The sequence below is a fragment of the Biomphalaria glabrata genome, chromosome 8 (assembly GCF_947242115.1).
Source record: "Biomphalaria glabrata chromosome 8, xgBioGlab47.1, whole genome shotgun sequence".
Classification (NCBI taxonomy): Eukaryota; Metazoa; Mollusca; class Gastropoda; family Planorbidae; genus Biomphalaria; species Biomphalaria glabrata.
In genome coordinates, this window is record NC_074718.1 from 33410415 (window position 1) to 33619116 (window position 208702).

At 35.7% G+C, this 208702-nt stretch overlaps 4 protein-coding genes across 22 annotated transcripts; 1 reads left to right on the forward strand and 3 right to left on the reverse strand.

Annotated features, from left to right (window-relative positions):
• Nucleotides 1-10202: 10202 nt before the first annotated feature.
• LOC106069353 (uncharacterized) lies at nt 10203-60110 on the reverse strand. The gene is made up of 4 exons (XM_013228996.2): nt 59727-60110; nt 36699-38516; nt 15881-15984; nt 10203-14686 (listed from the first exon to the last, which is right to left on the reverse strand). Exons 2-4 carry the CDS (start codon nt 37141-37143, stop codon nt 13679-13681), a joined length of 1557 nt encoding a protein of 518 aa, XP_013084450.2. The 5' UTR covers nt 37144-38516; nt 59727-60110; the 3' UTR covers nt 10203-13678.
• A 58-nt stretch (nt 60111-60168) lies between these two features.
• On the forward strand, nt 60169-131807 carry LOC106069354 (calcium uptake protein 3, mitochondrial-like). 9 transcript variants are annotated; one of them, XM_056038549.1, is made up of 15 exons: nt 60169-60443; nt 65181-65319; nt 79728-79838; nt 89219-89266; nt 90061-90102; nt 114709-114791; nt 120276-120311; nt 124304-124405; nt 125411-125431; nt 127370-127461; nt 128353-128457; nt 128744-128816; nt 128925-129033; nt 130061-130218; nt 130897-131807. In XM_056038549.1, the coding sequence occupies exons 1-15, from the start codon at nt 60207-60209 to the stop codon at nt 130969-130971; spliced, it is 1431 nt and encodes a 476-aa protein (XP_055894524.1). In that variant the 5' UTR covers nt 60169-60206; the 3' UTR covers nt 130972-131807. The 9 variants fall into 9 exon arrangements, with proteins under 9 accessions (XP_055894524.1, XP_055894522.1, XP_055894526.1 ...); XM_056038547.1 differs by lacking the exon at nt 120276-120311 and adding an exon at nt 120635-120706; XM_056038551.1 differs by lacking the exon at nt 125411-125431 and having other exon boundaries at nt 60170-60443.
• Nucleotides 131808-134230: 2423 nt separating this feature from the next.
• Nucleotides 134231-185268, reverse strand: LOC106069355 (rho GTPase-activating protein Graf-like). Of its 11 annotated transcripts, XM_013229002.2 has the most exons (30): nt 184972-185267; nt 183006-183101; nt 167733-167794; nt 166587-166658; nt 166355-166459; nt 164230-164340; nt 163206-163310; nt 162324-162401; nt 161860-161877; nt 160882-160951; nt 159992-160092; nt 159831-159868; nt 159213-159269; nt 158657-158758; nt 156943-157021; nt 156567-156600; nt 155669-155731; nt 155482-155556; nt 154733-154820; nt 153338-153396; nt 153038-153143; nt 152308-152467; nt 151286-151547; nt 148717-148893; nt 146561-146620; nt 143734-143779; nt 142322-142372; nt 141407-141475; nt 140788-140867; nt 134231-139399 (listed from the first exon to the last, which is right to left on the reverse strand). In XM_013229002.2, the coding sequence occupies exons 1-30, from the start codon at nt 185123-185125 to the stop codon at nt 139290-139292; spliced, it is 2688 nt and encodes an 895-aa protein (XP_013084456.2). In that variant the 5' UTR covers nt 185126-185267; the 3' UTR covers nt 134231-139289. The 11 variants fall into 11 exon arrangements, with proteins under 11 accessions (XP_013084456.2, XP_055894518.1, XP_013084457.2 ...); XM_056038543.1 differs by lacking the exon at nt 141407-141475 and having other exon boundaries at nt 184972-185268; XM_013229003.2 differs by lacking the exon at nt 161860-161877.
• Nucleotides 185269-191575: 6307 nt separating this feature from the next.
• On the reverse strand, nt 191576-203115 carry LOC106069252 (zinc finger protein 330 homolog). Its single transcript, XM_056039125.1, has 10 exons — nt 202860-203115; nt 199942-199961; nt 199571-199641; nt 199034-199113; nt 197768-197894; nt 196517-196621; nt 196267-196313; nt 195287-195404; nt 193416-193565; nt 191576-193085 (listed from the first exon to the last, which is right to left on the reverse strand). Exons 1-10 carry the CDS (start codon nt 202977-202979, stop codon nt 192883-192885), a joined length of 1041 nt encoding a protein of 346 aa, XP_055895100.1. The 5' UTR covers nt 202980-203115; the 3' UTR covers nt 191576-192882.
• Nucleotides 203116-208702: the final 5587 nt, after the last annotated feature.

Consider the following 208702-nt stretch of genomic DNA (forward strand, 5'->3'; position numbering starts at 1 on the left):
CTTTTACAACAGAACTGGAACAGCCTAGTCTCTATCGCTAATTAAGATGTTGACTCAGCGAAGGCTTTACGCTGTTTTGAACAGTTTTCTGTAACGAATTCCTCTACATTCTTTTTAGAAAGGGACGTCACTATTAGTGTCAATTTCAAAGTTTGTCTCCTATGCTACGTCGATATTTCTAGTATGTTACACTATAACCAAGCGGAAAGTGCTGCGTCGGCGACATCGTTCTGATGCCCAGACGTCCACCTGGTTAGTTTTACAAGATGAACTATACTCGTTCTGCGACAGAAGAAGGCCAACAGCAACAGTGCTACTAAAATGTATTCATCTCAGTGATGAAGGGTTTTGGCTGACTTCCCAAATGTGGACAGATCCTCTTTGGGCACCCGGCCAGTCTTGCCATTAAAAGAAGTGTAAAGTCTAGACGATAGACAGAGGAGTGTTTTTTTTAAAGAAAAATACTGTGCAGTGTGTGCTCCTAAACAGAGCTTCTGGGTCGCTTTAAATATCTTGTTACATCCAGAGCTACGACGTGACAACGAGCTTTTGATCTAAACAGCCCACAGGTTGTGACATTGCTGGTCAGTGTTAAGGCCTTCTGTAACGAATGGCCTCGCCTCTACAGCCACTACTAGAGCCAAAGTAGTAACAATTCGAATACAAATGAAGTGTGGACAAAATGAAACATGGATGTAATGATTTCTGTGGTAGTAAGTGTGTGTTCATTGTTCGAGTGACTAGTAGTGTATTGTGTATGGACAAAGTACTTGACCTTTACTGATGGTAACTGGTTAGGTGAACGAACAGGTAATAAAGTGAAGTGTGCAGTGGCGTAGCCAGGGTTGGGGGGGGGGAGAATTTTAAAATCCCCCGAGCCCCTACGAGAGGGGGCCCCCAATTGAGTGTTTTTTACATTTAAAATTAAATTTTACGAGAAATGCAGGGCCCTCAGAAAGGCCAAGTCCCCGGGACCCCAAACGATGGAAAATTCCTAGCTACGCCCCTGAAAGTGTGTAAAGTATGACTGTGTAGAAAAAGGTCAGCGAATAAAGGAGAGCTAATGGAGACAAAATTTACTAAATAAAACAATAATAATAATAAGGCTTGTCTTCGAGTCAGCAGATTAATGAGGAATGCAGTGTTTACCTTATTAGAATGTCCAGATAATATAGTTAATTGTTAAGTCTTTCCTAGTGTGTATAAGATATCTAATACAATTTCCTTGTCCCTTGTAAACTCTGGTTTTATACGAAAACATCAATGAATCATTTTTTTTTTGTCCTAGACAATACCTTATTGTCAGACAAATTAATTTGAGTACGTAAACAAGTTGTTGCTAGCTCTCGGCACAACGGGATCAATTCATTCATAACTTTTCTACGTCTATCAAAGGGAACACCGGCTTCTTTTTTCATCGTGTGTGTGTGTGTGTGTGTTTGTACCTCACACAGCGAACATACGCCACCTACAAGAAGTCGAACCACCTTAGACCACTCCTTAAAACCCCTCCAGACACACACACACACACAAACACACACATAGCTTTTTTTTCCCCAAGACATTTGAAACTATCCTTCAATGAAATAAAAAGAATTATGGAAATCAAAAGCTATTACGTCCTAGGTTTCGTACTGCGGTGAACACATCAAAGGTAGAGAGCAATGCACTCAATTAACCTGAAGCACACTTACACAAAAGAAAAGAATACCAAGTCTAGTCAGACGGCACGCGGCTTACTTTTAGAAAAAAAAAGTAAAAGAAAATAAAAATAAAGATACCAGGCAGAAGAACACTTTCTGCTTCTGTTTACAGGTCACGTGACCGGAATCGTCGTAAGGGCCACGTGCCTGAAAGTGTAGTGCCGTTGACTGCGGCGAAAAAAAAATGTCTCGTAGGATAAATAGCGCGAGGCTATGGCAGACGATTAAATCAAAACATGGCCGATTCTGTTGCTAGTATGCTCATCTTTTTTTTTTCTTGTCGGCCCATGTAGATATATACGTGGTCACTGAAAACATTTTGGTAATAAGAGTCAGTGTCATTTCAACCTTCATTTCATCCACCAAAAGTAATCGTTAAGATGTAAAACTAGATCTGGATCTACTTGCTCACTGTTTACAGACACTGATTAGAGGGGGGGGGGGCATTCTTGTGGGATAGAACTTTACTGCTGAGAGCATTTCACTTGACAACCAGGCCTTGCCTGCTTCTGGTACCTTGGTTACATTTGACGCATTGGCTACTTCTGAAACATTAACCGCACCTGATACGTCTAACTCTTTTAGCTACATTCAACTCTTTGACTACGTTTGACACCTCTTAAATAAGTCAGGCACACTGCCTGCGTCTGATACCATAACTGCGTCTGAAACCTTGACTACGTCAGGTACCTTCATGTACCTGACACCCTGATTACAACTATGTTAGGCACATTACCTGCGTCTGACACCGTGTCTGCGTCTGACACCCTGACTACGTCTGACGCCTTGGCCACGTCTGGCGTGCAGCCACATCTTCCATGGATGCTTGTCTTTTTCTGAGAAGACACTCTGAACACTCTAGTCTAGGTCAGTCTAGGTCACACGTAAAGCTACAGACTGCATGAAGCTAATTTCCACTAATAAAGTTGTTTTTTTTTATCAATTAAGCAATAATTAGAATGATTGGGTATTTTATAGTAGATTTTCTTTCATACATAAAAGCAAAATATCTAAATAAATAGCAATCTTTTAATATTGGTAAGCGAATTATGTAATCATGTTGTGCACTTTTCAGCAATGCATCTGTAGAATCAAAGTTCTATGGTCTTTCGCTTGTAACACAAAGTAATCTTTTACTTACAGAAGGTCGACTTCCACAAGACATTCTGTTTGGTCGTCCACTTTCACGGTATAAGGATGTATGCAAACGCGACATGGAGCTCTTCAAAATCGACACTTAAAGCTGGGAAATAATTGGCACTCTCCACATGGAGAGCGAGCATAATGGAAGGGTCGGGATAGCAGATGCAGCAAACGACAGTAGTAGAAAGAAGGGTGAAAATGCAACGGCGCCTAGCGCTTATAGATGCCCAACCTGTGACCGCAGCTGTGTACCAAGGATTGGCCTTTTAGTCACACAAGAGGTTGCTAATGGAACAGATGATCTCTAGAGATGTAAAATGACACAGAGCACAAAGTAATCTTTTAATAAAGAGTTGGCAACAGTGATCTTTCAACTGGGCGACCTTGACATTGTTTATTGTATCGACTTCAAAATATCTCCAAATCTTCCGCTTTTGATTTGATTTATTTATTTAGGTTTTTAGGCCGAGGCGGCCCTAGCAGTGTACGGGGCCCTGGTAGAATGTCTTATGCGGGGCCCTCTCTACCAGGGTATACTGTAGACAATATATATATCGTACCACGTCACGCTAACGGGATCGTCCGCCTCTAACGCTGTAGGCCTTATTTTTGTTGCATAGCATACTACCATACTTAAGTACTGGCCTTTTAACTCCACCTTAACTTCTGGATCTGATACATCCCCAAAACGCTACGTAAAAGACATCTGCTCTTAAATACTATATAAGATAAGGAATAGTTTGAAAGATTAAATTAATGTGGAACAAAACCTTACAAATCAAAGATACATTGTAGACGCCTATTTTTTTGTTAGACAGGTAACTGTAACTGTAACGGTTCCTATGGCGCTCAGAGCAATCCCCCAGCTGTACTTGTTGGTTCTTAAGACGATGTTTAAGAATCAACATATTTTAATCTATTATCAATATTTATATCACCTTTTATACTGTGCTTACATATATATAGGGAAAGAGAGAAAGAAATGAGAGGGGGGGGGTCCTTCGTGATCGAAAATGGCTTATCTATAATCTAAGTAAAATTAATCAGATTATAGTGACTTTTTACTTTAAAAACAAATTAAGCTTACTGACCTACTTAATAAAATGATGAAATGTAGTTCCTGGAGAGAACCGGAACATGTCAGGGGAGATAAGGTGTCTCTTGCAACATGCTTCCAACACAATCACAATAGAATCCAGCAAAGGGAAGTCACTTAGCTGTTCAGGTTATTCATTGTGTCCCTTTATATTTGTAAACTTCAACATGAGCTCAATAGAATCTTTAGTTTCAGTGTTCAATTAATTGATCTCTGTATTTTCTTTGTCTCCGTAGAACGTTCAGTCTGGAAAAGTTCCAGCAATTTGTAAGATCCAAGCCTGTATGCAAACAAATCCCTGTTACAAAAAGACATGTATTGTTGACAGTGAACATTCAAAACAATTGCCGAATATTCGGTCCAAAAGATTCTTTCCATGAATAGCTAGATCTACAGGTTGGGGATCAATTAGCCTTTTTTTTTTTTTTCAAAACCTTTGATTCAGAGTTTGTTCATGACTCCTATAGAGCCTCGGTGAATACGTGTCGATTGTGAACGCCAACTAATGGAGCATAACTGTACGGAACACCAAACTGGCAACATTTTCTAAAATGTGCGGGTGGACATGCAGAAAGACACGTAGGTGACTTGACAATGACAAGATAGCAATGGCTGAAGAATTTCTTTCGTTTCACTGAAAACACACAAGAGTTGACTAGGTCACAAAGACAGTTCGTGTGGAAACACAAACTCAAAGTCGGCCCCCGAAGTGGTCTACCTATTAGAGTCTTCACCAGGATTCGAACACGGGACTTCTGGTTGCAAGTGCTTTACCACTAAATAACAGCATCTACATATATTCATTTAGCGTACACTATTTTTAAAATAATTATTATTAACCTTATCCATACAATCAAAATGAATAACATGTTACATGATGTAATAAAGAGGAACTAAAAAAGATTTATTCTTCTTAAAAAATTAGATAAATTGGCAACACGAAAAAAATAAATTCTTGACCTATTTTAGGTAGGTAGTGAGATAGCTAGAAATGACTTGAAAGACTTGGAGTAGGTCTACTTGGGCCAGACATTAATATCTCCATTGTCATTTGTCATACAAACTAGACATAGATCTAGCCAGTTCTAGACCTAGTTTTAGATCTAAATCTAGGTCTAGAACTAGATCTAAGTCTAGTCTAGAATTAGACCTAAGTCTAGATCTAGATCTAATTCTAGTCTAGAATTAGACCTAAGTCTAGATCTAGATCTAGAACTAGATATAGAATCTTGATATAGAATCTACCATATGTAGAGTAGAACTCGTATAAATTTACACGTTTAATCTTAAAATTACTAGGCCTAGGCCAATGTTATGATCATGAATAGTTGGCCTTTTGTTACCGGGTAATGTCATTATCAATCGTGTACTATGCTGTTCGTATCCGATTCAAGTCAGTTACAGCGAGAACTGCAGACCAGTGACGTAGCAACAAGCTGTTGGTCTTTACTGACCACTCGTTTCCACGTCACAGGTCTGCAGTCAGGCCAATTATAACGATAGGTCTCAGTAACAGTAGCTTCAGCTACTCTACGAGTGAGTAATCAGTGTTGAGACTATTTTACACATACACGACCCACTCGAGACAGATTTTATGTCTTGTTTTATAGTGTAGGAGCTGAATGACTTGTTGATTGAATAGTCCGTCTAATGTCTCAAAACAAAAGTGTTATTTTTTGCTTAAGTCTTTGAGATAAAAAAAAGACACAAACAAGCGTAGACGTTATTTGTAAGAGGTTTATGACGAAGATGGCGGTGATGAAACAGATAACGTACTGAGACTCTACAGTAGCTGGTTTCTCCAAGGACTTGCTGGGCTTCAGCTTAATGAGTGACAAGTGGTGCCGATTCTGGAATCGATTCTTCCAGCATGATAGTTGTGTTTGTCTTTTTTCTTTTTGTTGTTCGAATCCTAGTGTTACATTGTCCGAGAGGAGCATTTCGAAGTCGTCAAGTCTGCGCGTGGTAAGAAATAGTTAGGACATGTTGTGATCAGATTTTACCACGTCGGGGTTTCACTGTAACACATAGATAAAGCAAGAGAGAGAGAGAGAAAGGGAGAGAGAGAGAAAAAAGAGTGAAAAAGAGAGAGAGAAAGAGTGAGAGAAAAGAGAGAGAAAGAAAGAGGAAGAGAGAAAGAGCGAGAGAAAGAAAAAGAGAATGAGCGAGAGAAAGAGAGAGAAAGAAAGAGAGAGAGAGAGAAAGAGAAAGAAAAAAAGTTTGAAAGAAAGAAAGAGAGAGATAAAGAGGAAGAGAGAAAGAGCGAGAGAAAGAAAGAGAGAATGACAGAAAGAAAGAGAGAAAGAAAAAAAAAGAGAGAGAAAAAGAGAGAGAAAAAGAGAGAGAAAAAGAAAGAGAGAGAAAGACAAAGAAAGAAAGGGAAAAGAGTAACAGAGAACTATATTTTACGATCGCTTTGTAAGTCAAAAAGATAAAGAAAGACTGCAAAGAAAAGTATCACCACTGAAGTGTGTGTATTACAAATACCACAGAAAACTATTAGTGGATTCTTTTTTCCGAACTTATTAGATAAACTAAACAATGTCAAGGACACTACATTGAACGTCACCGTTGCCAACTAAATCAAAAATAATTCATCTCTAATTTTGACAATATCTCAATGTGTGGCAGTTGATGTTCGTATGAAATCTTCTTTCTCCCCGCGAGTGAAATGCCCCCATATGTTGATGTTGGTAAATACATTGAAGTCACGTGGTGAAAGTTTAATGCTTTCTTTGTGTTACGGTCATTTTGGGCTACAAACAGAAGAGAGATTAAAACATTTGATTTTGCAGTTTTAAAAAGAGTAACAAAAATTATCATATACTTTGACCAAAAAAAAACAACCCCAGCTTATAGTTCTTTGACTCCTTCAGTGGTAGGACAACTATGGTTCATCTCGTAGAACGACTATGGTTCCTCTCATAGAATGACTATGGTTCATCTCGTAGAACGACTATGGTTCCTCTCATAGAATGACTATGGTTCCTCTCATAGAATGACTATGGTTCCTCTCATAGAATGACTATGGTTCATCTCGTAGAACGACTATGGTTCCTCTCATAGAATGACTATGGTTCCTCTCATAGGATGACTATGGTTCCTCTCATAGAATGACTATGGTTTATATCATCTTGAAATTCGGATTTTTCTTATTTAAAAAGAAATTTTTAAAATTTTAAAAACTCTAAGCCGAAGGCGCTTGGCTGAGAGGTAAAGCGCTTGGTTTCCGAACCGGTGGGTCCCGGGCTCGAATCCTAGTGAAAACTGGTATTTTTAACTTCGGGATCTTTAGGGCGCCACTGAGTCCACCCAGCTATAATGGGTACCTGACATTAGTTAGGGAAAAGTAAAGGCGGTTGGTCGTTGTGCAGGCCACATGACACCCTTGTTAACCGTGAGCCACAGAAACAGATTGCCTTTACATCATCTGCCCTGTAAACCGCATTGTCTTAAAGAGGAACTTTAAACTTAAAACCACGTACACCGTTACATAACCCAACATAAACTCCAACTAGATAAAAACATATACACATAGTGAAACTATGACTTGACTTTAATAATTAGCATGCGTTTGTTATTCAAAACTATAATTTAAAGGATCAAAATCAGAATCGAACCAACCGAATAGCTTTGTGTGGAAAGGAGTAAAGAATCGATTCTGAAATATCCGTACTCGTGCAGCCTCACATGCAATATTTTGTTCATCCTCCCTTCGGCGTTTAAGCTAAAACAAAGAGCGCAGACGAGTTCCTCCCTCAGCTCTCACCAAGGTATGATATATACTTGGAATCAAAACAGATACCCCCTTAATGACGTGCTGTTTGTATCAAGAAGACGTCAGCAAGTTGGCGAGAGAAAGGTACCAGCTAGTTGATGGACATCCGCTTTTGATGTTAAGTTCAGAGGAAAACTGGGCGGTACGGTAAAGAGAACAGAGAAAGAGAGAGAGAGAGAGAGAGAGAGAGAAGGAGCTAGAAGAAGAGGTTGATGAGGACAGGTTTGACCACATGGACAAAAGTGTGAATTGAAGAATGTACGTGTAATGGTGTACTTGGGAGTGTGTGTCAGAGTCACTAGGTAACCGACTTTTAAACAATGACCTGCTTAACATCAATTAAAAACATTTTGCCAAGAGTTTATAGATTCATTATTGTACGCTTTACAGTTGATCAACTCATATGACCCAAGTCTTTTGAAACAGTTTTAACAAGCTATTGGCGTCTTCAACGTGTCCAGCGTAAGAAATCACTGGACCCCAGCAATAAGATATGGTTTAATGTTTGTACTCTCTTTTTTATTCCCTTTCACTCTTTCTTTCAATCTCTTTCTTTCTATCCCAAGATCTCGATTCTCACCTTCACTTTTTTTTTTCTCTCTCTCTCTCTCTCTTTGCCTTTTTCTCTTTCATTCTCTCCCTTTTCTCTTTCATTCTCTTTATTTTTCTCGCGTTCTCTTCCTATCTTCTCTTTTCTTTCTTGTCCTCTCCCTTACTTTCTTTCTCTTTCTCTCTCTTTCTCTCACGTAAGTCACCACAATACACCTCCTTCCTAAGCATTACATTTTTGTGTCATCTGTCTGTCTGTCTGTGTGTCCATTTAGCTTGATTTATTTGCTTAAGTCAAGGTGTTTATTTCAATCCAGTACACGTATTCATTTGTTTCTGATTTTTTTAAATATGCCGACTGACTCAACCAATCCCTCAAATACTCCTTCCATTATTTTAGGAAAACTAGTTTTTTCAATTATGTTAGGTGTAATCATATTCGTTTTTGTTATACATATAAATAATTATTTTATTTAGTGTCAAACTTTTTTTGTCTGAAAATATGAAGATTAAGTTACGTCCAGCACAAAGCTCTTGTCTTCGCTAACTGCCCTAAACTTGTGAGTTGTGAGAGACTTCACAGGATGTCAGGGCTTTTTAGACCTCAGGATTTAATGCGTATGCTCAGAGCTGTTCCTCTGTCAGAATAATACATTTCTGCAGCTCGGAATTCAGGGATTCGCTTGGTGACTGGTGACTCCGCTGTGCCAAAAGGCAGGACAACCACTACGTGAGGCCTCCGTTGGCAGTATGAACAGGGCACGCCGGGAAATGAAAAGGGATTTAAAACGCGCTGCCTGGTGTTTCAACGAAAACTGATTTTATTTATCAAAGATATTTATCCTTTTAAAAAAAAATATATGACATAGAATTTAGAAATTTTATGCTTTTTATAAAGTAAAATATAGAAATGGTCGTAATAATACTGTAGTGATAGCTTTGGATGAATCTAGGTCTAATTGGATCATTTTTCATCTTGAGTCTAGGTCTAATTGGATCAGTTTTGATATTCAGGTGTCAAGCATAGTTGTGAAGGTTATTCATATTTCGTCGTGTTTTACAAATGCTGGTTTTTATGATAGTTGACAATGCAAACAAATATCGATAATTTTTTAATCAATTAAATATGTCGATCTTTGAAAGCTATTTTGATACGCAGATATCTCGCATTAATTTAAACTTGAATCTTGTGTTTGCAACGCCCCAAATGCGGACAGATGACGAAGTAAAATGAATGTAGATTTCGATGTTTTAAAAACTGCGTTAAAAACTTTATTTTTACAAAAATAACATTCTTTGAAAACTTTCTTCTTAGATTTTTTTATTTATGGCTGGAAAAAACTAAAAATAACAGGCCCTATAGTGTACGATGTAATGAAAGAAGTGATGATACGTTTTGTTTTGAAAAAGGTCTATGATAAACTTTGTGTGGTTTTAGCTCAGCAGAAACAAGTTTTCAAGGCTCTTCCGTTTTTAGTTCATTTTGTCATTTAGCTGACAGCATTGAGTTAGCGTCCATGGCATTGTTAAGTTTCTCGAGAAAATCTTCATTGAAACGCGCTTTATTACTTTGATTATAGCAGCTGGATGTGCATTTCAATATAATAATTTGTTATCTGTAACTCTCGTCCATGTTTCAAAAAATTGTTACCAGTAGCGTCACAAGGTGTGTGCGGGTGGTGAGGGCCGCGCTGGACATCAGCTGGGGAGAGGCATCATAATCTTCCCCGATACTGGCTCACTGAGAAGCGTCCCATGTAAAAGTCCGAGAAACATCGAAATTGATTTTTTTTTAAAATGTTTTTTTAAGGGCATCGAAAAGAAACTACCGCACCAGGCATTATATCCTCTAGCTACGCCACTGGTTGCTGCAATAATATTTTATCATTATCACACAAAACACAGAGTACGAAAAGGAAGAGACAAGAAAGACTGAAGGTAAACACATTTTTCTTCTTTTTATTATTATTTTCAATCAAACTTAATTTTGAATAAAACAAGGTTATAAACAACGGAGAACACTGCTTCTTATATATTTGCTTTTATATATATAATATATATATATATATATATATATATATATATATATATATATGTATATCATACTTGATCGTAAACCTTGGGGGGTTATCGAAACATAAAATAACTATCACTAGACATGTGTGTATTCTCTGACTCAATTTTATTTTGTTCTAGAAAGATATTCCTTCTTGAATGCTTCTATTCAGAGTATAGTATCGCACAAAAAAAAACGTATAATGGAGATTCCAGTATTAGATAATGACGTCACGAAACTCTACTTTAAAAACTATAGCAAATCTATACAAAACAAAGTACATACATTTTTTGGTGTTTGTTATTTAAACATCAACATGATAAATATTAGTTCATTAGGCGGTCAGATATAGACTAGAAATTGAGATTGATTTAATCTCGTATTTTTTAAAATATAGAAATGTGTCTTCATTACAATAAAAAAAAAAAATTAAAATAAAAAAAAACTCATTAAAATAAAAAAAAACCTCATTAAAATAAAAAAAAACAAATGTTACTTTCCAATAATTTTGTGAAAGACTTTTTATTTCTTTGTATTTTGTTACTATTGAAGTCTAAAAAAAAAATAATTTGCGAAATAATAAATAAACAACAAGAACCGAAACAAAACATTAATAAATTATTTTGTGACCTCAAGAGTGACTTCCGTTGGTCCTAATACATGTTCCGTGTCCTAATACATGTTCCATGTCCTATCTTTGACGTCACCACTACGTTCATCTAAATACATTTTGTTTTTTATTTACAAGGAATGCGTCAAAACGCATTATAACCACAAAGAAGCGTTGACAAACAAACAAATATATTTACAGAAAGATGTCATCAGTGACGCTAACAGACATAGTAAACTAGTGGGTCTATTATATGTAATATTCATAGTACACAGCTATAAGCAAAGAGATGCGTAGATTGAAAAAAAATTGTGTTCTGTCGTCCCCAGAGGATAACAAGTAGGAGCCTGTTCAATATGTATGTATCATTCTTCACCACCTGCCTTCACATTTACATCTAAGCTTAGGCCTATATCGACTTTTGCATTTATTTGAGTTCTTATAAATAGGTGCAAGTAAATAGAATCTATTTAGACCTATATTAAGGCAACATTTATAAGGGGTATTTTACGTAGAACTTCTAATATGCATAAACCTTTGCTTTATTAGGAAATAGTCGACTTCATGGGGAAAAAAAAGCATCATTAATAATTGAATGTGACTAATTTGGCAGCACTGTGAACTATTTGTCTCAACTCCTGAATTCACCTTAAGTTTAAAGAAAGCGTTTGATCAACCGAAAAAAAAACATGTTCCTGTAATGTCAACTCAAAGTAGTTCTAATCTACAGACGAATGAAATACTAGTACTAACAAACAACCAAATACCTGTATATCGCACAAATACCTTATATAGCAATGAGGTAACACTATTCACATGGATTATAATAGCATGAATCTCTGGGAAGGGGGGATGGGATGAGGTTGGTGCGTAGTAGTTCTCATATTCTGTACATTTTGATCATGAAGGAGTATTTACATCGATTCTGTCAAGACTTCTATAAATAAATAAACAAAACACAGGACCGGGTAAAAGAGCAAGGGGGCAGCAAATCGGAGTATCCCGGTTCAGTTCGGAAAGGACAAACATACACGTATGACAGGCTTGAGAATGACATTTAGTGGATGACATTTATTAATGGATAGATGCTAATGACACCAGAAGACTTCTCAATTGCAATTTTAAGAAAGCCATTATGTTGTTGTCTAGTAGTCAGCCTAGAGTCACCAAAAAATAGCTTCATTAAAAAATATATTGAACTGTAAAAAAGCCTATACTACTATAAGATTTTAGACTTATTTGTGCTATAAATGACATCTACCCTTGTTAGTGATTTCAACGGCATTCTTATCTGGTGTAAAAGCTCTATCCATACTTACACCTGACCTATATAATATATATACATATGTTGAACTTCGATTCACGCTATTTTAAATCTTTGGTACGAATTGGTTCAAAGGATGTTACTCAAACACAGTTGTTTTTTTCTTTTACTAGGTTCTTATCAATAAGATGCAAGAAGGCGGAGGTGCACATCACAGCATCAACAATGGCGGAGGTGCACATCACAGCGTCAACAATGGCGGATCAAGGAGGCCAAATGAGGATGGGCTCTACTAGTAGGCCCTTCTTCTTGAACTATGGGAGGCAAATAGCGATGGAATCACTCGTGACTCAAGGCAACGCCACTTGAAATTTGAATTTTTTTTTCTTCTGAAAGAATGTCAAACCTCAGATGCTGACATGCACATCTAACGCACTAGTTGATTAAATTGGCTGGCCGTCAATACTAGCTAAAGTTTATTTCGGCATGTGCTAGCAAAATTACAATTGCGTGCTAATGACCCGTACATGCCGGTTTCAAGCTGTGGGTTACAATACAAAATGGGTGGGGCCTCGCAATCCAACTAAGGATTTGAATGAAGGTTTAAACCTAAGATTAAAATTAAAATGTGTATACGCAATAAATATTGATTGACAAATAAATAAGCAGCAGTGTGGACTCAGCCATTCGGAAAGATGGGATGGCTTGCTTTCTAGATACATAATTACTGTCTTGTTTCGGGGCCACCAAGGCCCTTAACACACACACGCTTACCATAACTCTGTTTGTTGCAATAGACATTGTCATACAATTGAATGGAGAGAATCAAAACAAGTATAACATAGTAAGGGAGATTATATTAACAAGCATCCAAAGAAAAGAGTCAAAGTAGTCTTTCTTGCACGAATATACACTAGTGTCATAGTTGTGCCGTTTCGTGATGTTCCCAGTGCAGACTCTGTTGAACTGTACAAAGAAAACAAATATATTGCAAATATGAGTTCAGAACTGGTTTTAATGAACTGGGTTTGTGCCTGGAGTTGTTCTGACGTTAATTAGTCATTAACACTGCAACTGGCTGTTACTGTTGTTTTGTTATTTTTTTCTTTTAAACGAGCTAGAAGAGCTCCTCCGATGTGGGGCTCCGATGAAGGGCCCCCTTTTTTTTTTTAGCTGGCTGGGCAGTCTTCGGAACGGAATTTCTGGCATACTGATGTGGAGACTCGTTAATCCGATGAAGATTTCCGCGAGGATCTCAATTTGTGGAGCAGGTGCATCTGAATTTCAAATGGGATAATCCTCACACGAAAGTGCCATGTACAATGAAGCGCAATTCTGACGAGAGAACCAAAAGTGTTTACAAAATTTATTGTGTTTTTTTTCGTTACTAGACTCGTGTATATTTTTAAAAAACATTTGATTCTCGAATTGCGAATTGGAAAATAGACAAAAAAAAGTATGAGTCACATTGAGAAGTATCTAGCCTGGAGATGTATGAAAATGTTCTGTGTTTAGAGAGTCTTTGGATACAGAAGCTTTGTCCTGCGCTACGAGCTTCTTAGGAAGATGAGCCCTCTTTCGATTTTTTCGCCTCGGAGATTTTGACCGAGGATGTTTAGTCTTTCGGTTGTGTTTGCGCCGCTTGTGTTGCATTGGCCGATGATTGCCAGTGTGGTTTATCAACTCTTCAATCGCTTTGCGAAACTTAGAAGACAGCACACTTTGTAAGTTTTTGTCATTGGAAGAAGGCGGAGACCCACCCGAAGAACTGTCTGGTTTGGGTCCGCCGCTTATGTTAACGAGCTCGTTCTGAAATTTGTCCAGGAGAGGGTTGATTTTCACTGGCTTCACTCGCGCTGATTTACGGCGAGGATTACAGCGTCGTCCGTTTTTTAACTTTTTATTGCAGGCAATGTTTTGTGCTCTTCTGGCGATGTTCGGGTACAGCGGGAGAAGTAGCTTGGACAGCTCTGTGACCACTTTCTTATTCATAGGCATTTCTGAAGTCTGCCTCTCGGGGTTGTTGATCCACGTGATGACTCGCCTTGCCAGACATTTTCTCTTCCATCTCTTCACGTGGTCCAGCATGTTTTCAAGTCTTTTGCAAACGCAGTCGGAGCTATCTCCGTTTTTGCAGTGCTTTTTCTTACAAGTATCCAAATACTTCTTCCGGTCTTTAGACATCCGGTTTAGGTTCTGGTTCCAGCACCATCTTGTGGTGAGTTTCTGCAGCAGTTTCTTTCTTTGAGACGAACATTTTTTCGGGGGCTCTTTCGTCATTTTGACAGATTTGACTTCTTTAATCACGTTCTCGGATACAGGAATGTTCTGGAACTTGAAAGCCACCTGGTTCTTGTCGCTTTCTGCCCCAATAAGCGGATCACAGTCGAGACCTAAGTATTTATTGTATTTGTCGAATCTGTAGTTGACAGAAATACGATTTTCAGATAACAGCTCAGTCAGCAAGCAATCGTCATTGAGGTCCTCCTGAAAATAAAAAAGATAATTTGTTAACAAGTCGTTCTTAAGAAAAGCAACTAGAAATAAATAACTAAATCTAGACGACATGTGTTAATGACTAGAAAGAAATCAAAACCCTTTAAAGACTAAAGAAGAAAGAAATAACAGTCAGTTTTTGTCTAACCAATCAGCTTCCAGAACTATAAAAGTAATTCTATTCTAGTTTCGTAGCCTTCATTACTTTAGCATATACATTACTGATTACTTACACGTTACAGATTATGTTACATATACATTACAGATTAGTTATACATTACATATACATTGCACATTAATTTATACATTAGGGCCTCTACGGATTACATGTACATAACACATTACATATACATTACAGATTACATATACATTACAGGTTACATAAAACAGTACAGATTACATAAAACAGTACAGGTTACATATACAGTACAGATTACATATTATTACATAACATTTATCTATGAAGAACTTCTATTATATGTGTTTGAAGGAAACGAAGTCGCATTGACAGCATTATACAGCACCAGTTGGGGAAAATCTCACTATTTGTGTATAAAACAAATTCTGTTTTTATTGCGTTATTGCACGTTTACAATTATTTATTTAATGTTTTTTTTATTATGAAAAAAAAGTTTTATGACTGGATTCAATCGAGACCAATCGTCTTAGAAGCTCTGAACACTGGCTTGCAACGTCGCAACCGCTGGGTAGTGTAAACCAATAGATCGTTTCCACGTCACATGTCTGTACGAGCTATTGGTCTAGACTCCCCACAGGTTGTGACGTCGTAGATCAGTGTTGAGGCCTTCTATGACTATCGGTCTCGGTTCAATGTATTTCGTTTTGTTTGATTTTCGTTAACAAGTATCGGACGTTCCATGAAAGAGGAAAACTCTGATGTCTAAGCCCAAGCCTTCTGCAAGAAGGCAGAGGATGGGTAGAGGGCAGGATTAGAACTCCAGACCATCGTTAGGACAGTCTGAAGTGAATACCACTAGACCATGCAGCACTCCAGTACTTGAAGACGTTGACCCAGTTATAAAATACCAGATGAGACAAAAATAAAATTAAAATCAGAGTATTTAAAAATACTGAAACAAAAACTGCTTGCTTATTTTCATTATTTGGAAATGTGCGTATTGCTGACATGTCTAGAGTAGTTGATGGCTTCTATGTTGAACTTACTCGTAAATAAAGTTTGGAGCTGTTGTTGAGACACAGAAATCTCTCTTGATGCGAGTAGTGCTTGATCACTAGACTGTGATTTTCAGATAGGAACTTGAAGATACCTAAGGATTAAGAAGATAAATAGGTAAATAGGGACTCTAAAGATTTTATATATATACACATATATATATACACACACCCATATATACCTTTTACGATTGGCACACACATTTTTTAACGCTTCCGTCGAAAATATTTTAACTTGTAACTTTAAGTGTGTGTGTGGGTTTGTGTTTGCTTGTGTGTTTTTAGTGTATTTGTGTGCTCACCAATGGTTATTGTCGCAACAAAATGATTCCTGGGACTTCCTGCGATCCTCATTCGTCAACAAAGAAGGATCTCTGATACGTTACTCTGATACGTTACTCTGATACGTTACTCTGATACGTTACTCTGATACGTTACTCTGGCTTTATCATTGACCATTTCTCAAAAATCTTTTTTTTCTTAGAGTAGGGGGATACATTAAGTTTCTAATGTTACCATTATAACAAGACCCACGCACTAGGCATACTGAAGTTCTTTTCCCAATGTTATGAAGGCGTGAAAATTGGGATCTCCAGGGATCTGAAAAAAGTTTTGCATACTTATACCAAAATGTCTTTCACTTCCAAATATTTGTATGCAAAAAAAAATATTTATTGTACCTTAAAATCCTCTAGACTAGCATGCGCTCCCTAGTCATGGCTACATTCTTATATGCTTGCGAATTTTCGAAACTGACTGCAGAACTAGAGAGGAGGATCCTAGCAATGGAATTGAGATGCTACAGAAAGATTCTAGGTATCACATTCAAAGACCGCATCACAAACAAGAGATTAGAGACAGGATTATTACAGTGACCCCACGATGACTTGGTAACTACTGTAAAAAAAAAACGCAATCTAAACCTCTAACCCTAACCCTAACCTCTACGGCCATATTACAAGGTCCTCATGGCTCGCAAAGATCTTCCTTCAAGGAACAATACCAGGAAAAAGAAGAAGAAGTAGACAGAGAAAGCGATGAGAAGACACACAAAAAAAATTGGACGATCCTGTCATTAAAGAGTTTCTATCCAAATCAAAAGACAAAGAGGAATGGAGAACGACAGTCAACAGATCTTGTGTGGTGCCCCAACGGACTAGGGAAAGGTTTAGGTGAAGGAAACTAAATATAACTTTCTATATCAAGTGACCGTCATTTGCCTTTAAACGAAAAACAATGTCCAAAAAAAAAAAAAGTACAAGAATAACTATGAGTAAGATAACTTTACGACGCTCTGTGGTGGTGTCAGCACTAGGCATTAGATAGAAAGAGAATATTTTATTAGGTTAATGTGATATATGCTTAAAGCTAGCACACATACACTCACAACATATCACATGCGTGTGTGTGTGCGTGTGGTTTTATCATATTATTTCTTTGCTTGATGCATGCTCACCATTAACTGAGACATTTTTCAAAGATGCCAAAACGATGCTAGAGATATCCTCCTAAAATAATCATTATCTTGTCATATATATGTTTACATCTGTTTGTGTGTTAATTCAACAAAAACGTTATTTTATCAGCGATGACCTTGACGATGTAGCTTATATGACCTCCAGCGAGCCCCCCTCCCACTCCCGGCCCAGTGTCACCCCATTCATAAAGCGCTGGAGCATGTTTTAAGGCGAGTGAGGCCACGTTCAGATCCCGATACCATTCAGGCAGTGAGCATTCACTGGGCTGACCCCCATGGTGTGAGACAGAGGTCTATCTCTCCCTTGCTCACGAGGTGACCCAGTCCAGTTTGGCTTCGTAAGGGAGTCTGGCCTTGGTGGTTTTTTTTTCTATGTTTTTTTTTTTTTTTGGGGGGGGGGGGATTCAGGAGTACAGGTGATTTTTTTTTAAACTTTGTATTGCATTCCTTTTTTTGTTAGTATTTTGTTTATACTGTTTTTTTTGTTCTAATGAAGTGTGTATGTCTGTGTCGTGGTGCTGGGGTAACAGTAGGATAGGAATGTCTCTGTGTTTATTTTCTTATTATAAGCTTTTGATAATTTTTTTTTTGTTTATCATGAGATAACGACTGAAATCTCTGTTGAGATATTGTAGAGCAGGACTTGACATTGGTGTGAAACTCCAATGGTAAATAAGGGGGAATGAGCTAACAGGTTTTTAAATGGACTATTCAGTTTCAATGTGGCTAATTTAGTTGTAATCTAATCAGGTTTAAGTTTTTACTTTCATATCATCGTCAAAATGTAGGGGGAAAAAAAGGCTTTAAAAAAAAAACACACAAAAGAAAACAAAAACGCATATATGCTGGGTGACAAATGAGTTTAGGTACTTTTCAAAACGCCACACTAACTTAACGCATATATGCTGGGTGACAAATGAGTTTAGGTACTTTTCAAAACGCCACACTCACTTAACGCATATAGGCTGGGTGACAAATGAGTTTAGGTACTTTTCAAAACGCCACACTCACTTCCCAACACTCAGCAGCACTTTCAACATTCTATTGGTAGTGTGAATTCATGCTTGGGTATAATTTGTGTTGCTTTGACTGACATGAACTATTTAGGGTATCTTTTATCAATGGTTTAAAGATATCCTCTTAAAGAATGTAAAAAAAAAAAAGATTTTAAAAGGTGTCTACTTATCTACATTTATTTTTAGATCTTTCCTTTTTTTCTCCCCCACAACTTTTTGACTACTTCCCATGGCTGCGGATGCCTGAGTTAGTGTAATTGTGTTAGCCCTAGAAAAGAAAAATCATTGCGACAAGTAAAAATTATTCGTTTAGTCTGACCAAGTCTTAAATTTAATATTTGGCGTCATTTTCTCGCAGACTTCATGGACTGGCCATAATGTATGGGGACACCCTCAGAAGAAAAATAAATTCAAATCAAAGGTTCCTCTCAAACAGAGAACTTCAAACCCTAACCCTAACCCTAACCGATTAGAGGACACGAAAAGTCATTTGAAAGCCAAAGATCAAAGCCTCGATCTGGTCTCGACTAATCCGTCCTGCTTTGTATTAAAAAAAAAAGAAAACAAATTTAGAGACGGGGTGGGAAGGTATAAAAGAGAATCCTTGAAATTCCAAATAAATCACTTCTGGCGATAGAGTGGGTATTGATACAGATCAATGTGAGGAGGAAAGGGACACAACGGTAGGCGTTCGGGGTTGTCAGGGCGCCGGCTTTAGTTATAGGCTTCTGTTAAAGTGACGGTAGCCTGCGCGGAACGTGCCCGCGGGGGTCTGTGATAATAGAACGACCGTCTGGGCCGCCCCCTTCTTTTCACGAACCCGATAAACAATCCAGTGGAGATACGATGGGGGCGCTGTTATTTACCTGCTAGCTTGTTCTCACCGCAAAGCGGGGCGCAAGTGGGTGGCAACTATTCGGCTCTTTTTCCAAAGAAACGTAAGTACCTAGTAATTCTAGAAATCTCGAATTACTAGAGTGCCTTCCCTTCCTGACCGGTGGTCATTAAAGCAGTTTACGAAAAGTTCAAAGGACACTTTGAAATCTGAAGTTTTGATTTGGTTTGTATTTATTTAAGTTTCTTAGTCTTACGCGAACACTTTACACTATTTACAGTATTATGGGAGCAAGCATATTTCGACACTGCGGTTAGGCTCGAGAGAAAAGAGGCAGACGAGGCTGAGAAATGGAGAGAGAAATACAGATTTAAAGACATACAAACACACACACACACACAGAGGAAGGAAGAGAGAGTGAAAGGGAGAAGTCTTTCAAAGCAATAAGTTGTCTACATATCTTCTTTTTTATCTTTCCCACTTTCCCAATAATTAAAAAAAAAAAACAAGTATTGCTGGACTGGAAATGTAAGCTTTTAACTCTTACTTTATACATTTATTGCTGGACTGGAAATGTAAGCTTTTAACTCTTAATTTATGCATTTATTGCTGGACTGGAAATGTAAGCTTATAACTCTTAATTTATGCATTTATTGCTGGACAGGATATGTAAGCTTTTAACTCTTAATTTATGTATTTATTGCTGGACTGGATATGTAAGCTTTTAACTCTTAATTTATGCATTTATTGCTGGACTGGGTATGTAAGCTTTTAACTCTTAATTTATGTATTTATTGCTGGACTGGAAATGTAAGCTTTTAACTCTTAATTTATGCATTTATTGCTGGACTGGATATGTAAGCTTTTAACTCTTAATTTATGTATTTATTGCTGGACTGGAAATGTAAGCTTTTAACTCTTAATTTATGCATTTATTGCTGGACTGGATATGTAAGCTTTTAACTCTTAATTTATGCATTTATTGCTGGACTGGAAATGTAAGCTTTTAACTCTTAATTTATGTATTTATTGCTGGACTGGATATGTAAGCTTTTAACTCTTAATTTATGTATTTATTGCTGGACTGGAAATGTAAGCTTTTAACTCTTAATTTATGCATTTATTGCTGGACTGGATATGTAAGCTTTTAACTCTTAATTTATACATTTATTGCTGGACTGGAAATGTAAGCTTTTAACTCTTAATTTATGCATTTATTGCTGGACAGGATATGTAAGCTTGTAACTTATAATTTATGCATTTATTGCTGGAAAAGATACGAAGTTTATTAAAATCGTATTTTATGAAGTTATTGCTAGTCTGGACACGAATTTTATTTAAAACTTGTACTTTAGGAAGTTATTGCTGGACATCGGACTGGATACGCGAAATTCATTAAACTCTTACTCAAAGTTTTAAAATCTCTTACTTTATGAAGTTATTGCTGGACTGGATACGTAAGTTATTATAATTTTTCTTTCTAAAAATTATTGCTGGACTGGATACGTAAGTTATTACAATCTTACTTTCTACAACTATTGCTGGACTGGATACGAAAGTAAAATGTGGGAAAGACAACAATTTGTTTTGTGTAAGCCAACGTCTGCTGAGAAGCAAAGCCGGCCGTAAACTGTTGATGCTTGCCAGGGCTTACCGAGAGAATCTCGTCATTATTTACGCTGACCGACGGATGACTTTCTGTCCATTCCAGAGCACCCAACCCCGCCCTCTCTTCATCTCGTTTGCTTCTTAAATAGCCCCTAAACTCATTTAAACAGGTTGAAAGGTACTGGAAAAGCAAAGGCGAAGTCTTAAAAAGATAGGATTAAGCCTTGAAACAACAGCACTACCTGGCAGGTTAAAATATCTCTCATGGGATCACGATTGGGAGACCTGGTACCCCCCCCCCCTCCCTCTTACTTTACTTCATAAAGCAGACAAAACGAACAGGTAACTGCATTGTTTTCCGTTGTAAAACAATTTTTATAACAATAGCCATTTCGATTAGGTCAGACGATAAGGATAGTTGGAAATCTTTGAGATTGAAAAGAAAACCTGTTTAGGTACAAAAAGTCAAACAATGGAAAACTATGAACATGTCTGAAAAGTAGATTTTCAAATTTAAAAAAATATATTTAATAATAATCCCCTACTCATAAATAATTAATTAGTAGTTTTATATAAAGAGCTTTTTAGTGGCCCTCATTTAGCCAACAAAAAATTCATAGTGGACAACCTTTGTTAGATGTCCTTATTTAGCGACCCCTTGTGAAGGACGAATTTATTGGAGACTCTCTAGACCTTTTTTTTAAACACAAAAATTTATTTTTTAAACTTTATCTTGAGCGACAATAACAGGTGCACACAGTATACTACCCTCCCTACAATGAACATACAAAACTGATCTTGTTTTGACCACTCGCTAATGCTCCTATATCTGCGAATATGACTTTATAAATGATGAACTACAGCGGGTATATTATAATAAAAAATGATATTTGATCATGTACTATATACAACTTCTCAGTAACCCTGACTGCTCAACAGTATTATATGCTCATATATCTGAGACTATGAATTTAAAATCAATAAACTGCAGCGGCTATATTACATTGAACAGTGTAAAAAAAAAGAAGACTCAAAAAGTCATTAGTACAATAATTAAGTCTTGAATTCTTAAATAGTTCCACTCCACCAAAAGATGCACCATGCTAACCCGTCACCATCATAGACAGGCACTGCACTTAATTGGAAGAATGGTATTTAAAAATAGGCTGGAAAATGATTGAACAAGTTTACTTTAAAAAAAAAAAAAAAGAGTCCTTCAACTTAGAATACGCGTAGTGCATATTATATACTCCAGATTTTATTAAGTGAGAAATTATATAGCACATTGTAAACTAGCACCGGTAATAGCAGAGTTAAGTGGTCTACGTTAGTGCAACAGTATCATTGCTATTAGATGATATCAGCACCGTTTTCTTTTTCTTATATATCTAGTATGTTCGTTACGGATACAAAACAAAATGTTTGCTATCTTAGGAATTAGAACAAAAAGTGTGCAAGAAATTTAGAATAATCTTAAATGTCGGAGATAGCGTCAGAATTTTTGTTTTAATCCTTAGCAGATACATTCTTGGAAACAGCTTTCTCAAAAAAAAATTGCGAAAAAATTATTTTTTTTACCGATGTTATAATTTAAGAAAATGTATTTCAAATGTATTCCATAAAACTTTTTTTTTACATAATTATGATAATAATATCAGCCGAAGGTGTGGTGACTAATGACCTCACAGACGAACATTCCTAGGAAGATTTTACTCACTAGTCAGAGGGCGGTACTTCACAAGAATGCAATCAATTCGATGGTTACTTTTGGCGTGTCCGTGTAATTATGTAGAGCTCTCATCTTTCAAGGAGTCTTAGTTTGACAGGTCACAATGACCTGCGCCACCATAAAGCGCCTCGAGCCCTATTGACATTGTGCATTACACAAAGCTGAGTTTTAAAAAAAAATTCTTTCACACCCTTTGCTTATAAAATATTGATGTATCTGTAAAATATTGATGTAACTGTAAAATATTGATGTAACTGTCAAACATTGATGTATCTGTAAAATATTGATGTATTTGTAAATATTGATGTATCTGTATTTGTTCATAAACTCTATAGTTGTTTTTTTTGTTTGGTGTAATGCACAAAACTGTAAGACTAATTTCCATACGGACAATAAAGATTATTATTATTATTATTATTATTAGGTTATAGATCTGGATCTATAAAATGTAAAGTAACCCTTTCAGACCTTGCAATCTAGGGGGGCGAATAATGTCAAGGTCATCTGTTTCTGTGGCCCATAATTAACGAGGGTGTCATGTGGCTAGGACAACGACCGACCACCTTTACTTTTCCCCAACTAATGTCAGGTGCTCAGTAGTAACGTTGAGTGGACTCAAAAGGCCGACCTAAAAATCACGGAATTCGAATTCCCAGGATTTAAACCCGAGACCCCTAGCTTGGTTCGGAATCCAAACGCTTTACTACTTCACCTCCCCCAGATCTAGATCTATAGATGTTATGAGAAGTGAGAGAACTCTAATGGGTTTTTTTTATAGTGAATTAAACAAAATAGAATATTACTAGCAATTAAACCCTCACACGTAGACGCATACCACAAGCACAGACACCGGTTTAGGATGGACTGAGCTATAAACAGAAATGTATCTCGCGTTTTGTATACAAAATATTTTTTATTGCTAAGAGCGCTGGTTCTTGCAGGGAGGTAAGACAACAGTACATCAGATGTAAATATCATGGCTATCGTCCCTTGTCAAGCGAAGTTACAAAAATTAAAAAATAGGTGATAAAACTGAGGATATATTTGTCGCGTGCGAGTCAGCTCCCTTTCCTCCAATTTTTTTTTTAAATCAAGTTTTTAAACTAATTTAGTTGATTTCATTCTGCATCCACGCTTGTAACACACACACACATACACATTTGTTACTCAGTTTATTTAGCAATATCTCCAAACCCAATCTGGACACCCTATGAAGTCCAGTGGATTTTAGGCAACAGCTTCTTCATCTCACGGAGGTCACATCTTGGGTCATTACTAGAAAAGCTTGACAAGGAAGGGTATGGGGCAAAGCAGGGGGGATGCACCAAGCAAGAAGGAAAAAAAGGGTGGGTGGGTGTCAGCAGGTAATGGTAGAAATAGACTTCATAAAGCCAGAACAAGAATTAAAAACCAAGTACACAATCTAAATGTATTTGTAATATATCTTTAAAATAATCCTAATTTTAATTCTTCTCCAATTTATGTCCCTTTGTAGTGTTTAGCAGTGTAACTTTTATTTATAGTGCTACAGCGGGAAACACATAAAGTAAATGTAGATATATTCAATCCAATTACAATCACAAACTTGATTAGCACACTTTGAATAATTTTGAAGAGATAGAAACTATTTCAAGTGGTTTCTGCAAACGTTATGATAAGATTTAATGCGAAACAAATTTTAAAATCTATTTTTATATGAAACTGCCAGAACGTAATCGTCCAAAAATTTGTTAAATATGTGGATAAGACAAGGAAAGGGAGAGAAGTGTGGGAAACATTCTATCCACTTCGCTTTTTTAAATATTTTTTTTATTTTTATAGATCTATTTATAACTTTATAAACTACTTTCTATCGGTGAAAACATTACGATCGAAACAAGCCAGCTGGATGTTACTGGTATCTTACCCACACGTAGTGTTGCTGCGCGAGGCACACGATTAGCGTTATTAATAGAAGATATCCACTCAATTTATGCAAGAATACCACCACCACAAATTTACATTTTACAATAATTTAATATAGGGGTGGTAATAACTTTTGTAAAACAGTAACATGAATGTCACTATGTCCAAATACAGTATACAGTGCGATACACACAGGCACCTTCTCAGCTTTTTATTAAAGTCATTTTTTCCTTACTCAGTGTTTACTTTTAGAAAAAAAATTGATACAAGGAAGTATCTGATTGAAAACTAGCTAGAATTTGTATTGGTCTTAAAATTTTTTTTTTAATTAAAAAAATACTCTTGTTGTCTAGTAGTGATGTATGTACACTCACTTGATATTTATCTCTTGCAAATCTTATCATTTAAAAAGCTCCGTTTTCTAGAAGTTACCGAGAACCGTTTCTCAGCTAATCTTTTCGAGTAGTCTAAAATTAGATTCCTCTTTATCCACGAGAATTTCGCTATTAATGTCTGGGCATGTTTGTTAAATTGTTTGTTTGTTTTTGTTTGTAGATTACGCAGGGAGCAGACTGCACTGTGCAGTATCAAGCTGTATCAAGAGACTGGGGTGGGATGGTGGTAAGGGGTGGGGATGTAGGGGGTGGTGGCATCGTCTGGATGACATGACAGCGTGGGAGTTCAAGTCCATGTCAAAATGACTTCACTGTGGTGCAGTGTGGAAGTAGGAAGTCTCAGACATGCGTCAAGGAGAGTGTCGTAAAAACAAAAAAGAGAGTAGGATAAATGTCGTCAATGTGCTCTTCAGTACTGGGAAATTTTGTTTCAAGCGTTTAAAAGTCTGAATGTGCATGCCCATAGTAATCGGTAAATGAATGAAATACTCAATGAACTAGTTCGTGATTCAGAGACTATCTAAGGTCATCATCATTCACTATGTTCACTTTTAAAAACTATGCGCAATCTTTCAATATGTAAGTCTTCAGATAATACTCCCTCAATCTTCCTACACACATTACTATTACAATACAATATCTCAACAAACGATCGCTTAATACACAATCTTTCAATGCATTAGCTCTCAATTCATAAGTTTGAAAACAAAATCTTTCGATACACAATCTTACAATAAACAATCTCTGAAAAATTTTATAAATCATTCTCAATATTTACATCTTATAATCTCTCAAAACATACTGTCTCAAAATTACTATCTTTCAATACACACTCTTTAAAAGACACAAGCTTTCAATTCAATCTTTATAATCAGAATGTCTAAATGCTCAATCTGTCAATACACAATCTTTTAAAATCACAATGTCTAAATGCTCAATCTGTCAATACATAATCTTTTAACATCACAATGTCTAAATGCTCAATCTGTCAATGCATAATCTTTTAACATGACAATGTCTAAATGCTCAATCTGTCAATACATAATCTTTTAAAATCACAATGTCTAAATTTACAATCTCTAAATACATATTCTCTCAAAACTCAATGAAAAAGAATAATTTACTAGCGCTTCTAAGGAATTCTAAATTTCAAATCTTCCTTCCATTCCCTACGTGTCAGCCTCGCTAGATACTATTTCATTCTCACTTCAACGGACATATATAATTACAGGGTCTTTTATAATGCATTTCAAGATTATTATTACATTAATTTCATTTCGTGAATCTCAACAGAACTTTTCAACTTTCTCCGGGTGGCTACACTTTTATTTTTTATTTTTATAGTCGGTTCTCACGCAGTTACGTTTCCCTGGAGAGAGTTACCGTCCTTCTCCATTCAGGCGTCTTACGGCCCCCTGCTCTAGTGTTAATTTGATCACTTTCATTTGAAGACTTATTCACGGCCAGTCTATCGTAACGCATTCCATCTCGTAGGAATTAGCAGAGATGTAAAAAGGGGAGGCCAGCGCAATACATTCTTTTGTAAAACTAATGTTTTGTAGAAGATTCTTTTTAATACCATTATTATCTCCACATTAAAAAAAATGTAGTTCAGAGGTTCTCGATCTAGAGAAGGCTCTCTTATAAAATGAGCCCCCCCCCCCCCCAAAAAAAAAGCCACGAACCTAATTTATTCAATGTAATTACTATTATAGAATGATTTTGAAAGAAACCAACAAACCAAAAGCAATGGAAGCAAAATTAATAAAAAATACCATATACGATAATAACAGGCATAGTATAGAATATTATGTTATATAAGAGAAAGAACTACACGTTTACAGCCATATGTCTTAATACTGTAAGATTTATTTCCAAGAATGGGAAGCAGGAGAAAAAACGTGTAAAAATGTTTTCCAGAGAGACTGACGGAGTGAGCTGATATAAGCTTTTTAATTTTAAAAAATATGAGAACAGCTACGATACACTGTGGAGTGCGGTGGCTAAGTGGCAAAGCGCTTCGTTTCCGAGCCGATGGGTTTTGGGTTCGAATCCTGGTGAATACTTGGATTTTGAATTTCGGGATTTTTATGCCGCCCCTTAATCCAGCCAACTCTAATGGCTACCTGACAGGGTAAAGTAAAGGTGGTCGGTCGTTGTGCTGGCCACATGACACCAGCGTCAACTGTAGGCCACAGAAACAGATAAGCCTTACATCATCTGCCCTACAGACCGCGAGGTCTGAAAGGGGAACTTTACTCTTTACTTGACGATGCATTAGGCTCGTATTCGTATTTATTTCCACGGCAAAAAAATTTGTCATTAATAATAATCGATATTCACTTGTACATAAAAAGTTCTGTGATCTTTACTTTTTTTTATTGGCATCCAGAGTTGAGCAATGACTATTCGGCCGCCTCTAAAAATCATCTCACAAGTGAACGATTCTTTAGCCAGGCTGATCGACAATTTGAATCCAATGGTTTCGAGTCTTCGACACCTCTGCTCAGTTTAGAACACGAATCATCGCATCGACAGAACCATCTGTCACCAGCTGAGAACCACAGCCGTAGTTGTTAGCACACACAAAACTATGACTCGAGGGGCGCCTACTTCACAAGGAGCAAATACACATAAGCACAAACTGGGGAGGGGGGGGGGTGGGGTGGCGCCCTGGTGACAAACGTTTAAACCAATTTTTGAGCTACTCAAGGTTTGGAGCAGACGACAGCGGCTTAATTGACAGGTAAATGTGTTTTCCTATCCTAGCGACTTTCCTCCATTGCTTGTGTTAAAGTTCATGAACAACTTGATTTAAAAAGGGGGGGGGAGAGTTGTTTGGACGTATCGGTGCAAACACATTGGAAGAGCAAGGAAGATGAACACCACGTTCCTCCGGAATCTTTTGAATCAACTAGGATTTTTTTTTCTTTTCTGTAAAAAGATAGTATTGGGGGAAAAGCTTTGTGTATGTGTGAGTTTGTGCGTTTTAACGTGTTTGTGCGAGTGTGTGTGTGTGTGTGTGTGTGACGTTGATATTTGACGATAAACAAATTTGTAATGAAGTAGCAAACTGTGGACAAAACAAGAATTCGCACAGCGCTTATATATGACGGCTTTGACAGTGTGACAGGACTTGTGAACTTGACTAACCATAGATAATAGATCTACTTCTGTAAAAAAAAAGGGGGGGGGGGGATAACAGAGCGCTAACAGGGTGCGCCCATCATGTAACTGAAACAAAGAAAATGCACAAAGATCTTAGCTGTCAAATTTGCTGGTTACACATTGGTATGGATACTTAAACCAAGTACATTGGTTATCTCTATAAAAGAAGTCAACACATTTTAATGCTGCCCTGATTTGACTTTAACCCATAAATGCCTAACACCAAGCACTATTTTTCTATGAGTGTACAACTTGTAAAATAGAGCAGGCGGGAATGGGTTAAAGCTAATCACATGTCATGATATTTGCTTCTTTTTGCTTTCGCTTTCTCTAACCACTTCCCATTCTTTCCCTCTTCTTTTTTTTTTCCTTTCGTTCTTTTAACATCGTAACGTTCAACGAAATGTCGATTTGGTACAAGCAAGGCAAAGATAATACATTTCTATTGAACTCTTGGCGAAATTCGCAAAAAGTGAAAAAGAAAAAATCTCCAGACGCAAGGTATAGTAATTACAGTAATTTATCAAGATACGTCTTTGGCACTCTACGTCCTAAAAGACGCCTGGAGCATGTACCTGTTTTCATGCACGAGTAACCTAGTGCCCGGGCTGTTGGTCTGTGTTTGTAGGTGTCTTCCTGTGCACATGTCGACAACGCTATAGGTCTGCATGCATGATTTAGTTGTGTGTATAAAGATTGATAGCATTATGACTAGGACAAAGAACAAATGTCAAATTTAGATTAAGTTTTAGATATATTGAAAACAACGCCTTTAACAATAACCACAATTCACACTTGTCGTAGTTCGTAGCAGTTATCATCAAGCTTTCAAATTGGATATGAGATTTTCATCTATGTCGGAATAAACTAAAATCGGTGTATCCGGTGTACAGATAAACAATGTTTTTTTTTTTTTTAAAAGTTATATGATTTGTTTTGCACTTTTGTTTTTGCACGGCAAAATCACATTTTCGAAGCTCTTCAATTTGTAGCTACATAGTTTTAAAGTTGGCAACATTGAAGTTCCATTTAGCGACCTTGACCTTGTTGAATGTATGGTGTACATCTCCACTTATTGATCTTGTAATGGTATTAGCGATATGAAAATTGATAAATTGATCTTTTTTTTTTAAAAATAATTTCCGTGAGAGGACACTTTTCACGCACATTTCTCACAGTCTGTTGGGGATGCCTCAAGAGTCCTGCTGACAGTCTGTTGGGGATGCCTCAAGAGTCCTGCTGACCTGTTTTCTAAATTGAATCTGTTTTCTGTCTTCCACAAATTAAGACCTGTGTTTTATTGACGCTGTTCCGTCTTTTCATCTTTAGTTTCGTTCATCGAATGTTACCGTTTTTAAAACCATAAAAACAGTTTCGTAATTTTAACTTACATTTGAAAGCGTAATAAAGTAATCCCAATGTGTAAATAATTACATAACATTTTTTCTATATAACAACATTCTCAACGTTCCCAAAATTACAAAAAAAAATTAAAAAATTACACACTCACAAAACCAAAACAATAAAAAAAATTACACACTCGCAAAACCAAAACAATAAAAAAAATTACACACTCGCAAAACCAAAACAATAAAAAAAATTACACACTCGCAAAACCAAAACAATAAAAAAAAAATTAGAAATCCTTAAAAATACTTGAAAGGGTTTACGTGGGTTTTGTTATATATATATATACATACATACATATACATATATATATATTAATCTCAACTCTAAACATATCTCTAATTTATTGTTTTTTACATTAGCTCTAGTCTATCAGACCGTGTTTCAAAAGTATACACTCTAGACATTTTTCTTTTGTTTTCCTGGATTTGGAATTAAGTCTGGTGCCAGGTAAGTCTAACACCGCAACGATAATGTCTCGCAATGGCAAGCAACTACAGGGGACAGGACCAGACGGTATTCAAACCGCAAGAACAAGTTTGTCATTTAGATATCCGACAAGTATCAATGTCGTACTGGGCCAACCCGGTTTGGTTTATCATTCGGCTTTTAGTTGTTGTTCTTTTAGATGGTGTCAAAGAGATGATAGCTATTTCGTATACCAAGGATTCCTTACATTCTAAAAGTTATGTACAAATTTAAGTAGGGCTCACAAGATTACTTAAAATAGGGTGAAATCAGATTTTAAAGGGCTTTTCTAGTTTTTTTTTTTATCTAAACCTGACAGAAGGACAGACAGACTACACAAAATTAATACCGGTAAAGGCTTTTCTCCTTACGGTGCTTACTGTTAAGGGACAGCTATTGAGGTTGATACTAAATTTAAAATCTTTATTTGTCGTAAAAGGCCTAAACAATCTAATAATATTTGGACGTCCCTCATTCTTGTTTTGTTTTTATTAATAAGAGATTGGCTTATTTTCAGTCACTGGCCTTTGTGTTTACAGCTTAAAGGGATTGTTGTTTTTTTCCTAAGCTCACTAACGCAATTTTAGTTTGTTCTGATATTTATCTGCAGGGTCAAGGGCTAGTGTAGATGTAATGTTGTTCACTGGTCATCTTAACCAATGAGTCTGATTTGGTTTATAGCTAGGCCTATTTGTAATCCCCCCCCCAACCCCCCTCCATTCCAAACATAATGCATAATTCAAAACCAGCCCATTGTCCTGCCTATTTCGACCAACACACTTTCAAATAATAGAGGCCCCCATTAAATTATATAACTTTACTTAAAACTACTCCAACCCCTTTCTTTCAACATACTATATGTAACAAAATACAAGACTCTTCCTATTAATATGCTCTATATAAATAATATTCACCCCTTTTTATAAAATTAAAATGATCTATGAGTCTATGTACAAATATATAACTAAAGTTATGTAGCCTTTCAATCGGACTTACTCATTGAAACATTATAAAAGTTTCTTTCTTCTAATAGACTTTATATAAAATGGTAGCCTCCTTTTCTGACCAGATACTCATATGTTACACTATATATAAATAAATTTCTTATAGACGTTCGAAATGTAACTATAGACTTCCATTCTTAGTATACTTTTGAAATATAAAAATCTTTTATTTTTGGTCCTATATAGAATGAATGTATATATATATTTTAAAGTGATTAACTCCTTTGACTAGCACTGACTAACTTACAGGTCCTACAGAGAGAATTATTTTTTTTCTATAAACTCAGCACAACGTAGGTATACATAAATCACAATGATATGGCCAACATAAGTATTAGTCGGAGATACGGGGAGATAACTCCTATAGATTCTTGACGCTAGTGGCCGGGGGTAATAATGAATTAAAAAAAAAACAACATAGTATTATTTTAGTTTCAGTCCTTGTCGATAGCAAGCAAACACAAACACACACATTAGAACTATAGAGTGGAACTATCCGAAGTAAGTGTGTTTACAGTCTGGTCTCTGTGTGTACCGCGAGTATGTTGCCTATTTCTCAAGTACGGAGGTTACTCGACCAAACCGATATTAGTAGTTCTGGAAGAGAGAGAGATGTACTTGGCTATCTGATACTGATTAGCACCTCACACCAAGTCCTAAATAATAGTAGACACTCTGTGGTTGTTTTTTTGTTTTGTGTGTATGTTATGTGTTTGAACTCCTGAGAGTGTGTAAGCTTATTTATAGTACCTGGGGTAAAAAGGTAGGAAATAACGTTGAGTATTTGTGTACAAATAGTTGTGAAAGGGGAGATAAATGAGGCAATAGAACGGAAACCAAGAGATATACTTTGATTGCAAGAAGGAAATATTTGACCAATGAAAAAGTAAATGATAAAAAAAAATAATTATATAATGATATTGCGATGTTTGTGTGTAGATTTGTATGACAAAAATTACTGTCACTATAATACTAGTATTTTTTTTTTTGTTTTTTAATATGGTAAATTAGAAAAGGATTATTATACAATCAGTTAAATAAACTTTTATAATAATACATGACATAGCATCCATTCTACCTAGTAAATCTTATAGAGTTGCATGACAGTGAAGCAAGGTGGAACGAGTTAATAAATGCTCTGTAAAAGTCTTTGCAAATTGACTAGCAACAGAATGGTTGGGGGCAAGAGGGGCTGGAACAAGGCTATTTTTTTTTCTTTTCTCTTAATAGATAAAAGTTGAGTTCATTGAAGAGTAACTATTTGTCTTTTAGTGAAATACACAGGTCATAAGGTCAAGCTAGCGCTTCATTGTTTAAACACTTGTTCTATCTATATACATACAACCAACTAATAGTCCGAACCCTTGACCCCTCAGTATATGAATAAACAAACGCTATTTATATTTTCACGCTGTGAAGGGACGTATAGGCTACAAAGCAACTGTAGTTAAAATCTTCCTTAAAAATTAGCTAAGTTTCAAACCGAAAGTAGACCAAAAGCTTTGTTTAAATAAATAAAATAAGATTTAAATTGCAATAAAGAAAAAAATCTGAAGTTTGTGAAAATATCTTTTCTTGACCACACCTCTGTCTCCCCCTTCTTACCCACACCCACACAAAATAATTGGATCTGAGACCCAATGTTCTAAGTCTTTTCTTTTTTTTTTCTTTTTATTAACATATACCAAACCCGTAGAATACGTTCTTTCAAGGCAATCTCTTTTTTTTCCCCTGTAAAATAATATTTTATCAAAGTATTAGGATACGATTGTGGAAAAACAGCAAAACTCGTTTTAAACACATAGTTAAAAGGAAAATCAATAACCGAAGGAGACAGATCGTCTTCGGAGGGTTAACTGTGTATATAATCTAGAAACAAGCTGTAATTAACTCCAGAGAGCCCGTACCTTTATTTATTATGCGTATCGGGGTCAACGCCATTGACAATAGGCACCGCCAGTAGAGTGTCCACAATGGAAGGCCTTGTTGGTACATACGTCTGTTAGTATAGCACGACTGGCCTTTGTGTCTTGGGTTCCAGAATGGGCCGGTACCAGACGATTATAATGCCGAGGTACATAAAGTTTATAATGAAACAGGAATTAACCCTTCTCTCCCTTCCTCTGAAGGCGTGCTTTTTTTTTTCTCTAAATAAATATTGGAAACAATTCAATCTAAAAACACTATAAAATGTAATCTAAACACACTTCCTAAAATTGTCGAAGATATTATAATTCCATTGGTACTTGGAATTTTGAAAGAAAAAAAAAGTTTAGTTTAGAAAAAAAACAACAACTAGTAACTGAATCAAAGTAAATTTGGGTCTTTAGTACCTCTATTTTTTTTACGAAAGACTAACTCATTTTATGTCTTCTTTTTTTCTACACTTTTTGTTTTATTTAAAAAAAAAGAATGTTATAATGAAAGAAGTCAGCCAATTTAAGTTACAAACTGTTAATGCTCAGATCTAAGTAACTTCTGAGCTTCTGTCTGTCTGTCTGTCTGTCTCTGTATCTATCTATCTATCTATCTATCTATCTATCTATCTATCTATCTATCTATCTATCTATCTATCTATCTATCTATCTATCTATCTATCTATCTATCTATCTATCTATCTATCTATCTATCTGTTCGTCTGTCTGTCAATTTGTCTGTCTCATTCTCTCTCCCTCTCTCTCTCTCTGCGTGTAGATGCCAGTCCCTTCTATTCCATATACATTTTATTGTTGTACTTAGAGTATTGAGAGTATTGTATCTGATCATGTTGTTTACATGTACACAAGAACTATATAAAATGTGATAGTCCATAAATCAAGAGTCGAACACTAGCAAGTAGCTAGACTTAGAATAACAAAACATTGAGACACCATAAATAGCAAGATAAAAAAAAAAAGATTAACAGATAAGAAGAAAAAAAGAAACAAACTGAGTGAAAAATAAAGAAAAACAATTGACTAAGAACAAATTTAAAGAAATGTTTCTACAATTTAACCAAAAAGGCATGTGGGTATTAGTGTGTGCGTGTGTAAACTCACATTGAAAATAATTTTGTTTTAATCATTGAGTCCCTAATTGGCTTCAGTCATTGCCAGGGATACAAACTCTTGTGTGTTCATCGTGGCTCGTTGTGGAAAACGTCTGTTGGTGGAAGCGGAGAGACTAGCTACACGAGCAGACAACTGGCACAAAAAACAGATTACGGCACCTTAATGTTCTGTGATTCAATTGCGCTTAATAAAGTAGTCTCCGAAACTCGGGATAGGGGCTAACTGGGGCTTCAACCGAGGCTAATCTTTATAGACAGCCTGAACGTTGACCTGCGACGTTATAACCTGTGGCACTCAGAAAGTATGCTAATCAACGGCAACCTAATTTACTTAAGAAATAAAGATTCTAAAATGTGCATATTCGCAGTATTAAATTGCAGCAATATGATAGTAACACCCAGACCTACACTCATATTTATGTGAAAACACACACACACAAACATCCAGCTACCCCCCCCCCCCACCCCACCTTATAGATACGCACACCAGCTCCCAAGTTGTCCCCCCCCCCATTTGTTAGTATTACGCCAAAACTGTACACTTTTGGTTTCAATTAGATTGAGCTGGTGAATGGACAATCTTCAACACGTAGGTAGTTACACAATACAGAGAATGAGATATGCTGACATCAGCTTATCTTTTCAATGAGATCACAGTTATTTAAAATACCCAGCTCCCCTTTTCAACAAAAAATAAAATGAAGTCTAGACAACCAATACTTGAGTAGCTTTTTTAGGACTTTACTTTTAAGCTATGTAAGTATTGATATGTGTGTGAAACTGGATTGGGTTGTGTGCAGAGGCGTAGTGAGCAAAACGTTTACCCGGGGCAAGGTACTTTATTGGCGCCCCTCTCCATTTTTTCATGAACATCATATAGAAATATAGGCTGGGTGTGCCCCCCCCCTCCCCTTTGAGGGTGGCGCGGGGCATCGTGCCCTTTTGCCCCCTCCTTCACTACGCCGCTGGTTGTATATATATATATATATATATATATATACACACACCCGTAATCTCTCTCTCTCTCTCTCTTTCTCTCTCTCTCTCCTAGACTATTCCACATTCCAGCATTCTCAGGTCCTACACCAAGTACAAAATAGACCTACAACTAAGGGGAATCAAAACACACCCGCTAACTCAACTTCACTAAATAATGCTTTCATATAAATAAGTTGTCTAGCATGGTCTTTGGATGATATGAAACTGAATTGGTAGACAATAGAAACGTTTAACACAATCTCCAAGCATAAAGTTATAAAAAAAAAATAACTAAAAAAATGTTAAATGGCGTTACGCATCTACTCCCCTCAGTTTAAATACCCATTTGGATCAATTCAATGCAGAGGGCTTGGTAGAGAAATGAAGGCCGAGGGGGGAAAGCATGAATGATTTATCTATCAATGTATGAATGAATGTGTAATGCAGGAATTGGGGGGGGGGGGGGGTGAAAGCACTTTTTTTTTTTTTGACAAAATCAAGGCATGGAATTCCCGTACAGTGTGTCAATAGATTTCAGACTACAATCGAAACAAAAATCGATATACCATGGCCCCCAAAGGTTCAAACAGTTTCTCTTCAAGATAGACATAATAGACGACCGGGTCAGCAGAAATTTAAATACAGTGGAGCAGCAGTTACAAAAAAAAAAAACGTCCGCTTTGAACTTATACAAGTCAGACTTCAGCATTTCTCAAACTGCGGGGAGCCCACTACCCCAGGGTGCGCGACGTACTTACAACATGTTCAATTAATTTTTTTTAAAGGACTAAAACACTATGTACATCGGTATTGTAGCTCTCAATCCATATTTGTATCGGTATTGTAGCTCTCAATCCATATTTGTATCGGTATTGTAGCTCTCAATCCATATTTGTATCGGTATTGTAGCTCTCAATCCATATTTGAATATTAAGCTATGATGACATTTTTTGAATATGTTTCCAAATGTAAGTAAGAGACTGCGTTTTATCTTTCATGTAGTAACTGTTCTCGTGCACCATTCCATTGTTATTATTTTTAAACACCTTTTTTGTTTTTTGGGTCTCTGTTGAAATCATGTTTCAAACCGAGACCACACGTTATAGAAGGCCTGAACACTGACCTGCTACGTCACAACTTGTGGGCAATTTAGACGTGGCAACGAGCTATTGGTCTAATCTGCCCACAGGTTGTGATGCTGGAGGTCAGTGCTGAGGCCTTCTATAGCGTATGGTTTTGGTCAAACGCGATACATTACTGGAACAAAATTCTTTTGAAAGCTTTATAAAAATAATTATAATAAAAGGTTATGACATTCAAAGTTAAAAAAATAACTTTAAGAGATTTGAAATCTGAAGAGAATTCCGAGTCAATGTCCAAGTCTTATCCAGAAGTCCAACAAAGAACGCTCTGTTTAAAATGTGTTTAAAAACTCATCCACAACGACTGAAGGAACTAAATGATAATTAACTCGTTCTCTCCGTAATTATTTTTCCACGTTTCGAGGGAACTCTTCATTTTGCTTATTACTATTTCACTCCCCTGTTAGGATGAAGCTTCAATAACTTTTTCGTTTGTTATCAGAAAATGTTTTATTTGGTCTAGACTTAAAGGGGAATGCATGCGCTTTTTATGTTACACAAAGTCAAGTTTATACAATCAAACATTAATTTAATTTAATGAGGTCAAATCAGCGATGGTATCAATTAGGAGAGAAAGAGTTAATGTATTAAAGATAGAAAACATAATTAGAAGGAAAAATAAACTCACCTTGCTGAGGCTTCTGGTCAAAAGTTCCGTAAATATTGTCTTTGAAGACGGTCAGATACTGCTGGTTTTGTTGTCCGACCAACAAATAGTACAGACGGTCGTGCGGCTGTCTGTTCCAGTGAGTTTTGTCCTGTCCCTCGCCTAAACTACGAGGAGGCTGGTCACTGTAAGGAATGTCGGTGCCGTTCGTGTCTGGATGCTTCTCCGTGTCGTTGCCAGGGATAGGCTTGGGGCTAACCGAGCTGAAGAGCAGCCCGCAGAGGATGGTCAAGGCGAGGAGTTGCTTCGTGAAAGGCGAACAAGCGATGGAGGACGCTGATCGGCGCGACGATGCTGAGTACGATGTTGCTGATGAAAAATGCTTGAAGAACGATGACAACGACGTCGTAGTGAGAGACGGAACGGCGGGTAAGTTCACTGAATTACGGTGGAGGTTTGATTGCATCTCTTCAGCCAAAACCTGAAGAGAGATATCGATTGTCTGGAATCTCTCTGCTCTTGAAGTGATTGGGTAGAACGAGAAGAAAAAGGTCCCTCTCTGAAGTGAATGCAGTCTACGTGTTGGAAGAAATACAAAAATCCGATTGTCTTTCTCTGGTTAAACAGATGTTGCACAGGGGCGCAAAGCGACGCAGAGACAGGCTCTAAATGAAATTGAATACCGCGGGAGAGCCCTCTAATGTCACCATGTTGGTGCACGTCAAGTCGCAGACTAGATGATGCAGGATGGTTACACGAGCAAGGCGTGTCACTAGCTGAGACTGCAGCGTACCTTCGGGGCGAGAAACTTTGATCGAGTCCTTCTAGACATTTACTAACTTTGGAACTGTCAGTAAATCTGTTGGGAGAGAGGTCCCTCATTGAGACGGCTCGTCTGATCAGCTTGTCCAAAAATGATAGACGCTATACCGTGGCTTTTCAGCATAAACTAATGCATCAAGTGCAGCAGAGCGCAGAGAGTAGTGATACGTCTACACGGCGTATAACTCGAGGTAGGTGGGCTTGAAACAAAGTAATATTGACTCAAATAAATAACAAGATACAAGCTGACTTCAAATCTTCAAAAGTCAAGCATTGATTGACGCATCTGTGCATTTGTGGAATGTTTAAAAATAAAACTTAAGGGAGGGAAAGGGAGGTTACTGTTAACAACGTAAGGGAAAGAAAAAAAAAACAATTACGAAGACGTTTTGATCTCGCTAATTAACGTGCGCGAGACTTGTGGCTGAATATTTCATTAGAGAAGCACTCTTTGAATAAGCCGTGTCTCACTTGGTGCGGGTTCTCGCTTGGTGCTTTTGTATGGGTCAGGCTATTTATATAGAGTTTCAATGGAAAATTAGCCCGTTAAGATGTTTAATTACTATGATAGGAGCTCAACAATTTCATTATCTACATTAAAATCAGGCGCGTTGTTATTTATTCTAAAGACGAATCTGAGACAGAGTTCCTTGGGTTCAAATACTATTAGAAAATGGCGTTGTTGTTTTAAAGATTCCTACTTTTGTTACTCATAAATGTGAATGATGCGGACACGTAAAATCTGGACTGTCCGGTGCAATGGTCTGTTGGACTTTGATCACAGATGAAGAACTCAACGACGAACGATTTAGATGCTTGCCCGGCACACGGCTGAGCTCTGAGTTCAGCACGTGCCTGTGAAGGTCAAAGGATGAGCTCCCTTGACGACCAGTGGTTGTCAGTCTGTCCCACGGATGGCTGCTAAATCTGTGTGTTCGATGGAGTGAGCAGTGATGGTCACAAGAATCCATACCCCTGCGACGTCAGTACTGGTCATGGTTTGGTCAATGATGGAAACTAAAAGAAAATAAATAAAATGAAGGAGGATATTAAAAAAGTTTACAGTTCACTTCTCTCTTTCCCTCTCTCTCTCCTTCTCCCCTCTCTCTCTCTCAATCACCTCCCATTCTCTCTCATTTGCTCGAAGTTCTACATTTCCTTTTAAGTTGCAAAGAAAAGCTGTTAAAAAGACATATTCTTGTTTGAAAACAAGCGAGCCAAATGGCAGGCATTTCCTCTACAAATTTAAGGACATGGATCTTAGGGTCTTTTCTCTTTTAATAGAAATAAAAAGCAGCCACCTAGTGTTAATGGCTCCATAGACTATATATATTTATAGATAATAGACTTGTGGGCTTAAACTCTTAGGTTTCAGAATTGTTCTACCTGAATGGAAGGATTCAATGAAACTCACTTGAATATTTACGATAAGACAGTAAGTACAATTCTTTTTTTTTTTTTAAATATAGGTATTCCAAATCTGATGTGTTCAATGTATCTTACGACATCAGCACCGTGTAATAACACTTTAATGGAGAGACAAGTTTTGTGACTGATTTCGTTGATAATGATGTTTTTTTTTTTTTTTTTTTTTTTGGGGGGGGGGGGGGGTTAGAACATACTCCAGAAAACAAAATAACACACATACACACGAACAGACATACACACAAGAGCCCAGTATTAGACAACTAGGCCACATGGCACATTAATTAATATAAAAGTATTCAGTTCATAAACAGGTACATTGACATCACACTAGCCCCCCCCCTCTTATTACCAATGTTTGTTAGTACCTTACACATACCACTTTCCGACCTCACACTGTGACCCAGAAAAGCTTTTTTTTTTTACCCACCATCATTGACCCTGTCATTTGAAGCGACGCTTTGATTAATTAATAAAAGGGGCAAAGGTTAATATCGGAGGCCAGGAACCGGCGCCTAGATTTTCTCCCTCTTTACCGTCTGATACCCACCAGCTGTTAACAGGTGACATATGACGTCATTATCGGGGCTTTTCCAGACTTTTTTTTTTTTTTAAATGTTGCGGGTTTATCATTCAGTTTGATTTTCACATGGTCTAGAAATCATGCATCTGTAGTCACTTTTATTTGGCATAATGGATAGAAACATGGGAGGTAATCTAAGCTGGGAATTAGTTAGACTAGATACTTTAACGCAAATATACAGCTTCTTTAAATTATTTGTATACTTACTATTATTTGTATAAAAAAATAGAAATAAAAATAAAAACAAGCATGTATATCAATGGAAAGTACAAATGTTTCTCCACTTATATAGTACAACAAAAACGAAAAATGCAATTTCCAAATTATGCAAACAATGATGACCAGTAATACATTGCAGACCTAATATATTTATAAATATAATATACCAAATTAACGTGCACTACATCTCACTCAGCCAAAACTCTCATACACATTCACAGTGAACCGAACTCTGCTTCAATTTTTATAATTACGAGAAAAGAAATTATTTTTTCAAAAAGTTTTCCAACATGGAAACAAAGCGTCTGTCTACCAACCGATCCTCGTGTGGAGATGACGTCATCCGCCTTAACCCTCATTTGTAGAACCGTTTCATTTTGTTGCTCGTTGTAATAACCAGAGGAGAGACAACGCACGAGCAAGAAACAATAAAACATTTTTTTTTGTTCGGCTTTCATGTCGATCTGGCACCGTCTCAGAAACATACCGAATGATCTTCCACATTTACATACGACACTTGTAAACTTAAAATATCCCACTCACGCGCATCCCGAACACCTCCCCCCCTCCACCTCCAGTATGGGGGTCCCAGCCTCACCATGTGAATGCACACACCTCACACCGCTCTCATCTCGAACTTCGTAGCACCGCCGTGACGTGGGTATTCTCCCTTAATCTTTCTGTCTGTCTTTTTTTTCTTCTTCTTCTTTCCCTTTTCTTTCCTATGAGAGGTGAGTTTTTAATAGGTATGTCTACAGGTGTAAAACTGTGCGTCACATTTCACTCCAAGACATTGGTGCTCATTTGATAGATTTATACACCTCCCCCCCCCCCCATTCTCATCGTGTATAAACAATACATGCAGGAAATATTATCCCAGGAGTACACTGTACCATAATCGGTACCCATACATGCATTTCATATTGTTTGTTTTTTGACGATAAATTGAACTTCAATGTTGCTAGCTAAATAAAGAAAAAAATGATTTACAAACTGAAGAACTTAGACAATAGGAACTCTTCAGTACAACAAAAAAGTGCACAAAATTATACAACGTTAAAAAAAATGCAGCTTATCAAGCCATCCCTTATTTTGTACGTTGGATATACATGGGTACTTTTCCATCTGTATTGTTATTGTTACAGTAGTTACGCTCAGGTGGTCAATTTTAGTCCAACTGAATTGTCATTCGAAAGGACCAATAAAAATTATCTTATCTCTTGTCTTAAAAACAAACCAATAAATAGAATCAAAACTAACCAAAATGAACAACAACAAAAATATGCACCTCACAACCGAATACAACATACATACGTTCATACCTCCAAAGAAGTCAATCAAAGAGCTAGAACCACAGACAGGTTCATGTATACATCTATACATACATACACGCAGACATTACATTGCAGAGATAGACAAGACATCCATTCCGACACCTTACATACTGACACACATACAATTGATCAACATAAACATCGTCCAATGTTGTTGCTGTTACGTCGGTGGTCCACTTGTTCTTAGTGATGAAAGGCCTGCTGGCCAGTTCATCAATCTCATGCACCCAGGAGTCTAGACATGACCATCTTCAAATAAAGCCAACTTAATGAACTGGGGCTTCTTCTGAGACCAATAGAAAATAAAAAAGAAGGGGCTTAAAACTGTCATGTCTGTCTGGCGTTGCTCAGATGTCATCATTCAAATGAACTGAATGACGAGGAGGAATGTGAAAGGGTGCATTCAACCGAAAAAAAAAAAAAACTTTAAGAACCAAAAGTTTACATCCGAAATGAATTAGAACATTTCTCCATCAGTGTGGAGTAATATCTACTGCTCTTATGTCATCAACGCCAATCACCTCATATCCATCTGCATGTGGGGTCAAAGCTAGCTGTGAAAGGAAAAAGAATTATAGAGGAAAGAGTGTGGGCTGGGGGGCTGGAGATGACGCTTCTGTTACAGTGCTCGTTAAAAAAAAAAAAAGAGAAAGCAGAGGAGGAAGGGTGTTATTTGACACAAAGGATTTGGTTGGGCTCGCTACTTAATCAAGCTAACACTTACATTGAATTTCTTTTTTTTTTTTGAGAGGGGGGGGGGGGAGGGAGTAGTTTATGGCGTGGATGGGAAGTGCTGGGGCGTGTGGTGCACCTCGTCATGGGTGTCTTCTCACGACTTTGATAGGGGATTAAAGGGATACACTTAAACCACTGCATGTGCATCTATTTAATCTTCAGTGTTGTTGTAAGAGGTATACAACGGGCGGGGTGGGGGGGATATGAGGCCCCCAGAATGTCTTCTCCAACATTAAGAAGAGATCTCGTGCCCACCCTTTCCTAGTTGAAGCCCTATAAGCAAGCATAAGGAATCATTTAGCTTCAAAGACCGTCGCTGATACCTGTTGACACCCTTGCCCTCTATTCACCATAACAGATGAGCCCACACAAACAAACAAACAACCACATGTGTAATGATTTACAAACAACAACTGCGATTTCAAAACCATCACGTCTCGCAATCCAATCACGTTTTGTTTTGTCAAAGTGATTCCATTCCAATTCTTTAGTAAACACTTAAGGAGCGCATTACCAGCACGGAGGAAAAATAGTAATCTACTATTAAAAGGAAGCGAGGAGCTCCCGAGGATTGCAATCTGCAGAAGTGTTTATAATCGTGTTGTTTTGTAGTTCAGTGCGATCATTGCTTTCCCCCCCCCCCCCTCTCCAAAAGTTGTTTTCGTTGTTTGCGTTGCAGGGATCGTTTGATATTCGATGTATCAGTGCAAGTAGAAGAGAGACGTGTGTTTACCCAGGGGATTGAACTAAGATGTCGTCTGCAGAGATGTCGTCTGCAGAGATGTCGTCTGCAGAGATGTTGTCTCCCTGATACCAGGAGGATTAAATAGATGAGCTTCTGAAAACACTTGGTGAGCAGATAAATCATTTTTTGTGTACGTAAAAACCACAGGGAAGGCAGTTGGACCTACACAAAAGAAAACAAAATGATAGATCACGGACGTGTTCACTAGATTACGGACGTCTTTACTAGATTACGGACGTCTTTACTAGATCACGGACGACTTCAGTAGGTCACAACGTCTTTACTTGTCACAGTTTTTAGTGTGTGGCCAGTCAGTAATTTTTCCCAACGCTAAAGATTAGTTGTGGAATTTCTATAAAATCGTTAGAGTCAATATTGCAACACGAGGGAGGGGGGGGGGTGAAATGTAAGAAAGTAAAACAAAAAGTATACGATGAGGCTGTCAGATATTAAGTTTGTCTGTTTTGTAATAACAAATGAAAGGGGAGGTTAGCCCGATTCTCAGCAGCCTCAACTTTCCCCATAAACATGCCGAGTTATCTTACGTGATGGGTAGATTCTGGAATCTATAAAAATCCTAAAATAAAATTCTTGACCCTTTCCGGGATGGAACTCGAAACTCGGTAACAGTTGTCTCGATACTCAAGCGCTTTACTATTCAGCCACCTTACTGACGTCTAGTATGCTGTGTGTCTTTTGTGTAAATACATTGGGGATCAACCGCATCCTTGAACCAAAATAAAGTTGATTACATTGCTGTGAAGTAAGCAGCAGCATCGCTTGAGATTACACGAGGCTATGTGCAGATAGAAAGAGACATGTATCATTCCACCGACATAAATACAGCTTCAACTACAACCTCTCCCTCAACGCCTACACACACACATCTTCTCACAAATTAATGCGCACCAAAAGCACGCAACAGAAGGAATATATATTTTTTTGTCAATGAACCAATAAACGGGCCATCACCAGCAAAGCCAAACAGAAATGCTGTGCTTATTAGCGTAATCTTCCTTAGAACGTAGCCCTAACTGGATCAAGCTGAATTCAAGACATGCAGATATACCCCAGGAGTTTGTAAGTTTATTGTGTTAATTTAACGCAGATCCTTCTGACACCCACGCAATTGTCTGTATATGCTTAATACCAAAGATGACATGATAATGCCACTCGCAGGTCAGGGTTACCTAACAGGTGAAAACATCCCCCCCCAACCCCCAAAGTGAACTTCTATTTAAATGCCTACCATTTCCGTACACTTTCTGTTGTTCTCAAATCGGCCAGGTTTTTAAGACATTGACAGATAAAAAGTCGGTGTTAAAAGACAAGCTTATTGAAGGGAAGAACTCAACGTCTGCTAATATTCGTAGATTGTGTGTGTGTATTTGAACATTGTATTGCCTATGTGTTTTCTTGATGTGTATCTGTTATATCTTAGTTACGTCAAAGAATGAGACTCTCTTAGTTACGTCACAGAATGAGACTCTCTTAGTTACGTCACAGAATGAGACTCTCTTAGTTACGTCACAGAATGAGACTCTCTTAGTGACGTCACAGAATGAGACTCTCTTAGTAACGTCACAGAATGAGACTCTTACGTCACAGAATGAGACTCTCTTAGTAACGTCACAGAATGAGACTCTTACGTCACAGAATGAGACTCTCTTAGTTAAAGTCGTTGTTAGAATAAGAAACGAATCGGAGCGGAGTAAAAAGATAAAGCCAGAGTAACAAACATTAGAGAGAGAGAGATATAGGGAGAGAGAAAAAAGAGAGAGTAAAAGAGAAAGAGAGAGTAAAAGAGAGAGAAAGAGAGTAAAAGAGAGAGAAAGCGAGAGAGAAAAAGAGAAAGCGAGAGAAAAAACAGAGAGAAAGAGAGAGAGAAAGAGAGAGGGAAAGAGAGAGGGAAAGAGAGAGAGAGAGAAAAGAGAGAGAGAGAAAAAAGAGAGAGAAACAGAGAAAGAGAGAGAGAGAGAAAACGAGAGAACGCGAATGAGAGAGAAAGAGAAAATAAGAAGACATAAGCTAGGAAGATGAACAGAATATAGCTAAATATACTAAAGAGAAAATTGGAATAAAATCTAAAAAAAAAAATTTGAAGAAATTTGAAAAATAGAAATCAAAAGAGACAGAAAGAGAGACAAAGAGATAGAGAAGGAGATTATTCAAGCAGTGAGACCAATATCATTGATTTTTAGTTGTCGCAAATAAGATCTATAAATATATATACATATATAGGCCTATATATATAATCTGCGTTTAACCACACGGTGCAGTGCCATAGATCCAGATTTCTCCAGTATTACAAGACCACATGAACTAGTTTCCAGATTAAGATTTCTGATGTCTAGATGCGAAAAAATAATCTAGTCAAAAACCTCTTGATTCTATTTCACTAAATTTTTTTTTAACTATTCCAAAATGCGGGAAGTCAACAACGAAGTACTAGACCAGGAACACTACAGTAAGTGCATGATGGGTAAAAACCAAGAGAAAGTAAATGTGCTGGTCTCTTAGCTTTAAGGGAACACAAAAAGAACATTAACTTAGAATTATTTATTTTTCTAATCGCGCAATTTTAACGGTACTTAATATCTATGTAGGCCTATATATATATAGTAGTATTGATATATATAGTAAAAGTAAAGTTTTCCCTTTCAGACCTTACGATCTATGAGGCAGATGATGTTAAGATCATCTGTTTCTATGGCCAACGGTTAACGAGCAGGGTGTCATGTGGCCAGCACAACTACCAACCGCCTTACTTTCCATAACTAAAGTCAGGTACCCGTTAGAGTTGGGTGGACTCAGGGACGCGATTAAAATCTCGAAATTCAAAATCCCAGCCTTCGAGATTCGAACCCAAGACCTCAGGTTCAATTAATTATTATTAGAAGTAAAAGTAGTCCATCCAAACAAACCAACAGTATGCAAACGAACAAGATACAAAAAAATGATTTTCTTCTCTTGTCTATCATCATCAGTGCTTATAACTTCGGAAATTTCCGTATGACGTAATTCTACAGCTTTTCTAAAGGAGTCGGAAGTAACTCTTTTACCTCAAGCGGATAGAATTAAGGTGTGCTTTATGGAAGAAAAAAAAAACACAGTTTGGCACCGCCAGAGTGCGCTGTTATAAAAAGCTATTTATGTCTCAAGGTTGGCAAGCGTTGATGAAAAAATAAAACAGGGGGGGTGGGGGAGAACAGGGATCGCCCAGGTTATCTATTGACTTGTGTAGATGCTAATGATGAGATGATGATGACAGATATGTTAACAAAAGAGCGATCTGGAAGCTAAAGAAGGGTCTCCAAACTATGTACTCAAGTGGAACCGTTCAATTACCAAAAAGAATACAAATTTGATGACTCCAAGGATGAACTGATCAATATAAGCAAGTATACACAGAATAATACCAACTTGAAGGTACGAGTAATATGCTAGAGTATTTCGGCTTTGTCTTAAGAGACATGTAAAAGCCACTAAAATCTCATCAAAGTAGACATTTTAATATTCGATAAATGAACAGTATTAAACACAATTGTGACAAGGCTTATTTCAACTCTGTCTTGGTGGATTCTTTTACTAGTTTTTCTCCCACTTTTATGTTCATAGTAAAAGACAATACACGAATCAATCCAAAAAATTAACCATTTATTTTTAATCAATTAGCGGTAAATGGTTGATTTTTTTTTAATAGAAAAGGAGGATAAACCTTGCAGTATTGAAATATGACAAAATTTGTGCGGTGCTTTCTCCTTACATAAACTTTGGTGGTTGTTTTTTCTAAAAAGTATGTTTAATAATTTGCTTGTATACGACTGACCAACACAGTTGTTTTACTAAACAGAAGGCTGTTTACAGATTTTCATTTATAGTGGGAAAACTATAATTGCTAGCATTTTGGCGTATCCGGTGTACAGACTACATGAAACGTTGATATGTTATGTTTTGAAAAGTTCTTTGAACATTTTAATGCACTTTTTAGCTTTACAGAATCAAATTTTCTTTGCACCTCATTTTGAAGCTTTTTTTAAAGTTGGCAACATTAAATTTCGATTGAGCGACCTGGATATTGTGTAGTTTATCGCGAAGATTCCCCAATCTCCAGTCTGAGTTCCCTTTAGTACGTGTTCCTAATGGTGCGACGCGTATTCTTTACTCCAATTACCAGGCCCTAATTTACATCGATACGCTGGACTTTTACTAGCTAGTAACGACAACAGAAAGGTGTCCAAAATAGAATGCCAACAGTTGAATGTCACCAGATGACGCTGGCGCTGTTACCTGCATGGTGTGGCAACAGAACAATTGAAAGAAACATCAACATAGACTAGAGACATTCGAAAGAAACAAAGAGAGAATCGGATTTAAAATTTTGAAGAACATTGGTACGACTGTAGGACATGCAACAACAGACTTATGGTGCGTGAATGTTTTTAGGGGTTATTGCCCCTGTGCTAAATTCGGTTTAAGTGGGGACAAGAACAACCGGTGATAATTTGTTATATGACAATTTGGACTAATTAATTGATGAGACAGATTTACGCTAGAGGTCACTACTGGCGTCTAATGGTTTCATTCAGTAAAGACGTTTATTATTGAAAAAAAACAACAAAAAAAATTCCCTTACACACCTCTTTCCCGAGTAGTGTCGACTTGCTAGTTAACCGGTGGCCAAAGAAACAGATGACCTTAGCATCAATCTGCCCTATACACCGCAAGGTCTGAGAGAGGGACTGTTTTTTTTTTTGTGTTTTTTTAAACAGTACTTTTGTACGGCCCATCTTCTCCGAAGTTAGACCAGGCCGATGTCTCTGAGAGGGTCAGAGTATTTTCATTGTCCCTCATATATAATCATATATAGGGGCAGGGCCGGATTTAAGGGAGGGCAGGATGGGCTATTGCCTCAGGAACTCCTGATCCTAATTTCGTAAAAGTACTTTTTATTTTCATTTTATTATGACAAAAGAAAAAAAAAGGCATTAGCTCCCTTTAATTTACAAAATGCGTAAACAAAAGATTAAAAACAAGTAATTTTTTTTAGGAAACAAACAATTTAAATGACACCTTAAACAATTTTTTCGATCCAATATGCACTAAACATAATTTAATTTTATGAAAGATTTACCAACACGTTCAAACATTTAAAGGCAATGTGTGGGAAACCAAGAAATTACTGGCTGAATATCTTACGCAAATGTCTATATCCAAGGTCAACTTAATTAGGGCAAATGTCTTTATCCAAGGTCAACTTAATTAGGGCAAATGTCTATCCTGGACATTGTCGTTTTCAACGTATTTCTGTTTCAGAAATGCACTCCGTAAACCCTTGGACATTTAAAAACTAAGAATTTTCTCCAGCACCCGACGCCACCCTAGTTAGAGTGAGCACTTACCCCGTAGTGCGACAGATATAGCGCGCCCCGGACTGAAAAAGAACAAGGTCACTCCTGAGGTTCCAGACTGAAGAGGCTACGTCACGCTCGCTATCCTTTCAAAAGGTTCTCCGCTGCCTGTTCAACCTGCAAGGTGTCGGCTTTAAGAGTCACAAGTGCTCAACTTGTGTTGTCGGGTTTGGTGGGGTGGGGGGGGGGGCTGGAGAAGGCGGTGGCGGGGCGAAGGGAAGGCGGAGAGTGATGCGGCGGCACCACAGACAAGTGTCTCGGCTGAAAGATGAGAGTTGGATGAAAAAACAAAAAAAAAAGAGGAAGGAGTCGATGGAGTATAATGGTGCAAGATGGTAAAAATAAAACGAGTCAGGGTGTGTGTGTGTGTGTGGGGGGGGGGGGTTGACGGGGTCGCATGACTAATACCTAGATAAGTAAATGTGAAATTTAGCTGATAGCACAACAAATCTCTTTCATCTTACATTTATTACGTACCTTGTTAAATAAAGCTAGAGACAGAAATTTAAAAAACTAGCAAAATATAAAAAATACGTTTAAAAAAAACCAAGCTTATATAAGGGGAATAATTGCACATTTACAGCTTATAGATCTCAATACTGTAAGATTTATTTCTCTTTTCTATTTAAAAAAAAAATACCACTATTAAATTAATCAATTTGTGAATTATTTTTATGGATTCATATTTTGTTAAGAACAATAGATAATTGTGCAAAGTTTCAACAGGTTCCGAAAATGGGAATGGAAGAAATAACATGTACAAAATGTGTACAGACGGAGTCAGTTTATATTAGTTTTGTAAAAATTGATGATTATTATTATTATTTACTTTAATAAAACAGATGGTTATTTGTTATTTCCTTTAGTCCTTCTTCATGTAACGACAATATTGTCAACAGTCTCAATAGCGGACTTATGAGGGCAGCGAAGCATCTGGGAGAGTGTCTGTGAAGTCATTAAGCGCTTAGCATGTACAAATCAGTTCAAGTTTCATCTGGAATTTACGATCCGTAGCTTCCATCAGAATTCCAACCACCCCAGCTTACCCTCATTTTTTAAATTGCGCTGAAAAACAAAAAGCCCTTACTGCCACCAAATCAATTCGTGTAATACGGCATCAATGCAAATAAAAAAGATATCTTTTTCTTTTTTTTTTTTTCTGTTTTTATTGAAGGTTTGTTAAAGAACAACCTTTAATTTCAAAGCCTTTATCTATTTAATGATAACAGTAAAGAGTACCTGATTGTTTTAAATTGGATTCATTGAATGAAAGAGAATGTGGCTAGACTGTGTTTTCAAAAGGCTCTTGAGATAGGAGGGAAAAAATATTCAAAGTGAAAAATAAAATGTATTGAGTGCAAGTTAAAAAAAAAAAAAGTTGTTACATTTCTTTTTCTATTAAAGTCAAGCGCGGACCTAATGAGGTGTAGCTAATCCTCAGGCCCGTGTTTGAGTGGAGGCTTTAGGTAGGGTGTTGCGTGAAGGTGCCTACACTTATTTTAAGGACGTTAATGAACATATCAAACCTGCTATGGTATGAAGGACATTGGGGCACTTGCACAATTAATCTAGCTTTCCTGAATGACATGGGAGCAAATGAAGAAAGCTGCTCAGAACCGAGTTCGGTGGAGAGGTGTGGTTGCGGCCCTATGCTCCCCTGGAAGTACACAGGATTAAGTCAAGTAAGTCAGTAAGTTCCTGCATTTTTAGTGGTCCCAGAATTGCTTATTCTTATCATATAGTTTGCATATTATAAAAGTTTAGTTGTTTTTTTACGTTGTTAGGGGCACTGCTGTTAATCTAGCCCTTCTGATGCTCTTCAACACTAATCATTTTTCAGCATAAATCAGAATTTTAAAGTTAAACACTTCTTGGACCGTTTTTCCGGCCTCTCTGCCCTGTTTCCATTTGAAGCTAAACACTTCTTGGACCGTTTCTACGGCCTTCCTGATCTGTTTCCATTTGAAGCTAAACACTTCTTGGACCGTTTCTCCGGCCTTCCTGCCCTGTTTCCATTTTAAGCTAAACACTTCTTGGACCGTTTCTCCGGCCTTCCTGCCCTGTTTCCATTTTAAGCTAAACACTTCTTGGACCGTTTTTCCGGCCTCTCTGCCCTGTTTCCATTTGAAGCTAAACACTTCTTGGACCGTTTCTCCGGCCTTCCTGCCCTGTTTCCATTTTAAGCTAAACACTTCTTGGACCGTTTCTCCGGCCTTCCTGCCCTGCTTCCAATTTGAACTAAATACTTCTTGGACCTATACTGCCTGTTTCCCTATAAAGTTAAACATAAACTGGTGCAGCGTGAACGCCCGCGGGTAAGAAATAAAACATTTGCGTTAATTATGAATAGACTGCAGTTAGGTTAGGAGGGCTTCAGTCATTACCTTGAATAGATTTTTACATTAACACAAGCTTTTTTTTTTTTTTTGTTTCCATGGGAAGGGAGAGTACCCAGTCGGTGTGTCGCTAGATCCCACACTAGAAAGTAATTAATAAATGCTAGTTTGGTTACTGTTTGTCGTTGTCACTAACAGCTGAAATAAAAGAAAGCACTTCCTTTCCAGTAGAGACATATATTTAATTTTAAAATCTAAGTTTCCAAAGCAACAACTATGTAAACATTCCAGTCTGTTTTTCTGGATACCTTGCGACATATTTATTTTACAAGTTCATGTATTATTACGATTAAACTTAAATATAGTTAAACACTTGTGCATATTTATGCACATTTATTTACTAAATTATAAAAGAAAAAGTGTAGATGATACAAGTATTTTGAGCACGACTGCACGAGGATGACATACATATATACATATATTCATATTGTTTGTAGAGTATGAAACTGATAGACAGAAAGCCTAAAGACAATAACATTCTCTCCTTATCTCTCTCGCGTTCTTTGAAGCCGCTAAAAACGACATCATAGGTTGAGTTGGTATCGAACTTCAAATTAAAAAAAAAAACGATTATAAAATAAAATTTCTACGAATCCAAAATTGCTACAATCAAAATGCCAGTTTAAAAAACACATCCCTTGAGACAAGACACAAACCAGAGGATAGGGGTTCAGAACAATGGTTAGAAAATCTCACTTTAAAAACAACAAACAAATAGGATTTGTACCAACCCAGTTATCCTCAAGCACTGTCTGTGTTTTCAAGAGAACCCCCAAGGTGGTCTGCAAAGTCTGCCTTAAAGAATATAACTAGTCTAAATAAAACCGTTCATTTTTTTTTTCCCTGCTGCAGACATAACTGTTAGTTCAGATATACACGTTTGACAAAGCACAAGTATTCAGTTCCGGATTTACCTGGTGACTTGGCACCAGGAACACGTCGATAGACCGGTTCAGAGTTAATGAGCACCGAAGGATGACAAATACAGTCAAAAACCGATTCCTATCACCTTCGTCAAGATGTCCAAATAGATGGTTGTTAAGTCGGTAACTGAGGAGCACTTTGTAAAATAATTAAATTTTACTTTAATACTAAGTACTTTCAATAAAAAAAACAACAACAAAAAACGTACTCCCTTTTTAGTTGCAAGATGTTGTTTATGTTTCTCTCTCTCTCTCTCTCTCTCTTTCTTTCTCTCTCTCTCTCTCTCTCAGTCTATATATATATATTTAGGCTAATTGCGTAATATCGCAATTGAAGATTTTAACAATAAACTAAACAATGTCAAAGACGCACACTTTGAAATTCAACGTTGCCAACTAAATCAAAGTAAAAACGGGAGAGCTTAGAAAATTTGTATACTGCAAGGCTAAAAAATTGCACACAATAAAAAAAACAACAACATAGAACTTAAAAAAAAACAACATAACTTATGTATACTTCCTTTATTCTGTACACAGGATATATCAAATAGTTCGTCCAAGATGAGAACAATTTTATTTTCTATGAACTCGAAGAAGACTTTAAGAGTCCTTTGATTTTTAGAGTCACTCAATTCAAGAAGCTACTTTCAAAACAATGTTTGAGATTTCTATGTGGATTTTTGTGCAAGAATTATTGTTGTTAGTGACTTACTTTTGTTTTTCTGTCTGAAGACGAGCGAAGAAGTTTCTGAATCCAGGGGCGTATCTAGGAATTTCCCATCATTTGGGGGCCCGAGGGGCTTGACTTCTTTGGGGGCCCATGCATTTTGCGTAATATTTAATATTCAATGTAAAAAACACTCATTTGGGCCCCCCTTTCAACCTCAAATGGGAACCCGGGGGGATTTTCAAATTTTCCCCTCACCTCCTCCACCCTAGCTACGCCACTGTCTGAATCCTAAAGTTTTGTTTGTTTTGATTTGCGTATTTGGCTGTTCTTTCAGAATGGAAGATAATTACATCCTAGTCCATACATCTCGCAGGACGGCGGGGGATACAGGCGGACCTGGTTCGAACCCGGTAACATCACGACGAGATTCCAGATCGCATGTCACACAACCAGTTTTAGATGCCACGAACAGTTTCAAGATTTGAAAATAACTTTTGGTTTGGACAATAAGGATTAAACCGTGTATACAGCCTTGTTGTTTTTTTTTTAAGTTATTGAACTCCAAACAAGACACAGTAGAAATGAGTCTAAGCAAGTTTTTGAAGGTGATGGCCGCCTTAAGGCAATAAAAATTACAATATTGGGTCAAGGGTCAACTATCGACATTTTTTATGGCCCACGTTAACATACGTTAGAAGAACTATACAGTCTACAAGCTTTAATATCAGGGCTACAGTGCCGGATCTACTATGCTATGATACCGGGGGAAAAAAGGCGATTGTGTGGGGGAGGGGAAGGGGTGCGAGTTTTTGATAACATCATTATTTTTTTTTATATTTTTTTTTTGGAAAAAAGGGGGGGGGGGGGTTGTTTGCTGTACATGTTTCGGATGTTCCTTCAGAGTTGAAGATAGTTTACTTCCTAGTCCCAACCTACTGCAGGACGACGAGGGATGGGTAGCCGGCAGGGGACCATCAAGAAGTCCGAACGACACGTTCAGCGTGCATACTGCCCAACCATGCAGCCATCCTGGGTAGACCCTTTAGTAGAAGTGCATCGCTTGCCTCACCCTGGACATAGGTTACAATAATGTCTGATTTATTGGGTGAGCTTAGAGTTAAGTCCACTTTTTGTGTTATGCCTTTTCACGAGAACCTCTCTGATAATTTACTATGTCAATACGTCTGATTTTGATTTTTCACAACGTACTTCTGTGCGATCCTTTCTTATCTTATAAATTTTTGACGTATCTCCAAAAGAGAAGAGAATTATGTCTTAAGTGTTAATGTAGTCTGCAACGTCATTTAGAGACACAAACTCTGCTATTTCATTGGTTTTCATGGCTGATTCAGGCAACCCATTTCATTCTCTAATGGCACTAGGGAAGATACAATTCTAAAGACGCATAGGTGTGTAAGGGTATAACAACCAAGTACACACCGCGCTACCAGTATACCATACTTTCAAAGTTCGCTTTATGTTAACCAGCAATTTTTGTGGCCACAATCAAGCTTGAATGGTCTGTATCTAACACCCAACAAATGGAATGATGGCCCGTGTGTAGAACGTTGAAATGAGTATCCGATATATATCTTAAGATAATCTTGGTTTATGTGTTCTAATTTAAACTTTGACCCACTAGACATAAATAACTGTACTCAATAAACGTTCGTTAATATAACAGTGTCGAACAAGATCATGCTGTGTCGGGAATGTCATAGTGATTTAGGGCCTAGTACATGCACTTCTGTATATATATATATATATATATATATATATATTTATATGAGAGAGAGAGAGAGAGATAGAGAGAGAGAGAGAGAGAGAGAGAGAGAGAGAGACTCAGTATCAAGGGCATTATAAAAATGAACTATAGTTCAATATGTTCACTTAACGTGTATATTGTGGGTCCCAACAAATCGTGTTGACATGCAGTCTTGGCTAAAAGAAAATTGATAGACATTTGTATATTTCTAAATGCCATTATTTTCTCTTTCTTAAAATGTATTTATATGTATGCCTTAAAATGATGGCTGTCTGGATGTGTGGTATTTGCTGTGGACTGTCTTTCGATGGTCATGATGGTCCCTAGGTTCGAGCCCTGCTGCCGCTATACCCCGTTATCTTGCTATGATCGAATTATCTTCTAATTTGTGAGAATTTCTAAATGCCATTATTTTCTCTTTCTTAAAATGTATTTATATGTATGCCTTAAAATGATGGCTGTCTGGATGTGTGGTATTTGCTGTGGACTGTCTTTCGATGGTCATGATGGTCCCTAGGTTCGAGCCCTGCTGCCGCTATACCCCGTTATCTTGCTATGATCGAATTATCTTCTAATTTGTGAGAACATCCGAAACGTTTAAAACAAAGTCTATTCACGTATAAACTCGAATGCTAGGGTAACAGGTCTCAACAGAGTTCATTTTGTTGGACACCATTTTCATTTCTGAACTTTTAAATGCCTAAACGTGTAGCAATGTCGAATTCAGGCAGAAAGACCTTTGCTGACTTTTTCCTCTCATTGCCTCGAAGCATGCATTTTGAACCGAATAATGAAATCTAATAGCATAGGTAAATAGGTGCATGCGTGTTTCTAACTAGGCTAAGTTGATTCGCGTTTACTCTTTAGGAAAACGCAGACAGTAGATATTTCTAATATTAAACTAGATCGAAATAAAGGCTATGAACATAATTCTTTATTATTTGGAACAAGCAACTCTAAGTTTAATGATTTGGACACGTTATTTAGACAATAGTAATCATATGACTTAACTGCAGTATTCTATTAAGTCAATAGTAAATATGTGATTTGTCTAATAAAAGGTTTTCTTATGTGTATTCCATACCTCAGAATAAAGCTTAATGGTAAATTAACTTTTCACAACAGAAAACTCTGTAATTCTGAACTGATTGTGTAATAATGTTCCATTTAAATCTACTCAGATAGCTTACAATAGACAACATAGTTGTTACAGTATATAGAAATAATACTGTTTGTTAAATTAACGTAGGCCTAATTTTATAGAGACAAAATGACAAAACCTAACCTTTGATTCTCATACCTTTATGATTTGGCGCTAGGATACATGTGTAATATTCTAAACTAAGAAATTGTGCTGGGTCGTACGGTGTAATATTCATATTATTGTACAGCGCATGGGTTTACTAGTGTGCAATATTGCTAATGCAATCAGAGCTATCCATACCAAGATAAAAGTATTCATTCTACGATGATAGCTACACATATAGGCCTACATTTAACATACACAGATCTGCGCACACACACAAACACACACGATCAGGAGTACACGCAAGACGAAATACATGATCGTCAAATAGTTCAATGAACGGAAACGTGGTTGGTTTCATCTGAAGACAGTTACATATCTACACACGAACAGATGATCAACATAACATGTTATTAACTCGAGAGAGAGATGGTTAAAAGGACGATACAACAATTCCTATAGACAAGACATTCACATTTCTTTGGTTTGTTCCCCTACATAGAAATGTTTAATTTGTAATGAATGAGAAACTAAATAATTAACGCATGCAATCATTATTAATACGATGGTCTTAATCACCAGTAAAATGTGTAAATACACAGACCTATATAAAACATAACTTTAATATTTAAATAAGAACTAAAAATATCTATATCAGTAAAATATGGCCTCTTAACTTTCACTATCATTGATGAGATAGGCGCCACCTAGTGGAGCTAATTAATTGCCAAGGCAAGGAGGATCAAACACATATCTGTGCATGTAGTATGGGCAGATCGGGTGATTGATTCGACTGACGCATGGAGGGATGCTCCTACACTTTGAAAACAAATTAGCTCTACAGATTTGAAGGACTTTTTTTTTAAAAAAAAAAGGCAAATGAGGTGATGTGTGTAGAAAGAAAGGTCAAAGGTGAGTCGAGGTGGAGCATGTTAAATTTAATCCCAGCTTGAGTGACAGATTAAAAAAAAAAAAAGAGGCAGATGGAGAATTTCAAGAGAAGACAGAAAATGATGGGAGAAATAAAAAGGGATAACATGATAATGTTAATAGGAGAATGCAAAGAGAATTACAAAATGAGAGAAAGTGAGTTGGGAATCGTTCGCTGAGTTACATCGTGCCAGCAAACTGTTTGGTACAAATTCAGTTCGGAATGGGTCAACATCACATAGAAGTGAATCAATGAACACCCTTGCGGCACATTTGCAATTCTAATAAATAATGACAAATATATCAGTTAGTAGATAGATAGATAGATAAATAGATAGATAGATAGATAGAAAGATAGATAGATAGATAGGTCAATGGATGGATTGGTTACAAAAAATGCTACGAAACAAACATTAGATTGTGTGCTTTTTAAAAAGCTTTTGACTAATATTTTACTTTTATATTACAAGGTCTCATTTAAAAAAAAAAAAGCTTTATATACTTTCAAATAAATGGAGGCGTTATTGGCCCATAAGACATAACGCTATTCTAATTACCTAGCTACCGATTCTGATAAAATTCCCCCCTTCCCAACATGTTCTTTAAGTGTTCAAACCAAAGGGACATAACTCAAAACCTTGCCCTTGACAGCATTTATTCAGTTATCGGAACTAAAAAAAAAAAGATGTTCTTTCATTGTCACGCGTTTGTTTTTCCTTCGAACAAAATAAAAACAAAAAACAATATTTTTTTTTGATGGCAATGAAATGAAGAAAATAAATGACAACCGTAAAGAAGGAATTAAACTATGTGGAAGTACGGTATGAACAATGCTTAGGATTGAATGACATGTAGTAACATAAGGAAAATGGTAGGACAAGGGTTGATGATGCTACACTCGGGATAACTTCATAGATTACATATATATATATACTTGTAAGTAAGTTGTGCGTGACCTTTGTAGATTAGGCCCAGTTCTGTGAACCTATCGCGGTCAATTAAAGTGTCCAGATAAAGAAGGCTTGAATTGGATGGCGAGAGGATTGTTATCACTCTTGTCTACATAGAGTCGGTGCATCGGAAACCTATGTGATAGCTACTGTCAGAGACGTTATCGCCACACAAGGAGCTCTGTCGATACCTATAGTATAGCTTAAGCAAACACGCCTAATTATATCTACATGATCTACATCTCTGTCTCTCTCTCTCTCTTTAACATTGATACCTACTACAAAAGAACAGTGTGTGAGTGTGTGTGTATGTGTGAGTGTGTGACTATCTGGGCTCAGAATAAAATATCCTTACACGGAGACTTCTATTTCATTCAGAAGTATAATCGAAAAAGCAAAAGCCCCCGAGACAGCCTAGAGCAGGATGAATCAAGATATATTTGTTTAAAGTTGTACACAATAACGCCAGGCTAACGAAGAACGGTGTCCCCTTGACAAGACAACAATGTTTCTTACAATACTGTTTATGGAAGCGCCAGTGTAGGAGGCCCATTGACTGTAAAATGACACGGCTTACCTGGTTTGAACTTGGGTCTATCGCAAGTAATGTTATAAGCGCATACACCGCGGCCAGTCAGCTATTCTCGCCCTCTGATCAACACTATCATTACGACTTTTCTCTTCATGTAGGCTTATACGGCACACATTTACAGACACGTTACATTGGGCATATGTTAAGCTATTGTACATTGTACTCATTTACAGCTACGAAACTTTATAGTCTACTTATTTACAGCTACGTCTTTTCTAGCCTACTTATTTACACATACGGTACTTTGCAGCCTACTTATTTACACATACGGTACTTTGCAGCCTACTTATTTACACATACGGTACATTAAAGCCTACTTATTTACAGCTACGGTACTTTTTAGACTTTTTTTATTTACAGCCACAGTACTTTGTAGCTTACTAATTTACTGCTACGGTAAAGTGTAAATATTTACATCAATGGCTTTAGCTTGACGATTACAGCCTAACCATGATTTGCTCAAAAAAAAAATAGCTTTAATAAAAATTCATTCGTCACAACAAAGGTATTGGACGATCTATCCGGTGGTTTAATATAGGCTATAATACAAATTGAATTAGCATTTGGAAAAAAAATGAATATGATGCGCAATGAAAGAAAGATAAAGGAATTGGCCGTGTTTTTTTTAATTTTCCATAGATTGCATAAAGGTGGGCATATGTAGGCCATTATACGTACATATATCTTTGCAGGTTTATTATATGTTTTGTTAACCTTGTTAGAAACGCCACATTATATTAGACAAATATATCTTTCCTGGCAGAAACCAATTTACAAAAAAAAAAAAAAAAAAAATAGTTTTAAAAGAGGTTTGTGTGGGAAAAAAAAAGAGACGGATTGGAGAGGGGTGGGGTGTTTTGTGGGATGGAGGGGAAGACACGCTTAACATACATGCTCACCCGGGATAGAAGAATCGTGCCAAACCAATAAATGGTGGTGGGCTGCCAGGGTCGGTGCCTTGTTCTTCCTAGGCAACCACCGACAACCACCACAGAAAAAAAAAAAGTGGTAATCGGTTAAAACTTTTTTCCAGTTTTGACTACCCTCTTCGTGTGAGGGATCTCTATCCATCTATCCACACATGTATTTCCACACCATTCTTTCGTTATTCATTCGTTTTAATGTAGGCCCTACTATAATTTAGATTCTACAAGACTCTATATAGGCTTATTTGCTACACATAGAACGACAAATTTGTACTAACAAGCGCGTACAACTCACATTTTGTGTAGTCTCTGAGTTGTTACCTTGGGCTCCACGGTGTATGTTGATATAGGACACACACACTCACACACACAAGACCTATAATTCAATACGTGAAACTTTTGGTTGAATAAACTCTAGACAGTTAATTCAGACAGTGGTGTAGCTAGGGTGGGGGAAAGAGGGGGGGGGATAATTTGATAATCCCCCCCGGGCCCCCATATGAGTATTTTTTACATTAAATATTACGCAAAATGCAGGGGTCCCCAAATGATGGCAAATTCCTTGCTACGTCCCTGAATTCAGATTTATACTAATTTTAAACATAAATGAAGATTTCTATCTACGTCCTAATTCTAATTTCCCGAAGGAGAGATGATGGTGGTCAAAAGACTACTGTGACGACAGTCCGAACACATTTCACATGACCGCAATACGAGCTAAATCACAAAGCTCTTATACAGGCTATTAAAAAAAAAATCTTTTTATATCCGGCGACCGGCGTACACAGTCGGGCCAAAAGATAGGTGTACACATAAAAAGATAATAGAAACAAACAAACAAACAAAAAACTTTTAGATTCTGGGCTCATAAAATCTATTTTTATATTAAAGCCGGTTGCATGGATTATAACCTATCAAATGATTTACAGTTCCTTAAAAGAATCCTGCTATCTATAACCACACATACATGAGAGCGAAATTGAGGTATCTGCCCACCACTTATGAGAAAAAAGCTAACAAAGAATAAATAAAAATAACAATCTTAGATAAGTAACGAAATTAGCAGATTTCTTACATATTTCAAAGTCTAAATTAGTCGGGAAAATATGAAAAGAAAAAACAAAACTCTTTCGTAGCAGGATAACATCTAGATCTATGACTTATTAACTAATAAATAAAAATGAAATTGATAGCAAGATAAATTTATCATGATCTAGATCTATATGACTACTTCAAAAATCGTGACTTAATTAGATCTAGATCTAGTTAATATAATTAATATTTCAAAAGTGATCATTCAGCGTAGAAATTAATTACAAACATATTATGCTATTAAATTTAGTAGCCTAGTTTAGCAAACCCTACTGATATACTCACATATGTAATGCGTTAATATCTGGCATGAAAATCACAGACAAAATACTTTAAAAAACACACTTATATTAGATCTACAGATCTATGTTGTATAGATTATATTGTGCAAATCTAGATCTATATGAACAATCCAATGCCTATAGATCTAAATAAGCTTTTTTTTTTTATTGTAGCGGTGCTCTATATTTTATTTTTATGTTTCACTGTGATTAAAAATAAAGAACAAATGTATATTCCACAGAAGAACAATAAAATCCAAAAAGAAATAATTTGTTTCAAATGAATAGCACAATTGTTGATATGCCCTTATTATAAATCCAGTATTGGCACATTGATAGAGCAAAGATATTGCTCTGGCCAGAGTAGAAATTTTCTATGCACTGAACCAAGTTTTCCTGATACTATTTCGATAAAATTACAGCGCATGCGCAGCGGGAAAAAAAAGCGAAGGAGAGGGGTGAGGATACAATAATAGAAACAAATATGGCGAACCCAATACAACGAAGTGTGAATTTTGTCAAGACAATCTTTCGGAAGCAGACAGTGATATTATTTTCGGAAAGTTATCTACAAAAATTTAAACCTTCAAAAAATGTCGTGAAATTATTTTTGTTTGGTTCTGCTAGCTGTGTGTCATGCTTGGTCGCACTTCGGTTGTCGAAATCATTGACTATCCCGACTGTTTATGCAGCGAAATCATCAAGTTCAAGCAATAATGAGGTAGATTCTAATATAAATATTTACTAGATCTAATAATAAATAAGTAGATCTAGACTCCTAGACGTCTTGTCTTAGTCACTCTAGAGTCTAGATTCTAGATCTAGATTCTACTTCTAGATCTAGATCTATATAATAAATTTCACATTGAAACTGTGTCTTACTAAGCCTTACTTAGCCCAACAAATGAATAAACTAGATCTAATCTATAAAATAAAACTAAAACCTATTCTAGAAGTCTTAGTCTAGACTAGAGAAACCCTCTACTTGCGACTGTAAGTCACTGTAGAATAGAATAATATACACTCTAACTCTAGTCCTAGATTAGGCTAGATCTAGAGACTAGCTAGAGAAGAGTGTCTAGATTCTAGAACTAGACTTTACTAGACTACTCTAGTCTAGACCTAGACTACTCTAGTCTAGACCTAGACTACTCTAGTCTAGACTCTGTCTGACTCTAGATTTATATTCTCTAGAATATTACATATTTACAAGTTTATCCAAGACAAGTTGCAAGTAGATCTAACAATTGATATAATTTGTCAATATTACTGATTTCTTCATCAAGAAAAGTAGAAATCTTGATCTAGTCTAGATCTATATTATTCTAGATCTATATATCTAGACACAAGTCACTTCAATTAAAAGCAATGCATGGCCAATAACAATAACTTGAATGTCTTGAATAGCAGTTTTAAAAGTAATAAAATCAAGGTTCTAGACTCTAGTTAGAGCAGACTGATCTATGACTCTATTATATATATAGAGTCTAGATAATTCTAGATCTAGAATTTAATAAACATAATCTAGATTCTAGATCTTTAATAATATTAATAATAGATCTATATAATATATATATTAGAATTTATTAGAATATTTGATTTATTAAAATTTAAAATAGATAGAATCTAGATGTAGATCTAGACATTCTAGACTCTATTATATCATATATGTCTAGTCATTTTTAAATCTAGCTTGATAATATATCTAGATCTAATATGTAGTAATCTAGATCTAAGAATCTAGGCATTGTTATTGTAGGTCTATAGGCTATATAATATTTTATCTAGATATTTATGTAGACTATATATAGATGTAGTAGATGTTATGGGAAACATTAAAATAGGGGAAGGCCAAAAACTAAATGAAAAAAGCTGATAGCCTAAAAAATAATTAGAGTATTTAGACCTTGTTACCTAGTATAGAAAAAAAAACAATAGATCTAGACTATATTGATTAGATCAACTTTGAAAAAAATGCTGTTGTCCTAATAAACTTGTAAAGCCTAAATTGTTTAAAAGTAACAATTATTTCCAGAGAAGTTTTGTGCTTTTGGTTTTATTTTGTCATCTCATTAATGCATTAAAAGTGTTTATGTGTAGAAGTGAATTGATGGGAAATATTGTAAATGTTTTCTAACCACCATTACATTGCAAATAAGACACCTGTGGTGTTATTTTTCCTTAATATTTATGTAAAGTACTTCCATATCCCTTCATCTTTAAATGGAATTTTAAAGACTACAACTTTCTTAACTGAGTACTGCCTCAAGCAATGCTAGTTAAATCTATTTAACAAAAACACACGCAATAGTGAAATATCTCATTAAAATATAATATAGTTTCATTTCTAACATTTTATTATATCTCACATGACACTCTTGTTCCTTACCATCTACAAAAATAAATTTAAAAAAAAATGTTTCTTAGGCTAGTCAATCTTTAGGTTCTACTGTTTCTCTCATTATTTTCCTTTATATCATAGTGATAATCACAGTTCTCTGTCTCATGAGCTTTACTAGTACTGATCACACTCATTCAGACTGAGTTGAATTTTAAAATATCATTCAAACTTATGGAAATATTGTTATTCTGGTAGGAAATGAAGTTTTAAACTTTCCTAGCAGACAGTAAGTTTGTAGTTTGTTGGTTTTGTTCCCTTTTAACAAAGGGTATATTAAAAGCCTACTTAATTTTCAACTAAAAAGTAAAATTATGTGTACTATGATTACATGTAAACATATGTAACTTTCTGTTATTCCTTCTGAAATGAAGATTATTATATCCCTAAACCTCCTGCAGGACTGCATATATATATAATATATATTTTAAATGCAGGACCATTGTTGCAACATTCCCAAACACATATGTATACTACAAGACCACCCAACACCATAAACACTTTGGAAAGCTTATAAAGTTACTTTTTTTTTTGTAAGGCTATTTATAAGGGAGTGTGTGTTTCCAAGGTGATGATGAAGAAAAGGAGTAAAATTGTTAGTTTTGTGTAATGACACAGTCTAGGTGGCTCTGTTAGAATCTGTGTTAAGAAGGAGAGACAACCTAGAGATTTGAAACAGTAAAGATGTTTTTATATAGTTGGTTAGATTTTTAAAAAATATCAGTTTATATTATTACTGTTAGATCTAAATCTCATCTCAAGTTGAATTTGTCTATATTGTTAATAAAAGTTTTATTGTTTTGTGTTTAAAGGGAAGTTTAAATTCAGGTTGTACAATAAAAAATATAATACATCTACATCGTTTAATTGTACTAGCAATTTAGTGCTACAAGTCAAATAGTGATCAACAACAAAGCAATATTGAAACCAAAAATAATTTCATGTAGACTATTTTGTTCCACCAATGTGTAAAAACTGGTAAATGAAAGGCTTCACAATTCATTCTATACATGCAAAGTACACTACACGTTGGATAGTTAATACTATTTTTAGCAACATCTTCCAGAGCCTATAAAACACTACCACTACTTATGGTGAAAAAAAAAATAGTCTAAACGCCTTTGTCTATGTAACATTCACAGCAATATAAAGGCTATAAAGTTTTATGCCTCCAAATATCTTTGTTCTTTTCCACATGCTTTTTTTTTTTAAATTGGTTTAAAGAAAACCTGTTAAGTATTGATTGCAACAGTTGGACATATTTTCTTTAGTGTTTTTATAATTATTTTTAAACTTTGCTACAACATATTATAAATAGGCAAACTCCTAAATATTGCCAGACTGAGGGCCAAAACTAAAATCAGAGCCACCCTCCTAAGAGATATGCTATTCGCGGATGACGCAGCGGTAGTGGCACACACGCAAGAGAAACTTCAGTCATTAATGTCCCGCTTCTCTCAGGCCTGTAAAGAATATGGCTTGACTATTAGCACGAAGAAAACAAATGTTATGGGGCCACCTGCTACAGCACCACCCTCCATCCTCATTGACGATAACAAGCTGGACGCCGTAAACGAATTCTGCTATCTGGGATCCACAATTACAGATGACCTGTCTCTAGAAGAGGAGATAAAAAAACGCATAGGGAAGGCTGCCTCGACCTTCGCTAGACTCAGGCCAAGAGTTTGGGAAAACCATAAGCTAACTACGGTGACCAAAATGGAAGTCTACAAGGCAAGCGTTATGAGTACACTGCTGTATGGCAGTGAATCATGGACCACCTACTCAAAGCAAGAGAGAAAACTGAACTCATTCCATTTGAGATGTCTCCGTAGGATCTTGAATGTCACATGGAAAGAAAAAGTGTACAAATACTGAGATCCTTGCGCGATCAGGTATTCCCAGCATCTTTACAGCCCTCAGACAACGCTGTTTGCGCTGGCTTGGACATGTTCGCCGGATGGAGGACAAGCGCATCCCGAAAGTCATCCTCTATGGTCAACTCGCGACTAGCACAAGAAAAACTGGTCGCCCCCACCTCCGTTACATAGATGTAATAAAACGTGACCTCAAATCAGTGAACATCAATATTCAATACTGACAATTGGGAAGACATAGCTCTAGATCGCAACAGATGGAGAGAGACAGTGACCAAAAAAGCTATGGACAGTGAAAGTACATGAGTCTCAGCTCAGGAAGAAAAACGTACAAAGAAAAAAGGCCAGCTCCTCTACCACCGAAGCAAAAGCCACCTTAACCTGCGCTATCTGTGGACGGGAGTGTCTCTCCAAAATAGGGCTCCACAGCCACATGAGGAAGTGTGCTCTGAGATGAACCATAGTCGTTCTACGACTGAAGGAGGCCAATATATATATAAATATATAGATAGATATATTATAAATAGGTCAAATATATTGATTCATTGGCTTTGTCTCTGTTTATTTATTCATGGTGGAGGAGTAGTGAATTTATGAATTATATATTTTGTAAGTTTTTAATTTAGAATGTAGATCCTTGTGACCTAGGTCAACTCTTTGGATTACTTTTACCTTCTATACATGTGTTTTCAACCCCCACAGGTGCATATCCTTACCATCAACACTATAATTCTAGCTTTTCTTTTAGAGCATTTTCATTCCCCATTGTATATTTTTAGCTCCTGTTTTAGACTGAGACAGCTTGTAGAATTATCCTTTAGGGGGAAATCCATTACAAAAAAAAGAAGTCTCAACTTTGCAGAAGACCTAAAGTAAAAAAAAAAAAAGGGCCAACATATTTAGTCTTGACATTTACGACTCTAATAACATTAAGTAGAAGAAATTCAGTGTTTATAATGCACCATATTTGATACATTTGAAAATGAAAGCTTTTTGTCCGAGTGCAGCCTAGGTGTTTGAAGTTTGTTTGTACATTCAATTAGATGTTGTTTTTGTTGTTTTTTTTTAAGTTTTTTGTATTTAATTAGATGTTGTTAGTTTGAATTTTTTTTATTGTATTCACTTGAATAATAATGTTATTCAATTGAAGTATTCAATTAGATGTTATTTGTGTCTTCTATAGGAAGAAGCCAGCTCCAAAATTGAAGTCTCCTCTTACAGAGAGATGCGCTTTCGCCAATTCGCATCCATTGAGTATGATGGAAATATCTATATGACACCGCAGGACTTTCTGGAATCCCTGACAGAGGAGTCTCCTAGAGGTAAGCTTGACTTGGATGTAGCTGTACTTTACTTACTTGCTGGAATGTACAAGTCATCTTTTAGGAGTTGACTAGTACTCGCTACTTTATAGACATATATTGAATAGTGACTTAATTCTTCTTCCCAATGTTTTGGTGGTTCATTTTGCATACAGACATCGCTGCAACATCAACCTTTAGTGTTTCAGATGTTCATTGCAGCTGTGGCTTGTTGGAGTTTTTGTTTCCTCCAATCAGTATCTCCATCATGTTCTACCACTTAGTGGCCACATTCCTTCTTAGCATCCCTTTAGTCTTACTAATGTGTATTTTTTTTCCTTAGTCAAATATTTTGTTGTACAGCTTGAATGTCATTGCATTTGTTAGTGTTTCTGATCTACTCGCTAATTCAGCCCTCACCCACATTACCTTCCTACAAACTGCTTGACTTGTACGTGGTGGGACTAACTGTTCAGATCTTGAACTAGAGACTGAACTCTCTCTCTCTTGGGCGGTGATAGTGGGGAATCAGGAGTTGGGCTGTTTTAAAGAGACCAAGTTAGATTCCAAATATAATTTCCGCCGACTCCCTGGTTCCTGTAGTGTCCCTTAGGGACGGTCAGGTTGACGGCTAGCGGGAGACATTAAGTTTCGTTTGGCAATGCCGTTCTCTTTGGGTTCCTATCATTTGTGCCATCTAAAGAAAAATATACATAAAAGGCAGCACTGGTTGCCTCCCCCAGACATCTTTTCAGTGCACACAGTGGTATGTGTAGGCATACTAGTTTATTATTAATAGTTATAGACTATTATAGATTCACAAAATGTTCGTAAATAGCGATTAGGAAATTGCAAATTGAGCAAGTGTCTAGTGTGCAAACGACTTTGATCACTACTTTGACTTGTTGTCAAGGGATTTCTGATCTTCTGTTTTAAATACATTTTCAAAAGTTGATAATAAACTGTATATTTTCATTTGTCACACATTTCCTATGGAGACTAACGAGCGTGGGAAACAAATTAATACAAGAGCGTAAGTCATAGTATTCATGGACACTAAAGACGGTAAACACATTCACCATTACATAGCGGTACTTTTAGGCAAATCAAGACGCGATTCTGCTACCGTTATCCCGCGTACACTCTATTGGTTAACCGCGATGGCAAGACTCGATTAGTTTGTCATCAGTGAATCTCTAATGATAAAATGCCCAAGAGTTCCATGTCCTCAGAGTACCCTGCTTTCCATGGACTTACTCTTTTTTTTAGTTGAGCCGCCTCACTCTTTTTTTTTTAGTTGAGCCGCCTTTTCCTCTCTGAACTTTTGGTTTGCGGGTCTTTTCAGTATAAGGGCAATTTCAGTTCAGACAAGCTACGTGCTTCCCTACATTCACGAAAACATTAGGACTTATTCTGTTATGTAGTCATATAGCCTTTAGCCTAAAATATGTTTGTTAAAAGCACTACATAAATTGTATTATTGTTACACATAATCTCTAACTACCGCTCAGTCCCCACTATCTTCACACACATTCATACACATAACAAATAGTCGTGGTCTTTTCAACTATAGGAATGCTATATAGAGACATTTGCCTCTCTAGCTGATGAAGAGACCCAAGAGAAATCAGACACCTCACTGGTATGATTGTCATTTAATATCAATAGGCCTTTTGCCTTGTGATTCGAATGGTTCAATAATTATGTAAAAAAAAAATAATTCTCCACTCATTTGCCGAAGGAGATTCAATTTAAATAGCGTGTAGATATTTCAATCCTCAAATTCAAACACCACCACCAACATACACAGCTCTGTAAGGCCTAGACGGGCAGTACATGTTGGGGTGTTGTGGATGGGATTTAGGTACTGGTACTAGTGGTTTGTTTGTGACTAGTGTGTGAGATTCTCCAAAAAGTTGCGCCCCTTAAAGCACATTACTTTAGGTTTGATGATGGGGAATGCGTTAATGACCATATGACGTAACAAATAAGTTACGTCAGAGTGCTAGCAGACGGCACAAATACCGGTCCTTTCTGGGTGCGGATTTAAATTGACTTCTGCTTTCCATTGTTGTTCGCCAGAAGTCCATGCGTTTCGTTGTGGGAGGTAAACCCTAGGGATAAAATATGTTTTGTCACGTGATAATACATGTCAGTGTTACAACTGTATAAACAAGTAGCCGGAAGCGACCAATCAACATAATTTATATAAACGACATCCAGTATGATTTGAATAGGAAAACGCGTAGTAATAAAGTTTGAACCAATTACAACGCTATACTTATTTTTACATGAAAGAGTCATGGGTGTTGTAACATAAATACAACTTTTGAAAAATTGATTTTTTAAATGAATATTAATAAAGAAATATAGTGTTTTCTAACTTTTGAGGGGGATACGTTTCGAGACCGCCCGCGGAATTAAAATGTCCACGGTATTTCATTTCATATACGTAGACTACTTTAGGATACGAACAGTATCCCAAGACATCCTCGATCACTTTAATCTGCTAAATAACTATTTCTCATTCTCTTAATAACCTTTACAGGTCAAATGTTTCTGACGCCACGACCTGTGACAGAGCAACGAGCTATTAGTTTACCCACAGGTTGCTACGTCGCAGGTCAGTGTTGAGGCCTACTCTAACGATTGGTCTCGAGTGAACCAGTTCATGTGCTATACGATTATTTCGCCTGAAAGTTTGGAGATGACGTATTTGTTCCCCCCAATAGGCTACTGTAAAATTATAAAATAAAAAAAAAATTATAGCTTTTATATAGCGCTACTTTCATGCTTATAGCATGCTCAGAGCGCTTTGGTCCAATCTCATTTGTGGACCAGTGGGGGGAGGGGGTATTTGGGAGAAGGTTTTTCGTGCTGCCTTTAGGCGCTCAGTCGGGTGTCGAACCTCTGAACTCCTTGCATAGGCAGCCAAGCTAAGTTCAAGCGTACTTAGCCTCTCGACCACGCTTCCCATATAAACCGTATTATAACCAGTGTTAAAAAAAAAAAAAACATAAACAAAACCAGCGGGATTATTTTTTTCATTATTTTGAAAACCCGTGGTATAGTCCTTCCGCGAAAGTCGGATCTTAAAGAACATCAATTTGGCTTCGCATTCGGACCGCGCATCGGGAGAGAAGATACATATTTTTATTAGTGCAAAGCGACAAGCCAGGAAAGTTCCGTGACTGAATTCGTCTGTGACCGTCTAAGCAACTATTTTGGTTCTTGCAAGTGTTCTGGTTCTCCTCCGTAATTAATACTTTCCGACTCCAGCTTAATAGAAATCATTATTTCTAGTTTGTTGCTATTTCATGCCAAATGTTTCTGAATCAGTAGTCACGTTTATTAAACTTAAAAGGCGAAATCTTTCAGGCAGAACAATTACAATATAGTATGTAGCTGTGTAGGGCTAATAATACAGTACCTACGTAAGGTACTGTGTTTAGCAGCAAAAATAAGGCCTACAGCGTTAGAGGCGGACGAGCCCGTTAGCGTGCTGTGGTACGGTATATATAGGCTCATCGCTCGCATATGACACTCGCCCAGGGCCCCGCACTTTTAAGGCCGCCTCTGCCTTCCGACTATTGTACATAGGGTCATTGGATTGAACTACTCCATTGTATTGACCAAGCTTTTCCACTGTAGGAGTGTTAGAGTGTGTGAAATAGAGGTGTTTGTACGAGTGCAAAACCCGAAATGAACCAAAGTTGTTTTTTTTTTCAAAATTATTTGATTCTATTTGCAGTTGAATAATGGTATTGTCTTTTTTACATATATTTTAAAATGTTTTCGTGTTCTTCCTTAACTCAGCTCTTGAAATGTTTGTATGGATTGGAAATATATGTTTCGGGCAGAAAAGAAATGCTAAACTGGACGTTTTAATGTGGAACACACACACACATAATAGCCTTGTGATTCACATGAAGTGAAGCTTTGTCTCTTTCTTCATTTCTTCTAAGGTGGTTTCTGTCTTTTCTCTCTTATTTCCCCATAACATCACTGAGGTTGTTTTTTTTCCCCTTGTGGAATGGAAATGCTTTAAAACACTTGGGGGGTCGGGGAAGGGGTGGATGGTTTGGGGAATCTGGAGAGCAAAACTCTAATTCCTCAGCAGAGTCATGCAAAATATTGTAGGCCTTATTTTAAGTACGATGTTGTTGTTGTTGTTGTTTTTTGTGTTTCTTATAGAAGCAGCAAATGGCCGTCCTAATCTAGAAATAATTTTTTTTTTGGGGGGGGGGGTCAAATGTTAGCTGCACATTTCACTTTCGACCACCTGGAAAAAAGTGGAGCAAATCCTGTTCAATTATAGTGTAAACAGAAAATGAAATACCAAAAAATGACTTAAAAGTCTGTAGTTCTCTCTCTGTGTGTATGTCTGCCCAGACTTGTACCCGTCCTCTCCTACGTCATACATGGGTGTAACAGGGCAAGGCTATAGAGTCATCCCTGCTTAGCAGTGACATTTTTGTGTGTGGTTGTGGGGGCGTACCCTGTTTAACAGCAAACGGGGGAGGCTGGGGGAACCCTTGTATTAAGAGCATGGGGGTGGGAGGCTGGTAGACGGACGTTGTTGAACAATGACCGTCTTGGGAATTTATTGTCTGTTCTCTGGGTTACGATTCTGATGCATACTTGTCTCTAGTTTTAGGAATTCCACATGGGATGTGTGTTTGTGGATGTGTTTTTGTCTGAGAAAAAAGAGGGAGTATGGGCCACCTAGCATGATTTTTTTTTTAAGCCAATTGAATTTAGCAACCAAAAAAACAACAACAATAGAATAGCTTAATGAACATTAAGCTTTGTTTTTTTCACATAGGAACTAGGGTTAGGAAGTTTATTGGTGATTAGCAAACATTAACGCAAATCCATAAATTGCAATCCTTTTGGTGTATCCGGTGTACAGTATACGGAAATAATAGTGAAGTAGTACATCATTTTGGTGTGCTCTTTATATTTGTGTAAAGTCGAATTTTGCAAAGTTTCAGGTTTGCGGCACAACATATTGTTTGAATTATTATTTAGCTGGTAACACTGATCGTTCAATGTGACCTCCTTGACATTGTTTTTTTTTTCTTTGAATATCTCCCGATTTTCCCTTTTTTATTTTTATTTTCATAAGTTTTTCTTTAGGTTCCATGATTTCGCCATTACATTTCCTCATATCGTTTTGTCTTCTTTTTCTGTCTATTTTATTACTTAAAGAACGTTCTCGGGATCTTTTTTTTTTTTTTAAAGTCCAAACGTGCACCAACAGGAGATGAATGTGATTAACTTTGAGTGGGAAAATGTCCCAATGCAATAATTTACTATAGATTGAAGACGTTAATTGATGAATTAAAACACCCACGTTACAAAACGAAAATAAAATAGGCACGTTTCAACTGCACCAATGAAGCAGTTTCTCATTGCGGTTATGATTTCAAGCAAAAACAACTAGTGCTTAGTTTTCATAGTCAAACAGTTTAAGGCGATCATTTTCTCTTCTTTGAGAACTTACATTGTGTTTATAACAAGAACACACAAACAAATCTATATTGTGTACACATTTTCGGACAGTGCGAGTCAGTGTTCGAATAAATGAAATGTATGAGTTTATTTTTGTTGTATTGTTCAATATGATGCTTCACGTCGTGAAGGAAGAATTTCCCCTTTAAATGAACCCCGAAATCAAAAGTTGAAGAAAATAAAAATCAAGGGTTATTGTATAATAATTAATCAAGGTCAAAAGCAAATCCTCGCTTGTCAGATTTAAGTCGAAATAGCGATTCAGAAAATCATGCTTCGATAAACCCAACGTCCAGAAAATCTCTTTGACCATTGGCAGTCGGATGAAAAAAAACAACACAATATTTATAGGAGAATGGGGGAGGTTGGTGGAAGATAGACACTGACCACTGGCTACTGAAAAAAAAAAGGAGATGGACGTTGACACGGCCTGGTAGCGTGAACTCTTCGCTATGAACAAGGGGTTGACACACACACAGATGACTTAACACCGTACCTGAATTATGTCCCCTGGGGGGACTTAGAAAGTATGACGTTGTGAATGGGCATCACCAAGTTATCTCACCTGTCCTTCAGGGGGGTAGAGGCCTTGCCCGCTCCCGCCCAGCTGCCCATGACTGTAACAATGAACTCGGGGAGACAGCAAATCATTCCCCATCCCCACTCTTTCCTCACTGGGCGCCAGAAATGTGTTCGAGTTTTGTCGTTTGGTTGGCAGGGAAAGGGGAGAAAGATGGTTACCCTAAAATACTTCAAATAAAAGGAAGATTCCTTCCCTGAAACTGGACGTTGGCTAGTAGTCTGTCGAGGAAGGTTCAAAGGTGGATAAGGCCCAGGACTCTTTGCTTACCTGACACTGTTGTATATCCCCTGCCATCCCCAAACATTTCACCCCCAGTTGATTACATATGAAAGACTACCCCTCGCTCTGACCGCCGACAACAATGAAGGCGCCCCGTTAAAATCTTCAACTTAGGTGTTACCATCAATTTGTTGTCCCTGGGACTAAAAGTGGCTTTATTTAACACTTCCCCCCTTCCCCTCACACAGTGTTTTATTTGGATTCGGACTTTGAGACCCCCATGGATCGTGGGGCGCACACAAGTGGAGGGATATCTAGGATGTAGAAAGTGCTGGCAGTTGAACTGTGTGCTGAGTTTGTGTCCTTTCCCTTTTCTCAACATGAAAAAACTAGTCACGCATTTAGAAACACGAACATGAATTACATACTTAATCATTTCTCTAACACTTGTGTTCTTTGAGTTCATGACAATGTTTGACTTAAAGATAAGCGAAACTCTTTGTGACATGTCTTCCAAACGCTATTAATATATATTTATTTTTTTACAACTCACCTTTGCAAGCTATTACTCTAACATTTGAGAATACCAAGATTTCTTATGTGAAATGTTCTATATTTATCCGAATCTTCTGTTGACTCTCTCCTTTTTCTAGATCATCTGGATGGTTGTTTTTTTTTTCTAGATCATCTGGATGTTTTTTTTTCTAGATCATCTGGATGGGTTTTATTTTCTAGATCATCTGGATGTTGTTTTTTTTCTAGATCATCTGGATGTTTTTTTTTCTAGATCATCTGGAAGGGGATTGGTGGCTGAGTGGTAACACTCTTGGCTTCCGTACCGATGGGTCTTGGTTCAAAGCTCGTTGAGATTAGGGTTTTGAATTTCGGGATTTTTAGGACTCCCATGAGTCAACCCAACTCTTAATGGGTACCTGACATTAGTTGGGGAAAGTAAAGGTGATTGGTCATTGTGCTGGCCACATGAAATCCTCGTTAACTGTCGGTCTAAGAAACAGATGATTCTTAATATCAACTGCTTTGTAGATCGCAAGGTCTAAAATGAGTTCTTTACAGAATAGGAAGATGTATTATTTCTAAAGTTATCATCCAGAGGAAAACAGGGATAAATAAGTTTGAAATCAAGATTTGATCATTATAAATATTGCTTGAAGTAGCTGTACATGTAGTTTGATGTTAGACAAAGGGATGACCACACCTGATCTCGGGGAGACATCTACCTCAGGTGATTGCCATAGCAATCAGAAAGCGACGTTGCTGCTGACCGCCCACGTCATAATGAAAACTCCCCACGGGAGGACAGCCAATATTTTCTTTCCTTTCAACAAATCTTTGTCTTGACAAGAGTCAAAGAATAAATATTAGTTCTTCGTTAATACTATTTTGATCTTCCTTCCAGTCTCCTAACTCAATGTTGAAGAAAACTTAATACATATTGACGTCTTACATATTCCTAACACATAAACGCCAAGATACGAGACAAGCTGGTGATCATAAAAACAAATAAACAAAAAGACAAAACTAAACATTTTCGTCATTGGATAGCGTTAATGATTGTTCATCTTCTGAATATTCACCTGTCACACCGTTCCTCTTCTGTTTGTTTGTCAGATTGCGACATTATTATTACAAAATCAGGTTGATAATATCTGGGCCCCAAGAGATTACTTGGTCCCAACCTCTAGTCGAGTCCAGTCCGTGGGCGGCGGTGTTTGTGCATGACTTCATTAATCACGGGGGAAACAAACACGATATGTTGTGTCTCAACATACAGTCTGCACGCGCAGACACCTACACGCGCTCCTGTCCACACACACTCGCGCCCAGACAGATGTTTTAAATGTGTCGAGTGACAGTGTGACAACAGGACATGCACTTTGTTCCTAATGAGCTCAGTTGACACTGCTGATTTAAGGCGCGACATTATTGGCTTTACTTTGGATTCACTTCGGACAATGGAAAGGTCAGTGACCTGCACTGGCTGTCTTCTAATACGCGTCGCTCATCTATCATATATATAAATATGCGAACCTTAGGCAGTTTTCAAAACACACAGTGCTACACCCTGGCAGAACATGCGACGCCGCTGACCCCAAACTGTATTGGTACTTGCCTTTCCTTCTAATAGATCAGCTTTGTTGAGAAAGGGGGGGGGGACTCCACGCACTTAAACTTTGAAACTCTAATTTCTTTTTTTCTTCTTCTTTTCTCTCTCTCTCTCTCTCTCTCTCTCTCTCTTACCTCTTCTGTCTTTAAAAAAACAGCATCATTTTTTGACACTGTGGAAGTTCTATCTTACATTCTCACTGTCTACACATACATATGCACTTCGCTTTGAAGATTTCCTTATTACGGACAGGTAAGTGCAGTTGACTGGCCTCTTGCTTCTTGCCTTGTATTTATATGTCCAGCAGCGAGTGAGAGAAGAGTGTGAGCCAGGACTACTATGGTATTAAGGCCAGCTACACTCTCAGCTCGCGGCTGAAGGGATCCAAGTCTTAATTGCAGGTGGCTGTGGATGCTAACTCATCGATACGGCACTCCCCCGATGAGTTTTTTTTATTTTTATTTTGCCTAACTTGAGAGAAAATCTGCTTTTTAACATTCAGAGGGGTGTGGCCTTAAGGCCTGAGTTGGAAATGGACGACATTTAGTCTAACAGAGTGATTCTGGCCTGCTCAAGTCAATGATCACTTTCAATAAGTAATTTTTAAAACAATTATCCCTCCTAAACGTAAAACTATATTCATATAAACATTCCTATTTTGTCATTGAAAAAAAAAATGGCTAGTATAGAGCCCGAACCCACGACATTCGCTCTATCAACTAAACTATGCAGCCGTACGGTTTAGTTTGCAGAATTGAAAAATACTTAGCGCAGCCACTGCTTTTAGTGTAATCAGGAGTTGATCTAAGTCTTAAAATCGACTTCCCTTTTAAGTGCGTGAGACTGACTATATCTGGACTTGTAGACGTTTCTTTGCGATCTTACAGAAAGTAAAACATTGAAAAAAAAATAAATAGGACAAAACCACTTTTTTTTTTCTCAGCCAGTTTATTTTTATCAAAGATAAAATGAAGACAGCAAGGATTCTTGATTGTTACACAACTGTTGATTGAAAGATTCAATACACTTTTACCAATATATAATTATTTTCTGTAGCTGCATTCTCAGCCTATGAAGATTGTTACGGAGCGTCTGTGCGTGTTGCTGATGTTGACCACGAGCAACATTATGGCAGAAAATGTGTTTGCTATGGGCTGAAGTTATTCTGATGTATCCTTGAGTAAGTCCTTGGCAGTGAAACTTATAGAGATTTGGAAGTGACTAGGACAAGCAGGAAACTAGTGACAGAAGGAGGTGTAGTTTAAAGTGGCTTGTAGTTTATGTCCAAGATAATATTTCACTTGGGATTTCATAATGAAGTAAATATCTTGATTGCCAATATACTGTTAATAAAGTTTACAACAGAGCTATAAAAAGTAAAGTAAAGTAAAGTGCCCCTTTCAGGCCATGCGATCTATAGGCAGATGATGAAAAGGTCATCTGTTTCTGTGGTCCATGGTTAACGAGGGTGTCATGTGGCCAGCGCAATGAACAACCAACTATTGTTAGGTACCCATTACAGCTGGGTAGATTCAGAAGAGCCCAATTTAAAATCCCAGTCTTTATTAGAATTCGAACCCCATGACCCCTCGGTTCGGTAGCCAAGCGCCTAACCGCTCAACCACCGCGCCTCCAATACAGTTATAAAGAGGCGAAAAAAGTTTTAACTTTCATGATCTTTGTATTTTTTTTTTCTCAGCTGTATTGCTGCGAGAATTTTGTTGTTTTTAAAACTCCTTTGTCAAAGCGAATTAAAACTAGTCTAAAATGAAACGAGCCCCTGTTGGTATGTAATCCCAAAATAAATGTAAGGAGCTGCACTTATCTGGCTACTTTATCTGCCTAGCTAAGGGAGGTTAAAGTTGAACTGCTTTTTCCTTCATTTCACTCGCATAACATGGCGCGTGCAGGCTTCGTGGGGCTCCGCGGTATCACCCGAAATCTACCGAGAGGTCGCAAGAAGGTTAATAAGCCAACAGTCTTGTCAGAGGATTTTGTTTTCTTGGAATGAATATACATATTTTTTTTCGGGGTGGGCAGTATGGAGTCAGAACCACATTTTATAGTTGTTTAGTGGAACTGGGAAATGGGGGGGGGGGGTCTTTAGAGCCACGCTGTATGTATAGTATACATGATTAGCAAAGTTTGTCAGAGAGTGATGCGTTTTTAACACTGTGCACTTGTTACTCATTTAATGAAATCTAGCACGCGATGCGCTTTACCTGGATGTAGTCGTAACGGCTATTGAATTTGTTATATACTTGTAATTGTCTTATAAATTATTTTTGCAAAAAACATATAAACATTTTTTTAATTGAAAGGCTGTATATCTGATTTTATTGGCATTATTACATTGCACAAGCAAATGTCTGCCATTAGTGTAATGTATTACTGCAGGCACACTAATATGTTTCTTGCGTGGGTGTGTGCACCCTGTTTACAGAGTCGGCGACTAACTGTGGTTGGTTGAATTTTGTTTCAACTCTCTCTTATCTCTGTCCTGTTCTTCACTCCTGCACTTTACGATCCAGATTTCTCACAGTCTGCACTTTTAGAAAACAATTATTTTACCAAATTTCGGAAAGTTACTGCTTGTATAAATGCACAACTTTATTATCAAGATAAGATTCGGGAAAGGTGGTGAAGCGTCGCGTCGATCTTTCACCATCAATGCAAAACAAACAAATTATGCTCCAAACATTAACCAGTCTTGAACTTTCCTTTAAACCGACGAAAAACACAAGTAAAAACAAAGGGAATAAATACATGAAGGATAAATAAATAGTTTTTTTTGTATGAAAGAAGTCTAATGCTTGACTTTGAGTGCGAAGATTAAGGAGGAATGCAGTATGTCATAACATTATGATACACAAAGAAATATTTCCTAACAGTTGAAATACATAGCACGCCCTGCTGCACAGGCTCTAACTTAAGATTTTGTCTCATTTTACTCTGTCTAATTAATGTTTACATGCATTTTACCTATATTTTACCTACATACTGTTCTGTGACTAGGGAACAACTTTTTTTTTGTATTTTATATCTCCAGTTTTTCAAAACGCCTTAAAGTCTAAGCGGTTAACAAGGACTTGTATATTTTGTTTTCCTCTTGTGTTTTTGGGATCGCGTTTTTTGAATTCCATGTCATGAACTGGCGGCCAATACTGCTTGTTGGTGCACTGGTCAAGAGGGTCGTCCAAAAATCATAATTCTTTTACTATTTTAACCTAATAGTACCATGCCATTGTGGTGAGATATAGGCTGCGCAAATTACTGTTATATTCTTTGAAGAAAATAAATTGTTTTCAGGCGGCCTGATGCAAAATATGTTTCGACTTCATATACCCAACTGGTGTTTACAATTTACTAAGTTAAATTGTATTCTGTTCGCGTGACTGATCCTCTCTTGGCAAATGTCTATTGACAATGTTTTAAACTTTTTCTCTTGGTGTAATTCACACAGTCTGTCCTCAGAGTATGTCCCCACAGTCTGTCCTCAGAGTATGTCCCCACAGTCTGTCCTCAGAGTATGTCCCCACAGTCTGTCCTCATAGTCTATCCTTAGTGTTTCAAGCTTTCAAATTTTATTTTATTTTTTTTCGAAATTTGTCATCAAAGTAAAAAAAAAACAACACACACACACAAAAAAAAACAACCACAATGATCAATCAAAGACCTGCGTTGTTTAAACTAGTAAAATTACAAATCTCTTTTTTTTTCTGCACTATTAACCTTCCCCTGTTTTCTTGTATGTAGATTATATTGGCCTAATCCTTTTCTATTAAACACTTAGATAAGGATAAACGATTTTTGTCAACATTGTATGCCAACGCAATATTGACTTTATTATTGATTAGTAGTTATTCAAACATTATTGTTATCTATATAGAATAATTTATAATAATTTATATGTCATGCTTTACATTTTTTGTCTAGTAACTACAATAAATGCGTATTTTGTGAGTGCTGGAATTGGAGATCTACGTTTATTCGTGGTATTAGGATCAGTCTTAACCACCTTATCAATATATCTTGGTAGGTGGACAACTTGTAGCAACACCAATTGGTGCAGCTTTCAATTTTTCTATTCAAATATTTAGCACAAAAGGAATTCATGTCACTTTTATTGCTGAATGAAGACGCCCAACTTTTTATTTTATTTGTTTTCGTATATATGAGGTCATGCCAATTTGGCATCTATTTGACTTTAGATTTGACCTCTCTGGCATACTTTATTTGGTCTCCTGTTTCTAAGGTAAATGTAACATCTGGCCAACTTTATTTGGCCACTGGGTGTATAGATGAGGTCATGCCAATTTGGCATCTATTTGACTTTAGATTTGACCTCTCTGGCATACTTTATTTGGTCTCATGTTTCTAAGGTAAATGTAACATCTGGCCAACTTTATTTGGCCACTGGGTGTATATATGAGGTCATGCCAATTTGGCATCTATTTGACTTTAGATTTGACCTCTCTGGCATACTTTATTTGGTCTCCTGTTTCTAAGGTAAATGTAACATCTGGCCAACTTTATTTGGCCACTGGGTACTAAATGTGACCTCTTGCATATTTTATGTTTGCGTCCTGAAACTAGATTCGACCTCTCTACCATACTATCTTGATACTTTAATTTATAGATTTGACATCTGACATACTTTCTTTATACTATCACTTATAGATTTGACCCCCTGACATACTTTCTTTATACTTTTACTTATAGATTTGATCTATGACATAGGTTTAATACATTGATTTCTTCTCTTCTTTGGCATTGACTTAATAATTTATTTGATTCTAAAAGTGTTTATGATTTAACCTCTGGCAGCTTGACCTTTTGAATGCTTGATTTGACCCTTGATTTTATTATTTTAGCCTCCTCATTAGTTTATTTGACCTCTGGCTTACTTTGATTTAATCCATCCAATCCTGGATTTGACCCCTGGATCACAAGTTGTGACTCTTGGATTACTTGATTTGACCTACGGTTTGCATAATTCGACCTTTGCCTTAGAAGATCTGATCCAAGACTTGAATATTTATGTGCGTGGATTAAACTCTTACTGCTCTGCCTTTGTATCATGTGTATGAAGAAATGTATACAACCTTTTGTACTTACATACCGTTTGATCGCCCCTTTATTGACCCAGCCTGACGATCCCTTAGTGTTTTGCTGTATAATCTCTAGCCACTGTCTCTGTAGGTTTTTATCAAGGCACAATATCGCATTGTGTGAGTTTACGTGACCTTATCAGAGCGCCTCCACCACCGCTGGGACTTAATCTTAGAATTTTGGTTTCAGTGTGTGCCTGCGTGTCGCTGGCGTTCATTGGTGTGCAAGTGTGATCGAGTCTCTAGTCTCACTCTCTAAGTCATATTTGATAACCCCCCGCTCCCCTCTCTCATTCCCACAGCAACAATTTGATCTAGAAGGAGATGATAGCAGATTTCAAGTTGTTTGTTTATAGATAGGTATTTTTTTTTGTTAGTTCCGAAGTAGCGACAGGACATTTCGAGATGTTGCCTGGAAATGGAGACACACAAACTAGTGTTTTAATTTGGTATTAAATTCCAAAACTAAGATTAGGGAAGGGAAAATATGCCTGATGTAAATAAAATAAAGAATGCCTTTTCTCTTTCCTTCTCTCTTTCCCTTTACTCACCCCCTCCCCACTTTCTCGTTCTCAATATAGAAATTATTTTGTGTTACAAGTGAAGGAGTTTAGCAAATGTAATTCTGCAGTGCTAACAAATGCACCAGGAATATCAAAGGGGCACCTTTTCAAACACTTATATTAGCAACACTTTCTTTATCTTATACAACAAAAAGCTCGCTATTTATAGGTTTTTTTTTTCTGCCATGTCTGAAAATCTCCAATTGTGATTCAACGAAATACTATTAATTTATTACTTTTTTTTGTTATAACAAGCTGAAAATAATGAAATTATTTCGATAGATGATTTCATTTTCTTCTTTGATGTCTTCCAGCCCGCATTGGACGCACTATACTGACCAAATCGGATGTGGACAGTTTATTGAAGAACACTCCGGCCTTGTCTAAGGGGAGCGGCAAACTGTTTCGTAAGCTGCATGATAAAGGTGAGTTTTACTCATTTGTTTTAAATTTGATACAATGGTGCTTATAAAGGGCATACAAAATATAGTATTCAACGACTTAAATAATGTATAGTTTGTGAATACCTCGGTGTATGCAAAGAAAGGCGAGCTGTTTATAGATGACAATCTCCAATATTAGAAGATTTTATTAAATTGTTTAAAACTTTCATGGTGTACATTTATATCTACGCGTTTTTTAATAACCCATCTCCTCCAAACTACTAAAACCAACAACAAACAAACAAACAACTAGATAGGTAAATACTTTCCTCGTCAAACTACATGAAATCAAAGTGTTCATATTATTGTTCACGGCTGTGCAGCTATATAAGTAAAAGTATTTGTTCAGTCTCGGGTAGATCCATCAGTTTATTTCCGTCCGGTTTAAGTTTCCAATAACTTTTTTTTCTGCTGGTGCTAAGTGCTCTTTCTTCAGTTTGTTCTGAAATCGTTGTCAATCCATTCAATCAAATGTTTTATTTTACAAGTCTCACATTTTAAAATATATATATTTAAGCTCTAGTAGTTTTTGTTTTTCTTAATTCGACATTGGTTTTCTCAACTATGCAGAATATTGTAGTGATTTTGTTTTCAAGACCGATAGATTCTTGGGGAAGAAGACGTAGAGTTCTCAAATTTACACATTTCCCAGACTGGCTTGGTCAGCACATTCGACGTCCACCCTATCCCCCTTTTTTATGTTACTTCATTTCTCGGACACGGAGACTATCTAAAATTCTGGGGTCAAACATTAAACTCCAAGCCTCCCGATGGATTCAGGCTCATAGCCCTGTCACGCGTCTTACTACTCTGCCTCTAAGCCCCGTTTCTAATCTGGCTGAGCTATTCTAATGCCATGTAACATTTTATTTTCAACTCAGTTTTTAATCTATCTGTGTGTGTATTTATGAGAATACAAAACAAAATCGATTTTTAATTCACCACCCCTTCTTAGCTGCTTTTTTTTTCTCTCCCCCGGGGTCCTGCCATTACAACACTAAAAATGTCAGCGTGTTGGTACTATGACACTATTTATCTACTTATTGGCTTCTTCCTCCACAGACAACGCTAAATGCTTCTTTATAGGAGGGTGGGGAGGGGTACCTTTAAGTTATTTAAGGAGATCGATTTATATGTTCTCTACACCAACCCCGTTTTTTTTTTTCCCACCCTATAATCCTACCCCACTCCCTTTTTGATATATTCTACTATTTCAAATTCTGTCATTGTAATTGAAGTCATGCGAAGCCGTTAACTGCTTGAACATTTTGATCACTTTATCTGTCTGTGGAAGAACACTTGGAGCTGTGGAAGTGTTGTTGGGAGGTTTTCTTACGCGCGTGTGTGTGTTTTGACAATTTACAATGTGAGGTTCCATGTTGATACTCTGTTGGACCTCGCTTCCCAGTCTCAGTGTTGGCGCCCTCATGCCATCAGTCAAAGCTAAATATCCCATTGTTATAATGGAAAAACTGAACTGAAACTTTCTCATGAATAATCGAAGGTCGAAACGGGTTCATTTTGAAAAAGAAGCGTGTCAAATATTTCTACTAAGATAGCATTATTTCCAGTTTTATTTTGTTACTTAATCTTTGCTTAGTGCACTTGACAGATTGAATCTATAAAGTAGAGAAGAAATACAAATCTAAGGTTTGGAGAAAAAAAAACAGGCAACTACAGGCCAGAACTTTGTCATTGTTCCAGACTAGATGATGCAGAGAAAGCGCGTTGCCTGAAGGCTGAAATTCAGTTTTGAAAGAACCAGTTAAAATAGTGTTTCTCAAACTTTTACCGGTGGCGATGTTCAAAAAAGAAAAATTTCGTTCGCGCCCCCATTAGCTGCTGGGATCTGGAGGATCGCTGTAGGCTCCCTCAGTGGGACCTGGAGGGTTTTTGAGAATATAATAAAAAAGAACAGAAACTTATATACATATAATTATAACAATTTTTCATTAATGTTAACACTATTTTTAGAATCCAAATTTATGTAATGAAATTTCACTAAAGCTATTCAGTAAAATGTAAAATGCTTTTCATGTTTGGGGGGTTCCTTCAAAATTGAAGATCATCTACTATTCTACTTGCTAGTCCAAACCTTCCGCAGGACGACGAGGGATGGCAGCGGGGCCATCGAGACGATCGAATGACAGTCCAGCGCACATACCGTACGACCAGGCAACCACACTTTTCTTTTTTCTTTTCTGAAATAGGGTTTCGTACGTAATTTTTAAATGCTTTTTGAATGCTAGAAAAAGTATTTTCTGCGGATAGAATTGGAAATATATCAGGTTTTCCCTCCATCCAGCAAAGGGATCTGGTTGGAGCGCTGTAAGCTTCTCCTGCGGGATCTGGGCGGAGCCCCGGCGCCAAGCATATTCCAGCGTTCTGAGACTCAGAAATTCTTTTTTTGGCGTCTATAACGTCTTTTCTCATAGTAATTAAAGAGAATGTAACAAAAAAAAAAGACTACTATTGAAGTGTTTTCTTGCAATAAGAGCGCACTATTCATCCTAGGAAAAGAAAAGTCGAAGGTCAAAGTAAGTGTAACAAATAACGAAGAAGCACTGACCACTAATAGTATGTGAATGGCTTTCGAGCTAGGCCTACATAGCTCAGGTACGTCTGTAATAGGCGTGATCGTCCTAAGACCATCTTCATCTTCAGTAATACGTCTCACGGACTCTTTTTTTCACACAAAATTTGAAAAGTCGTCAACAAAAATGAGGTATAATAGTTAAGCCATTCTGACACAAGAAAGTCAAGAAAAATCACAATAGCGTAGACGTTTTGTAACGCCTTCTTCAAATACCTTTTAGTTGATATAGTTGCAGACCAGAAAATGGTAGACATTTTATTAAAAGATTAATGGCGTATCTTACACTATTTTCAAGTTTGAAACGGGTAATAATGTCAGTTTTCTAATGTTTAAACGTGGATTGATAACTACAATGACAATACATTTTTTTTTTGCCGCCCCCACCCTTGACAAGACGTTGGAGGCGCTCCCCACAGTTTAAAAAAAAAGAGTTAAATGGTGATAATAAAAGAAAAAGATGATTTCTTTGGACTGGATGTGGTGTTAAGGGCCTATAAGCTATTTAAGTAGATCGATTTATATGTTCTGTCAACACCTCCCCCCCCCCTCCCAAATGAACCTGTTCCCTACTAGTCTACTATGAAATGTTGTTATTGTACTGTCCAAGTATTTGTGGTTAATGTGTCAGTGTATGTGTGAGTCTGTGTATGCGTGTGTGTATCGAATATAAAGAGTAGAAAGGCGTGAAAGCCCCTGTATCTTAAGCTCGTAGGACCGCGGTCATTCCACCTTTCCTGGGCGCGTGGGCTCGCGTGTGTCAAGTTCTGATGCACGCTTCTTTGTCCACTACATTTTCCTCGGACTGGACAGTCGGACATTAAAGTTTTGGGTCACTGGACTCGTGGGGGACAAAAGCAGGAGATGAAAGAAAGCGAAGAAAGGTTCTTAGCTCTCCACACCACCCGCCATGGGTAAACACACACACACATGCAAGGCCCCCCTCCCCCACCCACATGGCCCCCTCCTCATTTTATTGGCACACAATAATAACCCAGGCAGAGATGCCCTGTTCTTTATGCACCGAAGAGCCCAATAAATATCATATGTCAGGACACTTTACGTACAGAAGTGGCCAGGTAGTGACCCCGAGAAAGACGCATACCTTAGCTATTTTTAGATCTTACAACTATCTGGTCAATTGTTTTTTTTTTTTTTTTTTTTACTTTTCTGTTTCTACTTCACTTTGGACACTGCAATTGAAACAAAAAAATATTCACTTTCAAAGTCGTTTATTGGCCAGCTTTCTATTAATACAACTTTTAACGTAATCATGTATGCTGATGTAGTATGTGTGTATAATCATCTATGTTGATGTAGTATGTGTGTATAATCATGTATGTTGATGTAGTATGTGTGTATAATCATGTATGCTGATGTAGTATGTGTGTATGTGACTGTGTCATAATTTTTTTTCTTCCTTTTATGTGTGTGCATCCTTGTATTCGTGTAAAGGTCTATTTTATTACTATTATTTTTAATTTCGGGATCTGTGGCGCCTCTGAGTCCACCCAGCTGTAATGGGTACTCGACATAAATTGGGAAAAGTAAAGGCGGTTAGTCGTTGTGCTGGCCACATAACACCCTTGTTAACCGTGGGTCACATAAACAGAATGACTTTTACATTATCTGCTCTATATATCGCAAGTTCTGAAAGGGTACTTATGGTACTGGCTATTTAAATGATCTATTTCAATGGTCTCTGATCGTTATTCGACAGGTCTAATAAATGAAATCGGTTTAATGCTGACGGCAAATCAAACGAGATCAGTTCGGATGTTTGGAATTCATCTTTATTTCAAACATTGGTAAACAATGTCTTCTAATAAATATAAGAACAAGTTTTCTTAAACCTTTGTGCCCATTTCAAAGACAAATAGTAACTTATTTGGGAGGAGTTTACTTTATCTTCCTAGACTAGAGAGCTAAGCCTGAGCATTTTGAACCAAGATGTGGTATATCATTGCTAGACATTTAGAGAGAAAAAAATACTCGTATCACACAGTGATTTCATTTCTTGATTCTAGATGTAATAACTCGAAGCGAGACTACATTTACGACATTGTCAGGATTTATCTGAATAGGACAAAAAATGACGGCTGGTGGTCGTTTGGCAGGGATTTCTTTAAAAAAACAAAGATCCACGACTAAATTCCAAGTTGAGACTCTGGTGTGCCTTTAGGGAAAAGAAACTCGTTCAAGTTTAAACTTTTTCTTTCATTTTGACGAACCACATTTTTTTTGACAAACTTCTATTCAGATTTCACTGTCTTTTTTCCTCCCCTTCAAAAGTACTCGAGGGTTATAATTAGCTACAAGTATTCCCAGCGTATTTAGAATGTATTCTACAGTCCGCCACAGAGAAATGTCGGGTAGAAATGAAAACGGTTGTGCTCCGCGAAGCACGACTGCAGTTTTTTTTCCCCAAGTCTACGTACGGTCGTGTACATGTAACATCTTTTGTTGGAGTCAAGTTTTTGTTTGCGAACGATGGCACGCACGGACTCGAACAGACCAAGAAGATTAGCAGCGAAATCTCTTGTTTTGACGCGATTTTTTTTACATATCCTACTACTGTCTCTGTGATCTGTTTTTGCATTGCGTTTTCTGCTGTGAAAGTGATGTGATAACTTGGTTATGTCCCAGCGACTTGTTGCAACTGGCCCAGCGGCTTGTCTTGAGCTCATTGAGATCTCTTCAGTACGGATGTGATGCTGATCTATTCCGTGGTGGTCAACAAGGGAATGACCTAGCTGCGTATGTTAACGAATGCTTCAGCTCAAGATGACCATTTATGTTTTTTTTTTCCTCTCTCTCTTCAATTATCTCCCTTCGCTTATCCACCTTCTTCTTGGCGTTTGCTAAAATTATAGAAACTAAATTATTGTTTGGAATAAAATTGCGAATCATTTGAATTTTGATGAGACATTTTCAGTGTAGTCCCCATTCTTACTTCGTCTTGTTCTGTCGCCTAAAGTGTCTTACTTCGATATCTCAGCACTTAACCCATTGGAACCAATTCCTAGCCGTACATACCTTCATATTAACACTTAGAAGCAAGCACTATTTCTTACTGAAGAGTACGCCCGATGACTCTAACAGGACACACCTTTCAGTAGCTCTTTGATCAGTGCAGTGGATCAAGTGTGGCATTTAATGGTTGCCCAATAGAGCAAGAACACGAATCAATATTTTAGGTACACTGCGGCACAGTTTTGTTTCTTTTTTAATTAGATCCGCTAGATTTTTCATTTCGACCATGCACTTTACTGTTAAGAAGATTTGGTATACCATAGTTTTGTAAACCCTAGCAGCAGCTTCGTAGACGCTCCAAAAAACGGACAACATTGCCACTCGCAGGCGTTTTATTCCTGACATAAACTTGGAGCCCAGGCTAAAGTCGAGAGCCAAAAAAATGGCCACAATTATAAACACAGGCATTGAACGTGGGCCGGCTGGTGTTTAGGAGAAAAGATGGTAGTGTTTAAAAGTTCTTTTTTTTTTATAACTTAATAATCCTTCCTTTGGTGTCATTAGACATCGCCCTCCTCCTCCCCCCCCCCCCCCTCTCTCTCTCTCTCTGTGTTATCTGATTGATAATCTGTTGATATTTCACGTTGGGGTAGCTCCCGTGCAGCCATCACTTCCGATAATGTCCTCAGTGACCTTGTGTTCTTCGAGTGGGGACGTTGGAATGTTCACAATTAAAACATCATAAATAACGGAGGCGGTGGGGAAGGGAAGATCACGTGGTCTTCTGCTTGGGGGGGGGGGGGGGTTGCCTGAGACAACACATTCCAGTAGTTTTACCAGGAGAACTTGGAACTAGCCGTAGGTCATGTAAGAGAATGTAATTGGTTTATCCCGTTCTTCATCTCTTGATACTCAACCTGATAGCCTTGTATCTTGGCGCCTCCACCACCTTTTTTTCTGTTACCTTAGTCGGTGTTGGTTAGGTTTTCTGTCAGGCAGATATAATCTTAATCTTTATCGGAACACTTTCATTGTATTCGTTTTTCTTGTTGTTCTACTGTACAGTGTTCCCCGAACAGCGAACCTTTAAAATCTCTCGGCTGGAGCTCATTTTTATGTTGTTGTTTCTTTATTTTTGTTTCGGCTATGTGTAACTTTGAACTCTTCAAACAGTCATTGTTATTCAGATTTGAGTACTGTACATTGCGGATATCATATCGAAAAGCTTGGCGCAAATGTTACCGTGACATATTTGCGAGAAGAATCCAACCATGAAGTCATATCCAGGTAATGTTACCCCAAAACTAGCTACACATATCTCAGTGCGCAATACGAAGCTTGCTCCGACCTGTTTTCCTGTAGCTGGAAGCTCTAAGGATGCCATGACGGGCTTTGCGATTTTTATTTTTATTTCATTGGCGGAGACCATTCAAATCTAAATGGTTGAACAAATATATCCCTGTCCAGCAAAATATTGAAAATAGTTACAAATATTGCATGCGATGGTCTCAAAGCTCAACTTGACAAAGAACTAGCTTCAGCTGCTCATGAATGATTGGTTCTTAGCGTCTGGGAACAAAAGTGCACTTGCCTGGGGGTTGGGAGTGTGTGATATAGAATCCAACATGGTCTTCTCAAAGTAGAACTAGGAGAAAAGTAAAGAATGAAACCAAATAATAACCAATAATTAAAACTTGTAAGTTTTCGTGACAAGATAACTCAAATATGTACGCAGAGAAATACATACACTCCCTTTATTTGCAATCATAATATGATGACATGAATACAGTTTCTGATAGTAGATGAGTTTTTATCCTATTTCAAAATAGCAAATACCTATGCACATAAAATGTGTATCGTTAAAAAACAAACCAACAAACAAATCTGTGCATCAATTTTAAACAAAATGAAAACTATATTTAAATTGAATTTTACTTTCATTTTTGAGAACTGACAATGCAAAACACGTACTGTGTGCTTTATTCCCTGAAGGAATAGAGTTCAAATCTGAACGGGTGGAAAGACAAAAACAATAGTAGCTTCTCCTTATGGGTTTAGAAAACAAAAAGTTTGGGGGGGGGGGGGGGAGGCTAAAAAAAGCTTTTTTGTTTAAAAGTGTCTACAGTTCCTGACACCAGAGATGCACTAAATATAGTCTGTTAGTGTTAGGCGCTCTGTTCTAACTAGTCTGGTCCAGTATCTGTGCAGTGATGTTTCAATATTTCTTTACGTGAAATGGTTGGGAAAAGGAGGGCGGGGGGGGGGGGGAGGGAAGAACATCTTACGTTGTGTCAAGGACAGTTCATGCTTGAGTGATGCCGTTACGGTGGCCTTGTTGGGACTTGTCGTCGGCCCACTAGTTAGCGAGGCTTTCGACATCATCCCATTCTTACAGCGTGTGTGACCCGGTTTTGTAGATTTACAACTCCAGTCTAGTGGTAGGTAATTCGGGAAATCCCCATTGGCTCTTCCCCCCCCCCTCCCCTTACATCCTTTTTCTGCATAATGTTACTGTAGTCGCCACGGGGCGTTGCCGTTGTCACAGAAAGTTGCTTTACATTCCATGTGTTATTGTTTAGAACTGTAGATTGTTGTGTTCGCACTTGCGGTAGCTTGTTCAAGTATTAGATCTTAATTCACTCCATAATAAACGATATGTTCATTTTTTTTTTACATTTACGTAAATTCGACCCATCGCTGCATTGATTGGTATACGCAGTGCTTTTTTTTGTAAAAAGGTGCCGGTACTCAGTGATGGATTGCCTAACTTTTAACTAATAATAAATTAATAAAATACAAGAAAAGTAATATTTTTCCCCACATTGAAAAAGGCGCCGGTACGCCGTATCGGTGCGTACCGTCACAAAAAAAAGCACTTTGTATAGGAGTAAAATACCTCTTTCAGGCCTTGCGATTTATATTACAGATGATATAGAGGTCATCTTTTTCTATGGCTTAAGGTTAACGAGGGTGCCATGTGGCCAGCACAACGACCAACAACTTTTACTTTTCAAATAAATGTCTGTCACCCATTAGAGTTGGGGGGACACAGTGCCGACCTAAAAAAATATAACATTCAAAATGCCAGTCTCCATTGGGATTCGAACCCGAGACCCATTGGCTTGGAAGCAAATCACTTTACCGCTTAGCCACCACGACCTTTTTTTATATGTATAGGTGACTCGGGTGACATAGTAACTTGGAAATGAAAGCTTGGATTCTTTATTTCTGTTTTGCCTGTTTCTTATTCCTGTTTATACGTTTAAATATGTTCTGTTTAATGGCTGCGTTTTTAGTTTGGGCGGCTCTATTCTGATCATGCCAACGTCAATTCGTTCTGGACTTCGGCTATCGTCCCCATCCTCCTGCCAGAGATTCTGACCAATGTTGTTGGTGATACTTCAGTTCAGCCCGCCCTTGAGGTGGCAGACATAAAACGTACTTATCGCAGCGTTACAAAATATTTTCCCCTCTCCTATACAACGTTTGGCCTAAACTAAGTAATGAGCCTATTCGATCATAGACGTGATCCGGCTTTTGTTGGCCTCTTTCTGTCGTAGAACGAGTAGGGTTCATCTTGTAGAGCACTTTTTCACTTGTAGAACCCTACTAAGGAGAGACATTCCCGCCCAGGTGTAACGCCAGTTGGCGTGGCATTGGCTCGGGTGGTACCAAATTCACTGTCCTGCTGTAGGATCAGAATATTGATATAGCTATAAATTCTGTAGCAAATAATCATTCCCTAATAACTTGCTTGGTGTTTTCATGTAAGAACAGTGTTTCTCTCTTGTTTCAGGTATCATCTCGTACACAGAGTATTTGTTCCTGTTGTGCGTCCTAACAAGTAAGTCCATGCATTATGTCACTTTATACCTGGCCCCATGTCTTAATGTTATTCCAACTCTTTCTTCCAGCTGTATGTCCATCACTTGTGCCCGTACAAAAACTTTCTCTACAAATCTCTAAAGTATAGCTACAAATAAGTGGTTCTTTTGACAATTTTTTTAATGTCCTTTAACCTTGGAAAACTTTTTTTTTCATTTCTTTTGTACCAAATCTCTTTTATTACCACATAGAAAAGAGATCATATATTAAAAAAAAAAGATTTTAAAACAGAAATATTTGAAACTGTCTACGTACTTACATTATAAACAAAATTCAAATTTGTATCGCACAACAGAAAATAATTGTATGTCTCAGGAGGCAGTGGTTCTTTTAGTGTACGCCGCTGTACCCTACACTGCTAACTCAAACAAAACGACTACCCTAAGTTCTAGACATTTTATCAAATTTCAACACTGTCCTAGAGACTGGCGAAAACTTAGCATGGTCGCCGCGAATAGTGAAAAATTATTACATAGATACCTTTAGAGAACCATTGACAGCTAAACCTAAGCATCCTATATATTGTATGCGTATTGCTATAATAATATATATGTATGTGGTGTATGTATTGTATCATCTCCTCACCTCTCTGCCTGGGAACTATGTCTGGTGCTGTATGTGTTTTATGTACCTTCAAGCATTGTGTTTTCTGTTACTCTCTTTCAGTGATTTAGTTTCTGTTACTTTTAGCCCTGTTGAATTATTTGATCATTATTTAGTTATGATTTTTTTTCTTTTGTTACCTCCTCTTAGTGAGTTCTCAAACTGGTCCAGTAGATAAACACCCAAAGAATGGTGGGTATAGGTTTGAACGTTGTCATAAAAAAAAATTTTTTTTGTTTGTTTTTTTTGCCTTACGCTTTTTTCTTTTAATTGTTTGAACTTCATTGCTACATTTTGAGCTAATTGTACTCCCCCCCCCCAACCCCTTCGTGCACGTTCTCCTCTGTGTAATCCAGTGACACTATTGATAACGGAAATGCATGGCCACATTGACTTTATGCCACATTGACTTTATGCCACATTGAAATTCTGTCGGCTTTATGATCTCTTTCAACAAAACAACAAATTGGTTTCAATTAACTCTCTAACTGTGTCTCTATCGCTTGCATGGACGTCTCTTCTCTCTAGTCAAGTTTTAGTTTACTAAACAACTTTTTGTACAAGCGCTAATATTAATGAAATGAGTTGTACAAATAAATACGAAGGTTTCAGTAGGCCAACATTTAGGTTTGAACCTATTCTATGACAAAAAAAGGTTTTCCCCACCAGTAAAACAAGGTTTCCCAAAGTGATACCACGGAATGAGGACCTCAATTACTTTCTACATGCACAACCAACTTTGTGTAATCGCATGCACGTGGGCATGGCATGATAGAATTACGTTGATTTTATTTGTGTTGTTGAATGAAATTCCAATGTCTAAGTGAGATGTATTTGAATAAGGACGACCCTTGTAGCAGAACTCGTGTAGGACGTAACAGAGACGGCTTTTGCAGGACGCAGAAGCCTGGGCGAGTATCACATTCTGGGCCTTACTCTTACATAAAGTATTACGCCAAGAGCCTGCGTGGCAATGGATTAAGATGCCTGACAGTAACAAGACCTTGTTTCGGGTAATTGTTTTCGAAAACACTACACCGTATTTTATTATTATTATTTATTTATTAATTAAAACGAACGGAAGAGGCCCCACACATCTGTATGATGGGCTGATGATGACAACACAATCTTCTAATCATGGGGCGCGGGGCTTTGGACGGCCGGCTCTGGACATAACGTGTTTTAAGCTCATTATTAAACACTCTGTCGTTGGTTTGTAGCTAGTACAGCTAAATCGTTGTGGACTTGTTAAATTCTGAATGACTTACTCAAATAAGACTTAAAACATCTTTTTTTTTTTTAAATCAACTGAATGTAACTTTTATTAACAAATATACACATCTTTCAACTTCACAACTGAAATAATGATCATTTAAACAAGATCTCTCTCTCTCTCTCTCTCTGTCTCTCTCTCTCTCTCCAAAATGCACTTCTGTCACTCGTTTTCTCCTGTTCAACTTTCTCCTCCACATGTATAACCCTGAAATACGACAGACCTCGTTGTTACATCAGAATTCAAGCCACACAACCCAACTATCCGCTCTCCTTTACTCATGGTTACATCAGAAGCATGCACACACATAACACTCATACATTAAAACATTAATCTATTCAGAATGTTAGTTTATAACGATACGTGGAATGTATGCTGTCTATTCTCGACCAACTGTTCTTTTCGCGTATTGTGCTGGACGAAGGCGTAGACGAGGATGAGGGCTCAGAAGTTGATACAAGATTTACACGTTTTCTTTGAATGATTCATTTAATGGGGATTCGAACATTATCAGTAGCTCAATCTTGAACGTGTCCTAATTGCCATTTATAAAGACTATAAACCAACATTCAATGTGTCTAGATCTATGTTTTGTCAACACAGATAGTGTGAATGAATACTCGATGTGACAGCAACATATTAAGTCGAGTCAAGGTTTAGGAATATGCAACTACTGCATGCTATCTGCTTGGCTACAAATTACTTACTTTCCACAATAAGACTCGGATAGTGAATCGAATCTTAGATTTGACCAACAAATGAATGTTTATCTGCGTTTACTGTTAAAAATGTCAACAGTTTAAAGGGTTCAATAAATCTTTTTTTTTGATTCAGTCAGTGAATTGCATACACTTGTTTCCACAGGCAACACAATAGTTCAGGCAAGTTTGATTGAGTGACTTCCATGTTTGTGGGATAACTTCACTGGTGCTCGAGTGGCGCAATGGCAACATTTATCTTTCATTCACTTGCCTTTGTTAAGGCAGTCCGCAATAATTAACTCCATTTCGGAACATGACGATTGATTTTACTGGGGCTTTTGTGTTGGCGTATTATGCTCTACGTAATTCCTTTTTTTTTGTTTGTTCCTCCCCCCGGTGAACAGTAAAAGTGAAGGTTCCCTCCCAATGGCAACTTGAGGTTGTGTGTGGGGAACACGCGAGTGTGTATTGTTACACGGGTATCAAAATAACTATTGAAATTAGGTATTGGCTCTAGGTACTTATGGAGAAGTTGATAGCCGAAGAACAGCAGTGATTTGTTTCAAAACTTGGAGGCTGTGTTCACCGTAACCGGGTGATGGCATTTTGTGTGTGTGTTGAGTTGATGAAAGAGGAGCGTGGGTCTAGTCTGAGTGGCTGGTGGTGTAGTGTTTGCCTAGACACGCAATCTCCGTCTATTATCCATACAGTAGCGGCCTTGGTTCGAGACTTGAAAGCACTTAGGACTCGAAACGACGAATCTTTTTTTTCTTCATTTAATAACTAACGTGTTCTAAAAAAACACCTTAAAACTTGTTTTTTTAAACACTTAACCGCGTGAACAATGCTGATATGGTCGAAAGTGTTAGTTATGAATTCGTTTTAAAAAAAAAAAGCCAAAAAAAAAAAAAAAAAAAAAAAACCCCCTCCCCCGCCCCGCCAAATAAAACCCAGTTTTCATGTTGCGCTTACTGTTTAGCACTCAAATCTATCTGCTCTTTTTAGTCAAAAGAAAGCTATTTCTGGACAGTGTCGATGTTTCTTAATCCATGCTTTTAGATCTATGTTACGCTGTGGCCACAAGTGCAAGACGCTAGTATCAAAGTATTTGTATTGATTTCTGCAAGTTTGTAGCGCATTCAATCTCTAGTTGATGTGGTGCCAAATGTTACAGACTAAATCGTCTGTGTGTGTCTGTGTGTACGTGCTTGTATGTGTGTGGGCTAGAAGTGGAACGTGAAAGATATTACGTCGAGATAATGTAATGTAAATTAGTTGTGAAATTATTACTTTGTTGTTGTTGTTTTTTTAATTCTTTATTCCGTGCCCTATGCCTTGTGTCCTGGGTCACTTAGTTGGCTAGTTTGAACATATTGTGCAGCCCCCTACGGTGTTAAGTCCAGGTTACTTAACGGGGTAGCTCTAGTATCATGATTGTTTCATGGCAGACAGCTGTGTGACACAATGACCAATCATGGATTTGACCCTTTAACAAATCAAATGGCGACTCAGTAGCCTCACCTGACACCCGTCTCAGCAGACTTGCTGGCTTTAAGTTGCCCAATGTTTTGATTTTTTGTTCTCTTTTCCACATGTATAAACTGAATGGAAATCATGTAGGGTTACGACCAATGATCATTGCTGTAGAGTTAGAGGCTTCACAAAGAAAGAAGAAAATATATCATTACAACAGACAACGTAAACAAAAAAAGCTCGTAGGACATCAAATGGTGTATCACGTAGGACATCAAATAATGTATCTCGTAGGACTTCAAATAATGTTTCACGTAGGACATCAAATGGTGTATCACGTAGGACATCAAATAATGTATCATGTAGGACATCAAATAATGTATCACGTAGGACATCAAATAATGTATCACGTAGGACATCTAATGGTGTATCACATAGGACATCAAATGGTGTATCACGTAGGACATCAAATGGTGTATCACGTAGGATATCAAATAATGTATCACGTAGGACATCAAATAATGTTTCACGTAGGACATCAAATAGTGTATCACGTAGGACATCAAATAATGTATCATGTAGGACATCAAATAATGTATCACGTAGGACATCAAATAATGTATCACGTAGGACATCAAATTTTGTATCACGTAGGACATCAAATGGTGTATCACGAATGACATCGAATGATGTTTCACTTAGGACATCGAATGATGTATCATGAAGGACATCGTATTAAAAGACAAGTTTGGACGACATATCATTTCCGGTTTTCCTATAGAAACATCGAAGCTCAAGAAAACATTAAGAAACTGGGACACAAAATAGAGCTGTGAGATTCATAATTAACGAAAATTTACATTTGATTAGAGTAACACCGTTAGTAAAATCACCAAATTTAGAAAGCCTTCAGGAAAGAAGACTCAAAAGTAAACTAGCAATTATACATAAAACACTGAACCATAATCTTCTAATACAAAAAAAAATTAATAAAATATTCAGAAAGACACAAAGGTAAAGGCACGCTCCTCGTTCCATATGCTAGGACAAATTTGTACAAATACTCCTTCTTCCCTTGTGCTATTAGAGCATGGAATGGGTTGCCTGAGCCAGCCAGGAAAACCAGTGACATGGCAGAATTTAAGTCATTGATTAATATTCATGACTAAATACATGACGCGTAGGACGTAATCATCTTCTTTTTTTTTTTTTTTTTGAAGTAACGTCTGTATTATATAAGATAAGATAAAGTGTTTTTAAAAAAATCCCTTTTGATTGGGACATGTTATTTAATAGATCACTTTGCTAAATAGTAATGGCCACACGTCTCTCTGTGCCTGAATGTATTTACTGCATGCCTACTGGATAGAGATGGTTTTCGTTGACACCATTATTGAACTCGCTGACCCTCAGCGTTCTACCCACGGGGACTGGGGCGCTCCTCCCTCTCCCCCCCCCACCCCTCCAGGTGTTTGCCTTCGTGCTGGGCTACCTCCACAAATATTGTTGCTCACTCCTGGGACGGCGCTCCCTCGGCTCGCGCGGTGCGAACCACCGCAGCCACTGACATTTCGCGACAAATGTACTCACCTCTTGAACAAACGTTTATAGCCTGTCCCAGAGGGGGAGCTAACTCGCCTTAGGAACTTTTTTTTTTTATTATTTGTCGGAGTGGAGGGCGTTCTGTTCTCCTGTCCATTGTGTCTCGGCTTGGTTTTGTTCCCCAGATCTGGGTTCTCTTGTATTGGATATGACGTGTAGAAGAACCTTTCCTCTTGGCCAGGAAATAATTACATGAAGAGCAGTGTTCTTTTTATTTATTTTTTTTTGCTAGAGACTTGACATGTTAGTTTGAATCTGTCTGTAGTCACATCTACAATTATTCATTGGCGTAGACAATACATGAAACAGTAAAAAAAATATTACCAAATAGTCAATTAATTACTGGTTATTCCTTATTTTATGTGTTACCCACAAGGGAAACCAATCCTTCAGTATTCACATATTTCGTTACACATCGAAAGAAGAAAATATTTTTACATTCTTAAGAGATACAGTCGGAAGTGCAGAGTTCCTCCCCTTAGATAAGTTTTTTTTTAATTATTTTTTTTTAAAGTATTTTTTTTTTTTTTGTATATGTTTGTATTACCTATAGACGTATAATAGATTCCCAAGAATAGTATTATGTGTATTGCATCCGGATCACTAAAACTAGCAAATGCCTGTAAAGAGTGCTGTAGTTGAAATCACCCATGTCTTTATACTAAGTTGAGCTAACAGTCTAGTGTAGTTTATGACTTGTTAGTCTCTCCCCACCCAATCATGTCTCCTGTTAGTTACAGTCCACCACTTGTTGTAATAACGTCTCGAGTGAAATAAGAAATTCAACCATTCCCGTCACTCAATAGTTCGTGCATGTGTTTTGGGGTAACCTTTTCCTGTGCCGCTCGCCGCGGTCCTCCCCAGAAAGCAGATAGTATTCCTAATTGAACACAAATAAGAAGTTCCCGCACTGAATTCGCGCCGGTCGCTAACGTCAACCCGCAGCAGGGCTGCCTTGTTTCTTGCTTCACCCTGCCCAGGTAAACAAGGGTTAATTTCGGGGCTGTCTGACGGAAATGTGGACTGCTGCTGGCGCGTGTAGGCTCCCGTTTGAACTCACCCTCCTGTCGTACTACGTGGTTTGGAATAAGAGTCAGCTAAAGGTGGTCTGGAAGTAGTTCCTATCAATTGTACTTTGATTACACAGCAACCATGTCCTATCTGCCTTACAAGGGTGTGCAATTTAAGTGACTTATGTTCAATGAATCAGTGGAAGAAGATTTACCCCGAGACTTTATTTTGAAAGGAGAGTTTCTTCTTCGTTCTGATGAGAGTTTGTAAAGGACAGTTTGTAGTAAGCAAAGATTAGAGGAATACATTTCAGTTCTACACTGCTCCATATTTCCACTAGTAAAGTGTTGTTGTTTTTTTAACTTTAATTGTTGTCTGACAAATTGTATTCTATCGCCTGATTGCAGTTATGCTTGTTACTAGCATCCAAACCTCGTGACCTTGTTGAGTGATCACAGATCGGCAGTTTGATTTACCGGCTCGAACGACAAATGGACTGCTAGATCTAAATTCAAGTTGTTATGTGTTGCCCTTATGTAACAAAGCAACAAGGCCAAAATAAAAGTATTGTGCGTCAAGAATACCAACCGAAATGATCAATTCATACAAATCTGAACCAGTACCGTTAATTTTTTTTTTTACCGAGCAAAGATCTGAGCGAAGAATGAAACATATTCTAAATGTCTAAATCGAGGATGTGAATTTCCCCCTTCCCAAATTTTGATGCCCCCCTCTGTGCTATCCCTCAACTGTCAAAATATGATGAGATAATTTGAAATCTACTGTCAACTAATCTCACCAAGATGTACTGGTGTTGACTAAGAGAGGGTGCGGGGGCAAAGGGGGGGGGGGCTGAAAGACTGTTTGAACCAAACAAAACTAGATAAAGTTCATTTCAGATGAACTCATGTCAAAGAGTTTCTCCGCATCCTTGCAGGAGACCCGGGTGTGTTTAGCCCGAGGGCAAGTTGATTGTGTAGGCCAGGAATGTCTGCCTCTGAATAGGTTTGTTTTATTTTACGACTGCGATTGCTGGTGGGCTCAAGTTACCCGAAGAACTGAATCGCCCCCTATTCATAACGCCCTGATCTCTTGACCGCCCTCGAATACCCGTGATTTCTTAGAGGTGCATTGCAATGTTGGTTATCGCATTGACTCCAGAGAAACTCCCCTCCGATGCGAGAGATTCCCCCCCCCCCTCTCTTGTCTTTGCACGCGGTGTGACAATTGACAGCGACAAATGGCATTGTTAAGGTAATAAGGCTAGAACTACGTCGACTTCAATAATTAGCCAAGCAATTTATTCGCTCTGTAATGCTTCTTAACATTGTGATTAGTTAGCACTAATATTTGGTGAGGTCTCTCTTCCAAAACATGTTAGAAAAGGCCTTCTGAATGGTTTACTTGTTTCAAGTTTTACGGACACAACTTGCATGTTACGTGTGGGCGAGCTTTCTTTGATATCAAATATTACTTTGCTGAAAACCTAGACTGTTATTATTATTATTATTATTACAATTCCTCTATTCAGCTTTCAAATTCATGAGAACTGGGGAAAAAACCTGAACAAGATCTCGAAAACGGCTCTAACGATTTTCCTAGAAATTTGACAGTCGATGTATATCTTTGGAAAAAAAGAATTAATTGCTAATTGACCACACTGGGAAAACCCTAGTTTGACCTTTATATTTTTTTGTGGAATATTATTTTCTAAAATTAAATTTCCTTTTGAAAATCTGTATCTATATCTACAACAGACGCCTCATCTGGCATTCCCACAAATAGTCGCTATTCCTTAATGAGTTACATTCCAGACCTACATACCGGTACCTTTGATCAAGACTGGATCTCTTAACACTACCCAACACTGTCCTGCAACAGGCTTTTGGGTTTTATAAGGTAGCTTCAAAAGAAGATTTTTTTTTTTAAATATTCAAACCTAACCAATAAAACATATAATATGCATGAAATGGATCTAAGTTATGTTAAAACTACAATGCGTTCAATTTTTTAGATCCGGAAACTAGATCTAGACATAGATCTATTTTAATTGCCCTCTGAAATTCTTAGATGATTAAAATCAACGGGCTTGAAATATTTTGATTGAGGATTGTTGAAATGCGACATATTTTGTAATCTCCGTGGAAACTAATAATAGATTTTATATTGTTTGATGAATAGCCTCTTCTATTTAAAATCCACGAAATGGGATTGTATTATTTCTAAACTAAAGATAATTACTTTTCTGAGACACAAGAGCGATTTCCAAGACTAATTAGGCTAATTCCCTTAAAAATTGAAAATGAGCTGCGTGCAAATAAGATTCTGATAGGAAATTCGGTTCTGTTTCCAGTATGATTTAGTATATATAGGTTTGTGAGTTCAATAAAGAAATAGACGCTCCGGAACGTTTTGCGATCTGTCTTGTAAGTCTGGATCTATAGGCCTAGCATTAGAAGTGTATACATTCTGAGTACACTTATCCATGATTTTTGTGTCGTGGGGAGGGGGGAAATTGGGGCGACGTTAAATGTTAAAATAAAAAAAAAATGTATTCATTAGTTATTTAGAGTAAAATAATCGCTGTTACGGGAAGTCATCTAATTCTTAAAGCAGAAGCTGTCTTTTGAATATTTTTTTTTTGTCTGTTTGGAATGCTCCTTCAGAGTTGAAAGTTGAATATAATTTCATCCTAGTCCAAACCTCCCGCAAGACGACACGGGATGGAAGCAGATAGGGTCGAATACGCAACCACCCGAGACCACTGATCGACAGTCCAGATCGCTTTTCACACGGCCAGGCAGCCCGAATACCTTAAGTCCAGTTCATGCAACTTTCTTACCTGTCAGAATTATTTTTTGTCATCTCTTTTAATGTTTGGTGCATCTTGAGTCCGTGCATCATGCGGCTCCATCATCGCCCACTCAAACATTTTAAGTTCACTTTGAGAAGCACTGGTAAGCGGCGCAAAGTTCACTTTGAGAAGAACTGATATGTAGTGCAAAGTTCAATTTGAGAAGCACTGGTATACGGCGCACGGCTTTGTGGGAGTTTCGACGTCAGAAACGAGGGCACTACATAGACCTAGAATGGATGGGAGGTGGAGGTCCAAGGGAGGGAGAACTAACCTATCAATTGAAACTCCCCGTCAAGGTGGCCGCTATCATCCAACTAGCTTGATGTGCTGGTGCTGGAGGACAAGGCGTACATTGGCACCTTTGTTGTAGCTCGACTAGTCTGTGTGGGCCACCGTGTGGAAACAATTAGCCCTAACATTGTGTAAGCATTACAAGGAAAAAGTCAAGTTCAATCCCAGGACATGATATTTAGAATTCCACAAGGTTTCTACCTTTAGTCCCGAGGCATACCTTTTAGATACAGACAGATTTAATTGAGAAATAGTGATAGCAATATTCATACATTTTGTTCTCTGTCTCTCTCTAGATCTACACTGCAGCCAAATAGATATTTTCTTCTAGGTATCGACGTGAATTTAGTTTTATGTTAGTTCAGCTCATACAGTTGATTTCTCTGTATGTTGTCCATTTTCTGTTCTGTTCTCTGTGCAACATTTACATTGTTTGGTATTTTGTGCAACACCCAGTAATATATAAGTGTTATCAACCTTGGTGTTACTTTTACAAATGCGCAATGAACACAGCAGTGGAAAGATATTGTAGAAATAATGTTGAAAATGTTCAACTCAGATTAAAATGTGAAACATCTTCAGCCATTGAACAGTTGTTAAAATTGTTTAAAACGTACATTTCATATCTTTGAAAGAAAAAAAAAATCATTGCAAACTTGAAGAGATGGAATGTGTGAAGAATGACATCTCTTGCTTTGATGTTGCCTCCTATGCTGTAAAGGTTTGTTATTTCTACAGCATATTTTGGCTGCTACTTGCGTCTGTTTCGACCTTTGCTTGTTATGTTATTGTTCTTGGCGTGAAATTTGCGAGCTCCCCTGGGCGCTTCTTTCTAGCACCGTTGACTGTGGTCTGTGCTGTGTGGTCCTAGTCTGAAGACAAGTCCAGGCCCCAAAGGTTCTATTATACGGTGCCGGCGATCACTGGAAGACGTCTTTGATTCCTGTCTGCTTGGCGTTGGGTTGTAACAGCTCAGCGCGTCTTGGTGGAATTAAAAAAAAAATCGGGGGCTTGGTGATGAAAGTGGATTGCAACGATTGATAGGCACCCCGACACCCCCTTTGAGACTCATTGGGTCTTGCGTTCAGGAATGTCGGGCGCTTTTAATCCTGGACGCTTAATGACGTCGTTAGCATGACGTAGCCACACAAAGTAGCAGTGCAGCACTCCGACGCCAGAGGGGAAAAAAAAGCCCACCTTGCTGGCTGCTTCGGTGTATGAAGCCCTGCCATTTAGAAGTTCCCCCAGACCAGAGCGCTCAATGAATCCAACATGTTTTAAGTCACTTATGACGACATGCGCTAATCTCTTTCAGTTTCTCGCAGAGATCTACTTTCACTTCTTTTGTTTCTGTGCACACTCATTTGTTGCTTGTAGCGTCACGGCTCTGTATTACCCCCCTCTTCTTTTTTTTTAACGTACGGTTAAAGGTTCTCTATCTATCTATCTATCTATCTATCTATCTATCTATCTATCTATCTATCTATCTATCTATCTATCTATCTGTCTGTCTGTCTGTCTGTATGTCTGTCCGTCTGTCTGTCTGTCTGTCTGTCTTTTTATCCTCTATCGATCTATCTATGAAAATGATGTCTTGTCATACCAACAGATCATATCTTGCTCTTTTTGAAAAAAAAAAAGTACTTTCTTTTATGATGTTTTTAGCCCATTCTCCCTTTTGTTTAAATTTATTGAAGCAACTATTTGGTACTTCTAAACAACAAAATGTAGTAATAAGCTTCTTGTTTATCGTAGAAATAGTCTTGCTATCCGTTCAAAATGCACACCAATCTATTTGGCCTGATGGTTCACTTGGTGTCGTTGTTTTTTTCCACGTGAAACTCCGTGCTCAAAGTCGTGCGGATGCACGCGCCTAGACGCACGACTTTTGGAGGTTAGTGTCCCGTTTCCCGCTCATGTTATCTTTCATATTGAATCAACACGTGTTGGCTCCACTCACCCTCCCGCCTCCCCCTTCCTCTTCTTGTTAACAGTCCCCACTACCACTTGTCTAACTAGACAGTACAGGCATCTCTCCCCCTTTCCCTCATCCGAAATCAAAGTTTTATCGAGGTCAACACTAATGTGTATAGTCCACGAAACAACTCGAGTTGGGGGGGGGGGGGGGTAATGACTGTCCTCTCGTGTTTAGAAGGCGCTCACTCTCCGGCATTCGTTTAGCTATTGAGCCCTGGCGGTGTCTGGGCATGTCATATGTGTCATCCTCTGATTGGACAGAGTCCTAGCCATGGGTATCCCGGGCCATTCTTCGGCCACCTGTCCATCCTCTGGCTAGAGGAAGAAGAAAAAAGTATCCTATTGTTAGTACAGGAAAAATTCATCAATTATTCTATGTTCAACATCAGAGGTTGAACTGCGTGGACTTTCCTGGTGTCTTTGTCTTCTTAAGTTTACCGCCCTTTCCTTTTAGATCTTTTATGTTTATTTTTTTTTTTTTTACTTTCGGACACACAAAACAGTAAAAGTGAGAAGGCGTATCAATTCTGTTTCCCTTTCATCCAGCATAGTTGTGGCCTGGCATCCCCCCCCCCCCCGACGTCCACTCACACACCGCACGCGCGTAAATAGGATCTCGACACATGACAATGATCTTCAGTTTCAAGGGTGAAAAAAATAGTTTATACAAAAAATATTTTGAACAAGAGAACAAAAAAACGCATGAAGACCTCACTAAAGACTTCAAATGTTAAGTGCACTCTGAGGCAGAAAACGGTTTTGAGTTGGATAGTAGGGTATTCTGGATTCGGATACTAGACTAGCATTCTGAAGGTACATCTTGGGTCTGACTTGTCTTTGCTTATTACAATTAAAAGTTAGGGTAAAGAGATGAACACTGTGGATTGGATACGTTGTTGCCATGTTTTTAGGAGATGTCCATGTCACTGAAGTCTCGTCTTGGTTTCAGACTAGGGTGCAAAGATTGTCTTTTGGAACAAGAGCCTATAGGATGAAACTAAACGCGCCCACTTTTAGAAATAGCAATAAAAGAGTCGGAGAGAGCTAGTAGGCTACACAAGGGAGTTGCCCTCCTTGAATCAAATGGCGGCTCTGTTCCCATGACTTGGAAACTAGCTGTTTTCAAAACATAGATTTTTATATGCAATGTCTCTTGCCGCCCTCTTGGGGTCCTGGGTTCCAATCTCGTTGTAGACATGGATTTTGAATTTCGGGATTTTTAGTGCGTCCCTGAGTCCGCCCAGCTCTAATGGGTACCTGACTTTATTTAAAGGGAAAGTAAAGACGGTTGGTCGTTGTGCTGGCCACATGACACCCTGCTCGTTAACCGTTGGCCATAGAAACAGATGACCTTAACATTGTCTGCCCTATAGATCGTAACGTCTGAAATGGAAACATTTTGTTTTTTCTCTTTTATTGGCATGTTTGGTCAGTTTGTTTGTCTTATCTTTCAAGTTACAAGCTTCACGTGAGCCTCCATTCCCGACACGCTTTGCTGACGTGGCTTGACCTTTTTTTTTTCCTTTTTTGACGCGCAATATTCACTACCATCCCAACTGCAACCAACGTCAAGTTTTCTTGGCAGTGAGTTGTATTGAAGATAATTGAATCGATCTACTGCAGCACCGATACAGTTCTAGCTTTTATAGGATTAGATGTGAACTCTTGGCGTTAAGCTTGGCAATGTTTGTCTTTTAAGCTTGTAAATCTTTCCAGCCACCAGTGCGAATGAATGTTGTAATGTTTCAATGGTCAGCGACTCTCCCCCCCCCCTCCGTTTTTTTTTTCAGCGACCTCTTCTGGTAGTCCAGCTGCCAGCATCGTTAATATCATTCCAGGACAGTATTCAAGTTTCAATGGGCACGCTCCGTTCTTGTGAGGACAGTAACGGGGGGGGGGGGGGGGACCAGAAATAATAGGGTATAGAGGGTCAGGTGGGGATGGGGAGAGCTGTATGGAAGACTGTAGAAAATACTTTTTTTTTAAATGATCGAAGAGGACAGATGGTTAGAACTGGACACTTTAGAACTGGAGGCTCTCGGCCTGAGCCCTAAAGATTAATAAAATTGCGAGTGACCTCCTCTTGTCAGGTGGTAATTATCTCCCATTGTCAGCTCTTCACCTAGGGTTATTCTATTGTTAGGGCAAGCCACGAGTGTTTGGGAGGCCTGCACGTGCCCAGCGCTGGCCCCGTGACCACTATTTGCCTATGCACGCGCGAGACCCTTGCAGATGGGTGTAGAGAAGGAGTACAAGCGAGAGACGGTAAAAAGAAAAGCCCCACAAAAACAAGCGAAATCGTGGACCGGTGGAAGGAAGCATCGAGTTCCTCCACATTGTCCTATGGAATGCCGGGTAGCCTTTTGTTTTCTCGATAGGCGGACGGAGTCGGAGAACAGTCGGGTCACGTGACAGAAATAGCGTCACATTGTTTGTAGCGGACTTTGATGGCCGACCAGCCGGCTTCTTGTTCTTTCGCATTATTCATTATCTCTTCTTCCCGCCAACGATACGTGTCGCTGTTGGCCAACACGTCAGATTTAATATCAGCTTTTTTTTTTTTTCAAGTGAGACCAAAAATACAGTCGAAACAATGATTTATTTCTTAGATCTATTAACCATCGATTAAAGAAATACGCATTTTTGCAGTAGTGATCGATTGTTCTTCTTTATATTTCAATTGCTACTATATTCTTGTATAGTGAAAACTCTTGATTTGTCCGTTATAATTGTTCATAAATATTAAGTCTTCATCTTTAAATTTAGTCGATAAAATGTTCCAGATGATGTCAAATGTTCTTTCAGTACTCAGGCCTTACAAGAGATCGCTAGAAGGAGAAACGAGAGAGCACCACCAGTTGTATACATTAGGAATGGATTTAAAACAACAACAAAAACTGTTTAAAATTTATCTATTTGCACCTTTTTTGTCTCTCAGGCCGTGTGGCAATGGATAATGCAGTGGTCGCATACTGCGACTCGCGATCCGGTTCTTGGCTGCGGCTCTCCGCAATAGCAGAGTGCAGGCATGGCATGTTATTTATTAACTTGCATTGTAACGGCTTTGTCTGCACGAAATGCGGGGAAATATGCAGATCGCAACTGGGTTTGCGTATTCACGTGAACCACTGCACTCCTCCTTAATCTTCGGAATCGAAGACAATGACACTAAGAGACGAGGAAACATTTTTTTTGAAACGCAAGGTGTCTCCACTAAAGACCCAAATTTGGAAGAGTTGGTATGATTGCCACTGTAAGAACAAACGCGTGGATGTAGTGGCTCTATAAATTGAATTAGTGCGAAGATTGTGAACACAACGTCATTGTTAGCTGCCAATTGTGTTATTTTGATTTCTAGATCTGATACTCTTTACATTGATGGATCTTCGTCCTCTTTAATGTTGGCGCAATATGGATGTTGATTCTGTTGTTTTTTTTTTCATCGTTACTCCTACTGATATGTGTATGACTATGTTGATGTTTCTGAATGCTGCCCACCTGGATGTGTACACTGAGCTAGCCATGAAACTTAGAAGACAAGACACGAAGGATAGCACCTGCTGCACAACCTATGTGCATAAATGTGTGTGTGCGTGCGTGCGTGTTTGTCACAACTTGGTCTTACGTTGTCCTCTGTTCATTGACTTGGTCGTAGCGGTGCTGTCACAGTTCGCGTAACCTAATTCCCCAGTCTTGCTGGTCAGCAGCTGTTCTTAGAATATCTGTAGATAGTCCGTCCATTACCTTAGAGGACCCTTTCTGCGTTCTTTCTCCCCCTCCCCCTTATAGTAAACTGACTCGACGTTTAGTCCCTAATGTATCTGCCCACGTCTTCAATCGGACTAGTGCGTACATTGTCTTCTGTTATGCTGTGTGGACGCGACGTACAAACAGACAGACATATTATGAAGAACGCGCTGTTTGGATGTGTGTGTTTATGTTATTGTTTCGTCTGTCTGTCATTGTCTCTATCTCCTACAGAGTCTGTGCGAAATAAATAAATGATTTATTCTCTATTCTTCGCCTTGTCTCAAACAGAAATGTCCCATAATAAAAAGCCCATAAACAATGGCCACCATAGGTGAGACACATTGCCGAGGCAGATTGATAGCTTGGGGTCGCCAGTCTGGGGATATATACATATTTAAAGACTTTGTGCACGTTTAACTGTGTTGTGATGCATCAAAAAAAAAATCATTTATTTCCCTTATTTTTTCAGGATTTGAAATTTTGAACACATCTCTCTCTCTCTCTCTCGCTCTCTCTCTCTCTCCCTTTCTCTCTATTTGTCGCTTTATGAATCCCCAAGAATCTCAGACCACAGGTCACCGCGCTTTTTTTTTTTAAACTGGTGTTATTTGTCGGAAGTGTGGTCACTTATGTTGTGACAATGGAGATATTAATTTTTATTTGCGAGGGGATGTCTTGTTAAGTCATTTGTACACAATTGTAGCTTAAAGAATTTTTTTTCTGTTGCCAATTTATCTAATTTTGGTAGAAGAATACATTTTTTAAAATTTTCGCTTTAATACATGTAACATGTTATTATTTTTGAATGTATGGATAAGGTTAATAATTATTATTTTAAAAAATATAAGTGTACGCTAAATTAATATATGGTGATGCTGTGGCTGAGGGGTAAAGCACTTGGAACCGGAAGTCCCGTGTTCGAATCCTGGTGAAGACTCTAGGTGGACCACTTCGGGGGCCGATTTTGAGTTTATGTTTTCACACAAACTGTCTTTGTAACCTTGTTTAAAAAATTATTTTTTTTATTTTTTTATTTTAATGTTATTCTGTTTGTTTTCACCATGTTTGTAGTGATTCGTTTCTATCTCACTGACTGAATTGGTTTGTTCTAAATGATTGGGCTATAGAAGGCGCCATCATTTCTTTGGACTACTTAGCGGTGTGAATGTTTTCCTGCTTTGTTTCCAGTCAGCCTAATGAAGTGGGGAAAAGGGGAGGGACAGACGATTGTAACAGACGTAAACATGCCCACAGTCGACCTCGCACGCGGCCTCGACACAATGTGATAGATGGCGTAGACTTGAGAGAGAGAGAGAGAGCTGTTTTGTCATTTGGAAAGGTCGCCTACTTGTCCCACCACCTTCTTGTTAAAATATTTGGGGGGGGGGGGGAGGGGGGCATGATCCTGAAGCATGACGACACAAGTCAGATCATGAATGAACCTGTTCCCCAGGGGAGGGGGTGAGGACGTCCGACTACAACTGATAATGAAGATAGTAAATACAGTGCGGGCAGATCCTCTTGGTATATCCTCTCATTGACACACTCGAACACCACCACCACCCCTCTCTTTTTTCTTGACCCCCGCCCCCTTTTTAAATGCTCTACTTATCCCATTTCTTTTCTTTATGTTCTCCTGTCTGCAATCACTACAAAATCTGATCCCCGGTCTCTTTGTTTCAAACCGAAATGTACTGTTAAGTATTGTGGGACGGTATTAACAGATCCAGCCTTGATGTTTCTCACTGCCGTACTTTGAGATAATGCCACGACAAACACGGAGTCATTTCTGCACTGGATTCTCTCGCCGACCTTGTCGCGCGCTCCTTACTCAGTTTGTATATTCATCTAAATCTGTCGAGATCTAAGTCTGGGAACTAATGGTAAACAGTGACTAAGTCTCTGGTGGCACTGGTTTCTCGAAGGACATACGCTGCGACGTTACTAGATGGGGGCACTTGGCGCTCTAGTTATTACACGAGTCTAAGTGTTGGGGCTGTTGGCTAAGTGTGTTCACAGGGTTGGAAAGAAAGTGAAGAAAAAAAAAAACAAGGTTACAAAGAGAGTTTGTGTTTAAATACCAACTCAAAATCGGCCCCAGAAGTGGTCCACCTAGGCAGGTAAAAAGACAGGTTTCAATACTTTTTAGAAAGAACATCAGAATAAAATTCTATGAAAGGCAGATGACAGAGAAGAATGGAGAAAGAAGGTTGACAGATCTTGTGTGGTGCCTCTACGGTTCAGCGGACCAAGGGATAGGTGAAAGGGAAGTTCGATGTGAACCTGGCCTAACTGATATAATGATTATCTCATTGATCTAATTGATTTGTAAAAGGTCAATCTCTTATTACAAAAAAAAAAAAAAAAAAATTGTCCGTAAAAAAAATCAAATCCTCTAGTTCAGTGTTTTGTGTCGCTGTAGCTACGCTTCAGTTCACGCGATAATATGAAAAACTACTTATACATTGTTGTTTTAAATTACGTTCCACTTGTATGTATACTAAATAGATTTTTTCTCTTCAAAAAAGAAAAGTAAACATTTTTTTTTGTAAATGTAGTAGTTGGTATGACAGAACTTACTTAACTTAGTAATGCAATTGTAAAAAAAAAAAATAATGTGGACAAAAAATCTAAAACCGTTGCATACATTTCATCAAGGGTATGCAAGCAACACGGGACAGCGCACATTCATGTTTGCTATTCGTTGCCCTTAGTGTGTGTCTTATGTCACTTGGTCAAATGATGAAGGGATTTTCATTCGTTGTCACTTGCATCGGCCTGTTGCTGACAACTTGAGGCCAAATACTTCTCGATCTCAGGAACCACTTACCACAAGGTTTGCGGGCGAAGTTTAAAATGTCATTGTTGTGGTGGGTGGTGGTGGGCGGGGAGTCCTTTGGCTTTAAAGCAATTCACACTTATGGGATCTCAATTCAGATGTCGCACGAGTAAATCAATAATCAATCTATCAGCATGACCGATATCTACCTTTGTATTAGAAGCAGTGTTTTTCTTTAAGCTTATATCCACTCACTCTGTCTGTTTATTGAAAACTTTGAGCACATTATTTTTCTCTCTCCCATTTTTGGATCAAGTATGTTTCTATTTCGCTGGTTTGTATCCTCGGCTTCAGTGGTTGGTCTCCTATTCATTAGTTGAGAAGAAACCGAAAAACCCAAAAGTAGAACTTCACTTGCCGCCCACTCCGCGAATGTGTCATAGAATGTTGTAAAAAATTGGGTGGACCAGAATGAGCAAACGAAAATGTTGACTACTGAAGTACCATGCAGTCACTATGATATGATATACCATTGTTTGAACTCGAGAACTTCACTTTGAGATTTGTGTTTAGCCATTGCCAGAGCCTCACACCAAAGTCAGTCTTCACACTCACAAACATTGACATTTCGTGAAACGCCCTCGCAATGGTTTAGTCATAGAGAAATGATTGGGCGAGCAGAAGGAAGAGTTAACCCAAAAGTTTGTCTCTCAGGTTCGTTGTCGCGTGACAGTCTGCAGTTTCTCGAGAAAACAAAGGCACTATCTGTGTGGTACCATCACACAAGAAGATAAGTTCCCCCCCCCCCCCCCCCCCCCAACGTCCGCCTGAGGTGATGTTTAATACGGTGTAACTGCTGACTTCTTTGCCAGCATTTACGGCTTACTTTCATTAATCAGACATGCCTCGGGTAGATTCATATATGTTCAACAAATTCCTAATACTAATTCCAGCCAGGATTCGAACCACGCGCAGTCGTTTCGGCAGTTCAGAAATTCGACACAATGAAGACCTTTCTACCCCAAGTCCTTGCACGAGTACTGCCACCCAGTCTTGTAGAGATCTAGTCGTATACCTGCCTTGTAGTGATCTAGTCGTATACCTGTCTTGTAGTGATCTAGTCGTATACCTGTCTTGTAGTGATCTAGTCGTATACCAGCCTTGTAGTGATCTAGTCGTATACCTGTCTTGTAGTGATCTAGTCGTATACCTGTCTTGTAGTGATCTAGTCGTATACCTGCCTTGTAGTGATCTAGTCGTATACCTGTCTTGTAGTGATCTAGTCGTATACCTGTCTTGTAGTGATCTAGTCGTATACCTGTCTTGTAGTGATCTAGTCGTATACCTGTCTTGTAGCGATCTAGTCGTATACCTGTCTTGTAGCGATCTAGTCGTATACCTGCCTTGTAGTGATCTAGTCGTATACCTGCCTTGTAGTGATCTAGTCGTATACCAGTCTTGTAGTGATCTAGTCGTATACCTGTCTTGTAGTGATCTAGTCGTATACCAGCCTTGTAGTGATCTAGTCGTATACCTGTCTTGTAGTGATCTAGTCGTATACCTGCCTTGTAGTGATCTAGTCGTATACCTGTCTTGTAGTGATCTAGTCGTATACCTGCCTTGTAGTGATCTAGTCGTATACCAGTCTTGTAGTGATCTAGTCGTATACCTGCCTTGTAGTGATCTAGTCGTATACCTGCCTTGTAGTGATCTAGTCGTATACCTGTCTTGTAGTGATCTAGTCGTATACCTGTCTTGTAGTGATCTAGTCGTATACCTGTCTTGTAGTGATCTAGTCGTATACCTGTCTTGTAGCGATCTAGTCGTATACCTGTCTTGTAGCGATCTAGTCGTATACCTGCCTTGTAGTGATCTAGTCGTATACCTGCCTTGTAGTGATCTAGTCGTATACCAGTCTTGTAGTGATCTAGTCGTATACCTGTCTTGTAGTGATCTAGTCGTATACCAGCCTTGTAGTGATCTAGTCGTATACCTGTCTTGTAGTGATCTAGTCGTATACCTGCCTTGTAGTGATCTAGTCGTATACCTGTCTTGTAGTGATCTAGTCGTATACCTGTCTTGTAGTGATCTAGTCGTATACCTGTCTTGTAGTGATCTAGTCGTATACCTGTCTTGTAGCGATCTAGTCGTATACCTGCCTTGTAGTGATCTAGTCGTATACCTGTCTTGTAGTGATCTAGTCGTATACCTGTCTTGTAGCGATCTAGTCGTATACCTGTCTTGTAGCGATCTAGTCGTATACCTGTCTTGTAGCGATCTAGTCGTATACCTGTCTTGTAGCGATCTAGTCGTATACCTGTCTTGTAGCGATCTAGTCGTATACCTGTCTTGTAGTGATCTAGTCGTATACCTGTCTTGTAGCGATCTAGTCGTATACCTGTCTTGTAGCGATCTAGTCGTATACCTGCCTTGTAGTGATCTAGTCGTATACCTGTCTTGTAGTGATCTAGTCGTATACCAGTCTTGTAGCGATCTAGTCGTATACCTGCCTTGTAGTGATCTAGTCGTATACCTGCCTTGTAGTGATCTAGTCGTATACCAGTCTTGTAGTGATCTAGTCGTATACCTGCCTTGTAGTGATCTAGTCGTATACCAGTCTTGTAGTGATCTAGTCGTATACCTGCCTTGTAGTGATCTAGTCGTATACCAGTCTTGTAGTGATCTAGTCGTATACCTGCCTTGTAGTGATCTAGTCGTATACCTGCCTTGTAGTGATCTAGTCGTATACCTGCCTTGTAGTGATCTAGTCGTATACCAGTCTTGTAGCGACTTCCCGTTGACCTAAAGGCCATGGCCTTCAAAGTATGTAGACTGATAAACTTCAGTGGGTCAATCTACCTGTGTTGCACCATCGCCCCCCTTCCACACACACACACACTTGGACACCGTGTCTCATGTCAAGTTTCCTTAAAAAAGCTAAGTCGCTGGTCTATTGAATTGAATTTGTGTTGACTCCCTCCCCCCCCTCCTTGCTTTCTGGTCCTGGTGACTTGCCATTTATTAACTGTACGTTGGAATGGTTTAAAAATACTCCTGATGTAAGAATTCCAGTTAGTCCAAGAACTTTCACTAGTCCTCCTTGTTGCTAATCGCATTGCAGATACTCGATCTACAATGTGTATAACTAGACATATGTTTGTCAGTGAAAATAGAAAGGCGTACAAAACAGGATCAGCGAATTGACTTTAGGTTTGGGTCTTTCACAAGTTTCAATGTGCTGCAGTAATCCCGTAGACGAGAATTTATTGAATGGTTTCATCATTTCCAGACTTTCTCTTTTATTTTCCTGACTATATAATATAGTTGTACACACTACTTTTTTTCCTACTTTCTTCACCTTTACTTATCCCTTAGTATTTTGAACCACCGGGGCACCACACGTGATCTGTCGACGGCCGTGTTTCATTCCTGTCTCTTACCTTTCTACTTCTGCGTTCTCAATTATTATATAGTAGGTATATATATACATGACTTGTCCCTTAAGATGTGCTTTAAGTATTCATTTTGTACGCCTAGAAGTCATACCGAAAATGGCTAACAATTGAATATGTTTGTAGAATCATTTTAATATCATATCAATTACTACCCCTTTCAGACCTAGCGGTAGATGATGCAGAGGGCATGTAAAGGTCATCTGATTCTGTGGCCCACGGTTAACAAGGGTGTCCTATGGCCAGCACAACGATCAAACTGCCTTTACTTTTCCATAACTAATATCAGGTACCCATTAGGCGCCCTACAAATAATTTAATTCAAAATCTCACTCTTCACTCTGATTCGAACCCGAAACCTCTTGGTTGTGAAGCCAAGCTCTTTACCAATCAGCCACCACGCCCATCATATGAATGAGCTGACGAAGTTGCAGACCATCCTTCAGAAGGGAAGAGTATTATGTCATAGAACAGACCCCCCCCCCCTTGCAGGAAGGAAGTGTATGGCAGCAGCTGGGTTCGAACTCTGGAAGCATTGTGACGACCTTCCGAGGTGCATACCAGACAGCCATCTGTTTGTAAATCTATATACAAAAATATGTCGAGCGTAGAGCCTACTTTCTGGCCACTTCTGAGAGGACTTTGTGAGTGTTAGTACTATTAGTGTTAGTCTGAAGAGTTAGACAAGGGACGGAAATCAGCTCATTAACATATGTGCACAACACACACACACAACACACACACACACACATACAACACACACACTCATGCGCACAAATGTTACACATCTTCAATACCAATACTAAAGCTTGATTAGTTGACTATCAAGTAACACACTTTAAAAAAAAAAAAAACTTTTGGGGTCTTCCACAGCGAGGCGATCATTATGTTAGATTCAGAACGAGGCTTATGCCTTCCCCTCCACCCCACTCACCTGTACCCCCCTAGCCCACAGTGTTTCGATCAATCAATAACCGAATGCGATCAACCCATGTGTTGAACACGTCGAGACGCCATCCCCCCCCCCCACACAGACCCGCCCCTATCTGACCTTTACCTCCTAGCTAAAGCCACGTTACAGGCCTACGACTATATAGTCAGCGGTTTTTATCTGTTCACTTCATTTTCACCTGTCGTCAAACTGTTGTATATACTATGTATATAAGTATACAGTGAATACCTTTAGAAGGGGAGCTGATAAGGAACGTCTGGTTGATAGCCACGGAGCCTAGGAAAATGTATTCTCTGCGGGTTTTTTTTTAAAATAAGGAAGTGCATGTCATAGCCATTGATTCTCACATTCACTTTTCTGGGTTTTTACTTTTGTCTTTGCTTTGATTTAAATGTTAGGTTATATTTTTGGTACATATACAGAACACAAAACAATTTCTTTGATACTGAATAGATACATCTTCTAAACCCTTTATTCCTTTGAGCTCAAAAAATCAAACAGATCAATAATTAGTTAACTGTCCTGTCATTCCTATTGCCCCCCCCCCCGTTCTTACTTGACATTAATAAAGAATCAATGCCAGTTCCCATTTAATAACAATTTAAACACACACACAAACACATTGGTTTTCCATTATTTTAATTTCGCAAAAACCAATTTTCGTTTGAATGACGTGTGGACTAAAGTGCGGGTGATTGTTCAATGAACGTGAGCACTAAACGAGCTAAAGTCGACAAAACTATCACTGCCACTTAGATACTTGGAAGAAAAGCGAAAGATCCTGAACAAACCATGGGGAGGGGTGGGGTTGAAGGAGTGCAGAGAAAAATGTCGGTCGTAGCCGGTAGGTAACTAGTAGTGATATACTTAGACCATACAGTTTTCTGCCTTTTTAAAAACCAATGTGACCCATGTGGATTATTGAGCCAAGAAATCAGAGCAGCCAAACTCAATACAAACTCGTGGATCCCAAGCAAGCAAGACTTCACTAGAGTCCCAACCAACTGGTGCCTTGAATGGTGGCACTTCACATCCCTGTGCGAGTTGATAGGAAATAGACTGTGCTTATCTTCCATCACGACAGAGTTGATTATCTATCAATGGAGCGTCGCGTCTGCCCCAAAAGTAATGCTGTTATGTACAGAGATAGGAAGAGGTCACATGTTTGCCCTTTCAGATCTAGCCCGGGATGAGGTCTGTTGGACTGGTGCTACCTGGTATTGCTACCTTGAACAAATTTGAGATATACTTCGAGTCTGATGCATGCTACAGCATGTACGAAGTGTGTGTGTGTGTGTCTAATGTGCACATCCTCATGTTAATGAACAGCGTATCTGTGTGTGTGTGTGTGTTTGTTAGAAGTATACATGTTGAAACTCCTTACAACCGAAACATATCAGCCTGTTGTAACTTTATCTCTTGAATGGTAATTCTGTTTCCCCCCCCCTTTTTTTTTTCCTCCAATGCCCCAAAGCTAAAATTGAGACGTTCACGGCTGATTGATCTCAGTAGGTGGCAATGACATCTTAAAGGATTAGCTCGGGTGTCACTCAAAACTCCGCAACATCCTGGGCATGTGTTTGTGTGGTATGTTTTGTGTGTGTGTGTTTGTTTCCACATGTATATCTGTGTGTGTGTGTGTGTTTTCGCATGTGTATTTACGTGAGCCCGTAGGTTGGTGTAATGTTCCATGTCTCTGCGAAGACTTTGATTGTTCTTTCAATGACAAGGTTGTCATAAACTAGCTCGCTGTGTATTTGACCACCCAGAGAGACAAGACAGACGTTTGCAATCTCTGTATTGGACTAAGTAGAGTTTAATATGCACACACACTTAGATTACAATAAAAAAAACATCTGAAGACAGCTCGGCTTGCAATAAATTCAAACCTTCATAAAACGAAATCTGTATGGAATTGAAATTTATGCTCAAACGCTTGGGTGGTGGTGGTGGTGGATTTCTTCATATTCTTCAGCACCCCCCTTTTCCTATATCTCCCTGGCTATTGCAAAGCTAGGTGTATTCCAGTCAAGCTGTTTCAAATAGCTGTCAATAGTTTACTTATTGACGGCACCTGTGCAAAGGGAAGTAACCATTAAATCAAAATATAGCAATATAATTGTACGAGTTGTCGTGCATTTGTTTTCATAGGTAAGGGTAAAGGAGAGATAAGAATATAATTTGTTGTCGGTGTAATTCTGAACTGAATATATATATATATATATATAAATGTTAGTACAAAGCTGAATTCTATCTTTATTTATTTTATATAAATGGAAAAAAATTACACACAATTCATTATAAAGACTTCCATAAAACTATTAATTAATTCTACTATAATGGGCCTATGAGAAATTATTTAAATATGTATTCACGTGGTAAAAGTCAATTCAATCTTTTTTTACATTTAATATAGACCATTATTATATTTCACTACCTTTGTCTTGTTACACATCTTCCACAATCAGAAATATATATATAATTATTTACCAGAGCTTATGGTTGTTGGGATCTTCATTATGATGTTTATGATATGTTTATTATTATAAAATTTGACTTCATATATATATATATATATATGTTATATCTTGGGTAAAGTATTTAGCCATAACCGCGAATGACAGGACTAGATTTTCTGTTGATGTCTGTGTGATGCACTACATGTTCTTTGTGTTCTCAGAGCCTCACTCTGGTTTTCGTATTGCCTTCAACATGTTTGATACTGATGGGAATCAAATAGTGGACAAGAAAGAGTTCCTTGTGGTAAGTATTGTCTTGCCTTTGACTATCTCTCTCTCTGTGCTGGACATACAGATAAGGCTGTGACATACAAACAAATTACACGTGTTCACAGGAGAAAAACACAAATATTCGTGAACATTATGTTAAAGTTTTGAAACTTTTTTACCCATATATTCCAGTAGACAATTTCAAATGGACTAGGAAAATCAGGAATATAACCATATACAATAGACTAGTCTTTGTTGGGTAGTGCAAATATAGAGACCTAGTCCACCAGAACATCACATGCTAGGAACATTAGTCAAAATTTTTTTTTTTCTTGGGTACATTTAACGTGTGGTGACCAATAGGATGAAATACTTCCCAAGCCTAGCACTGCTTGCAAGAATGGTCTTGTTACTAAGCTTTTAGAAGTATATATAATCAACAATGGAATGGGTGTATATATCTATTATATTTTATCACTTTGTTTTACCATGTATAATGAAGGAGTCTTTTTTTTTTTGGTATTTTCAATCTTTTATTCTTTCTTGTATAAATATTAGAACAAATATCTTTTGAGTCTGCAGTGGTAATTTAATCTATGCTCTAAATATTGGGGCAAGATTCCTAGCCATTTGTATAGTCGGAGAATTCTGTTCTTTCTCTTCTTTAATTTCTTTTTTTACTCCCCACATTATCTGAAGCCAGTCAGGGGATGAGACGAATTCCTTAGTGCATGTGAATAGAATTCAACAGTGTCTCTGTCCAAGAAATAACCTGTCCTTGGACATTTTCTCTCTTTCTCTTTCTCTCTCTCTTTCTCTCAAAATCTTGACCCTTTTTGTGGAAAAGTGTCTACTACATTGTGCTTGCCAGAATGTGTTCTACTGTTTCTTCATAATCTATGTGGTGGCAGCATCATAAATTGTAGTTCTAATTTGCCTTAAGTATGCACCTATTGAGCAGTTGCTGATTCTGATCTGAGCTAGGAGGACCTGTTCATCTCACTGGGCTTATCAGCACCCAAAGTTCTCTGTCTCCATACCTCTTCGACTCATACTTCTCTGACTCCTTACCTCTCTGACTCCATACCTCTCTGACTCCATACTTCTCTGTCTCCATACCTCTCTGACTCCATACTTCTCTGACTCCATACTTCTCTGACTCCATACTTCTCTGACTCCATACTTCTCTGACTCCATACATCTCTGACTCCATACATCTCTGACTCCATACTTCTGTGACTCCATACCTCTCTGACTCCATATCTCTCTGACTCCATACTTCTCTTACTCCATACTTCTTTGACTCCATACTTCTTTGACTCCATACTTCTCTGACTCCATACATCTCTGACTCCATACTTCTCTGACTCCATACTTCTTTGACTCCATACTTCTCTGACTCCATACCTCTCTGACTCCATACCTCTCTGACTCCATATCTCTCTGACTCCATACTTCTCTTACTCCATACTTCTTTGACTCCATACCTCTCTGACTCCATACTTCTCTGTCTCCATACCTCTCTGACTCCATACCTCTCTGACTCCATATCTCTCTGACTCCATACATCTCTGACTCCATACTTCTCTGACTCCATACTTCTCTGTCTCCATACCTCTCTGACTCCATACTTCTCTGACTCCATACTTCTCTGACCCCCTACTTCTCTGACTCCATACTTCTCTGACTCCATACTTCTCTGTCTCCATATCTCTCTGACTCCATACTTCTCTGACTCCATACCTCTCTGACTCCATACTTCACTGACTCCATACCTCTCTGACCCCATACTTCACTGACTCCATACCTCTGACTCCATACCTCTTAGACTCCATACTTCTCTGATTCCATACCTCTCTGACTCCATACCTCTCTGACTCCATACTTCACTGACTCCATACCTCTCTGACTCCATACTTCACTGACTCCATACTTCACTGACTCCATACCTCTCTGACTCCATACCTCTCTGACTCCATACTTCACTGACTCCATACCTCTCTGACTCCATACCTCTTAGACTCCATACTTCTCTGACTCCATACCTCTCTGACTCCATACCTCTCTGACTCCATACTTCACTGACTCCATACCACTCTGACTCCATACCTCTCTGATTCCATACTTCTCTGTCTCCATACCTCTCTGTCTCCATACCTCTCTGACTCCATACTTCACTGACTCCATACCTCTCTGACTCCATACCTCTCAGACTCCATACTTCTCTGACTCCATACCTCTCTGACTCCATACTTCACTGACTCCATACCTCTCTGACTCCATACCTCTCTGACTCCATTCTTCTCTGTCTCCATACCTCTCTGACTCCATACCTCTCTGACTCCATACTTCTCTGACTCCATACTTTACTGACTCCATACCTCTCTGACTCCATACCTCTCTGACTCCATACTTCACCGACTCCATACCTCTCTAACTCCATACCTCTCTGACTCCATACTTCACTGACTCCATACCTCTCTGACTCCATACCTCTCAGACTCCATACTTCTCTAACTCCATACCTCTCTGCCCTTAACATACATCATTCTCATTTCATTTCCTTTGTATAAATGCACACCGATTGGAAAAGGATTGTTCTTTCTGGAAGTACAAGTACAAAGTGCAGTGGCTGTGTGTGTTTTAGGAGAAAATTAATGGAGGACTCCCATTGTTTAAGAAGGGAAACATTTTAGAGGCATGTAAAACAAGAATAACAATAATAATAATCTTTATTATCCATCAGGAAATTTGTATTACAATTTGCATAAATAACTACGGTATAGAATATTTGGAACCTACAAGAAGTTGACTCAATTGGTCTATGATTGAGAAATAGATCAAATGTCAATCAGTAAGATGGGAAACAAATAACTCAAACATGCTCTAGGCATAAACACAATGAAAAACAACAAAATCTTCACAAGTGACTTAAATGTGAGACTAGCAAATTTATTTCAACTGCTTTCAAATCTATACTTTCTTGTCAGATTGTTCATGGTAAACTTACCTTTAAACTATTTTGGACCTACCTTATAAAGATTTGATCTATTTTGGACCTACCTTTTAAAGGTTTGATCTCTTTTGGACCTACCTTTTAAAGGTTTGATCTAATTTGGATCTACCTTATAGAGGTATGACCTATGGTAGACCTGTTTTATAAAGGAATGATCTCCAGTGGACCTACTTTATAATGGTTTGATCTGTGTTGAACACACTAAGACAGGCTTGATCTATGAGGAACTTAACACAATAAAGGTTTGATCTATGATGGACCTACTTTATAAATGTTTCCTCTATGTTCGACCTACATTATAAAGGCTTGATCTATGAAATATTTATTATATAAAGGTTTGATCTATGAAGAAATTATCCTATAAAGGGTTGATCTTTAAGAACTTATCCTATAAAGGGTTGATCTAAGAAAAACTTATCATATAAAGGTTTGACATATTGTATCTTGATCTATGTCTTTTGTTTTGGTTCAATTTGGTTTTATTGATGGGGAAACTATTTCATGTCTCTGTAATTCAAAGTCACTAATAAAATGAATATTACATCTTTGTTATGAAAACAAACACCACACTCTAAGTCTGGAAGCTCAAGTTAAGTTTCTCCCTGCTTAGGCAAGTGTTTTGTTTGTTCTGGTCTAGCTCTTTCCCCCACCTCCCAGTGACTGTATGCTGCCTACTAGTTGTACTAACTTTGTCCTTCTATCTCAGTTGTTGTGTTCACAGCTTTGTGTTCCTGCTAGTACCAGCAGCATGTCCTGAGTCCATGGAGTCAACTAAATGTTCCTGCTAGTACCAGCAGCATGTCCTGATTCCTTGTCCATGGAGTCAACTAAATGTTCCTGCTAGTACCAGCAGCATGTCCTGATTCCTTGTCCATGGAGTCAACTAAATGTTCCTGCTAGTACCAGCAGCATGTCCTGATTCCTTGTCCATGGAGTCAACTAAATGTTCCTGCTAGTACCAGCAGCATGTCCTGATTCCTTGACCATGGAGTCAATTAAATGTTCCTGCTAGTACCTGATTCCTTGTCCATGGATTCAATGATCTTATTATTTTGACTGGGGTGTAGACTCTGTGTTTGTGACTTAGAAAGTCTTAAGTCATCTTTTCGTGTTCCCAATCAGATAAGTCTTCCTCAATGAGAACACTAATAGGATGTAATTTCAAAAGGATTAAATTGTTTTCTGTTGATCATTGTTCATCCTTATAACTTCCCTCATGGTTTCAACCCGATGCCAAAATTTATACAAATGACATGATATGAAAGTAAATGATTTGTATTCAGAGCAAGTTTTACTAATGACACTGAGTTGTTCGCCTGTAGTTATCCCAGGACATTGCCAATGTTTTCTTTATCAATGTGAATGTAGTTGCTGTCTCAATGTGAATTTAGCTGCTGTCTCAAAATAAGCACCAGTTTTGTGTTGAGTGTTGAAGTCGTTTTTTTCCCATTAATGTTTCATGTTATGTGTCCACTCACACAAGTTGAATCATCACTGCCCTACATTTTTATTTATTTGATCTTAATGTGTTGTTTCTATTTATTGAACCAAATGTTTGGGTTTGAACAGTTTAATCATTAGGGAGAATATTTATTGAAAATGTATCTTCCACTTTGTTTTTATATCTAATGGGACGTAACAGTTTCTTTGTTTTTTAAAGTGTAGCTTTTTAGAAAAGTGAAACAAAAAATTACCTTAACATTCGATGAAGCAATAAGTCTCAGAGAGTTCCAACAAATATGCTAGGACAAATTTGGACAAGTGCTACTTCTTCCCTAGCGCCAATAGAGAATGGAATGGGTTGCCTGAATCAGCCTGAAAAACCAATGACTTAGCAGAGTTTAAGTTACTAATTAACATGCATGACTAAATTGACACGAGGTGCGTTGGACGTAATTATCTTCTTGTCTGAAGTAACGTCTGTAATATATAAGAAGAAAAGACAAAAAAAAAACAGAGGCCTGTTTTCCCTTTTGGGGGATTAATGTGTTAGTGAAGTTTCACGTGAAGAGTTTTGATTCTTTGTCTACTTTACTGCCATGGCTTAAAAAAAATTAATTTCAGTCTTGGCAGAGAAATACTGTAGTAGAGGTTTTGAGAAGAGGAGCAAGACCTAAATAGTTCTTAGACGCACTATTAGAAGTGAAAAGTATTTCAGATTCAAAGTTTTGTTTGACGCTAATGCACACAAAGGTCACCGAACTTGTGTTGCTTTGACCTTACTAGGGCATTGTGAAGTAAAGTGACAAAGAAACTTGTTTATGTCTCATTAGTTTTCATTGTCAGAACTGTTTTATTTGAAATAACTGCAGTAGTTTTAGACTTATTTTATACTGTCAAAAAATATTTTTTTGTTTAAATCAATGTTCTTTTTAACTGCAGTAGTTTCCTAGTTATTTAACAACTTTAGAATGTATGTCACACATTGGCTTCATTTTTTTTTGTTTATTCCTGATTTACATGTGCATTTAGTTCAATGTTTATTTCATTATTTACAAACAGTTGTTTTTAAGGCACAACTACAAGGAAGGCCTCATGGTATTGTGAAGTTTTGAAAACTGTCTCTCTGATACTCTACCATAACATTAGACTAATGATGCTCCTGTTTGAAAACAGATACAAATATGATACAAATCTAACCAAGAGCTGAAGTATATGCTTGCCTATCAACTGATAACCAGTTGACTCAATCAGTTTAATGCTTCAATGGCAGGAATAGTTGTGCTGATCAGGATAATAATTCTTGTCTAGACCTGAAAAAGCTTTGAGCTATTAAATAGATAACTCAGTGAGATAAAAACACTTCATTAAGTTTCACATTTCTCTCCCCTTTCCTTTGTAATTATTTCTTTACTTTTCAGCTGGAGAATTTCTTCATTCTTCCACCCAATGAGAGGAAATTTGTTCCACGGGACCGCAAGAAAATGTTATCTGTATGAGATAATGAGACCAAATTAAAAAATAACTCCTCTCCTAGTTACCTATCAGCACGCTACTTTGCATGACCCAATGACAATACCATTCTCTGCTCAGTCTTTGTTTGACTTGCTTGTTTGACTAACCTTTGAAACTAACCTGCTTCAAATAACATGCTGAATGTAGTGGACTGACATGTGTTGTGAAATGTAAGAGTGGCTCAAGTCATTAACTTGGTTAGGGCTTAGAATTGAGTACCAACAGCTACACAATTAAACTAATTGTTTTCTAAGTTTGTTAGTTTTTTCTTACATTTTTCTCATATTAAAAGAAAAAATGTGAGATAGACGAGGCAATTTTATTTTTTTTAAATTTTAGAATTTCAAAAGAAGAAAAAAAAAGTAACCATAATGTTGAGTTTTCATTTGTTAAGTGTCTCAAGTTAGACTGAGATTTGCTGGATATTTGGACAACTCTGGATTTTTTTTTTGTTTAGTTTATTTTACTTTCTATCAACGAGAAATAATTTTGGTTTAAATTTTATTTTAATATGACAGTCACAATAATGACCAAAAAATGTGTGTGTGTTTAGTTTCATTAGATATTAGTCATTAGTGTGTGAGTTAAGGTTTTGTTTTAGTTATTGAGTTACTTTTAGGCTTTAGTTCAGTGTTAGCGCTAGGATTTAGAAATGAAATTAAATAATTTTAGCTATAAATTTAAATGAAATTAAATAGTTTTAGTTAGAGATAGAAATGAAATGTTGTGACCTATATAAATGAAATTAAATAGTTTTAGCTAGAGATAGAAATGAAATGTTGTGACCTATATAAATGAAATTAAATAGTTTTAGCTAGAGATAGAAATGAAATGTTGTGACCTATATAAATGAAATTAAATAGTCTTAGTTAGAGATAGAAATGAAATGTTGTGACCTATATAAATGAAATTAAATAGTCTTAGTTAGAGATAGAAATGAAATGTTGTGACATAAATAAATGAAATAAAGGCTCTACTAAAACCTAGAAAACAATAGTCACATATTTCTGGCTGTAAATGTTCTTAAAAGGTTTCTACTAAACGGATTGCATTGTTGAGTATTAAATTAAAATGGATTCACCTTTTTATTTTTGTTTGCTAGAGATGCCAGGACTCTCACTTAACCCTCCTGATCAGCCTGAAAGGTGCATGGCATTAACTTCACCATTGTATTCTCATGTCTTCTCTGAATTTTTCCACTTAGATGCGTCTACGTTTCTCAACTTTCTTAGACATAAGCCTTTTTTTTTTTAAATTTATACAAATATATATTTTGTTTCAATCCTCTGCTTGTGTAGCTGCTACATCTGTTCCCTGTTTAGTCAGCTGTATTAATTATGTGGCCATCTCTTCATGAAACAGAATGTTTATTTACATTATACCAACAAGATAACATTGAATTTTTAATGATTTTTTTTTTATTTTTTAAAAACAGTTCATTAAATTGTCAAAAGAATAGTTCTTTTTTTAATTTCAATTAACATTTCAGAATTATGAACTTACTTCTGTACCAAACGCCCCTCCCTTTTCTGATGAATATTTAATTAGCATAGAGCAAGAAAGTTGTAATGCATAATTTTAAAAATATTAAAATTTAAGTTCAAGAAAGTTTTTTAATTTAATTTTTTTGTTGGGGGGGGGGGGGGGGCTTATGTTTGTATTGTTATTATATGTTTTTCAAGCCATAATGGAACTATTGATTACAAATATTTTATACATTTATTTTTGTTACTTTTCTCTGACTGATTTTATAATTGTATGCAATCACTCACTATCAAGTAAAACCAAATATCTGCTTGTGATCTGTCATTTTCTAAACCATTGTTTCTCAATCTATGTACTGCATAGAGGTAAATTTTGTAAACTGACTTCATAGCATAACAATATTCAAATAATAATTTGTACTTTTTGTCTACTAGCACCACCAGTATTTATAACTGTCTGAGGAGCACTGTTCATCAGTATAGAGCTGATTCTTTCTCAGTAATGTTATTATCTACTTCTGCAGCTATAAAACATTTTGTGAAAATAAGAAAATGAACAGGTTACATTGGTTTTGTGAAACTCACTGAGGCACAATATTTGAAACTTTTTTCTTATACATTTTGCTGTTTGACAATTTGAGTAACAATTTTAATGCTGTTGGCTTTCACCTTTCCCTGTTCATTCTGCCACTATTAGAGAAAGCCTTTAAATATCTGAACATGTTGAACAGAGTTATTACAAACGCTCACATTGATTGTGATAAATAAATGGAATATATGTCTTACTGACTATTCAGTATCTTTTTATTTCTACTGTCAGTTTTTTCACAATTGAGATATAAATGACAGTAGATGTGTTTACTTTAGATTTGCTGAAGGGTTTAGGAATTTTAGCTCTAGTTTTCTTCTCTGTCCCTTTACCTGAAGAATTAAGACATAAATTTTAGCTCCAGCTTTCTTCTGTGTCTGTCAGCTTAGATTTAAGACTTAAATTTTAGCTCCAGCTTAAAGAAGTAAGACTGAGAACAAGATTGAGAAACACTGATTTTAAAATGTTAATTCTTTTGTTCTTCATTGCGATGCCTTAGAGAGGATAAAGTGTGTTATTACAACCTCTACTTGTAAATAATTTATGAAATCTTATTTTATGAAATGTTTGTTTAATTTGCTAGTTCTCTGAGAATGATATTTATTTACTGAATGGTCTATCTCTTTGCTTAGATTAGCTTGAATTATCTCAGCTTCTAAAAAGATAAATTGTAGGATCCATTGATTATGTTGGACATTGCTAGCATAAGTCTAGAGCTAGATGCATGGTCCTTTTGTTTTTGTATTGTAATTTCTAAATAAAAAAAAAAAGTATTGGCATTATGTTTACCTTAAGATAATTACTTATAAGTAACTAGAAGTTTTATTAATTAAATTAAGTTTTACATCTACATTCTATTCTATTAAAAATGTTGAGAAAATATTTTCAATTTAATTCTGGATTAGTATTCATTTTAAAGATTGCAAGTTTGTAATTTAATTTAATTTTTTTTTTAATTTACAAATGGCTTCTAAACATTGACAACTATATTACTGACTATTTTGAAAGTTACTTTCATATTATCTAGATTTTATGTAATCAAATTATCATTAAATTCAATTTTAGATGTAAAACTATAAATTGTATACAAAATTTTTGTTTGTTTCTTTCTTAGATCTTGCCTATTAATTTTCTCTGTTGTATGATTTCAGTTGAAATGTTTAAATGTACAAACTGTTTCTTCATAATAAACAACCTGTCATCCAGAAATATTCCAATGACCAGGCTGTTTAATGTTTTGCTTTTCTCTCCCCTCAAGAAATGTCAATCTTTTAACAGTCCAGGACCCATAACTCTTGTTTGATTGATGAACCCTCTTAACATCACTATTAAACTGTTTTCCCATAAGAAGCTAATACGATAGAGGGGAAATAACCCAATGCAGATGGTGTAGGTTTTTGTTTAACAACATGGCTCTGGGGCTTCATGCTTTCTTTCTGCTTGCTGGGATGGTGTCCCCTTAGTACCCACACACAAATGTTTTCCTCTGTTTGTTCTTGCAGTTAGAGAAAGTTTTCAGTAATGGTGGATCCAAGCAACAGAAGGCTGCTGAAGAAGAGAACCAGGCAGATGGACAGTCCAAAAAGAAAGCAGCTGGCATACAGGTAACTCTTTGACGTCCATTGTTTAAACTATGTGCAAAAATATTGAATAATAGTGTTGATTCCAAACAGCTAGTACATCTAAACCAGTGTAGGCTTGGTATATTCTTAATGTAATAAACTTGAATTCTTTTTAAACAAAACTGAATATAACTTTCGTTAATTAATTATTATTATTATTTTAGCTCTAGCTTTTTCTATGTCTGTCAGCTTGAAGAATGAAGACAGAAATTTGAGCTGTAGCTTTCACAGCTTTCAACTAGACTATGGCTGTATGTGGAAACACAAGTGAAATAATAATTTAAAGAAGATCTGACTCCAATTAAAAATGTCTTTCCATCCAATGTCTCCATTCTTTCCTCTGCAACTTTACACCCATATTTATTCACTTGAACTAGCACAGACCACCCTGTGGTCTCATCAGAATATGTTAAGCCTACACAACCAAACCATCTGCCCTCCTTTAGTGATGGTTACATCAGAAACACTGTCATACACTCCTTAACAAATATAGAACTTTGTAAAAGTTAATCACCTGTGATATATCTAACAGATTTTATATCAAACCATCTGCTTTTTAAAAAAAATATCACTATATTGACACTAAGGTAACCTAAACTTGTACACAAAGGCTTTTCACTACATAAATTATAAATGGATTTAATATTAGCATTATTATAATAATTATTATTACATTCGTGAAAGCATTAGGCCAGATGTTCTATAGAAGATTGATGTAAAAGACTAGCCAATCTGGTCTTTTAATTGATATATTTGAGTAGTAAAGACTGTCTCTAAAAAGTTTCACATAAATTTTTTTACGCTTAGAAACATCCTCAAGTTTTTGTTTTTTTTTCATTTAAAATTCTGGATGTGATGCATATCTGTTGTTCACAAATATTCATTCCGATCAGACTAATTTTATGCTGACTCTTTCCTTAGATTAAAGTGTTTTCAATTTTTTAGTGCAAAATAAAAATGTCCTGATTTACTTTTTTTAAAAATCAGCAATGGATATTGATGATGCAGGTATTGTATACATATTTATTCAGGAGTAGCCACAGAACGTTGGCTATATAACCAAGAATTTATTTTGAATTGAAGATTTATAAGTTTCAACTAATTTATAAGTATATGGTTCATAAATGATATAGAATATCACTTATGAATATGGTAAAATAAGTATGAATTTCTATTTAGATAAACATTTGATTGATTGAAAACAGATGTAACTTTGTCTTTGAATTGATTAATTGTAAGGTTAATGTATTCTGTTTTTGTTATTTGTGTTGATTGATTATATCTCAGTAAATTGTTATTAGCATTTTTGACAATAATTCAATATAATTCATGAAAAAAAAAGATCTTTATATGTAAAGATCTAATGAGCCACCTTTTCTAAAAAAAAATTTTTAATTCTAATAATTTCTTAATTTTTTAAAAATCTCAACTTCAAATAATTATTTGCCAAATTAAAATCTCTGTGACCTTCCATTGTTGTCTATTGCTATGGCTAATGTCTATTATCTTAATATTATTTGTTTACTGAATACCAGGGGTGTTGATATTCTATGTATTTCAATAATTGTAAAATAATTTCAATGCACTTTTGAGCACTGCAGAATCAGATATATAAGCTTTTATGCTTGTAGCAAAAAAGTTATCTTAATTATTTAGTTGACAGTAATATTTCTATATAGTGTCTATATAGTGTCTAGTGTCTATTTTGTCTAAATCTTCTTTAATTTCATTTTCTTATGCTTTTCTTAAAGGTTCCATTATATTTTGACTCCCATCCCTTCCCATTGCTCTATATCGCTCTCTCTTCTTTTTCTGACTAGTGTTTTCATTCTATAAGGATATGTTTTTGTGCTTTTGAACAGAACTAAGAGGAGATAACTATGATAAACCTAATTATTATGAAAATCCCCAATATTAATAAAGCAGTTTTAATAACGCACAAATAATCAATTTCAAGCCTTTGTTGAACAAGCAAATCCTCATGTGAAAGCAAGATTGAAGCTGTCATCACTCCCTAGAGTCTCACAGGCTTTTGAGTTCTATTAATGTGTGTTCTTTGAGCAGCTCTTGTGGTGTAAGAACATGTGAACAACCAAAATGATCCTCACTTCTCTGATCTATCTGCATTCTTGAACTCACCTCATGGAGCTTAACTCAGCTGATTCCAAGCAGTTTTATAGAATTAGATACAATTTTATTTTTTTAAAAGGATTTTTTTTAAAAGAATTCTGTTCTAAGAGAAGTTGAGTTTTTGATATTAGGTTGTATAAAAAGTTGAATCGTTTGTACAAAATAATTTAAAATAACATATCTGTCATGAAACACTTGGTAACACATTTCTTTGAATTGATATATTACTAGGTTTTTATTCATTTTTGATTTTGCCCTTTCTCTACTGATGGAGTTTTAGTATTTACTTATTAGCTTAAATGTTCAGTTTGAAGAAAAACCTAGTCATTAACATCCTTCTTGTTTATTTCATTTCATTTGTAGTTCTGTTGTTTACATTAAGGAGTTACATTGTTCAGAAAGATTAAAAGAAAACAAATTGATTTTTATCTCTCTCACTTTTTAATTAAATAAAAAAATATTGTGTTAGAACTAACTATTCAAATTTTAAGTTATATCGCAGAAAAATTTAGTATATATACATATTTAACATGAACAAGCTGTGACTTAATAGTGGCTAACAACAAAGTCATTTTTCTTCTGTCTAGTTAAAAATTTTTTTATTAATCTTAGTGGCACAACATTGTGCTTTAGTATCTCATAACAACACACTCACAGAGCTTACTCAGACATCACCTGACCTAGTCAAGGGGAAATAATGCTATTTAAATTCAGATTATTTTTGATTAGGCGTTTATTCTCTCTTCTGAAATGCTGTTTGCCTTTACTTTAAGAATATTTTTTTTACTTTAAGAATATTTTTTTTAAATTCCACAGAGTCATGAGGTGGACATTCCTGACACTACTCTGCTGGTACACTTCTTTGGTAAAAATGGAAAGAATGTACTACAGTATAAAGACTTCCACAGGTAGATAAAGATTTTTTTTTTGAAGACTTTACTCTGGTATTGTTTTCATATGGTTTAAAATTTTTAAATCAGAAATTACATAAATACATTTATTAATAATAATTATAGCTTTTATATAGCACTACTTTCATGCTAATAGCATGCTCAGAGGCTGAGAGTGCTATGGTTCAATCTCTTTTGTGGACCAATGTGGGGAGGGGGTATCTGGGAGAACATTTTCCCGTGCTGCCTTTAGGTGCTCAGTAAACACAACTCTGCTCGAGTCGGGTGTCGAATCTCGAGCCCCCTTCATAGGTAGCCAAGACAAGCCAAGTTCAAGCGTACGTAGCCTCTCGACCATTTAAAAAACTTTCAGTGGTAGTTTACTTTCATTCATAGTTAGGGGCCTTGAAGTTGAATGGTAAAGCGCTTGGCTGCTGAACCGAAGGGTCCTAAGTTGGAATCTCAATGAAGGCTGGGATTTTCAGGATGCTTCTGAATATGCCCAACTCTTTTGGTTTACAATATTGGATGTCTGACATTAGTTGTGGAAATTAAAGCGATTGGTTGTTGTGCTGGCCACACAACACCCTTGTAAACCATACGCCATAGAAATAGATAACCTTTACATCATCTGCCCTAGAGATGGCCAAGTCTGAAAGGGGAAATAGATAACTTTTACATCATCTGCCCTATAGATGGCTAAGTCTGAAAGGGGAAATAGATAACCTTTACATCATCTGCCCTAGAGATGGCTAAGTCTGAAAGGGGAAGTTTGTATTTTTTGTCACTCACTCAGTCTAGATATGAAATGCCAATTCTATTGTTAAACAAAGAAAGTAATATTGCTTCACATGATCTGTGATGACAGATTAGGGACATTATATATGTTGTTGTTGTTTTTTTCAATAGATTTATGGAAAATCTTCAAAGTGAAGTCATTGAGCTGGAGTTTTTGGAATTCTCTAAAGGCTTTAGCACAATTTCAGAAGTGGCTTTTGCTAAAATATTACTCAGGTGACTTTTGTGTTATTTTTTTATTTTTGTGTGTGTGTGTGTGGATGTATTTAAGGAATAATCCAATGCTATATTTCTGTTGTTTGCCATTTCCCTGTGGTATTCTATTGGAGATTTCTAACTGATTAAAGCAATACATTTATTTTATAGAACACAATGTTCACAATGAAAAAACATTTTATTGTTAATATGGTCTATATAAAAAAAAAATGTAAATACTATTTTAGAACCACACATTTCTTGATGTAAAAAAAATGTTCTTATTACCTCAAATGTTCATGACCAGGTACACTAATCTAGAGAGAGGGGAAGTTGAGGATTGTCTTAAGAGAGTCAAGGAGAGAATGCCTAATGAAAAGGTCTGTCAGAGGTCAACAGTATTTGTATTGCAATTTTTTAGAAACCATATCCATTAGAAACATAGCAGTTTGACTTATTATCTTCATTTGACTTTCTTTTCCCACCAGGGTATCAGTTTTGATGAATTCAAAAAGTTTTGTCAGTTCTTGAACAACTTGGATGATTTTGCTATAGCCATGAAGATGTACACATTTGCCCAGCAGCCTGTATCACAAGGTGAATTGTGGGAGATGTGTTGTACTGCTTTGGTTCAACTCCATGATCTGAAGCTAGAAAAAAACAACAAATGCTTCAAGTATAAAAAAAAGAAAAACTTGTGACATAAAACTTTTTTGTTCAAAAGACAATTTCTCCCTTATAAAACTAATGTCCAATACATCCAAGTCATTATTTGACTTTTTAAAACTAATGAATAATAGATTTTAACAAAAATGGAACTTTGTACGCTGCCCCAATTCCCCCTCTCCATGAAAAAAATCCTCATTTAAAATTGTAATGATAGGCCTATAGATCTAGATGTCTGCTCAAGATAAAGATTGTTTAGACCTGTACCTAAATTTAAATTAATTTTTTATTATACTTTGAAAACTTATAACTGTCAAAATAGAGCTTTCCCAGTGTGGCTAATCAGTTGGTGATTTTTTTTTAAATGGTCAAATTTTTAGTAAAAATGTTAGAGCTGTTTTTGAGAACCATGTCCACCCTTTTGAATTATGATTTTTTTTAAAGCTTAATTCACACATTACAAAACAATATCGTATAAGCCTAGTTACATGAGAAAATAATTTAAACAGAGTCCAATAAATAAAAATCTATGCAGCTCACTCCATTAATAACATGATTTTTGTTGAAAAACAAAATTTTTAAAGTGTTTCTTTGTTAGAAAAAAAATTTAAATGATAATCCCATTCTTGTCTGGATAGGTTTGAATTGGCTTTCTTTTCACAAAGAAAGATAAGTAGATATTGAAGTGCCTGTACTTTCATTTTGTTTCTTTCTACAATAATGGGTGGTTTATTACTTGATATGTCAACTTGGTGGGAGTTCTTCCCATCAGAGAAAATATACTTTTAAAGATAACCATATGTCCATTTACCTCTTGTGTTCAATGTTGAAGTGTCATAGAATGAGGAAAGCTATGATCTTGAATAACCTGAGACACAGGTCAACTTAGAAGTAGTCTTTGCAAAGCAATAAATGAAGATTAATGTCACTTCTATGTGATCTGTTTCTTTGCCCTCAGAGGAGTTCATGCGAGCCGTGAAAGTCTGTACTGGTTTCTCCCTGGATCCTCACATTGTTGCCACGCTGTTCAATATTTTTGACACTGACGGTGATGGAAACTTGTCCCACAAAGAGTTCATCTCACTTATGAAGGACAGATTGCACCGTGGTGCAAGAGTGAGTACATGTCTGTTTGTGTGTGATAGTGCTCAGTACAAAAGATTACATTGTATTATTTAGTTGTCCAAATGAGAACAGATTTGCTGACATCCTTTAAAGAGATGAACTTCCAGGTCCCTCCTAAGAAATGAAAAGACCATACACTGGTAGTCTCTCTTTGTTTTCAATGCTCTTCATCATCAATACTGTTACATTAAATCACTTTAAGCTGCTGAGGAAATGGTTCCAGTATTTTATCCTCTTGGGAATCAGATCCAAACTGTTGTCCACAAAATAATAAATTTAAAAAATGCATCCTACAGGCAATTATATTTGAACTATTTTGAAACTTACATGTCTTATAGACCATTATGTTTGTCCTAACTGTATAGAAACTTGAGCTGAGTTTCTTGTAAAGTCAATGATCTATGACAGCAGAGAAATATTTCTCTTAGTGAAACTAGTCCTTGTGGTCATCCTATGGAATGTATACAAATATAGTTCAAAGATATTATGGAGATAAAATATTTAGTAAATGATTGATTTACACTTTGAGCTAAATCACAATCTGAGCATGTCTGACTCAACTCTTTCAAAGATATTATGGAGATAAAATATTTAGTAAAAGATTGATTTACACTTTGAGCTAAATCACAATCTGAGCAAGTCTAACTCTCAACTCTTTTTGTTTTTCAGACTCACTTGATGCACAGCCAGAACAAATTTGAAGCTTTTAAAACATGTGTCAAAAATGAAATGAGAACTTTCTAATCGAAGTCTTGAATTCTTCTCTGAAGGCACCAGCTTGTTCTATGTGCTAACTCTGTGATCCACATATTTTAGTGCCTATAATTTGTTCTGTTAATAGCTAGAGATCATTCAATATGTTCATATTTCTTTTAATTAATGAAGTATATCTTGGTGGAACTCCAGACCTTTGGTTGTATGATGTTTGTTTTCAGTACTATATTGATAGATCCTTTAGTTTTGCTACTTTAAGTTAAAAATGTGTGAAACATTATGAATCTGTCCAAGAGTGATGTAAAATGTCTTATTGTATTGGCATCCTTCAGTGGGTTAATCTCATAGAAATAAGGTGAAAGCATGGGCATTAGCTATGGTCAGATCAATGACCCCCCGCACTTTCTTGCTTACCTTGGTATGAGTAAAACAAGAAATGAATTGGGTATTTTTTGTATTCCGACGCCATATAATATATAAACAGTATCATAGTTCTGTATATATTGGTTTCACAATCTTTGTATTTTCATTTTTTAATGTACAGTTTAATTCACAATATCAGTCAGGAGTTGATTGTGTTGTTGTTTCTACCCAGAAACCTTGATTCAATGAAAACTGTGATTGTCTATGTGTGTACTGTTTAACTTATTAACTGCTGCTGTTTCTGTCTGTGATTAGTAAATGAGAGACTTTTTGAAATGTGTGTTTCTTACAGTGTACCATTTATGTACAAGTACAGAGTGTTTACTTAGATCTCAATTGAATGCAACTTTTGAAATCTCCTAATACATTTTACAATAACTATCTTGAAACTTTCTTTAATGTGAAACTATAAATACAATAAAAAATTTAATATAAAAACTTTATGAATACTGAATTTCTTCAATTTATATTTAATTGATATAACATTTAGTGGTTAGTTTTGGCTGTTGTTCTATTTAGGTTTATTATGTACAAGTGAAGGTGAAGGATGTATAAGTTAAATCTCCCTAAATCTCAACATCACTGTCTTCAAAATAGGCTATAATGTTATGAAGATGCATTCACATACTTGCTTGTTCTATATCAGGGGTGGGCAACCTTTTATATATCGAGGGCCACATTAAAAAAAAATTTTGGGAATGGGGGGCAGCATATATATATAGAGTTAGAGTTAGCCATTTCTGAAACCAATTTTATGATATAAAAAAAAATTGCTATTGTCTTTTTATATCACATTTCACCACAAATGTACACCTGTACTTAATGTGAAGTATTTAACTGTTTACACTCGTGCGTATTGTACTGCGGTACTAGCTTTCTAGTTGTTATACTTGTGACTGCTGTCAAATTACAGACATTCACCATCAACCTGTGATTACACTTGTTTATTTTCCAAAAAACAATGCTTGTTCACATATGTATGTGGACCAAAATAATGTTAAAGCTTAGCAGCAAAGTTTTTTTTAATGTGGAAATAAAACTTCTGGCACCCATTAAGCTACTGCAGAAGTACTGAATTGAATTTCTCTTACAGGTCATAATTTGCATGGAGTTATGTTCTCTAAATGGTGAGCTGATGGTACTGAAAACTGGTTCTTGACGTCAATTCCATAATTAAGGAATCCAAATAAGTCTGGTACTTTTAGCCATTTCACTTGAAATATTTTCACCTTTCAACAAAGGAAAATGACAAAACCTATTTTCCCCTGCTGGCCTGGAGAAATTGGAAAGCCTTGTTTGAAAATATTTCACATGCACTTACATTTCATATGCAAGCAACTCATTGCAATAGTCATTATGAAAAAAATGAAATCTTGACTTCCACTCTTCATTAGAAATATTAGCAACAAGGTCACAGTCAATGTCCTTCAAAGAACATAGAAATTTCTTGAGATTTAATAATTTTCTCATTACCTTGCCCTTGCTAAGCCAGTGGATACATCAGAATATCTAGTTTCTAAATCTTAATTTTTTATTCTAAACTGCCTGCGGTTAAGACCCCTTAGCTCTGATGACTTTGGTCACTGTGGTATATAGTGGAACGTTATGTTAGATCATGCAGCTTTGTGCAAATTTTTCTGTTAAGAGTTTATGGTGGGGATATTCTTTAAAACTGATTTTCTCAGTCAAAGATCGAGCTCCATCAGTTGCTACACTTGCTATCTTGTTCCAAGTATAACCAACACTCAACACAGTTCTTTATAGCATTGAAAAAATACTGGCCTGAGATTGTGTATTGAAGTACAGCCAATAAAACTTATCTTCGTTTACATGAAACTTTTTATAATGAGAGAGTTTCATAATTTATACAGATATTTAGAATTATTTTTAATATATTAGCATTTTTATATGTATATACTGTGGGTACACAGCAAGCCACATTAAACACTTCGGCGGCCGCAGGTTGTAATTTGCCCAACCCTGTTCTATATAGTTAGGACAAACATAAAGAAAAAAAAACGATGAAGAAAATTGAATGAAGTGGACCTTCAATGTATGCAAGTTAATCTGAAGCAAACCATGGAAAATACTTTTAAAAACAAAGCTTATATTTTAAAGTGTGATTGTATCAATTAGTCTGGATTAGTCATGTGATTAAATTTGTAACAGATCTATACTGACAATAATTATTAATAAATTTATACAATTAGAAATATTTTTACCCAATTGTTTTTTTTCAGCACAAATTCATGTTAACAGCTTTCTAGAAATAATAGTGCAACGTTTCAACTTGTTCCAAGAGTGGGTGGGGGAGAAAGAATGTGTACAAACTTTTTAACAGATAAAAGCATTGAAAACAAAACAAAAAAAAAGAACACATTTTTTCAATTCTGTGAGTGTAAAGGCTTGTGTTTCTTTAATCTGTTATATATTAAACATGAACACAAAAAAATATCAGCATCCAGTTGTCAATATTATTACAAGTGCAGAATATTTTACATCTTATGAATAAACTAAATTTATATATTTGAAAAAAAATCAAATATAAACTACAGAAGTTGAAAAAAAAAACACATGAGAATATTTACAACTAACAGAAAGTGCACAGCTGGCTAGTCAGAACCAATTCTGTATCTACATAGGACACCACTGTAAATTTGACTCCCATCTTCTATGTTATCTTACATTGTTAGTAAAGTATCATAAAAAAAAGACAAACTTTTATATCTACACCAAACATGTGTGATTGCTGAATCATATCTATTGGTTCATACCACAATGAAATACATTTTGTGAAAATTGCATAGAATGGAGCAAATGCTGACAGATAAACACACAGACACCTAGTGGACATCAAGTCTTACAAAAGAAATGAACAAAAGGCAGGGCAAAGAGCCAACTGATGTGTTTAGAAAGAGATTTCTGAACCACCTAGACAATGTCAAACATCTGTGATATAGACACTAACTTAATCATTAAGATTTTTGAGAATTCAGGTCACAACTTTGGGTTCCTGTGTTTTGTGTAATTAACTTGAAACATAAGAATGATAACATTTAAAAAGAAAAAGGCAAACAAAAACTACCAAGGCAACAGATACAAAGATCATTTCACTGGAATGTTGGGAGACAAAAACACAAGTTTCTACTAGCACAAAATAACTAGATAGAAGCAAACCTTGGTTTACATCCTACTTTGTGTTTTCATTACTACCTCAGGACAAACATGTTTAGAGATGATTACAAACTTACACAGAACTTTAAATAGTAAACATCACTAGTCATTGAAACTTTCAAAATACATCAAAGAATTTGCTCAATTCCTCTATAATTTGTAACATTTTCAAGGGATAGATTGTTTGGAACCAGTGGTCTTCCATGTTGTTTTTTTAAAAGAATAATCAGCAACTATTCAAATATAAAATCATTTGAAGATATAGTGTCTAAGATGGAATGCATGTGTGACGTATCATTAGGTTACTAGCCACTGGACAACATGCATGAGTATTCTGAGTAGGACAAGTTTCAAAGAAGACCATTATGCTCATTATTTTCAAACTAGAACATGGAGAGATTTTTAAAAAAAAGTTATTCAGTTTAGAATGAGATCCTCTGTGTATTAAATATTAACAAAACAAAAAGAATAATGAAGCACAAGGTAACACAATAGTTGAATCAAGAAAGAAAAGAAATATAAGTGAATCTTAGATCATGAGTGGTTTATCTCACTTTTATGCAGCAAATATTATTTGAACCAATTACCGGCACCAAATGTCCAAGTCAATGATGTCAAGCAACTAAATGAACCGAACATTTATATAAACAGTATTTGATTTGAACAAGGTAGAGGAAAAAAAACTTCAACCTAAAGACTGTTATGTCTTTGAACTATAGATGATGCAACATGAATCTATACTTCCATTCTCCTGTTACCCATTTGATAATCCAACTAGCAAGTATGTCCCCTAAAAAATGTTATCTTTTACTTATCACATGTAATACAAACTTGCTAGGGTAATATAACAAAAATAATTGTGTTTTGTGAATTGAGTAGGAGACATAACAGAAACAAGTCTAATTCATTGAAGGCTGCAGGCTGGGAAAGTTCAAAGTGAAGTGTTTTGTTTTACAGTCACTATGTACTCATCTAGTTCCCAACATTACATAAGAAAATATTCCAGTGAAAATATAATGTTGCCCAGCACTGGTGGCACTGACCTATGTAAAATGTCATCTTTCACAAAAGCAAAAAAAAAAAAAAACCTAAAGAATTATTCTCATTTTTAATCTTCCCTGCTTTCATTCACTCCACAATGCATGCACTTTTTATGTTTTCTGATCTAAAGGTCAGGCTGAAAGGTTCCCAAGTTATGCTGACATTGGCCTAGGCCAAGGATTTAATTGTAGAGTTGGAAAGTCCAAGAAACTTGACTTAGATACTTTAGGAATGAACAGAGACTGACAGTGTACTCCAAGATAAATGGAACACCTCTATGTCCTGAAGACTAGCTCATACCAAGAAATGTAATGGCCATGTTTTCATATCCAAAAAAACATTCATAGATTTTCTTCAAAATATTTAAATCTTCATGAGGCAGAAAAAAAAAGAGATAATAGAAAGAACTGACCAGCAGATCAATAGTGGTGACCCAATGGACTACAGGAAAAGTGAAGGTACAAGTTATAAATAATGTTGACCTATTTGAACTCACTAAAATAAATCAATATATTACAATGAACAACAAGATCCAGTGTGTACAATTACATACAAGGTTCTTGAATAAAATTAATCAATTAACTTCTCTGACGATAAGAATGTTATGTTACTTTAGCAACGACTATGCCTGCAACACAGATCCTCTGACTGTGGTTTCCAGTTTAACCATTTTGGTATCAAACAGTTAGTCACCAAAAGATATAACATATAACAGAGAAAGACATCATATCAAGACACAAATGTGCCAACCTCTAAAACTATTTAAAATAACCAGAACAGGTAAAAGCACAAATCTTGACAAAGAATGGGCTATAAAGAACAGTTCAGATGATGAACAAATGATAGAAGCAAGTACAAAGTACACAAAAGTTCTTCCATTATGTACATTCAAAGGAAATGTTTAAAAAAAGTTTTTGTTTTAAAGGTAGACAAGAAAATGCACAAAGCAAGATAAAACAAAAGTCAAATATAAATGGTCAAAGAATTATGCTGGCGACAATTATCTTGTAGGTCTATATCTTTAAAATTGTCAACACAAGATTCAAACAAACTAAATAAACTCATGACCTATATCACAACCTTGATATTTTCTTAAAATTTGAAAAAAAAAAAAGAGCCCTTTACACAACGGAGGTAATCTAAAATGTTAAAAACAGAAGCACAAAATTAAAATGACATATTTAAACAACTGACATCTCAAAACCAATTGAATGTTCAGTTAAAGATAGCCCAAATAATTTCTGAATGAATAAAATGACTTAAATTTTGGGAAAACACCAAACTTATTCTTTTAAAAAACCTCATTTTGGTTAAACTATAAGTCAACTAACTGAACAGATACAGGTGTAACAGTTGCTCTGTCTGGTTTAGTACTGACACCAAGTGAACAAATCAAGAGGCACTTTTACAAACAAAGTAGTAAACACAAATATTATGAATGCAACAGTTCCATACACTGGGACCAAACACAACCCCGCACAGCTGAGTAATGTGTTATTTGAAGAACATCCAGGAACATCATCCCAGGAAAACAAGATTGTAGTCAACCACACCTACACAGATCTAGTTTTTAAATCACCCTTTTTTTTTTTAAATTCAACTTTCACAAAGACTAGGTCTTGGTTTGAAACAAAGTAATTGGCCTACTTCTATGGGGAAAAGTTCTTTGAGGAAGTAAAGTTCACTCTTTCTTCACTCCTCATTGAGAGCAAAGACTAGACCAACCCACTTCATCTGTGTCATGTGATCAAATAAAAATAAACACAGTCCCTGGTAAAATGAATAGGATCCAAATTTATTTGCTCATTTTAGGGTTCGAAATATGCATAATATATGACCAATTTGATAAGTACCCAAACCATTTCAAATTATCGTCTAGAGTTGTGCATCACACTTGGAACCCTAAGGCTTGCAAAAGCGAACAAGACCTCTCACCAGCCTAATTGAACGATGTACACCTTGCATACCCCAACTTAGAACCAAGAATACACTGATTTTAATTCAGTGTTTAAATCCAGTTGCAAAAGAAAATCTTCAAGTTTGCTTAGTTTGAGAAAAAACAAAAAAGCAACAGCTTCAACTATTGAAGCCAAAGAATGAAACCAAGTACTAAGAACTAATGAAACCATAGAAGTATAATATATAATTTATTGACCCTAGTCAATATTCCAGTGTTTATATATTAAATGTATAAGATGTGGTTAAGAGAAACAATGTTCTATACAGTTCTACAAACCAATATAAATAAAACTTCAATAACCTCCCTTGTCTTCCTTTAAATAAAGGCAACTTTCCCTTCACATTCTAGCAGCAAAATCATTTCCATGTCAGAATCAAATTAATTCTCAAAATGGAAATTTAAACACTTGAGTAAAAGAACACAGTACAAATCTCATTGTTAGCACTTACATGTATGTCTAAAGATCTACACTAGAAACATTTGGCTCATATAGCATTTTATCTACAAAGTTAAACCAATATAGGCCCCACACATTGCAATACAAACTGTGACTTGATTAGGTTTGTATTTCAAACAAATGACACTAAAATGAGCAAATCAATTTCTTCAAATCGCACAAGCAAAAAATATTTACAAATTTTACTTCCAAATCACACAACAGTTGCAGATTCTCATTTTGCCACTGAGCCAGTGCAACAGGACAAACAAATGAACAAGGCCTCCACAATGAAGGTTCATATTACAGGGAAAAAAAAAGCTTTTCACAAATCACAGTACTTTAAATCAACTTGATATTCTGTAGGTTGATATCAAGTTTGTAATTTTTGTTTTGCATCACATCAACATTAGGAGTGTCACTCTCTGCACCACCTTCATTACACTAGCCAAGAGAATTAGTCAAAGCATTAAAAGAATGAGTCCCTCCCCAAGAGAATTAGTCAAAACATTAAAAAAATGAGTCCCTACCCAAGAGAATTAGTCAAAGCATTAAAAGAATTAGTCCCTCCCCAAAAGAATTAGTCAAAGCATTAAAAGAATGAGTCCCTCCCCAAAAGAATTAGTCAAATCATTATAAGATTGAGCCTCTCCTCAAATCTGACAATGAGTTGTGCTAAAACTTGAAAGTCAAGCAAAATTAAACAAACTTAAAAAGCTTCAATTCTTCATCAATTTCTGCCACTCTTTGTTATTTATCTTTCGAGACTTGAGTTTTTGAGTTCAAACATTAGCTAACAGAAACCTTATTGATAAACAGGTAGCAATGATAGCTCTACAGCCTATGAAATGCACTAAGCTTGTAGAGTGTTTTCCTATATTAAAAGTTTTAAAAGAAAGGTTTATGCCAATGAGCATATGAGGGGGGAGGGATCATGGACCTGGATACAGAACTTGTGTAAGACCACTTACAAAAACTGATGTTTACACAAAATATTATAAACAATTAAGACAATGCTAATAATCTAAAAGTAATAAGGACCACAGACTTAAATTGGCCCGTGAACCTCTATTCATATAAAAATTTGTAAAATATGGAAAAAAACAACAACTTTTTTATTTAATAACTTGAACCATTGTCTAAGTCTGATCCTATGTCCTAGTTTAACATTTGGTTTCAATCGCATAAAAACATTGCTAATAATTCTATCCAGTTACAATTTAGCAAAAAAAAAATTAGGTTGACATTCCTCTTGGCAGAAGGTAAAAAAACAGTGGCCAGGTGTGACCTTGACCTATTAGTCTACAGGCCAGGCTAATGGTTAGTATCAAGATTGTCTATATATTCCACATAGTTTTCTGGTATTATGCCAGTCTTGCCGTCCAAGGTTCCTTCCAGCCAACCAGGTTCCCTTGACGGTCGAACTGTAAACAATAAACACATTTGAGTCATAAAATATTATCCCATAAATAAAAGTTGAAAATATTATTAAAATATGTGAGTAAATATTTCTTTTTGTCACAAGACAAGTGTTTAGAAGGTAACCCATTTGAAAGGTGTTATGGCACAATTATGAATTAGTTATTTGTTTCATAGAAAGGGAAAGTTTTGACTTACGAGAGAATGACGCGAGTAGTAAAAACAATTATAGAATTCTATGGGATAATAGGGAAATGTAAACAGAATATTTCTGAAGGCTTTATAGAGGCATTTTTATGGACTACTTAGCTTGACAACAATCCAAGTTCCCTTTATTATTATTCAGCTTCTTATTCCACATTCAATATCAGTGTCAACTAACTCTGTTGGCCTTCTTGACAACAATCCAAGTTCCCTTTATTATTATTCAGCTTCTTATTCCACATTCAATATCAGTGTCAACTAACTCTGTTGGCCTTTTGCCTTTATTATTATTCAGCTTCTTATTCCACATTCAATATCAGTGTCAACTAACTCTGTTGGCCTTTTGCCTTTATTATTATTCAGCTTCTTATTCCACATTCAATATCAGTGTCAACTAACTCTGTTGGCCTTTTGCCTTTATTATTATTCAGCTTCTTATTCCACATTCAATATCAGTGTCAACTAACTCTGTTGGCCTTTTGCCTGTGTTATTTCTTTTCATTATTTGAGTGTACATCCGTTTGACTTAGCTGCATAAGACACTGTGTGAAAGCCCCTATGTAACAGAATGAATTGGAGCTGGCTGGACTCAGTGATATTTTTCTTATAAATTACAAATGCTCCTTTAAAAGAGAAGATTATTCTGTGTATCTATGGGTTAAACTAGTTACACATATTAATTACAGACTTCTCTATTAAGTCTGATGTTTTCCAGGTTGATTCAGACAACTCATTCATGCTATAATGGCACTTAGGAAGAAGGAACAATTTTTACAAATTTGTCCTAGCATATAAGAAATGTGCCTTTAAATATAGTAGATAAAAATCTCAGATTCCATAAAGATTCAAACTTTAGACATCTTGGTTAAGCAAAGAAGTGTTTTTCAATTCGATGACAAAGCCTAATTATTAATTAATTCCTTTTATTTTGTGCTCCAAGATGTCAGTATGAACTATGCATGTGGTTTTCTTATGTTTTCATTACACCTAGGTTTAGAAATTTAAATTTGGTCCTTTGATCTCAAGACTCTGAAAAACTGTACCATTAAACCACACAGATCCACAAAAAGAGAGATTTTTGTCTAAAATGTGTTGAAATAAGTCTTTCATTCACTTACTACATGATACAGTGCAAACAAAGTTTTGATGAGTGTTTTGTTATGAACAGTCCTAATGGTTAGTTACTCACCATTATGAATTAACTGGTTGGCCTCGAAAGATAGCTCAGTCTCATTATCTCCAACACATCTGTATTTTGTTCGCACAGTTCTGAAACAAACAGAGAATGGAGCTCTTTCAATCCCAACAGAATACATTACAACACAGAGATATAGATGGGGGCTCTTACAGTAACTGTACATTACTTGATCATATGCTGAAGTCTGCATCTAATTTATTTTAAACAATATATAATTGATTACATTTAAATTTTTTTTAGTATGTAAAACAAGTCTGCTTCCAAGTTCATGGTCAAATAATAATTGCAGTTACTTCATAACAGACAATGAAATGAGTCATGAGTAATTTTAAAAGGTTTCCATAAGTTTTGATGCTATTAAACTTGTCCACATGCATGGCTATCTTCAATCAAAGCTCAAGTTAAAACATGACTTAGTAAGCCAAGCCAGAAGCTTCAGTCAAAGAAAACAAATAAAACTATTTCACTTTCATGCTTTTTGGTTGAAGTTTCATACCACCCACACACACACACACCAATTAATTATCTTAAGGAGAAGCCACTGGGTGGTCAACCCTATCTTCCCTTCACCCTCCCCCCCCCCTGCCCAGACTCCAGCGTTTGACTGTACCTTCGAGGTGGTTTACTAGAAGATAGGCTAGATACACTCCCAGTCAGACTTCCTTGCATTGATGTTGACCTGAAGAAGTGAAGAAAGGACACATATGTCACTGCCTTTCAACCATTTGATAACAAGTACAAAACAATCCTATTGCAGTCATTTCAAAGTTAACACACAAAAAACTATCTGACAACTTGATAGAAAGTCAAAGCCAGACATCTAGCACTATTAAGTAAAGTGAGTTATTAATTAGGAATTTAAAAATAAGTTTTTGTTAACTTAATGTCATATCATGCTTTTAATTAATTACTTATGCATAAAATTTGTCATGCTTTGCATTGATCTAATTAACCTTTTTTTTTTAAAAATGTTCGTCCGTAAAAATATTCTACCTAAAATTATTGAGTTAATAAAAGCTTAATCCACAAAGCAATGCATTAAAAAAAAATGAAATTCTAAAAGCTTCATTTAAATAAAATAAATAAAATGTAAATTGAATTTTAATCTTTTTCATAATCTTATAGAATTACACTGTTTTGTACATTTGAAATATTTTACTCATATTTGTATTGAATGATGACTATGGAATTTAAAATGTTGAGCTTATTTATCATGATTATTTATATAGTCTTTTTTTTTCAATCTATGTATATATATATATATATATATATATATCTTGAACTTTATCTACAAACCAATGCTTATTTTAAAATTCTAAAAATATAAACATTTGAAAATTATCAGCTGATAGTTAATGTTTCACATTATCTGTCTATTTTGTTTTCCTATCAAGATGTTTTCTTTTTGTATTGTCATTGTAATTTTTTTTACATGAATTGTTGTATTTATTATGTCATATTACAAGTTTCTACAAAGTGTGTGTGTGTGTTTGTGTGCATGTGTGTATACCAATACCATGCTCACATTGAAGACTGCCCACTGTAATCATTGCTGCTTCTCTTCTTCACACTTCCACTGTGGGGAGGAGATGGAGAGGAAACAAAGGGAGGTTATTCACACAACACAAATAGCAGACAACACTCATTATAACCCCTGTGCTATAACCTACATTGCTCTTTCTCCATTTAAGTCTTGTCATTCTCATCTGAGACCTTATTTGAAGTGGGTGCCATTTCTATCTATCAACAACAGATTTATTGGCTCATTGAGTAACATGGCAGCCATTTACTGGTCAACAAAGATGAAGTATACAGCATGTACAAGTCTTGAGCACTCCAATAGATATAGCTCAGTGATTATAACATCAGAAGAACAAAACAGAGACAAACATTAATTAATTTATTAATGGGCAGTGTAAAAGCTATTAATGAGGAATTGGGTTTGGTGCTGGTGTTTTTCTTTTCAATGATTTTGAAACTTTCTAGAAACAAAGTTAAAAAAAAAAAGCTTTATGGCAATCCCAGTTTTGACATTGTTATCTACAATGCTACAGATGAGGATCAAGGTTAGGTGAGAAGTAGGATAAAAAAAAATATCTTTAAAAAGTTACTAGATCTATATTTTCTAATTTTTAAGAAAGTTTCTCTGTAGTGTAAAAAAAAAAATGCTTTCTACATTTAATTGAAAGAAAGTACTTAGCAGATTGCAAAAAAAAAAAAAAAAAAAAAAAAAAACATTATGGCTCGTTAGCTGGCTAAATTAATTGTAAAAAGAATGTAAACAAGTTGCTGTTTTTAAATTTTCTTCTATAATGTGGGAAGTTCAAAAGACATGGGAGATAACTACTGAAGTGCAGGAGAATTGGAATGAATTGTTGCCTTCACCAAAATATTGCTTTGTTTGACATGTTTTGGATGTTCCTTCAGAACTGAAGATTATTACATCCTAGCTCCATAATCTCCAGCAGGATGGTGGGGGATGGCAAGGTTTGAACCACCAAGACCAAAGTTCAGAGTGCACACCACATGATCAGGCAGCCATCCAATTAAATGTTATACATTTAGTACAAGTATTAATTCAATTATCATTAATTAGTTGTGATATGCACCTAACCATAAAGCAACAGTTCTGGACCAACTACAAATGAAAACATCTACAAGCTCTAGACTAAGTTAATATCATCTAGACAAACCAGCAACAATCTAGATCTATAACTAATCTTCAACAGCAAGTAGCTGCAATTTTGTGAGTCTACAACAAATTCATAAATGAAAAGCAACTAAACATTTCTTCATTTGCAGGTTGAATCTTGACCAAAAACAAAATTAGAAAAAAAGCTCAGAACCAAAAGAATTAAAAAAAAAAAAAAAAAAAGCTAAATCAGAATGGTGGCACTACTTGAAGGGAGGTAACTACTAACTTAAGAGTTCACTTACAAGGCAGGAGCATCATTGCCAGATAGATTTAAGTTGTACCTTGACGCTGGGGATAAAAAAAAGAAAATAATGAGTCAAGAAAGTAACCCTGGTAAAGCCTTAGCGTATTAAATAACTAGTCAATGCTCATTTTATATGGATTAACACTAAAAGGTTTAAATTGAAAAAAAGAAATCAGGATGTTTCTCTTTCTGTGGAAGTTCAAAGTTCTGTTATATACCCTAGCAAGGTCATGTTCTGTAATATAACCTAGGAAGGTTCTGTTATATAATCTAAAGTGGTCAAGGTCTAGGAAAGTTGTGTTGTCTAGAAAGGTCAAGATCTGATATATTGTCTAGACTTCATTGGCAGCAAATAAATCAAATCAGCCATCCAATAACCCTTTTCTATGAATGTTGAATTGGTCGAGACCTGATGAAGTAATATATACAGTAAACATTGACAGCCAATATTAAACCATTGACTTTTTACAAAGTTTAAATCAACTCACTCTGTCTGTTTGTCTGTTAAAAAGTTTGTACACGTTATTTCTCCCACACCTTATCTTGGATTAAGCTAAATTTTTGCACAATTATTTCTTTTACCTGACAACACAAGAATCGATTTAAAAAATTAAAAAAAAATTTTAATTAACTATTGGTAATTATTGGTAATTAATTATTTTGTTTGATATCTTGAACAAGAGAAAGAGATCATACTTGACAGATGTGGTGGTAAAAGTTGAATTAGTCCCCTTGAGGACTCTTGAGTACATTATTTTTATAGATTTAAAAAAGGATCATGTAAACATTCACCATTCTTCTCTCCCCTTCTTTCACAATTGGTCCAGACAAGTGATAGCGCATTGGACTAAGTTATATATCAAAACAAAAACAGTTGGTAAAAATATTTCTAACTGCACAGATTTATTATGTCTACCTCAATTATACATATGAAGTACTTTTTGAAGTAACGTCTGTACTACATAAGATAAGATAGGACTGATCCAAAACTCATTGATACAATGACACTAAGTATAAGCTTTGTTGTTGTTTTTTAAAAGTATTTTTTTAATGTTTTTCTAGTTTTTATTTTTGTTGTTTGTTTTGATCAGTTAAGGATTTTTAAAGAATAAACTAAGCAGTGCTTACTCTAAACCAGTAGTGTAATTTGACCTGTAGGAAGCCAAAATGTTAAATCAGTCTCACAACTTAATCTTTCAAACTCAGTATTCATGCAAATGTTACACTTGCCAAGTAAACCTACTTTTATTATAGCACCACGATTAGCCAGATTTCCTCTAATTGCCACATTATACCAAGTTATGCAAGTTAACTTTCTTTAAAAATTAAATATAAGCATGCTACGGGTTTGCGAGAGGAAAAATTCATTTAGAAATTCAAATTTTGGTCACATATTCTGAAATATATGATTTCATCTAAACCAAAAGATTCAAATCTATAATAATTTTAAAACTTTAAAAACAAAAAAAGCAAATAGAATTGTCTGAAAGATTTTTAAAAATTAATAATTAAAATCTTTGACCAATAATTTTCTTCTTAGTAAAAAACAACTAATACAGAACAGAACATAAAAAAAGTCAGGAGCCCAACTACTAGATAAACATGGGAGAAATTTGGATAAAACATGTTATTAATTTAGCTCCTTGCAAAGTGTACACAGTCAACATATCTTCTAATCCAATAATTTCAAGGTATTATTAAGTGATCACTAAAAAGAAAGTGTACTTGTATTTCCCTGAATGTCATGCACAGGCAATGCTGTAAATATCTTCTACTGTGTTAGTAATCGCCAGGAAACAAACAAATTACAAGCACTGAGTTGTTAGCATTTTGGATATTAAAAAAAAACAAAAAAACAGGTACCCCAAATATATATAAAGAGGTCAAGGTCAATACTGAGACCAGAAGACATCATGAGGCAACAAATGTTAAAATGTCGCAGCTATTAACAGCTTTCACATATTGAGTCATGATAACTCTCTCATTTACTGTCTAGTGGATCAGATGCACAAGAACAAAACAAATATCTTATTGTCAATTTTCACTACTAATAGAAATTTTGATGTTAAATTGAAGTTGCTGTTGCATCAACATTTTAAACTTTTTTTTATAGAATTATAGAATTTACATATACCTGAAATGCTCATAACAATTTTTAGGGTAAATTATTTCTATGCTAAATTATTGTGTTACAGTTTCATAAACTTTTCCTGAAAAAAAAAAAAGGAACTATTAATGAAGCCAGTAAGAGTAAGGTGTGCTTCCTCCACAAGTAGATTCTGCTGGATGCTCCTACCTATCACCCAAAGCAAGCAAGAGTAAGGTTCAGCGATAGGCACATTTCTACACACTTATAGTAAATTATAGTATTCTTTTTTCTTCCCTTAATTTTGTCCATTCTAATTCCTTATTTTAAAAGTCAAAGAACTCATTATTATTTACCATAAGTTTGTGTGTGTAAGTTCTCTTTCTTGGGCACATTCAGTGCATGTGTAATAATAAATCAATCAAATTTTACACAAATTATAATAAATTATAGTCTTTAAAAAAATATCATATATAGAGAACATATTTAAAAAAATATAAATTTGTATTTTAAAAAATTCTAAATTTGCATATCTATATAGTAAAAGTACATTGCAAACAAAAGTAATTGTTTAAGCTTTAGATTGCATACTGCACTAAGCAGATTTACAGTTTAAGTTTTTGTCTAATTCTATGATTTAGGATGCACAGATGGGATGCAATGCTGATCAATGTTTGCAAGTCCACAATGCAAAAGAGCGCCAACAAATGGTCAAACAAACAAATGTGTAAGAACATACGTCGTGGAGGTTGGAATGCTGAGTAACAAGAATACAGATCCAAAATGTTTCCTCGTAACCCTAGACAGAAACATTGGAGATGACAGGTGCAGTGTGTACATTATGTGATGATTTGTAACATATATATATATATATACATTAGAGCAGATATGTGTGTCATAAGTAAAAAAAATAAATAATCAATTAGCAGCACTTTAAATACTTAAAAGTTAACCTAAGTTTGTTAAATAAGCCATTATAAACCCAGCAATAGATGACATTTGCAGAGGCTGGAGGACTACTACCATTATTTCAAATTTATTTGTTATTGTTATTTTGTTGATATGAAAAGAAACAGCAATTAAACTCAAAGTATCAACATGTTTTCTTAAACTTCTGACAAACATTATGAGAAATGTGAATGTCGAAGATGTGCATAGGTGAGAACTTTTACCGACCACAAAATGTCTCATCGGCAAGCCATGCTCATTGATATTGACATTTGTTTTGTAAAATGTAAACATTTGATGCTTTATTCTTTGAACTCTCTATTGCTTCGACTGTTGTTGAATACAGGAAATAGTTTCTAGCAAAACCAAGCAGATACAGAGGATGTGAGAGAACCTTATTGGACATTTGCTCATTAAGTACTTATCAAAACTGATAGCCAACATAACAGACATATTTACAGTATATAGACAAAACAACTTCTAAATGTTCTTCTGAGAAATATCTTGTACTAGCCGGATATGAACCGCAGCCTGCAGACCTTAGTTTGTGTATCCCTGATCTAGTGCATTAGTTTTAGATCTATATCAAACATGACGAGATGTCCTGTAACTATTTTAAATTTTTATTAAAAAAAAGTTTCATTCTTAAATAGAGACAAATTGAGGTATATTATATTTTTAGGGTCTTTCAGTTGTGGGTGGGTCATTAAACATATACAATGGTCTCCGCCATGATCTAAGGAACATTTATGCCAAGTTTTATCAAGATTGGTTTCTACATACATACATATGCCTTACTGTGTGCTTTATTCATTAGATTACATAGTCAACAAGAGTATATTTATTAAGTATTAAGGTTTCTATGTTTAAAAAATAAAGCTGATGAACAGTATCCACTGACAGGATTAATGCTGCTCTACCACATGGCCAGCTGAAGATTTATCACAGGCTGATTAAAATATTTATAAATAAATTAATTTTATTTCTGAGAATTTGAAAAACAAAATCAAGTGAAGAAGAATTATGGTAAATAACTAGCATCCATTAAAAACTTTTTTTTTGACAAATCAACATATTAAAAATATTTTGTCATGCAAGTACAATCAATATGCCTATAGAATTAAATGGGATGCTAGTAATAATATAGTTTTGAACACGATTTATGCTATTTTCCAAAGGTAAAACAAATATTTATGAAGAAATTTAAAATAAAAAAATGACTATAGATCTACCAAAAACCCCTTTCCAAAATCAAATATTTAAAAAAATTATAATAAAAAAAATATGTCCATATTCAAATCATTCCAAACTATACCATGGCTTTTATATATATTCAAAATATAAAATAAGACTAAGGAAAAAAAAAAGAATGTTTTGCTAGCAAAACAAACCAAAAAAAGAAAAAAAAAAAAAAAACAGGTTATAGTTTGTTTTTTTTATCTAAAAAATAAAATGCTCAATTAAAAAAATCAACTTTATAAAAATGTAACTTACGATCTTCTAAAAATAAAACAAAAAAATTTTTGGATAAATGACATTTAAATGTAAACATAAACTACACTAACATTTATACAAATATTTTTACACTTGACACTGGATATAGACACAATATTAGAGATAGACTAAACTAAAATCAAACAACTTAAATTCAACTGGCTTAAAGCAAATAACATGTTATTGTTTTTCAAGTTATTTCCAATTCAAAACAAGTGCAAAGAATTGGGATTTATTTTGTTGCACTGATGGCTACTTTTAATTGCATTATTTAATGCAAGAAAGTGTTATACTAAAATGTAAATTTATTGAATGGTTCCAAGCAGTGTTGTAAATTATCATAAGGTTTGACTATATATATTATATGAGAACTTTAATGAACAACAAAGTTTGAAGACCAGTGAAGCATTTAGTGTACAACAATTAAAGAAATCAGAATTATATGTGTGTTACCTAATTGATTCACATTTGTATACGTTGGTGGTTCTTTTGTGTTTGAGCCACGCCTCAGAGCAGCAACGTCTGCAACAGATGGGACTGTACTCCCTGAGACTGCACGAGGCGACAGGTTACTCTTGGCTGAATTGAGTGACTCAGTACTGCTGCTCGTACTACTGTGAATGTCAAATCCTGCAGACAGATGTCAATAATATTTCAAACATAACAATGAAATGTATTTTATTTGAAGATGCTTTTAGGGTATCAAAAACTTTTAAAAAATCTAGCTTTAGCAGAAAAAGACTGTGTGGGATGAATTTGTCTAATTTAGCAGCTCAAATAACTTTGAATGAGCATGACATCAAAAAAAATATTTTCTTCTAAGTTAAGCCGGATTTAATGGGTGCCAGAAATCTTTTAAGGAAAATTGAAGCCATTGGTTTTGCAGTTGTACTAGTCATATTAAAATTTGTGATTCCCAAAGTGGTCTATATAGACCCCCAGTCTACAAAGACTTCCAAGGGATCTACGAAAGTAAAAAAATAAATTGGGGGTCTACAATTATAGATTTCATTCAAGCAGGATGTGACTTTAATTTTTCATCCCATTAATGTTATTATTTCATACGCTAATATATTATTTGTACCTTAGTTACTCCTTTAAATATTTATCCTGCTATTCAAATGAAAAATTATTGTATTTAATTCCAAAACGTATTTAAAGAGCTTAATTTAGCCTACATGTAACTAATGTTTAATAAAAAGAAATGTAGACTGTACAGCGTTGATTATTTAAAATTGGGATTCTTTCCTTCCTTGTCAAACAAGCGGTTGCCTAAGTGCCGTTTTTATGATGATATGAAACTAATTACGCTGGAGGATCATCTTAGATGATGCCACCCTGACAAATAAGAGAAAGATTTGAAAAACTTTCGAACACTCAAATATAAAGAATACACCCACAAAATCTCTCTTCAACATCATATAAAGAAGATGATGCTTTGTGAGATTCTTACAATATCTCTTTACTTATAGCAAAATACGGAAAACAGTGTAGATAAAACATTGATTTTACCAGCCATTGTAGTTTTAAAAACTGTTTTACACAAACCTACATCTGATATTATTAAAAGAATTATTTTAAGCAACAATACAGTTCAAAGGCACATCGGTGACATGAGTTATAAAATTAAAAGCTTCTTATAATTCTTTGCAAACAACATATATACAGTTTGGTATCAGTGGTGTCACAGGCTCTGACAGGGTGTAGCACTGTGTGCTGCAAACTGCTGTGTGTTGCATACTGCCTAATGGTCGCCGGCTCTTAATTATTTTTCCTCAGAGTTGACCCACGAAAGCCATGTTTGGGTATAGTTGCAAAGCAGCAGAGTTTTGAATTCAGGTGGGTAGCAAGCCAAGGCTAATCAGCCCTTCCTGTTCAAAGCTAACTGGTTTAGAAGCCAGTTACTTGCCTTCGCCCCTTCTCCCTAAGTGAAAACAGTTCTGTGGACTCAATATTTGTGCCACATGTGAAAGATCAAGAAATACAAGAGAAACTGCTCTTTGCGAAAACTTTTACAATGATGCTTAAGGCACATTAATTAATTAATATTTAATGTTTGAAGGACTACTTCATAGAACAACAAGTTCCCATATGAAACATAATATTTGTAGCAACGGATGATAAACCTGGAAAAAAAAAAATTTCCAGTGTGATTGGTGATTCCAGGAATACATATTAATTGTTATTTTAATTGGTTTAAATTTGAAATTTATCAATAAAAAAGATATACCTTTATAACTTTATTCACTCTTCAACTCACTAAAGTTAGAAATTAGTTTTAAAAAAAGAAGAATTGGCAAAAATGCAATACAAGTTAAGCAGGGGGTCTATCAAACACCAAAAAACATGGCAAGGGGTCTACAAGACAAAAAAGTTGGGGAACCACTGCTGTAAATAGTTCATCTTGGTGAACTGAAACAGAAACTGTATATACCTTAACTGTCTTTAAGATCTAAAAAAGAAACTAGCATTTTATGTCTCAGAATAAAAATTTATGTGTGTAGAACACATTAGAAAAAATATTTTTATGACTTATAAAATTTTCCACAAAATAAATATTGCTGTAACTCTGTTCTGCCATTCTACACACCACTTTGATTGTTAGTGTTTCCTTCGCTTTAGTGAAAGTGATAAATATTAGGTTGTACTAGAGCTTGCTTTGCTTTGCCCACATTAACAAAAAGAGTCATCACTAGTGAACAGGCCAAGAAGAAACTGTGGAGATGTGTTTTGGCATGTCTGAGTAAGGCAGTGGTAGGTTCATTCCAATGGAATGGAAGACTATTTAAATGTGTCCTGGGACAACCACAGAGCGACACCGATATATGAACCTGTGATAGTGACGCCAGCGAACATTGTAGGCAAGAGTTATAAGATCTGAAGACCAGGACTGATGTGTATGGTTATTGTGTCCAATCCTTCTCTGTCTTCATTATATATAAACATCAGTCCTTGATCCTTCATTTAGTTGTCTCCGTTTAAGTTTTTATAATATTTTTGTAGCTTAAAATGTGTTTCCTACCTCCTGTAGATGAGTTAAAGATCTGCACTGGCCTAGGCTTCACCCGCACTGCTCCAGAAGAATTGGGCATTACTGGCGCAACATTTCCATAGAGTCTTTGAGGCTGGTTGGCTGAGTGGTTAACATTACGACCAGAATTTGGGGCCCCTTTAGCAGGCGGCTCGCTATTGTTGGGTACTGGGGTCTTATTGACTGGCTGGTTGGTGTTTGGAATAACTCTTGATTCACTTACGTCAGTGCCATCAGGTGGACTTTTGAATATCTGAAGTTGAATTTTTTTTTTTTTATTATTATTAAGAATGAAATAATATCATCATAAGAAGTAGATGCGAAAATTGGTTTAAAATAATTTAAAGATGAAAAAATAAGACTAAAATGACAGTGATGATGAATGCATCTAGAAAGACATGATGAAGGGATGCAAAGCTGAAATAATTAGTGCATCTAGTTTACTTTGGAAGTGGATCAGGCCAAGAGGTTGAAAGAATTGAAGGTAATTTTTTTTTTCTACAGTTGATGTGAGCTCCCACCATGAAGAGTTAATTAATCAACGAATCTATCAAAGATCTGACATTATAATCAAATATTAAAAACAAATCAATAATGAAATAGCATACCAATATCCCAGTAACAAAATCAAGCATACTAAAAGATAATTGAAGTTTAAAAAAAAAAAAGAAATCTTAGTAGGTCATTATGTCCAGAAATACAACAATATTGGCCCAAGGATAGCAACCCCACTCTCAAAACTCCCTCTAAAATTAAAACAATCACAACTAATAAAAGATTAATGCCAAAACCTTAAATTCTTCCAACTATTTAACAAGTACAATTATCATAACAGAGAGTTTTTAGAATATTAGGTCAAGGCCTTATAATTCAATCCGTTTGAGATAAACATCAGATTTAACCTGTGAGGCTTGATTCTTTAACTACAGTTACTTCATTGAAGAACATGTGAAGAAAATGGGACACAAATATCATTATTCTATTACTATTACCTGTAAAAATAAAATTTCTACCTGTTCATAATTGTTAATTAAGATCTCCACGACAATATTGCAAAATTTTATGTCCATAATCGCAGCCATAGACTCCTCTTCAGGGCGCATCAAAGAAGGTCCAAAACACACTCCCAGGTTAGCCACAGTCATCTTATTCAACTCACATTCCTCGGACACCCTGGAGTAAAGAGAGAACATTTAGTATTTAGTTGTTCTTTTATAATGCATCAAAAATCTAATTTCACTCGGCTCTTAAGGAGGGAACTAAAAAAGACTTTCAAAGTATTTTATTTTGTGTTCTGGGATTCTCACAATTGATGTTAATTACATTAATCTGCTTTTAATTTACGTTTGATTTTTTTAAATTAAAATTTAAAAAAAAATAGGGATGTTGACATGTCATTGGATTTGTTGGGAAATGGAGGTTGCACCAGATTGGTTGGTCTTTGATAGACTCTTACTGTGGTGTTTCATCTTGATGTCAAGCATCATGTTCCATTGTTTATTTCCTAGTGAACCAGACTCTGCTAAGTCATACAAAATACAATCTTTAAATACAAAAGCTTAGATTCTGTCTTTATAATTAGTGAGTTAGTGATACATGTGGCAGACATGTGAACATAATGGTTTAGGGTTCAAATACTGCTTATAAAAGATGTAAGAACTTTTCCCTAAAATATTTAAGAAATAATTGTTCTTTAATCTTGACAAAGTGTGCCCTTATAAGAATCCTTGTCCTCAAACTAACCTCTTCAAATGTCCTATCAACATATCCAGCATTCTAAAGTTGGCATCAGGTAGCTGGTGGACATATTTGTGGACATCTAGAATCCTTAGTGTTTTACTCTCTTGCTCTGTGAAAGATAATGACAACTTTCTCTTTCTGCCCAAACACACATCATAAAGCCATGCTTTCTTCTTTAAGTGTTACCAATACAGACACTAAGACTAAATATTTATAACTTTTGCACTCATAAAACATAATTATGAATAGAAATATAAAATTAAAACTTTTAACTTTTAAAATGAAAGAATAAAAACAACTTACTGGCAGCTTTTATAAAGTTTTCATGAAGTTGAAAGGTCATCAAAGGTTCAGGCAAAGATCTAGGGAAGAGAAATTCAATAAAAACATCATCTTACTGCTGAATGCAATAAGACTAAATCAAATTAAACAAAATAACATGCCTCAGATTTGATCATCTTCTAGGTAAAAAACACTCTTTTAAATTTTTGTGTTTTTCAAACTTGCAACTGATAAAGATTTAACTAAAATTATAGTAATTAAAATTTTAAAAATAATTGCATAAAGTTGCTCACAAAACACAGGCTAAACAAATGTTGAACAGAAGATGTGTTCAAATATGAGCATTGGAACTAATGCTTGAGAATAAAACAAATATTAGGAACTTGGTGCAAAAACAATGGTAACAATAAAACACCAAAATTGACAGCACCAATTGAAAAGGAAACCACTTAGTTAAGAGATCTTTTAGTCAAGCAATGACCAGGTATGTTAGTCATGCTGTGATGACATACTTCTCACTTGTCATTTACCACTAATGCACAGATGAGTGCAGGAAAACTAGAGGACACTCTCAATTTTTAAACATTTGATGAATTGGAGTTGTTTATACCAATAACCTTTAATTTTAAAAATAAACCTTCAAGAGTGCAAGAATTAAATGCAATGTGACTAAACAATAGACTTTTAATGGGCCTACTACTAGACTATAATAAAAAATGCTTGCAGTGCTTATAAACTTGAGTGTCTTGAGACTGACACAGGTGACATTATGCTGCTTCACAAATAACTATTTAAAAAAAAACGTAAATGATAAAACTAGAGCGTCAATAAGATAACCACATCCACAAGTTGTCAACTTTCAAAAATAGAAAACAAAAAGTAAAAAAAAAAAAGACATGCAGGTACTGAATATTGACATCTTACTTACAATATCAGATACTCACTGAGTAGGAAATAGGAAATTTTTGAAAAATGTTCCATAACTTTTTTATTTTAAAAGGCAAATTAAAAGTAAGATAAGTGGGGGGGGGGGGGGGGGGGGGGGCGTTATCTCTGATTAGAAGTAGGGGGGAAAAAAAATGAAGTGAAGCATATTACAGGGAAAAAAGTGTTAACAGATTAAAACAGGATTATAAAGATCTGTTTCTTGCCCTCTTAGTGTCTTAAATAAAGCTTTAAGAAAAAATATTCAGGAAACTAAAGACCAAACAAAAATTGTAAAAGATATTTGGACATATAAAAATTATAAACTTTTAAGATACATGTGGTTGAAAGGAACTAACCAGAACTAACCAGTCAATCAGTGTGTGTAGTAAAGTTAGGATAAAACTAAAGATAATAACTCTGTATTTGAAACTGCTCTTTTACTTGAGCTAACTACACAGAACAACACAATGGGCAGGTTGCAGTTTTTACCTCAAGTAAGTCTTTACAGCACTGGTGATTGTTTTAGTTTCCCAAACTGAAGGGTCCTCAAAGTTGATTTTCTCTGTCTTCTTGGGATCTGTACAAATACACACACAGCATTGTAGGAGTAAAGTAATACCATTCAGCACTTCAACAGTAGTGGCACTTATAGGTTAGTCAATTAGGTACTAAATACACTGTTTTAAAATTAAATTTTACAAAATACATGAAATTTAATTTTAAAAAAGATTGAAATTAAGTCATTGCTCAACTGAGAAAATGCAGAAAGAGTATAAATAAAATTGGAGGCATGGTGGCCAAGTGGTAAAGCCGTTGGCTTCCAAACTCGGGTCCCAGGTTTGAATCCTGGTGAAGACTGGGATTTTTACTTTCAAGATTTTTAGGGCACCTCTCAGTTTACCCAGCTCTAAAGAGTACCTGACATTAGTTGGGTAAAAGTAATGGTGGTTGATCGTTGTGCTGGCCACATGACACCCTTGACCTCTACATCATCTGCCCCATCAAAAGGTTTGAAAGGAGAACTTTGCTTTTTTTACTTGGATGGAAATGGAAAAAAGACTGTATAACATTAACTTCAATGAGTCCACCCTGCTCTAGTGGGTACCTGACTTGTACTGTGGGGAAACTACTTGTTATTTTTTAAAGTACTATTTTAAAAAATCCTTAATCTTCAGAATTTACAAATGGCCATAATTATTTTTAAAATAAATTTTAAAAAAGCTGTTTTTTTAAAGTACCTAAGGCGATTTTGATGAGATTGTTGACTTTGGAATTGACTCCTACTACTCTGTACAGACCCTGTTCTTGTAAACCTGATAAGCAAATATACAGATAATAATGTATTGCAACAATAAGACATCAACTATGTATAACTAATAAGATATAACTTTAAATTAAACTATGTGTACTGAAGAGCTCTAATACCTCTAGATTCTATGGCAGCTAGAGACCTCTTGATAAAGTTAAATCCCACATCATCCAGATTTGCTGTACAAAACAAAGAAAACAAAATATAGTCAATACAACCATTGCAGGAAGGAGGCTAGAGTTTTAAGTATAAACAACATGTAATGTTCATGAATTATCAAATGTAGATTTATTGAGACATGGACCCTAAGTACTATCTTTGTGATGTATCGAATCTAAAACAGTTTCTTTCCCAATCCACCAACTCCAATGAAGAATGTTTATTAGAAACAATTGAAGGTTATTTTAAGTATTCATCCAACTTTCCCAATCCACCAACTGCAATGAAGAATGTTTATCAGAAACAATTGAAGGTTGTTTTAAGTATTCATCCAACAACCAAACTAGATAAAATAAACCCAGGTTCAAAGAAAGACATCAAATATCTTAAATACATTATCATTGGATGTGAAAATGAAAAAGGTTTAAACTTTAATAATTATGAGATTTTAAATGAGTATAAATAGATGGTAAGGGGTCAGATATCCTTTGCAACATTTATTTTTATAGAAATGTTCAATAATGAAACTGTTATTTCATTGTGTCTTGTGTCTATGCTAAGCAGAGTGAGCAAACTATACTAGCCTCTGACACCCCAATAATTAACTCCTGCCCCAATAGTCTAGGTAAAATATAAACCCAGTTTTCTTTATGTCATTTTTTTAAATGTATTCCCAATGTAATAGAGTAGGCTAAATACTCTGTCAATTAGCATTCTTCAGCAACATCTGTCATAATCCACAAATTCTTTCTATCTGTTATTCTTCATTAGTAAGTCAAGTACATGGATTGTTATTTATTTTTGTCATGGGACAAGATAATACAAGACTAGCAAATAATTCAAGTGTGTACTTACAATCTTCTGTTTTAATCTTATGCATGGTATACGTCTGAGGAGATCAGAAGTATTAAAATTAGCACAAACATTAGTTTAAATAACAACAGCATATCTTAAACATGACACATAGACAACAGCTGACCCACAGCAACTAAAATCTGAGCATTAGAACCAAGACTTAAAAAAGCATATTATATGTGTTCCTCATTGATACATGTAAACATCAATATGTTTGTCTATGAAGACAATTATGTCATTAAAATAGACCATTCAATGATTTTTCAACCATTTATAGTCCATACATTTGTCCGCAATGGTAGACAATCACACCAAAAATAATATTGCAGCACTTAAAGAACATCTATGATGTTCCTTTATTTCCAGTTCTACTTACTGGCTCTTTCCCATCCATTGCATCCAGCCAAAGTCTTCTGTCATCTTCAGAGAGTGCTTGGAAAGTCAATGGTCCTGACCTAGAAGAGATGTAGATGAAGCAATAGTCTCTAAAAAGATTTGAAGTTTGTGTTTTTCCTAAATTAATTTCAAGTCCAAAACTACAATGTCATTAGAGAAATTGTTGCTCACAGAAATAGATCTATGAGGAAATGGTGAAAATAAATTACGGAAAAGAACAATTGTTGTATGGAAAGAAAAAAGAAATTAAAAAAAAAAACGTTTAAAATTAGATTTAAATAATTCTCAGTCCACAAGTTAATGCTAAAATTATAGAAATGTCATTAAATAAATTAGGTGAATCAGAAAAAGTTTCACAATTCACTTCTTTATTCAAGTATTTTTAAAATGCTCAAATAACTTTCTGTGAAGTGTGCCAAAGATAACAAACTGCACATTACCATTGGTAATAGAAGTCTGTATAATAAGCAATATAAAAGGAATTATTTTTATCTAAAGTTAAGAAGAAACTAACCAGTTCTTATTAAATTTATTAAAAAAAAGGGGGAAAATATCTTAAATACAATGCATAATTTGCAATAGTCTAGCAAGAATCAGTGACTAAGTATACATGCCAATATATAAATCCACAATGCCAAAAAACTCAAAGTATAGTTCTAATATAATGAGGTGATGATGTTTTGGAGAAAATGGATTAATTGTGAATAAATCTTTAACGTGAAAAAGGCAAAAAAAAAATAAAACAATTTAATGATAATACTTTGAAAAAATTAATGTTGGTATATACTTAATCAACAGTAAATTATGAATTTATAATAAAGTTTTTGTTTTATTTTGGATGTGAAATAATTCTATTATTGTATTTATCTAATTAACTGAAATTTGTTTAACATTCATGTGTCTTGTCTTTCTACTCTTGTATATTGCAATTATACAATAAAAAAAGGATTGAGGGGGGGGGGGTTGGGGGGGGGGGGTGGACAGAGGGGGAACTCAATAAACTGTTTCTAAAAGATTAAAATTCTGAATAATAAATATTTTCTTATCATGTTCAAATAAGATTTAAGTTTCAAGGGAGTGTCAAGAAAACTAGTCTAGTGTTAAGGTCAAATAGAACAAACTAAATATCTAAACAGCATGTTGTTATTTTGTGTACTCAGTGGTTAACCAAAAATGTGACCAGTACAAAGAGCTGCTTTTCTTCAAACTTTGAGACACCTAGTCGAACACATTGAACTGAAAAAGACTTGCAGTTTCCTGAGGTTAAATTGCATTAGGACGAAGACTTTTGGCCTAAAAGGCAAAAGCCCAGCTACTGGGCCATTAGAGAAACTGACATTCATTATAGAATTTAATAATTTCTCTTCTATAGTTATATTTAAGGCCAATGTAAGTCTAAATATAGAGAGAAAGGAGAGATGTTTCTAGGCATTTGCAAAATGGAGAATGCAAAACCATATTTAAAGAAAAAAAAGAAGGTAAAATGATGAGCCTCTAACTACACATGAAGGAAGAGATCAAATCAATAACATTTACTGATGGGCAGAGGAAAGGATTGGGGGAGGGGGGGGGGCTTTTAGGAACAAAAATAAATACAATGAAAAAAAAAAAAAAAAAAAAATTCAGAAAAATCAAAATAGGAAACGGCATTTAGAACTGAGAGCCAAGAAAACAGGCAAACATTTACAATCAACCTTTCTCTGACAAATTTAGGATGCTGATGAGCTTTCAAAGATGATTTTAAGACACTGGCAGTGAAATACTTAAAGCTGTCTCCCTGTGTTCTGTCTTCTAACCTGAAGACATTTGGACATGATGTGTAACATTAGTCTGAGGCCATCATCATCTCTAGAGATGCATGACTCTCTATCACATGACTCTTCTTATATTGAAATGATTATACTTGTCATATAATAAACTACAAAATTAAAATTGAAGAAAAGAAAGAAACAAAAAAATGAATCTAGTCAGGATATTAAGCACTACATATCTTGTAAAATTTAATACAAACTATAAGACAAACAAAAAAAGACAAAGTGAACAAAAAAAACAAACAAAGCAGAATGTTACTCATCAAAACATCCATTGAAGGCAGTAAGCTCACAAAATCAAATATGTAAAAAATTTAAAAAAGAAAAATTCAATGTATTAATCAAGTGAATACGTTTAAATGTATTAGTTGAGCCAAGATACCAAGGGCAACAAGTGACTATAAATCGAAAGACTGGACAAGATACACACACAACTTACTTATCTTTCAGTGTGACATCAAAGCAAAACCTTTTCTCAATGGAGTCTGATGCACGCCTAGGAAGAAAAAAACATTTTTTTCTTTTTGATTCAGTTGAAACTAAAAAAACTAGGAACAAAAAGTAAGAGGAGATTCTAGTATCATTTTCTCTTTTGAAAGAATTAACTAGCCAGTGGTTATATAAAACATCTAGTGCTACATAGATTAAAACTGTCAGAGTGTTAAAGAGATTTCTCTAAAAATGAGGTCAGATTAAGAATGATTGACTGTTGAATGATTTTCTGTAATAGTCCAGATGACAATGGTAAAACAAGTTGGAGTAACTGCTTAACCGATTAGCAATAACAATTGTGCCAATCAGGCAGGATTGACTAATTTCTGTATCCTAGAATTATAAGAACAAACTATGAGTACTATGACCATATTTTTACCACTGGATGGACAATGAAAAGTTATGAATGAGAAGCCAGAAAAAGGTTTCTATAACTACTAACTTTTTTTTTACAACTCAGCCACCACAACATCAAGCATAATTCCCAATTTTCATTAAATATGCTTTTATCAATAATTAATTTGTTTTTTGATGTGTTAAATAAAATACAAAAAACATTCCTCACCTGACACATTTTTCAAGTGTATACTTTTCAGGCTCATTCTGAAAAAAGCAGGATATTATTGTGTATCAAAATAGAGTTAAATGTTTCCACAAAAAGCGCAAGCAATATCTTAAAACTGTATCAGTTTACCTGTTGGCTATTCAAAGCATTTTACAACTCACCAATTTGCCACCCAATTGATTGTAGAGAATCATGAAGAACTCTTTACTATCTTTCTTGTACTGGCAGTAATATTTAGTCCATGACGTTGTCCCGAGCGTCTCTATTTAATTGCCAAAATTTAAAACAAGAAAAACAAGTGTTATATGAAGTGTTATTGTATCGATTAGTTTGGATCAGTCATGTAATTAAATTTGTAATAAATCTAGATTAACAATAATAAATCTGTACAATTATAAATATTTTTACATATTGTTTTTGTTTAGTGCAATTTCATGCTTTTAGATTTCTCAATTTGCTATGATCCTATCACTTATCTGGAACAGTTGGAAAAAACAGGGGGGGGGGGGGGGGGGGGGAGAGAGGGGGTAACTGTAATCATGACCGCTTTTGTAGATGCAAAGAAAAAAAAATTTGTTCACTTCATGCTCAGGCCTCCTCAAGGGGACTAGCTCAATTTATACCACCAAATTAGTCAAGTACAATTTTTTTCCCTTATTCAATAACAAACAAAATAATTTATTACCAATAGATAATTAACTATTTGTTTTTTTTTTTCATTGATTCATGTTTTGTCAAGTATTACAAATAATTGTGCAAAATTTCAACATGACCCGAGATTGGGTGAGGGAGAAATAATATGTACTAACGTTTTACCAGACAGAGTGAGTTGATAGAAGTTGTAAAAATAAACTGATGCAAGGTGTTGAGTTTGTTTTTAAATAAAATACCACTTGACTTCCTTAATTAACGGCCCTATTTTTAAGTAATGTGCACAACTATTACTTAATGAAATGTCTTCAATGTCTGAATAAAGTTCACATAAAATATACTGTATTGTGGGAAAACAAACATAAGCTTAATATTACAACACACAAATTTAAGCGATTACTTTTCTCCATTAAATACAGATATCCTTGTCTTGTAAAACCCTTTAATGTTCCAGACTGATCAGAAGGTTTCTGAAAAGATGACATTAAATATTCATTTTATCTTTAAAAATATTTGTAATTAATATAAACAAAAAACTTAAAACTAAGTGAACTATTAAAACAATAAATGTTCATTTATCACTAAAGAGTTGGTTTCACATTTTTTTTGAGCTTAATTTAATTTGACATTTGTGATGCAAGGAAATTTGTGAGAAGTACTGAATCTCCAGCCAAGCAAATTAATGGAATTAAAAATACACTAAATTGTGTATAAAACTAACAATATGTAACAAGTAACATTTCAACAATAATACAATAGGTAATCAGGTTAATTAGTAGAAATAAATTAGATTTTAAATTCCCAGTATAAAAAAAAGGAACGGGTAAACAGTAATTTTAAGAAAGTGATTACTTTGAATTTGTGAAGCAATAAAACCAGAAAGACACTTAATGACCAAAACTGAGTCATTAAAGCTGTATCTGCCACATACTACAATAAATATAGATAACCAAACTTTCTTTTTTAGTTTACAAAATTCCAGACCTTTATGAAAATATCAATCAAAATTAAAAACTGACATAAAAAAAATAATTACTGAAGCTATTTGTTATTTGCAAAGCGAAAAAAAAAAATCAGATTTCAGAAACAATATGACAACAAAACTATTTGTGCAACATCAATGTAAAAACAGTTGTAATATTTCTATCTCCCACTTCTACAAGCAAAATAAGCATATAACACCAACCACAAATTCAGACTGAAGTCTATTATGAAGGGAATCTTTGCTCTCTTTAAATATTGTAAATACAGCATAACTTTTATTTGAGTTGCATTTAAAACATTGAAATTCAGAAATATTCCCAGAAATATTCCCAGGTCTACAGACACAACAGAAATAAAAAGAGCTACAACAATGGAGAAATCACATCCTCCTTACCCACTGGGCTGCATGAAGCTGAATACAAGTTATAATACAGAGTCATTGTTTCAGTAGTAAGCAGTCTATCTTTTCATTTACATAAAGTTATGTTAATATTTTCCGTCTGCAAATGGCCGAACATATTAAATGAGGGTCTCAACACATCAAATAAGAAAAGGTTTCAAGACAGCTGACATATATTGTCATTTTTACTGTCATCCAATGTCTACAACAATGGAATAATACATGGATCTTTAATGAATCTAAGGCTAAAATGATTTTCAATTAGCACTAAGCTATATAAAGGGAGAAAGATTTTGTTTAATCTGTGCACTATGTTAGCCCAAAATAAAATATGAAAATTCTAAGTTAAATATCTTTTTTTATGAAATATCAGTTAAAAAAGCTACAAACATTTCTTGTTTCACTAAGACTTCTTTTGACTCTATTTCTTCCTCTTTAGTCAGTTACTATTGACTTACCAAAGCTTTGTTTTCATTCAACATACGGCCCATCAGACTCTGCGCTTCGTCTCTTGTACACTCAAAATTTTCTCTGGTCTTTAAGGAAAAAAAAAAAACAGCCAGATAATATTTATAGTAGAGAAATTATCTTATAACATTCAAACTGTAATTTTCATAAGACAAATAAAATTAATAAACATTTCACACAATAAATTTTGCTAGAAGAATAGTTCTGATTCAGGTAGTACATAATGAAGTGCCTGGTTGTATTTCCAATTTTAAACTTTCTTTTTTTAAATATACAGACACAATTTTACCACAGGATTCTTTTTGTATTAGTCATAATAGAACAAAGTTACACAATGGACCTCATTCACCAATGGTAAACAAACAACATTTTGCCACGTGGTTCTCTATATCTTCTATATAAATTACGCAATCCATAAAGGCTGTCACATGATAAGTAATTTTCATTGATTTATCAATATTATCACGTGGCTAAATGTTGTTTGTTTACGATTGATGAATGAGGTCCATTGAAGAAACAATTAAAAATGAGCAACGTATACCTATCTCTATGCAACACATTTCTTGTGGGTGAAGCCATAATTCTATGTTTTTTTTACAAGCTAAATACAGTAGAAATTTTGGGAAAGTATTTTCAGAGTGAGCATTAAAATTTTATTTTTTTGCTTTTGAGGTCATGAGTAATTAGCATTTTTACATATATATCTTCTTTAGCTATCAAGAAAAATTATAAAACTGCTAGATTATTTTTAATGCACATAAATGCTGACATAACAAAAAAAATTAAAAACTTTGAGAAAACAAGACAAAATATGTAAAAATCTATCTATATTACAATTACATTAATTGATAGTAATATAATGCTGAACAAACCTTTTGTAACAAGAGCCTTAAATCATTATCATAGCTCCTGAAGTCTTCCAGATCAACATATCCTTGATGGTAGAAAGTCAACCAGCCCAACATGTAGCTGAGGAGCTGGAGATAGGGAGACAGTTCATTAGAACTAGTGGACAAGAAAACTAAATAGACAGTTATCAGGGAGGGAGATTTCTAGTGCAATCAGACCTCATCACACTTCATTCAAATGTCTTAATTTATAAGATGTCTAGACCTCTTGGCCAGGAATATATGTGTTATTAAACTAGCTAAAATTTTGACAAGGTTGGTTTACTCAAAGTAGTCTGTGCTGTTAGTGTGTTCAATATAAAAATAATTGAGGTTTTATCTGTCATCCATGTTTGAAATAACAGAATGTTTAAAATAGCCAAGAAATAAAGCAAAGAGTTCAACATAAACAAGGTTACAAAGACAATTGTGTGGAGACACAAACTCAAAATCGGGCCTCCGAAACATTTTAGAAAGTGTACTTATTAAAACAAGAGAACAGTTTGTTAGCTTCGAAAATCAAAGTAACAATAGCATATTAGATAGAGATCGATCAGGAGTCATAGTATTCTTCAGTCATGTCATATACCAATGTGAAATCAGGTTTTCTGGGATGTATATTAAATGTCAAGGTGGGGTCAACATTTTCAGGGATATATTAAATGTCAAGATTGAGATTTTGTTTAACCATATAGATCTATTTGTTTAACCATATAGATCTATAGTGTTTCAGGATTAACTTAGGGCTTTTCTAGCTTAAATCACATGAGTTAGCTTCTAGTATCTAGCCAGAATTAAAATCTAAACTAACTGGATTACAGTGATCAATGGTTCTTACAAGATAAGCCATCAAGCTTTTGAATTCTATTGTACTAATTCCACATACACACACATCAACAAACATATTGGTTTGTTTCCCTCCTACACACACTACACATCAACACGTTGTACTGAAACCCAATCACCACATTCAATGGACAAGTTCTCAAAGAGAACAAAACTCCCTTACTATCTCAACAAACTCAAATTTTTTCTTCTCCTGAACTTCTTGCAATTTGAGAACATATTTCATGGAGGCTGTGTAGAAAGCTTTCTTCTCAAACTCCACTTGTGTATCAGCCTGCAGATTAAAGAGGGTATTGAAATAATTGAGTCATTGCGAACATGGCTAGAAACAATATTGTTTGGGATCATTGTCATTTATCTAAGTGATACAACTTCTAGCAATATTTATAGAATCAACCAAAGGAAGCCTTTAGTTAAAGAATCAGGTTGATTCTAGTTTATTTTCCTGAGTTTTAAACTTTATATAAACCTCTACAGGATATGTCACATTACAAAGCTTCATTATCAAAATAAAAATACATTTTTAATGTGTGCAGAGAATAACAAATAAACCAATCCAACATTGTTTCCCTTTTCAGACCTTGCAGTCAATGTAACGCTCATCTGTTTCTATGGCCAACAGTTAACAAGGGTATCATGTTGCAAGCACAATGACCAATCAATTTTACTTTCTCCAACTTAAATCAGGTATCCATAACAGATGAGTGTACTTGTAACATCCAGAGAATTCCACATGAAAATCCTAGTCCCCTTGTTAGGAAGCCTTAACAGCCCAACCAACACACCCTTCTAACAATGTAGAAGTGAACAGAAATGTAAAATGATAGACTTCTAGATGTAATACTAATAAGTAATGGGACAAAGTCTGCCAAAAGAGTGAAAAAAACTTCTTTTAGCCACAAAAAAGCCACAAAAAAATAAAAAAATTGCTTTAAAAAATATGAACAAACAAGGTTACAAAGACAGTTTGTGTGGAAACACAAACTCAAAATCGGCCCCTGAAGTGGTCCACCAAGGCAGGTAAAAAGGCAGGTTTCAATATTTTCAGAAAGAACATCAGAATGATCTAAATGAGATTCTATCAAAGACAAATGACAGAGAAGAATGGAGAAAGAAGGTTGAGGATCTTGTGTGGTGCCCCCGCGGTCCAGCAGACCAAAGGATAGGTGAAAGTGAATGTGAAGTTAGATGTGAACCTGGCCTAACTGATGTCTTATAATGAATATCTAATTGATCAAATTGTTTTGTGAAGGGTCAATCTTTTATTCACAATCGAATAAAAAAAAAATCAGAAAAAAAAAAAGTTAAATGTACAATTTCCACAGCGATGCACTGCAGTTCACTTGATGATATGAAAAACCACTAATTAATTGTTGTTTTAAATTATGTACAACTTGTATGCATACTAAATAGATTTTTTTCTCTTTAAAAAAAAAGTAAACATTTTTTTGTGTAAATGAAGTATTTAGTATGACAGAACTTAAACAAAAACAACTTGGCAATACATATGTAATAAAAAAAATCTTTTGACAAAAAATCTAAAACCATTTGCATAAATATGTTTAAAATATGGTAAATTGTAATTTCAACTTCTTGTTAATATTAATAGTGAATAGTTGTAAAAGTGGTGTATTTTTATGAAAAAACTGTTTGCATAAGTGATTTAAAAAACTAGATTTTTTCGCTTTCAGAAAAGAAAAAAGTATCAGAACTTTGAATGGTCTAAAATATTATGGTGTCAGATTTTCACTATCTTTTCTAGTTTTATCTTTTCTAGTTTATGAGATCTAAATGGGATGGACGGACAGACATTCCACACAAAACTAATAGTGTCTTTTCCCCTTTTGGGGGACGCTAAAAAGCAACAAAATAATTGCTAATTTATTAATGCTTTATTTATGAATTTCCTTCACTAGTAAAAAAGAAATTTTAAAAAGTCTTTTTCTCTCCGTTGAAACGATTATTTTCATTTAGTAAAATAAAAATGAAACAAAACAAACTTTATTAAAAATATAAATGTTAAATTGCTTTTCTTTTATGCTACACCATGCTCACTGCACCATGGTCTAATCTCTTTTGTGAGAGGTTTCCATTCTGCCTTTAGGCATTCAATTGGTTTTGACTCACATTAAAAGTTTTATCATTGCAACTAAAGTGAAACATGAGCCATGTGTTTAAATTTAAGCTAATCTTATTGAAAATAGAAATTATTGATGTCACTATCTTTACAATGTTTTTTGAGGAAAGCTGAGTACAAAATCTATGAAATAATAATTCAGGTTAATCACCTCTTGTAGTGCAGACTCATTGGTTTTGGAAGCTTTCATATTAAGATACCTTTCTTGTGACTGACAAAACTTGGCTGTCTGCTTATCAAAGTTCTTCTTCTCTTCCTGTAACAAGCAAATGAAAACTCTGCTAATGATTTGTTTCATGGTAAATGCCTGTTCGCCAGCAAAGCTCAATTAATTCTATATTATACTCGACCATAAAATGTTATTTTCTTCTTAAGTAACTCACTTTTGCTGCTCCAATGTTTTCCTTACGAAAATTATCAAGAGGTTTAACAAACTGATCTTCTGCTGAAGAAATCTTTAAAAAAAAAAAAAGAAAAAAGTGAGCAAACTGTTTACAAAACAAAAAAGTTAAAAAATTAAAGCATCTTCAACAGCTCTCCACAAGCCTTGAGAAAAAAAAAATGGCAATCTATCTGCATGTTATAGACGAAGCCTCATAAATTAAATATAAAAAAACAACAGCGGCATTGATTTGCAATTAACATCCAGCATATCAATGAAAGTCTTCCAGTGCGGATCATTGAACTGCAAGCAAATGTGACATCAAGATATCAATCAAGCTGCACATATTTTAAGGAGGACTACAAAATGACTTATTTTCACTGTTGTAGAAGTTTGTAGTATGAATGATTGTTCCAGCTGCCAGCATTTCAATATTGAACTTGGGAAACAACAGGCTGTGTTCTAGGCTCAAGAATGAGCAAATGTATCAATACCTTAAGAATTTTAACTTCTGGTTATGGAGCTGATATTACCACCTTGCAAATAATATAAAACCCACCTATGCATCAATAACTTAAGAATTTCAAGATCTGGTTTTGGAGCTGATACTACCAACCTTGCAAATAATATAAAACAAACATGAAACATATGCATCAATAACTTAAGAATTTCAAGATCTGTATTGGAGCTGATATTACCAACCTTGCAATAATATAAACCCACATATGCATCAGTAACTTAAGAATTTCAATAGCTGGTTTTGGACCCCAACATTACCAACCTTGTGAATAATATAAAACCCACTAAAATCAAACATGAAATGTCAGATAAACCAAAAGAACATCATTTTACTTTGAAGCAGACTTTGTAGATAATATTTGAAATGTTGCCTGTACAGATTTACCCAAACTAAATATCAACCTAACCAAAGGCATACATGTTCTGTCCTACTTGTGAACACATAATATATCGACTAGAGAAAAAAAAAAAAAAAAAGGGGGGGGGGGTTCAAATTTTAGTGGTCTGTCATGAGGTTTTCAATTTGTGTGTAGACCATCCAATGTAAAAGGTTGCTGACCACCAAAGTAAAGCAAGGCTACAAACAAACAAAACACAAATAATTTCTGCATTCTCTTTTCTTACTTACCAAGATATCTCGGTGCTCTTCAATAGTTTCAATAAACTTGCCAAATTTGGACAAGGAATTAGCTGAAAATAAAGAGAAAAATATTCTAATAATAAAATTTTAATTTCAAGAAATAAATTGTTAAACGATTCTTTAATTTTGTCCTTTTCAATTATTTTGTTAAGGCTAATAAAAGAAATTAAATAATACATCCATTCAATGACTAAAATTGTAAGAAAATATACAAATAAAATCTTCTTCATGACTGCTTCTTGAAATAAATCAAAGGATTCAGTATTAGTTTATTTGTAGATAAATCCTGATATAGGAGCTAAGGTCGAATTTGTTTATTTTTAATAAACTTGAAGTTTATTCAGATGTAGAAAATGCTTTTTGTCCATTTATAAAAAACACAAACACACAATCAATAACAAACAGTACTACTGACTACACAGTTACAATTATAGTAGCCATAAAAGTCAGCGCAGAGGATTCCAAGCCAGGGAACAGGATTTGACTTTGATCTAAAAGAGTTTAAGTTACACTTAAACAATGTAAAAAAAAAAAGTATAATATTTTAATATGGATAGACTTCCCTTGTTTCTTCAATACACAGCTTTCTCTGGCAGTTTTTTTGTATGTCCTGCAGCAATACAATAGTTGTTTTCATTGTAAGGGATTTGTATTTTCTATTTTAAAAAATGGGGCTAGAAAATGACAATGTCATTCAATTTAGATGAAAATAGTGATATAGCAAGTGATAGTGCATAGTGTCTGGTGTTTTGTGTATGTGACTGACAAAGAGACGGGTGGAAGAGGTGTCAATCAGCCAGTTCTGACACACCCAACCAGACTAGGCCAGGCAAAGCCTATACATGATGTATCATACGATAAGCCACTGCAGACACACACAAAATGCAATAGATAGCAGTGCTGTGAACAATTGTTGATGTCTTATTGGAATTCTCTGAGAGAAAGAAACAAGATAATGGTGAAGAGAATTTGAATGAAGTAGAACTTTGACTTAAGTGATTCAACTTATCTGGATTCCACTGAATTGCTTAGATCACCATGCTGTAACAAAGCTTGTCTTTATATTCTTTCATTATACTTGGTTTTTTCATTCTTTTATTCTTGTAATACAAACTCCATATATACAGCTTCAATTTATGATTTTAAAATTCCGAATGAATTACTAGAGGTGTGGAGGATCTTGGGAAGTCAAAGATTCCCCTAAAGTCAAAGAAGGGGAAAAAAAAGGAAGTAGGTCTGCCAAGTTACATCCAAAATGGGAAATATATTTCAAAGAAAGAGGTCGTGCACAAACTAACTTGTAAAGGTTAAAAAAAAATAGAACTAGATCTATCGATACTTCTTATCTTATCTTATATAATACAGACGTTACTTCAAAAAAGAAGATGATTACGTCCTACGCGTCATGCATTTAGTCATGCATACTAACCAATGACTTAAATTCTGCCAAGTCACTGGTTTTCCTGGCTAGCTCAGGCAACCCATTCCATGCTCTAATAGCACTAGGGAAGAAGGAGTATTTGTACAAATTTGTCCTAGCATATGGGACGAGGAATGTGCCTTTATCTTTGTGTCTTTCAGAGTATTTTATTAAATTTTGTTTTTGTATTTGAAGATTATGGTTCAGTGTTTTATGTATTATTGCTACTTTACTTTTGAGCCTTCTGTCCTGAAGGCTTTCTAAATTTAGTGATTTTACTAAAGGTGTTACTCTAGTCAAATGTGAATATTCGTTTGTTATGAATCGCACTGCTCTATTTTGTGTCTGTTCTAGTTTCTTAATGTTTTCTTGAGTTGAGGGGTCCCAAACAGAGGATGCATATTCTATTATTGGCCTAACCAAGGTTAAATAACATTTTAGTTTTATGTTCTTATTTGATTTATAGAAATTTCTTTTAATAAATCCTAATGCTTTGTTTGATTTTTTTGTAGTTTCATCAATATGTGGTTGTTCCCTAACAGTATAACTCTATAGCCATCTTAATCTTGTGAGTTTTAACACACACACAATAGTTTTATCAAGAAATTAAGAGAACTAATAAACTTTAAATCATTAGAAAGAAAAAAAAAAGTAAGGGGCTGAGCTGAAGCTAAAGACTTAATGTAACTCTATTATTGCTCTATTTTTCCCTACCAAAAAAAATTCTTGTAACTCAACATAATGTAACGCTTATTGTAGGCTTTCTCAAGGGAAGTAAATCTAAAGGGCTAGTTTTGACGTGCCCATCTTGAAAAAAAAAAGTCCTTCATTAGTAGCAGCGATACTAACATTGCATACAAATGAGTTTCCCCAGAAAGTATTTGCTAACAAAAAGTCAACACTAGTGTAGTCTGTAGCTGAAGCCAAAACGTCGTCTAGCTGTAGTCATGTACAGCTGCGGGAGGAAGATCAATTACCAAGTGGGCAGTAGCCGCCATTGCCTCTATTGGCGAACAGCTGCAAGTGTTCTTATAGTAAACAAGGTGAAGGAAAAAAAGGGGCGTGGGAGTAATTGAAAATGTGCCACTTTTGTAATTAACATCCGTCCATACAGGTAGCAAGGGAGTCCTTTAGTGGAGCTTAGGTCCATACCTGGTTAGGAAACCTCGCAGAAGTGAAACAACACCGTGCTAACCCTTCCCCCTCGCAGCCAGCAGTGAAACAATCGTCAATTCCGGCAAGCGAGGTATGGGTACCCGCACTTTTGGCGCTCAATTCCGGAACGCGAGGTATTGGTACCCGCACTTTTGGCGCTCAATTCCGAAACGCGAGGTATTGGCACCCGCAGTTTTGGCGCTCAAAGTTTTGGTGATAAATAAAAAAATCACGAAAAATTTTTTATCCCCCTTTTTTTTTCACTTTATTATTCTCTAGTACAGTGTTTCCCAAACTGTGTTCCGCGGAATCCTAGTGTTCTGCGAGGCCTGAATAAATGTTCCACGAACTACTGGAATATTTAACTATAAGCCACCACGTGAATAAATCTCTCTGAATCCACAAACTCCTCAGAATGTGGGAAGTTAAGGAAAACGTTTGGGAACCACTGCTCTAGTATATATGGAAAATATGTTCACCACCTCCTCATAAGCCGATATGGACATACATGAGTAGTTAAAGAGATTTTAGTAAAATCACTAAACTTAGGAAGCCTTCAGGACAGAAGACTCAAAAGTAGAGTAGCAATTACACATAAAACACTGAACCATAATCTTCAAATACAAAAACAAATTTAAATAAAATACTCTGAAAGACACAAAGATAAAGGCACATTCCTCGTTCCATATGCTAGGACAAATGTGTACAAATACTCCTTCTTCCCTAGTGCTATTAGAGCATGGAATGGGTTGCCTGAGCTAGCCAGGAAAACCAGTGACTTGGCAGAATTTAAGTCATTGGTTAATATGCATGACTAAATGCATGACGCGTAGGACGTAATCATCTTCTTTTTTGAAGTAACGTCTGTATTATGTAAGATAAGATAATTAAAAAACAGGGGGAAACATCAGCTGGGAAATAGAATGGTAGAGATAGTTGAGATAATTATGCTAATTTCGTCCATTGCTTCGATCTTCTAAGAACGCTACCTCTTTTTGTCTTCTATTTGGTACATGTCTAGTATAGGCCGCCTTGCGCCAGCATTACTACAGTCAGTATAACGAATCTAGACCAAAGTTTAAAAAAAAAAGTAAAGTTCCCCTTTCAGATCTTGTGATCTACGGGGCAGATGATGCAAAAGCCATCTATTTCTGTGGCCCACGCTTAACGAGGGTGTCATGTGGCCAGCACAAAGTCCAACCGCCTTTACATTTCCCCAACTAATGTCAGGTACTCATTGGAGCTGGGTGGACTCAGAGGCGCCCTGAAGATCCCGAAAGCAGAAGTTCCAGTCTTCACCGGGATTCGAACCTGGGACCCCAGGTTCAGAAGGTAAGCGCTTTACCACTCAGCCACCGCGACTCAAGACTAAAGTTTAGTTAGGTAAAAATAACAATTTCGCACAAAGAAACCATAAGAATGAAACGTGTCGTTACTTTAAGCAAATCATTGAGAAACTAAGTTTGATGCTGCCAGTCAATGAATGAACTCAGATTTAGGCCTACTAGAGAAGTACAAGAACATACCTTTCCCCCATCCCCCACCCCAAAAAAAAAATCACAACTGATTATGAAAGCACCAATCCCTCCTTCACCCCCCCCCCTTATTCAACACTGACTACGGTAAGAGGGAGGCAGGATGGGGGGAAAAAACACGATTGCCTATCCCAGTCTTTCCATTAAAATGCGACCAAATTGCTAGATGTAGGTCTGTAAGTTCAGACAGCCACAGTATCTAGTGCTCAACCAAAACATTTCTCATCACCTTATAATACATGTTGTCTCTGTGAGTGATTGTTATTTTCATGAATGTTCAAGTCAATGCCAATCTAAAAGCAACTCAATTAAGTCTCGCGCAGTGTTAATCTTCTGCTGGCTGTGAAGAACTGCAAATGCTCGTTGGAATGTTAGTAGCTCTGTGACCTTCAAACAAAGTCTAGAAAAACTATTTCCTTCAAAATCATTTATTTTTAATATACATATATCGCAAAGCAAATGTATTAAGGCCCTTCAAACTAAATCTATATTCTTTTCCGACGGGCACAGAAGCCTAAAGCCAATGCTGACCAATGCAAAGAAAGCAGACGATGCCGTGTCTCTGCTCTCACTAGTCAATCGAGTTTTCATTGAGTATACAGATAGGTCTCATCATTTTTGTCAGTTTACTTGACCAAATGAATAGCTAATGAAGAGCTCACTGCTCTTGTAAGCAACCAGTCAAACTGACCGATGGAACATCAAATGTTACACTTTAGAAGCTGAACCAGGCGTGAGTAAATGTGAGCAACATAACCTGCCAATGACTAAACCGAACGTGGTATCCAAGACAAGTGCAAACTCTAAAAACAAGATGCAGCATTCACATGTGTGTGTGTTGGGAGGGGGGGGGGAGATGGCACCGGCCACTAGTCAAACAAGTGCCACACTCACAGACTTGTTTAAGAGAGACCTGGGCTACACTGACTCCTCTGGTCTGGACAGACCTAAACAATACAAGAAGCTCCGACGTGACTTTCACATCAACTGTTTCAAACTTAGTAAGGGAAAAAAAAAAGTCCAGGAAGAGGGGATGGGAAAAGAAAGGGGGGGGGGAGAGAAGTCTGCTAGCCATTTCCATCTGATCTACCAATAGATTTAACACACGGCTACAGGCTGGGCGACCTGCCAAGGGCTGAGAATCAATACATGGCATTGATAATTCTATAATCATCTCCCCGCCCCCATTTTCTTTCTCGTATATATCCCTGCCACTGTAAGCACACACATAGCCAGCAAAGGAGCCTTAAACAAATATTGTGCACATTGGTCAAATTGAATTGTGCAAACACAATCAATGACATCAGTTTTGGAGAATCTAGATGTACATGGTCAAACCGAGACCACTCACTGCCCGCATGTTGCAACGTTGCCGGTCAGTGTTCAGGCCTTTTATGAGGACTGGTCTCAGCCACACCCCAAATGTTTCAAAATGTGGCATTTCTTGGCATAAAAAAAATATTAAATATGTATAATTATGTATGGCGTGTGATATGGTGGCGAAAATAATGACACAAACGCGGAGACGGCCCTTGCAGGTTAGTATTATATATAACACATTACGTCACACGTATGAGCAAGAATTGATCAATATGAAACCTTTATATAATTTTGTTGGGCGGTAAGTATTTAAGTCAGACCTGTTTAAAATCTTCAAGGAGTTTCATGGCCTTCTGGACATACGTGTCAAAAAAAAATAATTTAAAAAATGAAAGTATTTTTTAAAAAAAACTCTCTAAGACCATAAGAAGATGCATATATTTCAAATACAATGAAAAACATATTTTTAACAATGCTTTTGTCTGTTCTAAGACAGATAGTTAGATAGTTAGTTAGATAGATAGATGGATAGATATGGGGGTAAAAAGTCACCTGAGCATGAAGTACAAGTTTTGCTTGCTAAGGGTAAAACAGGGGAGATTAATTATCCATCTGGGTAAAATAAAGCGACGCAGAAAGGCCAACACATACAAATATAAAGCCCCCCCCCCTTGCCCCTCACTTTCCTCAAATCATTCTTCCTCTTCCGTTGCTTGTATCCTGAATGAGGAAAAAAAAACAAAAACGTATCAGATAGATCGATATGTTATTGAGAGAAAACTAGGTCGTAGTGGGTGACAACAAGGTCACTCTAGCAGTACGGTGTCATTCAGGATTGGGGAGAGTGGGGAATGTTCTTAAGACTTTACAAAAGATTTTCCGAATGCCGAACAAAACAAAACAAAAGTCTAGTCCCTTAAAAGTATTTACTCATTTTAAAAGTCAAGTACCTCTTTCAAACCTTGTTATCATTGGCAGATAATGTAGAGGTCATCTGTTTCTGTGACCCACGTTAACGAGGGTGTAATGTGACCAGCACAACGACCAACCGCACTACCTTTTTTCCAAACTAATGCCAGATACCTATTAGAGTTGGATGGACTCAGGGGCGCCCTAAAATTCCAGTAATTTAAAATCCCAGTCTTCACCGTGATTTGAAGCCGAGACTTCTTGGTTTGGAAGCCAAACTAGAACGTTTTACCATTTAGTCACCAAGCACCCCCCACCCTCCTCTCTATTACTATTTGTATAAATGTGTAAGTCCTGTATATTATTTTAACCACGTGTAGAGTTTCCATATTTCCATACGTCAGAATGTCTCTCTTACCCTCTTTCTAAAATTGCAGATACTATAGTATCGGCTAGAGATAGGCCTTCCATTTTGGATGATCGAATAACACTAGTGGATTTCGTTTGCACCCAAATCACGAACATTCGAACGAGGGCCAATATTTGTTCGTACACTTCAGTGAGTGTAAGTCACAGAGATCCTGAAAACTAGGTTAAATTACGAGAATAAATTACAACATGTGCAGATATTTCAAATTAAAGCAATTAATTTGTCGACAAACATTGTTTTTTTTTCTGCCCACTTTTCTCATTCCCGTTTAGTATCAGTAGGCTCTTTGAGTTGTCTCCCATGTCAGAGTGAATCGAGGTTATACTCCCCGCCCCTTTTCCTTTCTTTTCAATTTCATCGCTTGAACAGAGCTGGCATTACTTCCTCTCCCTAAGTGCACGGTTAATGACGCCTCTCTTTCATTCAAGTGTATCAGTAGCACGCACGCGCCTAACGTACAGGTGGCTCCGGCTTATCGTGTGCTCCCAAACAAACAGTCCAAGAGATAAGTACAGGGGAGAAAACAAGCTCGGAACCTTATTAGCAGCTTTCATTCAAAGTGGGCTGCAAATTGCCAAGTCAAGTTAACGATAGTAGCTTACAGCAAGAGACCGCGCCTAGGAGGAGAAGTGGGGAGAAATGGAGTGAAAGACAGAAAGAACTAAGCTTGTTAATAATGTGTTTAATAAAGAGCTCATCTCTCCGAGTATTATATTCAACTCATATTCCACATATGTAAGCGGAACCGTGAGTGTGTGTTGGGGGAGGGGAAAACGAGTGTGTGTGGGTGTGTATGTAAATGTTAGATCAATACGTCTTCTTTGAAGAAAAAAAAACACGCTTATACACAAGTCCCTCTAGATCACACACATGTGTTGGCTGATTCCATTTGTACATTTTGTTTACTGTCACATTTCAAATCCAATATTTACGTTGGATGCCACAAATCTTAATCATTGTTTCCCGTACTATTATCCCCGATCAATACAAGGTGGCGCCATGCTGGCGGTCGACAAAGTAAACGGGAATTTCACTATGTCAGTCACCATACGCTTAGCGCGGGGAAAACCTTCTCATTTTCCAAGAAAAGACATCTGTCCACGAGAATGTGGACACATGTATTGATTAACCTGTCCACCTGAATTCTAGTGCCAGATCAAAATCAAATGTAATTTATGAGAACTCACGGATCTCCACTTACACTCAAACGTAGATGTTATTTTGGAAAGCTCTAGGGCAATCATGTACTCCCGTTGATGACACGGCTGGGAGCCGGAGTCAGTGGTGCGTATTTTGTACGAATGTCCGAAGAGCCGCGCGTGTGTGTGTGTTCGCAATGCCACTTGACCTGTGTGGAAGCTATAAGACACTACGATGTAGGCCTAATAATATATTATATAAGATAAGAAGATAAGGGCCCTGCATGAAGTCCTCGTCTTGTAACCAGAGTTCATCTCTCATGGGAATCATGGTCAAATCACGGAGGTCCGCTCAGGTCACTTTGTGTATTATAAGGAAAGGGGAGGGGGGATTGTATGTAGATCTGTTATTGTAGTGAATTAGATTTTGTTTTAAAAAATATGATTACTTAAGTCTTGTCCATTTATTTTATCTCATATCAACTTGAGTTTGTCTATAATATAATACAATTTATATTGAGTATTGTTCACAAGAAGGTTATTTCAAGAATTGTAAGTTAACATATAATACTTCTACAGCGGTTTAGTTGTGCTACAAGTCAACGACCGTCCACAGTGATGTACATCAGAATCTTTATAGAAGGGCATAATGTAGTTTTTAGCCCCCACTTGCATATCTAGGCTCCTAAATATAGATATCCTCTTCTACTAAACTACTTCTACAAATCATTGTCAGAATTTAGCCCCCAACTTTATTGTATACAGAAGTCTAGATTCGTATAGAAATTATTTCAAAAAATATGTTATATTACATAAACACAAGGTTTACAATGATTCAGAAGCCATGTAATAGTTTTTTAAGACTCATATACAATTATAGAGAGAAATGCATCACACAAAAATGCCATAAAAAAAAAAAAAAAGGCAATGAACATTTCACTTTACCAATCAGTCAGAATACAGTCATTTTGTTTTGTTCTTGAAATGACAACTTTTGTTTTGTACGGCAGTAATAACTGTGCCTTTAAAAAAGATGACCACTTGATCAAGCTTACGCATACCGACCATTTTCTAATGGGAAGAAAATCTAAGAATAGAACAGAACATTTTTGTAGCAGATTTTCGATACAAAAGGCAGTTTTTTTGTTTTTTTTTTGTATCCTTTCTTTTGGACTTTAAACACTGAATGTCCAATCTGGATGCATTTCTAAGGAATCTTTTTTTTTGTTTTTACCCACGTCAGGTGAATGTCAAACGTCGCCACGTTATGACTACAAGTGATGACAGAACTTGACAGCCAGGGTCACCAGAAGCACGCACTGTAATGTATAGGAATGACAAATCCTGATCATAATTAGCTAATATCCATAGTTACTTATGCCCAAGGACTCAATGAACTGACTGTTACGAAGATATGCTTTAACGTGAGCCTGGCCTTGTTAATGTGATTGAATGATCACCTCACTGATAGTCAACCTTCGGGCCTAAGTTGGTGAGAGACACATAGACCTCTCATCCAGAGCCTTTGTAAGAAACCATATAACCCTTTGGTGGTCAAGTATCTTTTACTTTTGATCCTTACAATGCAATGTGTGTGATCGATGGTACTAACACTCAACCATGCTAACTACAATCATAAGTAGCTCTTACAACAGAATACACTTGTAAAACTTTATTCTATTCTAGTTTTTGAATTCTACAACGGGACAAACGGACGAACACATAGACCACACTAAACTAATAGCGACAGACCACACCAACAAACAGCGGCTTTTCCGCTTTTAGGGGCCACTCAAAATACAGACTGGTTTGATGAAAGGAACCATAAATAATATCTAGAATAAAAAACAACAAGTTCTATTCGCACTGTAAGAGTCTGTCAATAGAAGTAATTAGATGAGCAGATTTCAACGAGGTAAGAAGGCGCCATTAAGGCTCAAACAGTAGTGCGTGTGTGGAGGTCTACAGCCGCCCTCTGACAAGTCATCAGATCATTACACCTGTGCGCATTTCGGTTTCTGACTCCCACTCCCCCCCCCCCTTTTTTTCCCTTTGAAGTTCGAATACTGAGTGAAAAAAAAAATACTTTGGCGTAAAGGTAAAACTCTACTTTGTCATTTTGCCAAAACAAACACACGTGCGCGTGAGTACTCATTGATCAGTGAAACACGGGGACTGATGTATTTATAGATTTGCGTTGAGTGACAACAACATTCCAACAGAGAAAAAACATCCAATAAAAAGCATCAGCTCCTTCAGTAGGTAACTCGAATAACGCACTATTTATCAACGTACTCAAACTGGCCCGTCAAAGTTGGGAAACAAAATACGTGGCCCCCGGACCCTCCTCCTACAAGTTACCTCAAGTAGTAAATGACCAGCAAAAACAAAATTCAACCTTAATTAGGTGTTACCAGGCAATCTAAAATATCTAAATCAATACTGAAACAAAAAAATCATTTGCATTAATCCCAACACAAACAAGAAAAATACAGAGAGGGCTAATATAAGCGTTATGGGGGAAAATTACAATAATGGGTTTTAAGGTTATCAAAAGTAAAAAGAAAGCAGGGGAGGGGTAATGGTATTCAAAATAAAGGTGAGAAAGATCAAGTAGATAATATAGCAAATAATCAAGATGTATTCGAGTACTAACGCTATGAGCCAATGTCACAGCAGGTAAACTGTTCCCACTCCCTTCCCGCATAAAATCATTGTCTAATTGTGTTGATGTCCCACGAGTTCCAAGTTGTACTCGCGCTGGACTGAGTTGGAAACGTTTTGGGTCAGTGTATTGGTCAGCTTTAGGCTTATTTAATGATTTCTGTTTATTTCGGGGTGGGTGAAAAAAAACAGAAAGCGCTCCGAATTATCTTAATTTTAATGTACAAAGAAATTCGCCACGCCAATTGGAAAAAGAGGTCACTATGTGACCAACATCCCCCACTACAGTACTGCACAGACAAGTGATTCATTCAGAAGGAAATGTCCACTCGATTTTGTTGGCTACACAACTGTGTGCTGTCATTCGAAGATACATTGTCACGTTTACTTTGACTGGAATAGTTTATCTTACATTTTTTTTATTCTTCTATATAAGAATATTCTTCTATATAAGACGCCACACATTCTAGCCTGTAAATCATTTTTGAGCAATAATCACACAGTTCTTTAGCCAATCAGCCCATAATGATAGCATCCATTCGCATCCCTACACACAGATGTCCCTCCAGTAAAACAGTCCGAGGGGGACAAAGCCCTTTATTTAAACACATATCTGCTTCTTTAGCCCATCAATTGAAGCCTACAAGGATAAATGTTGAGCTTTCTTAAGTCTTGTTAAAATTTAAAAAAATAGATGATATGCCCGGGTTGGGAGCTGATGCCATTTTTTTGAGGACTTGTGTACTGCATTTGTTGTTCTCCATTCTCTCATGTACTAGTGCTAGTTGTGGACGGCCGTTGACTTGTAGCACCAAACTGCTGGTAGACAACTAAACAAGCTTTAGGAGTATTGTATCTTAAGTTATAAAACTTGAGACAACTTGATTATTTCTTAGTGAACAATATTATAAATAACTTGTATTATAATAGAAACAAATTCAACTTGAGATGAAATGCAATAAATAGAGTAGACTTTAATAATATTATAAAATGGTATTTTGAACAAATCTAGCTCACTACAAAAACACGTCTTTTTCACTCTGACATTCTGAAGTCGTGTGGTCCTACCTAACACTGCTGACGACAATGCCGTTAATCATGCATTATTCCCATTGCATAGGTAACTTCTTCCCGCCATCACCATAGAAACACACGCACACACCATAACACTAGTTCTGACCCAATGGTTTTTAATTAGGTACACAATGCCAGATTTAAGTAAGTGGATGACCCGGGCAGTATTTTTGTCTTTAGAAAACTTGAATGAAAACAAACTTAATACTAGAATACAGTAGAATACTGGGTACTTATACAGTCATTAGATTTACTTTTTTTTTCCTGTTCCAACTGGGATTGCATTTTTTTTTTTGGACGGAAGGAACAGAAAAATAAATTAAGCAGAACTGACCATTGTGAGCAGTTCTATGGTATAACGAAAGTGACACGTCAAGGAAAGACTTGGGAAATCTTTAAGGTTATTCAGAGTAATCTGCTCTTTGCTTAACATTTTGGTTTTCAATTTAATTCTACATTGTCCAAAAAGTGCACACAATTTTTTTTAACATGTACCGTTAATCGATACTGGTGTTCACTGTACACCCGAAAAGTTTGCTATTTATGGATTTGCCTTTATTATGTGAACATCTTCGTATAATTCATTGCAAGCTTTTAATCTTCAATTACATACATAAAATTATAAATATCTAAGTTGGCCCCTGAGCACTTTATAGCAGGGTAGAAACTTAAATATAATAATTAAAAGTTGAATGGCCATTTGTCGCCTATTTTGACTTGGTTTCTACTCTAACAATTGTCTCAATCTGAGTAACAAGCACAACACTTCAAAACAAAAACAAGTATGATAGTATCATTAGTTTTTGGTAATCTGTTCAGGTTTGGGTGCAGAGAAGAGAGATGTTAGGGAGACGACCAGCATTGAATGAGAGACTAAACAGGTTTTGTTAATGAGGTATGTGTGGGGGGGGGGGGGGAGATGTACACTAGTGTGTGAGAAAGGAAGATGGCAGTACAAAAGCTAATATTTCCTGCACAACTGGGTGCAATCCAAATAAACGAGAGTCTAGGGAATAGCACAGACTACAGGAACCTAGAAAGTTTACATCCATACAGGAATGATAACTGCCACCACTTCAGCTCCGTCTCCCAGATGAGGGCACTAGATCACCGGTGCCAATTTTCCCCCCAAGCTATTGTTTACAATTACAATAATGGTCGTGAGTAGAGTGCTGGGGAGGAAAGGGGGGGGGGGGGGTCCAAGTACTGGAAAGGTGGAGGAAGAGTTTCACAACCGATTTGGTGGTAGTCAGAATGACAATCTGATTCCCAGGAAAAGAGTTCTCTACCTCCGAAAAGGCTTTTAGATAATAGAAATACTCTAAGAGGTGCATTTATTGAAAATTTAGATCAGACTAAATGACCATAACTTTTTCTTACCAATAACACAAAAGGTATTTTCTTCAGTATTCAGTAACATTATTTCAGCCTATAAGTAAGGATTTAACTAAAGCAATCTACATTTAGTGTGTGTACTAAATGAAATAGTATTTCTAATTAAAAATGATTTTATCTGATGGAGGTTTTCTTTTATTACTTGTATGAAGATAAATTGTTTGTAGTTTTTAATTTGCTTAACAAAATAAATGTTTCTTTTCATCCATATTTAGTGACACTATAAAAGTAGAACAACATTCACTGCAGAAAATAATCATAATTTGTAATATTTGGAAATACCTACAACTAAACTACCCAAACGCATCAATATATATATATATATATGAAACACACAAAAGGAAGTATAAATTAAATCTTCAGTAAGAATGAAATGAGATTATTCATAGTGTAAGAAATGGGAAATTTGGTTTACAAACACAAAAAGAGAGCACACTTTGAGAACATCTAATAATGTAAATGAGCCTAAGAATAAAAGCACATAAAGTATTGGTTCAATCTAACAGTAAGAATAGATAAGTGAATTGAACATATCCAGACATCAGACACTGAAAAATGTTTCCTAGTGGACCAAGTAGCCAAAAATAATAGAATGCTTGGTCTTCAAGCCAATTTTGTATTGCTTATAAACTCACAGAAATATACATTTTACAAAGTTTTGGTGGCTGAATCCTAATAAATGACATTAAATTATTAAACACTATATATATACAAGGACCTAGTAAAGTCTCCATAGTTGTCATACCAAAGTGCTATATCAACATAAAGCTGCATAGCCCCAAGTCTTTCAGATTCACAAATAACTAGATAGTCTAGCCTCTAACCAAAGACAGTTAAAAAGAATTGAAAAGTTAAGAAACTATTTTTTTTATTAGATTACTTTTTGTATCACTATTACATACCATTGTAACTATAGATGCATTTTATGTTTTAACAACTCTTAGAGGTAAATCTTTTGACACAACATTGAAATGTGCTGGGATTCCGTGGATAGAATTTAATTTAATAAACACTTTTTAACAATTTAATATCACTAATTTAAATCTTAAAATAAATATTCCCTTAAAATACTATAAGTATTTATAAGGGTACAATATAAATAAAAAGAAATAATAAATCCCCAGTAAAAGTATTGAAATAAAGCACAATGTACTGTCTGAACTCTTAGTCTCCCCTGAAAAGACTTTTTCAGACCAGGTTTAGATCTAGAATCATTCAGATTAAAATGCTAAAATAAACGTGAAGTTATTGTATAACTCTTATATGATCTCCATGACATGCTTTCGGTGGTTAAGAGAGCAAAACTACATGTAACAAAACAAAGTTCATCCATTGTTACAATTTAGGCTATGTTGCACCCCCAATCCCAAAAAGGATCACCTACCCTGCCTGATAGATAGATTAGATAGACAGATAGATAGAGATATAAAATTGTTTAGCCTTGCTTTAATAAATACAAAAACCTTGATGCTTATTAAGAGAATTAAGATAACAAATTGTATTTAAAAGATGGAGACAATTGTTATCAATGATGGAATCAGCAAGTGTGAATGCCTCAATGGGAGCTAGAATGAGTAGAGATCAAGCAACCTCAACAAAAAGGTCTCAAGTAGCATACATGGAAAAAGGAGTCTACTAATGCATAGTGATGGTATCAAATGGAAACATTATTATTTTGCTGAAACAAACTGCCTTGAGATCATGTTCAAAGATCAGCTGCCGTCATCAAGAAGTACATAGAAATCAAACTCATAAAGCGCTGGTTGTGAATGTGTATGTGTTTCGTTAGTGAATGTTGTTAGAATTTTTCATCCATATTGTTTATGTAAAGTAGTTACGCTGAGGTTGTCAAAAGTAGTCAAACTGAATTTCCATTTGATTAGATCAATAAAATTATCTTATCTTAATTATCTAACAGACATGCCATAATATAAACATAGAACAGAAATTATATATTTGTATTTTTATATATATTACTCATAAAATGTATCCAAGAAACACTCATCCTGTGACATTTTTTTTTAAACATTAGAGCAATCCACTAATAAATAATGGTACTTTAGATTTAACAAAGTTAAGACTATAAGGCTTCCAAATTGAAACAGGATTAATAATTATTACAGTATTTAATAAATGAATACTTAAAAAATAAAATAAAGTAATGGTTAAGAAGTAAAATATTTATTGTGAAATTATTACAAGTCATTGAAATATACTTACATATAAAAATTTCATCATCTGTTAGTTGGTTTCCAATACATTCAAATTTAAATTCCATTAAATCCTTAGCTAAGGCTTTCTGTGCTTTAGAAAATTCTGTGAATTTATTAAATATGCTTTAATTTTTTTTATTATAACTACTTTTCTAGTTATCTTAAAATTAAAAGCCCTTTGATCTTCCTTTACCATATCAAATTTTAAAATACTAAATTTTAGTAAACAATCTAGATAGGAGAAATAGATTTATTTTTCACTAAGTATCTCTAATTTATTGCATACATCACCTAACAGTAACCATAAACATTATTTTTAATTTTAAAAATATGTTCCAGATACAGTGATGTGTAGTGTAGATAGATCTTACAATTAGGAAGAATAGAGTTCTCTTGCTTTTTAAGTTTATAGCCATAAGAGAGCTATAGATTCAAACATGATTAATATTAATGCTTTATAAATGAATTTACAACATAACAAGGCAAGCCCTGACCTGGAACCACCAAGGAAAGAGGAAGAGTGGACAGCCCAGGAATACATGGCTCTGCGATTTGGAGGCAGAGACTCACCCAGAACAGAGATGCCTAGAGGAATCTGGTTGGTGGCCTATGCCCCAGAAGGGACCACAGGCAGAGATGAGATGAAATGCATTTTTATGCATTGTTAAGTCCTGTACCGTTGATGAACTTTTAATGATTCTTTAAACACATTTGATCTAAAGTTAAATGTATGTATAACTAAATGTCAGTCACTCAATACACTGACATATTGCAACTACTGGGTCTGTGTTCTCTGTCATAATATACTATCTGTCCCATCATGATCATTCAGTCATCACTGGATAGCTACTTTTGTTTAGACAAGAAATGATGAAAAGTTGAAATAAACTATTTGATATGTATGTGTAAATTTAAACTATAATTTTGTAAAAACTTCTACTTTCATTTTGAATAGACTGTAGTGTCTAGTGATTGTCAAAGTAAATATATATAGATCAACATAGATTTTCAAAAGCTGTTAGGTTTCTAGTCCAGACTCTGATCACAGACGAATCTACTAGATTTATAGATCTACTTATAGAACTATGGTATATATATATATAATACATGAAATGTGATATCTCATCTACTTCTAGACATGAATTACTTATACTTATTATATTAAAATTATATTAAATGTCTACTCTAAACATAGATATCTGGAATTCTTGATCTTAACGGTAGATGTAGAATTCTAGATCAAAACCTAGAGACCTAAACTAGTTACTAGTCTAGACTAGCCACTAGATCATACTAGATCAGTATTCAGTAGATGACTATTATATTATATTATATTACTATTATTACTAGAAAATAGTAGATTTATTAGATCAAGATGTCACTAAGTTTAATCTAGCTTTAATTAGGCTCTGCTCAATCTAGTATCTAAATCTAGACTAGACTATAGAACTATATTCAATTATTAAATACTATAGATCTAGAATTACAGTCTAGACATTTTGTACACAAACACTATAAAATAGTGACAGTCTACTCTACAGTCACCTAGTGAGGCTAGTGTCACTAGTCACTATAGTGACTATTCAGAATCAGAGTTCAGCTAGATCTACATCTATTATTAAATTAACTATTATAACTATACTCTATAGATCTAGACACTTCACTATGACTATACTCTATGACTATGACTATGTCTAGTAATATAGTTATAGTTTTATATAGATCTACTATCTAGTTATAGATACTAAGTCTAAAATTACTAGATCTATAAAATAAATGAATTTTCAATATTATTTTGAATAGATTTTATACTTATAGATCTTTGCCAAAGTTTTTGCCTAGACTCCTACACTACAGTGTCTACAGCCTACCCTAGATCAGGAATATCTCCAGACAAGTTGCATCAAGTTTATTTAATCTATTTACTAGATAGCATCAGAAATGAACTTGAAATCTCAATAAAAACAACTTACGTTTAGCTGCATTGTAGACTTCTCTGCCATGGTGAATCAATGTTTTTATAAACTTGCTTGTACGCTCTAACTCTTTCTCATGTTCGGCTAATTTTGTACGAAAGTAGGGGCTATCTGTAAGGCAATCCGCGAATTCAAGTGGTTGTAGCCCCATGATAGAAGTTTATTTTTTAGTAAATTTGTTTTTTCCGAGTAAAATGCATCATATAAAACACATTAATTGAAAGAAAAAAATAGTATTAGAATAATTATAATCGCTTCCTGACTTACTGACAACAGTAATGCTATAGAATTGCGCATGCGCTAAAATGTTTTAACGGAAATAGATTTAGTTATCCAAGCTCATTTTTAAAAGAGTAAGAAATGTTCCCACAGTCAGGTCACAGAATATAGGAAAATCCGTATGTGTGATCAAATTACAAAAAAATCAACCTTTTTCCAGTAAATTTCAACTAGATATAATGTTGAAATTTACTGGAAAAAGGATAATGTTGTAATTTGTAATATAGAGTCTAATCTGGTTGTCTGCTTCCGTGGTAAACAACTAGATTTATATTGAAAATGCAATGAATATTTAACTCTTTGCAAATAGGTGATTGATTTTTTTTTATTTGAGGCACATCGGCACAATTTAGGCCATGTCGTGCCTGTTGCAAATAGGAAACCCCACTGACGGCACTGAACATCCATAGGTCTTTCAAAATGACTCTAAATTAATGAGCAGAAAAAAACAGGGAAGGGGAAGAGGAGTCAATGGCAATATAGCCTAATTTACATATTTTAAAGTTTAAACTATATATCTAGATCCATTTCGGCTAAGTAATTTTCTTAACATGTTAAATTTGTTTTCAAAAGAAAATTAAAATAAGAGATTATAGGCTATAGAATTTAGTTTAGAAAATAGATCAGTGATGCCCCACCTAGATTGGCACGTGGACCATTTAATTAATCTTTGACACACATGTCGTGGGTCACATCAACGAAAAGAAAAATAGGAACTGACAACTTTCTGATAACTCTTGCTGCCAGTTCGCTTTGACATCCAACCATACTTTTACACTTTTCTTCGAAGTTTTGTACATTCAGAGTCTACTTTTTTCCCCTGGATCTCCCATTTCATTAACGCACACATATTAAATGGTACAGCTCCACTTGCGTTGATACCACAAGACGATCCAAAATGATGCAGAAATGATGCCCTGCGTTGTACACACAAGATGTCACGCACAAGGATAGCGTTAAGACAGCAGCGGACATTTCAAAGAATTTAAAATACCAGAAGCTTCATGTCACTTAAAAATTAAAACACGTTTTTTGTTTGTTTTTTCTTACAAAAACAAACAATAAATATGAATATTATTGTGTGGTTTTCTACATTTTGGCCCGATGTTTCGGCGGGCATTACTTTGAACACCATTGGTTAATTTAGATCACCTACCCAGAAAATACTAGGCCTACTCTTATTAAATCGTTTCCCATTCCTTCAAAATTATTAGTCTATACATGGCGCCGCGATTTGGAAGCAAATGCCAAGCACATGGGAAAGACCAGCTGGACGCGGGGCCTCGGTCCAATGTAATACGCGAGCAAGGGAACATTATTAAGCGTAGACTAGACTATATTATAGGCCTACCGTAACAGAACAAGCTAACTGGGTCGTCTGCTGTAGGTCTTATTATTGTTGAAAAACATAGTAGGCTACCTTACGTAGGTACCGGACACTACCTTGTCTTATCTTATCTTATATAATACAGACGTTGCTTAACCAAATATTGACCTAAATTCTGCCAGGTCTGGTTTTTCCTGGCAATAAGCTACCGGTATTTCGAAATAAAAATATATCATTTTAACAGCGTTCGTCCTATTAATTGTATCACATAGGCCTAGAAGCTTGCAAAATATTGAGTAAAAAGTCCTCGTTTATGAAAACTGGTCTGTTTTCCGAACCTGATGATGAGAATGGAATCTCTTAGACGCGTGCCCTGGGGCGGTTGCCCCATTCGCAACCCCCTCTAGAAAAGACGTGGGGACAGTTAAAGAGACTTACCCAACACGGAGACGTTTGCTGGAAGTTGGTTGGTGACATATGTATCAAACGTGACCAAATTCCAACACTGTATGACATTTAAATTCTTCACAAGAAATCAGAAAGACGGTGAAACGTTTGAGCAGTATTATACTGATTTGAAAAATTTGGCAAAAGAATGCAAGTTTGACAACTTTCGTGATCAACTCATCAGAGATCGATTGGTATGTGGCATACAGTCGGATCGAGTGAGAGAGAGAGAGAGAGAGACTTCTGAGAGATGTAGACTTAACTTTAGAGAAAGCTGCAAGCATGATTCATGCTGACGAGCATACCCAGAACCAAATGATAGATATGAAAGGACTACATGTAGCCTGATGTAGGTGCTGCTTATAAATTAAAGAAGACAGAAGATAGAAAGCCAGTCAAAAGCTCACAGGAAAAAAAATGGCAAAGAATCATGTAACAAGTATCATTAGATATTGCAGATCTTGTGGTAGATCTCACGGAAAATACAATTGCCCAGCAAAAATGTAAAAAGAGAAATCATTTCGCTGCAAAATATCGTTCGAAACATTTCAAGGCTGTTGATTTACTGGAAGATGAAAGTCAAGCAAGCCAAGTAAATGAATTGTGGTTTGAGGCAATTGGTACTGACAACAATGTCAATGTTTGGATGGTTGATGTCAATATTATGGGAAAAATAGTCAAAATGAAGATTGACACAGGAGCACAAGCTATTGTCATATCAGAGTCAACGTGGAACACTTTAGAAACTAATAGTCAGTTAAAGCATTCAAATACAACCCTACGAGCATTAGGGGATGAAGCATTAGAAGTGATGGAAGTTGCATCGGTCACATTTAAAGTTGACGTTGTGGGAGTCAAAGATGATCTGTATGTGATCAAGAACGAAATAAACCCAGTTTTAGGTATGAAGACATCTATTGCTTTGAAACTAATTGAAGCGAAAGAAAACGTCAAAGTGCATGATGTCAAGCAACAGAATGAAGTTCCACGAGAGTTAATGCAGAGAAATCAACTAACAACTTGTTCTCAATAGCACGAAGGCCTACGTGGTCAAAAGCAATCGAGACCAGATGATGATATGCTTATGAAAACTCATAGCGCAAACGAAAAGTTTCCCGAAAGTGATCAGAAGATAAAAGAAATTCGTCGCAAAACTGAATCTGATGTTAAACTGAAGTCATTGAGCAATTATGTCAGAAAAGGATGGTCAAAGTTTAAAAATAAGTAAAGGTGTACTGGTCATTAAAAGGATATTGTTTTATGAGAATAGAATTATAATTCCTTCAAGTACGAGAAATGAAATTCTCGACAAGTTGCACACAGGTCATTTTGGTCTTGAGAAAACCAGATCGAAGGCAAGACAGTGTGTTTTGGTCAGGATTTGTCCAAAGATATTTTTTCAACAATAATGAAATGCTCAACATGTGCAACGTTCAAAAGAAATAATGTGAAGGAAAAATTGCTACCTTATGCTGTACCAGACAGACCATGGAAAAAAGGTTGCGACAAATTTTTTTGAACAATGACTACTATCTAGTTGTGGATTATTTCTCTAAATACCCTGAAATAAAATGACTGGAGAACAAAACAGCAGAATGTGTTATTAGGGCACTGAAAAGTATTTTTGCTAGACATGGCATACCAGAAGAAATAGTGAGCGACAATATGCCATTCAACAGCTACCAATATAAAGAGTTTGCTTCTGGGTGGGGTTTTAAGATAATAACATCAAGCCCTAGGTACCCTCAATCAAATGGTCAAAGTGAGGTGTATGTTGGTATCGTAAAGCAAAGCAAACAAAAGTGGGAAAGATCCATATCTCGCTATGCTCGAGTATATAAATACTCCGTATTCACACAACTGCTGATGAGTAGAAGACTCAGGGGACATCATTCTAACTGATCCCAAACTATTGAAACCATCGGTATCTGAAAATGCAGAGACTTAACTAAAAGAACGACAGATGAGAAGCAAAGTGACATACGATGCAAAAGCAAGACTACCTAAAGATTACTCTGTCGGAGAGAAAGTCAGAGTTCGTCTAGGACAAACATGGCAGAAAGCAGTTGTCGTTACACCATAAAGACAAATGGTGGAAAAACCTACAGTAGATATCAACGTTTTTTTAAATAAGAGTTTCGATGACATCTCTGGTTACTATAATACCGATAAGACAATGGACAGCAAACTGTTGAAATAAATGAAACAGACAGTTATAGACCAACGTCTAGAGAACTTATTGTGCCAATCAAGACAACCATAAGTGGTCAAGTTGTTAAAGTTGATATCAGTCTAAAGAACTTTAAAAAGAAGGATGTGATAACAACTTTAAAAGGAAGGATGTGATAATATGTTTATATTGCGTCATTGTTTGTTGTGAATGTTTTGTGATAAAGTAGGATGTGACGTAATAAAAAGGAGATAGTCATATCTTATAGTCTTCTATGTCTACTTGTATAAACAGAAAGTCTCTGTTATTATTATTGTTATTATTAATTAATGTCTACAGTAATTTATTTATTTATCTGTGACAACAGAACACTTAATGTATAATTTCATTTTTTAAAAAAAGATCTAGATATATTTTCAAATTATTTTTTAAAAAAAGGTCAAGATTCTAATTTTTTCTCTATTTATTCCTTATGTTAAATTTTCCTCTACGCCTTTTGAATTCAATCCGTTAATTGGTGACATTTTAAGAATATATTGGAACTAATGATTTGATTTGTTTTAGGCATATCGGCACAATTTAGTCCACGTCGTGCCTGCATTCCCTTAAGGACTAGGGAACTAATGATCAGCTTATGCATAAACAAGTGGAGCGGTTACAGTAAGTGGGGAAATAAATTGTAGAGTTTGTTTCAAGTCTGGTACTGATATATACAGTATGTGGAAAGTAAAAAAAAAAAAATGAAGAGGAAGATGCTGATCCTTTTTCTACCATTGACCTCAAAAGAAAAACATTAAAATGTCATTTTTAGCATTTCCAATAGTGTCTTCTTCCATTTTGTTCTTATTACTTAAAGTATTGTATTACATATTTAATGACCAATTCACTTCAAGACAAGTAACCATTAATTTTAATAATTATTTTTAAAGGTTACAACCATTTCTAAATCACTCACTAATTTATCATTTTGATTGATGTTCTCATTATTAAAATATAAATACTTATAAATATTTAGTACTTCAATTCATTGAAGGTATATTTTTTCCATCATTTAAAAATGCTTTTGTAGAAGTGGTGATTTTTCAATTGAAAGAGTAAGGCAATAAAGTTTTAAATTTAAAAAAAAAACACACAAAAAAAGTATGCTGATTGTTGCCATGTTTTCACACTTTTGTATTTTTCAACTTGCTATCTATTGATGTCATCTAATGTTTGTAAAATGTTTTACATGTTTCGGATGTTCCTTCAGAGTTGAAAATAGTTTACTTCCTAGTCCAAACCTCCCACAGGACGATGGGAGCGGGCAGGGTTTGAACCTGGGACCATCAATAAATCCAAACGACAGTCCAGCGCGCAAACCACACAACCAGGCAACCATCTTTAGGTCTTTTCGAATAGTGTTAGAGTGATTTTTAAAAAAAATGTTATTTTATTTTAGATCTTTCAAGAATTTATTTTCTTCACACAAACTAAATAGAAAAAGAAAGATTAATCATTTTGTGCATTGGTTTGGAAACACTAGTTAGAGTGATTGAATTGGGTGTTTTTAATATTTACGGTACTCTTTAACTTAAAAATTGAACCATACGACAAAGAAATATTAAACAAAAAGCTCATAACCCATGTCGGTCACCTGTACTCACAAACTGAGGTAATCATTATCTGTCCCTTCACTTTCGTCGTAGGAGTGCTGTGACAGTTCGAGTACCGGTAACAAAATCCCTCCACATTTCCCATTCAGCACCTGTTCTTAGCAGAACATCAAGAGAGAGGCTGGTCAATTCTTTTATGTCTCTTCTTCACAGTCTTGAGTTCTTGCTTTTTGCCAGCCACAGTGTTGACTTGTAAAAGTACAACCTCATTTGTCTTCTTTTCCTGGTATCTGATACCCAGCATTTGTCTGTAGTATTTACTTTCAAAAGCTTGGTTTCTTCTTTCAGTTAGTTTTCATGATTCTAAATGTGGGGTTGAGAGGAATAAACACGCCTACCTTACAAACTTTTGAATCAAGCTGAGTTGTGTTATTTAAGAACCTTACAGCAGAACTGAAACCTCTCAGTTACACCCCCCCCACTCATTCACTAAAAAAAGATTGGACCACAGCACTCTGAGCATATTACAAGCATGAAGTAAGCGCTACACAAACTTACATCTATATCAATAAGACCAATAAGAAATTCAACATCATAAAGAGACTTAGTAGAACTATCTTTGTGAACTTGTTCTCTTTAAGAGTTGCATTACCTTCTGGGTCGTCAAAGACAACTGCAGTTAAATTGACATACTAGGGATTCATGTCAAAAGTGTTTTCAACTTTATTCTAAGTAAAATTTATTTAATTAATAGCTCAGACATTCATCAATGCAAACAAATGTAAGTACCATAGAGTCAAAGTCTTTATTACAATGATGCATCATTACTACTACATACTTCGCCATCCTATATCAGATGCAAGCAGTCCAATTCATTGATTAAGTCCCAAGTGCAATTTATGAAGTATCTATATGCCTAAAAGAGTAACTATCAGTTACTGTCCTATTTCATTACATGGTTCCTATCATTTTTAATTTTGTTATCAATGTCATGTCACTATCTAATTTCTCATTATTCTAATTGTGGGCTATGTGGCTACAAGACATAAACACTTTGGCGATCTATCAAGAGAGCTAGAGTTCAAAACCAAACTCAAGCTGAGTTGTGTTTGCTTAGCACCTAAAAGAGATTGGACCACAGCACTCTGAGCATGTTATAAGCATGAAATATACAAAAGATATTAAAAATAAATTAAATAAATACAAAAAAAAATAAGTCTCTGCAAAACCTATCTAGATTTATAGATTACTTGCTATGTCATAACATAATTGGAGGTGCTGTGGCTGAGTTGTTGTAAGTGCGGGGGACTGGGAGTTTTAATTTTGGGATCTTTGTGTGCCTCTGAGCCCACCCAGCTCTAATGGGTACCGACATTAGTTGGGGAAAAGTAAAGACGGTTGTACATTGTGCCAGCCACGTGACACCCTCGTTAACCATGAGCCACAGAAACTGATGACCTTTACATCATCTGCCCTATACGCTGCAAGGTCCCAAATGGGAACTTTTTTTTTTTTTACAAAATATAATTAACTATAAAAACACAAGAATGACTTTCCCCTAAAAATGCTAAAGAAATGAATACAAATGAACATATAATTTAAAGATGAATGGACCCATTACATAGAAAAATAAATACAAAGACATTTATAGTGAATAATGAATTAAAAAAAAGAAAAAAAAAACACTCATGTTGCAATGCATTATCAGCTTTCCTTTAATTCATCCTATTGTAAAATATAATGTCTGATACCAATCTACAGCAAGTGGATCACTGAGTATCAATATAAAATATATGACTTGTAGTAAAAATGTCAACACATTCATTTTAAAAATGTTTCAGCAAACTTTAATAACATTCAGACAATATAATCTTACACACACCAAGGTCTTGTTTAGTTCAGACTCAAATAGAGCACTAGTATTAACACATTAAATAAATAGAATAAGAGGGACTCAAATAGCAATACACAAGTGTATTAAGGACAAAATACACCAATATCAATAAAAAGATATGGTTTATATTTTTTATTTTCATTTCTTGTTAGCTGTTGTGATATTTTAGATATAATCATAACTCTCACAATGAACCCAATTAAATTTTTACTTCTTGGAGTTTTTCACTAATATCCTTTTTGCTTTTATCTTCTTCAGCCTCTTTGTCACTGTCTCCAGAGTTAATTTCTTCCTCCTCATCCCCTTCTTCTTCTTCTTCATCATTATCATCATCTTCTTCATCATCATCTTCCTCATCCTCTTCCTCATTGTCATCATCATCATCATCGCCATCATCATCAACTGGACAAATAGACATCAACTTGACATACACATATTGTTACATTTATAAACACATGTTTTGATGTTTTGGTTATTATAAAAATTAATAGTGTCCCAATTTTAGAACCCTCAGGACATGTATAGGCCACTCTGAATGATAAAACAGAGAAAAGAAAGGATGGAAAGACAAAAACAGGGAGGGAACGACATTGGGCCAACTTTATCTTTCAAACAAGAGGATATAACCTGAAGTTCAGTACAAAGACTTTGACTACATAATTATGATCAACCATCGGTTATAGATATTTGAAAAAAAAAAGGATTTTCCCTATATTTAGATTCAAGACTTACCCCGAACTGCTTTAATCCCTCCAGCTCCCAGAGTGTATCCACCAAAAGTAAACCCCCCAGTGGCACCTCTGTAGCTAAACTCATCATCCACTTCATCATCATCATCATCCCCTGTAGCTATCTGTTGCCTTCCATATTTATAGCCTCGGGCTGTAAAAGATTAAATTACAATAATTAATAATCACAGTATGTTTTGCCCAAAATGACTGTCACATAGCTCGCTCATCAAGGTTTCATGTATTGTGTAAATCACAAGTTTACTATGCATTATTTTCTAGAAAATATGATACATTTCTTGATATTAAAAATAGAGATAAAAAACTTTTGTAGTACCGGTACTAAAAAGAGCCAAGAAAGTGAAAAAATGTGTTTCTCACATTTTGGTCAATGTTAGAGAAGCTAATATCAGAAAAGGTATTTATACAAGAGAAAGATAATAAGTCAACTGGTTGATTAAAATAAGTTCATACTACATATTATGCCTACTTTGGTGAATCTACTACTGAATTAAGTTATATTTTTGCTTATAATGTGTTTTCAATATTTTCATCATTTCAATTAGAGGATTAATAATGTTTTATTTCTGCTATTCTTCATTTAAATAAGTAAATCTAGCAATATGGGTAGAGTGGAATTATGGTCATTGTACACAGTTCTGAATATACCAAGAAATATTAATTAACCCACAAAATAATGTAAAATCATTAAATTAGCTTGCTTTCATTTCTGATAAGGTAGAGAACTTTTTTTTTGGCATTTGGTGTATACAAGTGATAATAAGCACCAAGATATTCACTGACTAATTGTAACATTTTTAATTTACCTATTTAAATCTTTAGTTCATTTGATTCTCTGAAAGACTATAAGTAACATTCTGTCTAAATATCTCTTATCTTAATTATGATTTCATGTGGGCTTATGATCTGGTGATAATTTTCTAGTCAATCCAGATGTAAATCTGCTAACATAATTTGGAGTAAAGTATTGGCAGGTGAGTCTTTTACCAAAATATCCAATGCCTTAGCGCAGTAATGCCCAACCTAATTTTCAATTTCTGACAATCATGACATGTGACACATCAATGAAAAGATACAAAAACGAAATGAAATTGACCAGAAAATACTTTTATTAGAAACCTGTGGATCTGGTATTTACATTAATTAATGGAATATTTGAAGTGTATCTTTTTTCATTCATCAGAAAATGACTTCATTTCTCTACTTTAAAATATGAGCAAGAAAGCTTCATCACCACCTCATTTTCTTGTCTTTTTTTGGTATTCTCATATATTGTCAAATATTCTCATCAATCCTGTGATCTCTACTGTAGTTTAACCAATCTTTTGTTCCTGTCCCAAACCTCGCTGACGTGGTTGTTTCATAATGAAGCTTATATTGTAGCTTTTTGTTTTGTAAACAGCCATACATTCTTTGTAAAACAAAAATGCTGGTGTATTATCATGTTCCAGAAAAAAAGTTAGATCCATTCACTTTTCCTAGTAGATTTTACAGAAGCCTATTTCATCAGGGCACAAATGCTTAAGTTCATGGCACAATCCATCAGAGAATCCAAAGAAATAGCTCTCTTGAAGGTATAGATACATTTTCCAACTTTTTTTCTGCAAAGAGGGGATTTTCTACACTTTGTGCCGACGTTACAACAATTTACGGACCGTATTTTGAGTGTTACTGCCTTAAAGTATTAACAAAGATAGTATAATTGAAACTAAACAGCATCCTATAACTTTCAACAACATTACAAGTTAGTTTTATTTTCAAACCAAAATACTGTATTCTTAAGAAGTGAAGAGATTATTTTGTTAGACTAATTCTTTATTTTGAATGAGAATTTAATTTTTTTTTCAAACTTACTGGACATGCTGAGCTCTTTGACTTCTTGTGTCTCACTGCCACATTTAGGACAAGGAATAGGTTGGCCTTTAACATACTTGAATCCTTTGCGTCGGACATGGTCATCACAGTAACATTGCTGGAGATAGATTTATATATTAATTCAGTTAGCTTCTACAATGGTTATGCTTGCCCTGGATGTGGCAAAATATGTAGGTCACAGCTAGGGCTGCACAGCCATGGGAAATACTGCATTCCTCACTAATCTTCAGACTCGAAGACAAGCCTTAATATTAGTTAGCTTCTACTGTTTACAATATTTTACATAACATCGTAGTAAACATTTTTTTTATATATCTAATTAGCAATGTTGAGTTCTGTGATTATTTTATGTGACACTCAAGAGCCTTTCCATTAACTGAAATGTGTTTAAAAATCTGACTTTTAAAATTTCAAACCTAAAATGTGCCAAAATAATTTTATGAAGCATATTGTCACACGTGTGTACGTCTCGCTTGACAGTACATGAAAGATGCTGACCTGGCGTACAAGAACTGTCCGTATTATTGAGTCACTTTGTGTGTGTGATTGTGTAAAAAAAAATGTGCTAAACTAAATTTGCTAGATAACTTCAATACGAATAAAGCAGATGTAGGGTCAAGGTAGAAACTTGGAGAATGTTCTATCAGTGACATAAACAATAAAATTTAAAAAAAAAAAAAAAGAGACCAAATAAGAAACGTAGAGCTAGCTATGAGGGTTATTGTTACAAGTAGAATGTTCAGTGTGTTTATTCTTTGATGGATTATTATGGATCTCCTGTATCTTCACTGTGTTTTATTTGAACTATAATGCTTTAAGTCAGTCAAGTGATCATAGTACAAGCGATTTATATACATGGCACTGTGAGTGGGTAGCAGATGCCAAGCAGATGGGAAAACTGATTTATCAATAATTTATAACAATGTATAATTTAACAACTAAAAATAAAAAAAACTTACTTTACATCGAAGGCAGGAGTATTGACCAAGCTTATTGCAGGAAAGACCTGGACGGAAATAATTGTTTGTTTAAATGCGCGACAAAGAAAACAAATTTGTTAATAAATAATAATGACTAACCTCTCAAAAGAGACCACTTATGAAACTAAAGTTTTAATTAAAATTATTTGATTTGTTTCTCCTTTATATAAAATTGAAGTAAGTTAAAAATACTAAATTATAAATATTACACAAAACAAAAAAAATGTACATTTATAGTTTTCAGATTCTAAGACTTGGCAGCTAGCTTGGTGCTCAAATTGATCATCTTCACACAGAAACTTGCTACAGTAGGAACATGTAAATATTCTGCCACCTGTCAAAATATATTTTACATACATTAAACATAACAAATGTATAGTACCAAGAATGCTGTATAAGTGTCATAAGTATAATAGCCTTTTTTTGTTAGTAGAAGTTGCTAAGACAGATAGACATTCTCTATTTTACTAGTACATTGCACAGCTACATACAGTGAGTTCCTAACTCCCATGGACAAATTTAACTGATTTAATTTTGGATGAAATAAAACATCTCAGCAATTTTAATTATTAACTAGGATTTTTATGGGGTCAAAGATGGTGAAAAAAAACAGGTCCTACATTTCAAAATAGAAAATACTGTTTACATATTAATTTCTTTTCAGAGCAAAGAAAAATATGCTAAATTCAAAAGTCAACCAAATGCCAGAAACAACATTATAATAGCCAATGGTCATTTTACACCATAACAAGTCTCTACAGTTGCATTTCTAACAAATTTATAAGATAAATATTAAAAGCTCTTTTAAAATTGTAACAAAAATAGGTGTATCTATCTAAGCATATATTGCTATTATAATGAATTAACTCATGTAGATCTGGATCTTATCAATCTTACCAGCATACTGTAAAAGCTTAAAAATTATTCATTTGCTATCTTATCATATCTAATAAATTGTGGATGCTCCTTTAAACTAAAAATTATATCCTATGAAAATCCCTGTGTTAATGTAGTTTTCCTGGCTCATCCATGCTCCACTGACACTAGGCAAGAATGAACAATAGTACTTAAGTACCAATTTGTCCTATGGAATAAGAAATGTACCTTTTCTAATTGATGGAAATTTCCAATTTAAAGTGTTAAAATTGATTGAAAAATCAAATATTGTTACCAGTTTAAGATTTTAATATATTGTTGTGTAACAAAATAAAATTGGCCTTTCTTAACTAGCGTCAGAAATGATGCTTACTTGGTTTAGGTTATATTCAGAATTTTTGAAAACTCTATCAGCCACTTTAAGGCAGGAGTGAATAATGATTGACCTAACAGCTTAAGTATAATGAAAATCTAGACATTTAAATCTGAGTGTGATCGTTATTTCCAATGCAGTCTCTTTATTATTTAGGTCTGGCAGAGAGGAAGGCAAAAAGCAGAGAACATACTACATTGATTTACACTTATAAAAAAAAGCAATACTTACCATGATCCCAAACCCCTCTTTTACATTCATGACATACTGCATCTGCCATTGGACAGGTACATGCATGAGTTTGTAAACATTTCTTACTGTGACAAACCCAAGCCTCACAAAAGTCACATATAGCTCCCTTTGTGATACAGAAAAAACAACAATTAGCAGTCCTAATAATAATAATTAGAATGACTATCAACCATTTTACTTATATCTGATGTTGACAAAAGGGTTATAAGCCAGACAAGTAAAGAAGATATAATACCAAAATACAGGACAGCATGAAGAGAACAAAACTTCTTGTCATTAATACTTTAAAATGATTCTGGTTGATTTATTTATCTGTCCCTTTTACTTTTGTCATTACAGTAATAGAGGTATAATATAGTCAGTCAGCAGTTGTCCTTAGCAGCATATTAAGAGTGGAGCTGGTCCATTTTTTCATGATGTCCGGAAATAGTGTTTTGTAGATAATTTTTAAGTGGTTTTTTTTTTACTAGAGACGGTTTTTGTGTAGATAGTGATTAGGAAAGCAGCAGGTTTCCCCTCCAACCAGCAATAATGTCTGGGAGAGTGCTGTAAGCTTCCCAATGTTTGGGACAAAGCCTCAGCACTAAGCATTCTCCTGCATTCTGAGCTGAAGAACCTTTCTTACAGTAAGAAACTTGCAGGTACAAAACAATGTTAAAGTAACAAAGAATGGGACAGGACAATATTGAAACATTTTCTTGCATTTTAGCATGCAGTCATTCTAGTTTTTAAAAAAGTTGCAGATCAAATTAATTTTAATAAGAAGGTAGCACCGGCCAATACTTATATGTGAGAACATTCAAGTTACATATTGCACATGCACATAATTGTTGTAAGGTCTTTGACTTTTCTAACATAAGAAAATTTTAAGTCGATATTTTTGCAGAAGCTTTTCACAAAAAAAGGTATATATTTTTAAAATGTCCTTGTTAAAAGATGAAACGCGTTTAGAATATTTTAATTTGTTAAACATGTTACTAATGTCATTTTACTTCATCAATAATCAAACATGGATTGATACATCTTTTTTTTTTGGCCCTTGAGAAAAGAAAGTGACTCACATCACTACACCTTTTTTTTTTTCAGATCGTCGAGTCTCCCTTGAGAGGACACGCACCCCCCTAGAGAGTGCACTGCAATAAAGACTATCCTCTAAATCAGTTCTCTTAAGAGAACTTTTCCCATTCTCAGTAATGCAAAATATTGAAATGTTGAATCTCTTACAACTAAACCAATTCAACTTACTACTAAACCAAGTCCAGTAACATATTGTCCAGCATGTTTCACAGCACAGTCACCTCCTTTGGACATGCACTTTATTTTTCCTGAAAATGAAGAATTTATTTATATAGATATATACTTTGCCTTTTTCGTCTTACAAACAAAAATTAATAAATAATAAAATTTAATGTATCTATCAGCCGGATATGACCTGCAGCTTTAGTTTGTGTATCACTAATCTATCGTATTGATTTAGATCTATGTCAAATATGGGGAGATGTTCCCTTAAAACTTTTCAATTTTTTACATGAAAATGAAAGTGGACTATGAAAATGGGGTTTACCTGATTTGTATAACATTTGAATTAAATTTTATTGTATTGTACATGGCAAGTAGAAGAATTAGTTATCATTATTATTATGAGTGAGTGGTTAGGACCAAGAACTGTATATATAAATATTGCTAGTGTAGATATGCCAGAGATTGCTTACACAATTTGACTTATGAGCAGATGGCTTTAAAAAATACTCTAAGAAAGAATCTTCCATATTATATACTAACCACACTGAGCACAGACTGGCATACGTTGAATCATATTACAAAAGTAACAAAATGCTCTGTTTTTCTGGGTTCTGGAAAAAGTCAATGTAAAAAATGACAAAAACTTTAATAAATATTCAATATTCAATGAGAGAAAAAAAAAACAAAAAAAAAACTAAACACAAAGCTGAATATTTTTAAAACTGGTTTGAAACACACAAAAATTTGAAAAATAACAAAATTGTAAAAAGAAATAAATTTAGAAATTGAACTGCACTTTAAGGACACAAAAAAAAAAGGATAAAAGAAGAAATAAAATAAACAGAGGATTAATGATCATTTAATCATTTACAAAACATAATTAAAACAAACTCTGAAAAAATGTACTTTACCTTTTACAGTAATCACATTCCTGGTAAAAAAAAAATCATAAAGAATTATTAATTGTCTTCACAATTAACTGGTAACAAGTAACATAAAAATGTAAAAAAATTAAAATGAATTCCTTCTTAAGGAAACTGATGTAATAGCTATTACTTTACTTAAAATAAATAATGTGATGGGACCACCCGTTCTGAGGCCACCAACCATATTTATTGATGAATCCTAAAATATTCACCACCCTTAGGATGTACAACACCTGTGCTGGTGTCGTCACGTCTGTCGTAAAACAAACTACTTGCGACTGGTAAAAAAAAAAATAGTCCACCAGCCTCCGATCTATATGCTGTTTTCTATGTTACCAAACAGGACCATGAAACAGTGGATATTGCAGCTTGCCCTAGACCACAGTATGTGTAGATAGATGGTGACAAAGAAAGCTATGGACAAAAAGCAAAAAAGTAATATATATGCTCAGCCCTGGAAGAAAAATAGCCAAATGTAAAATGGCTGGTTCTTCTAACACCCAATCAAATGCCACCTTTGTTTTGTGTTTTAGATCACTGTCTCCTCAGAATAAGACTTTACTGTCACATGAAAAAATGCTCTTTGAGATAAACTATACTTTTGTTATATATAATATAGATAGAGACAGTGTAAATCTACCTATAGATATCTTCTGTTTTGAAGGAATATTATGACAGTAATTTATATATATATAAAAATAATTTTCAAAATAAAATATAATATATATTATAATAAATATAATAATATAAAAATATATATATATTATATATTCTATCTAGACTGCTAGATAAAAATCTAGACCGTAAACATTTAAAGTTAAAGGTAAACTGCTAATTTTTCAAATTTGAGTTATTGACATTTATAAATTCTGTGTAAAAAGTTGTAATAGTAAACATTATACCATGTTTTATTTTAACTCCAATATTTTTTTATCATTATAATGATTTAATATTAGGTCTATTAACATATATATATATATATATATATCTAGACTAGATCTATTTAATTTTACATTTTATGACAACTATGATTAGTTCTAGACTTTGAATAAGTGTGATCATTATGATCAGAATCTATTATTAGTATTATGCTAGATCTTTAAATATCTTAAATCTTACCTTGTGAAATATAGACGTTACTTCAATAAAGAAGATGATTACGTCCGCGTGTTTCTAGGCCAATGTAGTCATGCATGTTAATCAATGACTTAAATTATGCCAAGTCATTGGTTTTTCTGGCTGACTAAGGCAGCCCTAATAGCAATAGATAGGGAAGAAGGAATTTGTACAAATGTGTCCTAGCTTATGAAACAAGGTATGTGCCTTTATCTTTGTGTCTTTCTGAGTACTTTATTAGGTTTTGTTTTTGTATTTGAATCATATGGTTTAATGTTTTATGTATAATTACTACTTTCCTTTTAAGTCTTCTACCCAGGAGGGTTTCTAAATTTAGTGATTACTCTAATCAATACTCTAGAATTCATTTGTTATGAATCTCACTGCTGTTTTGTGTCTGTTCTAGTTTCTTAATGTTTTCTTCAGATGAGGGGTCCCAAATAGAGAATTCATATAGTACCAAGGTTATAAATGTTCTTATTTGATGAGTAGAAATTTTTTTAATAACCCCTAGAATGCTTGTTATGATTTATTAATAGTTATATTAATATGGGGATTCCATGGCAGTTTTTCATTTACTATAACAACTAGTCAGAGGTGTTTTGCATTTTTAGCCTGTGTTACTGGTTTAATAACTGACATATTTCAGGGGTGAAAGACATGCTCCGATTTGATTCCCATTTCTGTAATTCATATGATCTTTCTAATTCTTTTTGTAAAATTTCAGTATCTTGTGTTGTTTTTATTGTTTTATATATTATGCAATCATCTGCAATTAATCTGACATTTGTTTTTGAACAAATCAATTTGGTAGGCCATTTATGTAAATTAGAAACAGTAGTGGGCCTAAGTCTGTTCCTTGAGGCCTTTGAACTGCATTGTTGCTTCCAAGAAATATATTTTATATATCAGATTCTATATATATTATATATATGCAGGTTTGTGTAAAATAAATTTTTAAAGTCTCTTTCATGACTGACAAAAATTTTTCGAATATAGTTAGCGGTTTTCAGGATTTTGCTATTAGTTTAAGTAGAGATATTTCAATATAATGCCGTTATAATCCATACAAGATCTATGTGTTTGAACAAGCATAGCTGTCAAATGATAAAGTAGGTATTCAACCAAGCATACCTGTCAAATAATATTAAAAGGGCTTTTACACTATCTGAGTATTTGTAAGGTAGTCTTGGCAGCGTAATATTTATAAATATTATGCACCTTTGCTTGGAAGGAAGCAATTGAGAACACCCAGGTCTCAAAAGCATACCACTGCATTATAGACATTGGTAGGTGAAGAGACCTTTTTGACATATATACTCTCTTTTGGAATTTGAAGCTACCAAAATTGCATCTAAAGTCAAAGGTTGTAATGGTAACAGGAGCTTGACACTGCTCTCACTGCTGACATTGCATTATAAAAGTATTAATAGGTAGATGTGGCCCTGCGTATAAAAGATATTATGGAATATCACCTGAAGGTTTTAAATTGTTTTTAAAAAATTCCATCTTTATGTCTAGTGGGTAAAGGTTACATGATCAGGTATCAACAAGGTTGTCTGTCAATCTTAGTATTCTTTGTTAATACTTACAAAATAAATATTGATGCCATTCTTGGTATAAGAAAAAAAAAAAACAGGCTGGACATCACAAACCAAGAAGATTTTAAGGGGTCTAAGAGAGTTAGACAAATAAGTTTGGGAACCACTGGTTTAAATCTAGTCTTGAGTAGTGCGCCACGAACAGCAACAGCTACGAATTACGAAGGCAAAAGGGCGTTGACTTACCATCAAATGATTGCAAGGTCTTTGATCAAGACCTCTTTCGTACTGAGCATTATTGATTGCTTTCTGTCTCTCTTTCTGTTTTTCAGCCTTTTTCCTCTGTCCTGTTTTCTTCTTTGGCATGGTTTACCTAAATTAGTCAATAAGAGGTCTAGATTATCTAGATCTAGACTTGTAATTAAAATCAGTTGAAGTAAAATCGTGGCAAAATCTCAGGGCGCAGACATTTTTAAAAGGGGCTTGAATCAGCATTCATAGAAAAAAAAATGTGAGTTATGTACCTTGTTATTGAGAAAAACGCAGTAGTAAAAAAATTAACGCACTGCATGCCTACCTCAAGTAGTTTTATATGCATCTTTTCTATGATTTTTTCCCACCTATTAATTATAGTATTAATATTTACATCTAGATCCAGCATTTACAGCTCATGTGGAAGTGATTGAGGGTTTAAGAAGATGTAAAAGGATAAGTGTCGAACGTAGATATCTTTATTATTAACCTACATTAAGACTAAGAAAAATCAAAGAAGGCCCACTTTGACTTTAGGCTACAAATAAAAACATACAGAATTATTTTTCTGATATAAATTGCACTTTAGTGGTTGAGTATTGCACTCGTGGCAAGGAGCGTTGCATCTGTTACTATCATATTTTATATTTATAAAGAGTCTATGGTTTCCAAGGAGATCGTGGGGCCTCCCATGCAAATAGATCTAGATCTAGTCCGCTTTCTTTTAACTGGAGTTGGGCTTTCCGAAACATAAAAAAAAGTTCGCTATACTAAAAGTCCATTAAAACATATAATACGTTGTTTTGTTTGCTCTCTTGTATAATAATAATATTGGGTAGGCGTATGCCTTGTATTTAAGTTGCCTTTTAAGTAGGTTATAGGCCAAAATTTCTGCTATTACAAAATTTTTAATGATTTGAAAAAGAAGAGAAATATAGGACTAGACAGATACAGCGAAAGAGAAAGAGAGAGAGAGAGAGAGAGAGAGAGAGAAACTGAAGCAGGGGAAAAGCGGAAAAAGAATAAAGATGGTTAAACATAGAAAGAAATCGCAATAATCACATTGGCAATATAAAAGGGCTCCACGATGATCTGCTGACCACCGTAAATAAAATGCAAACTCAAAAGTTTTCCCATATTATAAAGCAATCAGGGCTCGCAAAGACTTTCCTTCAGGGAAAAGTACCAGGGAAAAGAAGAAGAGGCAGACAGAGAAATCAATATGACGACAACATTAAAGAATGGACGGGATTGTCATTGAAAGAGATTGAATGTACATTCGAGGCTAAAAACAGAAAGGAATAAAGAAAGACCGTCGACAGATTATCTGTGGTGCCCCAACGGTCCAACAGGTTATAAGAGAAGGTAAAAGAGGGTAACTGGTAGACCCGAGAACCTTCTGTGAGGATAATGTACAGTAGGCCTACAGTTCCCTTTTCAAATCTTCTGGTTTATAGGGCAGATGATGTAAATGTCACCTGCTTCTGTGACTACGGTTTACGAGGGTGTCATGTAGTCAGCACAACGACCAACCACCTTTACTTTTCCCCAACTAATGTCAGGATGACATTAGAGCTCCCGAATTTAGAAACCCCAGTCTTCATCAGGATTCGAACCCGGGACCCCGCGCCTCCTTAAATGTACAGTAAAGAGGAGTATTTTTCTCTATCATGTGTCAAGGTCAAATGCTGATTGATAAGTTTCACTACCTTGTTATGGGGACCTAGATATGGACATTCTGAAATAGCTGTGCTCTCCTATATTTCTACACTTTATGGGGACCTAGATATGGACATTCTGAAAGAGCTGTGCTCTCCTATATTTCTACACTTTATGGGGACCTAGATATGTACATTCTGAAATAGCTGTGCTCTCCTATATTTCTACACTTTATGGGGACCTAGATATGGACATTCTGAAAGAGCTGTGCTCTCCTATATTTCTACACTTTATGGGGACCTAGATATGTACATTCTGAAATAGCTGTGCTCTCCTATATTTCTACACTTTATGGGGACCTAGATATGGAGCTGTGCTCTCCTATATTTCTACACTTTATGGGGACCTAGATATGTACATTCTGAAATAGCTGTGCTCTCCTATATTTCTACACTTTATGGGGACCTAGATATGGAGCTGTGCTCTCCTATATTTCTACACTTTATGGGGACCTAGATATGTACATTCTGAAATAGCTGTGCTCTCCTATATTTCTACACTTTATGGGGACCTAGATATGGAGCTGTGCTCTCCTATATTTCTACACTTTATGGGGACCTAGATATGTACATTCTGAAATAGCTGTGCTCTCCTATATTTCTACACTTTATGGGGACCTAGATATGGAGCTGTGCTCTCCTATATTTCTACACTTTATGGGGACCTAGATATGTACATTCTGAAATAGCTGTGCTCTCCTATATTTCTACACTTTATGGGGACCTAGATATGTACATTCTGAAATAGCTGTGCTCTCCTATATTTCTACACTTTATGGGGACCTAGATATGTACATTCTGAAATAGCTGTGCTCTCCTATATTTCTACACTTTATGGGGACCTAGATATGTACATTCTGAAATAGCTGTGCTCTCCTATATTTCTACACTTTATGGGGACCTAGATATGGAGCTGTGCTCTCCTATATTTCTACACTTTATGGGGACCTAGATATGTACATTCTGAAATAGCTGTGCTCTCCTATATTTCTACACTTTATGGGGACCTAGATATGGAGCTGTGCTCTCCTATATTTCTACACTTTATGGGGACCTAGATATGTACATTCTGAAATAGCTGTGCTCTCCTATATTTCTACACTTTATGGGGACCTAGATATGGAGCTGTGCTCTCCTATATTTCTACACTTTATGGGGACCTAGATATGTACATTCTGAAAGAGCTGTGCTCTCCTATATTTCTACACTTTATGGGGACCTAGATATGTACATTCTGAAATAGCTGTGCTCTCCTATATTTCTACACTTTATGGGGACCTAGATATGGACATTCTGAAAGAGCTGTGCTCTCCTATATTTCTACACTTTATGGGGACCTAGATATGGACATTCTGAAAGAGCTGTGCTCTCCTATATTTCTACACTTTATGGGGACCTAGATATGGACATTCTGAAAGAGCTGTGCTCTCCTATATTTCTACACTTTATGGGGACCTAGATATGGACATTCTGAAAGAGCTGTGCTCTCCTATATTTCTACACTTTATGGGGACCTAGATATGGACATTCTGAAAGAGCTGTGCTCTCCTATATTTCTACACTTTATGGGGACCTAGATGTGGACATTCTGAAAGAGCTGTGCTCTCCTATATTTCTACACTTTATGGGGACCTAGATATGGACATTCTGAAAGAGCTGTGCTCTCCTATATTTCTACACTTTATGGGGACCTAGATATGGACATTCTGAAAGAGCTGTGCTCTCCTATATTTCTACACTTTATGGGGACCTAGATATGGACATTCTGAAAGAGCTGTGCTCTCCTATATTTCTACACTTTATGGGGACCTAGATATGGACATTCTGAAAGAGCTGTGCTCTCCTATATTTCTACACTTTATGGGGACCTAGATATGGACATTCTGAAATAGCTGTGCTCTCCTATATTTCTACACTTTATGGGGACCTAGATATGGACATTCTGAAAGAGCTGTGCTCTCCTATATTTCTACACTTTATGGGGACCTAGATATGGACATTCTGAAAGAGCTGTGCTCTCCTATATTTCTACACTTTATGGGGACCTAGATATAGACATTCTGAAAGAGCTGTGCTCTCCTATATTTCTACACTTTATGGGGACCTAGATATGGACATTCTGAAAGAGCTGTGCTCTCCTATATTTCTACACTTTATGGGGACCTAGATATGGACATTCTGAAAGAGCTGTGCTCTCCTATATTTCTACACTTTATGGGGACCTAGATATAGACATTCTGAAAGAGCTGTGCTCTCCTATATTTCTACACTTTATGGGGACCTAGATATGGACATTCTGAAAGAGCTGTGCTCTCCTATATTTCTACACTTTATGGGGACCTAGATATAGACATTCTGAAAGAGCTGTGCTCTCCTATATTTCTACACTTTATGGGGACCTAGATATAGACATTCTGAAAGAGCTGTGCTCTCCTATATTTCTACACTTTCGACATGGGCCAATAAAAAAAAAATTATTACAATTTTTGTTATTTCTAACCCTAATAATTGGTTTTAATTGGCCAATGGCGGTGACCAATCCTTCCGCTGTAGGGGTACAGTGTTTCAAATTGTAAGCCATGTTAAAAAAGAAAACGTCTACCGTTAAGCCATGTAACACAGCAGAAGGTAATTTCTAATGCGAATCTTAAGGGCCGTGTCTTCCAAACCAATATTAACATAAAGATTGCCAGGCCCAGGTTGTCAATTCACGAGTTTTATATTGTCAACATTACGAAATGTGTTTATCCAGTCAGCCGCTAGGTTGTCATGCACTGGTTCGAACCAAAACTCTGCCCAGCAGTCATTTAATGCGCTGTGTTTTTACACGTCCACTTTGGGTATAGGGATTATTACGTTGTCACCTTGTTAACAGCAGAGAAATATTTTCTTTTATTCTAAATTAAGCATTGCTCTCCCCCGCCCCGTCCACTTCTTTTTTGTCTCATTATATTTTTTTTAGTCTGGGTCCCCTCAGCGGGTACCTTGATTGACCTCTCATAATTGATCACGAGGTTATGTATTTATTTATTATCATATTTTTTTTATATAAACTTATATTGTATTAAATACAATTAAATTAGACCTATATTGTTGTATAAGACTTTATATAAGCCCTCTTTCATTCAGTCTGATAAGAAAATAATAATCATATAAAACAAACAAAAACATAAAAATAATACAATTGATGAATAGAAATATAATTCCAAATTGCTCGAAGGCTTTATGTTTTATGTAACTCGCTTCTATAACTTTAACACAATATTCAAATTAAAGCAAAAAAAAAAAAAGTACCATGACATGAGAACAAACGAATAAAATTCTGAGACAAATAAACTGCGGTGCAATAGAACTAAAAAGATGTGATGACCCTATCAATAAAAAAAACAACAATGTCATCTATGATCTTGTTGAAATCCACCACTACCCCATTCTTTCTGTCCATTTAAACGGTAGTCCTTTATTAAAATGTAAATAAAAAATACAACTTTGAAACTGGATACCTAAGGTTTGACATTCTTTCGCAATCTCATTATCTTTTTTTTTAAAACTTTGTTTCAATACAAATTGTAAAGTCAATAACTCATTTCATTAGTCTTGTATTTTCCTTCAAGATCAGTTCTTGTCTGTGCCTTTTGTTGTTTAGTTTTTATTAAGATCTCGGCTAATATGGTTTACTTAGAACAACTCTAAACAAAGTACAGTAAAGAACATTAATGAATTAAGTTTGTTCATAGAGTTGGCTTTATTTTCAATCCCTAAAGCTATACATGTTTGATAAAGAAACTGTATTTTGTTCTTTACGCTCAACTCCATCCAACTTTTTTTTTTTACATTGAAAGTTTCATTAAGCGTTCAAATGACATTTTGTTTTGCCTTTTAATTATTAAGCAATAAACTTCAGCTAGAGAAGAGATGCCAAACGAGGAGGCTCAGGCCTTCATTTAAAATAGTTTTGCTTTGCATCCTTTCGTTGTACATTTTAGTGATGTATCATATCATATCATATCATTTTAGTGATGTATCATATCATATCATATCATTTTAGTGATGTATCATATCATATCATATCATATCATTTTAGTGATGTATCATGTCATATCATATCATATCATTTTA

Bases quoted from the DNA above. Each gene is read 5' to 3' on its own strand.
- LOC106069353 (XM_013228996.2), bottom strand. From the start codon at position 37,143: ATGCAATCAAACCTCCACCGTAATTCAGTGAACTTACCCGCCGTTCCG. The intron at 15,985-36,698 runs GTGAGTTTATTT...CTTAATCCTTAG, and splicing joins TGACCAGAAGCCTCAGCAAG to GTATCTTCAAGTTCCTATCT. The intron at 14,687-15,880 runs GTAAGTTCAACA...TTTTATTTTCAG, and splicing joins GCTCCAAACTTTATTTACGA to GAGGACCTCAATGACGATTG.
- LOC106069354 (XM_056038547.1), top strand. From the start codon at position 60,207: ATGGCGAACCCAATACAACGAAGTGTGAATTTTGTCAAGACAATCTTT. The intron at 90,103-114,708 runs GTGGGTATAGGT...TTGTGTTCTCAG, and splicing joins AGATAAACACCCAAAGAATG to AGCCTCACTCTGGTTTTCGT. The intron at 129,034-130,060 runs GTGAATTGTGGG...CTTTGCCCTCAG, and splicing joins CCAGCAGCCTGTATCACAAG to AGGAGTTCATGCGAGCCGTG.
- LOC106069355 (XM_013229002.2), bottom strand. From the start codon at position 185,125: ATGGGGCTACAACCACTTGAATTCGCGGATTGCCTTACAGATAGCCCC. The intron at 159,270-159,830 runs GTGAGGAATGTT...TTTTCTTCCTAG, and splicing joins ACACTTGAAAAATGTGTCAG to GCGTGCATCAGACTCCATTG. The intron at 157,022-158,656 runs GTTGATTGTAAA...CATCTCTTCTAG, and splicing joins CCTAAATTTGTCAGAGAAAG to GTCAGGACCATTGACTTTCC.
- LOC106069252 (XM_056039125.1), bottom strand. From the start codon at position 202,979: ATGCCAAAGAAGAAAACAGGACAGAGGAAAAAGGCTGAAAAACAGAAA. The intron at 199,642-199,941 runs GTAAAGTACATT...GACTTTTTCCAG, and splicing joins GAATGTGATTACTGTAAAAG to AACCCAGAAAAACAGAGCAT. The intron at 199,114-199,570 runs GTTAGTATATAA...CTTCATTTTCAG, and splicing joins GCCAGTCTGTGCTCAGTGTG to GAAAAATAAAGTGCATGTCC.